Raw genomic sequence first — 288,358 nt, 5'->3', positions numbered from 1 at the left:
AGCGCTGCTGTGCCCGTTCCCATCCCCTTCGCATCCCCGGCACCGGGTTTTGTTCTCGTTAGGCAAGATGTGCCTGGTACACGCTGCAGTCTGAGTCCTTCTCGTGTCTCCTATTGCCATGTGCCTAATGGCAGATAAGCAGTATGCAGCTTGTTATCTCAACAGAGAGCCAGAGCCTTGCTGTGGTTAGTGGAGCCACGATAATTGATATTAGCTGAGTCTGCAGCATCGTTACAAGCTTTTGGCTTGCCTAATGCTCTTCCCTAAAATTGAGCTGCTGCATCTGTGGGGGGTCGGCATGTTTTGGGGGGTGGTTGGAGCAGTTGGATCAGCACGAGGTGCTTCTCATCAGTTTGTAACTCTGGCCTCACTTCTTTAGCTGCTACTGTACCCTGGCACCAACTTTGTTGGCCTTGTAGGGGACGAACAGAATGAAATGGCAATTCCGGACTGCTCAGAGATAGGAAGTAGGAGCTGTGCTCGTGCCCTGAAAGTCTCTCCGGCTACCATCCATTCACTAAGGCAACCCGTGGTGTTCTCCTAAAAGGAGTACGTTTCTGCCTTTCAACTGCAAACACATTTAGCATGATCTTTATATGGCAGCTCTCCATTATGAGGTTATTATTATTATTATTATTATGGAATAGTGAAGTTCTCTTGCATAGATTTGTTATGACTGCTCTAATTGGTCTGATTTACGATCTGGTTATTCTACTCTACTACTAGATCCCAAATTAATTAATGCTGCAGCATTGCTGGCTCATTAGCAATATTCCTTTGGCTCATCCCCCACAGAAGTGTATCATTAACCTCGGACGTGGTTTCTTTGTTGTTGTGACATCACTCGCTTGTCCTTCCCTCTCGGTGACTCAGTGCTGCTCCTTGACACCCAAAGAGCCACCTCAGCTGCCTTGCTTGCTGCATGCTTTCCTCATGGATTCCTGTGTGCTCTGTTCTGCTCGTTGGCTGGGCAGCACGACGTGCTGTTGCATCTTCCCTGAGCCTTCTGCCTTTGCTGCTTGTATGCAAGGCAGCACTCGGGGTGTCACTGCGGGAGCCGTTTGATTTATTTGCATGTGAGAGAGATGCATCTCATTGAGTTCTTCTGCTTTGGCAATAACTAGGTATCAATATATCAATTGTCAGGTCAAGCCTTCCAAATAACATCTGGCTGAGCTGCTGTTCTCTTATTTTTTTATTTGTTAATAAAGCAATTCTTCCTCATATCATCCTGCAAAGTGCTATTACTCAGAGGTTGTGTTTTTTTTTTGTGTTATGGCTCTGAGTCTCATTTTGAAACAAACCTCTAAGCCCCAGTTGTGATGGGATTGTCTGTCAGAGCCGCTGTTTATCAAACACGGCCTCGCTCCTCTGCAAAGCGTTCACCTATGCAGCACGTTGTGGCTTTGTGCTGTGTTACAGTGCTGCCACCTCAGATGCTTCGAGAGCCGCGTGGCTGCGCGTTCATCACCTGAGGCAGCTACAAGTCACCTGCTGGACGCTGGATATCACCTGAAGGTTTTACAGAACGTATCGTTTTAGATGGTTTTGACATTTCTGCCTGTGTTGGGTTACCTGAAGTGAGTGAACAGAAGATGTAGCAGATTTTCACCATCCTGTTTTTCGTTTGTAATTGCGTTGGGGTCCCACAGGTCTCCCACTCTTCATCCCCTACTCGTGACCAGTCCTGGACACACGGAATGATTTGTGTGGTTACCCTGACATCAAGCAGAGGGTAGCTTTACCCACCGTCCTGCCTGCTTCTGGTCGTAGCAGGTGAAGTCCTTGGCTCAGAGGTTGATGCCACGTAGGTGCCGTTGGTCTCGGTGTGCGGGCACCGTAATGCTGGTGTCCTGCTCACGGGGCGTGTCCTTTAGGGATGCTGCTGAGGAGCAGCACCTAGGAATATAACGTTCATTCACGGCACTGCAAAACTGCAGCTAAGCTCCATAATAAGCACTTCAGCTCTCTGGGTAGAGGTCAAAAAGGAGGCTTTTCAAAGCCAGTTATTCAACACCAATTAAAGTCATTAGCTAAAACTCACTAATTCTAGCTCCCTATTCATATTTAAGGTACAGACATGGATGATACAGGCATGACAAATTACAGGAATAGAAACAACCTGAAGGGCGTGTAAAGCAAAGGAAGAGTTGAATTTTGTTGGTTTTCTGTAGGATGCAAGTGTGACTTAGCTAAGGACTGTGACTGGACTGGAAATGTTCAAACTTCGAATTGGGATCGCAGCTTTCAGTTTCAGTGTATTTCTCTGAGAGGCTCACTGTTTTTCCAAGTGAAACTAGAGGTACCCCTCTACTCACCCAATTCATCACTTGGTACATGAGATCAAAGACTTCTCAGATTAATCCTTGCCTGGATCAAGTCACCTGCCATAGAGAACAGCAGCCAAATGAAGTGTGTGGTGATTTCTCTTCTGTTGGTGTAGTCTTGGCTGCTCATCCTTGAGTAGCTGAGAGCTTTAAGCAGCGCTTTTCCCTGTCATGTAATCAGACATCCATCTGAAGGGCTGGGAGACGTCCTTCAGACGTGGCTGGTTAGGTGTTCCTATCACTTGGCCACCATCCTGCAGCCCTTCCCAAAACCTCCAGCCAAGTCCCGCCTATGGATCTGGAATGGGCTGGCGAGCTTTAGACTGCAGCATTGCCAATGTTTTAGAGTTCACCACATGTCAGATAGGAGTCAAAAGGAAAGCATTAAAATTCCCCTAAATACATGTGACCTTGTCATCACGTTGTCATCTTCTTGACCTCTGTTTCACCAGTGTCTCTTATGTTTCAAGTCAAAGCCAAATTTTGAAGCCTCAGAATTTCCAAAGGACAGATTTTGCTCTTTCTCATCAGTTCTCTGCCTTGCACTGGAGACTTTTTCAGCACAAGGACACGATGGCTTGTGGTGGCATCCTGGGGAGAGAGGTCTGAACCTCTGTGAGTGGCCGTCAACAGGATTTGCTGAGCACAGTCGTGTAATCCCATGTTCTTCAACTGGACATTCAGTAAGGCAAAAATGATGCAGCAGCCTCCCTGGAGGAGTGGTGGGTGTGATCAAACATATTTTTACCATGGTACAACATCTGATGAGATGCCAAGAACATTGTTCCTTATCACTGTCAGCATCCAGTAAGAAAGATGGGCCTCAGACACTGAGAATAAAAAGCTGCAAACCAAAACCAGGGCAAGAAGTGGCAAGGTCCTCTCAGTGATGCTGCAGATGCTTGTATGGGTGATGGATACAAGGGACGGGGCAGAGGTCAGCATTTTGGTCATGGTGCTAATCAGATTTGCCCTATCAGATCTCCCGGGTAGCTGGGATCACCAGCCCTCCTTTGCACCAGCTTCCTTTGCCTGTGTATTTTGTAAACCTCAGAATAACATTTCCCCACAACCACCAAACCAATAAAGAGGTCAGCCTTCCCGCAGACTGGAAGGTATTAATTGGAGTAGCAATTTAAAGCTGCTTGAAGCCTAGATCCTGGTCATTCCTTCTAAGCCTTGCATTTAGGATTATTTGAATTGATGTACATTTCTTTCTGAGAAGCTTCTTGCTACAGGCGCTGTATTGACATTGCCAGTGTCTGCAGCTTCTGCAACAAAGCAGGCACCTTCAGCAAAGGCTTTGGCAGGAAGAAGGCTCAGCCTGTTCGCAAGCCAGGCAGGGTCAGGAGCTGAAGCCAGATCTCAGGAGTGTGTTAACATTTCTTCTAATCACAAACCCTCTTTTCTTTCAGTGACTCAGTAGTACAGCCAAAATCACCACTGAAGTTTAACCAGTTCTTTTTATCAAGACTGGAACTGCATGTAGGGTCGTCATTCCAGAATGCACTGATGAGCTACACGAAGCCTGAAGGAAAAAACAGATGTAGGAAAGTAATTCTTGATGCTAGAGATTCCAGCTTCATGCACGTGAACAAAGTATCTCTTAGTCTTTGTATTCCTGTAAGGGGAGATGCATGTGGGTGTATATGATAAATGGAGAGAAGGACATTAACGAGCCTTTAAAAACCAAAACAAAGCAGATGCCCCATATGATGCAGTGTACGTGGCAGTCTGTAAGCAGTTTGTTACAGTTGTCTCTCAAAGCATTTCCCGGACTAGGATGGTAGATAATTTGGAAGCATATTATTTAATGGGAAGAAATAAAGGATATGACATCCAAAAGTGAAATTAATTCTGTAGAGCTTTAACTAGAGTGGAGCAAATTCTTGGGAATGTCTCCAGGTCAGTACAAGTCAAGCCAGATTTTGATTTAGCAATACCAAAATCTCAGCCTGTTCTCCTGCCAGTTAGTTAATTGCAAGTACCCAGTATTATTGCTGTGGGAAGGTGGATGTGCGTTGCCCTCCTTTGTGAGCCTCTAGGAGCAGTGATTACAGCTGCCCCGGGAAATAAAGGGATCATGACATTCACTTGTATGCACTTGAATTGTGCCATTGTTGGGCCTTATGATGAGAAGCATGGCAAAACCTCTGCTTAATTAGAATTAGTTTCTTTACATGACATGGATAGTGAGGATCTGTAAGAAGACTTAGACAGAAACTATTTTTGTTTAAATAATTTCTCACTTCCTGCATTATTCAAGAATTTGGGCCTTCCGCAAAGCCCCTCCAGCATCCCCTGCCACAAACAAAGGCCCATCTGTGACCTGATCACTGCATACAGCGAGAGACTTTTGTCCTTCCCAAGTTACAGATGAAACTGAAAAATCAAAATAAAAAAATTTCTCATCTTGCTAAGGAATCCTGAGGTTGGAGAGTGTGAATTTGCTTGGAGTTTTACTGCTTTGTTAGTAGGGCACAAAGATTTGTATGAATCTTGAAGGTTTGCCTTTTAGACAAAGCTGAGTTCAACTTTATACCGAAGTTACATCTGGCAAATGCGATCTGAAATTAGATTTTTTTTTTTTTTTCCTTCAGGAAGAAGTTGCCTGCAAAAAAAATCATGCTTTCCCCACTAAAATTGCTCACCTTGGGGTCCTTTGTTAATCTGAGAAGATCTTTGACATGTCTGTAAAGCTACGTAAGCTCTTCAGCTTGGCTGTGTTAGAGGGTCAGCATGCTAGCAGACATGGGTCTCCATATACTTCTATAGAAGAATGTACCAGGTTGTTTTCTGATGGGATCAAAGCGAGCAGGAATTCCTCAGAGGTGCTCTGGGGGAAGGGAGGCCCTATGTGGTGCAGGACAAAAGGTGAGAGTGGTACCAGAGCCAGTTGCCAGACCTAATATGCTTGACACGGTGTCCTTAGGACAACAAGCTGTGGGTAATCATGTTGGATAGGCAGATAGCATAAAGATACTGGATTTATTTAATTGTGGAACTGATGAAGAGGTCACCCAAAGCATGCACAGTGAAGCTATGTGGGGGGAATGAAAAGGACTTGGAACCTTTCCCTTCTCTTAATCCCCAGTGCCCATCCCTGTGCACCATGGGCAGCAGCAGATTGAAGCAGGGAAGTGTTGCATGCTCGTGAATGCTGTGAGAGCCTTTCTGAACATTGCTGTTTTCTGACAAAGCATGTTCTCACACTGTCCTTTGATGGCCAGAATTGCTTTGCTCAGTGCTTAACCCTGACCATCTGTGATCTGAAACCCTGTGGGGTGAAGAGGATCGGAAGCATCACTATAAAAGCCAGTGTTAAAAGACATGCTTTTAAAAAGTATACAAAAAGTAGCAGGAAATCTTGAATCATTTCCTACCAAAGGAAAGGTGGTGGACTGAACCCTCTTGACTTCACCATGAGTCACCGCGTCCCAGCCATGCGCTGGTTAGGAGAAGGGGAGGACCGACCCCAGAGCCATGGCTTTGAGTTCAAGATGATCAACAGGCGAGTTCAACCATTTCATGAAAGTCTTCTGGAGATGACTCACAGCTCTGCCTTAATGCTGCAGCCTGTGAGCTAAAGCATGTGATTTGGAGAGTGCAAGTGGAGGTATCTGCCACAGATCCATCAGGCTTTTACTGCAGGTGGAAACTCTCAGCACCTTGTTGAGTAATGCAGTCTGTAAGCATGATGAGCCATTTCCCATTATTTTAAAGTAAAGAATAAGGAAAAGGTGATTTTTAGAACAAAAACTAGTTTATTTTGGCTTTTATAATTTCAGATTTTCATAGTTTTGCATTTTTTTCCCACAGGACCTCCATCAGAATGTGAATGCATGGAGTTCCTAGAAAAACAACCGAGGCGCGCCTCCGGGCCAGCTCTGCAGGACGTCTGTGATGGGTGAGTGCAGAACGGCCATCGCTGGGGCACGAGCGATTTTCAAATATGTTGGGCCATAAGTAAATGTTGAACAAGTGTATGGTGCCATAAAGGCAAGATAATAGTCTGAATGGACAAATAGAGTTGCCAAAGACTCTGCTAAATCTTGAAGACAGCTGGAAAAGGACTGAACAGTATTTCTCTCTGCAGTTTTATGTGCAAAGCACCTCTGGAAAGCCAGCCAGCCAGAGGTGCTGTTTCTCAGGGCGGTAGCCTTGGTGCACTTCACATACTTGGTGGTGATTGGGGAACATGGAGGACGGTCTGGGTCGGTGTACTGAAGATGTCTCAGTACTGCTCTGCTAACGTGGCGTATTTCAGAGAGGCAGACTTTAACTGAAGGATCTGGAAGACATTTGGGCCTGCAGCAGATCTGGTGAGTGACAGGTTGAAGGGTCCAGCTGGAAACTTTGGCAGAGCTCGCGGAGTATGTGATAAAACAGATTAGGACTGGCATGGAACAAAACAGCCTGAGATTATCTGTTGGAAGATCTCGAATTAACCCATTACCCTTGGATTCACACGGAGTACAAGCTGCCTGTTTGTCTCCTGATGGGTGGGTAACCTGGCATGCTGGTGGTGCAGGTGTGAGAGCAGCTCAGGGGTCGCACAGAGAGGAGCTGATGCCCAGGGTCCTGCAGTGCTCAGAGCCAGAGCCCTGCAGAAACCTCTGCCTCTTTGGGCACCAGTGTGGTACATGGGGGTGATGGCAGCCTGAACTGTGCAGGATTATCCTTCAGATGGATATTATTGTTGCAGCAGAAGATGAATGAACTAACAATCTGAAAACAGAACATTTACTGATTTTAAATTGAAAATTGGTGCATCATCCCATGTATTATCCCTCTTAGCCCTGAAAGGGAAGTCAAACAGAGTGGAAGCTGAACACTCTTGGCTTTTTGGTGGCTGGCTAAAGGAATGAGTTAGGGGTAAATAAATAGAAAAGATTTCACTGTGATAACAGCTGGGGAAAGTGCTCGTTATTGTGTTAAGCATATTCAAGTCATTGGTGTTTTTAAATTTGGGAGTTGGTTCACTGAAAGGTCAGGGACTGAATCAATGAGGAGGAGTTTTGAGGATGTCTCCAGGCAATGAGAACCTCTGCACAGAGTACGCCTAGAGCTGAGAATGCCCTCCTGCCCAAAGCCATGTTTCAAGAACATTTCCCTTCCGCTAAGGCAGGAATTGAAAGATGAGCAGGATTTCTACTCTTGGTGTCAGATGCTGATGTTCCCTTTGTTTTTTCTTGGTTATAGCAGGGGTGAAAAATGGAATATATAGGTAGTGCTGAAAAAGAGAAACTGAAGGTGAAAAATACCCACTGCTGCTGGGAAATCTGAACTGCCGTTTTGAGGGGAAGCAAAGCAGCAAGGGCTGCTGTGGGCAAGGTTGGTGGTCTCCCTCACCCTGTGTTCAGTGCTGTTCTATCTGCAGCAAAGCACCAGGATCGCTGTGGGAATCTCCTTTTCACAGAGATGACAGCTTGAGAACTTCCCCATTGTTCTCTGGGGCGTATGCTTCACAAGCTGTGGTGTGTAAGAGGTGTGCAGGGAGCTTTTAGGGTCAGCAGCATTGTCTGTTCTTGCTGTGTTAGGGCATTAAGAGCTGGGCAGGTGGCACAGGAGAAAGTAACGCCCTAGGAAGTGTCCTAACCTCCTGCAGAACGAGCACAGCATGCAGGGCAGTTTGTTAGAGGAATGAACTGTAGCTTGTACCTGGCTGCCCTCTCAAATCTTGCCGAGTGGTGTGTGCAAGCATCCATCCAGCAGCGCCTTTTAAAGTGGTTGAAAATAAACATGGCAATATATAATGCAGACCAGAGCAGACTGAGGCAGTGAACTCTGGAGGAGTGTACAGTCAGCTCCAGAAAATAAGGATGCTGTGGCACATGATGTTCTCTGGTCCTTTTTTTTTCTTTTTTTTTTTTTCTTTCAGTAATGATGGGAAAGGTTCAGTTATTTATATCCTTGCTAGTGTGTACTGGGAGGTAATCTGAGATATTGCCCACTCTTACTGAGATATTTACAATCTCAGCAAAATATTCTGCTCTTTTATCTTGGAAACATGCAAGGAGAGAATGAGCATGAGCATGCAAATGAGAATCTACATTAGTGATGTGGATTAGCCAGGCTTGCTGTGGACGAGAGCTACTTGTTGCCATTCACCCAGAAATACATGGCATCGTGTCACACTGATGGCTGGAGTGCTCAGGCAGGGTATCAGAGGGAGGATTGCAATTTTTTTTTTTAATTATTGTTTGTTTGTTTGCTTGTTTGTGATAGCACAACTCCATGGGAAATAATGTTTGGTCCCAGAAACAGGTTTGCAGGAACTCCTGGGAGGCATCGTGAATGCTCAGGCATTCAGGTACACACCCCAGAGAATAAATGGGGAATTGATACATGTGAATAGACCATGGGTCTGAATAATCATTCTCCCAAAGTCTCCAGGGAATGCTGCTAGTCTGAACACTGCAGGAGGAGAGCTAGGATTTATTTGGTGAAGATTCACTTACCATAAATAAATAAAAATAAATAAGTAGGCTAAATGAGTAATGAATAGTTCAGCCAGCTCTAATGCTAAATAAACAGACTGAATGGTAATGAATATATCGGAACACATTTGAACTGGAGCTAGAAATCCAAGGAGAAATAACTGGCACTTAAATTAACGCTCAATATAAAATATAAATATATGATATAAAATATAGATCTTTTTTTTTCTCCTGAGATTTTAAAGATTCATCTGCTCTCAGTGTTTGCAAGGCTTGAGCTCCACACGCTGCTCAGTGCCGTACAGTGACATACATCACAGAAGAGTTGTAAAATTCCTTGATGTATGCTTTTGGACAGTAGCTATATTTGTAGCGGCTCTCATGGAGGGTGGTATTTATACTGGTAGGAGAGTACTTTAAATTCATGCAGCTATCTCCATATAAAGCATTTTTATAGGATTTTCCACACTATGGGGGGTTGCACGACTTTAATTATGCAACTCAAGCCGAATCGGTAAAACTTCTGTGTGAAGATAAGCCCTTTAGCAAGGCAGACTCCTGCGCCTGAACTTAAAAGAAAATCATTTTCTTCTTGTGAGTTCCCCCGAGAACAGCAGGAAAAATCAATAGCTGCTCCGGCACGCAGGAGGGGCTGCTCTTTGCAGGCAGCCCTGGGGTGTTGCAGTGCACGTGCTGCCTTGTGCTCCGATCCTGGCGTAGCTGAGGTCGCCCACCCCTGGGTGGCACGAGGCTGCCCGGGGGCCACCAAGTGCTAATCAGACACTTGTGGCCACTTGAGTCCACTTAGCAAATTTGGTAGGGCTGCAAACAGCGGTGGGAGTCAAAGACTGAAGAGCAGCTCGAGTGAAACTGGCTGATCAAGGCAAAGAAAAATCAGCGTGCAGATGGAGCTGCTGAAAAGGGGCAAGATTATTTTCTTTGGAGAAACCATGGCTGCTCTTTCAGGGAGGGCAAAACACCTGGGGAGCGGGATGGGACCAGCTTTGGGCCTTCATGGGACCGGTCCTGGTTGATGGGCTGGGGACATCCTATTCCAGGCATGGCTGGTGGCTGGGAGCTGGCAGGTGGAGATGCTTGTTTGCTCACTCAGGCTTTGTAGAGCAGCAGATGCTGAGGCCCACTGTGGGGTTAGAAGCGTTTTGGAGACCAAGTGGCAGCTAGAAATTGATACCAATATCCCTGTGGTGGGCAGGCTGAAAATTATATGTCTCTAAGGACATGGGGTGACAGCATGGTGGCATCGATAGGGAAAGGAGCCAGAGGAGCTAAAAATCACTGGTTCACATGATTTTAAAAAATGGATGGAGAAATGCTTTCCCTTCAGGTTGTCTCCATCGCTGTGTTCTGCAAAGCAGCTTTTGAGGGCAGAACACATCTGTATTCTGACTGCACTACACAACACGCAGAATGTAAGAACTTAGAAGAAACTAATAAGGTATGTAGTCCCCCAATGTGAGCTGAAATGAAAAAATGAGAGCTTTTTGCTTTATTATAATAGCGTGGAGCAGAGTGAAATAATGGCTCTGCATATGAAATAGTTAGGAGGATAATCAACCCAAACCTCCTATGATCCTACAATAGAGGCACCAACACTGGAGGCAGGCAGTGGAGTTAATAAATTAAGGTGCAACTAAAATAGATTCATGGTCATTTAACAACGTGTCAGGGCTCCTAGAAAAATGAGTATAATGTATTTAAGTCTAATGTAAAAATAACTTTAAACAGAAAAGAATGAAGGAAGGGGAAAATGGGAGAAGATTTATTGCAGCAAACAGCTGAGGTCAATTTGCTTTCACAGCAGATGAGAAGAAAACAGCACATGTATGCCAGGAGCTGGCTGTAGCACTTCCTCCTTCCTTCTGTAGGAAGCAAAATAGGTTGAGAAAGTATCTGAATGCTCTTCTGGTGAGTTGCTCAAGTGCCTAGGAAAGGCCAAGTGTGAAGCCTCATCTTGAATTTTCCTGGAGCAGTCGTTTTCCACAGAAGTCAATAGCCTCGTTTCATGAGAACCAACCTCTGATCACCAGCTCAGGACTTGGCTGCCCAGCAAATATTCACATGGGGTTTTTGTTGTATTTGGGAGGGAGGGTTGGTGGAATTCACTTGAGCCATTGGTATTTTATTTTCTGTTCCCTCTACATTGTTGTCAGCTTGGGAGACATCACTGTCTGCTGGGTTTCTATCTAAGGATGGCAGTCAGCAATCCAGCTTGGGCAGAGCAGATGTTGCCAGCGATTCCCTGGCCCCTGGGAATCCATCTCTGTCTGCAGCCTTTGGCTACATAGTTTAAGAAAAATCTATGCAGTTACTTAAGTACATAATTACTTTTAAACTTTGCCCTACAGAGAAGCAGGGGGGATTCAGAGGTACCTATGCAGGCGCTCAGGTTGGCTTTAAGTCAGCCAAGGAAACGGCTGGCTGGGTGCTGGGGATGCTTTGGTGGGGGTTTGCAGGCAGAACATAAAGACCAGTTTTGCTAAACAGGCAATTGAGGACTAACCCCTCTCAGATGGACACAGTCCAAGCACAAAGCTTTGCCCTGCAGAGTTTTGTTGTAGGACGCTGAGTTGCTCCTGCAGTGCTGAAGCTGTGTCCCTGCCCGTGCCTCTCCCTGGCCGTTGCACCCCTGGGCAGCCCCAGCTGCCATCAGGCAGCGCTGACAGAGGTATAATCATTGCACCTCACCCCAGGCATGTGAGGGCCTTTAGGAATGAAATATTCATTGGTTTTGCACAGTGGTCTCCCTCCAAAGGACTCTGAAATGTGAACTAGAAGAGGGTGTGGTGTTTGCAGGCAGGACCCTTGCTATTGCAATCCCTTTCCTCTGTTTCCCCTCAATGCTCCATGCAGGGCTGCATCGGCTCTGCTGGCTTTTCTGGTGAGAAATGCAGGGAATAATTGTATTTCTTAGAGCAGTATTACTTCCTCTGCTCCTGTGAAAGCATGCATGTGCCCAAACGGGCTCTCTAAGGACTGCATTTTAAAAGAGATCTAAGTGTATGCTTAAAAACCTTTCCTTTCTTCCTGGGATTAAAATAGAGACATTAATTCTGATGTTTAATGGCTTTATTGCGATGGTGCTTGCATCCCTCCCATGTTCATTTTTTGTGACTTGTTTAGCACTTAGTGTCAGTGCTGTTCCCTGAAACAGCATGCTCTAAGTGAGCGGGCTCCTGGATGACATGGATGATTTATAAATACTTTATACAGTCAGAACATATTTGTGCTGGGCAGCCGTTTATTTGGCCATTTCCAGAGACTGTCTGAGCCACTAACAGTTGCATTATAGAGACAAATGGAACTGAGTTTCTTCTCAAAAAAGGCTGCTTTTGGCCATTACCCTAACAAACATACTATTGCCAGATAAAGAATAGATAGGAAGCTTAAGCTTAAAAGATACTTCGGAAAAATAAAAACTCTGAGCTCGCCCCCTTTGAAGTTGATATGAAACTCCACTGATGTCAGCGCTGCAGGTGTGAGGCTTGAGAGAATTATAAAGCATAAGAAATATTTATGGTCTTTGCTTTATGAATCCAGTGTTTGATTTAAAGGTTGCACATCTTTACTCTAAAAATCTCTGGCTGAAATCTCTTATTGGAGGCAGTAAGCTACCCTGGACTATTAAGTCTTATAGCTATGCCTAAAAATAAATGTCAAAGAAACAGGTGCAGGTAAATGCAAGCCTTGATCCTGCTTTAAGATCTCGGCTGGATCCCTGCAGGCTAGGATCCGCCAGTGTAGATCTGACAGCAGGGTCAGTTTTGCTGGGAACTGCAGCAAAGAAATGTCCAGGTCATGTTTTCAGTGGCCTCGGAAATTTGCTTCATGCAACTGAGTTTAATGGGGCAGCAGGAAAGCAGGTTGTGTCTCTGCCCAGCCAGCTGTGTGGGCTTGAGTTTGAAAGTGCCAACCACTGTAGCTGTCTCTTGCACAGCTCATCCCCTCTGCAGCCCCTAGGCCTCGCTGCAGCAGGACTTCATTGGCATGCAGGACGGGTTTGCAGAGCCCTTTTCCCTCCTGCTCCCTCCTTCCTGAAGCTGCTGCAGGTCTTCCCAGCAGCTCCGCTGGCTTTGCTTGTTTGTTTGCCTTCCGTCATCCTACTTGTTCTCCATACTTCGAGGTCACTACACGACCGGCAGATCTGCCCAATTTATTCCTGCGTATGACAAAAGAGGCCCGGGTCAGGCAATGAGCCGTGAACTTCTCTTTCTATTTCGCTGCGGTTGTACGGCAGTGATCTGCACACTGCCAGTCATCCACCATATTGATGAGATTAGCTGGTAATTAAAAACCCAGCCAAGCCAGGCAGGGGAAGATGACTCAATTAGCAGAATGTCACTGAATCTAATTTACTTTGCTTATCACAGATTTATTCTCTAATGAATTAGAAAAGAAGAGCAGGACACCTTCAGAGGGAGATCTGGGGGCTTAAAAGCTTAAATACTTTCCAACCCCTTTATGCTCCTGGTTTGGTTTGCAGGGAGTGTGCAGATACTGCCAATTGCACCAAAAGGCTGGCTCCCAATAAAGGTACCCTAAGGTCATGCATGAGCAGGACTCCTGCTGTCAGCTGTTTCCTGAGAAAGGTGCTGGTCAGGTCAGACCTTCCCTTGCTTAGAAACCTTCGTGTGTTTCCAGGTTGAGGGCACGGAGGGGCTTTGGATGGCATTTTATTGGCATTGTGCTGGGTGAGCGTTCAATGTAAATGATGGTGGAACTGACACTGAATGTGATATTTGGCAGAGGAAAGCATGAGGGATTTCCTGGCTCCAAAAGCATGTCAGAAATAGACATTTTCGGCTGTAATGAGTATTTTAAGGTATTTCTCAGTGTTTTTCTCATTTCAGCTGTGATGTTCTGATGATTAACAATTAGAATAACGTATTTTACCAAAGCCCTTTGGAAATAGTTTAAGAGACTATTGGACAGATGTACAGCTGAATTTGTATGTAAAGTGGAGGCTATAAACCATTAGCTCTCCTGCTCTCTTCATAGTAGATGGCGTAGCGTATTATGGGTGATTTAAGTGAGGATATTACCAGGCCTTGAGCTCTTAATCTGATCTGCATGACAAAACCCACATGGCTTTATGGGGTCTTAGTGATCTCACTGGGGCTGTACGGGGGTCTGTACACAGCAGGCACACAGTAGGATCAGGGTTATAGGCTGTGGGGTGGTCACTCCTGTTAGAGCTCGTGCGTTGCTGATCCATACCTGTGCTTTAAAGGCTGGTACGACAATTTCTGTTTGGGCAAGGAGACTATAACTGGAGCAAAACATCTAATTCTGATAACTGCTCAAGTAATAATAAATATAATAGAAAATATGAAGCTTTTAAAGCTTCCAAAGCTATTAGAGGATCTCAAGAGAGAGACTTAATCCACACTGGCATCTCTACCAGTCCAGCGAGCAGTTTTGGAAAGTGTAATGAGATGTATGCTTTTTTGTAAGCATATACGTGTATGTTGATTGCAGAAGGGAGAGAAGGGTTCATAATGAGAATGAATAGGATGGGAAGTCATCTCTATTTCTGTCCTGAATCCATTACCAAGGCATGAGAAATGTCAGTTCAGAGTGAGTCTGGAACTGCCCCTAAAATTCAGTACTTCCTCTAAATGTGTAACAGCTTCAGCAGAGAAGAAAAGTTTAGACATAGATTGCTGTGCACAGATGGACACAAGTATTCTGCAGCTCTGAATGTTACACTTTAATATTCTTTCCTGCTATTTTCAATCCCTGCTCCCTTATTTCTTGCCCCAGTAGTTCTCCATATCACTGAAAGCAGTTTGTTGAGCAATGTGTAGTCATCACAGCACTTCTCTACCATATCTCAATTGCAGCAGGCTGGTTGGTTTCCAGAGATGTGGCCATTGCCAAATGTACCTCTCTAAACTGGAGAGAGGAAAACTCACTAAGGTATTCTCATTAAGCTAATAATGACAAGGAAGTTCAGATCCTCTCCACTGAGTCACCAGAGTTACAGAGCCAGGAGATTCTGTGTCATGTTCAAATGCTGTCAGCAGCTCTTGCTAAATGACTGTTTTGTATGTGTGCACTTGCTGAGATCATGATTCTGAGGGTTCTGTAAACTAACTATAAAAATTATGACTGGTTGGAGTACTGATACTAATGTACTATAACTATTACTAATTCCATTCTAGCTCAGCTGTTAATATGGTATTGCAATTTCTTGCAGATTTTGAGAGGAGATTGCAAACCACAGATAACTTTAGCAGGTCTGTGTCGTAGCAGCAGCGGAGTTGGTGTGTTAAGTAGCAGGGGTTAATGCAAAAGGGGTAGGAGTGAGCAGAAGTGGTGAAGAAAGCTGGGGAGCTCCTCAAGGATCCAAGGATGAGAAGCCGTACCTTGATGCTGTGAAAGAGGAGAGAAGCTGAAGGATCTAATCACCAAAGCTTATGGGGAAGAGCTGAAAGTGGACTGCAGAGGTTAGGAAGCCTGGAGGTGTGGGTGCTGGATGCTGCAGGTGATGAATGAACTGCTGTACCAGTGCACAGGAAACAGAGAGGGTATGCGGGGATGTGCAAGCTACTGAAAGCCTATCAGTTAAAAATGAAAGAGGCGAGGTAAAGACAGTGGCATTAGAGGAGCTGGTTCTGCTACACACTGTAAATCTCAGGGACGGGAAAGATCAAAGAGGAGTGGATCCTGGGATTAAGACTGTTGAAGGAGAGTCCCCCCGAGGCACTGGCTGTACGAGCCAGCTCAGCTATTGCTGCTGGGCTTGCAAGCAGTGCCATGGAAAAGGAGCGTTCAAACAGCTCCTAAGCCCTGTGGTGCGGCATCCCTCCTCCCCACAGGACCTCAAAGCGCTTCATAAAATCAGACACATCGGGAAGAGATCTCTGTCAAACCAAATGTTTATTTTAAGTGCTCTTACTGGAAAATACAGGGGATGAAAGGGACTTAAACCTCTCAGGCTCACATGTAAACCAGTGACAGTCCTCTGTGCTGATGTTTTAGAGAATCTTTTTTTTATACTGCCATCATCCATGCATGGCTCTCCCTTAACTCCTCAGGGGGCTCTGTCCCTTGTTGCTCCCCTCTCTGTAGCGAGACAGCCATGGTCCATTTACCTGGAGAGGATTTGGAGGCAGTGGGAATGCAATACGGAGAGAGGGAATGAGGTGTTCTCTCAGCACACAGACACTTAGTGCCAGAACCAGGAGATTAACTCGTAAAGGCACCAGGAAGTTGTAACGTGAAAACATTGCTGCCCAAGCAGCCAAAACTCAGCCTCAATTGCAGTTATGTAAATGTCCTGTGCCATGGAGGAGAACCAGAGCCCTGAGAAGAGAGAGCTGTAGGAGAGGGAGCTGGGGCTCCTGAAGTCCTTGTCCCTGTTCCCCATCTGCTCCTGCATGCCCGGACCCAAGTGTGAGGCTGCTACACGTGGTTTTCCCCTCATGCTATGGCAAATCATGGGGAATCCAGCTCAGGCTTAGTCTTTTGAGGAAGATGCTTCCCTCAAACACATTTAGAAAAAAAAAGGGGGGGGGGAGAGGAGGGAGCAGAAAACTTTTTTTAATCAGCCCTTGAGAGAGTTAATGTAGGTCTTGAGCGGAGTAAGATTACGAATGCCTTAACAGTAACAGTCTCTGTCTCTGTTAGCCAACTAACGTTTCTGTCTGACCCAGCCTGTCAAGGCCTTCTACAGATGAATACCAATGACCTGGGCCTTCATTATCCCATCATTACACAAATCCTGCTGTTAATTTATGTATAGGAAAGAAGTAGCAGCTACATAAGGCTCCATCAGCTGCATAATTACTGCATATATTATGAAACGGCAGCAAAAGCAGTCTGTGAATATAAACCATCTCTGCTCATTAGAAACCTGCAAGAATTAATTAACTGGGGCCTTATCCTGCCACCTGCAGAAGGGAGGTATTGTGGTGCTGTGGCCATACCCAGCCTGCTGTAGGGCTGGGTGCCATTTTCCTTCTCTCTTTCGGTGGTATTTGAGTTCTTGGAATGCAGGTCCAGAGTAAACCTTTAAAACAACTGAAATGAATCCGTAGTTCAAATAGAAAATGAAAGGGTTTAGGAATTTTCCATGAGTGACATTTATATTCCAAGATTAATTTGCTAGCGCAGTCCTTATAACTTCCCAGGTTTCTGTTTGTTTATGTACCAGAAAAATGTGCTCCGCTAGACCGACTGTAGCGATTAGTTAAATTACTCATACATCCATTATTAGGAAGAAAAAAAATCACCAAAAACCTCTGTTCCACTTCGAGCCTACGTTTGTTTACTGCCACCTGTTAATAACTTTCTGCTTGAATGATGGCCACTCATTTTGTTTATGGCTCTTGAATGTCAACCGTGTACATATTTTTGAAACCAAATTCAGGCTGGTAGATTCGGGTACCTATGGATGCATGTTTTCATGACCGCTTTTCAAGAGGAGTGGCATCGGGCTTTATCCAGTGTATGATGTGAGTGACACAGAGGGTTTGGTACTTAATTAAATGGGGGGGGCTTGCTTACCTTCCCAGCTGATGTAGGTTTACATACAGGTAAAGGAAATCACAAAAATTGATGCAATTCCTGCAGCATTTAGATTATCAGAGAGAACAGTCATACACGGATGGGCATCCACTACAGTGGCTGGCTTTGGAGAAGAGGTGGCTGCCACACAGGATGGATTTCCAAGCCCAGGGAAGAGGAAAGGTTCTTGCTTTCAAAACAGACAGATGCATGCCTTGAGATTGCATAGATAGTGTGAGAAAATTTCGTACTTCCCAAAAGCTGTGTATTCATCATGGTAGGTGGAGGGAATAGGTAACCAGGGTGTGAAATGGGGAAACAGCTAGAGAAGGGAAGACAAACAAGAAAGGCAAAAAAATGCAGGTAATTCAATCATGATTCCAGGCTCTGGGGATTGGGTTCTCTGTGCACCTAAACATGGGCTTGCATGGGAAATGAACGCTGGGAAAAATAGCTCCTTGGTGTTAACCAGCCCTGCTCTGTCAGCCGGGGCAGGGATCGCTGTGACTGTTGTTCCTAATTTCAGGTGAGCGTGGGAGTTGTGGTTAGCAGTCAGACACCTCCATGCTGATAACACCGATTACACGTTTAATGCTGAATTTCTCGCAAAACACAGCAATAGCAAGTCTCCTTTGAGTCAATTCTGGCATGAAAGGAGGAAAAGCTGCATTTCCCAGGAAGGAGTCTGCTTATTCTTTTCAAGATGATTGAGTCCTTTTGAGTTTATAGCTACTTTTTAAAGCAAACTGCATGTTTTCAGCAAGATTTTTTTTTGTTTTGTTTTGTTTTTGTTTTGTTTTTAATACTCCTTCTTTGGAAATTGAAGTATTGCTTTTCTTTTGCTGTTTTGTTTGTAGAATCATATAAAGAATATTTGTTTATTCACACTTGTACTATGGGTACGTTACTGTGTCGTTTTTGTTTTATTTTCCCTTGGGAAAGGCCATGTTTGCTGCCCTGCTTTTGGATGCTGTGGGAGCCATGGGGTCACCTCTTCTAGAGGGGCTCAGAGACGTGCTCCAGCAAGGCTTAAAATAACTCGCTTCTGAAGCTTTCTAAAAGGATGTAAGGCAATCAAGTCCATCAGGCAGGGGCATTTTTATTTGGATCATTTCTTCCACCAAATAAAATAGATATAGTGTGCCCTCGCTGAATGAGATATATAAAAACTGATAAAATCAGATTTGCTCAAACTGATTAGATGTACGTAAAACTATAGTTTATTGACCTTTCTTGTAAATTCTTATTTTTCATGGAGTGCATTTACTAAAGGAAAAGGTTGCGAGTTTCTATCTACAGTTATTTCTGTTTCTGTCTCACATGTTCTTTTTGGCTATGAGAGACAGTCTTCAAAGCTGATTTTAATTCGAATGTCTGTTGTCTTCATGAATTCTCTTCCGAGATATGTACTTTCATTTTGTCTACTGGAAGTTTCTATTAATAGTTAGGTCAAACTGTGTGATGTCAGCATGCCTTTCTCAGGGGTAAGTTTTACAGAAGCTGTCAACTTAATAAGATAGCAATAAATTTCATTTAATATAAATCAGGACTTTCACAACAGTGTCTTTAAGTGGTTCATTTTGTCTGACAAACTGAAAGGTCTTGTGTTGCGTTGGCTTGCCTTGGTGGGATATTTCAAACGCCTGATATAATGAGGCCTTTTTCTCGTGTCTTTGGCTTCTCCGGCATAAATGCGTTGCTTCATTAGCAATTCCCTGTGAATGCTTCTGGTAAGGAGTGATTACTTTTCTTTACAAGTGTTGTCACTTCTCCTGTGGCTTAATTTGGGTTGCTGTGTAAAAGACATGGGGGGCATGGGGTGGGAAGAAATTCATATAAAAATTTTTGACTCATTCTCTGTAATCTCACCCCAGCGTTTTGCTAGCTCTGATGTATTCGGCGTTTTAAAGGGTATGTCAACACAGTAAATTTTATACTGCCAATAAAACCTGTTGGTGAGCTCACTGAGAAATTTCTAGACCTTGGAAGGCAATTAATGTTTGAAATATGTAGTAATCTGTTTATTGCAACATTTTACACATCTACAAAATTAGGTTACCAGTCAGTAGCTAGCTGTAAACTATGAGGCTGCAAGATAAACCTGAAATAGTAAATAGTGTGTATTACACTGCATGATCATTTTAATAGTCTAATTTTCAAAGGGGTGTGAGATAGAAAATTCATACTGTTTCCAAGTTACTCTTGAAATATAAATAGTGGAGATACGTAGCTTGGTGAATGGATCTCTGGCACATGGTAATTACGCTGATTCTAATGATAGTTAAACTCTAGTTTCAGCTAAATGCTAATAAGTGAGGGGTAGCATCCTTAATTAAATCTGCAGACTGTGTTAGGCTGTTGTTCAGGCTTCCTTACCATCTCAAGAAAACTCCCAGTTGCCACCTAGCCAAGCAATACCTTGGGTCCCTCAGGACCACCTGTGTCCAGAGGGCTAACTGGTGCTGCTGGAAGAGGGGCTGTCGTTGCTGGTCCTGTGACTCGGAGTTTCACTGGGGGCATGTTGTGTAGCCAGTGTCTTGGAAGGCAGTTCAGTGATCCGGGAAGCTGAGCACGCCATGTCAAGAGGCAGACCCTAAGAAATCTGAGGTAGTGCTTGATCTGCAGGACCATCTGACCCTGTTTGGTCTGACTGCACCATGGTTGTGCACATAAACACCAACAGGGCTTTAGTGCTTTGCACTTAAGAGCCCTTCTTCGCTGCAGATATTTCTTCCTCCATGTATCTCCATTTTCAAGATGCTTGGAGCCCTTTGACTTTGAGATAAGGTGTTATATCTTTAAGATATGCACTCTGGTGGATGAATTATTCTCAAAAAGTGCTTAGATACTGCTGTTGGTGAGACAAGGCTGTAATGAAATGTCTTTGTAGGTTTTCAATGTTCTCAAATAAATTAAATTCTAGATTGTGTTAGAGGGTGTGTTGCCTTTTTGTGGTGGGTTTGTTGGAGCTGCACGCATCTCACATCTCTGCCAAACTGAACTTGAGCGCTCGTTCCCTCGTAGCACTGAGCCTCTTCAGCTCCTGAACATCAGGCTCACTTACTGCAGTTCTAAGAGTCAAAACGTTGAAGTGGCTGGGGAGGGCTCTTTAAGGATCTCTTGACGTCTTGAACCACAGTTTAATGAATTCCTTTGCAAGATGCATAATGAAGAGCTTGCAGGTTTCTATCAGTAGCTAAGTAAATCTGTCATTATCACTTCTGTGCAAGGTACGAACTCAAGACAAGGAAGGATGATCTGGTGCAAGTACGATGGCTGCTAATGTAATCCAGATCTCATATGCGCCTCCTGCAAATTGCAGTTAAGGTACTCAAATTCTTACAGACTAAATTCAAAGTTTCAGCCTAACCAAGAAGAAAATACATGACCTGGTTCTCTGCTCATGCACATCAAGTTACACCAGACTATTCTAGACTTCTGTCCATGGAAGGGAGAAGCACCAGTGAGCGCAGAAAAGTATTAGCCAAAGAGCTCTGGCTTTTTTCATTGCAGAAGTCAGTCATGAACAATTGGTGCCGTTCAGGGCTGCAGCAGACAATTGGCAGAAGAAATCTTTTTCCTTTTTGTCTCATTGACACTAGAACATCCTTTTCTTGATATTCTTGTCTAGCTAATGGCTAGTTAGTAACAACCCTTTCTTCCTGAGGAAGTTCACAGGGAGGCCAACCTAAGGCCAACCTTGAATTTGCTGAAATGAAGGCGCTATTATATGGGTTTAGTCTGGGACACAGGATAGAAATAATGATTTCCTGATACTGATGGACAGAGGGCAGAAATCTAGGACCTTTCTTTGCCCTTCAGCAAACTCAACCATGAAAAAGCAGATATTGCTCTTCTATCTAAAAGGAGAAGAAAGGGCCCAGCAATATGTAATAAAATAAGTGTTAGGAGAGACAAACCTAAAAAACACTTCTGTCTCTCAACTGCTGAAGTCACACTAAGGAGTCATTCCTTTTTCTGCCTTGTTCACTCTTTATATTCAAAGTTTAAGTAAATATATAGTTTTACTTCACCATGCTCACCATGCTCCTGCCACCAATTTGACTGAGGTCTTTTACTATATGTGATTGAAGCAAGGCATCGGTGCTATCAATCTGTAAAGGAAATTTGAAGACACTTTTTGTCACCTCTAGTTGGCAAAGAAACTCTAATCTAGCCTCATTGATAACATCTTCAAGTCACCCAAATTTCTGGCCTTAATAATGGAAGCAGCATTTTGGTTGGAATTGAGTGAAAGAAGAGTAAATGGGGGGGAGTTCAGCTCTGCTGTTCTTTACATCCAAACTTTTAGAAAAGTTCTGAAAGAAATGGATGAAAAGCAAGTAGACCAAACCTGTTAGAAGTAAGACAAGAAGGAAGTAGGTGTAGTCAGAGGTCTGATGTATTTTGATTGCAGTCGTTGATTTGATTAACTGATGGTTTCTGCATCCAGGTAGTGTAGGGGATTGCTGGCCCTTGGTGAGCTGTGCTGCAATGTAGGGAGGCCAGGAGATGTGTAGGCAAAGCTTGCAGGGGCATGGTGGAGCCACCCAACCTTCAATGCAGCGAGACTGCTAGGCAGGAGGAAAGCCTCCAGGTAGGAGAGCATCTTCAGGGAGAGGGAGAAATGGGTCATGAGGGAGGAATCGTCCACCAGCTAGGGGATCTTCCCACCAGGAGGAATGTCCCCACTGGTACAGGCAGACTGGCTGTAGTGCTGGGAGGGTTTGATTATTAGAAATTGAGACCCACATCGACCACTAGTCTCATAGGAGTGTTAATAAGTGCAGTCTGTTAAGCAAGAAGTTAAAAGACAGGACTTTCATGGCTCTGAGGGGAACTGCTGGGAAAATAAAACACTACATGGGACTTTAGCTTCTGTTTGTTTACTTATAGAAAAATAAAATTAGAAGATACATGGATAAATATGATTTCATGAGAAAGTTAAAATAGGTTTTATACAAAAGGAAGTTATGGCTTAGAAATGAGAATTTTCTAAGACGATCATGTATATTAGGGTTATCCAGCTGATGTTCATTGTTAGTCTGACACTAACGGCTAAGCTCTCAATAAGGGAAAGCACTTTGGTTAAAGGACAGCAAGCAAATGATAAAAATGATGATTTTTACACTGGAGGAATGCTATTGATGGGCTTTCTGTGGATTTTAGGTAGAACCTATGCCATTCAACACATTTATAAATGGTCTGGAAAAGAGGATTAATTAATAGCGGGATGATAAAATTTACTGAAATGGAATATTCAGGGTGGTAAAAACTAAAATTGACTGCAGAATACACATGATAAAAAGTGACTGAATGGCAGCACAGAACCAAAGGTTCGGTATTAATAAATGCAAAGTAATATACGTGGGAAAAATAACCTTAAGTATTCATACACTTTGATGGGGTCTAGATTAGCTATTTCCACTGAGGAAGGTGCTCTGAAAGTCATTGTGAATATTCCTCTGAAAGCATCAGCTAATTCTAGCAGCAGTCAAAAAAGCAAATTGACTCTTGTGAATTATTAGGAAAGGAAGTGAGAACAATCCACAAAACATTATGTTACTCTATAAAGCTGTGCTCATCTCTCTGATTTGGTATGCTATTAAAGTCCTCATCTCAGAAAGGATATAAGTAGGGCTAGTGTGGAGACAGGCATGAATATTATTATATAGCTTCTGTGTGAGAAGGCTACAAGCCTTCATCTTGGAAAAATAGATCACTGAGAAGAAGATCAAATAGGGCTCTGTAAAATCAGCAGTGGTGTGGATTGGGTTGAATTAGGGATGATTTTTTTTTCTCATTGTTTCTCAATAAATGAAAAGCAAGAATAGAAATAGGCAATACATCTCAAATACAAAATAAAAAAGGAAATCTCTTGTGCCACTTAGGGTGTAGAAATCAGTCATGGGGAATGTAGAGTTTAAAGCTGTAAGTGGTATAGGGAAAAATTGGGCAGGTTTCTGAAGGGTTGATGTGTGGCTAATCAGCATGCTGGTGCAATGCACTGCCAGTGTCTAAGAGCTTCCTAAATCAGGGTGGCGGGATTGTAGGGGAGGGAGTGCGCCATGGCTGTCTTCTCCTTGTTCCATAAATATGTAAGGTATTGCTGTCAGAGGCAGGGTGCTGAGCTGATCAGTATGGGTATTCCTCTGTTGAACTAGGCAGGTGAGAAAGATGATATTTTGGGATTGTGATCAAGTCATATCTGCCAAAAAAATCTTGCCTGCCACTTGCGTGTGGAGGATCAGAGTGCTCAAGGACAATAAGCTTAGGATTTTTGGCCCACTGGGAGGTGCTTGCAATGTCCGAAGCCTGAGCACAACTTCCCAGTGGCTTGTAAGGAGAAGATCACTTACTACCAGTTGACCCATTCAGACCATATTCTTTCAAAATTTCAGAACTGAAGAAATCCAAGCAAGCCTGGGTACAGTTAGGGCCCTTGAAGGCTCTTGCAACTTTATTGGTGATTAGGGGGTGCTTCAGCTGGGACTGCACATGAAGCCACCCTTAGTACAAACAGAGCAAAGAGCTTGAAAGCTGCTATGGCATCATTCTTACTCTTTGCGTGGGCACCAAGTCCTGTGTTGCTTTTTTAATTTTTTTGGCTTTTCTTCCCCCCTCAAGTCTTGCAAAGATTTTCCTTCTGTCTTATATGACTTGCCAAGCACTTGTCCCAGTTCTGGCAATCACATACAAAGAGAGATGAATACATCATAAAATGTATACGGCTTGAAGAGTTTTATGTCTTTTAAAGAGATCAGCTTGCCTTCCCCACAGTAAAACAGTTTGCGATCTGTGGATGAAAAAACCCCAGAGCTGTATAGAACAATGAACGCACTAAAACCCTCTGGGATAAATCCTACAGTGTTAGGCAGGCCTGAGATAATTATCGTTTTCCAGCAGAGGAATGAGGCAGCAAGCTGCGTAGAGTTCTGAGTTTTATCTGTTCTCTTTCTATCAGCAGAGGAAGAACTTTCATGCTCAGTTGGTATGAAAAAATGTAATGAAACTCTACAGCAACTAACTTAAAAGCAGAATAACTCATTAGGACTTCTGTCCTCCAATTATGTCCCAATTTGCTTACCCCATCAGGTGCCGGTTAAATCCCACTTTATTTTGTATTTCCATCTATCATTCCAGCAATCGCTTTGATGCCTTTGAGGTTTATCTTGGCTGGTGTCACGGTACTGACTGTGACTTAGACTGCAGACTGGAGTGTGGAGCTACCTTTGGACATGCTGACCTGGCCATAGCTGTGTTGGGTTCAGAGATTACCACCACCCCCAGCTTGTCCTATCCTTTTCCCCTGAGGTTTTCTGCACTCTTCAGCTCTGCCAGTATAACTTCCACATCTAAATAGAGTAGTCACAGAATCACAGGAAGGCTGAGGTTGGAAGGCACATCTAGAGTCTGCCCAGTCCAAGTCCCTGATCAAAACAGGGTCAACTACAGAGAGTTGCCTGGGGCCACGTTTGAGTTTAGAATATCTGCAAGGATGAAGACTCCACAATCTCTATGGAAAACATGTTGCAGTGTTTGATCATCCTCACAGGAGAAAATAGCTTTTTCTTATGTTTGAATGGATTTTTTTTTTGTATTTCAGCTTGTGCCTGTTGATTCTTGTGCTGTCACCTAGAAGAGTCTGGCTCATTCTTCTTTACTTGTCCCCACTTGGTATTTACATACACAAATAAGTCCTCCACCACCCTAAGCCTTCTTTCCCCAGAATGAACAAACACGCTTCTCTCTGCCTCTTGCATGTCAGGTGTCTCAAGCCTTTATTAACCTTAATAGTCTTTTGCTGGACTTTTTTTGAGCACCAGCCTGTCCAGAAGTGGCCACAGACAATAGCACTCCAGAGAGGGCTCCCCAGGGCTGAGCAGGGGTGAACAACTACCTCTTCCACCACTGGCAATGGTCTGCCGTGGATGACCCAGGCCCTGCCAGGATGCTGTTGGCCGCCTATGCTGCAAAGGTATGTTGCTGGCTCACGTTGAGCTTGGTGTCCACCAGCACCCAGCTCCTTTCCTGCAGAGGTGCTAAACCTCTGTGCTTTTGTTTTGTCAGAGGAACATGGGGAAATGGAAACGTTCTTAATAGTTGGTTTTTGTTTGTAAAACACAGGTCCTTTGGGCAGAACTGAAAAGAGTGGATTCCAGTGGTAGCTAAGTGCATGGCTTTGAGAGGACCCCGAGGGCAGGGGTGGAAGAGAGGAAGATGGCTGGGCCGAGAGGTCAGTTTAACCCTGCTCAGCAGCAGCCAGGACAACCCAGCTGAATGCAGCCTTTGTTCCTCAGAGTGGTGAAAGGCGTTAGCTGATCCTGTCTGAGCGAAGTCTGTGCAGACTTTTTGGGGGTGGGAAGGGATGGTGTTGTCTGAGGCTTGCTGGTGGCTAGAGCTGAGGGCATTTTTCACTTGCACGGGTCCAGGATCAGCAAGATGGGGGGACTGGGTGTAGAGGGACACAAGCCGGCTCCGTGCATTGGCTTTGTTAGCAGTGGGGTGGTTGCAGTGCACCTGAGCTGTGATGTCCCAAACACTGCTCCCTTCTTCCAGCTGACTCCCTGTGGGTTTGCCAGCAAAGTTCCTCACGTGTTGGGAGCCCCTGCAGTGAACGGATGGGCACGTGTCACTTATGAAAACATCTTGCTTAGCCTGGTGTTAGCAAGCCATGGAACAGTGTTGAACAAGTGCATGCGGCCATAAGGCCCAGCTCAGCAGGGATAGTGGCTCAGCTCCTGGGAGCGGGATATCTGCGTTAGTCCCATCCGGCTCTTTAAGCAGGGCTAATTAGCCCATGCATCACTTGTCTCTCTTCTGGTGCCAAATCTGGAACTAGTCTGGGTATGAATGAAGTGTACTGTGTTTATCGTGTGCTGTAAGCATGCCTGTAGGTTGCTGTGTCACTTAGGCTTAGACCCACGAAGGGATTTGGATACCTAATTCTGTGCAGCCAGCAGGAATTAGACATCTAGGTCTGCCTGAGGACCCAGTCCTGAGGCTTTTAGGCCAGTGTTACTCAAAAGATACTCAGTATGATTCAGCATGTGTAAATCAGTGTTGATCTTTTTCTGAAGAAGGGTCACCTTGATTTATGCCAGCTCAGGATGTAACATGCAGATTTTGTAGGAAGATGCTTGCATTTTCTCCTGAAACCTATGGTTGTGTCCCGGTGATCTGTATTCCACTGCAGCACAGAGCTTTTTCAAAATGTGGGAGCCATTTACAACTTCACTGCCATGCTGTGACATGATGCATTGCTTTGTAAACAGGGTCTTAAACAAACGGGGTCTTAAATCTATAAACTGACAGGGGCTTGGCAACCCTTTGAAAATGTCTTTGCCAAATACTGTACATTACAGTACCCTCTCAACAGGCTTCACAAAGATCTGTCTGTCTGAAATGTTCACATCTCTTTTGACATGATACCAAGAGGCTATGAGACTCCCTGCGGCTTATTTCCCCTAAAAAATAAGAAAAAAGCTTGATCTGTTCTGTGTGTAAAATGATATGTCTGAAATGCATGGTATGCAAAATTCCTCTGATAATTAATTTCTTCCAAAATATCTTCTTTTTCAAAAAAAAAAAAAAAAAAAAAGAATATTGCTTTCAATTTTGCTTTTGGCACTTGCTTGTTAAGACATCCCCCAAACATAATATCCTCCCTGCAACATCTTGGCATTTGTGCGTCTTCTCTTCCCTCTCGCCTCCCTGTTCTCTAGAAGGAGGGAAAAGAGGATGCCTGCTGTGGTGCTGCTCTGTCCCACGTTATTCTCACACACACATTTCAACTCACCTTTCAACATATATTTTTTCCCCTCTTCACCAAGACTTGGCTGTGTTTTCGTGAAGCTTTACTTTTTGCTAAGGCATCCATAAGATCATTCTAACTTACTGTTTCACAGCACTTTGTTGCTTTTAAGCAGCGAGTTGTCTGTGAGCACTCGTGTTTGGTAAGAACTTTGGCTGTCTCGCTGTGAGCGCTAGCTCTGGTGCCCAGGCTCTTGGTAATGAGCCTTCTTGGGGCTTCATTATCATGGTTTGATGTGCTGCTGCTCTGCATACTTGTGAAGACAATGGAGTCTTTGCCATGTTGTCCTACTTCAAATCAAATCGCTCCCCTCCCCTCACTGTTGCAATTTCCATGGAAGGGGACAGAATTCTTTTCTAGCTCTCTCTCCTCCATTCCTCTTCTGCTGAATGAAACTGTGTCAGCTGGAAAGGCAGTAGGATGGAGCAAACAACTGCAGAGAGCAGTTGTCACTCAATTCTCATCAACAAAAAAAGTCCCATTTCTATCTCCTCTCCTTCCTTTCCACCTTCCTGTGACCTTTCACATGCCATGCCACATCACTTTGCCTGTCAAAGTGAGCACTGCACTGTTACCTGGGATGCTCTTATAGGATTTTGTTGTAGGAACCAGGCATCTTCAGGCTGCCTGTATTTACATGTATATGTCCTTACTCGTTACTGTCGCTTAAAAGTAGAATAAAGGAAAGTAAGAAGCGAGGCAGCAGGGTTCATTGACATGGATTTGATTGGGTTTTGTCTTTGACTTTCTTAGCCCTGTAGAGTCTGCTTGATGCAAAGGTGGAGCACTGGAAACCAGCTGTAAAAATGCATGCGGGCACACCAGCCCTGTTGTGCACTCAGCAGTTCTGTTTTCCTACAGCAGTTGCTTGAAAAGCATCAGGTTCGTAGAGGTCGTATCCACTAGTGGTCTCCTTCTGACCATGTGCCAAAATGAAGCACATTGTAAAATACAGAAGAAAACAGGAAATGTAGGGAGACGACAGCCTGTTACCTAGCTTGAAATTTGTCAGAGACATCATTTCTCCTTTTTTCTAAATGAGTCATAGAGTCTTTAGCAAGTGGTTGAAAAGGACCTCGATTTGGCTGATAGCTCCTACCTTCTCCTTAATGGAGAGAATAAAGCACCTCTCCTCTAAGTAGGGCATTCTGTGAAATGTGTTGGAAATACCTGGTACAGTGTGTCCAAAAGTAATAGGAAAGAACGTTTTTTGGATGCACCTGCATGTCATTCAGGATGGAAGCAGTTAATAATCCAATTACTTTACAGCATCCTCTTCAGCTTCAATTTCCATTCTCCTTTATAACAATCTCAGAGGCTGTTGCCAAACTGCCTAGACAGCCTTAGAGCTACCTGGTGAATCATAAATCTGCAGACAATGCTCTCCAAAAGTGAGCAGACTCAAACGATGTAAAATGAATTCTGGCCTTTTGCATCAACATCTCTTAACTTTTACGTTCTTTCTTAACTGATTTCATGCAGTCGGAGAAGTAGTCATTATTTTGGATTTTTTTTTCTTGTTAGGCCTTTGTATTGCTCCTCATGTGCCAAACTTTCCATGTCAGAGAAAAATGAACTTCTTTGGTAGTGTAGGTGATGCAGCTGCTGTGCCTAGTACTTGGTAAAAAAACAAACTGTAGAGCAAGTTAAGATCTCAGTCTAGTTGTCAGTGAATTAAGATGTCCATGACATCCAAGGTAATGCTGCTGTTCACTGAAGGACTGTAGGAACCAAGCTGTACGTAGAGCCATCTGATCATGGAGGTATATTGGAAGGGCATGATTGGTGCCAGCACACCAATAGCCATCCTGTCACCTTGTTAACCTTCCTATCAGGACTATCACCCAATACTTCCTGCATACTGTCACAGATCAAGTCTTGTCTTACAGGGGAAAAAAAAAAAGCGTTCGTTAAAACATCCCTTTGATTTTCTTCATGCCGGACTAAAGTTTAAAAAAAATAAAATAAAACAAAAACTCGTAACAGTACACAAGATGAAGCCAATAGGCTTCACTTTTTTTTTTTTTTTTTCTCTTCTGAACTTTTAGATGAAACTCATGGAGCGTGGGTGATCGTTGGACCAACAATCACTGCAGGGTGATGAGATGCCATAGATTTTCGAGACTTCTCAGGGTCATCTGAAGAACATGGTGGTTAAGTTTTATATGGGCTACATGAAAGAGCAGCAGGATGGGAAGGGTTTTTTTTCTCTCCTGCCATTCTTGTTTTGGATTCATTTCTGGGCTTCAGTCCATGCGTGCGCTGGATGTGATAAATGACCACTGCAAGCATTCAGTAGGTGAGCAGGTTGTCCTTGGTGAGGAGGATATGCTGAATGGTGATCGGGAAAGGACCAGGCTTTATGCAAGTTATTTTTCACTTCAGTGTCCTAAGGTGGGCTTTACTGAATTTGTCTCTTCAATGGACCATTGGTGCCAAGGTATGGCTAACCTGGAACATTTTGATCCTTGCTTCAGGCTGTGCAGTATTTGCATGAGCACAATGGCAGCCGTAGCCTGTGATCCTGGAAGTCCTGCTTGCTCCTGAGACTTCCAGCTCAGAAGGGTCAGTTCCTGCCTGTGTGGCCCACAGATAGCTGAAATGTGAGCAAACCTCATTAATCTGAGAGCAAGATTTGTTCAGGAAGGTTTCATTCAATTACTCTTAGTGCTGCTGCAGTCAGTCCAGAGGACTTGACCGCAGTTCTCCAGAATGCCAACAGACAGAAGTATGCCAAGAGGGCAGATATTTGCCTCTTCCCCCATTGCTGTTTCTCACAGTATCCAAACCTTAATACAATGATAAAAGAAGAGGAAAAGTGTAAAGACAGCAAATACAATAACAGAATTACTTTTTGCAAAAATGTATGTAGAGCTTGTAGAAAATCTATAGTACTTGAATTTCCCCAAACAATGTGAACAAGCCAGTCACCTTCTATCTGACTCGTTATGTCTCATTGAGAAGTGAATTGTAGGTCTTTCTTATTGAAGCGTGATTAAGACTTACATGTCTCTTGTTGGCTAGATTTGCTATTGAGCACAGTAACAGCCAAAGAAAATGATGGTACAATTTTATGTGATTAGGACAAATCCTTAAAAATCTGGGCAATTTTCAGCAACTATGTTAGGACAGTGACTAAAACAGAAATTTTAAGACTTGTAAAGCTTCTTTGTTGGACCAAACAAACGTTTCTAATTGGTTGAGTGGAACTGTGTTTATTCTGATCCGTTTTCTTCTTTTTTTTTTTTTTTTTCTCTTGTAGACATCTGTTATTTTTCTGTTATTGCTTACGTAGCCTTTTTATGCAAATTTCCAAAAGTGAAAACATAGTCCATTCCTCTTCGAGCTTCATTTAGATGTTCTTTTGTGCAACTCCTTTTTTCTTGTTATTTTCTTTTATTAATTATCAAATTAATTGCCATAATTACACTAAACCAATAGGATCTACAATAAAGCTTTGTGTTAGGGATCTTGTCAGATGCAGTGCAAGTATTGTATACATCTTGGAGATGAGGAAAAAAACAAAACAGTTTGCAAATGAGGTCTTAAACTCGCAGCAACTGGAAATTTTAGCATTTGGCTCAAGGAAAAAATCAAAGCAGGCACTAAAACAAAACATAAATAATTTCCAAGTTTAATAATAACCTCTAGGTTATTAGCTAAACCAGTGTTGCAGGCACTGGCCTCATCAGTCTTTTCTGGTTTGGGATGAGATTGGAGGGCACGCTATGAAAACCTTGGGCTATTGAGTTGTCTCAGCCTTTATAGCCTTGACGTTGTTTACTTCATGGGTTTCTGCACCTGATTTTTGCTGTATTGGACTTGGAATCAGCCTGGGTTTGCAAACATAGGTGTTCACACACCACACTGCTTCATGAGCCTAATATGAAGATGAGTTCCTTTGTTTTGATAATTATATACTGCCTGCCCAAGGGTTTCTTTACAGCCTTAATAATTTGCAGCTGAACTTGAACACATCGTTCTATATGACACCCAATCTAGGAACATCAAAGTGCCACAAGGAAAGGAGAGGAATTGTCCTTGATCCCAAGACCTGCTTTTAGAGGTGAGATATGGTGCTTTGAGTTTTTTTGTTGTTGGCACTGGATGTGTATTGGCCAACATCTGCTTCTGTAAAAGCCCTTTAGGTTGATCCGATCTGCAATCAATACACTAACAAAATCAGCTTCCTCTCACACATTTATTTTAGCACAAAAAGAGGTTGCATCCATCAGTTTCTTCCAGTCCAGCTCCTGTGCCTGATTTTTTCTCCAGGACATGACTGCTACTGCATTATTTCTGTATTTTTGATGGGTAGGTTCATCACTGAATACAACCAGTAGTAAATTCCTCTCAAATCTTAGGAGTAAAAGTTGCTTTCTGAATGGAATTGTCTTTACATGTAAATATTATATAGTTCTTTCTTTACTTTTTCATCTTTGCTTTACATGTTCCTCTGATGCCTTATTGTCACAGATTCTTTTTCTAAATATTTGCCAGTTATCTGGTTTCTTTTAGGTTTAGTTTTTATCATCTCATGCGTTTTTTCCATGCTATGCTATCCTCTTCAATTCCTAAAACTAATTTTAATACCAGAACATGTTAGCTGCAGCTTACACATTTCTCTTTAATTCAAAAAGTCACCGGCTAGATTTTAAGTTAAAGATGGATCAAAGTGACTAGAAACATCTTAATTTTGGGGCAAAAACTAATACTTTTGTCCCATTTTTTCACCTCAATCTTTTTATTTATTTATTTATTGGACAGCTCTGTGGGAGATTGGGATCATCACAACTTCAGTAAAGAATTAGGAAAATATTTACTATGAGTGCGATGGTTTTCTAATTTTGAAACCAGTTCATCTGGCAGGATAAAATGTGATGCAGCAGCATTAGTGGTAGTGCCTGAGAAAGATTTTGCTATTGTCTCCTTCCAACCCGATATTCCCCTTCCAAGTGAAATCCCATGCAGGTGCTAAGGCCAGAATCAACCTAGAGAATCACCTACCAAGCAACTCTAACTTGGGCTGCCAAATAACTCTGATTTATTTTTGAGCGTGGATGCTGGTTTCAATAATGCATTTTTTCAGTGCACCTTCATTTATTTCATAATTTTACCCAGGTTATTCCCCGAGTATCTCGGTGAGACGTGCAGGCGGGGGTTGCAGAGCTATTAATCACCACCTGCCTCTCCTAGCGCTTGGCCAAGGGCACAACCCACAGGTAAAATGCTACTTCCTGCATTTTTCCCCCATTAAATACATTATTCATAGAGAAGTAGCAAAAGTAGAACTGCTGCAAAGAATAATGAATACACAAGTAAATATTTGCACAAATAACACGATGTGCTTCACACAGAGGACAGCCAGAGTCCCCAGGGCTGGGAGGACGTGCTCAGCGGAGAGCTGTGGGTCAGCTGCTGATGGTGATTCCTCCTTGCTGGGATCTTGCCCTGCTCTGCCGGTGTCCCCAGAGGCACGATGCCTGCCCTGACCATGGCAGACAGCACATTTTCTGTTGGGAATTGCAGGCCGTGCAGCCTGTGGCACTGTGAAAGGAGGTTTCCCTTGAGACAGGGTCTCAGGGCTGTAGTCTCCAATACAGCATTTGTGTAGGAGGCCTGCAGGAGTCGGAAGGTAATTCGAAGCAGTAAGACCCATCTGTCATTCTTGTGACATTGCAATGTCTGTAAACTTCCCTGACACACAGTGTTAGAGTAATTCACGCTTAAAAGGGTATCTAGAGGTCTCCAGCCCAACCCAGGGCTCAAAGGAGGTCCAGTCACAGAAGGGTGCTTTTCCAGTCCAGTTTGGAGTATGTCCAAGGGTGGCGATCCCACACCCTCTTCTGGGTTCCTGTTCTAATAGCTGAATACCTTCGGGGTGAAAATATTTTCCCTAATATCTAATAGAATTTCCTGTATTATAATTCACGTCCATTAACTGCTTATCCTGTTGCCAAGATTTAGTCTGGGCTTGTTATTTCTCATGGCAAAGTTTGACAAATAAATATTAATGTCTTACTGCTACTATTCCAGTACAAATAAGCAGAAGGGCTCTTATTGAGATGGACTTATTTAAAATTAGCTTTTTAAAAGTATTTTGGTGCATGAAAGCGCAAATTGGAATCCAGAAGCACTTTGGTTTTTGGAGTCTGCAGCAGATTGTTTTAAAGAATAGGTAGAAGACCCCAAGCAGAGACATGAACCTCAAATTTGATCACGTGTGGGCAGCCTCCATGCAAGAAAGGTACAAGAGTCATGTTCAAACTGAGGCAGTCCCAGGTAGCCTGAGGGCAGCCCTCGGTGGTAGAAAGGAGCAGTGAGCAGGATGAACAGTTTCAGAAGTGGCTTTTCATTGTGGTTGGCTCATTGTAAAAAGCTGAGCCAGGTTTTCCTGGATGCTTAATGTTTGCGATATCTATTGATTTCAGCTGGTGTCGGTGCATGCTCAACAGTTTCAGAAGTGTTGGAGCAGCTGCTATGCTGAGACTGCTGCACGTAATTACCGAGCGCAATAATCTCGTGGTTTGCTTGGGTTCCCTGCGCTGCTGTTAGCCAGCTCGCTATCTTTTGCCTTATCCTTACATTGCAGTGCCTTTAGGACAGGGCTATCTCTTTCGTTGTGTGCAGCAACTGGAGTGATAAAGATCCTGACTACGCCTAGTGCTTCTAAGAATTACTGCAAAAAAGCCCCGTCCCATAATTATTTATTAATACCGTATGCATCAATGTGAGACATTTCATTGGCTTTAATAGGCTTTGGATCAGTTTCCTTAGTACCTCTGGCCTTTTTTGGTTCCATTATTCATGAAAGAACATGTTTAATTCAGAGTTAGGGACTGCAAATATATCTAGTATACCTTATGACCCTTCCTGGCTTCATCTGCAGTTACAGGAGTTATCCCCGAGTGTAGAGCTGCCTCAGTGCATGGCCAGGTATGTGGCAGACCCCCTTCAGAGGCTGCTCCATCTTGTATGAAATACATGTTGGGTTCCTCTGCCTAGCGTGGCTGGTTTTCTGTTATTTTACCCCATGACTGAGTGTGTTGTTAGAGCTCAGGGCACACCTCAGATCTAAGAAGCACCCATCGACCATGGGCTGCCAAGTCAGCGATGAAGTTGAAGAGGTTTAAATCAGGGTCGTGCTCTGCTCCGTCCTATTTTCATTCAGGGACGGTCTTTTTGTCAGCCCTCCATTATCTGTCCCCCAGCTTTTACCTAAAGATAAAAAGAAACAGCTTATAATTCATTACACTTCATTAAAATGAAAATAAAATTTATTTTGCATCAAAATGTAAAAATATGACTTGTTCATTATTAGCATATAAATGATATTTTTTATGTCACTCTGCCACAAAATCACTTACATTTTCAATGATCACAGCACACAAAATTAATTTTTGATAGCCTTTTGTGATTTGGTTGGAAATTCTCATTTCTTTTTGTGCATTAACAGCAAACTGTATCCACTGCTATTCATACCAAATTTTAGATAATGAAGCAATTAAAAATACATGGATTGAAGATCTTATCTCATTTTTCCTCTGGCCTATTTCTGCTTCATTATTCATGAAGGGATATGTTTAATTCAGAGTTAGTAATTGCAGATATATCTAGTATAAATTGTGCCTCATATTCTTTTTCCCAGTTTCAATTTATTTTAGCAAATAGATCTGTGGGGAGAAGAAGAGCAAGAAAGACAAAAGGGCAAAAATTACATCTCGGTGTCGCCAAACAAAACCTTACAGGTCCATTGCTTGTAAAGTACGTCTGCAACTCGGGGAAGAAGTTGATGTGGTGAAGCACTGCACTTGGCATATTAACAGCCTTGTGTTTGGATCAAACGGAGGGATTAAGCGGTTCCGATACGAGGCAGTTGGAGACTTCGCGACTCCGTGCGACTGTTCTGCTGCTTTTATTGACAAAGTCAAAAAGTCCCAAAGAAGTGACAAGGAGGAGAGAAATGAGACTGGATAAATAGCACAGCTGAAATAGAATTAAGGTGTTTTAGGCAAAACAGAGGAGCTTTCACTTGGCCTGGAAGTGAGAACGAGTCTGGATCATGCTTTTCCATATGTCTGGATTGAGATGTGTCTATAAGGGCTTGATAAAACGTTCGGATCCCAAACACGTAAAAATTATTAAAGTTCCACTGGGTTTAGGATCCAAGAAAACAAAAGCCAGTAAGTGTGGGCTTGGCGGGGGCTGCCAAAGTGCAGGAAGGCTGCTCCTTGGCCAGCTGACTGCTGCTTTCCCCTCCCATAAATTTCAGCCTGGGGGCTGGATTAGGGTTTGGACGAGGGTACCAAGGAAAAGAGAGCTGAGACGTGGGAGAGGGCTCAGACAAGGCAGCCAAGGCAGCAGGGGGGCTGCTGGTGCTGTTGTCCCCCAGCCCCAGTTAACGTGGGGCCAGGTGGAGCTCCTGAGCTGGGGCTCAGCTGCGGGCCCTCCAGGAGATTTGCTGCTGCCCTGCCAGGGTTGGGCGGACACCCATGCCTCCTCTTCATGGGGAGGTGCTAACAGGGAGAGTTATATCTGGGAAATGGCAGAGCTGACTTGGCTGCTGCAGTCCCAGGGTTGCTGTCTTGGGTTGTGGCTCTTTGTTGATCAGCTCTGTGGTCATGGTCGCTGTAGGACAAGGAGCAGGAGGACTGCTCCTTCTGCAGCCATGGTACGAGTTGTCACGCTTCCACTCTTGGTTCTCTGTCGGTGAGAAACCAGTGCAACTCGTGGCTGTGACATCCCCTGTCTCTCTAAAAGACAGTGTAGAGCAGAAATGCCTCTGCTCCTTTGCCTTTTGTGATGGCTCCAAAGAATAGGGCAAGAGATGGACTTACTGCATTTCTCATGTTACACGTGTTCCCCTCTTGGGATTTCAGAGTCAGCTTTCCTTAAGAGTTGTCACTGAAATAACGCCTACAGAAGACAGGGACAGAACATAGGTGAGTTCCCAACCCTCCCTGTGACTGTCAGATTGCAAAAGGGAAAACTTGTTTCTAATCTCTGAGGACACAGCTCCAAACCTCCCTTATGCCAGATGGATATTTTGTATGTACGTCTCGGAGTTGAAATAGAGTTTGTAGAATCAACGGTCTGGATTTATGAAGTATTGTGATCAGCACTTTCTAGTGCAATTATTAATGCAGATATTGCTACCCAGTTGGATGATTAACAGAATATCTTGCAAAGTGATGCATAGCCTTTCTTGTGTAGTCCTTGACTCCTTATTTCAGTAAGTTCATTAATTACAATCTTATTTTCTCCGTTAATGAATTTTAGTTTGTTCTGATAGCTCTGGAAGTCATCAAACACGTTGGGTTCTCTGCAAGTGAATCAGCTAAAGTTTTGGAAAGGTTTTATGGCACTTTATTTACACTTAGTCTCTTTAAGCATACAGAAGTAACAGCAGACTTGACAACACTCAGCATTCCTAACAAAAGTTCTGCCTACCTTCAGCTCCTTGTGCTCACTCCACGAGGAAAACTCACCCCTTCATAGCCAAGTATCCATATTTTCCACAGATGACATTGACAGGCAGTGCTTTTCAAAGAAGTTAGGCTGCCTTTGTTTATTCTGACCAACACAAGCAGTGCCTCCTGACCTGCTGGGGGTGAAGAGCAAGTGGAAGTGTGAGGCCGTGGCAGGACATCTGATCTGCCTTTGTCTGCACCATCACCTGTTGGTGACCTTGAGTGAGTGCGAGCCTTGTGCTTTGTGTCCGGCAATGTGCTGATAAATGTGTTCACAGCTTTCAGAGCCCACAGCTGCTGAAACCTAACGTTGGTTCATCCCATGCTGATGAAACTAAATATAATGCAAAATTCTTCCAAATGTGTGAAATCTGCATTGCTGGAATCCTGGTTTTAAGGAGTTCACTGGGAGCAGACTTCCTACAAGCCCCACTGATGTATGGAGGAGCAGCTTCCAGCAGGGCTGCATTTTGAATTGCTGCAGCTGTGCTGAAGCTGACCCGCTCGCGGTGGTACCGGGGTACTTCGTGGTGCTACCAAGCCGACAGTGCAGCACAGGTAGTGTCTCAGAGGTGCATCTCCTCTTCACTGCGTGGCACATTTTTATTTCATTTTTTCTGCTTTAGTGATGCTTCCCTTGCTCCTACATTTTGTCCTTGCTTTGTCTTCTATCACTCCCTATATGGATTTGGTCCTTTATCTTTTGCTCTGTCTTTTCTCATTTTGGAGGAAAGAGGCCGTGTGTGTGTGTGTTGTTTTGTTTTTCTCCCCTTTATCTCAAACCATAGCTCCTCAACCTCCTCCTTCTTTTCCTTTCCCCTTATTTGTCACACAAGTGTTTCTGGATCTCTGCCTTGCCCTTCCATCACAGTTTTCTCCCTTTCCCTTGATCCATTTCCCTATGTCCTTTTGCCGGAGGGTGTCATGGGAAAATGCCATTGAACGCAGAGCAGCTGTCTCCTCCTCACTTTCCACTGCTGTTGCAAAATAGGGGCAGAAACATCCCCACATGTGTCCTTGAGAGAGACCTGGAGGCTGGAAACAGATAAGCTCTTGCTCAAAACTGGGTGATTCAGATACCGATCGCCCACAACAGCTGATCAGAAACACGTGTTTGGTGCAGACCTTACCTCCTTGGCATCCCGTCTCTGAACTGTGATGGTCATCTAAACATTCCCACCGAGTAGGACTTGACTAGCTTCACTTCATTAGAAACTAATTAGAACCATCACCCCAAGCTGAAATAATGCCTTTGAAGTACAGATATTTGCGCAGCTTTTCTTAATCAGGCCTTTCTTTTCATGCCCCTCTCTGTATGCTGAGTCCAGCCTGCACATGGACTAGAAAACCTGGAAAGAAAAACTCCTCTTGCAGTATTTCCAGTTGGAGCAAAACCAAAAATCCCTTGGAAATCTCATGATTTCCAGCACGGTGTACCTGCCAACAAAGTCTGGAGAAGCTGCAGTAAGCATCCAGATGTCTGGATAACTCCCCGAACTGAAAAATCTTTGGAGGTTTGTTTATTCTTAATGCAGAGAATAAAACCTTATTATTTACCAGTATTAATAAACTCCTTCAAGTGCCTGGTGCCTGCGAGGCAAAGCATTAGCTGTGTTGCTTGTCTCGATAAGCGTACAGGCCTGGGGGGCGTCTGGCCTGCGCAACGCTCAGCTAATTCGGTTCAGGGATTTAGTGCAGAACTTATTGTTGGGGAGATTAACGGGGGGATTCATGGAAAAGGTGATTTTTAAAGCAGAGATGTGAGGCTGAGATGGAGACCAGGATGGAGCCCTTATTTATACATCTCCACAACTCTTGCCATAAATTCACAGCAGACTAGCTCAGGTCCCCGAGGAGCGAGCTGGATGGCATGGCCTTGCCGTTTCAGATGTTTCCCTTGTTTACTCTGTGCATCTTTATTAACAGCACCGTCGGGGTGCTGCGTTACGCACTGATCTGCCTTGCCAGCAGGAGCAGGGCACACATTCTGAAGGGCAGGTGTCAGCCACTTGCCAAGGGCACTGCTCTCGCATGGATATTTAACTGTTTCCTAGGTCCCAAGAAAGACCCATGGAAAGAGGTCCATGGCACTGAGACAGCACAAATTACACTGCCAAGGAAAATATAGGGGAGGGGAGCTCTGTGCTTCTGAATTTCATGCGTGGAAACCTGTCAGCCTAGCAGACACGTCTGCCTTGTTGCCCTCCTGCTGGATTACTGCCTGCTTGTTCAGATGGACTGGGAGAGAGCCACTGACCATTTCCTAGCGCTTCTCAAGCCTGAAGCCCACCAGCAGGCAGGAAAATAACCCAAAGGGTGTTTTAGAGCACCTGAAGCTTCAGCTATACCTGCTTGTGAGCTCCCAACCTCTGGTTTTGAAGGCGCTTCCTGTACCGGTTCATTCACGTAATTGCTACTTTATGGTAGAGCCTCAACTACAAAACTTTCTGGGATTCCCTTGAAATTTCCTCAAGGGAAAAGGGGCAGCTTCTGAAAATTTTTGATGGCTTCTTGGAAGCACTTAAGACACCAAACGTTGATCTCAGTGCTGGGAAATGTGCAGTCTGCGGCATCTGCTTGACTTTACACTTGATAGAGGCTGATGGAAGAGGAGTACAAATTGTTTGGTAGACCTTTGGGGATGTTTCAAAGGGAAAATACCAATTTATATGTTTCTGTGTGGTGTGATATATACAGATGAGCATTTGTTTCTTCAGCTTCTTGTTGTTAAAGCAGTGAAAGGCACCAAGAAACTTCACTGGCAGAGCAAAAAAACCCACCATGTAGCAAGCTAAACCAGACATGCAGCACTCATAGCTACCTCTCTGAATGCTTTACTTCTTACCACCCCGTCTCTCCGATGCAAAATCTCACCTTGCCTAAGTGGGACAGCCCCATTCATAGCCTGGTTTCACTTCAATGCTCCCAGATTTGCAGACTCTGTAAGTGAAAAACCTATGAGCTGAGGATCCCCCTGTAACTCTTCATCCCTCCTGAGCCCAGGCATTGCTCCCTGGGCATTTTCTGTAGCTTTTCCACTCTGTTTCTCCCAAGGTCTGCCTTTGACCAGGGCATCTCACCGCTGTGAAAAGCACTGAGGAGCTGCTGTGTGCAGCAGACCACTCTTCAGCTTCACCTCACCGGTGGTGGAGCATCCAGCCTGCTGGCAGCATCCCCCTGAAGGCCTTGCCCTGGCTCAGCCCTGCAATCTCAGGCTGTACCCCTGCCACGTCGCAGCTCCCCGCTGCTCGGGCTGTGCCGAGGCTCAGCTCTGCCTCTCTGCCTGCAGGTTTTGGCTGGGTGAGAGGCTGGCTGCAGGTAGGCTGCCAGCTGGCACAGCCAGTGCCGAGACCTGCACTGGGGTGAAACGCCCTGGAGAGAATATGCGCAGCCCCACGAGACCTTCCTGTCTCCCTGGCTTCACGAAGCACCCGGACCACAAAGCTTTCTGCTCATTGCACACCTGAATTTGTCTTGGATGTCTACTAACTTTTGTTTGCAAGTTGAATTTTGGCAGAGCTTTACTTGTTTGCATGTTTGTTTTTTAATGTTGTTGAGTTCTCTGGCTAAGGACGAGTTTGAGAGTTAAATTCCTGAGTCACACTACCAGCAGTCTGTGCAGTAACTGCAGCGGTTTGCCGGCTGGGTAAGGTCTGTTAGAAGTGCCCGCATCCCATGGTGGTGTCACTGTACCTGTCACTGCGGGTGGACAGCCTGACACCTCGTGTGCTGCACGCTGCAGTGTGCACATGGGTGTGCAATTTGGGAGGCTGGGGGAAAGGCTGGGCCCGTCTTGGCTTAGCCACACACATCGTGCATCTTCTTCCTCTTCTTCATCAAGGACTATTCATGTAAGAACTGATAGGCTTTCTTTTTCTTTTTCTTTTTTCTTTCCCCGGGGCTGAACTCTTTCTTGTGTCCATGAAATATGATTTCAATTCGCACAGGAATGCCTGGGTGTTGCCTGGTCCTCCAGGGACTGATGGTGTGTCTCCAGAAATGATGTGCCTCATGCAAGCAATTTTTCTCTCAGGCCTGTTCAAACCTTTTGGCTTGTTCTCCACAACAAACAAACAAACAAAGCCAACAGGCTGTACTTAAGCTGTTTCTGTGGTGCAGACATCTGCTGCCATGTTAGTTAATCCTTCACCTTCTCGGTTCTTTGCAATCTCCCCTTTACCTCCCCTGCCCTTCTGTTTTCTCTCCTCTTTGGGTGGTGACCCTCAGTGGGCTGGCTGCCTCCATGGGTGTGAGCCACAACAGGTTTTCTCCTACAGGAACAAAACTCTTGAAAACACGAGAGCACCCAGCCACGGCTGGCCCAGCACACCTCCTCCTCGCCTTCAGCAGGTGCCGGGGCGCTGCAAGCACCGCGCAGCACGGGCAGCTGCCACGTGTGCTCCTTCTCATCCCGTTCAGCCCCGTTAGCAGGTTAGCACTTACTGCCTGCTCACGGGCTGATGCTGAGGCCTTGGAAAGCCCAGCAGTCCCCGAAGGTGTCCCATACACAGCCAGCCTCAGCTCGAACAGACTTTCCTGTCTAGCTCGAACCTTTTGTGTCCCTCCAAGAACAACTTGAGAGCGATGCCATGGAAGCACTCACTGCTGCGGGGATTCTTAGGCCTCACTTGGGAAAAGCCTGGGACTATTCCAGACCGTTACATCAGCCTCGTAAATGACTCATGCTGGCTGTCTGCACTTTCTATTACCGGTGAGGAGACAGCTGGGTTGGAGAGCTTTGGTCAGCCTCGTCTTTCCACAGGGCAAAAGGAAGGCTGAGCCAGCTCGTGGTGTAAACCCAGTGAGTTCAGCAGGGCGTATCGCTGTCCCAGGAGGTGCCTGTGTGATGCAGCTTGTCTACGTGGCGCTGAACAGAAATAAGAAGTGGTCAGATATTTTTCTTCGTGCTCTGTGAGGCAGCACCCCCCACCCTCTATTTTTCTGGTTCATCTGCTGAGAGTTTAGTGTTCATGCCAAGAGACCACAGCGAAGGCTTTTTCAGCCTGCCCCATTGCTCATTCCAGAAAATGGTGCCAAGGTAATTCACTCATAACCTCATAATATCAGAAAAGGAGGTCTAAGATTTCTTTCCTTGTCTGTAGTCCTATGGTCTTTTCTTTTTCCAGAATTTGTTGGTTTGTCCCTATTGAAAATTTATTTTCATGAGCTGTGCTCTTTCTGGGTGCATTTCTGCCATCATTTTGTTACAGCTTTGTGGCATTTATTTTCAGGTTTTGAGCTGATGAGGTCCTGATCAGTAAGAAATGAAATAAGTAATACTTTATTAATGTTGCTGCTTGTTATCAGAGGTGGCTTTAAAAGAAGGCAGATAACCTTTATGGGAAAATCCAGGTGTTTTCATGTGCAGTCCAAATGGACTGAAACAACCATGGATTAAGCTGAAACACGTAGAAATGGGAAAACTGGAGAAGTTCAAATTATAGCAAAAGTTTGGGTTTTGCCTGAGTTTTGAAAATAATGGGAGAGGGATAATATGAAAAGATGAGGAAGGGCCATCTGAAATGTTCTGTGCCACGTGGGGAAAAAACAGATCTAACCAGATTGAGATGGATCCAGAGGGAGTGGTGAATTTGGACACTGTATGGGAAGGGATCGGGAGAGCCAGGAGGGAAAGCATCTCCATGAGAAAGTGGAACAAAAGGCGGATTTGAAATGAGGGAAGCTACGGGACTTGTATGAGGGAAAGGAGAGAAAGTGTCATGCATATTACTTATAAGTTTTTTTTTCCAAATGATCTTACCACGTTTGCTTTCCAAACACGAGGCTGAAAACTCCAACGTAGGCAGATATTCTCACCAGATTTTCACTGCTTTCTGCTTCCAGCCTGCCTGGAAACCCCTCAAGATGAGGCTGTCACATAATTCAGCACATCTGCTTCTGGCCCCAAAAGCCATCGTGAACCTGGGCGAGGTTTGGCCCTGGTCTGGGTGGCTCCTGGGACAGGGAGCAAGCCTGGAACAAAAGCCAACTGCACATCTTGGAGCACCCAGAGAGGTTGGGCTCACGCTTGTGTAGTAATGGGCTGAAGAAAGGTTTGTACTAAGCCTTCTTAAATTCAGACAGATTAATCTATCAGTTGGTGACATTTCTGCTGACAATATTTATGAAGGGTGCAGTCACCTTTTATCCAGTTGTGGGCAGCTTTTGGTCCTGCAAAGCCCAGTGGAAGAAGTGATTTAGGATTATGGAAATTGGTAGCTCACCCCATTGTGAAATCCTTGTGTCAGGTTCTTAAAAAGGCATTAATGGTTAGGGTTGCGTGTATGCACAGAGTGTTTTGGCAGTCTCTACACACAGAACTTCTGGTTGTGTAGTCTGCTGCAGAACAGGAATCCTTTTCAGGAGAAATGCACTGTGCCAGTCATTTTCAGCACTGACATCTGATGCTTTCCTGCAGACATTGTGTTTGTTCAGCTGTGGGGACTACTTGGTGCAGTTCTTTTACCTGTTCTAGTTTTGTAACCATGCAGTTCTGCCTTCACTGGGTAGGAGCAGCACAAACGCCTTGGTGGGGCGAGAAGTTCCCAGCTCAGCCAGGCTCCGAGCCTGTCCCTGAAGGAGCTGCTGTGCCTTTGCACAGCTGGAAGTTGGTGGGAATTGAAGGTGCCCATTGCAGACCAGGATTAATTCTGCAAATGCGTGGACACCGGAGTTAATGTCACCAGCTTCAGTCAATTCGGTCAGTGTTCTCAGTCAGCTCTGCGCTCAGTGCTTCCTTGACCCTGGCGGTGTCAGTAGCTGTTGACTGTTGTCAGTAGCTGTTGAGTGAATTGAAATAGCAATTCCTATTTCACAGCACACGTTGACAGCTGCTGTGCGTGGTGCAGTCACAGGCGGTGATTAGTCACTGGAGACAGCGACTATTACTTGTACATTAAGCCATGCTACCTTAAAACTAAAAACCAGCAAAAAATGACTCACGTACTGACTGGGAAACCTTCATGAGAACATCAGGATGTGCTCCAGTACAGTATATGCCCAAAGCATGTGCTACATGAGCTGCTTTGCTGTGGGTGTTTTTTTCCTCAGTGAGCATTAAGTGTAGAATGTGGCAGTGGGGAGGAACTGTGGTCTGTGAAGTATCTGCCCAGTGTAATCTGAATATTCAAAAATACATAGGAGGTAAATAAAAATTACCTTGAAAACAGTCATTTCCTTCCCTGGGTCCTGCACTATTTGGTGCTGCAGCCCTGTCCAGGCACAGTCTGAGCAGGCTGTTTGCATGAGGTGACCCACCAGGACACCACACCCTATTGGGGATCTCATTAAGCTCTTTAGCTGCTCAGTCTTCCACTTTCTGAGTCCTACAGCACGAGCTTTGGCTTCCTGCGTTGGGTGTGCACGATGAAATGGCAGCTGGGTTCTGTGAGCAGAGACGGAGATGCCCATCCTGCAGCCCACATGCCTCCAGAGCCCTCTGTGGATGTGCAGGTTACTTGGGGTGGTTACAAAGGTGCTGCCTCTGGGTGGGAAGAGAAAGCCCCTGGTCTTGCTGTTAGTGCAGAGCACTGGGACAAGGCTTCAGCCTTCTTGGACTGTGCTGCAAAGAGCTGCTAGAAAAATCAGTCGAGGCATTTCCTCCTGCAGATGATTTCATCAAACAGTGACACTTTGCAGCCAGAACAATCTCCCATTAGCACTTCTGGTTGTATCGCTTCTGCAGTTAGCAGCACGCTCCCAGCACTAACAGAGACCAATTGGAGCATTCAGGCTGGCTCCTGCCCACCAAGCAACAGATTTAACTGACCGTTCTCCTGAACAGTTTGGTACCGCTAGGGGTAAACTGCAGAGAGGGAATTGCACTGGCCATTGAGACATGGTCAGAGAACTGTTATAGAGCACATGGGGCTTCGGATCCAAAATCCCTTCTTAGGTCTTTGGGATTTGGCAACGTGGCTCTCACAGTTGGATTTCAGTTACAGCAAATGGATTTTTCCTAGAATTGGAAAACAGCAGAGGCTGAAAGGGACCTCTGGAGGTCACCTCCTTCAGCCCCCTGCTTGAGGCAAGTTGATATTGTCAGTGTCCAGCTCTGCTCTTAGACTGCTGCAGCAGAGGAGGGCTCGGGGAAGTTTCAGTGAGGCACTAAAAATGGTTGCAAATAATTAACTGATATTAATTTTTGAATGGTCCTCCCCAGTCTGAGATACCGAGCCCTCCTCTGGGCTCTCCTGCTGTCTGAAGGGGGTTGCTATTTGCTGTTCTCACTGCCATGGTGTTGGAGTCCCTACTGGAGAAGTGTTCAGCTAGCTGCTGCTAGGTGCCTTGTGAAACCGCGTTTGTATGCAGCAGTTTGGAAAGCAGGTTGGGAACAAAGTGCTTCCCCCAGCATCATTTAGAAAGGTGGAGTAAATGCACTGCTGAACTGCTACTTCAGGCACCGATTTCAAACGAGAGATTGAGTTTTTATGGAGTTATCTCTTTTATTATATTCTGTTGCTATTCCCTGCCTCATTAGCAGCTTGGCTGTTCTTTCACATTTCTACCTCTTTCCCAACCTTCCTCTGCAAAAATGACAGTTCCTCTCTGAGGCAGCTCCTTTGCCAGCTGCTGTGATTTGCTCTGAATTTGTTGCCCTTCCCTTTCTGGCCCTTCAGCCCCCTGCCTCCCCTGAGGACGCAATGCTTTTCAGATGCTCTGAAAAGAGCACCTGGTAGCGCAGCACACGGAGGGACTCCTTCAGGACATGGGCTGCCCTCCTTCGTGCCTACAGAGGAGCCTGCCTGTGGATCCCAGGATGGTATTTTTGCACGCAGCCCACGACTGCTGGTGAAGCTCTGTAGATGTGGTCATTCATCGTGGAGACACACTTATCGTTACCTCTGGGATGCAGAGGGTGCAAGTAGGTAGGTGCTCTTTGTCACCCTGAGCTGAGATGACAACAACCATGGAACGCTGTGTTTTTGCAGCCTAAAAGCGTGTGTTACTAATGCAAATGAAGAACAAAATGGAGCAAAGTCTGTGATGAAATATTTAAGTTCTTCACAACTTAGTTTTTTCATCTCTGTACCTCCAAGGGACGACGTGCCATCTGAGCCTGGCTTTGTAGTGCCAGCTAGCAGCAGCATTTTGTCTCTGCTTGTAGAAGCTCCCCCACCTGCAGCCACGTGCTGCCTGCCAGCTGAGGCTCCTGTGCAGGGAAAGCGAGCACCCGGTGCTGAGTCCCAGCGTGCTCGTAGGGCAACCACTTGTTACCAGGAGCCTGAATTAAGCAGCTTGGAAAACATGTCAGCGTAGCGAGGAATGGCGGTGAGCCTCCAAATGAACTCTGGCAGAGGGGCTGAGACAGAGGGTGGACTCCTGCTTGTCCCCAGGATCTAAAAATGGTCTGCACTTAAAAAAAAAAAAAAAAAAAAAAAAAAAAAGGTGTAACAAATGGCATCACAGCCCAGAGGAGATGTGGGGACTGCTTTGGTGCTGTGAGACAGTGAGTACTGCAGTAGGATTTCCGGAGGCATCCAGGGCAGTCACATCCCACACAACGTGAATAGCATCTGGGATCCTGAATCCCATATTTTCTTCAAAAAATTACAGGCTGTTTCTTTCTGACTATTTCTTCTCCATCCTTGCTCCCTCTGGACCACCAGTAGAGAGCATTGTGTTGCTCCAGCTCTCCTAGAAGGTGAAAAAAAGATGAAGAAGCACACGTCCCTCTGGAAAGAGAAGCTTTGACTACACTGGTTGTAGAGACCCGTATGGCCTCTATATGGCCTCTACTACCTATAGCTCTGCTGCCCAGACTGAATGCTTTGGCAGAGCTGCCCAGGGACTGCAGAAGCCAGGCTTAATGAACGCAGCAGACAGACTCTTCTGAATACAGATATGGTAGGGTGGGAGAAAGCAAATAATCCCTTCCTCATCCTTTTTCTGGAAGGCCACAGAAGCAATTCAGAATATGTCTGAGTAGTTCTGAACGTCAGGTTTTTGTTTGGGTATGTAAGAGACCTTTTCAGCAATGAAGATGTCTTGTGTCTGCTCATGTGCATAACTGCAAGCTCCGTGCAAAGATCTCGCAGAGCTGGCGGAGACAACATGCCACACGGTACAAATGGGAGGCTGACACAGTTCTCTGATGCGCTCACAACAATTCCTAGTAAAAAGCTGTATCCTCCTGCCTTCTCCCACGTCTGTGGCAGCAGGGCAGGCTGTGTGCTGTCCTTGAACTGGGGAGCATCTTGAAAATGCCTGAACAGCTCCTGGGCATCTGTCAGCCGCAGAAAGGGCTTCTGCACGTCAGCTGGAGAAGCGACCTGCACAGTCTGCAAGGTGTAAATCCTTTTGCTGGGATTCATGTAATACCAGGAAACATGAGAATCTGCAAATGACAGGCAGGAAAAAATAACAGAGAATTAAAGTTCCCAGCCCTGGTCTTTTTCTGCACTGCCAAACCAGGAAGAAAACCCGCTGTGACAAATGGACAGCTGAAATAAGGAGTCATTACAGCAGGCTGCTCTGCTACCCAGACATGTCTGAGCAGGTGAAACAAAGCCACGGCTCCCTTACCTTATGTTAAAAATGGTCCCACTTTCACCCTGGAGGTACAGTATTTCACGGCTTGTGATTTGTGGTGAAGTTACGATTTCTCAAATCAGCCTTTTTTTTCTTCTTTTTTTTTTACTTTCATACAAACATGAAATTAAAAGCAGAAAATGCTGCTATTTAGGGCTGGTTCATTCTTGGAGATTTTTTATCATGAGCGGCACTCTTCATTATCTGAGTTTTTTTATTAGTGGCTGGAAGGTGTGCAGTTCTCATAGAAACTATCACATGAAAAAATGTGAAAATCACGTAACAGAAACTGGAGAGGAAAAACACCATCTTTGACCTTCCCTTCAAACAGAGCCTTAAGGACAATAAAAAGCAAGCTCCAGAAACAGCTTCAGGTCTGCTCACCTGCCTCTGTAATATTGTCATGGGTTTTGAGCTTTTTTTTTTTTTTTTTTTTTTCTTGCACCAAAGCTTTGTTTTTCTGCCACCACAAGCAGGTCCTTGGGTGACTTTTGAGGGATGCTCCGAGTGGCTGTGTTACACAGTGGTGCAAGCTTGGAGATGCTCATCCTCTGTTCCAGTTTTCTGCATCATTTTTGCTCCAGCTCCGGTAAAGTGCAGCCCAATCCACCCGTGTGTACGCCTAGTCAACCAGCGTAGGAATGTGCTGTAAATAACACCTTTCATGCTCAAGGTACCACAGAGCTCTTTATGCAGAGCACCGTTAAATGCTGGCAGGAGAGGGGCCCCACAGACAAACAGCAGAGCAGAGCACGCTGAGCGATGCTGGACAAGAAAGCTTTCATCATCGCTGTGTGATCATGAAAGCACAGCCCAGCGCGAGGAGTAGGCTTTTTGGACATCTCTGTCAATTTGAGCAGAATGGGGCTGCGGAGGGGCAGGGGAAATTCTGCTATCACAGCTCACACAGGCACCTCGGGTGCTTTGATGATGTGCACCCCATGCCCATGGGCACATTGTGGGGACAAACGGGCTCTCAGGGAGGAGGCAGGTGTGTGGTCCCAGGGATTTCTCATTGCAAATAAGGTTAGTATTCATATTGCTTTAATACAAATGTTAATATAGTGTTTATATAGCATCTAATATATTAAGATGTTGTATTAATATTGGGGTGGCAGGTGAGAGCTGGAAGTGCAGATTAGCACCTTCTCATCCTGCTATGTTTTGCAAACCCATAGGAAAATCATTATCTCATTTACATAATAAATTGAATAATCTCTCATATACTCAGCTAATTATACCCAGCTCAGGTGTATTGAAATTAGCTACTGTCGTACACAGCAAGTGGGTCTGAAGAGAAACAAGTGTCTGATTGAAATCCCATTTAGTCCTGGCTCTGCTCTCTGCTTGCAGCTTCGGTGTCACACCTGGGCAGGAGGGAAGTTGGTGCTGTCCCCATGGGGAGCTGTGGGATGTGACCGATGTTTATAGGATATTTGAGAGCCAGTGCCTGGGTGCTGAGATGAGCGTGGTGAGCCATGCAGAGCTGGTGGTAGACAGTTAAAGGAAATGGAAGAAAATGAGTCAAAACCTCAGTGAGAAACCGCCAACCTGACCCAGAAAGCCGTTATCTCCCAAACTTCGCATGCTCTCAGGCAGTTGCACTGAAAACTTCGGTGCAAATGCTTCTGTGCTTTGTATTAATCCTCAAGGCAGAAAGTAAGGTCACCACTGCAAAAACGTGGTAGCATTTTCATTTTAAAACAAGCCTAGGGCTTATTGAATTTTGCTCTAATTAAGAGGTCTTTTTTTGGTCTCTGTTCCCTTCCCCGCTGCATGCTGTGAGGCTGGTTTGTTTTCCTTGGCCTTGAAGACTGGGAAAAGCTTTTGGGGGAGATTTTTTAGACTTCACGGGTTTTCTGCTTCTGGCTTACGACTGATACACACGGTTCGCAGGGGGCAGGCTGCGAAGCGGAGCTGTGTGAGTTTGGAGCCCCAAAGAGCAGCATCCTGCTGCCCTTCGTGCTGCGGTCCGCATCGCACCATTGGCTTTACCCAACAACACAGCTGTGGTGTCTGAAGCAATTCAGGATGTTTTGAGGGGAATTTTGGCCTTTGAGGCATAAAGTTCAGAAGCGATGTATTATTAAACAGGGAGCAAAGCCAAAGGAAAGTGACTTTGCTGACTTCTGCAGGTGGTAGGGTGATGAAGTGCCGTGGGTTGGGGGGAGCTGTGGGTCACGGGACTCAGGGCTGTGTTTATGGGCATTTTGGGGCATTTCTTCTTGGGACCGGAGCTCACATGAGGCTGCTTGCCCTCAAACAAACAGCTGAGGATGAGGACACGTGTTTGTTTGCTGGTACCATGTGCAATGCCTTTTTGCATACATAGAGATAGATGGCGGTGCATCACCCCAACGGGTAAGCTGTGTGAGTATAGCGACAGCCACCCGAGTGTCTTGGGAGGTGTCTCACATTCCTCTTTAGACTAGTCACTTCCCACTCAACTGAGAATGAATTAAAAAAAGTATGAAAAGGCTCCTTTTTGTCTATCACAGCAGCATCATCTTCTCTGGGCTTTTAATTTCCTCTATCCTCTGCTCCATTAATACCAGATAAGTGTGTTAAGAAGGTAAACATCAGCTCACAGCTTTATGGACGATTGATTGGAACAAAAAAAAAGCAGTTATAGTGCTGAGTGTAGCTGGCTCAAGCCTGTATAAAACCTCTTAAAAATTATTTACTAGGTACCCAATAAAGTGTGCCAGGATAGCCCGTTAAAACTGCAGAAGCAGGAGCCTCAGGGGAAATCTCCTTGCCCCGCTCCGTGCCAGTCCGGCTGGGCTGTCGGTAGCATTAGGAGTGAACGCAGCTCACAGCGACATGCAGCTCCTTTCTGTTTGTGGTGAATTTAAGTAGGATATTTATAGGCATCAGTCATCTCTGGTCTCCTTTGATCCATTCTTTCCAACCGAAGAAGCAGCGCTTTGAAAAAACCCCATCTTCATCGATGCAGTGGCAGAATTAGAGAGAAATGCCAAGATGCCAGCTTTCAAAATGCTTCTGACGCCTTTAATGTTTATTTTAACTTCTAAAAAATATCTGAAGGCATGATCCAGAAGCAGACGTGGGCAAGGAAAGCAGCAGAAGACCTTATTCCACCTCTGTCTATGGATAACATGTCTGCGTAGCACCAGCTCTGAGGTTATCCCAAATGCTCCCACCTGGAACACTACGTCCCTGCCTGAGCCCGTCTGGTGTAAACACGTCTGTACCAAACACGTTCACCCCTCATGTGCATATTGATGCTACACCAGCTCCTGACAGCGAGAATGCCGTGTTCAGAGCCCTGCTATTAGCTCTGACCGGCACGTGGATCCCCACGTACATCACCATGTACATCACCAGCGAATCGCAGGAGCTTTGAAGTCAATCACGGGCTTGGGATCTGAGCTCCTTTTCTTGGAGCAGAGCATGAAAGCAGAGGCACGAAGTTCCCTGCTGTCAGATGGCACTCAGTGGCTGATAAATTGGAGGTGAGGGCGACTTGGGAGCGCTGGGGATGCTCCTGTGGGCTACTATAGCAGGCGGTGCTATGGCCAGGGAGGCTCTCCCAGAAGAGCTGCTACAGGCAGCGAGGTGAAGGAGCGCAGTGCCAGGTCCCAGAGCCTCCCTCTGAGAAGCAAACAGAGTACATAGCCCCTCTGCAATGCCTTGTCTGAAGCCTGAGGCCATATCTGCATGTTAACAAACAGTTCTCATGATGCCAAGACTCACGGTAACAAAAATTCTCCGTCCCTACCCAAAGGGTGCATTTGCACCTTCTGTGTACCTACAAACCCACACCATGTGCAGCTCCTGTCCCTGTTTTTAAAAGGAAGCGTGGGCTTGGAGGTGAAGACATTCACGAAGGCTTTATGCTGGGAGCACACCAGGACACGCTCGGCTTGGCTCGGAGGCAGCCAAGCTGTTCAGCTGGCACTGGATGAACAAAAACATCTCGGCTCAGGAAACCTTTTCCCTCTTGCAGATGAGCTATTTACACAACTGGAGCGTCATCTTGCGATCAATACCAAGACCGAGGAGGGCGTAACACAACGGGTGTTGCCTTAGGTACACAATAAACAGTCAACAGGGTTGCTTGTATCCCCAGCTCTCTAATTCCTTTACCCTGCTTGAGCAGTCACTGATGAGGATCACCAGGAACACTGGGACCTGAGCACCCACATCATCCCCTTCATGCTGATAATGCAGCGTGAAATCGTTACCCTATTGATACTAATCAAACCACAGTACGTACTCACTGTCTGCAACATTTTACCAGGTAAAAACAATCAGTTTATTGGTAATCTGGTGTATTCTTGCTCTTGGGTCAAAGCACGAGTGATGATAAAAGCCACATGTATGTGTATCAACAGCACCCACAAACCCAGCAACAGGAACTTGGTGCAGGTTGTTTCAAGGTTGCAGTGTCCTCCACAGCCCAGCTTCTCCGTACAAATTAAACTCTGCCACATGAAATTCATTGGAAGGCTCGTGTTAGCTAGCCCTGAACTCACGTAATTGTTAAGCTTCATTAATTTGGTGTGTTTATTTAAATTGGCTGGTGCGTTCCTAAAATAGGTAATCTAGCATTTAAAAAAATGTTTCCTGATCAGCTTCATGGCGCTGTGAGCGGCTGTAAGCACAAACTGCTCCGTTACTCTTTTGTCTTCCTCATCTGAATGCAATGGATACCATAGAAATGAACAGAGCTGGAAAGGTGCTTAATTTATGAACCAAGACGTGCTTCTAAATAATCTCTAATTAAGTTCATCTGTGACCTGGCACACGGTGCCAAGTTTAGTCTGGGTGTTGCAGACCATTAGTAAACATTTTAATTGTAATAATCGCCACTGTCAGCAATTATTTTCAGAAGGACGGCTAATTTCAATCAGCAGAGGGGATCTGAATGCGAGGAACACCCATCCTGTCTTTTACAAACACCACCAAAGCAGCTGCATGCCAGCGTGCTGAACACCCAGCTTCACTTTGCAAGAGTGACGGTGGGGCTTTGCAGAAGCGGAGCTCATCTTCCCAAGCACTCAGCACCATCCCCTTGCCCAGCACCCATTGATGCAGGTCTGGAGGGAGCAACAAAACGCTCTGCTGGCCCCGGAGCTGCAGGACAGATAGCTTTTGGACAACACGGACGTAAGGCACCGGTAGGGTGAGGTGTGCATGAAATGACCCGTGCTGCTGCTGCTGCGAGGGGCTGTAGCTGCTCGCGTTGACTCGAGGCTCCTGGCACAGCGGCGGCTTGCCAGCCGGGACGGGAGCCAGCACCCTGCCCCGCTGCTGGCAGCGCTCTGCCAAGCTCAGAGGGAGCCGCCGCTGTCTGTGCTGGCGCGAGCTGGCACTGCGCTTAATTTCTGAACGACGGAAAAAGCTGGACACTCATCCAAAAATTCAAAATCGAGTGTAGGATTGTTGTCAAACGCTGTAATTAGACACAGAGCTGCAGATGAGGAATAAATGTGCTATTTCTTTGTTAAATTGTCTTTTCTACCCTAGCCCTGTGATGCTCACTGGGAAGACGTCACACGTAATGTTTTTCCCCGTGCACTCAGCGTGTTTCCATCGTACAGGCACTTTAGCACTGAATTAATTGCTACGTTAATGGATGTCTGTAGTCCATTAGTAAATTAAGACCTGATGCTAATCCTCTTGGGGGGAAGGAGAAGGGAGTCTATTTAGTACCAAAGCATTCAGTTCGTTACCAATGGACTCCAAATGTTCAAAGGCAGGAAGGGAAGTACATCAAAGACGCTTTAATTTGAAAAACATACGGGAAGCTGATCTCAAGGCCTGTCCATATTGCAGACCTTGTAGGAGCAGATAAATTAGCTTTGAATTTATTATCAACCTAATCACTGGGGATTGGGTATGGATGAACCTGTACCCCAGTCATTCTCTTCAAACAGCATCTGATAACACGGGTGTTTAACTTGTTGTATCTGACACCTGGAAGCGTACCAGTAAGCTGAAATTGCACGGGGATATAAGTAAAATAAGTGGGATTGCCCACTCTCCGAATCTGACAGCTCGTCCCTAGGCTCCGAAGTCAAGTCTGGAGAATCCAGCGACACAGGGGAAGGAAAATACAGGCATTAGTAAACACGGTGCTTCTTCACATAATTGGTACTGGCCTGCTTTGGACCTTGCCCAGAGGTGCTCCTGTGTTGCCTGGCCCCAGACGAACAGTTTGCACGTGTCATTGGGGATCCCTGCGGCTGGGTGCCATGCACCAGGGTCACGGGGAGCCCCGGTTGCCTTCTGCTGCCTGCTCTGCCTGCAGCCCCGCTCACCTGCAGTTACAGCCTCACCGCCCGCATCGCCGCCGTGCCCAGCCCTTGTAGCACGCAGCGTGTAGGCTTGGCCAGGGTTGTGCTGCTTTGCGTTATAGATATGAATACCAACTGTGTGCTCAGACCAGATAACGCTTGACTCCTTCGTGAGCCTTACTGCCTTCCCCTCCCGCCCCCCAGTAGTTCTGCTCTATAAATACAAGCCAAGCTGGTGCGTTTTGCCTTTAATAGTACATGAAAATGAAGTCTGCTCTGCAAGGGATGCAATCACAGACCAAAAAGCGTTCATGTGGGTTTTTCCTCTCTACCAGCAAAAAAATATAACAGTTAATTAGGCTGGAAAACCCAAAGGAAAGTGAATTCAGATGGCCAATCACGGCGTGGCATGGAAAATATCTCCATGACAACAGAAATTTACAGCACTTCAATTTTAATATATCAAAGGATAAGGGCAATTTCACAGCCACTACGCAGAAGATGTACCCCTCTCTCTTTCTCCTGATAGTCCCTGGATTAAATGGAAGTCAGGCTAATGTGGTCCCAGATGTGAGAGCAAAAACAGGATTATGAAACCTAAAAAACGTTATGAATGCAAATGCACCAGCAAGGTGAAAACTCGCCCTGCTGCATAGGACAAACATTTGGGCCCTTTTTTTGTGAGATGCTGCAGCACGTTATAGAGATGTCTTCTGACATTTCAGGATCACGTACTTCTGAACAAGCTCAGGGCGGTACGAGCAGCACGGGCAGCTCTTGTCCCGAGCAGCATGGTGCACCTCCCGGGGACGTTACCGCTGACATCTCTTGCTGCTACTGCTTTTTACCCTGTAATGAACTCCAGGGTGACAAGGGAAAAAAAAAAGGAAAAGACGAGTTTAGGATATATATCCAAAAGTCTGACCTACATTCCCCTGCTCATAATGAACAAGAATATCATGCTTCCACTTTAAATACTGCATCAATGTATTTTGTAGATGCATCTGCATGCATGCATGTCTCTTGTAGAAAATGTTTTAAAGTATTTAGTGGGGGATGAATCAATTAGGATAGATTTTAGAATAGATATTTCATTAGTGATTTCGCTAAAATTAATCTATTTGAAGTTTCAGTTAAAAATCAAACTGAAGCAGGATGGTATTGGCTGTTGGCAATATTGAAAAAATACTAAAACTGATAACAAAAGGATTTCTATTAAATTGTTTTGTAACTGGAGGAAGAAAAAATGCTACCAGGAAACACATCACTTCTGATTAGATTCAACAAGACGCTCCTGCACATGAAAGAGCATCGCTCTGTGCTGCATGCAAAGAGCTCCTCTCTGATTTTTGCACCTTTGAGCATGTTTGCTGTGGCACCTTCCCACCTGCCATGCCTTGGCCTCTTGGGCAGCACTGGCTGTTAGTGGACAGTGAGGAAAACATGGTCTGTAAGTACATGGGAATGGCACAGGGAGGAATAGCTGTGCTGTTCTTGTTTGTTTTCTGTAATACAATACGGAAAGCGCTAATAGGATTAGCCTTTCATGATGAGTGATAACAATATATAAAAAAAACAAATGTTAATAGGCAGCGTGAAATTGCTAACAAAGTAGAAAATTGCTAATAAAATCCAGTGGGTCTTGTTCTAACGTTGAGAGTACATCTGGCCTGTAGGACTGCTTCCTTCCCAAGCGCACAGAAGGCAGCAGGACGGCGAACAAAAAGGATTTTCAGTGCAGAGCCCAAGGGTGCTGCTCTTCTGAATCCTTACACTGGTGACCTTCAGCACCTGCAAAATGAAAACTGCCTTGCTTTAAAATAACCAAAACAGGGTTGAGCAGCCTTAAGAAAAGCCTTGGAAATTTGTTTACTAAAAATGTATGAACCCAAACCCAAATGCAGTGTGCGGGAAGGAAGCTGAGAGCACAGGCAGAAAGAGCAGACAGCGCTTGAAGGGGAACTGGTAAACGCAGACAAGGGAATGTAAAATACATAGCAAAGAAATTAATTGGATAAACAGGAGGGCCAAGAGGTAAAGCAGAAGAGAGACCTGGGTCCTGTAATAATGCTTTCAGAACTACTCAGATTAGAGGAGAAAGTAGAGATCAAATGAGCTAATTTAAGTAGATGCCAGACTCAAAGGATAATGTGAACCTTAATTACTTACTCTTGCTCTTCCTTCTCTTCTTAACTAAGTGAATTTCCCAGGCAGTCTTTCTGACTTTTGCCAGACAGGAACCAGACTGAACACTTTGACAAACGGAGTTGGCGAGGTCCTGTTCCTCGCCACGTTCTTCTTTCCATTTTTCCTTAGCTTTTAATTATTTTCCAGCCTGGCCATTTAGCTGCTCCCTTACTGAAAATCACTTAAAGAAGTATTTATGCACAAGGTGGGGAATGGCTCGGATGCCTTAAAGCCCCATGTTGCTGTCAGCCAAGTTGATGCCCTTCCCGTTCCAACCAGCCTGGTGCTCCTCGACCTCACCGATTGTAGGCAGACAGAAGTCCTCTCACCGTGTCTCTTGTACCCCATTTCAGCAAGGTTTTAGAAGCACTTAGTGACATTTTCCACTCACATTTGGGCTTTGATGTACTTCCTCACCATGGCTCACTTCTGAACTTTGGGGTCATTTCGGAAGGTTTCAGTTCTCCTGGGTGCAGTGCCCGAAGGCTCTGGGCAGGATTTTCTGCCTTCCAACACGTTTTAAGTAATAAACCCATCAGAAGGGCTTAGATGGCTTGAAAAGCTTCACCCGAAAAGCAAGAAAGTAGAAGTTTTATTTTTCTTAAGCTCCCGTAAATGATAAAAAAGAAATGTCAGTTTTATCTTTGGTGGTAAAATGTCCCTGCAAGTGCAGATGTGATTTGTGGTTTCGGGTGGGATGGAGGCAGAGCACCGGAGGGCCTGAGCCACCACTACAAAACTCAGCCTGTCTACATGATCTAGGGTCACCATCGGTGTCTGCTGGGCCGGTGGAGCACGGCTTGCTCTGGAGAAAGCCGTTGTGGGGCTGCTCGAGGGAGCTCCTGTGGGTTGGTGTGTGGGGGGAGAGCAGCCTCCATGGCTGGGCACCATCAGAGGAGCCTGCAAAAAACAGGTCAGGGGTTTGCCAGACTGCTCAAATACTGTATTGTGCTGCTGCTGTAATTAATGTCTTTATGGTGATGCTTACAGGAAAAAATACAACACAGTGTAAGGTGTAAGGAGCTGTGCCCCAGGAAGCTCTAATTGGATTTTCATCATCATCTCAGTGGTTTTGCATATCAGACTGGGCACTCTGGGGTGCCTCTTGTGAGCTATCCCTTCAACCTGACCTGAAAGGCCCTAATATGAGCTGGAGAGCACTAATCATTGGAGGGATGGCTTTAAGGAGAGCTGTTTCAGAAGCACAGATCTTGTGCATGAACCATGGCCTCTCCACAGGAGCAAATGGGAAATGTATGTCAGGTGTGGCACAGAAATTTTTACCTTTTTTAATAGCTCTGTGCTGTAAATGAGTGATCAGTCTGCTGGTAAGACACACGGACTGGGAACCACAGGAGTGATTCAGGGAAAGGCATTGTTGTCCTTTTCTCTCACAAGTGACTGCTAACAGAAATACCGCTCTGTCCAGAACAGCAGCTATAGCAACAGTAGGATTTCGCTGGGTAGAGGTCAGAGAGTATGTGCTGTTTTTCACTGCTGATTTTAACATGCCATCCCCACAACTGGCTATTATTTGTGGTGTTGGAAGCCCGTTCCTATGATTATATTTCATCTGGCGCTACATCAGGGCTGAATAATTAAAGCTGTCAGCCAAAAAAAAATGGAATATCTGTATACCTTTGAGAACAATTTCAAAATAATTTGCTGTCCCAGTTATCTCAAGAAAATCGTTAACAAAAGAAGCTATCCACAGGACAGAGGAAAGCATTCTTTGAGGGCATCGGTGTGTCTTTTCCACTGCATATTGCACAGAAAATTGTCACCAGTGACAGTAATATGAAAATCCCTGGTAACTGCTGGACAATATTTCCACAGGTGTGCTGGGAGTGAAAACCAAACACCCGTTAGCTGGGTACGAGAGTGCAAAGCCAGTGCCTGGACCCAACCGTCTCTGCTCAATGTCTGGATGTAGGAGGCAAAAGGCACGTGACATGTTCCTGTCTTCATGGCCTGAGCCGTGTCCTGGCCTGCCGTGCTGCTTGCTGTACTTTGCCAAATATTTTGGCTCAAAGAGTGGCCTGTGTCTCAGCAGGGTGCGGGTGGCTGGAGGAAAGACAGGCTGTGCTGGCCCTCGGGTGCTTTACTAGCAGAGCAGGGTGCTGTGGGTGCAGCTCTCTGTGGCTTGGGAGCGGTGCTGGGGCTCGCCAGCTGCCTTTGCACCCTCAGTAAAGTTGCCTGAGATTAAAGTTTGAGCTACAACTTCTCCAGACATGGAATCAGGAGGGAAAAACCAAAGCAGCATCCCTTTTCCTGGTGCTCTTTCTGTGCATGTTACAGGAGGTTCATTTATGCTCTGAACGCCTGTGCTGACACTAACGTAACTCAGGTACTCCGAGGATACAACCTCTGGACTCCTAGGTCAGCACGATACACAGTTTGTGGGACGATTTTGGGGATGTGAGCATGGGAGCTGGTGTTCTGCAGGCACCAGTTGTTCAAAATATTTATTGCTGACTTGCTAAATACAGAAAAATGTATTGGTGATGCCTTTCGTGTAACAGTCTGGGGCTGGGAGGGGTCTTGTGGGGCTTTGCTTTGCCATATCCTCTGATACAAATGTTTTGTGAATTCCTTTTTTTCTCTGCATCTGTCTTTTTAGGTTCTCTGCACTGGAAAGGAGACGCTCGTGTTGTATGCTGGTGTATGTATCCAATAACTCAACCTCTAGCTCATGCTGAATTTAAGGATAAACCTTTCTCTTCCCCGGGTTGCTTGCAGCAAGCTGCACAAATCCTGATGGCCTTAAACACACCGACCTGAGCCTCGGTGGAGCTGCTCATAGGTTGAGTTATGCGCATTTGTACTGAGACGTTTAGCTGGTCAAAGACATCAGCAACCTAGATAATATCTGTGTGCAATTATGGGTCCTAATTGGGCATGTAGCTCAGCAGGAAAGCTGCCATTGGCATGCACAGGTGCCCGGTGGATATTAGTCATCCATGTAGCTGCAGAGCCCTGCGTTTCAAGCACCTGTTTGCTAAAACTCAGCTCTCACCTGGCTGTCAGTGCAGCTCCTGGGCTCGAGAAGGCTGAGACAACTCCCTCTCCATGGAAATAGCTGATGGAAGGAGTCAAATGATTTTGTTGGAGCCGGAGCTGCATTAGGTTGCCCTTGTGCTGGAAACTTGGCTTTATCTGTGCGGAGTTTAGGAAGTGGTTGCATGCTCTGAGGTTGGGCTGGCTTTCTTTGCAAGCCTGTTTGTATTTGTGCAGCACATGGAGCAGGTTAGAGTTTGCTTTTTTGTGAGGTTCCAGGGTCTGCTTTTAATAAGATTGCCTGCAAGCATTTGGATTTGCTCTTGCATATGGTAATGAACTTCTCATGTGCCTTTTAGGGGTCCCATTCCTCCAAGGCAGGCGCACAGCAAGCTGCTTTGCTCCCTGTACCAGCCCAGGGCTTTATTCCACACTGCCCACACTATATACATGGCTATATGTACCCTATGGGGACAAAAGAAGGTAGCCATATGGAGCAAACCTCCTGGCAGGGAGGTTCAGGCATGGAAGAGAGGCTATGGCTCTTGGGGTCCTTATGTCCCATAGACGTGGCAGCAGAGCAGCCCACAGCCATTTGCCCACGGCTCCCGACTTCAATCTGTGTACATTTAGTTCACGACTTCTGCTCTCTTCTTCTCTCCCATCCTTCTGTATGACTGTGCTTAAACCCTTAGAGCAGAGTCTGTCTCCTTCCATGCAGGTGTGGAGCACAGCGCATGCTCAGGCTCAGAGCACTGAGGTTGTGCCCTGCCTGGTGCACTGCAGCAGTCGTTGGTTGACTCCGTACCAATCCTCAGTGTACACGTGGCAGAAGCAGTCACTGCCCATGTAATGGCAACACTGCTCCTACGTTCACCCCTTTCTTTCTCTAGGGACTTTTCCCCATCCTGGAGATCAGTCCAACCTGCTAACTGGTACACTGCTGGGAAATGCTAACTAAACCTTTCGCTCTCCAAAAAAGACATCATTTACTGCTCTCTCTCTGCTTTAATCCCTTGTTCGGTACAACTAATCTTGCTCCCTCCTGGCACTGAGCTGGCGGTGGGTTTTGCATACAGCTGGAGTTATCAAGGTGTATTTGTATTGTGTTGCTGCATCCCTGCCAGGGAGTCTGCTCGGACAGCAGCTGCACAGGGGGTTGGGATGGGAGATTCATCCTCCTGCGGTGGGAGTTCCTCACAATGGCAGAAAATCAAGGCAATAAATCAAGGGCATAAATATTAGCACCAAAGCATAAACCTGTAGGGCACACAGAAAAGCCACATACTGTTAAATCTCCCATTATTTATTGCTTTATCAGGTGGGTATTACTGCACTGTAAAGGATATATACGTTCCCCATCACAGGGAGGTAGGAACCATCCAGCAGCAGCAAATCAGGCCATAAGCTGCTGAGATATTGCTGCCCACTGGAATCTAGGAAGGATGCCTGTAGGTGGGAATTTGTGCTCCTGGTTATTTTTTTTTTCTTGTTAATTACCTAGAATTAAACAAAAGCTCTAAGGCATTACAGCTAGTGTTGTTTAAGGTCAGCTTTTTGGTCATAAATAGGAGTATTTGGGAAAATAAAGAACACCTGTGAAACTCGCTGGGAGTCGTTCAGTGTTACAGAGCTGTGTGCAGTGAGGGTTGCGTGTCCAGCTGTGTTTATAGCTGGGCCCTGACAGGTGACTGATCTCAGTTCGGTGGTTTAGGGGAGGAACAAGACAGTTCTGTGGGTTAAGCTGGTCCTGAAAGAAAAGGAGGGGGAAAAAAGAAAAAGTCAACAATTCCCATTTGGCATCAAAAAACTTTAATTTTTGTCATATGGTGATTAAAACTTTTTTTTCTTTGTCTTTTATCCTTCCTTGAAACAGAAATTAAACAACATTCCAAACGGTTTGCTTTGAAACCCAGCAGCAAGGCCAAAAGCCTCCATCTTGCCTGTTTTATCTGAAGGGAATAGCAAAAGGAAAATGTTCCCATCGTGTTCCCAAGGCTAATGAGCAAAGAGGTGCTGGAGCCAAACAACGATAATTGCAGGTACAGCAGAAGCACACAAACATTACCCCAGATTCAAGGGCTGCTTGGCAAACCCTTTGTCCAGCTGCCCCTTTGTCCATCTGTCCAGCTGTCCATCTAGCCTTGCTTTGCCCACCATCTGTCTGTGTTGAGCCAAGCAAGACTAAACGCAACTGTGAGCACCGTTGCTCCTTGCCGTGGGGAAAGCAGATGCATTTGCTTCGTGGTAATAGCTTACAGGAAGAAAGCGTTATGTATTATTTCCCCCCACCAAAGTGCAGCCCGGAGAAGCCACAGCTCTTTGTGGTTTCACGTAATGCATGTGAAAGTCAGGTGTGGTTGCTAAAGAGTGTGCAGTTAAGTAGTGCTTGAGGAAACTGAGCCATGGAAGTTGTTGGGGTTTTGGGGGCTTGATTTTTTTCAAACAACAAACCTTTAAATGTTGGTTAACTCCTTACAAAGTGGCTCCAAGCCAAGTCCTGCTCCTCTGGACACAAAGCTTCAGGATTCACCAAGGAATGGAAATTGTTGGTATTTCTTTGGAGTCTCTTTCATGCCTTTTATTCAAAAGTGAAAGAATTAAAATACATTGGACTCCTTTTTGTGCCTCTCCCTCCAGACAAAAATATTTTTGTAATAAGAAAAACATTAGATATATGGATATGGTGCTGTTTTTCTACAGACACATCAGCCTACAGAGGCTCTGCAGTGGTCAGGGGTGACTGGCAGGGTTAGGTGTGGCAGCAGAAGTTCTCTCCTGAGGTTTGATTTTGGGGACAAAAATAACCACAACCAGCAACGCATGAAAACAAACCAAACCAAACCAAACCAAAAAAACTTCCTGCTCTGTGCAGCCCCCAAAAGGCTTTTTATTGGCCTTAGGGACACTGCTGACCTCAGGGGGCTGTTTGGCTGCTTTCAGGACCATGCAGGGCTTGGAAAAGCCAGATTTATGCTGGGTACAGGAGTCCTGGTGTGTGCGTGGAAGAGGCTGAGCCCTGGGACAGAGCAGGGCTTCAAGGAGACATCTCTTTGGGAACTCTTGTATTCTCCCACCCCAGCAGGAACCAACCCTGTGGCTACTGGAAAAGAAAAAAAAAAAAGTAAAGGATGTCATTTCTCTTTGGGAACTTGCTTTTGGCTCTGCCCATAAATGGAAAGGTTCTGAACCAAAACTCTTCCCACAGGGAACCAGTGAGTTCAGGGTGTTTGTTTATGGCCTCGTCACTAATAAAACCACATCGGCTTTTAAAAATAGCTCCTGTGCCTTATGAAAACAGGCGGGGAGTGATGCAGAAGGCGGGGAATGAGCCTGGAAGAGGAGCCCATTTTTAATCTGACACAAAATAGATTATTTCTCTGTGTGCCGTGAAGTTTCGGGAGGCTCCTGGACCTCTGCTTCACGTCGTGCAAAGCCCAGGAGATGCAGCACTGCTGACCTGTGGAGGTGGGGTCAGCCCGGCCTGCTCAGATGCTGAGGGTTACAAATCGCTGATTTCTCCTTGGCTCCACAGCCACACTGCCTCAATGGGACCAGAGCTGCTTGCTGCTGCCCTCCATCACCACCACTGTGAGACACAGCTCGCTGCATCCCAGCCCTGAGCACGTAGTGCTCACTGACAGGAGCTGTGGGTGGTGTTCAAGCAGAAATGAGCTGCCCCTTTCTTCTTTCAGTACAGGACCAAAGCCTCTTTAGAGCCCGTGCCCAGCACAAACATCTCTGTTCTCAGTGACCCCTCCAGAGGAGGCGCGGCCGAGCAGGAGCCTGCGGCAGAGCAGTGGGTTTCCCTCCCCTGTCGTGCCGTGCCTGGGAGCCACCAGTGTTCTGTAAGCATTTTGGGGACTGAAACTTCAAAGAGGGTCTGGGATAGCACAACTGCAATCTCCTGAGGATCTGATCAGTTGACTATAAGAATTCCGTAGCAAAGTAGTCCTTTATTTCTTATTCGGTGTTTTTATGCCAGAGTCTCCCGTCGGACCCAACACACCATGCAAATGTCAAGGGATGGCAGGGGAGCCTCCTGTCCGTACAAAATGCCCACGAAAGGAGCTGTGGGAGGGCAGCTGCTGGCTGCACTGTGCTAACAACAGCCACTGTGGGGAAAAGAAACACAAAATACGCCAGGTGCTTGGGCTACCTAATTGGATCTTCAGTATTTGTGTAACAGGCTGCAGCCAGCAGAGGCAGCAGGGCTGTTGCAGCTCTTGGAGCAAATGAGAAAGGATGAACTGCTCTGCAATCACCAAATCAGGGAATAATCTAGGTTGGAAGAAACCTCCAAGATCATCTGGTCCAACCTCTGCAAGCTGCAGGTCAGCCACTGACCGGTGGCAAGGAGAGCTGTGGGCTTGACACCCCCAAGTCCTTAAATTAAGGGCCTTGAGGAAGTTCCTGTGCTGTTAGCGGAGCAATGGGGCTCCAATGCAAGACCAGGAGGAGGGACCGACAAACCCGGTGAAACGGCCGTGTGTAAACCCACACATCACCTTTCAGTGGCCTCGTAAGTAAAGTCAGTTTGGTGATGTCTCCTTTATACCCAGCTAAATGAGTGCTGGTGCCTGCGGGGACAGCGGGGAAGATGCAGTGCTGTAGTACACATTGTGCATGAGGGAACTGCTACACGAGCTTGCACTTGCAAGATGTTTGTTAAATTGCACAGTTGTCGGCATATAAACACAGCACTGAGCATCGCTGGAAATCAGTGAGCAGCTGGAGGCTCCAGACGGTGACCTGCAACTGGTTGGGACTGCAAAACCTTTCACCTGTGTCCCCTCACCTAAATCTTCAAGTTCAGATCCAAATTAGAGGGAGCTGCCTATAAAGAAACAAGCCCAACACCTATTTAAGTGACAGATGAGGCGTGTTTCAGTGCTCAGTGCCTGGGCCTTAAAGCGTCAGCCCCACACAAGAAGACCTGGTAACCACATGGGGTGGCACCAGGAAGGCTCTGCACGTGCACGAACGTCTGAGCTCGGGGCTTCAGTTCAGCCACACTCACAGTTCTCCAGGGCGGGCCATTAATATTAGATGAAAGCTCAGATAATGAAAATGGCTTTTATAGTAAAGAGCAGTTTGTTACCTCTGAAGAAACAGGGAGATGCAACATGGTACACTTCATTTTTACTGGCACTTGGTCTTCCTTCAGGCAGTCATTTTATGAAAGGCAAGATATGAATCAAAAAACCTGCCTTTACTCAGCAGAGTACTCTCTCAATTAGAAAACAGAGATTTCCCCCCACTCTGATTAGGGGAAAAGATCAGGGAATGGGCCAAGAGCAGCTGGTCACACATGGGAGAGTCGTGAGATTACATCTTTCCATGGAGTAGCTGATGCTCTGTAGAGTCATTTCTGCTGAGACAACCATCAAGCCTTAATGCTGAAGCCTTCCCTTCCCTTCCCTTCCCTTCCCTTCCCTTCCCTTCCCTTCCCTTCCCTTCCCTTCCCAAATTTTTAAAACCCAAAGTTTTAGAGGATTTGTATCAATCAGCCAAAAAAAGTTTTTTAACATGTGGGTGTGAAGGACTAGTTCTGGAGGTGAGCCAGGGGCAGGGGGTGCTGCAGGGCCAAGCTGTGGTGCACCAGTCAGGGCTTGGGCAGGAGTCAGGGTGCGGTGTGACACACTGTAACTGCTGGTAGGGGAATGTACAGGGCTGCCTGTGGGGAAAAAAACACCTGCAAAGAGGGCTGCTGCTCGTAAATATTAAAATCAGTCAGAAATGCAACAAAAGGGCCAGCAGAGCATAGAGTGATGCACTTTTTTTTTTTTTTTTTAATAATTGTGGTTTTCCGTGGAATAGCTGCTGGACAGTGCTCAGGTTTCTGCAGAGCCACCCAGCAAATGTGCTGTTCTTATTGGCAGGGGATACAAACTGCACTGCAATGTAATATATATGGAAAAGGGACAGCTTCATTTTCTCTTTTCACAACAGTTTTGGGGCTTATTTCACTATATTTTAAATAAACATTATTTTTGTTGTTGATTCAGCTCAAAACACCAAAAGTCCTAAATTAGAGTGCGCAAAGGAAGAAGAGGGCGGGCTGCAGCTGAGCTGAAACATCAGGCAAACAGACAGCAAGCAGCCTGTGATGTGAGAGCTGCAGTTGCTGTTTGTCACAGCTTCTACCTAGACTGGAGCAGAGAAAAAAAGATATTCTCAAGTCCTACAAGTGTTCTCTATGTGACCTGCTTGTGTTCTGAGGTTAGTTACTTGCACAGCCCACATCAGACTTGCAGTGCTGTGTTTCACAGCTGTGCACTGGGATGCTCAGGTACCAAAATGGAAGAGCTGCAGAATAAATCGCTGCCTCACTCTTTCTCAGCCCGTCCTGTTGTAACTGAGCAGCCCCGTGCTGTGCTGGTGCACAGGGAAGGGCTGTGGGGGCTGCAAGGCTCCTGGCAGTGAGGCCGGCTCCTGGCTGAGCTCTGCAGCTGCTCCCATTTTCAGGGTAAACACAGTGCTACGTGTGTCCAACAGACCATCACTTCTCATTTTCCATGCCTAGGGGTCAGATGCACTGACATGGAGCAGAGCGAGGCAGGCAGCGCTCCAAACATTGGTGTTTTAAGGGGTTCTCCTTAAAAAAACACCCTCTGGGAGCTCAGGAGCACATGTCCTGCTGCCCTGTCCTGGTGCAGGCAGCCTCACAGTCTGCCTGTAGCTGGCAGGAGGATGGTGGGGTCGGGGATTCTGGGCTGAGTTGCGGCAGTGCCACCGTCACATTCCTCCAGCCCTGCGTGACGCACATCGTGCACGAGTCGCCGTGCGCCAGCCGGAGAGTGGCACTAAAAATAAAGCTGTGGCGTTGCTGCTGTGCTAGGCTCCTGCTGGGATGTCTTGGTTTGTCTTATAACATCTTCAAGGCCAGTTGAAAGCAAGGAAAAAAGAAAAAAAAGGAGAGGGAAAAAAAAAAAAAGAGCCTTTTTGCTTTTGAGGCTGAATCAAGAGGCAGCTGGTAGAAATCAGTGTTGTTTCATTCACTGGCTGCACGGCACTAAGTTCCTTTTGGTACTGATGCGCACACACTCTATGGCATGCTTAATTAAATAGAGAGTATTACGTTTGTGTTACTATTTCCTGACTTCTCGTATAGAAACCAGTGTAATTTATGCTAATTAATTGATTGAGCAAATTAATTCGGCACTTCTCCACGTAAGGGGGAAGGACCGTGATGCAGCTCAGACTCAGAGAGCAGCCGAGTGCTGGCACCCCGAGAGGGACGGGAGGGGGCAGTGCCTAAGGATGTGTGGGCTCTGCAGAGAAAAGGACTAAATCAGAACAAAAAGCTTCAAAAGGGGAATTTTTGGGGAAAAAAACACAAAACATTAAAAAAAAAAAAAAAAAAAGCATTCTTTTAAACAGGCTGTCTTATGGAAGGGCATTTCAGAGCATGATTTTTTTTGTGACATTGTACTGCAGGAGATTGAAGATGCCTTGGCTGGCAGCAAACCCCTACACGTGCATGGAGGTTGCAGCAGAAAAGCCAGGGCCAGGCACAGTTGCATTGCGCTGCTGTGATGGGACAGGTCCTGGTGTCTTCCTGCTTCTTCCCCTCTTTTTTACTTTTCCTGAAGGCAAAGAGTTATTTCTTCTTCTGAGGGCTAGGGATGGAGTTGTTGTCTGCTGATGAAAGCAAGCCATCAGTGAGCAGTAATGGGAAACCAGGGATGGCATGGCAGGCAGGGGCTTGCTTTCAATGCACAAAAAAAGCCCTTTTAAATTTAAATGTAGCAAGGAATTAAAAGCACATATAGGCGGATTTTATTAGAAAGTGAAATATTTGATCTTGGCTATTAATCTGTTATAAGAATACTTTCATTTCCTGGCCATATGTACCCAGTGATAGACTTTCATAAATGAGATCACATTAAAATGTACTTTATGTTTCTAGTGAAATCTCTTTTATTATTATGCACGTTCTATTTAGGAAAAAAATTACAGCAGCAGACGAAGAGGAGTAAATTACTTTAACTCATTTATACATGAATGAAATACTGCTCCTGCCTGAAGGCTCTGCATGGTGCAATACCCAAATGCCTGGGGAAGGGGCTGCTCCATCACGGCCGTGCTACCAGCTGGAGGAGGACTCAGTGGCAGTGGCAATAAAAGCAGCCCTGCAAGTGGCTCATATAGTGCTGGGCAGCAAAGCAGCAAATTCCCAACATCCAGACCCCCAGGGACTGAAGCCAACCTAGGTATTCTCCTTGTGGTAAGTATTACTGAAGGTACAAGTGGTGGCTGGGAGGTGCAGAGCTGCTTCTTGGTGTGGGTGGGAGAGGCGTGTAACCCAAGAGACAGTGAGGACCCCTCCCAGCTGTGCTTTCCCAGTCAACCCAGGTAACGCTGCTGCAGGGCAGGTGCTTTGTGTTAAACCCCTGTAACTATGCGCCACAGACCAGGCACTAAGTTGAAAAAATAATTAAAAAAAAGTAACACATTTCTGGATCATGTTAATTACTACTAAATAAGCCTAATAAATAAGCCTGAGACTGTGAGCATGACACTGGGAACCTGGCATGCGACCACTTTGATTGAGGGCTGCCCGGAACAACCCTGGGCTGCCAGGTGAAGGCATAAACCATGCCCAAGGGCTGATTTGGCACCACAGCGACCAAGCTCAGCCTTCATAAAGCAATTAACAATTTCTTGTGTGTCTTTTTTTTTTTAAATATAGTAGAAACTCATGAATCTCCCACTTTTTAATCATTTATAGACTGCAAAGAAATGCAGCAGCTTGTGTTTGTGAAGCCTCAGATCACTGGATCACTGTTTGCTCTTTTTTTTTTTTAGAAAACAGGCTACATTTTCTTTAGTAATGGATGAAGAAAAGTCAAAAATCCTGGCACTGGAATGAAAGCCCTATTGTCAAGGCAATCGCTGTTGCACGTGGTTTACTGTGCTTTCCTATCGGCAAACTGCTCTGCAGTGCATTCTGAGTCATTATTGTGAATTAAGCATGCTCTACTCTATATAAATATTGATTATGATCAAGAAAGATTAGGCATGGCAGATGCAAAAAATGTGATGACACTATCTCAGTGAGACAGAGACGTATTCTTTCGTGCCACATGTCTCTGTTAGCATGACGTTGTGACAGCCCTTTCCTTGATGCTTTCTGGGATTTTTGTGTGTACCCTCAAAGAGCGTTCAGATCCTAGCTGAAGTCCACAAAGACAGCAAAACACTTGAACACCTGGTAGCTTTTTTTTTTTTTTTTAATTCAGGCCAATGACACATTTGGAGATGATTAAAACAAAGGTTGAGCTTTTATTTTTTTAATATGCCAAGAACATTAGCAGCTGGATGAGGAATGAGCCAGAAAAAAAAAAAAAAAAAAAAAAAGCAGCATACTTAGCCCATCTATAAATAAAACCAGGCTTCAGTGCTGAGAGCAGTCTTCTTTTTTTCTTTTCTTTTTCCCCTCTGCAGAAAAATCTTTTCTTTGTACCAGGACTAAAATATTAGCACTGTGTTCCCTCCTCTGTTTAAACAGACCTCTTTCATTGCATCTAAGTGCCAAAAAAGTGGAATTCCTGAACCAGCAGGTGAAAAGAAAACACAAGATCAAAAGCAGCTCTGGCTGCCAAGAGAACCTGCAGCACTGCTTGGGGGTGCATGAAGAAGTCACGCAGACTCCTGATGGTGTCAGAGACTTTTGGAAGGTCATCAAGGATTTATTTATTTTTTTTTTTTTCAGGCATCCCACATCAAAAAGCAGCCCTAGGAGACAAACTTGCAACACATCATGAGGACCATGCTAAAGAGACCCATCACCCTTATAAGAAAATCTAACTGGTTTTCCTCAGCACATCTATGGAAAGCAGCTCTTAAAAAATCTGTGATCAGAGTGGAGCCTGTGGGTAAGAAAATAAATTTAAGTGTTCATCTGGGTGAACGTTAGGCAATGGCTAGTTTGGGTCTTAAGCCAGTTTAGGAGAACTAGGCAAGAAATGGTCTTTCTGAGCTCATCCTCTCAGTAGAGGCAAAGGGCATTTATTTTGCTGTCCTTAAAAGCAGGGAGCTCTAACATTAGGTCGTGTTCCTGCACCCAGCTGCCTATTCCTATGTCCATTGCCAGATCCTTCATCTTTTGGCATGATGAACACTTTGGGGATGCATGGAACAAACTGCTCCAATGTGCCTTGTAGGTGGTGACCTTTAGAAAACAGACCTAAGGCAGGCTCCTTGTTAATCCTTTCTGCCCCTCTGCCTATAGGAGTCATTTGAGATTGAAAACAAGGAGAACTTGGTTTAAAAAGATTGCACGTCTCGACCCCATGGTGTCAGTGGTGCTGGGAGCTCTGTGGTGCCCAGCCCCTGCCTCCTGACGCCGCTCCTGACGGTGACATTAGTCCCGTGGCTTGTGCAAGCCATCAGCTTGACCAACAAAAATTGATTTACAAAAGGCACCTGTGAAAGTTTCCTCCATAATTACTATGGCTGGGAAATGAGGCCCAAGAAATGACTTATTGAGAAGCATAACAGTATCAGCATTGGGATCACAGCTCAGTAGTGCTTTGTTCCATTTTTACTCCTAAAGAACATCAAATAGCAAAGTTATTTTAAATAAAGACTTCCATTAGTGGGTTTAAAAATAACACAGTGTGCACATCCATTCCTAAAGACAGCTTTTTTTTTTTTTTATTTTAAAATTCTGCATCTGAAAACACAGTATGACAGAAAGCATTTATGTACAACTGCAGTGTTTTTGGTATAATACAGTATTTAATACATCCATTTCATTTTCTGCAAAAAAAAAAAAAATTGCTTTATTGGACAAAAAAACAAACTCCCATTGACAAAGAATACAGCTAAGGCACATTGTTTTCTGCTAAATGAAAGACAAAAGGGTGCAAAAAGGGGTAGTGCAATAATTGCTGAAAATCACATTCTACTACAAGAAAAGCATTCTGACTTTGAACTTTGATTACCGGTCAATTTAAGACATTTCAATATCTCATAAAATACTCCGTTAAATAAATAGCAAAATATCTACATCTTTCAGTGTGTTCCATTTGAATTTCCAATTTTTTTTTTAAACTTTGCTGTATATACATGTGTTTTTTTTTTCTTATTCAATAGCTTACAAAATATTTCTGTACAGTTTTATGCATATTATGATCTATAACAAAATAGTTATTTCTTAAAACTATATTACCACCAGTCTTTGAAAATGACAGAATAGGAATAACTTATTATGGATTATGTTAGGCAATACAAAAATCCAATCAACCAAAACCAAAACCAAAATAACAAAGTCAGAAAAATCATTTCATTAACTCGAATTAATACTTTTTGTTTCACAAATCTTCTTTGCTATGTAAACCCTTCTCAGTTGCCTTTGGGTTGTATATGCATCAGAACACTGGAACAGGGTAGGATTTGGGATTCCTAAAGCACTGCAGCCTGCCGGGAATATTGGTGCTACTGAAACATGAGAGTTCTCCATGGAGAAAAAGCATTAAAGAAACCAACACATCCAAGCCTTAGCAGAAGGCCTTGGTTTCTGCTGACTTTGACAACCTTTGGACATGGCTCCAAAGGCCAGATGTTTGGAAGTGAATTTATGACTGGTGATACAGCCAGACTCCTCTGCCTTCTATGTGTACTGTTAGATTCCCAACTATCACTCAAAATCTGGCCCCAAGTGGTGATGTTCTTCAGATTTTAAGACCAAACCATTAAAGAGAATACAGCTTCTCCCAGTTACCAGTATGACTCTGAAAGGCATGCTACTATCTCATGTCAAAATGAGTGAAATTACTCCAGAAATTGTCTTGTGCATCTGAGAGCAATCTGTCCTGTTACAGTCTGAAGATAAATAAAAAGCTATTAAGTTTGCACTTTGTAGGTAATTAAATCCACCTTCCTTATCTACAATAAGTTGCAAAAGACAGAGCTCATAATTTCCTAAGGTTTATATGAATGTCTGAGCCTTCCTTTTGCCCAAAGGGAAGGTCATTTTCTTCCCTTAAAGATTGCGTTTGTAAGCAATTTCTATTGTATTTGTGAAGTGTAAGCTGACAGCAACACAACTGAGCTGTAATAGAAATCTCAAGGTGCCTTTTATTCCTTCCACAGCAAACAGAAAGAGTGAGCAAGACACAGACAACACCTAACTTTCTAACACGGTTTAAGGCCACATTTAGGAAGGATGAAAGTAAGGCTTCTGTAAGGGGCAACACACTGGATGCCACAATGGGAACAGACACTTCAAAGCCAGCAGGCTTTACCTAACGAAAATCTGGAACACCATCCCAATTTTGGCCAGTAGGTCTGTGCCTTCTTTTGGATATAAGCTAGAAAATAAAATTCAATGCCACGGACATCCTCCTCCAGAATATTCCCAGCAAACTGAAGGTGCTCCCCTAGCAATAGATTACTATTGTTTCAGTCGAGGGTGTTAATTACAACAGAACCAAAGACAAGCAAAGTCATTACAATATACAAATGCAGCGCAATGAACCGCGCCTAGAATTGTCACTCTGTTATCAGAGGCACCTGTACAGTATCTTGCTGTTTATTTGGCAAGGTTACATGTAATACTTCTATGTTTTAACAAAGTAGAAAGAGAATTTGCATAGATTGTACATTCAGTTCAAGGAGATTTCTGGTACCTTTTTTTGTTGTTATCAGGTAAACGTGTTTGCAGACACAGTGAGGTAGCAGCTGTGATAGCACCCATGAGCAAAAGAAGGTAACCAAGGCAGAAGCAAAGAGAGGAGAGTGATCTATACACTGTCGTTAGTATTAAGGAGCAAAATCAACATGGTACCTGCAGTCTCACATCATGAGGGTTAATTGCTGCCAAGAACACACTCAACTGCAAAAAGCCTAATGCTGCTGTTGTCCTGGGTGACATGGGCTGCAAGACCTCATTGCCTCAATTTTAAATGCTCTCAGCCTGATTCTCCTTTTCCTTACATTGGTGGTGGTGGTGAAGGCTTTCAAAGGCCAGTTACCAATCTGAACACTTGCCCTTGAATAGCCTAGAGGAAGAAAGGCATTTCCCTACAAAATCCTTCCCACACTTGCTGCGGATCTATGTGCCACATATTCTATGATTCTGTGATACTGTCTACAGCATCCTGGCTGCTCTTAACCCTCTTTCACATTTGTTTGGCTCCTCTGTGCCTGCTGCAGCAGTGCCTGCCCTCTGCGGGGACCTCTGCAGGCCGGTCCCCCTGTTCTCAGCAGCCCCCCTGGGCCCCCAGCACGGGCAGTGTCCTGTCCCTCCAACACCTGCTTGTACCCTGCCCATGGACGGCAGCCCTGGAGCTGTCAGAGCTGGCAGAAGCTGGAGGGTTTGGTCTGGGAGGACTCTGTTATGTTTTCAGTTGTCATTGACAGGCCATGTTTAAGTTTAAGGCGATGTGCTACAAATCCCTAAGACTAACTTGGAGGCCATGAATAGTTGAAAAGAAAGCACATATAGATCATTACCTTCTCGCTACCAGACTGAAGCTAAGGACAACAGGAAATGCTGCTAACCACTTTCTACCAGGTCAGTCTTGCTCTGCTGCTGAACTAACCAGACCTACTGTTACACATATTGAATATCTGTGCCTGAAGAGTCAGGAAGAGAGAACCGCTGTCAGTTTTACAGCCACCTTCATGTATGTTAGTACTGAGCTGGCTGAAGGCTGCTCTGAAAAGCAAACTTTTCCAATTTACAGCTTGGGGTTTTGAAGAAGCCTAAGGGATTTGGCTCACATGAATACAAAACTTCCTGCCCAATGGAAAGCAAAGAAGTCAGCCAAGGTATAATTTGGCCAACTCCCGAAGCCTTGGGATCTGGGAAAGCAACAAGGAGGGTGTGATAGCCAGCAGCAAGCTGGCAGTTCTCTGACAGCTGTGATGAGAACTACAGAAATCAACAGAAGTTGGTCCTCATTGTCTGGCCACAATTAAAATCTGGATTTGGTTTTATTTTTATCTGGGAAGTCAAAACTAAGATCTCATGGTATCAGCATTTCTCAGTCTTGCTGTGCAGAAGAGTTGCCCAGTTTGTTCAAAGTATTGTTGCAGCATGGTTTTATGAAACTTTTGCAAAGTTTTAGCATCTTCTTTATCTTTACCCTGCCCAGAGAAGCTGTGGATGCCCCATTCCTGGAAGTGTTCAAGGCCAGGTTGGATGGGGCTTTGAACAAGCTGATCTAGCAGAAGGTGTTCCTGCCCATGGCAGGGGGGCTGGAATTAGATGATCTTTCAAGTCCCTTCCAACCCAAGCCATTCTGTGGTTCTGTGTCTCTCCCTTCAGTCAGGTTTAGAAAATTCCAGTTCTGATTCACTGACTTCACTGTGCTGGTCACTGTAATAGTAGCTAAGAGAGACTGAGGCATCATTAGTATTGCAGTTAGCTCTGCAGATGAACAGAAGGTGAATACACATTAGTTGGTCCTTCCGAAGGTGCTGCAGGATCATTGTTAATTTGCTGTTAAACAACTGTACATGCATTGTGCATTAAAGCTGATACCTAGGAAGCTAAAGTCAATTTGTAGCACACAAATGCACATTCCTGCATCTCTAGGCTTAGTGATAATGAAGGCTTAGCAACAGAGACACAGATGGACTTCCTTGTGTAATACTTGCCATCATGGAGGGATTCTTAAAATTCTCTGCTTGCTGAGAGCACAAAAAATGAAGGCATAATTTTAATTCTAGAAATTTGAATATCAGAAAATGAAAATATAAATATGACTACTCAGTGTCCAAATGTCATCAAAGGGTTGGACACACTTAAAAATAAACTGTCATTTGAGCTATTTCTATTAGCCTCAAGGCTTAACATTACCATATAAACAGGTCTGCATATCACTAAGACTGACTTTGGATGTAATTTATTAAATCATATATGTAGATGTTCTACATCTTGCCACATTTCCTTTCTGTGTAATACTGATTGATCACAGAAGTGTTACATGGCTATCGCACAGAATGGGCACAGAATTTAAATGAGCAAAGCATTATACACAGAGGACAAATGCGTGCATATGGAAGTACACCCCTTTGCCACAGAAAGGGATTCTGATCAAAGCTGGCTTTCAGTTGGAGTCCTATTCAGCAAGGACTAGCCAGTGTGATTGGAAAATAACACTAGCACATTCAAATGAAGATGCATAACTTGCTTGTTTTGTACGAACTGTGGTCCCTGCTCTGAATTCTCCTTTTCACCAAATGTAAGATCTGTGAAGTTATTCTCTTCTAACAATATATAATATTCATCACAGGCTCCAAGTGCCTGCCATTTCAGAACCAGAAAAGCCACTTAGCAGAGCGTCGTTCTTAGCAGCACTGCCACAGCCACAGCTTGGAGCAAGCTCTGATTCCTGATGGAAAGCCTGGCTTTCCGTGGGTTTTACTGCACAATTACAGCACTTTGCAACTCAGACACAGTGTCCCTATAGGACATATGTGTCTGTGGCTGCACACTAACAGCTATAGCAGAATTTGTCATTTACGGCCAAAACCTGACACTCAGCTCAGAAGATGTTCCAAACATGGCAGCTCATCCTCTAATGATTTCAAACACATGTAGTAGTTATTCACAGGATACTGTCACCCCTTTTATTTATGTTGGACTTGACTCTGAAGTCCTCACTTAGAATCAGCGCTCCATAGAAATTTTGCCTGAGAAAGGGCTGTAGGACCAGCCTCTGCAGTTCTACAGCTCGTGCTGCGAGTACCAGCTTGCTACAAAACTTCTTTGTGTAGATGCTTTTTGTCTTTCAGAAAACAAAGTAATATTAAAAAAAATATACATTTTAAACCTAACATATAGTGTAAATAGATGCATCAGCAACCATTTGATTTCTTTTCCTTTTCTGAACTAAAACAAAATAATTTGTGCCTTACATTTTAAGTCGCGTAAGTGGCAGATTTTCTTCTAGCCACAAAAGACTGGATTGCTGTCACCTTCTGCTTCATCTAGTTAATAACGAGAATTTACCAACAAAGCACTTAAAACATTTCTGTTAAAGAATAAAAGGGTATCAAATTTGAAAATCAAGTTAATCTGCATGTGTTGTGTGGGCGCACCCTTATACATATGCCTATGTGCAAGACAGACTGAAGATTTTGCGACTACCCCAGCAGTCTCATTGAGAACAATCATTGACTAGGATTGTTAAAGAAATTGTATTGTGTGCCCTAAATATGATGTTCTCCATTTGATCCGCAGGGCTTTAACGGTGCACTTGCCATTGCATCAATGTGACTAAAGCCCTGGATTTCATAATGAGGATTGGAACTCCCCAGAAAATCTGCACTTCATGAAGGAATGTTAGATTCACAATCAGCACTGTTAAAAAACAAAACAAACAGAACGACAAAAAAACCCTACTGAGTAAGTAATGACACTGTATTTCTATTACATAAACCTGTTGGCAACCCTGGTTTTAAACACACTGGCCTCCAGAGCCAGTTGAAAAGCAGGAACATTATTTTGACTGAAATATTTCAACCAGCTCTCTACAAGCTTTCCTAAAACTACAGCTCTCAAGACTGTCGAGATCAAGAAGGAAAAAAGAAAGGGAAGTGTGAGGGGAGGAAGGCCTTTTCTTAATAAAGGCAGCTTCAGTTAGTAAGATAACATAATCTTCAAGCTGCAAAAGCAGCACCTACTAATTAGTCATTGACTAAAACATAAATAATAAATACCTAAATTGTTCCTTCTATGCATCCATTTTCATGCCAGATAAACATTTCAATGCTCTGCCTTAATGCCAGCACAGCTGACACTGCAATTTCAAGTCCAAAGCAAACTGCAAGTAGCTTTAAACCAATACTACGGAGAGGGATAGAACAAGCCGCTGGGATCTCTGTGTCACGGTCATCTTGCAAGTGTTGTTTAAAAGGGAATTCAACCTTTCTGTGTGATGCGATTATGGAATGATTTAAGCATCTATTTCCCTCCTGATGTGGAAGCTTAACTCTCATCAGCAGGAATGAAAGTTAGACATGCCCACAGAAGGGTAAACAGATACCTGGTTTTATTAAATCAAAAGGATTTTTTTTCCTAGTGAACCCAATAGCTTCTAATAGCCTTTCTGGGTCAAGAGATTACCACAGCAACAGAAACAAAGTGCATGTTTTATGCAAATGCAAAATGCATCAGTTGGAGATGAATTTGCACATAAAACCTACGTTTAAAAAAGTTTTTGGAATGTAAATACATTTTTTTCCTACTGTAGAAAATGCAGCTTAAAATGATGCAACACAAGCCTATTTCAAACAGTGTGCAGCCTGCTTGAAACTCTGAAAACAGACAAGAGTAGAGTTTGTTGAGAGAATAAAGCAAAAGCACTGAGAAACATGGTGTTGCTCTTTCATGTCCAGCTTTGGTCAGGAACCCTGATGTCCTGCACAGCCTTCAAGGTTTCCTGACAAGCCTAAAAATGCCCTTCTTCATGAAGAGCTGGCAGAGCTGAGATCAAGGCAGGAAATTAGTGTTAAAACTTATTAGCCGCTACTCAATTATAGGGAAGAAATGTGTTGCTGCAGATTCAGGTCCCAGTCTTGTTCCCACTGATAAAAATAATTGCCATCTCTAAACTACAAAGGCCAAATGCCACCATTTTACTGGTTCTGAGCAACTCTGCTGCCTGAGAAAAAACAGCTCGGCTCATCAGCAAACGCGTGAGCAAACACAGCCAAACCTACCCAAATTTACACACACACTTGCTGTGCAGGAAGTCTGCAATATGCATAGGTGCTGGTGGGCTTAGAAAGACCCTGTGGATTTCAAAGGGCTGAAATCCAAAATGCTCCTTGGGCTTTTAAAATAATACTGCTACTACCCAGACCCTGAACCTGACCGCATGAGAAATGAAAGACTAACATTGCAAAACACCAGTTCCATTTAGAGTTCAGCATGAAATTAGTCTGAAAAATCTCTGACTGTAATCTGAATGTCTCTGCTTCAGCTTGCATTCCCTAACTAGGATGACAACAGACATTAGCTGAGTCCAGAATTGCTTTGTGTTATATATAACAAAAAATAATGAGGGTGTACCATAATTATTTCATGTTCTGTAAAGTAATGCGGCCATATGGGATATAGCCTGCAGTAACCAACCTCCCCAGGAAGCATAAATAGAAGGGAATTTTGCTGTGATTTATTCATGGTAGCAAAATAATTAAAGCCTATGAAACAGCAGAGGTACAGACAAATTTATTTAAAAAACACAACACTTTCAGCAGCTGCTCCTTCACTGCCCTCTCCATGGCTGCTACTGCTTCAAGGCCCGTGCGGCCGGGGCCGGTGGGACAGCAGAAGCGAACCAAGCCGTTCCTGACAGAGCTGATGGAGAGAGCAGTGCCAAAGGCCTTGTCGGAATTATTATTATTTTTTTAAGAACTATATTGCGATATGTAACAAAAAAAAAGTATAATGTTCCCTTAGTTGAAACCTGGTGTGAGATTGACGTACGAAGCAAGGTTAAATTCCCTTTTAAAACCCTATGCCGCAGGAGGGCGTACCGGCTGCTACCTCAAGCGCCCGTCGGGTTTGACAGGGCCCAGCTCTGATTTGGGGTCCGGGCTCAGGGAGCTCCACGCCGTCTGTGTGCAGGCCTGCATGACGGGGCAGGCGGTGGGGCCGGTGCTGCAGATGTCCACGGCCGACCAGACGCTGCCCACCAGCGAGTCCACCCAGGCCTCCAGCTGGGCGCCCACCAGCGCCGCGTTCCTTTTGGCCTGGTCCACGCGGGCGGCGCTGATAGGGATGTTTAAGACGGGGTTCAAGCCCTGGAAGCTCTGCTCCATGTACGCATTCTTTGGAGGCCCGCTGTGATACTTCAAGGCTTCCTCTGGAAAAAGCAGAAATAAGCCCAAAAATCAGTGTGTTAAAGAAAATCTTTAGGATTTGAGGGTTCAGCACAACAGAAAGGCAGGCCCGGCCCCGTGGGCTTCCCAGCAGGGCACTCGCTACAAGCTCCTGTCCATACCTGGAGCTTGAGCAATGCACAGCTCCCTGTAAGAAACTCATTTTTCACTCAGGAAAAGCTAGTTTTGCTTCTTTCACCGCAGAGGAAGCCTGGGAGCTATGCCCTGCTCAGCTGAAGTTACCTCTGCAGATGCCCATGGATGACCACACTGAAATGAGGGACTGGTTCAAAGAGACCTGGAAGGAGAAGGCTGCCAACCGCAGACAGACCTTCAAGTACTATCAATGATTTGTCTGGAAGAAAGAGCTGAGATCTTGGCCTATTTTTTCTTCTCGACTGATTCCCCTTCCTCTGCTGTAGAAGTCACAACATTTATGAGCTCTATCTGCCTCCAAAACCCGTGTGGTACCACTCCTGGCACTGGAAGGACAACACCGCCTCAGCAGACCAGACGTGGCTGATGAAACCTGTGTAACTCCAGCATCATTCCTGGAAGTGCTCCAATCTCACTGGGAAAGTGCTCTCTAATGACAATCGTATTTCCAGCTCTTGCTCTGAATAATGGATCGAGACCATTTCCTAATGACACGGTTCTTTGTATTGTAGTTGCTTTTCTTACAGTAACTCTTCTACCTCAGCAAAATGCAGCACATTGTCACCCCAAATCTGTAATATTGCAGCAGAACTCACTGACAGACTGTGATAACACCTTCAGAGAACTGGATGCTGTGGGTCTGACCACCCTCGTCTAAGGCACGCTGACTTCTCAAGGTCTTTGAGTAGGTCACGGTGCTACTCATAAAACCAGAATGTGACCCTCTAAAAATATTCACTCAGTGCCTCTAGGGAGTAAATTTTCAACCATTTCTTTCTGTTCTCAGCTGAGCTCTTTACCATCTTTGCTCCCGGCAGCACAGAGGATACGTTTAGCTCTGCCAACACACACGCTGTCTAAAACACAAAAAGGGCCCATTCAGGGCGCTCCAGGCTAGGAAAGCCACTGGGTTCAGATATCGTTTAGAGGCCAGGAATTACATATTCATGTCTACAATTCCTTCCACATGTCCTTGCTGCTTGCACTGCAGCCTGACACTGAGCCCTTTCTTCCACGCAGAGGACAGTATCCCAGGCACTGGCAATAAATCAGTACATTTATTTAGAGGGAAAAGGGACGTTTAATTGGAGCTTTGCTGTTACATTTGCAAAGTTTTTAATGTTAAATACTGCACCAGTCCATTACTTCAAATCCCCAATTAAATTAGTTCGGCAGATTCCCATCACCATTATACACTGCTTAACTGTTCCTGCATTCATCAAACCCACCCTTTTATAGTTTTGTTTTAAATGTTTTGTGTTTTTTTTTTTAATTATTTATCCAGAATAACTGCTAGTCAAAAGGAGTTTGTTCCATGTACATGTGTCAGAAGTGTGCTCTGCCAGAGCATTGCAGTTTAAGAAACAGAACAAGTACACATGATTAAATTTCCTCCTTTGGAAGTAATTAAATATGGAAGACTGTTTGTCAACAAATTAATTAAATAGGAACATTATAAGTAAAAATCCCCAAACAAATAAGAGTTGGCATTACTAGCAGGATCATCTGATTGAAATCAGCAATTCAGAGAGCTTGTTGAATTAAAGGTTGTTGTGCATGTGTTTTCTGCCTGGAACAAGAGAGATGTTTTTCCAGACAAATACTGGGATGAAACGGAACTTGCTCGGCTTCAGGACTTCGTGGATTATCAGGACTGAAACCTACAGAAGCTGTAGGACCCAGTGCTGGCGATGCAGCAGATGATCTTTTCTCTGTGGCCCCTGCTACATAAGATCAGGGGGCTGCTCTTGCAAAACTAAGGGTGATAACCTCAGCATCTTCAACACATGTGAATGTCTCCGTGTCTCTGTTGCTGTAACTGTGTCAGACATGCCAGACTTCTCCCCCAGCACACTGCTGCTTTGCGCTGCCCCACCAAGTGACCACTGTGCTCTGCTCCAGAACCAGCCGTGCTGCAAGGACATGCCCGCAGAGCCAATGGCAAAAGTGCATCATGGAAATGAAGGGAAAGGTTTTTGAAAAACAACAAACAAATATTATCAGCAGATAAGAGAAGGAAAGACAGCTGGGGATAGTATTAGAAGGACAAACCACAGTGCTTTTCAGTGTGTTACGGGCCATCACTGCACACAGAGACCATGTCCTTCCCTGATATGAAACAAATTACAAAACCCTGACTCAATACTGGAAGGGGACTGCCTGTCCCCACAGCAGAGCGAATACCTGAAGTTAGGTGTCTGCACGTCCTACAGAGGAGCTGCTTAACGGCAGTCAGAGCGCAGAGCTATGCATCAACAGGAAATTCTGAGGATTCAGCTCAGAACCCTCTAAGTCTCTGTTGAAGAATTTGCAGGAGAAAGTAATAAATTCTCATCCTTGTTTACTGCCCATGCTTCTCATCCAAGCTATGGGAGATGCGGGCGATTCCTCTTTGTATTAAAGATTAAAAAAAAAAAAAAAGAGAGAGAATCATGACTATAACCTGCTGGGCTGGGACAGGGGAGATGCCCTGAAATACTGCACAAAGGGAGGATGGAGCTACTGGGCTTTAAAAAGCACTGAAGCGTCAGTCCTCACTCACGAAAAAAGACTAACAACTGTAAGGCTTACCACTATGAGATGTTTCTTTATGCACTGAAAACTCTACAGTTACAGCAACGAAATCAAAATTAACTGGATTGCAGACATTAAGCCACTTTTTTTTTTTTTTTTTGATAACAAAGACATCCATGTAGTCCTTTGAGGTAGAGGACATACCAGTGAAAAACATACTCCACAGACTTTAAATTACAGTTTTAAAAAATAAGGTATTTTTGTCCCCCATTTTTGTTTGCACTTCACTCTGGGAGGGCATTTCATTTCTCAACCGACTTTACTTAGTGTAACTTCTTTGGACTGAACACACAGCCTGTAGTCAGCTGCACAGGCTGAGATTTCAGCATTTTTGTGTGGGTTTGTTCTTCATTTTGCAGAAAAAGCAAATGAGTTTAGACAGAGAGTGGGCCAAGGAATGAAAAATGTGATTACCTTAGTACACATTAAGGTGCTAGACCTGTTTTTTTTAAAAGCAACACAGAACATACAGTTTTATTTCTTTACTTGAATCGTGTTGAAACCCTCTGGCAAAGAGGTAATTTTTTTATTGACATTTGGTTTGTTTTCTCTTGCAGCAAACAAGACAGTGCTGCATTTGCTCATTGTGAAGCTAATCGACTCCTTGTCAACTGGATCTGAACTAAATTTCGAAGCAAATCCTTGTCTTCAGGGTTTTTCTTGAAATGACGATTCCAGGGCATGTCTACTGTCTGCAGCCATGTGCCTGCCTGCTGCTATTACTACATTTATCAAGAACATGTCATGTTACAGCTGGTTAATTTAAAGAAATCACAGCAGTTCTGACACAAGTTGCCACCCACTTTATAATCTGTATAGATGCAATTAGAATTGATTGAGCCACTGTAAATAACCAACGGCAAAACAAAGGTTTCCCAGTATATACTTAATTAAGATGATCCATAAATATGGATTAGGTTAAAAGGCTTTTGAGATGCGTGTGCATCACAGGATGTCTGCTAATGCCGTCAAGCCTTTGAAAGAGGAAGCTGTAGCTGGAGGGCACTGGACCAGGAGCTGGGGTTTGGGGCTCCCTGCCCTGTGGTGGGGCAGCAGGGAGCAGAAGCCCCACATCAGGGGCACGTGAACGTGGTAGGAACCAAACATGAAAGGTCTCTCTGAAGGAGGAAGAAAAGGATGCTCTCTGTCCCTGCCCTCTTTACTTGAAGGAAGAAGTTTTTAATTCATTTAATTATTTATTTTCAATCCAGCATTTGGTATTGGCTTGAGGTATGGGGCTTTATCTGCCCCAGAAGTGAATCTGCCCACTGGCTCACAGTAACCTATTTGGGTTTAATGAAACAGGTACTATACAGTAAATGCGTGACAACTCATTAGCATCACTCCAGCTGGGAGATCACCGTGGAAACTTTGCCATGAATATAAACTCAAATGTGAAAATGAAATTGCTTTGGCTTTTTCCCTGCACCTCTCTGTGCTCCTAGGAGCTGTGTGTGATCACACCCGGCACGAGTGCTTTGCACAGGCTTTGCACAGCACCAATGGGTGGGAAAGGGAGATGATGGAGATGCAGATCCAGCCTCTACTGAATTTGCTGTGTTTTCATGGGAACTGAAATATACTTGGTAGCTCGGGTGAGTCTGAGAACTGCTGGCTAAACAGCCTGGATTATGCCTGTTGTTTGCTTCTGCCTCTCCAGTCCCTGTGCAGGGGACCTGGACACTGAGCCTCTGAACTGCTCTTTAACTCATGCTGCTGAAAGCAGACAGTGAGAAAGCCCCGTTCCAGTGTATAGTCACTGCTAGTGATCTTCTAGTCATCTTCTCCCTGTTCTGTCTCCTCCACGTTACACTCCCTTTCTGTCTTGGCACGATGCAGTCCTGGGGCAGCCTGATGGTCCTTGGCAGCTCCCTCATGTCCTTACAGTGAGCACGGGGTTCTTGGCTTTAACACACTCAGCCATATGGTGAGAAACCCCGAAATCGCCAGTTAGAAGAAGAAAAGAGAATCTGGCTGTGAGGGACGTAGGGGGAAGGAGACAGTGGTGGACCAAATGAAGCTGAACCTGATTTCTCCAAATGAGTTACCTGGAAAATTCACATAGTTCATGTGCTCCACCCCCTCTTTTTTCCCCTTCTTTCTCCATTATCCCCAACCAAGCAAACACTTGAAGGCACTCTTGAGCCAGAAGGGTCTGCTGAAAGGCAAAACTGATCCCTGACAGAACTCAGAGAAACAGGCCCAGGTTTGGATGCCTGGTAGAGAAAGAGGAGCAAGAAAGAACAGATAATATTGGACTCCAAACCTCCCACTGAAATAGCTTTGGGAGGCTCGCTTACTGTGGAGACATCCCAAACCTCCAAGTGTGCTCAAAAACACCATATAAGAACTGATCTCTGATCTTTTATAGATCTAGCTTTTGTAAAGGGCAATGAGTCCCTGTTTTTAAACAATTCACATTCTGTCAGTTATGCACATCTGGACATAATATCACAGAAAAAAAAAACGTCCCTGATTTCCCTCCTTGGTTTTACTTGCATGCACAGACTCTAGGCCAAAATTAATAAATAAATGGGAATAAAAAATGAGTAAACTAGCTGCATATGCTGTTTTTATTAACTGCTAAATGAAGTGTCTTTGCTGGTAGCTGTCCCAGAATTAATTTTTTTATTTCAAACTGTAATCATGAATTTTAAGAGTCATGATACAGGAATGAACACGTTTCAGTTTACTTAACAGAGGAGAAAGTTGCTCCCTTCATGATGCTGAGAAATTATGAGCAACTTTACCTTGTGCTCTGTGCTGAAATCATGTAGATATGCAGTGGTTTGGCAAATACAGTGATAGTTGTCATGTTCTTGCTCTCCAGATACAAGAGTTTAGTGGCAGCTGTCAGATCTGTGCAAACATTTTTTAGAATGACACATTATGCACAAAACACAGATTTTTATGTATGCAACTACGTGGACTCCAGTTTCTACGTCTGGTGTATATGAGGCAGACTGGGCCTAATCATGGTGAAACAAATAAAGCAAAGTGGTATGAAAAAAGCTGCTGGAGTAACAAGTTACCTATAAGGGAGACCTTTCTAACAAGAGCTATACAGCTTTTTAAAATTATTATTATTATTTGGGGGTGAAAGAAGATGTTGGGGAGAACAACATGCTAAACCAAGCCCTACTAAAGCATACTCCTCTCTTCTGCTGACAGCTCCCAGCTAAGTCTGATGTGTGTTTTATTTTCAGTGTTAGGACAAGACAATAATACTATTCCTTCATTTTAGGAGATTTCGTCAGCTTTCACATTGTCTACAACAGTAACAGAAATTATTCTTTTAGAAGTTCTAATTCTTCTGTCATACTCTCACAATGCCTTTATTTGGCAGAGAAAAATCTATTTAAGTAATAAAGTGGTGACAAACTGACAAAAGCTGGAAATCAAAGCTAAATGACAATTGCCAGCACAGAGCACAATAGTGTCACTCAGACAGAAAGCCTTAAAACAAACAAACAAAACACCCAAAAATTTGCATTGTAAATATAATTCTAACAGGAGGGGAGTGTCACTATCTGCCCTGTAATTCATTTTCTCCTTTACCTCCATACCTCAGACACATGGAGATTATGCACCCCAACATCAGTAGCAAATCACTGCTGAGGGTTTTTCCCTAGATAATATTGTTCCCAAGCTCTGTATTTCATTCCTATAGCAGATTCTCATTGCCATGTGAATGAATAGGGCTCTTTAACAACAAATATGAGCCAGATCTTCTCCTGGTCAACTGATGTGCCAACTTTTTCTTTGTTATATGTGGCAATACGGAGTGGCTCCATAGTATCAGTGGAATTATCTGAGACTCAAGAGTTTGGACCAAAGACACTTTTCGCTTTACACCATTAAGTGTGGACTCCCAGTTGAAGTCTGAGACACACTCAACTTTCCACTGCATTCTCCCATTGTATCAGAAAGCAGCTGCTGGCTGTGTGCCACATTTTCAATCCAATTTATGCCTTAACTGTTAAATTAGCAAGGAACATGGAATTCATTATTTACGGGAGACAAGTCAGTAACAGCTGTGCTTAGAAGTAGGTTGCCTCAAACTTAAAAAACTTATTTCTCCTACACATGGTGTTCCTTCAAAATGTATCACTGTCTATTACCTAATAACAGCAGCAGGTTGTCCGTGGTTTAGTTTCTGCTTAAGAAATGATGCCACCAAATGTTAGAAGAAGAAATCAGTAAGTTAGCTGTTCTGGTGAGAAATGTGTAGAATCAGACTCCTGTTGAGCAAGATAAGGGCTGCATTAGCTCTCAGGAGTTGTCTGGTGGTGTTTGCATTACAGAAGCAGCACGTTATGCTGGAAGGTAAATGCCTGACTCAGTTTATTTGCTGCCTTGTCAGGAAGAAGAACTTCTGAAAACTTAATAGGATCATTCATGTATCTAGCAACTTTAAGATGTCTAAAGTTATGAATATTAATATTAGGCAGATGGAAGCACTCGAGCATGTTAAGCAGAAGGGTAAAGATATTCCTTGCAACAAACTTGTTTTGATCTTAGTGAATAAGAAAACAGGTGTGGCTACAAAATGTTCTCTCTTCTCACAGCCCAAGGTGCTTGGTACTGGCTGAAGAGCCAGGCACTCAAATGACGCAGGGGCTGGAGGTCTGCATATGCTGGCAGCCCAAGGATGGCTCAGTGCTGCTGCTGCAGGGACGAAAACATTTTCTTTCAAAAAATGAAGCCTGGGTCTGATACTGCACCTACCAGGACTGCTGCATTTATAGGTATTTCTGTAACACGAGTGTTTGGCATGTACACAGCAGTTTTTGGCAGGTATCAGGCAAAAGTGAGTGCCTGGACTTGACAACCTGTCAGGTAGCTCCGGCCGAGGGTAATTCTGACTAATCCAGGATTTCATATATTAAAGTTGTTTATCATTAAACACACAGACTTTGTCAAGATAGCAGTTGAAACATCTGTAACTCTTTATGAGCAAATGCAAATGCAAAGCTTCAGAGAAAGGTCCATTTTTCTTCCTATTTCTAAGTGATGGCTTTTATGATTACTGAGAGTCTGAACTTCTCTGCATTTTGAACTGTGCGTATTTTACAGATATAAATAGCTTTTTGTTCAAAGTGGCTGTGCTTTACAGACTGGATACAGACACTTTCGCCTGTCTTGGTGCAATAAATTCTTCTGATTTACTATTTATAATATTCCCTTATTTTCCCTGTTTCCAATGCAGTGCTACTTCATTTTTACCAACAGCATTTACAGTGAATACAGACACAGTAACTGTATTATTCCTCTACCAAATAATAAAACTTACCTTGTTTGATAGGCTGCCGATTTGAGAAGGTGAGAGGAGTGACGAGGAATTTGGTTTCAGCTACCTGTACCCAGTGGTGTAGAATTTTTATTGTCCAGACACCGGGTCGCAGGGGCAAATTCAAAGGTGGTTTGTAGTGAGTATATTCGGCACTGGATTCAATAAGAATATCATACGTTGCTGCTATTACATTGACTGGATCCACCCAAATGACAGTAACGGTGACGTTGGGGCCCTTCCCCCATTTCTGCATGCCAACTGGCTCATCTGTTGGCCCAAGGAGTCCTCCAAAGTTGCGGAAAAGCCTTTCCTTGGCGTCCCACTCGGTGCCGATCTGAAATCAGAGACCACATTGCTGCTGACATCATCTCTGCAAGCATCTGAGACCCTTGTGTCACATGAGGTCTCTCCGGACACACAAATCGTATTTCTCAAATGACATTCACAAGGGATACAAATATGACGTAAACTTGAAATTGAGGCTTTTTGTTTTTTTTTATCCATTTGCCCACTTCTGATTGATATAGATGTTTTTCCATGGTAAGAGTGGCGTCACCAGTTACAGCAGCTCTCCTCACATGGAAGTAGTCCATGAAGAACCAAGCCTAGTGACTGGACACAGACATAGCAGTGCATATGACCCTCATCTGCTGTGTCAGCAACACGTATAATACACGTTAGAGGCAGCTACCCAGCTACTGCTAAGAGCAAGGAAGAGCATTTGCTGCCTTAGGACAAGTCACATTGGGTCCTTTGCTACAACATATACATGAGATGCTGCTTCCTTGCACCCCCTTCCTCCCTGATGCGGGAGGTTATTTCCGGTAAATTCTTTCCTTACTGTCAAAACAGTGATGTTGTTTTTTATTTATTCTCTAACTAACAGTAAAGCAGCTGATTCACAATCTAGTGTAAATATTTAATAGACCTTTCCTTTTCCTAGCAGCTTTCATATTTCAATGTTCTTTATAAGAATTTTAATCGTTCACCCATAACCCATGTGACGATACAAATTTACAAGCTGTTGCCATTAAACACTTGTACACTACTGAAAAAACACATCTGTAAACAGATAGCACAAAAACATAGAAAATTGGCCATCTTAGGCCAACTGAAAGATTTTATTTATTTATTTATTTATTTTAAACTATTTTAGCACTGTATCTAGCATGTGCTTATGAGGTTGAATGTTAACAGACCAGTTCCATAAATTCTTCAAAAGAAAACAGAGTGGACCACAGGACTGAAGGTTGCCTATTGCTTTTGGACAAAGTACCCATCATCTTCCTTGTCCCATGAGGTCCCGATCCTGTGACCTCAAATCAAAAGTAATCAGTATCAAAAAAGATTTTTGAGTGACCTCATTTAAAGGAAAGAGCAGAACCCCTTGCCTCCTTTTGGAAAGCAGACATCCGATGTCGTTCCTTGGAGAATCATACTGATGTCTTCAGCAGCCTGGTACCAAAATTTCTCATAGCCCTTTGGGTGTTCTTTGGCGTTAATTTCCAATCAGCACAGATGACCTATGAGTTGACTTATTCCCTACACAGAAACCACTGGAGTCTCTTAAGTGATCTCTGGAGTACTGGGCACAGAAAGACAGGATCCTCTCTTTCAGCATATGAGGATATTAAAGATGTCCCCAGTGCCCTTGTCCCTAATCTTCACCTCCCGTGGGGCATGGGGAGACGCTGGACTCTGCTTTCCTTGAAGCATGACAAACAATTGTGGCCGATTTGCTTCAAAGCTCTTTTTGCTAGATTTCACCTTAATTGTTGAGAATAACTGGTCCCAACATAATGCCCAAATCCCCCAGACCTGGAAAATGTAACACTTACCTGATGTCAGCTACCACTGATCTCTACACGGGAAGCTGTCCAGTTCCCAGTCCCTTTTAGACCAATCACTGTGGTTGGCAGACAAATTACAGGAGGACTACTAGCAGAAAGCCACAAGGCCAGTGGAATAAAAACCTAACATCCCAAATCCATCTGTCATTATATGAATTGCTCCTATAGGACTATGACACTGCAGAGTAAGAGACAAAATGAGCCTTCTGCTACTCTGCAATCAGCACGGCAGAATGGCTGGTATTTCGGAGGTGTTTCACCTAGCACGACAGCTAATCCAACTAGACAGCATAGCCCAGTTATCAGACCCAAGCATCGACTGCCGTGAGGAGCTGTCAGTGCGAACTCTCCAGACAAGACTGACTGAGCTTATGGAAATAAGCTCGGAAAGGAAATTTCCTGATCAGATCTTATTACCTACTCCACTGACCCTCACTGAGTGTGGCCGTATCACACCTAATGGAGCTCAGGAGACCTGGAGATGATAAAGCCACAACACGTGCAACAAATGCGCACCCTCTTGGGGAAAAGAAAACCCTGTAAGGAACAGCTCTTTGTGCCGCACCCAGTATTTATTACTGAAATATACCCAGTATTTCTTACCTTTAAGAAAGATGACTTCATCCTCCAGAATTAAACATGCTAAAGGCTTCCTTACCAATCCCAGTAATGTTCAAAGCAATAAATGGCATCAGGCCTAGCTAAGCAGAAGATTGTGTCTCATCTATGAATACTGCAGCCCCTCTAAAGCAAGGCTGATCACAAACCTCAAGAGAAAGGGAATAATGTTATTCAACTCCTGCTATCTCGAGATTTTCTAGAGACATTGAAGAAATTCAGGCTAGAACAACTTTTAGGAAGTACTGCCAGCCTTCGTCTTTGAGAATGATTTTCCACCAGCAGAGAGACGCCTGCCTTCTGTGAGAAGAAACTCCACACAGATCTATCCTCACCAGCATCAAACAGCGGTGTTAGTCCCAAGAAGGGAGCTGGGGCAGGGAGTCCACATTCTCAGTGGCTGCTACTGATTTCAAACAGGTCTGTTCAGCTGCAACCCCAAAAGAAAAAGTTGAAGGATGTGGCAGGAGCACCCCTGCCATCTCACGGAGGGCCACAGGACACTAGAGGAAGGAAAGGCAGGGAGCTTCACCATCTATTTACAGGGCCTGCCCTTTATTACCAGTTGTTTTCTCATGCTGCGCAGCTTGCAGGACAAGCTGGTTTTAGAAGCACAGTATTTTAAAAGGAATTTTACTTAACGCACTATTCAGAGGTTTATACCTCTTCTCTTGAACTTTACACAGCTGAGTCCCTGGTACTGAATTGTCTGATTTTACAGGCCAAAAGATACTACAGTCCTATAATATTTTTCATAGCCCCTTAAAACATTTTAAGTAGGCTTTCACTTTCAAATGGAATGCACAAAGTACGGGCTGGAATCGAGCAGTAATGAACAACTGATAAAATACGAAGGGATGTGGCAGAGAAGCCAACATTTTCCACATCATTATTTTAATCACCATTATTCTGGGCTTCAAGAGCAGACACTGAGCACGGGGTATGCTTGGAAAGCTGGAACTCGCTCACTGGCTTAAAACTCCTGTTTCTATCTCTGTTCAGTCCCAAGATAAAATTTTCCCAAGATAAATTATGCCTTGATTATGGGTTTGTGTCTCATTGCTCACCACAAACAGGACCATTAGGTTCACACAATGCACACTAATTGCCTGCCACCTAGTTTATTTTATTCTCTGTGATGAATCACAAGTCTTAACAAGCCCAGAAATTAACTTTGTGTTCCACTGATACACTCTGAGCTGAGACTAGTGCTCTACAGCGAATCAATCTTCTGTTTTCCATGTAGCAGTTATCATGGATCCAGACTAACAGGATACATAGTGTGAGCATTATGTGCAAGCCAATGTTAGGAGATGTGGGAACTTCTAAAAGAAAAGGAGATAATGATTGGAAATCTTCTCTCTTGGATTTCCTGTAATGTCATTTTATTTTCTCAGCCCAAGAATGAGTGCAGAAGCCTTGTGCAGTTCAAACAGTTATTAACCCCAGTGGCCTGTTAGGAAGCCCAGCCAGATAATTTTTTGAGGTGACCTTTATGGGACGTATGGTGAAAAACCCTGGCCAAGATGGTAAATGTGAGAAGCAAAGCCAAGGAGCAGAGTGCAAGAAGGGCTGACTCCTGCTCGGAGAGACCCTATCATCTCTGCTGCCATTGTGGTTGTGTCTCAGCATCACAAATACACCCAGGAGCATGTTCAGTGTATTTGTGCTTTTCCTGGTTGGTCTCACTGGCGTGAGCTGGGAGAGGGAAAAAGCTCCCAGCCCAAACACCTCCATTCCATTTTAAATTTCTGCCAGATTATAGGATAAAATTTGTTGAAAAAAACACAGCAGTTTTATGTCTCAATAAGCTCAAATCCTAAGTTTCTTTTCTGGTGTTTAACCTGCTAAACATTGGTGCCCTCATCTTAGCCGAACAGCTAAATTTGCTTTACACTTGCTGGACTTTGACAAGGAAGTGGCATTTTAATTAGCAGCAGCAGCAGAGAGGCTTTCCAGCCATACTGAAGCTGAAGAGGTTAATGCTGGATTTATACCAGGGTATCTGAGAGAATAATTTGGCTCAGAGGCAGAGATGACTGCAGGCCAAGGGAAGGGAGAAAGTAAAATAAACAATTAAGAAAAAATTAAATGATTGACTTTGCACCTCCTGGTCTTTTAAAATATGAATCATCTATGAAAGGAGGGGACCATTCATGAGTTTAGGCGAGAAAAAATAATGAAAACAAGTAAGCAGCCACCAAAACTGTTTTCACAGATTTTAAATGGAAGAAAACATTTCCTCAGCCTGAAAAAAGCTGAGAGGTGATTAAATCCTCCCCATGCTTTGCACTCACACAGCGTCGCTGCAGCAGCAGACCACACAGGGCTGTCTGCAGACCAGCCGTGGTCCATGAGGCCATGAGGACTGGCTCATTAGCCTGGTGGGATTCGGGCATCCTCCCTGCAAGACACCACGCTCGGCAGAGCTGTGAGCACAGCACAGCAGCAAGCAAAGCAACCAACATGCTGCTGCTGCTTCATCAGGGGAGACTGATGCTGGGCACTGCTGCTCCAGGACATCTGTGGGCCAGGCTCGTGGCTGCTGCAGGGCTCGTTTGGGGAAAAAAGGTTTGGTTCTAATGCCCTGGGAAAAGGGGGAACCGGGCAAGTGGCCAGTGAGTAAATTCTGATCCCGTGATTGCGTCCTCCCTACACCTGAAACAAAGTCAGATGTAATCTTTCTAAATACTTTTATTCGAGTTCTAAAATACTGAGATAATGTATTTGGTTTGATCATGCAATTAGAAAAAACTCTTCCTGCTGCCAGCCCAGTTGCTTTTGAAAGAAAGACTCAGAGCAGGCATCAGGCTGAAGGCGAGATTAAAAGTATCAAATAAACAGCAGAAGTACTCCTACAAATCACAAGAATTAAAGCCTGTATGATCATTTATCACTGCATGAAATGGCAAGTCTACCATCAGACACACTGATAAACGAAACATACCTTCCATCCATCTCTTTAATGGCACATTAATGTCATGGATTTGCCATGCACACCAAAACACTGAATCCTACCTAGGCATTTCTTAATTGCCCAAGAAGACGGTAATTTATGGACTTGGCCATAATGACTGGAACGCATTTGTTCAATCAATTTTGTGCCTTAATTGAAATTTGTGGCTTAACAAGAAAAATCACGAAATTAACTGCTCAGACAGTTGTATCTTTAAAACAGAACACAGATGTCAGGTCCTATTAGTGGTCAACTTTCCTGATGTATTTTAGGGTACACTTTTTACAGTGTATGTCAGATGCGGAGACAACTCCCTACAAGAAATAACAGGATTTGTGGGAAATCTCATCCACTGCTGTGATAATTTTCTCTTTCATGTTACAGTATCAATATTATACTCATATGTGGCACTGCTGCCTATCACTAGCTTTATGTATGTTTTTTTTTTTCCCCCCAGCATATTCTTGAGAGGAATGCTTACCACATCCCTGTTCACATCCGGAGCTGCAGAAACATCACATTTTTCAGCTCCCACATATCTTTCACAGCAGTCGTAACAATCACAATCACAAAACTTTTAAGTTTCTGAGCCCCTTTTACAACAGTAAACACCTTCAGTTTGTCAGCAAGGAATGAGAATATTCAGGGTAACGTAAGAAGTGAGGGTTCACCGCAGTATTGCCTTTAAAAAAGAAGCTGTGCACTACACTGCAGAGCCACTCTGAGCTAAAAATTACATGGAAATATGATTTCCAAAGGCTGCTGAGCTAGCATGCAATCGTTTGGGTGGCTATGAATACTCACCTCTGAGAACTGTAACCTTCCAAAATCGCTGGGTGGACTTGCGATCTTGAAGACTTTCTTTGGCATTACCCACGTTTCCAAAGTCTCTAGTTTGCTGACAGCCAGGTTGGTGGCATGGTGTTTAATTAGGAAACCTTGGAAACGGTCAGCAAGGAAGTAAAGGTGGACGGAAACTGGGTGGCCCATGGGATAGTATCTGTAAAACAGCACATGCACACGCCCATTGGTTACACACGAGAGACATGAAATCTCCGCTTACTTGGAGATAATGGCTTAAGAAGCATTCATTTTAACTAGAAAATTCACCACTGTACGTTAAGAGATTTCAAATGTGTTCATGACTCATTATCAAATATTCTTAGGCTGTTCTGATTACCCTAAAACATAGAAGTTACTAAGAATATAAACTCATTCAGAAGCTACCCAGAGCTTTAAGCTCCTTAGGAGATACCTCCACATGCCAGAAAACTCCCCTCCCTTACTAACTGGGTAAAAAAGTGGGTAAAAAGTGCCACCCATAGATATACATTAATAGGTTGTTTACAAGGATAAATGATGTTCAAGAAATGTATTTATTGCTCTGAATCAGCGTTCTTTTTTTCTGCCCTCACCAGGGTTAGTCCCCGATGGTACCTGATGATGGGACAGCAGCAGGCTGGGGACAGCAGAGGGTGCTGCGAGGCTGGGCGAGGGCGAGCTGATGCCCCACACCGTGCTGTGCCAATAAATCTGGTCTCCAGCTCATGCCCCAGGGGCAGCGCTCTGCAGGGTTGCACAGCAGTGGTGGACACTAGGATCCAGTACCCGTATTTTAGGGAATGGACTTCATGTTCCTTAAAGATTTGAGATGGAAATTGCCATTTTTTTACATTTTTTTTTTACTTTCTCATAATTAAAAAGAAACGGGAGAAAAAAGGTCAAACACAAAGGAAAAACCTCTAATTGGAATACTTGGGAGCCTTCTCTTATGGTTTGGATTTTAGAGACCATGTAGTCATTGACTCAAATAATTAAAACTTGTGGTCAATTGTCTGCTGTAATCTTAGAAAGAATTGTGATGATGTATGTGTGCACATATGGATGAAAAAACAACTTAAAATATGTTCATGGCTCTGAAATCGAGTAATTTGCTACTCACAGCCCTGACGTTAATTGTCAATCAGGTGTGCTTCCAACACATTTAGAACCAACCAGTATCAAACCTTCCCAGTCAAGTCAGCTAAGACTGACCCCTTATGCTAGTTATTATAGCCCAAGACACTAGCAGGAAGAGAGCTAACCAAGAATGACTTCCCATTACCAGACACCAGCAACACCCAGAAGGAAGTCTCTAGAGCCTAAGAAATAAAGATAACAAGACGGGGTACAAACGGGGCAGCACTGAAGGACTGAGGAAGAGCACAGCAAAGCTATGCAGCCAATATCAGCAACAATCTGACTTCTGTGCAGAGCACTAAGGCCTCCTGTTTTATATATGCGCAGCAGCAAATATTTACAATATTCTTGAAATAGTCTGAGTAAATTGTCTCTTGGCAGCAGTGAGTAAAAACATCTAGAGATGGAGAGAAATAAATTAAATCTCAATCGCACATTAGCATTGCTTCCACTGAAGATGCTGATATGCAATCTAATTTGGTACCAGTGCAGTCTGCAGGGGGCACATCTTTTTGACGCTGTGAGCTAGCCCTTGTTAGAAAAGTGTGCAAGGCAGCTTCTCTTACAGAAGTCTCCTGGGCAGCTGTGGGAGGCAGCATGGGATTGACTCCAAATGTGATGTGAAGCGGTCGAGGCTTTCCTCGCAGTGCCTGCAGCAGTGTGAAATGAGCTGGGGTTGTGACTGCAATATCAGCTAACTTCCTGCTGCTGCGGGCCCTAACAGCACAGGGAATATTGTCAAGGTGCTCAGCCCAAATATATTCCTGCTGTTACTGCTTTAGAGACATGCAAAATTACGGGAGGGCAGGAGTAAGTGCATATATGCACACGTGGAAAGACAACAGAGTATCCAGAGAGAAAAGATGTGAATCATAAACCTGAGGGTTACCCATTTTTCTGTGATTTAAACTGGACATTGATGCTTTGAGGGGGCTTAGGTAGGTATGAAAATGAAGCCTCCGCTAGCTATCACTGCTTGCAGTTGTTCCTTGCACTGTTTTGTGAGGCTGCAGCCCACTGTAAAGGAGCTTCGCTTTATCCTGGAGACAGCTGCAGTCAGTGGGGGATGATGCGACTTCCCTATATATAATCTGGGCAAGCTTGAAAAGCACCTTGAGTTCCTGTGCAGTGAAAAGCTCCCCAGAAATGAAAATGATTATTGATATAAATCATCATCGGAACACCACCAAAAGGAATAAGCACAGAAGTAATTGTTAAATTATTTCAGTGCTGGTTATACAGAGCTCTCATCCTTGCTGCTGCCTTCACTCTGCAGGACAAATGACCCCAGGACTTCTTTTGGTCTGCCTTTATTTCATGTAAGGAAGTCAGGCTACTAGTGATTATTTATATCTAATTGTTATTGATCATTTATTGCTTTGCACTGGTAACCTTTACTGGCAAGGCTGTAATAGGAATCTGGACCACTTAGTGCCACATCTTTCTAAACAGGACATTGCTCAGCACTTCCATGACTAGGTAAGAAGGTCACGGCGCATTCAGTTCCTTAAAGAACACAAGAGGGGCCAACTCTATCTGTCAAAACACAAGGACTCTCTTCCATGCTTGCTGACTTAGGCTGTATGTGTTTTCCATTAAGATTACAAAAGGCAGGGTCCCAAAAATACGCTCTGAAGAAGGAATTAAGAGACTGTAATGTAAGACTTTAAAAGAAGAACCCTCTCAGCTTTAAATCTAAACAGCTTCAGATGTGTTTGCAGGCAGCAAGCATCCACCATGAGGTGAGTCTTTTCTGTTGAAGTCTAAAACCAGGAATTCTTCCTTCAAAACCGTTTTATACTGAACTCTTATTTGCTAGACTTACATATTTTAAATTCATTTTTCACATAAGTTTTTTTTTTTTTCTCCTCCAGTAAGGGCCTTTATTTGCTATATATATGTATATATTTATATATACATACACTTTATTTATTTGATGTTAATGGATCCCACCTGTTGCAAGATTTTTGGCACAGACAGCTGCAGGAAGCAAGCAGCAAACCCAGCTTGAGCAAGTAGTTCTCTGTGCACCCAGGGGAGCAAACAAGCAAGGGCCATTAACCAGCCTGGTTTAGATTAATTCTGAAATCCTGTCCTGTGCTTTTCGTAAGCATAATAGAGGTGAACATGACCTCTGCTGCAATCACACGGAGGGTTTAGGAGCTGTGGGTATAATACACTCACTGAAATTAATAAAGAAAACGCAGCAGTGGGGGCAGCAGCACCCAACTGGATTCTGTCAGTCTTCATCAGGCTGCAAAGGAGCTCCTTAAAAGTGCAGAAAACAGGTCACATAACGTCAGCCCTGACTAACCAACAGTTTATTACAGGCATAAATACTCCTAGAAATAAGCGCTTTACTCTTGCAGCTGCCTGGCCCTGCTTGTTGCGCTCTGAGCCAGGACATCCAAGTGGATGAACCTCCTCCAGCATCCTGCAGTCCAGCCTGCCTCCTCAGAAACACCCAGAAAAAAGACAGAATGACCCAAACTAACCGGCAGCTGTTGTCTCCAGCAGTGTGAAATGAAGTCTCTGCTCTCCGCAGGCCCAGGCGGGAGAATGCGTGGTACATGGTGAGCGTGACGTCGCTGAGGGTGTGCACGCCATCGGGCTCGTCGTACACGTTCTCCCAGTACGACCGGAGGCCGGGGGTGCCAGACGGGTAGTTGCCATACAGGTAATAGTCCAGCTGGCCAATTATCTCCTGATTGACCACAGCTTCAAATTTGCGGGCAAAGAAAGTCGGCCTGGCAGTCTGCTGTGGGGATACAAAAGGAAAAGACACCAGAGTGAGCTCCCATTTTCAGTCACGACACTGTCCTAAGCAATAGGTTGGAGCTGAGGGCATGAAGAGAACTTCCCCACAGCCAAAGGTGACTTAAACAGTGACCATGGTGAGATTCAGATACAGACTATGCAATTCCTTGGTGAAAATGGTTCTGCTCTGCTGCAGAAATGCAGAGCCCTGCCCTCCCTGCAAGCCTCTCCTGTGGAGAACAGGCGGCCATGATGTGAGGCCTACGTGCGTGCAGCCAGCCCGACGCCTCCATGTAGGCTGGCCCTACACAAATGCTCTGCCCTGGGCTAAGCGTCACCCTTTCAGAATAAATTCCTTTGCAAACAGGAATAAGGCTCACAATGCCCACCAAGGATGCTGAATCAGATCAGACCAACAGAGAAGCCCAGCAGAGGTCTTCATACCAGCCAGTAGGCTTCAGGTGCCCTTACTGGGAAGTTCTCCATCAGTGAGGCTTAGGGGAGACGATGCTGAGGTTTTGAGAGAACATACTGCTGTTGTGTGAAAACCCAACTGAATGGGGTGATTACAGCAGTCTCTGTAGCTCTCCTCGATATATTGTCATTGCAGACAACTTTATCTTCCTGATTTTTCAGGCAGTACTGCATTCAAATGAGGGGAAAATGCTAAATCATTTTAGGACATGAAAATGAAGGCAAATTAGATGTTACGGCTGTTGCTAATATGTAGGATATGGTAAAAATCGTGTTAAATAAAACGGGCAGTTTAAGGAAAACCATGGGTTGCACTGTTACTCTTCTGATAGGAAAGGATCCTTTGTTACTTGGACATGGGATTTTAGAGCACTGTACATTGTTTATTGGTTTGAAAAACATTTTTGGAAGAAAAATGAATTGAGTGTGACAAGTAGCCATTTAAAACATCAGAAATTCAACATTTTTCATATCTATCTCTTATGATGCATTTTATCCCTTCTGTTTGAGGACAGACAGAACAAATAACACACAACTCCATCATTTGCGTCATCCAATTAAATGGTTCAAGTGGGTCAGTTGTTTTGAAATAATGCCTAGGATAACCCTGGAAGTCAACTCGCATTAAGGTAAGGTGAACTTTTAAAACTCAGTCACAATTCCTCAATCACTTTACAAACTACTCTGCAGGCACATACTCTCACAGGGAAGAGACTATTTACAGCAGAATAGCTAATGCAATGTGCGAACATGTCTCAGTGAAAACAAAGCTGTAGGAGGTTATTTAGACAGAGCTAATGCTGGTGAATAAAACAGGGCAGGGCTCATCCTCTGCTCTTGAGGACAAGTGGTGTGATGCAGCTTGCATCCATACAGCTTGGACTGTTCCCTATGGACAGAGAGGCCTCATTTACCTGCGCTGGCTGTAGGGAACAATCCCTGGCCCTTTCTCCTGAGCCATGCTCGGGCATTGCTAGTTGGCATGGGTCAAAAATATGCCACAGAGAATGCTAACATTTAAACAGTGTGGATTTCTGTGTGCCAGTTCTTAGCCCATGGCCTGGTCTTGCTTCGTGTATTGGTGTAAATACAATAAAAATGGCTGCTGTAACTCAAGACGAAATATGGTGCTTTCACCTGACTAGTGACACAGACACAAATTTCTTTCACATCTGGTTTCAAAAGCAGTTATCCTCATAGCCCACAGAGATACCAGCATTACTGCACAGCTTGGGTTCTTTCCCTGATGTCCATTTTTGCATATTTGCAGGAAAAAAAAGTCACTTGAAGCAATGCTCATTTTATTTATCTTAGTGCATGAATGCCTTGTTTCTCTCCTCAGAACGAATTCTCTAAGCCAGACACTACCCTTAATTCAAGAGCCTTCTCCAGCCCTTCTCCGCACCTGCCTCAGCCAGGTCTGATGGCTAGCTTCTAGGGAAGCAACACAAACATCTGGATATCAAGACTGTGAGACAGCAGCTCTATTATTCCCAAATACCTGGTTAGCAGGAACCAGTATAATTTTGAAAAAAAAAAATCTGTGCAAGAAATTTAAGATAACTGTCATGGCAGAAGACAACATTACTTTTTCTCTGCAGGTGCTAACCACATTGTGCCAGGAGCCACCTCCCGCTGCCTTGCTCTGGAAGGCTTTCCACATGCAGGAGGGATGGGGAAGGCTCTCTCTGTGTCAGCCTGGAGACCCTGCGGCACTGGAACATGTCATTAGGCAGGCAGGCAGCAAAGCATCCTGTGGGCACGGGGCTCAGAAGAGGCAGAGCAGCATTTTGCCTCTATGGATTTGTTGCTATGGTGGTAACAGGATTCTGGGAGAGAGGCCACCTGCGGCTGAGGCTTCTCAGCTTCTGACCGATCCCATAGAGATTTTTGGTCTGCACTTGACACAATTGCAGGTACACTACTGGTTTATACACTACTCAGAACCCATCAGCTTTTCAAAGTGCTTTGTTTTGCCTTGCTAGTGTTTGGGCATGGGTTCTGAGATGCCAAGGAGTTCAAAAGTGCCTGAGACGGTTGAAAATTCTTTTGAGGATGTTCGTTTTTACTCTGAGGCGGCACACACTGTGGGCTCTCTGATCTCCTCCTCTGCAGCTTGCTTTGTGCCTCTGTGGGAACTGCTGGCAAGCCCTCTGGTGCGGTGTGTTCATCTGAGGGGCTCTCTTATCGTGCAAGTGTCACAAGTTGCCTTTACATCTATTCTAATGCTGATCTTTCCCTTGCTGCTCAGCTTGCCCGATTGTTTTCTGAAATGTTGTTGTGGGTTGTTTTCCCAGCTCAGAGCAGGTCAGCCTTTGCAGACTTGCAGAAGCATTTTAAGGCTTGCCATTTATTGTGTGCTGGAGATTTTCCTGGGATCAGAGTCTGGGACAGCAGACCCTCTCTTAGATCACATCTCATTTGCTCTTTTTGTGAGCGCCCGTGTCACTGACTTCACTCGTGTCTGGTAGGCAGCACAGTACAATAAAGAAATGGTCTCTGTTTTGAAGCAGTCATCATTTTTGTGCTGTAGGGTAACACATTCCCCATCCCACACAAAGCCTGAACAAATATGCTTTATGCAGGGAACCTCAAGGAGCTGTAAGGACAGAACTGCAGATCTGGTGACCTTGAAACAAGCAGTCATTCATTCTTAACAGAGGATACACAGGCCAGATACAGTCTGGAGAGCCACTGCTCCCCTGAGCACAAGGATTTGCTCTCATGTCTGTCTTGAGGAAATCGTATCACAAAGGAACCGATTAAACTTTTTGAGGCAGTCCTGCCAAGCCTGGTTGACTAGCAGGCACTCATTTTTAAGCCTTATTCCAAAGACAAAAAAAAACACTTCTACATAATGAAAGCCATGACATTCATAAAATCACAAAAGCACCTGAGCTGGAACTTCAAAAACCAAACCAAACTGCTATAGTATGAGGTGTGTCAAACTTCCCTCCTTTCTAGCACAGCAGATCCACCAATGCCAGATCCACCAGTCCAAAGAGCCTGCCCACTTGGGACCTTGCCACACAGCAGTCAAGGGTTAAAATACAGAAGAACAGATTTGTCATTCTCCTAAAGTGAAGATGAGAGCATCCTCACAACTCTTTCTCCACCTTGCTCGATGGGGTGGAAGCTTCCGTTCCTACAACCTGCTGCAGCCAAGTAGCTGGATTGCTCTCCACACCCTGGCAGAGGTGGAAAACCTACTTTGTGGGTACCAGAGAAGAGAACAGTTCAGTTACCTGGAATCTGTGGAAGTCTGCTGGTTTGAAGTCATTAGGTGAACAGCCACACCAGTCAACAATGTGCTTGTACTGACACTTGCAGCCAAGTTTACGATTCCAGTTTGTGATGCGCAGATTGTTGTCCACCATGGAGTCACAGTATGGGCTATTTTCCAGAACAGTGTGAAAGAAGGACTGCAAGAAAACAGATCAGATCAGTGCATTCATGCCTTTGGACTTTCTTTCCTATGGGCCTGAAGCTAATGCAGGTGACTTACTTTCTCTCAGAATGCGAGAATTACTGAGCTCTACCATTTTGCCATGTACGAAGAGCACTCCACACATACACATTCTATTGAGCCGGAAAATCCCAGCACACTACACACAGACACCCTCAAACTGTAATAACATACAGTTGAGGCCATTCCACAATAACATAGCACAGAATAATCATACTTCTGAAATGACCAGCTTTGGGCATCAGGATCCAAAGGGCTCCAGGAAAGGCATCAGTGCTAGCAATTACTTTACTTTTATTTCAGCTGTAAGAGCAGTTCTTAGAAACTCCCATTTTTTCTCTTTGTAACTTAGTCCTAATGGTCTAACAGATTTAGGACTATTTTCCTGAGCAATGTATTGATGATAAATCTCAAGTTGTTTCCGAAGACAATTCTCAAACCACAGCCACCACCCTGGTAACTACGCAAAATGGTCTCAGCTCCTGTGTGGGTCTATGCATCTTCCAGCACTCTGAAACCACTGCTAGTTGAATGGCCTTGTACTGAAATACACAGTTCACCCCAGGCATCAGAAGGACATTCTGCCTCCTGCAATTACAGCTGAAATCATAAGTCTTTATTTGCTGACTCAAGGCACGAAGGAATTCCTATTGGGCTATCCTAATTATACCTCCGTAGTATCAGCTATTACATAAATCATGAGTAATGGGGACTGATATAGCAGGTTAACAGGTCAGTGAAGGCAGGGTGATTTTAAGAAGCTAGCCATGTATCTTGCAAAGAAAATCTTGTAGAGAGAAGCTATGGAATAAGATCAAATTTAGCTCTGCAAGTGATAATTTTAGGAGCAGTGACTTCTCTTTAAAATCAGTAATAGCAAGATCTATAAATAACCAGCAAAACACTAGCATGGCTGGCCCCCAAATAATCCCCCTACCCTTTTTAATGTTAAATGACAGCTCAGTGAATACGGATTTTATGCTTGAACTGTGTGGTTAAACCCATAAAGGCATCCATTCTCATTCAAGCGAGAGGAAGAAGAAAAAAAAACCCTACCCAATTACCCATTGCCCTGTGTCCTTTCATAATGATACAGAAATTTTTCCTAGATAATGGATGAAAAGGTTATCGGAGTTGAGAGAAAAGGTGATTTTTAACAGAAATGGGATTAAAGCAAGATTATTCAACGTGTGTGTGGAATAATAAACTTCTATCATAAGATGACAATCGCTGCACTCCACTGCAAGCTAATAAGCCTAAATTTGCAAGATTGGTCTCATCAATCCCTCAGAATGTTCAGGGGCTGCTAGCAAGGATGAAAGCTGTCATTTTAAAGGCAGTCACAGGGTCTCGTTGGGATGGCTGCATGCTACATACCCTGGGAGCAGAGCTTGACACGCCAGGGCAGCGCTGTACCTGCCGGGCAGGTGTAGCACAGCCTGCAGGGCTCCAGGCTCTGTTAGGAGAAACCACGTCTCCCTGACAAACTGCTGCATGCCAGACAAAAACCCATCCTGGTGTGCGCTCCTGTCTGCACCACATGTAGCCAAACAATTCCTGAGTGATCTAAATGGCTTGTGATGATGCCTTCTAGCTGAGTTTTGAACAGAACAATAAACCTCTGTTGGTAGAATTCTTATTCTTACATGAAAGGGATGGGTAATAGGAAAGCTACTTATGAAGACAATTCACCAGGTCTAATAGCCTTCAAAGGCTTTGCAGAGGAACAATTCACAAGTAAATGGCAGCCGGATTTTTGGTTGTTCAGTAATTGATTAATAGGCTCAAAAGTATAAAACAAAGCCACTCGTTGGAAAGATGTCCCACTAACAAAGAAATCGACTGAACAACTGCAGTAGTTCTAACACTAAAGGGCTTACTCATCACGAGAGTCAAATTTTCATCACCAACAGCAGGATGATTCCAAGCCCACTGAAATCAGGCAAAATCCTCTGATTTCCACACACGGGTCAGGGCCCGGCCCTCAGTGTGAAGCGCAGCCTTTACTCAGCTGAGTTTAAGAGGGGCTTACGGCTTAAGAGGGGCTTGAGAGGGACCACTGAGGTGCTTGTCCCCCTGTACTTGGCTCTGGCGAGGCTGCACCTCGAGTGCTGTGTTCAGCTTTGGGTCCCTCACTACAAGGAGGACATGGAGGCCTTGGAACATGTCCAGAAGCTGGAAAAGGTCCTGGAGCACAAGTCCTGTGAGGAGGGGCTGAGGGAGCTGGGGGGGTTGGTCTGGAGAAGAGGAGGTTCAGGGGAGACCTCATTGCTCTCTGCAACTACCTGAAAGGAAGGTGTGGGGAGCTGGGGGTTGGCCTCTTCTCATGGGTAATCAGTGATAGGACCAGAGGGAACGGCCTCAAGGTGTGCCAGGGGATGTTTAGGTTGGAAATGAAGAGACATTTCCTCTCATAAAGAGCGGTCAGGCACAGGGATGGGTTGCCCAAGGAGGTGGTGGAGTCACTGTCCCTGGGGGTGTTCAAGGAAATGTTGGACGTGGTGCTTGGGGACATGGCCTAGTGGGTGATGTTGGTGGTAGGGGGATGGCTGAACCAGGTGATCTTGGGGGGCTTTTCCAACCATTATGATTCTAGGATTCTGTGATCTCTGGGACAAGCACAAAAGTTGCAGTTTTGAAAACAGAAGGATTGCTCTGAATTCACATACCTCAGCAGGCAGCAATGTGTAAGAATAAAACCTCTTCATCTTTGTTACAAGATCATCGTTGGAAAAAGTCACGTACTCCACAAACTTTCTGTTGAGAAGAAACCAGTCCGACCCTCCATCGACAGCGATTCCCTCTGGGATCTTCCGGTCCCCCAGGCGCCACATGTGTGTATCGCACTCCAGGAAAAGCCGATCCAGCCCCTGTTTTCGAATAAATCTGAGGGAGTACAAAACCAGCCATTAGAAGTTAATTTGTGTTTTGTTATCAGCACCAGCTCTATAAATAAAGAAGCTACTTTCTCAAACAATAAAAGGATAGAGAGGTCACTTGTTTATATGTCTGCTCTACTCACAAATAACACAGAGAGGTTTAATAAATGATTAATAATTTATACATTCAGTTGTAGGGGCAAAGATCAACAGAATGCTTTTAAACGTCATTTACACCTTCTGTTGTTTTAAGACAAAACTGTGCAAATTACAGAGCCCTGCGGTGTGAAAATCTGTAATGTTCATTAACTCTTTACACCGGAAAACCTCCATAATGTAAAAAGGAACGAAACCCAACCTGTGTGATAGGCTTCTGCCTCAAAATAAACGTGTAATTTTTGAAAAACAGCAAACTCTACAGGAAGGCAAAATGACCAATTACCTTCTATGTTATTATTCCATGAATTCTTCTACTGGGGTATAGTTAATTAGGAAGAAATACAATTGCATTGCTCTTTGCTGTAGAATGAGTATGTTCGCTCCATTTTCAAGTCTATAGGGAATGTTTTGTTTACTGCTGAACCATGAATACGAGGAGCAACTGCAGAACTGTAGTGTTATGGAAATGAATTATTTGAGACCAATATAACAAGAATAAAGAGTTGGGAAATCAATCTGTGTTTGCAAACACGTTGGACTAGATGCCCACACATGCTTGGGGACCGTCTGATACAGGTTTCTATTTGTTATTCCATTTTCAGAATAATTTCCCCAAAAGGGAAGCAGGACAGCCATGAATTAGCACACATTTACGCATGGGGACTGCGTGCATTAATAACAGCAAGTTGCTGTACTGAATACATCCCACGTGTTCCGAGGAGTAAGAAACGCCAGCTAACCAGGCTGTTTGTAGTAACGAACATGCACAAGCTAATGGGCCAAGACCGCAGGTCTCACCGGATTTAAGACTGCTGGCTAACAGAAGCTGCAGAACCTACTGAGAAAAGCACAGCATAAGAAGTTTATTTCCTTCTGGGCTGCGCACAGATGGTGTGAGACCAGCTTCACCCTGCCCCATGCTGCACTGGCAGAAGCAGCAGCCCCCCAGCACCTGCCCTTGGAGCCACTGCTGCTGGGGCAGCACACTGCCTTGCCCGAACAATACTGAGCTACACCAGCTGTGGTACTGGGCTTCTCAGAAATGTTTTAGGGTTAGGAAGTCAAGAAAACATTTAAATGGTCCTTACACATGTGCAGCCCAAGGAAGGAGAAATGAAGCAAAAGCTAAGGAACACCAAACCTTTCTGGACTGCTACATCTGGGAACAGGAGCATCTGCCCACCTTGTATGCTGACTCCCTAAAGTTTCATTCCATACCAATCAAAGAACCGAGAAGAAGTTATAAAACAGTGCGTATTAATTTTCAAAAGGACCACAAATGACTTCAGGGTCTATGTCCTGCTGATAGCTCTGTCCGTCTTCTCACAGTATGAGAAGAATAGCTCCTCTGTTAACACAACAGTGCCGAGAATGTGCAGATGTGAGCAGCAGAATTTTTCTTTCCATGAACAAGTTTCTAATTTCATGTTCCATTATAAAGGATAATAGAAAAGTCTTGCAATTTTAATGCAGTGCTCTGGAATGTAATCTTCAAATTCAATATTTATGCAGTTATCTCCAAATCAAATATTAATGTGCCTGAAAGTTTGGTCATTTATTTATTTCCTTCAAAACTAAGTGCTCATTTGACTTAATTATTTTAAGAAAATAATGGAATTTTATTGACCATATTGAAACAGGAACTCAAAGTTTTTTTCCATGAAGTCATTTCTTCCAGCTGCTATCATCCCGTATTCTCATTTTCAAACAGAAGGTTTTCTGATTGGAACAGAACCCCCCAAACTACAAGAACTCCTGACCATTTCAAAAACCCTCAACATACAAACTACCTCAGCCTACATTACACGATCCCCAAAAGCTCAGTTATACAACTTCAGCTTTACTGTCCGAAATTGGCAATGGAAGAGTATGGCCACTTTCAAAGCAGGATGTCTAGTCTCTCACAGCTTCATGTTTTCCAAAATAGTCAACAGGCTCCTTTTTTGCATACATTTCTTGCACACAGTTCTATGATTTTTTGGGTTAATGGCTAGGACAAGCAAATCTTGGCATACAGAGTGAAGAAAGACAATCCCTGTGAGCACAAGATTTTTCACAATAAATCTCAGTCCCCAAATTCTGTACAACAAGGTTCTTGGAAGAAAACTAAATGCACTTTCCAACCATTTCTCCTCCAGCAAGCCAGCACAGCCCAACTGACGAGCAGCAATACCTCTGGGGACCTGCAAACTGCAACTCTTTTGCTAATGCTTCTTGAAGCCTTCCTAGGAACATCACATCAGGCTCTAAGTAGCAGTATCCAAATAGGAAGCAGCACTTCTCAGAAGGCTCACTGTTCCTTGGCCTGCTTCACACACGGTTATTAGACCTAAACAGTGTAACATGCTAGCATAGCAAATGGTTTTGATTTATCTGTGAAGCTCTCTATTGGGCACTTGCTCATTACCCATTTATGTTTCTTGGGAACCAACAGGACCTGGTGTATTTTAGATCTGCCAGAAGCTGAATGGTCCTGCCTGAGGATGCAGCAGGTTGTCCTAGCGAGCCTAGGCTGTACTGCTGGCACGCAGAGCTGAACTGCATACCCAAATGGAAGAGGTGGATGAGGCATTCTTTTTTCTCCAGACTCTCTTCTTGGATGATCAGTGTTACTAGCTGCTCTGGCAATAGCAATTTTGGCACTCAGGGAAGCAAGAACTTACTCTAAGCATACTGGATATTACCTGAGGGAAAGCAAAAGGTGCTATCTGTATGCTGTGTAAGCCCTGTCAAGAAATCAAAACCCCTCAAACACTACAAACAGTTCATAAAGATCCTTGACTAGCCATCCAACAATGCTTGCAGCAGCCATCTCTGAGAAGGTGAGCAGATGGAGGTCAAAAGCATGACCGCATGACCTCCTTTGTTTCTAGTCTAATGCTGTATTTCATTAGTTTCTTGTTATGCTCAATATAATACTGAAACTACTTTTTATGAAGGCATGCCAAGCTTCAGAAAGAGCAATGAAATGCAAAGATGGTGATTTTCCCCTTATCTCTTTCTTAGGTTTTGTACGACACCTAGCAGGGAACTCCTGAATTAACGTTAAAAAAAAGAACACAATAGTATTAGCAATAGCATGTCATTAATCTTAGTCAACGTGGACAACTTCTGATGCTTTCTGAAATCCTGAATTTCAGGTAATACTGGCATACCTCTGACAACTGTAATTGTACTTGCCAGGGCAATGACATATAATTGTATCAACATATGGTTAGCCAAATGCAATGGAGATTGCCATCAGATGAAGACACTTGACCTTTCTCCTGATCTAAGGCAAACAACAGGAGGAAAATAATGATGATATCAAAAGAGAGTCAACCAGGAGAAACTAAAATTAAAATAAAACCAGGGTTAAGAAAAAGAATTTTATTTTACATTAAGACCACAGAATGCTCCATCTAAGACATGTTATTCTTTTAATTTTATTAACTCTGCATCAAAAGCCTCTAACTGTGAGGTCGCATTGCACTTTCAAGTAACCAGCAAGCAGAGCGTAACATCACTGCATCTTGCCAGCATGCAGTGAGTTCACCAGCCAGGCAGCTACGGATCTGAGCGGTGTTGTTTCTGCCCTAACAGTCTCAGGATTTACAAGATTCCAGATAAATATTTTTAGTTTAAAAAACAACAACAACACAAAACAAACAAACAAAAAAAGCACTTTTTGCAGCCCATGGTCTGTTACCCTGAGTATAGCTTGTTAACTGTCCAGACAGCTCACGATGGCAATGTATCTTAGGAAACTCCTCTTATTTTGCTGTCTATTTAAATATTTATAAATGCATTTCAGATGAGACTCTAGGATTGTATAACACATGGTGCATTTGTAAGGCATTTAACACACACTCCTATAACACAAATATAAACACACAGCTCAGCTCTTGCAGTATGTTTCACTGCTAATAAATACTGTTGCAGTTACCTACTATCAGCAAAGATATCGCTATCAACTATCGCCCTTTTGAAGAGTTTTCTCCAAGTGATACTGCGTGCTGCAGCGACGCTGAGACCCCCACTACTGGATGCTCACACTGTAAGATCTTAAGAGTCCTGCTGCTTTTTATTTTCCAAAGTCTATGAATGAGTAACGCTTGCTTAAGCACCAGAAGCAATCAGGTTGCAACACCTTCCTTATCAGCAAAGGTTTTGGTCTAGAAAGAATATGCTATTAAGTCAAAAAGGTTCTTCCTGTATGTTTTTTGTTTCTGGCCTCTTGCCTAGAAAACTTCCTGCCAAGGTTTTGCTGTTCACCAGGTGTACCTACCGAGACCTCACTACCATTACTCTCTGCACTAGAATAAGAACTATGAACAAAAGCTACCAATACATCAGCAAAACAATTCATCACAGGTCTGAAGTCAAGTCAGTGCTTGAAGCTCAACTCATACCATGACAGTATTCTTGTTCATGTCTGTGAACAAACTCTGCACGTTGCTCTGACCGTATCTACTCCTCTTTCAACTCCCTTTAGACAAACATTTGAAGACGTCAGATATATTTGGTGGGAAAAGTCAAGTAAATATTTCTATAGCTATACGTTCATGAGTGACTGCTTGCTGTCAGTGTTTGCACAGCCTCCTTGGAAACTCTTAGTGGAGCCAATCCGTCAGGGAGCATAAAACAGTAACTTGCAATTGAGGTGACCAGGTAGAAAGCACAGAACAGTAATTTGACAGTCCTGGGGGCAACGCTTGCAACAAACAATTTGTGAGCAATCTCTAGGCTACAATATATCTCCATAAACCAATCACTGAATATTTCTTTGTAACAAGCAAGTTCATAAAATCCAAATCTGCACAGAGCAGTCTCATTCCCTGCCCAGAGATCCTGGTCTCCATTGCAGACATGAAGAAATTCCAGCCAACTGAGACACAACCCTGAGTTCACCCCATTTCCATGAGTAACTGTTCCACAAAGGGTTACACAGTACTCAAAAAATCTGAAATAATTAACAGCTGGGTATTTAAGCACAGTGTCCACACACTGCCAGAGAAGCATCTGCTTTCCTAAAAATGTGGTCTTGCAGCATGTTTCACTCTTTTGGTTGTGCTCAATACCTCCAGGGCTAACCCCCCACCTCCCAAAATGGAGTTGAACCAAAAAGGGGAATAATGTTAAAAAGCAGTAGTACCTAATTTGTCTGTCAAGATTAGGAATAATTCCTCCTGGTACAACTGGCAATTGGGTGTGCAGGAAGTACATAATTCAGAATGCCTGCTGTTTGAGAAGGGTAGGAAAAAACTCTTGGTATAGAAAAAATAGATGGAAGAAAAGAGCAGGGGAAATAAAACACATAACCCACTCTCCAGTGTGCTTAAATTGCGGCATCCTGAATACAAATGTTACGAGGTGAAAAGCAGAATTACTTCTTATCTTTCTTTAATTCTCTCACTCTGAAGAAAATATTATGAACACAATAGTACCCTAACAATCCCTTAAGCTTTAATGCCACTACACAAACATACATAAACAAAATTATAAAGACTGGATTTGCTTTAGTAAGACTGGACTTATTTCACATGCATAAGCCAAACCTGTAAGCAAGCACACAAACCGAAATGCTTTTGGTAGTTTTGCCCACAGTGCTAAATGCTCAGAAGTTGACTAGGCAAATAGGGGAAATATTGCTTTTCTTAATACCATCACTATCAGTCATTTGTCTCTCTGTGTCCTACAGCACGAGCACTGCACTGTGTGGAGCAGCACCAGCACAGACTTTGGGAGGACCGGGGTCCAGTTCAGAGCAGAGAACAGAGGTGACACAGCCAAGGAAAAGAAGGCAGCGCTACGAGATGCAGTTAGTGACATTACTCCCTGCCAGTTCTTTGGGAACCTAGGAGCTGGGCTGCAAGAAATTATGAGATCAAACAGCTCTAACAGAAGAATTTTCTGACAATCTGCATTACCACTGTGGTTTCCAATATATGTTTAAGCAGTTTTCAACTCAGGGTGCAAGTAAACCATCTGTGTTCAGACAGCAGGTCTGATACCACAAATGCTGGACAATATGAGATTTTGATTTTGTACAGTGTAGCAAAAATAGTACAGTATTTTGAATTGCTCTTTCAAGCTTCAAGTCTACGTTGAAATATTCTGTTACATGAGATCCTTCTCAAGCAAGGACATCTTTATAGAAACCAAACATATCACGTTTAGGGCATTCTACAAGAGGTGCTGCTGAAAGGTGATGGATACACATTTTATCTGGCCATTATTCCGTATCTGTAAGGACATAATTGGATTTTTCAAGCTTTGTAATAGAGTCCTCATACTCTACATAAATGGTTTCTGTTTCTTTCATATGCAATTTCCTCAGCCTACCCAGTCAATGCTTCAATCACATCACATCTCCACGTGACGTTTAGAAGACATTCCTCATGATACCGTCTTCTCATCCACCCTTTCCTAAGAGTTAACTTGCACTGGTTTTGAAAATCCAAATTTCCATCTGCTGGAAAACTCTCCTTCAGAGAAAGTCTTAAAAAAAATTAATGTTTCTTAATGTTTTAATGTTGAGGGTCAGGGAGCAAACTCTTCAAGTGTTCCAAAAATAAAATCTACAACTGTTTTTAGTGTAGGAAACTTGCAGAGATTATTTTTGCAGTAATGACTCCTGTAGGCATTGCCTTGTTTTGACAACAGTCTCGTAAGTCCCCTGTGAGTACATTGCTCAAGAGGGACCTTCAAAGAGTTGCCTCTGCATTTCCACCACTCCTCACTCCAGGATCTTTTAAGAAACATGGGAATGGGTTTTACAAGGACAAAATCGTAATGGCGTACTCTCATAATCTGAGAGTTCACAACTCAAGTTGTTTTTTTCTTTTCTTTTTTTAATATAAAAATAAGCAAAACAGGGAGAAAACTGCAAATAATAGCATGCAGAGATACAGCATAAATTCACCACAGACACACTGAATGATACGAAAGCTGACATTTTGCCATCTGTTTGTCACCAATAAATGTCTTCCCCAGATGATTTCTTCTCCCCTCACCTCCTCTTCCCAACACCCACACAACCGAGCAGTCCCCACCTGGGAACACTGCTGGGACGGAGCAGCTGAGCTTGAAGTCATCTTGTCCATGAGATGCTGCTGCTGGAGCAGCTACGGCACACAGTTCTGCTACTACATGATTAAAGAACAAAAAGGAAATGGGGATTTGAATTGTCCAAGTGATGGGGGCAAGTAAGTGTGAGTTGCTTCTATATGGATTTTCAACCTGCCAAATCAGGCTATTAATCTCTGTTTACCAGTGGGTAAAACAGGACCATCAATATCTGGCAAACTTAAAAGGATGCTCCCTGCTATAATTATTTTATAAAACGTTTCAGGATCTTGGAGGAAAGGACAAAAATGTTATTACTTACATGACTGAAAATGAATTCTGAAGCTGAACGCTCTCAGATAGCAATCAGATTTCTGATTACTTTACTGGTACCTCAATTTTCACATCCTTCCCACCCCACTACGTAAGTTATTGCTACTTCAAACCTTCTCACTTACTGCACCTTCCTGAACTGGTGGATGGTCTTACTTGCATACTCTATCAAGACTAATAAATTCAAGTAGAACAATCCATTTTCCCCACACGTCAAGACATATGGCTGCTTTTACTGCATCTTCCTACCATCTTTAACCTATTTTTGTTTTCCTTTGCATTGGCCGCTTAGCATTGTTTCCAAAAACAGAGCAGGAAAAAAATGTCCTACAAGGAGGCAAATCATCAAGCTGAAGCAGTAAAGGCTTTATGGCACTCCTAACACTTTCCATAAAGCAAGAGGGAACACATGAAAGTTAGCTGTAACATCTAAAATTTTTATGTGCGGTCTTTTTGCATAGAAGATGCATGTTGCTATTTCAGTCCCTACAGTTCACACGCAACTGTTGGGTTGAACTACTTACAAGCAAAAATAGATCTTTCTAGTCAGTGCACTTCAGAATACTTAAGTGTTAGGAAAAAAAAATTAACGAAAAAAAAAGCACAGGAGAGCAAAATTTAGGCCAAATGAACCACCAAATACTTTGCATGAACAGGAAGGTAAGCTCTGCTGGGAGCTAAGTGGTTAAAATATTCTGACAGTAAGGATAATAAATCAATTTTTTCCTAGTGTTTGAGTACTTACAGGGTGGTTCATCAACACAGCAATGCACAATAGCATTTACTGTGGGACACATTTCCTAACTGACCACCAGACCACGATTAACCCTCTGTACAGAAGGCCAAGGAACAGTGTATGCCAGAATGGAAAACAGGCATGTCCTAAAAGGTGGTGAAACAAACAGGCATAGCAGAACTAGAATGAAAGAGGTGAAGATTTGGGGAACATGGTCTGGCCCTTCAGGAGTTAAGGTCTCTAACCTCTGAGAACCGGGCTGGACTCACAATGCTCCTTACTAAAAGCTGAACAGTTCAGCACAGCAACTCCAAAAGTATCTGGAAACCAGCAGCCAGAAAGAAGACAACACAACTGGGAAGAACAGCATTACTGAGGAGATCAAAGAACATAAGAAAAGAACCCAGATTCAAACCACACTTTTAATGGCCTTTCCCTTAGCTGTTTGTATTCTGCCTCTGAGCCCCAGATTCTGCTAAGATTTAACAGCATCCAACCTTTCCAGCATGCTTACACTGCTCCCAAATGACTGCTGTGGCAAGTTTTTTTTTTTTTTTTAATTTCTTGCCTGTCATCGAAGATGTCACATTTGACTGTCTTTATATTTTATAATGCATCAGCCAGGTGCTGTTCCTGCCAAAAAAATAACAAATCTTCAGGATGTTCCAAATTGGTACAGCTTACAGAACTACTCGGTTGTTCTTTGGCTTTAATAGCCTAGGACACTGAAAAGAGGAGAAAATGTTGCCCACTAAGTGCTACGCACCGACTCCAGCCATTGTATGCAATCTCACTTCATACATCTAACTCTCTAAGGAAATAATGCTTCTCCAGCTGAGTTAAGGAGCCATTTCCACGTCTGTTCCCTTTTCTGAAGCCACTAAACGAAAATCAGAGCGATGCACTTTTTAATGACTTTGGCATAACTAAAAGAAAACTTCACTCTATAAAAGGAAGCCTGCTTTCTCTCCTTATTTGGCAGTAAAGCATGTACTGATTGTGAACATGGCTTGAATACAAAGTACATTGTAATTGAGCTGTGTGAGCATTTCAGTTTTAAGATGGCACTTCTAATCTTTTTCTCTTCTTTGTGTGATCCAAAGACTATGACGACTTAAAATTCAGAGAATATGCAGTGGTTTACAAGGCAGACTTAGTTGAAAAGCTTATTTTTTAGGAGCCATATACATGAGCAACTTAAAATAGAAAGATGCAGGAGATGTATGTAATGTTCAGTGAATTTTAAATGCCGAGGTCCTACGTTATTAGTTTACCATGTTGTGAGAAAAACACCTCAGAACAGTAAAATTATCATTGTACATGGGGTGTCAGTCCATCTAGTCTAGTGTCCTCTCCCTTATCATGGCTTCCGTGACAGCCCTCTTAGAGAAAAAGCCCTGCTCAAGTCTGTTTAGAGATGGGATGTCCCTGGAGAAAGTTCTGTCCCATTGCCCAATAAGTGGAGATTGGCTTGTGTCTCAAATCCTTTCCTAAAGTGGTCTCTTCGGGCTTTGTTTTTGTTGCCAAACCTTGAGACTGTCAGACTGCTGCTTCTAGCTCTTGTTCATACCATTCACCCCAGCAGATACTTGCTTTCCACAGGGTCGTGACAAGGCAAAGGAAATGGTAAAACTTAAAAAGTAACTGGACAAATTGAGAGAAAACCAAAAATTAACAACAACAAAGTAACAATCCACATCCTTGACTCTTAAAAAAGAAAGTGTCACCAAGCTTGGCAGTGGAAATTCCCCAACCAGAGACCCTGGGAGGCTGGGGGAACGCAGCAGGGAAGCACCACCACCTGCTGTAGGCAGCGGCCCATGGGGGGACAGGACAGCCCTTGGGCTCAGCCCACCTGCCCACTCTTACACCAGGTATTTGAGTTCAAGAGTTCTACTAACTGCTACCTACAGGGCTAAACCTCACTGGCACAACCACTGCTTTCACACCTTGGATATAAAATGGAAATCAGTTGGCAATTGTTTGTGAAATGTGCAGGGCAGACAGTGTGTTTCCACAAGCCTGAGTTCCTGGAGCACCAAAACAGAACGATCAGGCTGCACATCTTCACATCAAATGCAATTTCCCTCTCAAGATGTAGATGTAGAGCTGGAAATCCACCCGCTACACAAAGGTCTACTTTGTGATCAGCTTTTGACACCCATGGAGTTAACTTTTACCAAACAGCAATATTACTCAGAGGACTCTGCAGCTGTGCTGGCTCAAGCACTGTCTGTGCAGATACTGGGGCATGCAGGAGGAGGGGAGCCAGCATATCACCCCAGCATGTCACCCCAGTCTATCCCCCCTGAGTACCAACCCAGCGTATCACCCCCCAAAAACCTTGGGGAGCTGCCAAGGGGCGATGTGAAAGGATCCATTCAGGCATGGGCCAGGAGCAGGAGCACTTATGGGATTCACGGAGTACACAGGCAGAGGAGGCAAAACTTCCCTGGCATCCCATGTGATGCTTCCTGATGCACAGAGAGCTTCTGTTAGAAATCCGGGAGAAAAAATAAAACTTGATGATGTGTTGTAATAGGCTAAAAGGTATTTAACTGTTTATGGAGTAAAAGAGAACCACTGAACTAATAAATGGGTGGTTATTACTCTGAGCAGAGGACAAGTGGCATATTAGCTCATTTTATCATTAAATTAATACCAGATTAGTGTGTTTAATTGACCTAGATTGTTCTAACCTAGCTGAGGTTGGCATGTTCCAACCAGCTTGTTGCAGGCACGTCATAATTCATTAGTTATTTCCTTAGCCAGCTCAGGGAATTGGAGAAGAATTGGGTGCACCGGAGGGGCAGGAAGGCATAAGGGACCAATGGCTTGTCCCCGGCCGTTTCTCCTTCCTTTTTAACGCAGCGCTGCTGTCGATCACTGCTGCCAGCCAGAGCTGAGCCTGCCAGTCACTCTGACACTCTGCATTTCCCAGGCTAGGGACTCTCCTGGGAAAAATGTTGATTCTGATTTAAATATTATTCCTCACAGTGCTATTTTCACTACCTGCTACAGAATTTCTGCATGCACAAGATGAATGCTCATGAGGACTTCATTTAAACCAGAACATGACAGAATTGATAAATCCAGTGACAAGAGCAAGAGTCGTCAAGAGGAGAGACCTGTACACTATTCTACCTAGCCGCGGCGCTGAACATGCGACTTGATGTCTCACATTCTCTCTGTACATTATCTGAACCCAGCCTTACAGCATGCTTGACATTTTACAGAATAAAGAGATGACCTAGTGACCCAGGCGGAATAAAACCATATTTTTTGGTGCAAAGCTACTGGGACTCAGCATGTGGAGTCACTGCAACTGATGCAGGATACGTGTTATGGGACAGAGCTATCAATAAAGAGGAAAAGAGGAGCACCACAATCAAATGAGAAAGGTTTTCCAGCTGCAGAGGTTGTTTAAAGCTTCAGAAATGTGACGTTTGGTCACTGCTGCTCCCTGAAAGTACAGAGGTATAGGCATTACCATTGAGCTGTGGGAAAGGGCACATCCCACAGCTCACAGAGCCACTCTGCTTGCACAAGCCTTTGCTGCAGACCCCCTTTTTTTGGAAATTTTACTATGGCTGATAAACCATCTCTGTGAGAGTGGTCAGCAAGGTGCTGTGCAGACCTGGAACAGCAATTTTTGTCTAATTACTTGTCTGTGTGTTCCCAGGCCCATGAAATGATAGGGTTTCTGGAGCTTCCAAATGGCTCTAGATGCTTGCTTAGGCATAGCTTGTAATACTATCAATTTCTGAGAAATGAGTCAGAAAGCTATCATTTTCACATGTAAAAACTGTTTAGCACAGAAGCACTGGAGACGAGAACAAAGAAAAATCTCATGTGCTCACCTCCTCCCCAAGTACAGCTCCTGAAACTGCCACCTGTGACAGACCCTGAGCAGGGAGCAAGCCCAGCCTGCTTCCCGTCTCCCTCTCCACAAAAGCATCTTTACAAGCTGACCGTCAGGAGGAGCCACTCCGGACCAACAACTGTTCTCAGAAGCAGGTCTGCTTCTCTTTGCTGGAGCAGGGATTTCTTAACTTAGGTGACACTGAAGAGCAGTTGCTGTGCAAAAACTCCCGGTGATGCAGGAGGAAAGAAAATAAATAGCAGAGGAATGGGCCAGCTTACCTTGCATTGTCCCTGCCGTGTGACTTCAAGAAGTTCATATCACGGTATCTGGACAGGAACGCTACTAGCTGGTCATTTGTCCTGGGAGAGAAAGAACAAAAGAGGTACAAATTACATAGTCAAAAGTACTATCTTTAAAATAATTTATGCACTTCTTATTCTCATTTGGAGACCATCTGCAGAAGGAAGCACTTGCTGAAACACTTCCATCCTGTTGCTAAACTCCACTTTCTCCCTGTACCCAGAAACACGTGCTTGGAAAGAAGTATGGCTTTATTATGTCTTAAAGAAATTCATATAAAATCTTGGCAGATGTTTTCAGCATTGTAACAGAGTATGTACTAAGTAATACTGTTCAGCACTTTTAAAGTAGGAAAAGCCAGCTGCGAGATGACTGGACTGACAGCCCTGTTTTATATACTTTGCTAGATCTTTCCTGAGGAATTTGGTTAAGTATCTAATGGCATTTTGGTTGCTTTAGTCCTTGTAACAGAGAAGAGGCCAGGGTTGAACTGCATAAAGCAAGAGAATTTAGATGTGAAAATCCCAATAAAATTAATAGGAACAAAGGAATTTAGAAGGTTAATTCCAATTAATATGACTGGGAACTTGACACCGTATTTTCAGAATTTCAGCCAACATGTCCAAGAATGTATTTATGCTTGGCAGCTTTTGTGGTCTGTTACTTCTTCAACAATGCAGCAAAACTGTTCTCTGTTTCTCTAGGTCAGCATATTTAGGAAAAAAAGAATAAATCATATTAAAAAGATCTTCATCTCCTGAGTTACACTCAAAAACACAATGTTACAGATACAACAGCATTTAAGCAATGGTCTGTAATGGACTCGATGGCAAAAAAAAAACTAAGATAAGCCAGCTGTCAACAGACAGTACCTTGAAAACATTTTATTAGCATAAGACACAGAAAATCAAGTTAAACAAGATTTCTGTACAAAATGCATTTAACTTCTGAGGTCAGGCTGCAACAACTGGGAAATGTTATCAGACTGGTAACCTCTCTCCACTTCTCAAAAGCCCAAATTCTTCTGTCGTCACAGGTAGCATGTCACTATTGAACTGATGAGTAAAAAGCAAGTTAATCATCGATTTTAGCTGCACCAAACGGAATGTCTGTCCATCAGTCAGCCTGTGTGACCAGGCTGCAGGAGCCTGAGTCCTTCCTTCTACACTCACTCATCTGAGCTTTAATACCTGCCAGGGTCAGGCTCTGCATCTCAATTTGGCTACCCCAGAAAACTGCTTTCTGTATAGTAAGCTGTGCAGATTTTCACATTTGCTGCTCCAGTGACTCTCCATCTTACTGGGATGAATAGGCATTTAGTGAATTTACTTAGCAATGCTTCCACATGAAATGGTTTCAATGGCTGACATCTTTGGGTGAGTTTCTAGGCAAAAGCTGGCACATAAAGATGATCTTTAGAAATATAACAAAGTTTGGAAGTGCTTGAGCCTCAATTTTCTTACAGGACAAAAATCAAATCAACCGAAGGAACACCACTCAATAAAACACCATTTATAGATTGCTCACCTACCTACAGCGTGCTGCTGAGCAGTGCTCTACCAAATATACTTGGACTCGGGCTGCTATGCAAGCTTTTTAATCGTTCTCACTTTTTAGATACCTCTTATGAATGCCCACCTGGGTTTTAGCTCTCAAAATAATTAATAACTGACATCTTTCCACTCCTTGAAAACAATGGTGGCATCATGCTTCTAACTTTTATTAAAATATTTTTTAGAAAATAACTTTACACAGTTTTACTCTTTGTCATGTAAGTATGCTTCTTTTTGTGTGTTGACAACATGGAAATAAAACACCACATTTCCACTTGGTAAAACATTCTAGCTATTTGACATTCAGATTTATGCGGTCAACCAATTCTGTGCTCAGCATGGGAGCGCAGTGAACTTCTATTAAGCTTTCATTCAAAACACTTCTTCTGGCCCCGACACCACGAGGATGCTGCGTGCCACCTCCAAATTATTCCACCGCACCATATTAAAAAGAAAATCAAAGGTATTCAACACGTCACAGATGCTAATGCGGCTGCTAAAATCCTCCTCACCACCTCGGAAACTTTGCCTTCAGGGGTATATTTCCTAAACGCCCCTGGCACAGGCTGCTGCCACCCTTCATCATGCACGGTGGCAGCGCCGTCACTGTGCTGCTGGCACTCGCTACTGACAATGCCTCTGGCACGCGTTGAGCAATACTAAAGGCGTGGGCCTATTTTTAATCTAAGTGAGGCAATGGAAAGCCGAGATTTCCAGCCGAACACATCACTGGGAGCAACATCAACTCCACAATGCCAAATTAAATTCTGCTGGAGCTCCACAAATTTCAGGGATAATTCACTGAGCGTAAACCTGGCACAAAAGCCTTTACTAACCATCACTGCACAACAAAAAGTAACAAGGACAGCATATTCCCAGTATTTCCTTCCTAAGGAGGAAATCAGAAAGTCACGGGGATAAGGGAGAGCAGTTCATGCTAATATGCACACTAATATACATATTACACTTCTATCAGTGTCCCTAGTGTGTAGCAGCATGAATACAGATGTAGGAAGAAGTCTTTCTGGAGTCGGTGCGTGAGGCTGGAGGTGATGAACGCATTCACACAGCTCTCACTTTTATTTCCTTCTGTCACTACGCTAATTCGGAGGGCGAGGCACCCGGGAGAAGAATTACTCAGCTGAGTACCTGTGCAGTTAGCAGGGAGGGAACGTTAGAGTAGGAAGGGGAGAGGAAATGTGCTGGTTTTCAGACATGCAGCATGTGGAGAGGAAAGGGGAAAGCAAACCTCCCAGGAATGCCAAGTGTGGAGAGAGACTGCGTGTGGGTGGGTGTCTGTGAGAGGAAGAAAAGCAAAGACTGCAGAGGAAACAAGGCGTTTTTGATTTCACCGATGAAGAAGGACAGGTCATCCAGCTGGGATGGTGGGCTCCATCTCCACCAGACCTTCACCAAAGTCCCTCTGCTCCTCTCCCATGGGGTAAGGCTCAGGGGATGGATGGCCTCACACAAAGCAGCCTCAGGGCTGCCCATGACCTGGCCCCGGCACTGCCTGACCTGGGACTGTGGCTGAGCTCCCAGCCTGGGGCTCAGCCTAGGGTCAGGACCAAGGGCTGGAGGACCAAGAAAGGTAACGGTGAGACCTACAGCAAGAATGGAGCTCAGAAGAGATTGCCCAAGAAGAGCAAGGCCAACCACTAGCGTTTTCTCACGAGCAGCCCTGGCCTGGGTCTCAGGTGTCCCAGGGTGTAAGCAGCATCACCTGGGACTCAATAACTGCACATACATGGCTTAGCATTGCAGTAAATCAAAACACTGATCACAGTGTGTATGCTGGGAGCTGAACTGGAAAACGGGCAGCAAAAACACTGACGTGGTGTTTGCATTGTCTGGAGACCCTGGCAGCTTTGCCCGGGACACGGTACGAGCACCTCCCCACGCAGCACCACAGCCCAGTGCTGTGGAGAACAAAAGGCAGTGCTGGCCTCGCTGGCTTCAAACAAATCCACCAAGCCCTGGTGACTAATCCAAGCAAAGAGCAGAGATCCCCTTAGTTTACAGCTGTAAAAATAGATTAAGAAAGTGTTTGGAGATTCTGAGAAAAAGAAAAACAAGCAAATGTTACTTTTGGAAGATAGCGAAGGGTAACATGGATTCAGCAAGGTACTTTAACGCATGGGCAGCTTGAAGGATGTACAGGACAGCACCCACTTCAATGGGACTATTCACAAGACAAAACTTACACAATTGCTTAACAGTTTGACTAAGTTGGATCCAATGTTCAGAAACTTTTGGCAGCACACACATATGGGAACAATTAGCTTGATTCTGTGTGGGAATTGGATGAAAAAAAGAGCAACTTCTGTACCTCTGTTTCTGTGCAGTATCTGTCCAGGCTGAACTGGAGATTAACAGCCTCACCAACGAGCCAGCAGGAATGGTTTGTGCGTTTGTGACACTGCAGGGCATGGGAGCTGGGCAAGCAGCACCCAGTCATTAATATGAATTACACACTGATCTCTTCCCACTGCACAAGCCAGAGCCCTACTGCAATTCTGTCCACACAGAACCCAGCTCTCTTGCACTGTGTTTTAAGATAACTGCTGTAAGAGGGGAAATAATTAAGCTCTAAGTTATTGATTATACCAAACCCTTTTGGAAATGCAGTGGTGACACTAGGAGAAGGTTCCTCACTTGAATTTGTTAATGACATTCATGGCACCTATAACACACCTCGTACTTCGTGTAACACACACACACACAAATGTTTTCTGACCTGGTGTGCTTGTGGGAAAAAGATTAAGAAAAATATTAAAAGATCATTAAAGACTAAATAAGATCACAGTCCTCAACAGAGAGGAAGGCACATCTCGAGATGCTGAGCAGAAGGGGCACCAGCTGAACTTGGTGCAAGATCGTGTTCAGAGCTGCTCCCCGAAGCAGCAGCCTCCACCAGCTCCTTCCAGAAGGCTGCACCCACCCCGTTTTCTGTTTCTAAGGGGGAAGGAGATGGAAATGGGTAACAAATGGGTGGAATAGGACAGCAGAATGAAAACAGCCATCTTCCAGTGCACTTGAACCTTGAAAGAGTTTTGGCTGCATCATCGTAAAGGGCTTTTCCTATTTGCCTTTTGTAACGTAAATGCTCACCCTGCCCTAAAACTCAGGACTTGTTAAATTGGTTTTATTACATAAGGATAACCTAAAAGGGCGAAGGTAAAATTCCCAACCTCTGGTTTACCCTTCAGAGCAATAGGAGAGAAAAGGTAACAGACAGTTTCAAGGCTCAGCATCAGGTGATGTCCCAGGTCCCATGTCATCTTCTGGAATCATTTTCTATTTATTTTTTTCCCCTATGTGTCTGCTGATGCACACAAACATCAGCACTGAGAAGTGCATACCGCTACCCCTTCCAGGCAGCTGTAACTCACTTTAATCACAGATGTGGTTATGTGTGAATTACGATGTTGGAATAGGAAAAGCTAGCAGAAGAAAATTAAAATGCAGCTTTAAAATTGTTTAAACCAGACCTGCTGTCCTAGCTCCACACTCCTCCAGATGCAAAGGGCAAAGCCTGCTGCAAGCACTGGTATCTTTGCAACTCCTCTCCCCAAGCAGCAATTTTGTCTGAATTGTGATTTTGGCTGGTAATGCTTTTGTCCCTGATGTAACGTTAACGTGTGGAAGAAGTCAGTGTGGAGACTTTCCAGAGATTTTACCTCTTACACATTTTCCAATCTGGCAGGTAAAAAAAATATCAATGCCCTTTTTATTGCTACACACACGGGAGCAAAGGAACTTTTAATTACCCCGACTGTGGACACAGTTCCTGCAAAATGAGCCTAAGCGTGCCGAGACTGGGACAAGTCACATCCCGGTCACAGCAAGTGCAAAATATTATGTAAGTGCATAATTAGCTGCAGCAACCAGTGCACCTAGAAACCTTTGCCACTGAACACACATTTATGGTGCTGCTGGCAATGCTGCCTAAATCTTAACTCTGAGATTTCTGTCATGTATTTACCTTATGTTGTGCCGTGATGTTGAGAGCTGGGTGGGTGTCACAAAGACAGCTGAACAGCCAGAAACCAGAGTAACAAACAAAAAAAGGGGAGAGGGCATGGATAGGAGTGGGGCAAGAAGGCCAACTTCGTGTGAAGCAGCAATGAGGACCCTATGAAACAGATGAAGGATGATGGAGGCAAACACACAACCAGAAGTCAAGCCTGTCAGAGTTCACGAGGCATTTGGCTAATGCCCTTGATAACGTACTTTAATGTTTGGTCATCCCTGAAGTGGTCAGGCAGCTGGACTTGTTCCCTGTAGGTCCCTCCCAGCTGAACTGTTCTGTCCTCAACATGTAGACACGCACACAAGCCTCAAAGTAGAAGGGCCGATCACATTTGGTTTTGCTGCACTCTTCTCAATAAATTTTAATAATTGTGATCAAGCCCATTGATTTGAGTAAGTGATGAATTTAACTGTACCTAACACATTGCTGTGAATCATTAGGACATGCCGTTGCGGCCAAGAGGCCAGTGGCAGGAGGCGAGTTCCTTTTGGGCCATCCCTGCCCCGGGACTGCCCTGGCTGGGGTGAGCCCTGCCCTGCTGCCCTCTCCCTTTGCTCAGGCTGGCTCTGCAGCCCTGCACCACCACAGGGCACAGAGGAAGGAGAGGGTAAATCCAGGCAAACTAACAAAAAAATACAACAATGGAACGGTTCTGCCAAAAAAAAGCAAAAACCTACAAGACCTCTTCCAGAAGGAAATGCTTACAGCAAGAGGATAAAACCACAAGGATGCAAGCAGAACAATGCAGTAAAACACCTCCCACTGCAGGATTTGGTTTTGTGACCCCAGATACCCAGCCTGGCCATCGTGTTGGTGCTGTCACCTCCATCCCTCGCCCCAGGAGGCAGTGTGAGAGCCCCGCCACTGCCCCAGGAGCATGACCCGTATGTACTTGGGATGAGGCCGTGGCAAGGAGAAAAGGCTCTGCTGTCTGAAATCACAAAGAAAAGGCTATATTTAGCCCTCGCTATCCATCACAGAATAAATATTAGCATTTGCTCAGAGAAGCTGATTCCCCTAAGAGCAGTCATTCATAGAACAGCATAAAAACGAGAGCGACAGACAGGGTTTTAGAGGCCAACTGCACATGGAAGGCTGCAGGTGACTTAATGCCTTTGCTTTAACAGCAGTTGTCTTAAATCGTTTGTTTTATCTTTCAAGCCAGGTTTAAGAGAGGTACAGGCTAATGGAGAAGTACTGCCCGTGCAGCCAGCTGGCCGCAGCACTGCAGGGCTAAGCACTGCCACCTGGGCAGGGAAATAACACACATGTGCCTCTGTATTGGGGTTATTTGGGATTGGGCTTATGCGTCAAGGGTTTGGCAGCAGGGGGCTGCAGTGGCCCCTGTGAGCAGAGCCCACAGCTGTGGTGGAGTCCAGCTGCCCATCAGGGTCAGGGTGTAATGCCCCAGGCTCCCAAAGCAGGAGTTTGGATGCCCCAGGTGCTGCTCTGTCACCCCGCAGGGCGCAGCCCCTCGCAGCGCAGCTCTGCCGGTGTTGTGCGACTCTCGGATGTTTTATTAGCAATACAACCATCTCTGCTGTACTTTCGATTACTGCTTCCCATTCAACTCCTGTCTGCCTCCTAAGGAACAGAAAAGAACTAACAGAGTCACAGGAGAGTGAAAGTCCTCTTTAAATGTCACACCGCTGAATGAACCTCGTCCTAGTGAGTACAGAACTGCTCGGGCACAAAAGAGATCTACGGAGAGAAAAGGAGAAAACTCCATTGTCTGCTTCCTGAGACACTCCACAACCCATTTTATAGGAATCCAGTGCTTCAGATGTCATTCATGAAATAAATAAATAAGCCTACTGCTGACAGGCAGCACACGCTTAAATGAAAATTCTGAAGAGACCATATATAAGAGAATTCCACCAAGGATTAATGAACAAATGTGATTAAAACTATCTCCAGCCCTGGACCGCAGCCAAAACGCTGCCAGCAGTATTTGATATGTAAATGCTTAAAACATTCGCTGTGTGCACAGTCGCTGATGCAAAGCATCTATAGAGAGTTCCTTCATCTAATTAGAGATATTGGCTTAGCAAACTTTGGAGTTTATAAAAACCCTCAACGTCTCATTATTCCTTTAAAATAGAATATTCATTTGTTTGGAATGTTTTCCAGCTATATCCCATGAAACCTTGAAATGCCTGTGGCTAATGAAAAACGCCAGCCCTGTATCAGCTAATAAACTCTTGGGCTTTTACGATAATAAAACACTCACCGCATGTACTCATTAAAACTTTTTAACTTGTTGCTTTTGACTTCCTTTAGCTACTTGCTAAGTTTAAAGTAATCTACTCAATTTCCGATTATTTTATAGCGCAGTTTCATCAGAAGTGCTTAAATTATAGAGGATCTTATCAACCACACCATATTACAGCACGTTAGCTGCGAGTCTGATCCAGGAAGGCATTTAACAGCACGTGCTTCCCTGTAGCACACTCATAACTCTTCTGAAACGATGCAGCTTCATGCTGTATTCCCATGAACCGCCTCCTGGGTAAGGGTCTGCATGTCTGTTTGTTAGGAAGCAGCACGTGCAGTGACTACGCTCACAATTAACAGTTAAGAGTTGTGCTTGAATTCATCTAAGATCTCTTAGTGTGTTTATTAAGGAGGCTTTGCCAGGGAGCTCAGCCCAGTTGTACCTCGGTTTGTCCATCTCTGCCATGGGAGTATCACACATCTTGCTGGTGGTTTGAGATTTAACTCACTAATGTTTTCAAAACATTAGTTTTAAAATGACATTTTCTGAGCACCCTTACCACTGCAACAAAAAATATAAAAATAGGGAAAAGATTAACCTGTAATGATGTGTGATGTGTAGCCATTTTTATCAATTTTAAAGCAACCTACATGCTTTATGTCAAAATTTTGAGATGCATTACTTAAAATACTGATTTCCTTTCATAAATTTGATTCTATATGATCTGTAAGCCTAGATAATACATGTGTTTAACAATGAATGCAATGAAAAAGCACTTGCATAACAAAAGCTTCCCAAGTTCCTTCAAAACGTGCAACTGCACAGACCCAGGCACACATGCAAGACCATCAAAGAACATCAACTAACTACATGCAGGACAAAGGCTTTCTTGAACCACCTGATGTTGGTGCACGTTCTACATACTTCTCTATTTGAGTTTACGAACGATCAGCACATCACCACTACTATCTTTTTTTTTTTCCCGTCCTTCTCGCCCAGAGCTTGAGTGCCTTCCAGATAGCCTTTGCTAAAAAGGCTGATAATTGCATATTTCCTACAAATATTTTTAAGTAAATGCAGAGACATGTGTCTACCTTAGATAAGGACTAGAAACCTTGTTAAAGGTATATACTGCAGCAAAGCAAAATTCCTTTCTCACCGCATTCAGAAGAGATGTCAGCTCAGTGGAACTGAATGTACGGAAGAAAGCTCAAACATTTTTATCAGTGCTGGCAAAAACTGTTTATCAAGCCCCACTGGCATTCCCTTAATTCCTATTTGGAAAGTAAAATAATGCAGCCTGGTACAGAGAAAAATACTGCAGTAAGGGGCTTACACACTTCCAACACAGCCTAAGCCAAAGGGTTTAGCGGTTTTGGATAAGTAACCCCCAGTTTTGATTCCTCCTCAGCATTAACCCATCTCCGAGCATGAGCTGGCTCTCCCACACTACAGTGCAAACCTTGAGTAAGCAGATTTCCTTTTGGCATTTCACATTCACATGCAAACATTTCTGTTTGTGGGTGTGGAATGATTTATGCATTGCTCTGCAGAAAGTTTTGTGAGCATGCTGCATGTATAAGAGGGAAAGATGGACGAACAGGAATATTTGGGGCATCTTCAGACAAAAGGTCTCCAACTATTTGCATCCCCAATAAGCTGTGCGGCTGCCTGCAGTGAAGGCACCTCTCTTCTAAAAGCTTTACTCATTTCCAGACTGAGATGCAGAAACACTCCTTAACTCTCCAGTGACATTTTGTTTTCACAGTTGTATGATTTCCACTTGTCACTTCTGTCTCCAGCCTCAAATCCCTGGGACTCAATAGAAATAGAGTAATTATTTTCACAGACAAAGCAGCATGCAAATATTCCAGACAGGACGTGCACGTCCATTCGACATACCCACTTGGCAGGGGGAAGGCAGCCTGGGGAAGAAGAGACACGGCTAGGACAAGTGACAGAAGCAGCCCTGTAACCCCGTGTGCCAAAATGATGCCTGCAGACCATGTGAGGGCACAGAGGTCCAAAAGCCGGATGTCTCCATGTGGCTTGGACAGGGAGGGGACATGCGTGGCATGGAAGGGACACACCACACATGTGTTTGGGTGCTTTCTGCCACAGCAGAGAAGACCCGACGTCCTCCAGCCTGCCAGGTTTAGATCATGAGTAACAGGGCCAATGTCCCAAACCTTTTTAGCTGGCCTTTAAACCTTAGCTGCCATTAGCACTTTAGTCAGCAGCTTTCCAAGCTGGCAGTGGGTATGATGAATGCAAACAACATTTGTAATTTTCATGGTAAAATGGTCCTGGTTAGCTAGATAACATCGATGTGTCCAAACCTGAAAGTGTTTAACCTTTTTCTGTTAAGACTCTATGAAGTGATTGAATGCAGCATGTGAAGCTAATGCACATCAACTATCTGCTGAAATTTCAGTGCACAAAGGCTATTTTAATATTATACTGTCAAAGGTCTACTGTATTTTACATTTCCATCTAGAAGAAAGCGGAGCATTGACGTAAAGGATCTTCTTGACAGACAGCGAGCAGGAAGCAGCACTGCACCTGAACAGGCTAACTCAAAAGCTTCAAGCCACATCACTATATACATTGAGACTTATGTTTAAAAAGGATTCATGCCCAGAACTTCTAACTTTAATGATGCTATTTACTTAATTTTAACCCTGCAAAAGAAAGGAAATAGAACACAATGCCTGGGGTGTATTTTCTCTCTTCAGCTTGTTCCTATTTATCAACTTGTATGACAATAAGGTTTTTTATCCACTGGAAAAAACAGCTTGTGGAATAAGAGAACTACTGGTAAATGCACTTTCTGCCTATTCTTATACCAGCTACATTCTGAAAGACATACTTTTATCCTCTTTTCAGCTGATAAATGCAAGAGACTAACTTTCACTCTGTTTACATATCCATGATGCTCCCAGACCAGCGCCGTGCACTCGATTTGCGCCGGCACAGGCACGACCAGGGATCTGGCTCCGTCTGCTGGGGACGGGCTATGGGAAATCCTAACAGACATCTGCAGTGACTCCCAGTTCAGATGCCACACTGCTCAGGAAGTGGAGGCATGTTGTTTCCATATGTGCATGGCATGTTAATAGCCTAAAATTAGCACTGTCCTCCTGCCATTCTGACGGCTGCTCTTTTCTTCCTTCCTCATGTATTTCATAGCATGTAATGCTCCATAGGAAAAGTTCTTGAGCACCCTATTTTTTTTTTTTTTCCCCAGAAGCCTTATTCGTTAACATGTAGGAGTGATGAAATAGAATTGCTGCCGGTCACTACACAACATCTAACAGTTGCTGAGGTATATTTGTTAAGACACCATTTTTCAGAAAGTTGCCTTTACCCAGCATTACAATAAGCCATTCCATTACTAACTGCATCAATGCAGAGATCAATACAGACAACTATCCCATTTAACAAGCCAACAAACACACTCCCAATAGATCAAAAACACCGGCCAGCCTCCTATCGATTCCAGAATGCACCTGGTAAGGATGCAGCAACACAAAGAGTTAAAACAGACACTGTCCTATGCTTAAGTCACAAAGTGAACTAAGCCTGCTTAATTTATCTGCTGAAAAATATCTAAAAAAAACAAACAAAAGCAACAAAACCAAACAAAACCACACACACTAAACCAAAATGCTTGCCCCTAAGCCAAGGGTTTAATATTAAAACCAAGCACGATAACGTGATAGATATTTAGGTTTATCAAAGTACGGGGATTTTATTTAGTACAGCACGCTGCTCCCTGCTCTGCGTTCTTTCAGTGTTCTGTTGCTGCTGCATATTCATGCAGAACCTCCTCTGCCTACACGAAACATCCCATTTTGATGAAAACAATAATCACTGATTAAATGAGCAACTGGAGGAAGAGGCAGAAATGATCAACAAGTCCATTACTCAAATTAGTGAGACTTTGTGTGTTTTGTTTTGTTTTGTTTTAAATCTAGATATTGGGCTGAGTGGGATCTTTTTGTTTGTGCTGTGTATATTTTATCTTGCGTATTTTATTTTCAGCAATTTTTTTTCACCATCTCCAAAATTAAATTACCAAACAGCTTGGCATAAAAGAGAATAATTTAAATAGGAGCATAAATTCAAAGCAACCATTCACTTTCCCACCTGATTTATATATTCTCTCGCCCAACTGAAATTTTATTTGTACAAGTCAGTGAGAGAAAACGACTTGCTCACCAGGTTGGGTGATTATAATAGAAAATGCTCACTTTCTTCCAAGGAAGAGGGTGGAAGAGGTTTTGAGAGTATCTTGTGTGAAGTAGGCTGATGTTGGAACAGAGACCTCTCTGCCCATGGCACTCCAACCTAGAGGCTGTCCTGGGACGTCTTACCTAGGGGCTGGGATCCCCAGCATCACACACAGAAGGATAATGTGAAGGTGACACACAGACAGACATCAAGCGGAACCAGGCTGAGTGCCAGAAGCTCTACATCATGTCCATACCAAGGGCTGTGTGTAACTTTGTGTGCTACAAGATGCAAAGGTCCAGCATCTTCTGCAAAGCTCACCAGACACGTTCACTGCTGCCATCCATCACATCGAGAGAGACTCCAAGCGCTCACACTGAGCTCAGGAGCACAGCAAACCTGAGACCACTGTCCCACTGCTGGGAATGGGAGCAGGAACACCCCCTCTGAGAGGCCACAGCACAGCTTTGTCACTCAATCTTTATGTTGGATGCTGCCTACCTCCTTTTTTCATTTGCACCACAAACCTAGAAAAAACGGCCAACGTAGTCCTAGATAGCTCTGCGAGCAGATGGCCTCCCCTTCCCTTCTGATGCAGTGGGAGAGATCAATTTAGACACAGCAATGTTTTTTTCATCCCTCACTTTTTCACTGAAAAGGCAGGAGGGAAGAGACACCCTTCCCATGACAAGTCCCATCTCCTAACTAGAGTTATCTCAATAAATGGGCGGTGGGACACTAGCATCGGAGGCAGCTACTTGCCCATGAGTTGCAGCTGAGAGTCCATCCTCTTCCCGGTGAGCCCCTGCTGCTGAGGCCCTTGCAGAAACCTTTAAAAGTGACGTGAATTCCAGCAGACCAGCACCTTCCCCAAGCTCCTCGTGGGCCTGCCGCTGCCTTTGATCCCTGAGCTGCTGAACCAACCTGTCGGAGCGCATCAACTCAAAGCACCACAAGGCAAAACGGGGAAAATGGGGTCAGGCTAATGGGATTTAACATTAATTCTGCACCAAGCCTGAAAAGATGGAGGAACAGGGCCTGGGGGGTGAAAGGGATAATGAACTGAGAGTTGATGGAAGGAAACTTAATTGGTTTTAACAACAGAAGGTCACATTTTGTTACCTTTATTTGGGTTGAGCAATAATCTTATTTTGACAATTTGGGCCAGCGGGTGACCTGCCCTACTCTTTGTTGGGACTGCTCTGGAGTCAGTCAGGGAAGACTGCAGCACTGGGATGATGGGCACAAAGAGGCAGCAGACAGGAGCTCTGAGCATGAAAACGTCAAGGGCAATGTGTGGATCCATAAGTTGATATATCCCGCTGATGTAACTGGGGCTGAAAAGAAGACAACTGGGAGGTGAGGAGCTGGTATTCCCACTCACTGCTGTGCTCAGAGTGTAACCAATATAGGCTTATTTAATAACGAGGTCAGGAGAGAACCAATGGTTCACTTCAACCCAAGAAAAGACCATAAAATGGATGTGACTTTGAGTTAGGCAACCTGTCACCTGCTGATCTCCTCACCCTGCTGAGCCCTGCAGCCTGGTGGATGGGAGGTGAGCCGGAGCAATGCCCGGGCTGCAATGGTTCCCAAAGCTGGAGGTTCTCTGTTGCAGTATTACTTGCTAACAATTACTTCGGGGCAGCAGACTTTTAGATGAAGATTGACTCTGCATTTGCAAAAGACTCAGCCCCAAAACAGTTCCTAATTTGGCAATGAGTGCAATTACCCCAATGAAAGGTTAGAGATGCCTACAGCTGGTTGGTCAAGTCATGTTGAATTATGGGTATAGCTGACCCATGTACAGCAGAGAGGGATGTGTGCTACAGTGAACTCATTTAGGGTCTTCTCCCCTCAGATCAGCCTGGAATTAGAGAGGTGCAGCCACAGATGTAGTCAGTTGCCTCCAGCACCACCTTGCCACATGTATATATAGAGTGAGAAGTATCCTATAAACGCATCATGACTACAGTGCTGTGCAGGGTAAGCAGAAATGAAATATTCAAATGCAACAAGTTGTGACTGTAAAAGCCAACTAGCATTAATTCTACCTGGGATTGCACAGATAAAGGTTTTAATAGGTCTTGAATTTCTGTAATACACAATGTCAGGCCAAAGCTTCCACGATATCTCAAAACTTAAAGTTCTGACTAGCTAGCACAACAACAACAACACCACCAAAATACTATCTTGGGAGAAAGAACCACATCCTGCAGCACATCCCAAATGATCCATTGCTCCAAAGCAGCTTTAATTCTGTTGCAAACTATTTCCTTCAAATCAGCCCTTCAGCTCATTCACATGCAGTGATCCCATATACAAAATGTCAAAGCACATAATATTACAAGACCAGAATTTATGTATAAATTGGCTGAAAAATCATTAACATAAATTACCAGTCAACTCTTCAACATTTTAAGCCCTATTTTAGTGGAAAACAGTTTACGTATTTCTCTCCTTTCTATTTCAGCATTGCCTCTGAAAGACTGAACCAGAACAACCCTTTTGCTCACCCTTTAAAGGTCTTGTGGCTGGCAACTGTTTAAGAGTGACTTGGGAAAGGTACAATGACACATGTTGTTGTTTCATCTTCACTTTGAACTGCCACCAGATATTATTTTGCAGCTGTTTTATTGTGAGTGGCATCCTGAAATCTAAACAAAAAAAGCATCTTAATGGCAATTTCAACAGATTTTTAATTTCCTGAGAGAATTCTGCAGGGTTACGAAGGGAGAGCACATTTAAAATGCAATGCTATAATAGGAATGTTTCCCTTTTTCATGCAGTTTTAGCATTTGGAATTTGATAATGATTTTCCTGACTATTCTATAAAACAGCTGAAGAGAGATTAAAGTTTCTGCTCTCAAAGCCCAGGTAAACACCACAAGGACCTGTTTCTCTGCAGCTTCTTTTGCCCACCTCACAATACACCCAGAGTACAAGCTGCTTGAAGAAAAGCTGTAGGGGAGCACGCAGTAGAGAGAGTCATGCCTGGGAACCCCTAGGGACCAATGTTCACTTCCAGCCACAAACCTTGCCAGAGCTTCTTGCCGTGGGACACGCAATGGGCAGCCAAAGACCACAGGAAAGGCTTGCCAGTACAGGCCAGCCAATGAGGAATTTTGTTAATTATGGATTTAAAGTACAAGAGCCATTCTGCGCTAAGAACCCTTTTTTGGACTTGATTACCCCTGCCTATTTCTCCAAAAAGACAAGCTCCAAGTGAAATGCAGGTTTCATAAATAGCCCTGAAGCTGTGAAGGAGAAGTGGCTGAGCTGGCAACCCTCCTACTGCTCAGTGCCCACCTCAGCCCCAACAGGTCAGCTTTCCTTACTGAAACACTATTCTAGATGCAATTCCAGCATCCTGAAGACAAAACTGTGTTGCTTAGGAACCGATGCTGCACATTATCACGTTTGTGTCATTGTTTATAGGTAAGGCTGGATGGTATCCAGTTAAGACTTGCACTTAATTCTTTTATGAAATGCATTTGTTCTCCCCCCCCCCCCTCCAGCCATGAGTAAAAAACAAATTGCATCCAGAAAGCAAATGGCAAACAGCTGAAAACCCTTTGGCTCTGCACTGGCAAACCTTCCCGTGAGCAGCCAGAGAGGCCACCAGGCAGGCAGAGCAGCGAGCTGCTGTGCCCGTCAAACTGCAAAGCCGGGCATCTGGGGCTTTCCTCTGCCAAGCTGTCCTCCAAGGCGTCTGGAACACTGGCTTGGATGCTTCAGCTCACACAGAGGGAGATAAGGCATGGGTGTTTAGCACTGGAATCAACAAGATAACGTGCTGCCAAGTACAAGGGTACTTTGAGTAATGCCGCTATTCTGCAAACATGCTTCATTGATACATCTTTAATCTGTAGGCACTGCAGAGGTGCCTGGGCAGCTAGACTAGCCTCCAGTTTGGGGTGCATTTATTTTTGTTGCCAGACTAAGGCTGCTACGGAGAACATTTCAGAAGTGCTAAATACGCACAGAGTTACAAAGAGCTGCAATGTCACAATTCTCCGAAACAAAAGCTGCTTTATTGCCTTAAACCCAAGAGGAGAGCTGGGGAATGATCAGCCTCAGCTGCTGTGGCTGCACATAGAAAGGGTGGGTCTCCTATCACATTTGCCAGGTTGAAAAAAATAAGTTATCATAAGAATAAATAAAATAAATGTTTTAAGCCACGATAATTTCAACATTTCACCCCACCCTTTGTAAACAATCTGTGCAAAACCACTTTTTTGCCAGCCACTGGATAATTCAGCTGTAAAACAGAAGTGGGCTAACAGACCTAAAAGATAACCTCAAAAATATATACAGAAATCTCAAATTTGCTGGCAAAGTAAAGAAGGAGAGGGAGAAAAGGTTATTTGAGGGATTTAAGGAAGAAGTGCATCTGAAATTCTAAGAGAATGCAGATTCAAGGAAAACACTGATAAAGTTCCTTTCTGGAAAGGAAAAGAGATTCCCTGCGAAGCATTAAGAGTGGATTGACGTCTGGCTTGCCAGATAAAGATATTCTGAGCAAACAAAACTGCATACAATGTCAGCTACAATACTGAGATAAAAACCTCAGACACTGGCATCTTAACAGATGTGGTACTGCAAAAGCTCCCTGCTCTGTACTCCCATCGAGATGTATAGATAGGATTTACCAGTGTTTCAGTTCAGGATCACATTCGAAACACACTTTAAAGTAAGCTGCATTATTTTCCTTGTGCCTGATTCATTATTCTAGCAGCAAGGCACAAATTTCGCAGAAGCATTACAACGGGTGGCTTTGTGGGGGGGTGCAAGGTCAAATCCAGTCCTGGAACATCAGCAGCCTTTGCACAGGCTCTCACGTCTAGCAAGAGCTTACGTGCTACCAGGACGGATTGACGAGATGGCTCTGAAGTCTGAACCTCAGCAAGACACAACTGTTAAACTATGTCAAGGCAAAATGATGAGAAGTTGAGAGAGAGAGAGAGACAGAGAGAGAGCGCGCGCATAAGTGCCTTCTCAGCCAGTGTCTTTGGTGATCGCACTGCCATTACACAGCTTCCATCAGCCCTGCTGGCTTTGGGATTTGTAATTTCATAACCAACGAGAGGACACAGCTGGGTCTCAGGCATTTCTCATAAAGCAACAGTGCTCTACATAAGGGCTCAGTTCTACGAAGAGATTTCTCCTGTGTTTCAGTATTGCATTTCAAGTCCACATCTTGCAAGAGCTGAGAAGTTTTGTACAAGTGGATGGAGAGCTCAAGTCTAGTTTGCTCCAATACAAACTGTATTCTCGCACTTTTTCTATCCCAGCCATCTGCTTCAAATTTTCAGTCAAATGCCCACATGAAATGTGAGCAGGTCATGGGAAATTCGGCACACACAGCAAAAATTATCTCCAACATAGTCTATATAGAGTGGCAGTCACCCTCTTTTTACAGGGGATGAATCTGGGGGCCACTGGCTGCAGTAAGGGAGCTGTGGTTCTCTCAGTGGTCCCATTACCTGAAAAAGTACTCAAAAAAGTGGTCAAACATTTTTCCAAAAGGTGTAATTTCTTTCTCAAACCTTTTGCTTACAATTATTTCCATCTGCCACCAGAATAACAAAAAGGCCAAAGACCCATTCCCTCTGCTCCCACCTTTTCACTCCTGGCAAGCCATCTGCTGCCCAGGGCCCGCAGTCAGGACTCATTACTTGGTTATGTATGTACACGTACTTGCCAACAAACACTTCCCTCCATCTCGCTGCTCACAGAGGAGAAGAGTTTTTCCTCTTTTCATCACAGCTGTTTTGTCTTCGGTTTCCTTTTTTGATACCCAGAGGAAGCAATTTCTGGTCCTTAATATGGCCCCTGTGCAGGACCTGGCAACGTAAGCTATTAGAGATGAAAGCTGGGAAGAAGACAGGTGAGTGAAAGGAGAGCTTTATCTCTGCTAGGCTGTCTGCCATGCTCAGATTTGGCAGGAATTCAAGTAGAGCTGTTGATTTCGGGTGGTTATCTTTGCTAACAACACTCCTAAGGAGTCAGGAGTGCAGGTCTGCTGGAGAAAATGAAGGACTGAGAGCCAGGCTGCCTGTCTGCTGCTGGCTGATTGCAAACACTGAGAAAAAGGTCCACCTGCTTCGAAGGGCATCCTTCGAGTTTCTATGGAGCAGTTAAATCTTTAGATGAATGCTGCTATTTAGCATTAAGAGTTACCTAGACCGTTGATCAGAGGAGAATACAACAAAAGAACAGGTCAGTCCAGAGCTCTCTGCCAGCTGATTTTTCTCAACTTTTGCATACAATTCTGACTGACAGAGACGATCAGCATAAATTACACGAACTTTGGCACTTGTTGCTGGAAGTCCCAGTCCCAGTCAGATCATCCCATTTACTCCCCAGAGTCTGCAGTTTCCACAGATGCTATTTGTATTTTAATACAAATTTTATTTAAGTTCCAGACCAAAAACTTTGTTGACTGTCTCATTTGTCTGAGTCTTCACATTGCAGGCTTTTGTGGAAGGTATTTGTATAAAATCTTCATCCTAAAATGGGCTCATCTTCATAGTACCAACTACCAAAACACAAGTAGTTTCACTGGGTTTCTTTTGTTATGTATAGCTCATAACTGAGTATCAGCAGTATCTGCATTCCTAGCTCCATCAATACGCCACTCTATTTTCTCGCTATTTTGAAGCACTCCACAGGCTTCTGTTAATAATTTTGCTTGACCTTTATTAAAGGCAGAATATTAACTGGCAATTAGATCTGGTGATCCCTTTGGTGACTGAGATTCAGTCATTTATTGTAAATTATAAACAGTTCAAATGTTTCATTATGTTTATTCTTTCTACAAGCTTTGTGGCCAGGTAAGCACTGACATGACATTCACTGTTAAATGATCTCATTAAACTTCCTAATTTAAGTGGTACAATACTTCACCTGCCACATTATCCAAGGACTCCTGCAAAGCACGTTAAACATTCAGCATCAGTAGATGCTCTACCAGAGTTCACCTTGTTGGGAGTGAAATTTCAGTCCCTGAACATAAGGTTGACTACCTGATGTTGTTTGTCAAAGACAATAAATAATGCAAATAGATACGCATATAAAATAAGAGGTTAAAGACATCGATAGCTTCCCCACAGAGCTTTGAAAGAGACTCTCAAAAGAAAAAAAAAAGCCTTTCCTCGAAAGAAAACTCATGAAAAAATACCCTTAAAATAAAAACAATAAGAAAAAGGAAGGGGCTGGTTTTGTTTATTTCTTTATGAATGTAATGGCTGTGGGAGATGATATCTTGAGAAAGCATGTGCCTCTCACAACCCCCAAAACCCAACAAAAGAACCCCAAACCACACAACAACCACCACCACTAAGAGTTACAGCAAAAGAAGGAAGTCACACAGCCTCCCACCCCAAAGCATCACTTGTAGAGGTCTGTCCCCAGCCATTTTATCCCTCATTTTCCTATTGAGAATGCTAAGCAGGGCTGAGCAAAGTCCAGGTTGGATGACACATTTCACTTAGGCCAATAAATAACATATTAGCTCATTACTAGAGGGAAACACAGTATCTTTGTTAGAGATGCCTTTATGCTCAGACTGTGTTTTTGAATGATTTCTTCCACAGTAACAACTAGAAGCACATGGATTAGGACTTCATTTGTGCTGGATCTACAGACTCAACCAGGGCTTCAAAAATTAAAGATTAAGGCATGAAATACAGTAACAGGAATATCCAGATTTTCTTAGCTTGCATATGTTTTATTTTAATTGCTTCTCTCCCAAAATGAATGGTTCTGAACTTTTTTTTCCCTCCCCCTGCCTTTATATAGTATGATCCTTGACATCTGCTTCTAGACATCTCTTCTGAAGGATGAAGGGTTCCCAGTAATTGTAATGTAGCCTGTGAACATAACAGACTGCTCCCCAGACAGATTTAGACTTCATCATACAGAATTAACCCCACATATAGAATGTGTTCTCCTGACTTATAAGGCTGGATTAGCTTTTATTATCAGAAGAGAAGTAGTAAAGGTTTCAGTGTTACAGATGGGAATGGCAGATGGGAAGCGAAAGCTTAATGTGAAGCAGCTCTGGATAAAAACTATTAATCCACAAAATTCATATGTTCCTATGCAGGGACACCTAGCTAAAAACACTGCAATATGACTAACCAGTGTGAGATGTGTAAACTGCCTCTAGTCCATTATCTGATAAATCATGTCTGAAGGAAGGAAAAAGCCCTCAAACACTCTCTTTACTATTTCCTGGAAAAACAATCAGCTCTCTGTGCAGTAGGCAGAGAAGTAACGCCTTCCCAAAGATTACAAAGAATATTAATTTATAGCAACTCCACTATGAAAATGAAATGGTCTCATATATATTTTTGATGAGATAACATTTTCCAGGGTTTATAGCTGTAATATTACATATTCAAAAAATTTAGCAGCAGCTGTAAGTCACTGTCATTTAAGTTATAGCACTAAAAAAAGCTTTTTACTTTTTGTTGAAGTGCACCGTGTTGAGAGGAAACCTATTTCCCCCAGTTCTGGTATCAGAGTACTTTGACAGCAAGGGAAACGAGCACTTCACATGCCTTCACCTAGCTGCTGAGAGCCACCACAAAGCTCTGAAAGCAGCCGCAACACCAAAGCACAACCTTCAAGAATTTCCACCATGAAGAAACAAACGCCTGGAATTTTTCCAGCTGAATGGCACTTGTTTAGAGTTTGAATGACTGCAAGATACCACAGCATTATTACAAAGAATCCATTAAAGCAGAACTGACTACGGCATACTCAACAAATCCTGTGGTTGTTTCGGGCCCTATCTGTAAGCGACTGATCCCATTTGGCTCTGCGGTTTAATTCGTTCCGCGGGAATGAAGAGCAGTTGAGAACGCCTCAGGTCATGGCCACAGCACTACAAGACGGCATTTAGGGTGATCACAACACCACAACAGGGTAACTGGATACATCTACTGCGTCTAGTCTGTAATTACACTACACCTTCAATTGTTTATTCTTCAACAATTTATCTTACTTGATTCAAAGTCCCATCACCTTCTCCTCTGTGGTTTTACATTACTCTACTTTTTATCATCAGTGTAGCACTCCTCACCAGGAAAGTGAATTACAGGGAATAACAAGCTACCGTTTCCTCAAACTCAAGCAATATACAGAGAATTACACACTGGCCCTTACAACCACAGATAACACGTCAAAATTGTTATGGCTCTTTCTGTAGGACACCAAATCAGATGCAACACGAGATATTGGGAGTTCTTAATTCAAACCCCTTTGTTCCAGTATCAGTGCACTCTGTGACTCTTGTGTTCTTCCCTAGTTTTCCTCCCTGAAATGTGATGCATTTCTCTTCACTGACAGTACACAAAAATGGGAACCAGAGATAAAGCCTTTTGTCAGTTCTCACAAAATCCTTCCTAAGGCAAAAGCTCATGTTGTTTTCCATTCTCACTTCAGTGGGGATTTCTGTCTGAGTAGCAGATTCAAGAAGGGACTCGTAATTTAAGAGAGATCTTGCAGGAACCTAGTAAGGTGTTTCCATTGTCTTTTGCTAACGTATTTCTTTACTGTTAGTATTAAAAGTGTGGAATGCCATCGCTTATTAGAAAATTACCCATGAAAGTTACTTCCCCTTTCCTTGATTCCTTTCAGCATACAGGGAAACAGAAGTCACAAGGTTAATTTCCTCTTTCCCTCTTCTTGTTAATTCTTATAGCCTAAAAACAACAGCTGAAGAACACTTTTTTTTTTTTTTTTTTTTTTTGCATTTTGCATTTTGCATTTTTCCCCTCCTTTTTCCTCTTTTTATGGACTATCTACTTTTGCACAATGTAGTAAACCTTACTGAATGCAGCTGTGGGGCCTGGGTTATGCAAATGCAGAAAGATTATGATTTCACTTAAAATCACAAGCCTTGTCATGTGGTGATGTGTGAAGTTCTTTGCCTGATGCCGTCTGAATAAAGACATTCAGGCAACGGTTGGTGCTGAAGATATAATTGACTCCTAGCAACTTATTTGTCACTTCTACAATCATTATCCTCTGCAGAGAAAGTACTAAAAAAAGGAAGCGCAGAACATTACCTTCACTGAGTCTACATTCACACCTTCCAACACTTTCTGAGACATCAAATCAAACTGTTGATCAGAGCCCTGGCAGGGAGCAATCTCTCCGTGCCTGGGGTTTGTTTGCTTAGCTCGAATACTTCCCGTTACTTTACTCACTCCCTCTCTTGCAGATGCCCTTTGCTAGAAATAATGACTAAATAAAGCAGCAACTGCTTCCTCACTACAAGTGAAGAATTGGTGCTGCTAACCTGCTTGCAGCCACAGTCCTTCCTGGGCAAGCAACAGACATGTTGGGGGTAAAACAAGGCAACTGTCTCCATGGCAAAAGCACGGATGTCAGACAGCAGCCTGATATTCCTTACATCAGTACTTACTCCCCTTAGGAATACAATACGTATGTTCTTAAGAGACTTGTTGTACCTGATTGGGTAGTCGGCAGCGCTGAGGTTAATGAAGAAATCCCATGGCCAGTCATTCATCTCCATTAAGTCCCTCATGCTCTGCAGGTAGGTGGACAGAAGGCTTGCTCCTCCCCAGATAGTTGCCATTCTCCAAGAAGTGACTCTCACATTTGGGTACTGGTTAGCAAACTGGAGCACTTGCCGGTGTAAGTAATTGGATCGCTTTACAGGAGAAAAAAGTAATAGGTTCAAGTTACTCTGTCCCAAAGTGTCCCTCCCTGTATTCACTAACCAGCAGCTGCACTTCTCGACTATCTGAGCTTTGCCTTTGCTTTGCCCTCACTTGCTACAGCGCACAGCGTTCTGCTAAACGTTAATTTGGAAATGTGCAGAGCTCTCTTTTAGTTCTTTTTATTACAACTACAGTAATTGCTAATCAGTGCAATTAGCATTTATTTATCATTTCTCATCAGTAGATCCCAAAGGGCTTTCCTGAAGGAGGTTACTGTTACTACCTCCGTTCTGCAGTGGGAAGTAACTCTCCTGAGGCACCTCAGGCCAGCTCTCCATCCAAGAGGCCACTGCTGTTAGTCTGCACCAACTTATCACTTACTGTTACTAAATGTACAACACACAGGCATGAATAGATATTCATAAACATACAAAGAGAAATGAAGACTGTTACATAGACAAGATAACGAGAAACAGAAAAAAGAAGTGACTCCAAACATGTAACAGATGGAGAGACGAGAAGTGACATGCACTCTACGCAGCAGAGGTAAAGAGAAGATGAAGATGACAAAGATGGGCAGACTGACAGATGGCAAGACAGGCAATTTATAACCAGTGATATATTACCTTGTCAACATGAATGTAATAAAAATGGTCTTTATGGTAAATAGCCTTAAACATGCGTTGGAGCTGCCGAGAAGCTCTGCCATGAACAACCAAGACAAATGCGATCCTGACTGGGTTGGCTGGCATGTACTCTACGGAGTCCTCATCCCATTGCACATTGTTGTTGGCTTTTCCTGTTCAAAAACAAAACACAGGACATCTCTGAGCGTATCTGCAGGGCAGGGGAGCAGAGAGCAGTACACGTTTCACCTCGGCTCTTTTTTCAGAAGCGGTTTCTGATGGGAAGTCACCTCAAAGTATTTGAAAAATGCCAAAGCCAACTCCTCCAGCAAGAAACCTCTCACATCACCAAACAATCCTCAGTCCTCTGATCAGCACAGCTCCACTGAAAAGCTCGTGAAACTGCTACTTAACAGCAGCTGAGGATTATCTCAACTGATAGCATCTATTTGGAACAGCAGATGTAGCCTGGACCATTTAAATAGCAACCTACACATTTTTACTTCTTCATGTGTGAGAGCAGGCCGTACAATCCTATTTCAAATTTATTTTCATTTTTATATTAACACAGGAATTTATGGTCTTGGTTTTCTAAAGAAAACACCGCACTGTAAGGTTATGACAGGATGTACTGATGAGCTGAAGGGACATTTTTAGTCAAGAATTTAGAGTACTTTGTTTTTTGTAACATCTCTTCAACTCACAAACCTGAACATGATGAAAAAAAAAAGACAATTTTATCCAAAACCTCACATTTTTTCTTCAGTTAAACAACTCCTTCAGTCCTCTGACGTTGTAGGAGTCTTTCTCAACAGAAGTTATTTAAGAGAAACCTGAAATTTTGAACATTAGCACAAGGAAAGAAAACACCCCGAAGATTAAAAAAAAATCACAAATCACCCCTGCCTCATTTTCCCCCTTGCATATGTAAAGATTTTTTTTAGGCAATATCACTGTCTCAAACATAACAAAGCCCCTCAAAAACAAAGGGGGGGAAGAGTCTCCAAGTCCCATGATCTGTGATTTTGGTTTATTTCCTCAGAAGGGTGAATTCATTTGACCATCCTGAAAAGCCCGAACTTCTTGTTATGCTGCAAATACATATTTAATTATTAGAAATGCATGTACACAGGGGCAGGACTCAAACATTCATTTTACATTACAGGTGAAGGTTTAGAAATAGCCATGCCTGAGCTGAAGCAGCTAAAAGCAGCAGCTGAGATCACGTGCAAGGACACCAACACATCTCCCTTTATTCATCGACCATGTTTTGACCAAATAGGATATTTCAGACTCAATACATGTCTATGTGCTCAGTAAACAACCAGCTCAACAAAACCACCCCCCTGCCCACACTGACCTCCCCCAGCAGTAACCACGGGTGGGACAGGGCCTCAACCTGCTTTGCTTGAAAGTGGTTTCAAACCCTCCTGGAAACACAGCAGAATTAGGTTTTATGCTGCCTTATAGGCACTGCAGTAATCAAATTTTTGTATGCCTCTTACATAAGAAAGTTTTTTCCTCACCAAAGCTGTTTTTTCCTACCTTCCCAACAAGAACCTAGTCGGGGCCTGGAGCAACTTCCCCATGAGGAAAGGCTGAGAGACCTGGGTCTGCTCAGCCTTGAGAAAAGAAGACTGGGAGGGGATCTTATTAAGCTCTATCATCCTCTTTTCAACCTGATGTGCATCCTCTGTTTCTTCCTAGAGGCAGGGAGGAGCGTATCTGGCTAAGTCGTGCTCAGCTTCTGCCTTTGGGGCTGCCCCTCTCTCTCCTCCCAGCTCCACATCCCCTTGGTTTGCGCCAGGCCGCACGCGGGCCTGAGGCGGCTGGGCCCGGCTATCAGGCAGCGCCAGCACAGCCACAGAGCCCGCTGTGCCTCCCAAACCATCTCCTGAAGTAATTAAAAAAAACATGCTCAATGACACTTGAGTTAATACGTAGAATGAAAAAGCAGACATTTGCCAAGCGTGAAGAGAGAGTAAGTGTGAGGGAAAGCCTTCTTCTCATTTCTTTGAAACTGGAAACATATGTCAATAAAAGTAAACTAAACAAGACCAAAAGCTCTTTTATATATGTATTAATTACAAAAGAAAAGCTGGACACAGAAAAAAGGACATTGCTTAATCCTTCTTGTTGCATCTCCTCCTTATTAAAAGGAAGGGAGTAGGATGAGCTCAGAACAACAGAGCGACTGAAGGCTTGCAGAACACTGGCTCTGGCTACCTGAACAATTTGATCCACTCGATTGCACTGAAATTTGTACTTCAGTAACTGAAAGACTCCTTGAGATAGGCACAAGCGAGAGGTCCTGCTGCAATAGCAGCAGCAGGTCATGGGGAGGGATGGCTTCACTGCCTCCCGTGACCCTCCCTCCAGGTTCTCCTCCTCAGCAGTGCTTCTGTGTTCCACCTCCTTTACGGAAGGACTTGTTCGTCCTGGCCTGGAGCTCCAGGAAAGCTGCCCGTGTAAGAGGTGCACCCAGCCTCTGGAATAAGGCTCTCTGCTGGACTACCTACAGGGCTAGGAAGCAGCCATGTGCCTGTCTGCCCCAGGTAAAAGACCTTTACTTCCCGCAGCCCCTCAAGGAACCTATCTGCAGTAGCATTGCTCATAAATTAATTCAACTTCCATGCCCCAAAATGTATTCAGGCTACCTATCAGGAAAGTTCTAGCCCCATGAGTCACACTTAATTTTAAAAAGGACACTGGCAACTTAAATGATATTTCTTTAAAAATCATCCACCACTAACTCAGTAAGACTCAGCTTAAAAGATTAGAACAGGACTTAAATTTCATTTCTTCTATCATTTCCAGTTAGCCTACCATGGCATTTATGTATACTCACTTCTTCTGTTCCTCCCACATTGCTGCTGAGCTTCCCCATGGGTGCGCTTAGGGCTTTTGCACAGCAGCAGGGACAGAAAGTGATCATGAAAGAAAGGAAACATGCTCGCAAGGAGAACCGGCAGGAGAATGAAGGGCAATTGCAGTAGCTAAACTAACCCATTTTTCATTTAAACTGCTCTGATTTCAGGCTGACAATGTCCCATCAACGGACGCAAAGATTTTTAGTGGTTTTCATTACATTTTTGGATACCTCTTTTCTGAAATTAGTGGCTTTCTGCAATGACAATGTAAAAGGTGATGGGAATTTAAAATAGCCATATTGTGGGTCTTTTATTTTAAACTCACTTGCTTTCAATACCCACACCATCATTTATCTAGCAATTACTGAAAACAAAATCCTACCAAATTTTCATCTGAAATGCCACCTCACTTCATCAGGTTTCTCTAATAAGTTCTTGAAGCGACATACTTTCCTCCCTGCTATTTTCCTACTCTAACCTCTTTTTCCATGTGTTCCTTCCTTCTTTTTGAGGTTCAGGTCTTTACAGTCCCATTTTCCACCTGCATGCTATTACAGCTTCTGTAATCTAATCCTTTCCCTGGCTGCCTGGAATTTCACAAAGGTAAGAATGTTGTATTTTTTCCATATGTCAGAGTATCCGTTACTTCTGCTTTATATTGGCACTTCCCTGTTTTTCGTCTGTGGCTGATTAGCACCCTCTATTTTGCAGACTGCTCCACTGATAGAGAACCAGTCTGGTTTGCAAATAAGATGAAATGGCCAGGAAACATTGAGCATCTTTTTGCTAAATAAATACAGTAGGAGTTCAGAGCTGTAGAAACCATGTCAAGAATAGAGGGGCTCTAACCATGACACTGCTATAAGGCTTCTCATGTGTGTGCACACCATAGCCTTTCACGTCATGGTAATGCCTCCTGATTAATGATCTGCCTCTCACTTAGAAGCATGTCCCTTTCTAGGTATTGGGACAGAAGACACAAAAGATGTCTCAGATACTTCTCACTTAGCATCCTAACGTGCCACAGTGATAACAATCTAGACGGATTTTAAGGCAGAACTTGCATTTGATTTCTACTTCAGTGCTATCACTGCACTGCAATTTGTCACATGCCCTAAATCTCACACAGAGTGTGAGTGGCCTCCACTCTTGGTCACTCGAGTCCAACAAAAAGCAGTTTTGAAGGCCAGCTTTCTCTCCCTCATTCCAAGCAGCCCTTAACTGTATTTTCACTTCTTTGTTTACTTGTCTCCTTCTCACCCACCAGGTGCATAGGATTTGGGCATTCACTAACACTTCTCATCTCTGCTTGTGCCTGCATCTGTCTTTCTGAGAAAAATGCATCTAGACAGCAGAGGAGAATTCCCACCTTCTTTTCCTACTCCGGGATCATTTATGGCAGTCTCTGAGTGCGTAATATTCCAGGTTTACCCTCCACTCCCATTGCGTGTGCAATGCCTGTTAGGTGGACTTTCCTACAGGCTCAGGGAATTACCCTTTTTCTAGGTAACTTCTGCAGATTTGTGTTTTATAAAATCTAATGAAATGCTGACAATGTTAATACAAGGTAAAACAAAAACAAACAAACAAACAAACAAACACGGAAGAATGTTTTGTTACAGTTATAATTTGGCTATGCCTTGGAAATCATTTCGCATGCATGAACGAACAGGGACAGTGAAAGAAGTGTCCTCACTGCCACCTGGCCCAGGCAGCACAGCAGCAGGGCTCGTCTGAAACTTCCAAGCTTGCAGTTCCACTATGCAATGGAAACCGTGGGCAAGGAGAGATGGCTCGTGCTGCCTGCTTCAGACAAACTACCAGCTCAGCAAAAGCAGTGCTGCTCACACAGGCTGTAACAAACATTTCTTAGCCCCTGTACCCAAGCATATTGATGCATTTTGGCACCACACACTGAAAACAAAAAGTGCCCTTTTGCTTCATGACCAAATGCCTTTTATAAACTTACTCGGAAAAATCAGTTGCCTTCCTGGCTTCCTGCACAAAACACAACACCATTTCCAAGGTTTCCTAGCAGGAAAACACGTACCTCTTTCTGCAGGTAACTGCTCTGCTCCACTGCAGTTCTGGTTTGCACTTCCTACGCCCCAGAGAAATCAATACTCATAATTAAGAGTTTAATCTTCAGCTACTGCAGTATTAGTAAATGCCAAAATAATAAACATTGTGTGCTTTCTTATTTGTTGTGGTGCCACATAATGCTCAATCATCCACCAACATAACTCCGAACCAACTTGCTAATCTTTTACTTCTAGTGCTAATTAATGAGGTCATCAGACTTCTCTAGCAGCACGAAACAATCTTTTAATGAATTTTGTGAGCCATACTATTTTTTGCAAATTATTCCATCCATTTCTATTCCCAGCTTAGCATCGCCCTGACTGTTCAGTGGAATGTCGCTGCACAGAGACAGGCACCTGGATGCTGCTGCCTTGACCTGAGCACAGCTCTGTGCGTGCACCGTGCCTTGATACCATGAATCAACTGACAGAGGACATCAGAAGAGGGATTGCTGTGTAGTTCAGCATAATGTTAACTGTTATTGCATCCATAAACACAACCAGATGCCTCCCTAGTGGGAGTCCCAGCTGTAAGTGCTCCACAGAGGCAGAGTTCTGCATCTCTCCCTGAACTCACAGGAAGAGCCCCGTTCCCTTCAGTGAGACCATTTATGCAAGTGAGCAGTAGGTGCAGGTTTCCACTGTAAACTCCTTTTTTGCAATTGTTCACAACTCATATCAAGCCAGGGGACTGAAAATTACTAGACATGGTTTCACCTGAAACTGTTTCCATTTTGGTTAGTGCAGAGTGAGGACAGTTTTGCTGTGTTCAAATGGAGATAAGAATTATTAAAAAAAGCCTTCCTTTATTTAGAAGCCTGAATTTTTGTAACATAGCTAGTAACAGAAGTGGCTGGCAGTATATATTAACAAAAGAAACAGCTTTCTGGCAATTCACTGGTGAGTCATTAGGATCTGATGAAAATTCTTTGACGGCTTGAAGATAGCAAAGTTTACCTGGACTTACCAAAGAACATCCCCTCCTGCTTAACTCCAACAAGAGAAGGTGTTATTGTTGGAGTTAAGCAAGGGAGGATGCTCTGTAACTGTAATGACCTGTTTCAGTCAGTGTCTCACTTGCCATCAGGCTCCAGAGGGATGTTCTGTCCATACACTCCAGTGAAGACACTTTGCACAGACAAGGCAGCTTCTGAAGCTCACTGTGTGTTTCTCACCTATCATACTTATATGAGAAAGCAAACTTTCCTGTCCCAGAATCTGGAAAACTAACTCTAACAACAAGAATCCCTGCCTTTGGATGACAATTTTCACCTCTAATAGGGGAAATGATTCATTTATTTCTGTGGCAACCCTTGTGGACATTTTTTGTGAAAGAAAAGATTCTAGGTGAGCACTGATTTTTAAAAAATTATTATTATCTGTATGTAAGAGGTCTGTTCAAATAGGATTGTGTCACACTGCAGATGGCTATCGCCCAAAAGCTGAGCTGGGCAGCAGGTACGATTGTGGTGCACTTCAGTGCTAGCAGCTTTAACCACAGGCACGTCCTGCGCCCTGCGAGGTGACCACCAGCACTCCTCAGCCTGGGGGTCAGCACCTTCACCGGTCACCAGTGCCCAGCTACAGGAGGGGCTGGGACTCACCTCCAGCAAAGCAAGCCAGGCTCCTGCTGAAGATAATTAACATGATTGCTCATACGTGCTGCTTCTTTTACTGGGTTTTAACTCACTCAGCAAAGCAGGAGAGGTGAAATCAGCTGAGATCTGTGCAACTCTCCTGAGGGCACATGGATTTGAGAGGAATGCTTATGATTTGCAAAATGAAATGCTCCTGGGTATGTTCTGAAGATTTCGTTAAAATTGCTGTTACCCATACTTACTATCTATAAGTTAACATTGAGCACTTTGGATAAAATTTCAGAAATTATGCTGCTAAAAGTGGATATTCATTTTTTTTTTGCACTAATGTTTTATCTCTACAACGCTGCCTAAGTATTTTTCCTTCTCAGACTCTACCATGAATTACAGAAGCAATTTATGATCCTCTCTAAGTTCATATGATCAAGTAACCCTTAAGCAAAAATCAATGCCAGGTAGGTGGGAAGCAGCGAGACAGAATTTACAAGCACTCAATGACTTGTCCATTTAACATTAAAGAGACAGATTTCAGCAATGTTCTCCCATGCTGAGCAGAAGCCCTGGCTTGGAACAAAGGGGCTGCTGATGTGGGCACTTTGGGTCTGCTTTAATCATCTCAGAGGATGACAGCACAAACTGAGGGCAGTCAGAGGTGAGGAGTCCCTGCCTTACAGCTGGACAAGTCCTTTTAGGAGGTCACTGCAAGTTTCTATACAGTGAATTCATGACCTGTTAAGCAGTTCCGTACCCCCGCTGCATTTCAATATGATAAAGGAAAATGCCTGAAGTTACAGAATTGGGTTGATTTCACTGTAACCCCCATGCTGGAGAGATTTCTACCTTTTCTATGAACAGAATAATAAAACTTACATGCAGAAAGGAAGGTAGGAAGACAGAGGACATGTAGAACTGTTTCATGTTCACAGGTGGATCATAAGATGATGAATTGTTTCTATCTTTTCCCAGGGAAAAAAAAAAAGAAAAGAAAAAAAAAAAAGATGATTTTCTATTTTGGAATTTGAAAGAAAACATTTCCATCCCTGCTCTGTCATCCTTCTGTTATAGCTCTTTAACATTTGTGTTGCATGCATCACTGCAAACACAGGTTCAAGAACTCCTGTCCCACTGGGCAGGCATTGTCCATCAGACACTAACAGAAAGACACCCCGCCCCAGGAAACTTAGTGGACCTTTTTCACATGATATGAAGGATTCACTGTAAAAGAGGAAATACAAGAACCCTGAGAACAAATCCTATCTTTTGTATCACAGAGCAGGACTGTGCAAAATCTACCTCAGTGCAGACCATCAGCTATGTGTACGTGCTGTACCAACACATTCGTATCAGCGAGGTTTCAAACAAACCCAGGCAGCACTCAGTCCAGAAGCAGCCTGCCATATTTCAAATTAAGATTCCATCTTGTCTTGCAGTCAGTCTCAAGTAGTTATTGAAACCATTTTTATGTTTTGCAAATGACAGTCTAATTAACAGCTACTGCTACACTGCACTTGCAACGCACTCTGAACAATTTCCTACGATAACTATCTAGCTCGCTTTTTTGACTATTCTAATTATGGAAATGGTGGCATTCCTGGGAGACAAATCTCAATTATTTGTAGTTTAGCTGGAGTGCATTAGCCAAGCATTTTTTCCCTTTTCTCACTGACTCTCATGAAGAAATAAATAACACAGGAACGCAACATTAAATTAATTAATGCTGAATTGGAATGCATTTCAATATTTATCAATTTAGAGCCAATTAGTTAATGACCAACATTATTAGGGTGAATACCAAATGCCTTTTAAATAAGAATTAGTTTGGTTATATCCAGTGACACCACTGGACTTTAGAGATAAACTAAGAAGCAGATCCAACAACAGACACAACTGTTCCTTGCAGAAAAAGACTAAAACACCTTGCACCTCAATTTGCCTTAACGTTTCGGAGGCAACTCTTTCTTTTCAAAGCTGTGCTGCCTCGCCAAAGACAGCACTCTCTATGACGCTGAATTGAAATCTGAGCTTTTAAAAGTTGCTCTTAGAAACTGCCAAACAAGAGAAAGTTACCTGTATGTTATGATCCTTAGAAAATGCTCCAATAAGGATTTTTCCAGCCTGGCTCTCTGGCCCAACCAGAGGCAGACTGGCTTCTCTGTCGAGCCCCTGCAGAGAGGGACCCTCAGCTGAGGGGTTTAAATCATATCTGAGAAGAACTCTTCTCCTTTTCCACCACTAATGGTCGAAACTTGTGGAGACCAACCAGCTAAATGACCAAAATCAAGCATAATTCCCAAATAAAACTGGCAAAAGAGTACAGCGGCCTTCTAGTGCCTCAACGGGGCTACAGGAAAGCTGGGGAGCGACTCTTTGTCAGGGAGTGCAGTGACAGGACAAGGCTTTAAACTAAAAAAATGGTAGCTTTAGATTAGGTATAATGAAGAAATTCTTTGCTCAGAGGGTGGTGAGGCCCTGGCACAGGCTGCCCAGTAAGTTGTGGTTCCCCATCCCTGGAGGTGCTCAAGGTCAGGCCAGACGGGGCCCTGGGCACCCTGGTCCAGTGGAAGGTGTCCCTGCCCATGGCAGGGGGCACACTACATCATCTTTAAGGTTACTTTCAAACCAAACCATCCTGTGAATCTATGGTCTGGAGACACCTCTTTGAGGCCCATGGCCCTGAAGCTGCCTTCCACCCAGCACGGCACCTTTTGCTCATTTGGAAGGAGCGAGGCTGCAGGAAGGAAAAAGCAGTGAAAGGGTGGAGATGAGGCATTTGTTTTGATACCTTATCCACCCCTGGTTGTAGCTTAGGATGTTCCTTTCAACAGTCCCAAACTGATGAGAATGGGAATTTTGCAGACAAGATAAGATGTCTTCCGACTCCCAAGAAAATTGATGACACAAACCCAACCTGAAGCGATTAAACCTCATCCACTGTCTGCACTTTCTGGGTACAGCTACAGCCGTGCCAGCAGCACTCTGCCTTCTGTAAAAGCCAGGAGGCACCAATTTCCTTGGCCAGTTTGTTTATCCGGGTGCATGCTACAGGCACCAACCACCAGCACAGTACCACCTTCCTGGTGAGGCCCCCACCAGGGCTCCTGGCCATGCCTGCTGTCCTCTGCCCCTCTGATCTGTAACAGCTGCCAGACTCACTATGCCCACGTGCAGCGATATAGTTCAGGTGTCTCCCTTAAGATGTCGGCCTCTACGAACTGTTGGTGGAGGCAGAAGGACCCTCTAAGGGCTGCTCAAGCTATGGCAGCAGAGGCAGGCCTGGCCAGAGTGCTGCAGTGCTCCTTTCTGCTGAGGGACCTGGGTTTCTCCGGCAGCGTGGGCAGTAGCAGGGGATCACACATACGTCAGGCTCATCCCGGTCAAGTTGAGATGTTGTCTGGGGACGTGTGATGGCAGCCCTGATGTGATCCCAGGTCCTGCAGTTTGCCCTAGGGGCACCTGAATCAGACACGAGTCAGCGACTGACTGAGGAGGTCTGAACCGTGCACCAGAGGGGGCCTGCCTGCTGCCTGCCCTCTGCAGACAGACCGACCTCCTCGCTCGGACACACTGACAGCCCAACAGCTGCTTGGGCTGTGGGTTTTGGAGTCAGCTCTTCTCTGAAATGAAGCACCTCACTCCCTTCCCTGCTGGACAAGCCTTTAGGCTTCTTGTACAGGATGAGAAGGAAACACTGAAAGTGTCCTTATTTCAGTTGAGACTTTTTCTTCTTTTCTGCCTCAAATCATCGGCAAGTTTAAAAGAAACCTGAAAGCTAACCAGTTACTGCAGAGCAACCAAGGCAACAAGACAGCAACAATATCAACATAACACACCCGAAGCACAACAGAAATAGAGCCTTATCAAGGCTCACATTAGCATTGGAAAGTTTTTCTTCATTCCAGCACCCGTTCTCTGTTTTGCAGGGTATTTGGAGACTGGCACATCCATAGCCTTTACTCCTTCTTTTCCTGTCATGCTCGCAGCACGAGTAACCAATAAACCACAGGCACTCAGACAGTTAAAACAGTCTCTACTTCACATTAGCTCCCAGGAGGTATCTGTGTACTGCTGTGACTAGCGAGGAACAAATAGACAGATAAAAGGGTGTTTGTTACCTGGCTGATCAATGTCTTCCTGCTCTGTTTTACTGTGCTGTCATCTTTCACGTCCTACGTCAATGATCTTTTCCCCAGATAGTCTTAAGAAATGTACAGCTAAACACTGTAACTACCCAGTGTACAGCCAGAGTAACTTCACTGCAACAGCAGGACTGAGCTCATTTATATCATATGGGACCTGGGCTGCTAACTTCAAATTTATCCTTTGAGATTCCCATTATATGTCTCTTTTTTTTTTTTTTTTTAATTCAGAATTTGAAGGACACAGTCTGCCTTTATTTTGTGCCCAAGGTAACCATAAACACGATGTTGGTAAGAGATGAAAAAAGTGAAGGCTTTTACAGGTATTTTGCATAGCTAGTCTGAACAGGTCTAGTTAGGTACTGAGAAGAAAGACTGACACTAACAATAAAGCAAAAATGAATCTGCAAACCTGTGCTGTGTGTCCACATCCTAAAATGTTGTAAAAACTCACGTTTTAGCTGACACTAGTTGCACCACAAGTGAAACTAATAGGAATCTCTTCACAGAGGCAAAAGATAAATAGCACGTGTGCAAACAGCTCCACTCCAGAGCTGCCAGGCTTGCTTCCTCTGCGCCACGCTGAGTTCAGCTTCACAGATTTCCAAAACTTGCAGGGCTAGGATGCATCTGACTGCCTGAAAGAATGTCACATCACGGTGATAAAAGATGGATGAGACATCAGAATCACGTATGCACATGTACCATGGATACACGCATGCTTTGTGTGTGTACGAGCACACTGTACACACTGGTGCACTAGCTAACAAATAATCATAACTGAAATATTTCAACTCAAACACCACATCTTCAAAACCTGCTTCGCAACGAAATGCAGTTTCTGCATTCAGACCATACTTTTTTCAGCACGTGCTGACACCTAACTCTACAGAAGTATCCGTATGGCAAAAGACACTGGTTAGCAATGGTTTTCCCAAACCTGCTCACAAGCAAGAAGGCTGCACAAACACGGCCATTCCCTTCCTGCAGACTTTGCCCTGTGGCACTGGGGATTTCTTGCTAACTCTGCTCAGCAGTATCAGCTGGATTGGGTGACTTCACCCCAGTGCTGGCAGCTTCACATCCAGCCCTGTGAACACTGAGCCCAGCCGACTCTCCCTGCAGGAGCCTTCAGCCTCCCTGCTACAGTCCCCAGCTCCTCACTCAGCAACCAAGTCCTTCTGGTGAGCAGAAATAGGAACTGTTACACAAGAATCACCAGTCCTTTCAAAGCTCTGGGCTTTCCCTTAAAATTGACACCCATCTATAAGCTCGTTTTACTTCTCTCTGCTTTATGTGCATTAAATCAACAAATTCAGTATAATTTTAATTTTCATAATCTTACCCTGTTCACTTCACAGTCCCTACATGATGTATTTTTTATTTCTCTGTCTGAATAATGACACATTCATTATTTTGTCATTGATTAGCTCTTGTGCTTCAAGAAAGTTTGCTACCATGTATACTACTTAAAGGGTGAGCATGAATAATTTTACCCAACACAGAAGAAAAAGAGGACCAATTTTCTTCCAGTATATTACTTGTCAGCCAGAGAAATGGAACATAATTATGTTGTGACATTTTCAACAGCAAATATATTCTACTGTAAGCAATTAACACTGGTTCCTTTGGCAGACTTCAAAAGATTACTCATATGGTATGCTAAGTTACAATAACATTTGAATAATAAATAGCACCTCACTCCTTTAGTTGGATTTTATCATATGTGCACAGGTCAAAACAGAGGAGAAATTGATGGATGGTAATTCTTGCACAAGCCACCCTGATATTGCAAAATCATGCATTCATGTGGAAAACGCTCAGGAGGGGAATGTATGCATTTGGGGAAAAAAAAAAACCACCCTAGGACCTACTTAAACAAAAATGCTGAGGACGTACTATTGAGGACTGAGAATTTCGGTCTGCCCACCACATTACTACAAACTATGGCACTTCTCCTCGGATGGGAGAGGTGGGGTTGGGCTCCCCTTTCTGGCTGCAATGCCTTCAAGATGCTGCTGCTGATCAAGAGGGATTAGAACAGATGGTTTAAGAAGAAAATCATGGAGCATTAATCCTCTAAACATTTCATAGTCAACATATCTTTAATACAATCCCTCTAATCCAATTAGGGTGCCTTGAAAATCGTATCTGCAATTCCATGCTTCGTTGTGATCGGTTCTGTGAGAGACACATCCATTTACAAGACGGCTGCTGAACGCCTCTGCAGCTTCCCCGTCCTCTCCAGCCTCACCAGAGCCCAAATCCTGCCCTGAGCTGAGCTGAGCCCAGCACCAAGTGCGCCGTGACACATCGCTCATGGTGAGCATCCCCAGCAATGGCAGAAGCTCACCATACAGAAGACAGATTTTAGATACCAAAAAAAGGACAGATTTTAGATTTCAAAATCTCTTTCACTCATAAAGACATGTAATTAAGTATGTGCGAGAAGACAGAATTTCAAATTCCTTTTCACAGCTGAACAGCAGTTACTGAGACACATCACTAACAAGAGTAAGTGGACCGCGGTCTCAGCAGGTGGATGGGGATGCTGTCCTTTTACCATCCATGCCTTTGAGCCAATAAGGAAAACAACCCCTACTACGCTGCTTTCACAAGCAAGCAACAAATTCCTACCCATTCCATCCCAGCTGAGCTTGATTTTTAATATGTTGTCATGAAAATTTTTTGGATTGTTTTTCTCAAGGATGTATATTTGCACTTGTGTTTACGGGTGAAGAACAGAGACAAAAAGCACAATCTTGTTGCTAAAATAAAGAACTTCCATTCTATTACTCCACCATAGTATAAAAAGATCCCATTAGCATACCACTAGAGGAAAACAAAGGAAAATCAAATTGCTGGCAAAGGAATCATTCAACAACAGCAAACTAAACTGTTTTTTTCTGTATTTCACTAGACATTTCAGTTTTCCTGTAAAAAAAAAAAAAAGGAGGGGGGTAGAAAAATGTCATTGTATTGACTAAATAAGTTACTGGCTGCTGTTAAAAGCATCTGGGGAGAATTCATACGTGAAATACATTCCTGCAATAATACCATAATTTATAAACCGGAGCTACACATTTCCCACAGACTTTAACAAGGCTGTGATGTCTTTGGACATCAAGGAGCTGCTTAAACAACAATTTGTAGGAGTCTGTCCTCTACCACAAAAAAACGAATTCCTGCCCAACACTTAAAAATTTTAATGCTGACCTTTTTTAAAGACAACAAATAGTAATGGATATAATTCCCAGGATTATTTTAGCTCTGTAGCAGAGGCTGCCCTCCCCACCTCCTATGAGCAGCCAGAGGCACGAACCAGGCACAGGCTGTGTACTGCAGGTGGGACTGATCCTGCCCTCCCAGCGCCTCTGCCCATGCGCTGGCACAGCTTTAGCCAGAGCTGGCTGCAGGGAGGCTCTGCTCGTGCACCGCTTGCTCACAGCGCTGAACGTGGGGAGTCTGGCAGGAGCAGACGCGATGTATTAGTGTTGATCTCTAGGAATGACTTAGCGGTGCAGCATACTAGGAAGCAAGGCACAAGTCCAAGCAGATATGCATTTTAATTAGGTAAAGCGAGTGCTAAAAAATGCTTTGAAGCTCTAGATGTATTTCAGTAGCATTGGCTTGCAATGTAATTTTTCTTTTTCCTGCCACATACATACTTACACACAACCTATCTGACTGCCCCTTTCACAAGGGGTGGCTTAAAAAAAAAGCACTTACGTTCCGATGTAACACCATTCCTCCTCTGCTAAAAGGTTGGAGCTCCAAACTAAACAATTCGCTCAGAACTTGGCTTTCATGGAGAAGCAGGACAGAAAAACCATCAACTGGCAGCAAAACTGCTACGCAAAACTAATTTTGGAGACGAGAAAGTGTGAAACACATGAAACATCTCACAGATTGTAAAATAACATATTTTAAGAAAAAGAGACGGGGGAAAATATGAAATACTGGTAGAGCCCAGCTACATAGAAAGACTCCCTGGCTGTCAGCTGGCTGCAGCCCTCGGACACCGAGCAACAGGAGGCACGGAGGGTGAGCAGAGCTGGTCCTGCCCGCAGGCCTTCAGCATCCTCGGGATGAGGAGGAGGCGGGGGGAACAGAGGCAGAGGAAGGCCTCCAATAGGTTTGTTGTAAGAACAGTCATACATCTCACTATATGCCAGGGTGGGATCAGTAAGAATCCTAATGCTGGCACCTCTGACGTATAGAAAGGTAAAAAAAAAAAAAAAACAAAACACCACCAGAGGATGAGGAATCAGCCAGGTCTCCAGTTAGAGCGAGGTCTCTCACTACTACTGCAGCTGCGGACACTTCTGAGCGGCTGTGGAATTTATCCTTCCATAGCTCAAAGGCTGAAGAATAACACCAAAGAAGTTCATCTGCTGAATTCATGAATGAATGAAGCAGGAGTCACCCATCTGAAATCAGTGGTGACTCGGCAGTGTAAAATTAGTATTAAAAGAGAATTAGCATGTCTGAGCCAAATTCTGCTTGGTTTGTTCCTGTTTCAGCTCTGAACAACCCCTGATCCATATAAATGCAGATCAACTCTTAGCTTCCTTAGCTATCCCCCATTTTAGCTAAAAGAACCTAATGCAACTGAGATGCAATTTCCTTCAAATACCACTTCTTGTCTAGTATCTTTACTTTGATACTAAAAGAATGATGAAAAACCTCTTCAGATTAGCTCCCAAGACGGCATCGCTTAAAGGCGCACTGTTGATGCATGTACAGCCCTCTGCCTTTCTTCGGATGGAGCAAAAAGCCACCACGGAGTCCCTATCAAAACAGTCATTCCTCAGGCCCCTTCTCCTCGTGCCTCAGTGACACCTCCCTCCTTGTTCCCTACCAACCTTGGTCCTGCCACATGCAACTGAAGTGCTCGAGAATGGTAGATCTAATTAATGCCGTTACAATTAACACCGAAGTTGCCTAAAGGCAATCCTTCAGAATATTTTAAAATAGGAAAAAAAAAAAAAAAGGCATTTTGCTTACCACCCTGACTTCACTTTCACACTACCATCTTCTCCTTAATGCAAAACCACTTTCAATTTCTGAAATTTCTGTAAATTAATTCAATGTACTTTGACACCAAATGCTTGATGTTCAATGGAACAACTTTCACAGCACTAAAGACATCTGAAATAGGATGTCCGTTTGCTGGCAACCCTTTTATTAGAAAGAAAAAAAAAAACAAAAAAAAACACTTCAAATCCAAAGGTCAATTGGTGTGGAAAGGGTTAATAGGCTAAATTAAAAAATATTTTAAAATAACAATTACACCTGACACTATAGTTACATTTCCCAAGAGTATAATCCCAAAGGAGCATATAGACCTTTTACCAAAGGTGATTTGAGTGTTAATATGAAACCCAACGTGTGTTCACTTTAATTACATATGTGCCTGCTGAGAACATATGATAGAGTCCAAAATGCTAATTCATTGTCAGCAGGACAGCAGAAACTAATATTAAATCTTGCACACCAAGTACATTTTCCAGGTTACCAATTACCACACGAAAACGGGATGCATTGCAAATGTGGTAATCAGCGTGAAAGTCAAATTGAAGAAAATATTGCTAAATAGAGTTCAAGTCAGAGCCAGCAGTAGGTGTAGGAAACCTCCCGACAGCTCATCCCTTCTCTTCAAGCCAAGCAGTGCTCAACTGGTCCGAGTGTCATCCCACTTCCACCAGGTCTGCATTGGCCTTAATCCTCACCAGCACTGAGATAAGGTGCTGAAACTGATGTCCATGGACCTCATCAGTTAAAGTATACACTTCAATTATTAATTCTCTTCAGCAATACGTAACAGCAGTTCAAAGGGGATTTTTGGTTGGTTGGTTTTGGCCTTTTTATACTTCTTAGCTTTAAATTTCCTGCATCTCAAAGACACTGTGGAGTGTTTCTGTGTTCTCCTCTCTTGAGGTTTCTGGCAGTTGTACCTCTTAATCCACACTGGCATGCCAGCAATGCTTTATGTATTAAACACATTTAGATCTACTTTTAATTAATAGATATATTCATGCATCATTCAGTATTTTATAAGGGAAGTGCCTGGAGTATGAACAGAAGAGCCCCAGTGCTCACCAATGAGCTAACCCTTGGGAAATGAGACGTAAATCCAATTCTGAAGACAGCAGAGATCCAGCCAATACTTCTAACTACATCTTTACCTGCCTTTTTGTTGCTTTCCTGATGCATTATTAATTAATAACTACTGAGCCTTCCCAACAGAGCATTTTAAATAACAGTTAAATTTCTTTATGGATGATTATGAGTCATAAAAGTATGTCTGGATGTTCAAAGCAATAAACAAGCCCAGGTAGGGAGCCTGAACTGCTGAGGTAACTGTTCTTTGAAGCCTGAAGTTTTAGGGATGCTAAATGCCTACTGTGCAGCATTATGAAAATCCCTGTCTAGCTTAATCCAATTAATCTGGAGAAATGTAAGGTTTTCTGAACAGCAAATGCCATCTCAAAGGAACGAAATGGTATTTCAGAAAAGCTGCCACCTTGGTGAGGTTCACTGGTCTACCCAAATGAAGCTACAGAGATTGAGGCCAGCTATCAGTCACATTTTCAGTTCTCAACTAAGATAACAAACAGAAAATTGTCAAATCAAAATTATTTCCACCCAAGATTTATACAAGTGATGAAATATGTTTCCTCAGCTTTGAAATGTACTCAGGGATGATGGATGGTTTTCCTGTTTTGCTTGAGTTCTGGACAAACTCAGACAGATTTAAAGGTATTTTTAGGGAACCTTTGCACTGGTGGAGCTGGTTAGTTTTAGGTGTAAGTTGAAATAGATCCATAATGCTTGTAGACGAAAACTCACTTGGACATCCCACTTCTCCATATGATAAATTTTTCCGCCTCCATGTCCAAGACCAAAAAGTTTTCTATTATTCAAAGAAAATCCCAGCATTAGCATTCAGCAAGATCTCCTTAGTTAAGAAAGGTAAGGAACTTGCACTTCCCATTCACTCTTCACGAGGTTCAGCTACCATCATTTCATTTTTTTCCCTACTGACTGTGCTTACTTTTTCTTTCTGGTATTTAAACTGGAGTACAGAGAGCAAGGGGCAGCTTCAGCTGTGCTTGCGTTTGACATAAATAACCCAGTCCCTCGCCATACAGCACTTGATATGTGAGGAAAACAAACAAGCACATGACCTATACTGTTTTCTGGACAATGCAATACAAAACTACTATCTGTATGTGGGCAAACTCTGGGTAAGACCAAGTACGTGAGAGGCCACACAGCGCCAAGCACAAGCACCGAGGCTTCAGGGCTGTTTCGTTGGCCATTGCACGGGAGCAGGCTGGTCCATGCAAGGGACAGATCCCAATGCCATCCCGTGGTTTTGCTTCCAGCTCTTCCAAAGCCCACGTTTCCACTCCACTGCCCCACCATGTGCTTTTATATGAAGTAGGAATCAGCCAAAAGCAGGCTTCGTTATCCAGAGACTGTGCTCCATCCACGTGCCTTAGCACCCAAAAAAAGCAAGTTCCTTCTCTTCCCCTCCAGGATCCAGCAGCCCTGCGGACCTGGAGAGGGACTGGCGGGTCCCCCAGGGGCAGGCAGCACGGCGAGGTGAGCTGACCCGATGCTGCTCGCTCCTGACAAGAATTTGTACCCATCTTTCAAAGCAAGCAGCATTTGCCCTCAATTCCCCAGACAAACTACTACTCCACTTTTTCTTTCTAATATTTCTCTCTGTCTCCTAATCTTAATTCTTCTGGTTTATGGCTCAATCCTTCTACAGGGATTCATAGCAAATACAGAGAATAATATCTTTCCTACTTTCAGATATTAAGATGGATCATTATTCCTCCTGACAAGTTAGAAGATATTTATCAGTCTGAGTTATGAGGCCTTTCTGACTGTGAAGATTTAAACATCGATTTAATGCCAACTTAAAAGACTCCTAAAAGTGTCGGAGATTGCATTAGATAAATAATTTAACAATAAAAGGTATATCAAGGCAGACATTATTGCAACCTTCCACTAATCAATCACCATTTTCCATGTTTATCCAATTTTCATCTCAAGGCTCTGTACATCAAATTGCCTAGACATATATGACACAACTGAAATAACTTCATCATTGAATAAAATTGCATAGCCATTAAAATTCTCTAGTATCAAGATAGCTGACATTATGTTAAATATTGGCTTGAGTTCCGCAGGGTAATAAATTCTGACCTAAATCCAATCTTTCATGGATAGCTGATTCAAAATGAAAAATTACTGTTTTGTCATTTTACCTTAGGAAAATTTCTATGGAAACCAAATACAGCCCGGGGCAATCTTTGAAATTTATGATAATTAAAAACACAGCTCCCATTCTGGGCATCCTGAAACAAAGAGAACAGGTTTGTTTTGGTGCCCAAGTATCAGACATGTTAATAGCTACTAAACTGAGGGAGAACACCACTCTTGTGCTTTCCCCATGTCTCTAACACAGCAGTAGCCAACTGACACGCCACACAACTTGCGCCTCTTGCAACCAGCAGCCTCACTTGCTGCAAAAGGATGAAGATGCCGGGACAGGAAAATGAAAACAGAAGGGAAATAGTGCAGAAAACTTCTGCTTCCATTTCACTGTTGTGCACTGCTGTAGTGCAAAGCTGCAGAACTGCTGCCAGCGCTGTCAATAAATCCTTGGAAGGTACAGAAAGCCAGGCCAGACAAACAGCTAGACTGCTCTCCTGCTGCTGTCGTTCCCCAGCAGAATACCCGGGCTTCTCAGGGACACAACAGTGGATTTCAGAGCTTACAGAGGTGACTTCAGAGAACTTCTGTGACCGTTCTCTTCTTAAAGATACTTTGTGCAGCTTAATATTGCAAACTCTTTTCGAGGGCTCAGAAAAACTAATTATTTTGTAAAAAAAATAAAAATAAAAAAATCCAAGTCTTCTGATAAACAGATTTTAAAATCCTCTTAAATACGAAGCTAGCACCACTGTCACTGAGCACCATTTTTCATCTATGTTACTTTGCAATGGAGTTAAGTAACTTTTATCCCTGGTCTGGACATGGCATAACTCGCCTGAAGTGTCCCAATAACCCTGGGATGTATCAACAAGCAAAACCCACATCTCTAAAGTGCTAGGCCTAGTGCTATATGACTGGGTTATAACATGGCATAACAGAGCATGCTCTGCTGTCACTCTTCGCATGGGAGCTCCTTAATGACTTCTGCGAATAACCACATCCTCAGGTGATAATCTCATAAACAGACTTTGAAAAATAGGTTCTTTCATCATAGGGACAAGAAGAGAATCTTTCTTTCCCCCTAAATGAGATTTCTGCTTGGCTGGACTCCAATATAACTCTCTGAGGCTTCTCAAGTTTACAGTGGGGCGCTCTAAATTCCTCCTATTTTTTCTCTCAGTCTACAGCAACTGAAAGCAAACATCGAGAGAAATACAAGATGATTCTGTCTTGAGTTTGGCAAATTGTGCCTACAATGGCTATAAATGATTGAGAAAAATGAAAATGTGTCAACTTCTGTGTGAACATCAGCCTGGTCACAGTAAAGGGCAGAGCCAAATCTAGCGGGATTTCACATGAGGGGGTTCCAGAGGTGGATCAGGTCAAACACATTTCCTTTTTGTCAGCAAGGTGAAGAATGCCAGAGGTGTCTGAAGCCTCCTTGCAGTATTCCTCTGGAGCCTGACAAAAATATTTTTCCCACTTGCTGAAAGCGATCTGCTTCCTGAACGGGATCTGCTGTTAGGACGTCTGCAGAATCAGCCCTGCCACAAAACTGTTGTTATGCCCACAGTACCAGCTGGGCATGCTTTGCTTTGGACCATGCACTTCTGAGGACTGGAAAGGGAAGAATCTCCAGCCCTGAATACTTCTTTTCTTCCTGATCCTCCCTTGCTCCTGTAGGACCAAAACTGTCTTTTTTTCCCTTGTTGATGTTAAAAACGACCAAGATAAAGGTACACAGAGACGCTTTAATGTGCACTGCAAAAGGTTACCAAGATTAATTCCTGCGGTGCTTGATCCAGCACCTTCTGAAATCACCAAAGGTTGTCTCATCAGCTTTGCTTTGAGCAGATACCTAAAGACAGCAGCTGGGAATTTTCCCAGAAATGCAAAAGATTGGGTAACTACTCATTTAGACACTTGAAGCAGAGAATAAAATAGCTTAGAAAGTAAAAATAGCCTATGATGGAGTAACTTGTGGAACTGTGACTTGTAGCCAAGACTGGTTGCTCAACATGTAATAGGGGGTGTGTGTGCATGGGGAACTTTGACACTGAGTAGTGAGGTACTGCCCTTCGTTAGATACAGCGCCCTTTGTTCTGGCATTAGCTAATGAACAACGAACCAGCCAAAACAGACAGCTCCTGAAGAGAAGCCTCTTCTGTTCTGTGTCATTTTACTGCCACCTGAAACACAGGTACATAAAGCTATCAGCAATCAGAACAGCAGTAGTCAGTCCATACGTTCCAGACTGCTGTGTAAGGAGTGCAGACTGAACAAGGAGACTTTGGAAAACCCGCCCGCAGTTCACGAAACAAAGTTCAAAAATCTCTTTTTTTTTTTTTTTAATGTTAGAGGGGAAAACAAATACTGGAGCAAGCTTTAGTTATTCAAGAAAGACCTTGTTTAAATGAGGTCATCAAAGCTAGTGCAATATACATCAGCTAAACCTCCAGCCCACTTTGCTTTTAATATTTCATGGGAATCTTGGGTTTGTCTTCACCTCCTGGCAGGAAACAACAGAATTATGCAAAAATATACATCAGCACCGTGAAGCCTGCCTCTGCAGTGGCCTGGCAAAGCCAGTGCGTGTAACACAGAAGTCTTGTTCCCAGTTAATCTCAGCAGATGCCTGAGCTCTCATTAGCCATTTGCTTACGCTGGCAAGGTAGGCAACTTAGCTGGGGGGCAACTTAGCCGGGCTTGGTTCCCCTGACCAGCTCTCCTGTTTGTAAGGGAGCATTACTTACCATGCTCTTGAACAAGAGCAAAGAACATGACCCCTTCTCAGATACAGAGAATAACTTTGTGCCAGATCCTCAAAGATGTTCAACGACTTACAGAAACATAATGACTGGAGTTCCTTCAGAGAGCTACACCTAGATCCCATGCAAAAGAGAAAGTACAAATGGGTAAAACACATATTGCAGTAAATTCCTCTTTTAAAATTCCCTTTTCCTGCCTGCTATTCAGTGAATTACCCAGAGTGAATCACAGCCCACAAAGAGGTGGAGAACATGGTTCTGTTTAGTCATGCTACCGTCAAGCTGAACAATATTATGCAGCACAGCAATACACAACATACACAGAAGCTTTCAGTATAAAAGTGGCTGAAAATACTCCACTGCATGGTAATATCCACTGGCTGGCTGGCAACCTCAATTTCCAATTAAAAGCACAGATGAGTAAGCAGCAAGTGCTTCCGCTGTGATTTACAGCTAGTCACAAAGCAAGGTGCTTTCCCACTGGCAAAGTGTTTCTCTAACAAGTCCTAATGACTTTTACAAATGAATCAAGACTTCAACAAAACAATTCATCCTTAGTTTGGGCAAGAAGGTCACCACAAAACAAGCAATCACCTTGCAACAAAGACAATGATACAAGCAATTATACCCTCGTTAGATTGAGGGCTGCCTTGTAGTGAGGTTTCTGATGAGATTCGTAGAAAAAGAGCGTTTTAACAGCTTTGTTTTGTGGTCTTCTCTGACAAGACCCAGGAGTGTTGCAGACTACCATGCCTGAAGGACAACTGGCCATCAAAGTAAGCAAATGCCTGGAGAAACTAGCAAGAAAGTGGAAGATGAGCTCTACAGATGAGCTTCTTAGAGCTGATGCCCGTAAAGATGACCTGGTATCTTTTAATCCTAAAAATGTCCTGTTCAAGCTTAAAAAGATGGCCCCCAAAACCACCAGCATCAGAGAGGTCAGAGGGAGTCTTGCAAGAATCTTCATTTGCCATGGGAGTGGGTCCTTTGGGAACAAAGTGAGATCAAGATACTGGTGTCTAACTACAAGCTTTTGATTCATGAGGACACAGGCTTTTTTCCCTGAACTCCTGACCTAACTCAAACGCAGGATCCATAATGCCTTTAATAAAAATGTGCAAGCTGAACTTTCTGCTGAATTCCACTGGCTGTGAAGAACAAGACAGCCCCCCCAGAACACAGCCAGAAAGAGACCCAACACACAGGCATTAGTGATGGACAGGAAAGCCGAGCCCAAGTCTGAACCCAATTTCATGTGCTGACCGGCCAGCGTAATACGCAGCATCCACTGAGAACCTACACGTGCCCACTTCTCTTCAGTCTAGACAAAAGACGTGGTTAGGAGGCAGCAGGCCCTTTCTTTAAGCCTTTTAACTCCCAGACAGGTTGCAGCAGCAGAGGGGAAGGTGGTGTGGGTGTGACTGGCCAGCGTGGCCCTGGAGGATGGCCAGCCCTCCCGGCAGCGCTGCCTGCAGCAGGCTTTGCATTATCGCCAGAGCAGCACCGTGGAGAAGGGTCTGTTTAAAGCAAACAAGCCATTCAGTCCTGCAGAACAAATCCTCTGAATTTCCCGATCTTAAAGCACGTGCAATCTCTATTCAAATTATTTCCCCAAAACCACAGAGCCTGAGTTAATAAATACTGATTTTCCTGGAGTATAATTCTGCTTAAAGCTCCCACCAGTCTCACGGTGCCACCCGCGGGGAGAAGGCTGCCAGGTAGGCGCCCACCCCAAAATCTGGCTGTTGTGGTCCAGCTTCAGCGAGCTCGAGGACAAGGGACTGAAAAATTCCTCGGCCTCCCTGGAGGTTGGTGAGAAAACTGGAGAAGAGAAATGATGGCATTTTGCCATTTTGTGAGTAGGGCCAGGACTTCAGAACCAAGATCTTGCCAGGAACAATTTGTTAGTAAAACTGTAAATAGAACACTTCAGAGTTCTGTGTGCATTAAAGAAGATACTGGGAGGCAGGAGGACTCTGTTCTTGCTTACAAAGGTGCCAATCAGGAATGACTTCTTCGACACAACTGCATGTTAAATCAGTGACATAGCATGGATATAGAAAAAGAGAGAGTGGGGGAATCAGGGCTATTCACTTCTAACAAGCTCTCAAACTACCAAAGACAAGCATTTATTTGGGAGACTAAATATACATCGAGCAATTTCAAAATCTTATCTGAGGTTGCTCCGCTACAAATCCTTGTCATTCATTTTTCTATACAAGTCATGATTACCTAGGGAGAAAAAAGACTGATGTTTTAAAACTACTTTCTGTGTAAGAAATACTTGCAACAGAAACAACTAAATTATGGTTTTGAGTCTTAAAATGGCATTAACATCCCATAAGATTGGCTTCATGCCTAGACTGCAGGCATTTTAATTCAGAGTAGATCCCTTCCACAACTCTTCCTCATTTCCAAGGAAAGACATTGCAAAACAGCCACTGGTCTCATAAGGCCCAGCAACTCCTCAAATACATCAAATACAAATACCCTTTAGAAAGTGTGCCTAAACCAGGGTAGATTCTCTTCAACTACGTACCTAATCCTGCAACAAACTCCATAAATAGTTAAAGCATCTATTTTAAGAAGCCACAAAGCAGCAAAATTCTTTGCCCCAGCTCAGAAGGAGAAAATTAAATGTCAAGGTTCCCCCCCACAATTATTTTAGAAGTAGTGCAGTTAATGCCACTGACTTCAAACCAAGCTGTGGCTTCCTCGAGCCACAGCTAGCGTGGGATTTCTGGGACACAGCACTTCCCTCCCCTCAAAATAATAGCTCATCAGCTGCGGATTCCTGTGAAAACCCAGCACTGCTTTCCCATGCTTAGAGATGTGTGATGGTTAGAAAGCCAGAGCTGAATTTGTAGCGATCTCCTTCTGTCTGTGGTGACATTTTAGGCCTAACACGAGAAGCAAATCTGAAAGTCACTGTTGCCTCTTCACATTTAGCGCAGAGCAGTGATACTCCAGCACAGTTTTGTTATGGTTGTAAAGTCAGATTAGGGATTGCTCATACAACCTTAATTCAAGCTTGATTCAGCACTGCTGTGCTTCACACTGCACGCAGCTCCCTGCTTAGCTCTGAATAAAAACAAGGGAATTTAGATGCAACCTTACCTCTTAAGCATCTGTCCACTAAGAACACCACAATGAGCCCACTTCAGAGGCCCAACACTTATTTCACACTAAAACAAACACGACTGCTGCTATTGCTGAAGTTTTCTTACACAAACAGTATTTTTATATAATTTCTTTTTTTCTTCTTCTTCTTTTAAACCCTGCTGCTCACACCCTCGTACCAACAACTTTATCCGGCTGCAGTTGTACTTGACTCTCCCCCCCTACTCCATCCCCACGTGCTGCAGGATGGCAGGGGAGCATTAGCCACCACTCAACCACTTTCTTTTCATCCCTGTACACACACAGTAATCTTTATCAAAATACTCTGTAAGCTCCTGCTGCCCTCGTGCTCATTTCCCAGGAGGCGCGGAGCTGGGACACACTTAGTCAGTATCCGCTCCCGCACTCCCCCTTTAATGCTCCATAAAACGATCGCATTTTCCAAAACAGTGCTTTGGTGAGAACTAGGGCTGCTGGCCATAAATTTTTCAGCCTTTCTGTCCTCCATTCCTCATGCATTGCTCTCAGCACTTCCTTAAGATGCCATTTGTCAAGATGCTTTTCCTCAGGTTTGCTGCCCTGGCATTGCTGGCAACAAACTCCGCAGCTGGCAGATCCACCAGTGCCTGGACAGCAGGAGCAGCGTGTGGAAAACCAGAGGAATATCATTCTGGTTTTATTCTCTGACTTGTAAACTTGCCGATGGTCCTGACAGTAGTTTTCTGTATTTAAACCAAAGGATTAACTGCACAGACACCCAACCACAGTTACCCGTGTTTTGTCCTCACTGAATTTGTTCTTCTGAAGCAAAAGCTGGAGCTACACAAGACAGCGTTCAGGATGGCCTTCTTTTTGCAAGAAGAATCCCTTAGCAATGCAATGCCCCAGGCTCACCCATCCCATAGAAACACCATTCTCCTGTCCTCCGACAGGATGCAGCAAGGTGGCAAAACATCACCACCCTGTTCTGGGATGCTGCAAGGACATTCCAACAAAATTCATCTCCCTTACAAGACGTGCACAGACCTTTCTTCTGCAAAGAAAGCTGTCCAGTTTCTGACTCACTGGCCAGACCCAGTTTCTGAGGTTAAATCACTCTCTTGGCCCTCTCCCCCAGGAACAGCTCATCCGTGAGCAAGGGGGAAGAGTTTTGGCAGCTCTTGCATCAAGGCTGTGTCATCATTCCCTCCAAACAACCACAGTACCCCAGTCCTACAACAAAACGCAGCCCTACCGTGTGATGCCTGCCTGCAGATCCAGTCCAGTGGCAGCAGCTGATGTGCACTTTGGGTGCTAGCATTTACACGCTTTTCGGCCGTTACAGGATACATTCCAGCCCCCATCCATCTGATGAGGTAGAGTCCATCCTCAGGCAAAATAATCGAGTATCTTTCCTTTACTCAGTCACATTCCAATTTTCTGTCAAAACTTGCACACGTGGCCATGAAAAAGCTAATCTACGAATCCGTAGCACTGCACATTATTGCAGAGATCTTGTTTTTCTCTTTCAGTGCCACTGCTTCAATGACTTTAATACTCATGGTTCTGTTTCACATATCTAGGGGGAGAAGGGAGGCACACCACATTTCATAAAGCCTCTTTCCCTAAAATACAAGTACTGAATCTTGACACTGCCTTTCATAATGAAAGAAGTGCTGGAAACATGGTTTCCAGAAGAGAACACAATCTCTGTACACGGTGTAATTACATCTTGGCATTCTGCAGAGTAACGGCGTATGGCTTAAATGCTATTAATTGTGAGCAGTTTTGTTCCACAGGATGTTGTTCGCTGATAACTACTCAATTAGGGTTATTTTGCAATTAGTCTGCTCACAGTAAATTTATTGCAACCGGAGTCATCTGTGGTGCAGCAAATTAAAATGCTGTCTGGGCTGCATGCGCAGTGGCTCTTACATGCTTCTTAAACCATGTATTGCTCATCACAGTAACTCTGTCACACTAACGGGTTAGAGCGACAGGAATTCAGCAGCAGCCAGTGTCACTGGGAATCCTGAAACCAGGAGAGAAATACAAATTTGGGGTCCAATGGTTGTTAGATCAAACCCAGTAAGTCCAAAAACACATCAGAGTTGTGAAAGCTAAAGAGAGGCACACACTTCCATGTTTCTGTGGGCTTACCCATGCATATGGAGCAGGGGAAATTTGCTTAGATACAGCTCCCGTCCTTTTAAAATTATACGGAGGACTCTCCCATTTCTGGGCCTTGAAGAACTGCTCTGCTCCACCCCGCAAGTATTTGGCATCTGAAAGGCTTATTCTCTCTCTTCCTGCAAATCAACCTCCTTCTGCTGAGTGCTTTGAAGTATTCAGCTACAAACATTACAGCCACGCACACTGCTATTACCTGTGCAGATTACGCAGTAAACAGAGCTCCAGAGGCCTTTTCTCACAGTTTGAAAAGCAAAAGAAGGCTGTGTTTTCTAAAATGAAATGGAAATTTTTCTCCTCGGCAGCCTGTGAGAAACTGAAGTCTCCTGCCTCCATGTGACAGAGCAGCGTTATCAGGAAGGAGCCCAGCAGAAAGCAGTCTGATCTGCAAAGAGCTTTCAGTGCTCATGGATGATGTGGAATCAGGGTATCTAATTATTTTTCTAGTTTACTTATGGGTTGGGCTTACCCCACAGGGATGAAGGTAGCAGAAAACCTGTTTGATTTATAAACTAAGAGAAGAGAACAGAAGAGCCAAGGGGAAATAAATTGTGGTCCCTTAAGGCTCTCTGCTTCCTCAGGACTCTTATTTTGCCAGAACTACATTTTAGAAAACACCCCTAAAAAAAATTATGTATTTTTGGTCTATCTAGGGTCACAGATCTGGGTCAAGCATTAAGCCGGATAGGTAATTAATGATAAGGATGAGGCCACAGCCTCCCCTGGGGATACAGCAGCCCGGAGAAAGCTGGCCCAGAGGAGGACTGAGGCAGACACTGCTTGGCACCATGCCTGATGACTCACAGACCTGGTGCCAAGGACTAAGGAGGAGCTGTGCTGGGTATCCAAAAAACTCACAGGTCAAGGGATTCAGAGCTGCCATAATCCACATGGGCGTGAAAAACAGAGAATCCAGGAACTGAATCCAGCCAGCAGGCCCCAAGTTGGGCTTTTTTCACTGCAGAAGAAAGAACTTCAAGTGGAAAGATCTGCCTGTGGACAACACCTTGCTGATTTTCATATCACATCTGAGAAGAAGTGAACTCCCCAGAAGGATGTCTTTCTGTACCCTGTCCATGATCTACACAGTACTGGATTTGTCCTCTCCTCATCTAACCTTGTGCTGGACCTACTTTTCCCCCTTACCTTCACCAACTGCATTTTCCCTCAAAACACACTTCTACAAACTCCGAACACCACGAGTGACTTGCAAGCTGCCTGTTGCCCTGGGCTGAGCTTTGGATAAGGCAGCACCTAAAGCCTCTGACACCGACTCCCTGCTCTGTAGCATTTGTGCCCTGTTCTCAGCACCAGCTTGTTGGCAAACGCTTGCTGGGGTGCTCAGCACATCAGGCACTGCTGAAGCTCCCGTGCCCTGTTGTGCTGCAGAACACCGATGACTCCTGCAACGTCCTCAGCGGGACTGCAGCCCATCCACCCCTGTCCTTATGGAAATAATGAACACTGCATTTCAGCCAGCCAGCCAACCTGATACCGCTGGCTTTCTTTCACCTTTCTTTTATAGCTGAAGATGGTTACATTCAACTTTTGTTGCCTCTTGCCTTTGGAAATAAAATACTTAAAGAAAAGAGCTTGTAAGATCCTGCTCCCATTGATAGGCACTCAAGTGAATGTATCGCTTCACGTTTATGACAGCCCAGCCGGATGGAGTCATGGCTGTGATTGATAGCTACACTTAGCGACTTCGTGGTTTTGATCAGTAAGACGGGATCCGAGGGGATTAAATGCTGGATGACATCTCAATGGAAACTGTAGCACTGGGAACACATTTATACATTGGGATAATGGATGAACGTGCTTCTCCAGTGCATAAATATTTTAACTTTACAGCTCTGCTGAAAGCAGACAGGAAACCTTTTTTCAAACCAAAAGGAATAGCACTTGCATGCTAAGTACAAAGACTCGGAATGCCGGGATGTCTTACTTTTGCTGACAAAAAACATTGAGCTATCTTGATGCATACATTAGCAAGACCTCTATACACACCTCCCCCTACAATCCTGACAACATGGTGGCTTATATTCCCAAAACGTGATGGCCAGTGCTCCACAAACATCTGCTAATGAAGTTCAACTCCTTTGATGCATACCTGGAAGACACCTCTGACGAGGGACGGAGCCAGTCTGTGGGTGCACAACAGCAGCATTTACATTCTGCAGTGGGGAGGAAAGATCTGAGACACAACACACTTAAGCTCGGACTGCAGATCTTTAACAGGGCTGCAAAATTTAATGGACCTACCAAGTCGTATCATAAAATGGGGCAAGACTGATGGCTGAACTGGGACCTATCCTGCAAAGTGCTCTAATGCCTACTAGTAGACACTGGGCACCTTTTATTTTGGGGTTCCTACATGTCTGCCTTACTAGCCCTGCATTCAGACAAGTGTCTGGATCTCCTCCACAGTTCTGATGTCCCAGTCTGCTTGTGCATTGCCACCTCCTGCATATCAGCTCATGTCCCATGCAATATGCTGCTGCTTTATCTCTTCCCCACAGCAAAGCTCCCAAGCAACCCTGTATGTAACACAGGATGTACAGTTTTCTGCCAAGGAGAGCTGGCTGTTGAAGCAGTAAACTTCAGCTGTCAGCAGGGGCAGCAAGAATAACCTTGAGGCAAAGAAAAGTCAACATTTTCCACAAGGATCCATCTGGCTAAGTAAAGATGTTCCCAAACTATTATTTCTAAACTAGTACCACTGCCTAAAATAAAAACTGAAATAAAACTCTGGCACTGCTAACCTGAAAAACTGTAGCCACGTCTTTTTACAATTACTATTTTAATGTAATATATCCCCATAACTCATAAACTATTAATAAATTTATATGTATTTTAAAAGAAAACCATATTGGACAGTAATCCCATCTCTCTAGTCATGAATGTAGCTCCCAGTTTTCCAGGACCTTTTATTGTCTTTTATTACAAAGGAAGCATTTGTACAAATACACAATGCACACACATGCTGAAATGCTTCATGTGTAAAAGCTGACCTCCTTGTTCTTGGTTCCAAATCTACCTTGCAGGACATATGAGATTAATTCTGTATTTAAAAAAGAAGCAAATAATATTTCTTGAGGAGCTTTTTTTTTTATTTTATTTTAAGAATGGTAGTTGTTTAAACCTGCTGCAAAGTCACCCTGAGAAAGATTACCAGATAGGTGATGGAATCATAGGTGTGTGCAAAAAAAAATTGCATGCAGCTGCAACGTGTGCCCACAGTAATGACAATACAACTTCCAGCTCACTCCAGGGTATCGCTTGTGTGTGTATATGTGATGCATTTACCCTGCATAAGGCATATAGCATTGGTGGCATTTTGTCCTTGATCCCACAAAGTGCAGGACAGTGTCTGCAAGGTGCTGAGCTCCATCAGGTTTCTCACACACCAGAGCTGAACCTGCTGTCATTAGACAAGAGGGAAGGACACCAAGGACAGGCTTGTCACAGTGGATTTCACCAGCAGTACCCAAATGGGACCTAGGGGCACCTGGGGGTAACTCACTGATGCTCAGACTCTCACTGATGTCTGATTGTTTATTTTCCCTTTGACTTATTCTGCTTTCCCTGTCTCTCTCCCTACTTCCCACTGAACACCAGGTCTTCTACCTGCTGCATTAATTCTTTATCTCCAATTGGGCCACACTGTGAAGATTTTCAATACTACCATGATTAGAAAGGAACAAAAATACCAAAAGAGACATGGGAAGAAAAAAAAAAAGAAACAACAACAAAAAAACAAAACACAAAAACTTCACAACAAAATAATCACAGGGGTGGGAAATGGGGTGCTGACAGTGGTCACCACGGTAATATGCATCTAAATTAAAAGTTTAAGCTTCTTGCTAGAGAAATGCTCGTTTGGGAACATCCTCCACGACACCTCCTTTTTTCCCCATGTACTTAACAGGGAGTTTAGCCTCCTAATTTAGCCAAGAGCACCACCATCTCCCTGCTCCCTCCCCACGATGTTGAATCTACCCAATAGCACTTACTGCTGCGACGTGGTGCAGTAAACAGGTAAGCCACAAGGGCTAGAGGATGCAAGGAAATATTCCTAACAAAAGAAGCTAAACACCCTCTAAAAAAAGCACTTTACTAAATAGGAAGCTGACAGATAAATAAACAGCAGCACATGGAGCATTCTTCCTGAAAAGTAGGAACAGGTCAGCTCACACATACAAACCAAAAGCAGGCAGAGAGATACCTGCTGCACCTGGCTGCATGGAGAAACCATAAGCAGCAAATCGAAGCCTGACTTTGGCAACAAGTGGCACCTGACTTTCTACAGCAGTAATCTAGAAAATTACTTTTGCTGATCAAAGAACATTAAAAGCAGAAGTAAGCTACAAAATTAGATTTTTTTCATACTAAAAAATAAAAAAGGTTATTATACTTCTTACAATCACTTGTGACCAAAATTCTTAGTGGCTCTGGTTATTAGCTGGACTACACTGTAGAAACGTTAAAAATGGCCATATGGCCCCAACACCTTTATTTATTGCTCCCATTTATTGGTTAGCATAAGACAGCAAATTCACCATGGTTCTCCGATCCCCACAAAGCAGGCAACTCTTGTGCATTTAACAAGTTGTGCACCTCACCTATGTTTCTCTATGCTTGTAGATAAAGAACAAAAAGAAGCAGAAGCAGCAGCTGAATACCCAGATCACGTACTGCAATAAAAACCTGGTGTAAGAAAAGTGAAAAGAAATTCAATAAGAATCTACCAAGGATCTTGTAATACGCGTGTAACTCCCTGCTTAAAACATCCACAGACTCTCCCTCGCTTCACAGGCTAGGAAACTACATTAGACATTTCCGCAATAAAGTCAGTTTTGTTATCAGGAAGCCATTTCAATTATATACAATCCTTCCCCTGAGATACTGCTTTATTTCTCCTTCACCTCCCACCAACTTACCCTCCAGCGCACAGAAACGTGTCACCTTCTCCGGCATCAGCTTCCCGTGCTTGTGCTGGCAGTACACCTCTGCGATCTCCTGCCGGCACTGCTTCGACTTAGCCCGGGACATTGCTGAGATCGCCTCCTTGCCCGTTACCTCGCACTTTGGTGGCTGTTCGTATCGCACCTCAGGGGAGCTGTTTCCACTTTTTGTGAGGTGATGCTGCCGGGGAGGCCTGTGAATGTCCTTCAGGTCGCTGTTGCTGCTGCTGTTTTTCCCAGGCTGATCACTCAGCTGCACCACCTCGTTGGAGCTCTTTCCCAGCAATGAGTTCTCCTTCACTTTCTCCTCTTCCAGTTTCTTTCTTAGATGCTCCTTTTGCTTGCTTAGGGGTTTTTTCACCAGCTCAGACTGGTGTTTTTGTCTCTGAGTCCTGGGAGCAAAGTTACTGTTATCAATGTTTTCAAAGTCCTTGGGAACTGAATTTTCATTATTGCTGTCCGTTCGTGTTTTCTCCTTCGGTCGGTGGGAAAAATAGCCATCCTGTAAATGGGGAAAAAATTATACTCTCTTACTAAAACAGTCGCATCCCAAGCATTGCAAGCATTTCACACGTGAAACTTAAATCAGTTACCACCCACCATACAGAAAATAACCAACACCATGTCAGGGTTCATAAAGGAAAATCGAGGCTGAGAAAGTCTGGGCCCCCTGCTTGGGGTGGCGGGGGAGCAGATGGCCCTAAAGATGAACTTGGAGCCAGGCAGGCAAACTGTAAGGCTGTATAAATGCTAACTCCAGGGAAGGGAGGTGTGGGACAGCAGTGGGGACGCAGGCACCACATCCTCCTCCAGCCGCAGCAGAGACTGAGGAGGGCTTAGGCCGAAGTGTGCCCTTCAGCAGCACTTCAGGCACAGGCAGCCTTTGGCACCCTTTGTGCCAGCTTGGGCTGATCATATTCTGGGGATCAGACAGGCATGAAAGAAGTCCTCAGCAAAAGGCTTGAATTAATGTTCAGAATGCACGAAGAACAGTAAAACATTTGACTTCTCCCAAACACTGGTGAGACCTGGCCACATGGCTCCCTCCAGACCTTTGCAAACCTCTCCTAGCTGGCATGCAACCAACAAATTGAACAAACACATTAACAGGAGAAAGAGATCATAAGACAGAAAAGAAATAGGAGGACTATCCCAGGGATCCTAGAGAGAACAGAGATCATGGCAATCTCATCTAGAAAAGATGTGAAAGCCTAGAGCAAGAAGCATTTATCCGTGTAAAGGAACACAAAACAGGAGCCTGTCTGATAGGCAGCAGCGGCTGAGGTTGAGCTGCTCCAACCACAGAAACACGTCCTCAGCTACCAGGGGACACATTTTTAGACCCGAATATCTCCACTTACTAAAGTGTTTAACACGAGATGAAACAAAGGGGGAGTTGTTACTAAAAATCTGAAGGCAGGGTTATAGGTATCAATAAAAACCTTTTTTCTGTCCAGTTTTCTTTCCACTCCTGATAGACGAAATAACCAAAGTTCAGTGGTTGCCAAATGACAGCATCAGCTATCGACGACTGATGGGAGTCATCCTCAGCAGCTACGAGCCACGTTTCATATCCCAAACATTTTACCAACATTACCTAATTGTTTCTCCCACCTCTTCTGTGAGGAGCCATTTAACAGTCAGATTTTACAGACAAAGGAGGCTGAGATAATGACTTGTCCAAGGTCACCCAGTAAGCCAGTATCGCTTTGACCTCCACAGCTCAGCACTGAGAAATGTTTGAATAGTTTATTCATTAAGATGTGTTTTTGTGAGTGACTGAAGTAATGCTCTCACCAAGAATATCTCAGCTTGCAAGTAGCTTTAGCTATCACACATGGAATGCAGAGATTTAAAAAATAAAAAAAACCAACACCACAGACAAAATATTTTTATTTTGGAGGAAGTGCATCTTTCCAAAAAAAAGTATGTTTCTAATTCTTAAGGGCAAAAAGCACATGTAAAATCAAGTTCTTTTCTGTCTTTTTATAAAGCAGAAAGAGTGTGTTTTTTTTTTTAAATCTCAGTGAGAGAAAACAAAAATGCACAAAAAAAGTTTCAAGACAGCACTTGATCCCATGAATGATCAAACAAAAAGAAAACATGTTTGTCCTATATTGCCAATATATCTTCAAAGAATGACCCCTGAACCCAGCAGCAAACTGCAAATAGAGCAAGACAAATGTGAAGTTTATTAACATCGTTAAAACATCTCTACCAAGGTGCCGCTGAGTAATGGGCTGACGCTTCAGATGTTGGATAGCTGTCATGTTCCTTTGTTGTTCAGCCAACTTGGAAACCTCAGGTTAGCGATGCCAGCAGTACATTTTGACTTGCTTTTGTTTAATGCACTTAGAGCAACATCTTGCATTTGTATACATGAAATAGCTCTGAAAATTCAACTGTCCTGCAGTTATGTTTCTACTAAGCTGCTGCTGGAACTCACCTTTATTTCTCATTGAATACTTAAACACAAGATGCCCTGTACTGCTGCCCAGCCGTGGGCACAGCTCAAGCAAATTGCCAGCAGGCACAGAGATGCTGGCAGCAGCTCTGGACATGGCTGCACTGCGGTAGGGAGGGAGCCAGCAAACCCCAGCCCGTTTCAGGAAATGGCTGTTACTGTTCCCAGACCAAAACAGATCTTATCTTTGAGTTCAGTCTTGGGTTTAAGCCACCGTCAGAGAGCAAGTATCTCTGTCTGGTGTGCACAGCCACGTCGAGACGGGGAGCATCCCCTTCTTGTGTGGGTGACCGCTAATGTCTTTCACATTTTGGAAATTGGTTGAATGATTAAGATATTTCTCACTTATGTATGTATACACACACATACATACAGCTATACGCCTCATCTAACTTACACAGACTGCAAAGAACCAGAGCAAACTCTCTGATTATTCTTTAACACATATATAGGATCCCTTTTTGAGGGCAGCAAGCTGTACCCAGCTTGCAGTGAGGCAGGAACCTGGGGCTGTGGCTACCTGGTTGATCCCTAACCACACCAGGTCACCCTGATACCCACAGGAGGCTGCAGGATCAGCTGGCCAAGTCCTGGTGATGGAGCAGTGCCCCTGAGAGGCTGAAGTCTATGCCTGACCAGCTCTCATGTTGTGGGGCTGGGTACAGCTTGCTGCTCCTCCTTTCCAGCCATCAGCACGCTCAAGGCCACCCACTCTGAATCTACAAACTAATAACATTTATTTCATACTTATGAAACAGCCATGTAGATAGCATCCTGATGGTAACAGCTAATGGGGTGCACAAAAGTGTGAAAGTAAACAGCAGGCTCTTGCCTGGCTCCTTTTTTTTTTTTTTCCTTGGTTATATGACGCTTAAATACAAGAAGTGTCCTAAGTGCTATTGATTCTATTAATAAAAGTTTTATGCCCCAAACACAGCCTGAGCTATTCTTTATAAGTAGTCCTTAAACAAGTTGTATACGTGCGAAGCAAAATACAAATAAGCAAACGAGAACTTTATGTGTTGGGTTTCAATGACAGCAGTGTGCAAGAGCTACAGGGACACGGGCCGGCACTAATGGAAGTGCCCTTATGGGTAGTTTTCCGTGATAATCCAGTTTAAAGCACCTTCCGTCTGTAACTGGAGCATTCTAGCATGCAGCAAGTCAGGGCCAAAATACCTGGCTACAACGATGGGAAAAAGTCTGTCTTCTCCATTAGCCTCTTTCCAATGTCTCTAAAGCTGATGCTGTGATAGGATATTTCCATCCATCTTGGCAACTCTCCCTCTCTCAGCCTGACTCTTGCTAAATGATTTTCCTCTCAAAGCTAAAAAACGTAAATAAAAATCCTAATCTGTAAGGCAAGTGGCATGTTGATAAAAGAGAAAGGAGAGGAGACCAAACTTCCACCGTTGGTTGGTTGTTTTTAGTGATAAGCCTTCTAACACCCACGTGAGAAACTGGTGTGAAATTCATCTGCTGGTAGGGGCCTTTCAGCCCCGACCTGATGACCCATCCAGAACTCTGTATCATGGAAAAGCCTTGAAGGATGAGGTGTGGGCCCATTCCTGGTACAGATAGCATCTGACATGATAGGAGTGGTAAAAAGCTGTGATGAAACCTCAGGAGAAAAGAGCAAAGTAAACAGAGGATTTACTGGCGTAGGGTTCACCTCTTTAAACTCTTCTCCCCCTTCAAGTGCTTTCCTCCCCTCTGGGAAATGCTCTTCCAACTTTACACGCTGGAATTTGAGAAGACAAATGTATCATAAATGCTTCAAAGGCAGACACAAAACTGAGCTGGGCTTTACCCGCTCCCTGCCTGGGGGCACAGAGGAGACCACAAAAGCTCACTGCAGACAGGAGGAGCCAGGGCTAAAAATACAGCCCAGTCTGCAGAGCAGCAGTGCCAACCAGGAGCTGTATATGTATACACATATATATATTTATATATACACACAACATATATATATACACACTGACAGATGAAAGGGCATGTAACAAATGCCACTGTTGGACACAGTCAGATTCCAGCCTCGCACAAGGCCAGGGCTCCCACACCTGCTGACACAGATATTAAATGCCACCAAGCCAGAAATCCCCATTCCCGTAATGCTGCATTTCTTCCTCACAACTTTCACTAGCGCCAGGCACAATCTGTACAACGTAATGGTTTCAAGATAGGATCCATACGTGACAGCAGGATGCTCGTGGTTTACAGGGCAGGGGAAACAAAGCCCAATGCTCAGAGCCTGAAAGCCTGAAAGAGCAGCAGCTGCTGACAATAAACTGTGTTCCTCTGCAAAGTTTGGGGGCACAAGCTAAAGCAGCACATCTGGGGTTTAAGATAGGCTTAACTTGCTCTGCAATGTTTATTTTACCATGCTGGATTCATTGCAGCCTTCATGTGCCATGGATGTCTAAGATACTCAAGTCAGAACAAAGCCATCCTGGAGAAGGATGATGGAGAAACCAGGCGCTGCACCATGGCACTGTGGCAGTACCACGGGACGTATGTCAGTGGGTTTGCTGTTTGAAAGGGCATCCAACTTTTGGCTAGTTTTCATTAGCTAGATACCTTCAATACCTTCTCACTGATCTGTGTTTGCAAACCACATTGAATTCACTGAAAAAAAAAATGGAAAATTATACCAGGACCAAATTAGGAGAGCCTATTAATACAGCCTGTACGTAACCGCAGACAAAGATCAAAGCCATTTTTCAAGCCAACACCTAACAATGCTATTTTTTTTTTGTCATAGCACAAACCTAATCTCACTCAGAGAATGCTCAGAAAAAACATTATGAAAATCACCATTTTGGTCGTTGTAAAGGAGTAATTTCCTGGTACAGCCACAGATTAGAATAGGCTCTACCCAAAACCACCTCATTCGAGAGGGCTCCCCTATAATAATCACTGAGCATTACAGGCTTCGAACACAAGGCATGCCGCCCAAGAGCCCAGGTATTTGACCTGCGTTTCCATTACCCTCCTGGCAAAACACTCCCTTGCTGGCTGATCCCAGCCGTGCTCCTCCAGCAGCCTGGGAGACCACGGCTCCCCGTCAGGGACATTTCCTTCTGGTGGGCCGTCGTGTTTGTAGCTTGGTCAAGAAATGCCCCGCTCGTGCTGCCAGTGAAAGCCATTCTGCTGCTGTGAAGGAGCACAGGAACAGGTCAAAGTATCCCCCCCACTTTAAGAGCCAATTCTGTTTATAGCTTTTATAAAGAAACCTTTGGAGGGCTCTCCTCGCTGTTCAGCACCGCATTTCAAAGCTCATGCGTGACGCTGTGGATGTCTGTCAGCTAACACAGGCCTGAGAGAAGCATTTCCACAAGCAGTCCGAGCTGTACCTGCCCCTCAGGAGCTGTGTGGAGAGGCGAGCTGCCGAGTGCTCCATGGCGGGAGCGTCCATCCTGGCAGGCAGAGCTCTAACGACAGCGGGGCCTCTGCGTGCGCGCAGGCCGCGACTCAGCAATAACAGGGGAACGCTCCCAAACTGGGAAGGAACACTCTGTACCCAGGAGCAAGCATGAGATCACCACCAATTACACACTGATTGGCGCTGATGCTAAAAATAACAATATAACATTAATGAAAAAATAATGTTTTAAGCTCGGAGCCATTGCATGTAGCGAGAGTCTGATTTCTGCTCCAAACCCTGCTCAGGCTTCAATTCGCCCAACACCATCCTGAGCGTGTTTTATTAAAGTATCTATCACACGAAATGTATGCTCTTTGGCATATTAGCCACTATTTCTTTGGCGACTGAGGGTTTGAGGCTCAGGTACTGTGAGCTTGATTAGGTTTGAGGTCCCTTCTGCCCCAGGTCTCTGCGGAGGCAGAGACACAGAGCCTTGGCCATCCGTCGGGAAGGCCTCCATGGACTGACGCTGTCCCCTCAGACAGAGCCACACAGCAGCTGCCCCTCACCTCACCTGGGCATAAACAGAGAATCCAAACTCTTGACAGCCATCTCTAATGATGACAGGACTTTAACGACAGCCTGTTAACCACCTCAAAGGCTCTGTGGGTGGAACAGGCAGCAGCTCATCTGTGTACCCCTGGCTGCTGCCTCTCCCTGCACTATTTGAACCCGCATCTGTTCTACACGTTTGTGTCCCACTCAAGCACACCCGAACATAAATGAGCACTTGGGTTTGCTCAGCTTGGAAAATCTAGGTCTCACAAAATCTTTCAGTAACACTTCTGTAACCTGTGTACTGCAAGAGAAGTGAAAGGCCAGGACTGCAATACCGACCGAGAGAAAACTGCTGTGAGCCAGCAGCTCGCTTGAGGGTGTCCCGCTGTCCGCCTGGAACACGTTACCGAGCCCTTAGGAATCAACTCACGCAGTTTCAACTGACCCTGGACAGGGTGCCTCCGCCGACAGCCAGCACCAGACGCTGTGAATGTTAATTTTGGCAGCATGCAAAAAGCCAACGCTAGAGCAACTTCAAATCTGCTTTCAAAGCGATAACCTAACGCGCAGACAAGTCAGCAGCCACAGGGACATCAGAGCAAGCACCAGCTCCGCAGGCAGTGAGGGCAGGCAGCCCTTGTGCTTTTGAGGGCTCTGACCCAAAATACTGAACCCAATGAGCAGAGTGCACAGCAGACAGTTCAACACAGTGCAGAGCATCTCCTCCCGACAGTAAGGAAATGCAGGAGAAGTTATTCACTGTGCGATTCCTGTTATCGAGGAAGTCCTATAGAAAATATGCAGACAGATGAACCACGTGCAAGCAAGCCCTGAATGACGAATTCTCAGAGTTTCACTTTATCTGGCACAACTGATTTTCTCTCCAGGATGCACGAACTGATGTCCTTTTTTTGTACTGAGAGCATATTTTCATCCTCTTGCCCCTGGCAAAGCTCGGTACCTTCAAGACACGACCAGGCCAACCAGAAACACACATATGCCACAACACAGCCACAAAGCGTCCCCTAAATACAAAGCACTGGGCATGCTAGCCTCAAGGGCAAGGTATAAAAACTCCACACTATAGAAAACTGGCTTTTTTTTTTTTTTTTTTTTTTTTTTTTTTTTTTTTAATGTAACAAAATACATCGTAACATATCTGAACGTACGTGGGCAGTCATGGAGGCATCTGCGATGAAAGGAGTGCCTGGAGCTGGTGCAGCCATTTGGCTCTGCTGGGGTGAGCTCTGCAGTTGCAGGACCCAGCCAGGCACAGAGGTGATGACCAGCTTCAAACTCACCTCGTGTATCAAAGCCCAGCAGTGACTTGGCCAGCTTGTACAGGGCCATCTATTTTGCCTGTCTTGAGGCCAAGAAGGATTTAAACAGCACTATATGAGGAAGATAATTAAAACAACTCTCTTCTTTGCTCAGTATTAATTACAGCTCTGTGACATGTAATGCTTGTTAATTGTTCAATAATGACACCTTCCAATTGCCAGAGAAGTCAGTGGATGGCATCTCTACAAGCAAGGGCTGCTCCTGGACTAGATCTTTCCCTTTGCACTCTGGCCTTTGCACGCTAGAGGGACATTTCTTTGTCAAACTCAAAACCTTTCCCCCCAGCTGAACTACAAACATTACGCTACGGTCTTCAGAACAAGAGAAGGAATTATAAATGCCCCCCACGTTGGCTCTAAAGCCCTATTCCACCCCTTTCTTGAGATGTCCCAGTTTGGGGTCTGAATTGTGACCTGCTCCTCTCTCCCAACCAGCCCTGGAAGTGCCCGAAGGGACTGAACCTGAGTGCCACCTAGACCAGACAGCCCAAAGCCGCAGGGCTGAGACTCTGCAAACACCTCATCAAGACAAAATCATCCCAAAGAAGCTTCTTCTGACAACTTCTGCCACAGGCTGCCAAAAACAAGGAGCACAATCAGCTCCCATAGCTAATTCTTGAGGTAATTCCCATTTCCGTTAGAATCCAAGAAAAATAACCATCTTCTCCATCACTGTAAAGTGAGACTAACAGTACATTTATCTGAAGTTATCCCAGTTCTTCTGCTAGATGCATACAGAAAGATAGTCACCAGAAGAATGACATTAAGTAATAATTAAAAAAAAAAATAAGTCACACCAAAGAATTTCTGAGGCTGTACATGACAACAGGTATTGCCTCTGTTCAACATCACAGGTTTCAGAATCCTTCAGACACTAATTTCAACAGCTGAGAAGGCCACTGGGAGAAGGGAGGTGATTTCCCAGGTAGGGCAGGACTCATCCTGCTGTTACCTGTCCTATCGTGGCTGTGGGTTTCACACTACAACACATATCACATCCATGTGCTTCTCACCACAAACCAGGCTCTCCCTGCATGAAATCCTCCTGCAGCAAGAGGAGGGCAGATGTCCTGCCACTACATCAAAATGAACATGAAATTAAGAACTTTCATCGAGGACGTGGCTGATACGCCATGAGACCCTTGAGAAACTGGTACTTTTGGCAGGTTTGGACAAGAGCACAGCCAAAGAGAGCAGATGGAGAAAAGACAGCAGATGTTAAAGTAGTTAGCTTTGTCCATATGGTTTTCCATTTCGCTATAATAAGTACATTGTACTTCAATTGTCAGGGGCTGAAGACTTGTGAGAAACATTCTGTGAGGAACCTGTGAAGTTGCTTCATGCCTGACATTAAAGAGGGAGGTACAAAAGGTGAAAACAAATGTATTGATTTTGATCTTGAAAGCTGCTCAAGATGAAAGACGTAATTGTATCAAACACAGTCCTCTCTGCTATGTAAAAAGATCATGAGAAAAAGCGATCATTTGGGTTTAAGGCGGAATTCTGATACTTGGAAAAGCACCAGCCCTTCAGGATGCAGTGCCAACAAACACTCGCACGCCCTGCCTGGCCAAGACTACGTTGTTAGACTGGTGTTCAAGGCTGCAGGGTACCGGATGGGCCACCAGGCAGCACAAAGCCACGTGGGGACCCTGCCCTGGGACATCTGCACCAGAAAGAGTAACATTTGGTAAAGAAAAAGAGTAAAGAAAAAGAAAAAGAAAGAGTAACATTGGTAACATTTCCAAATGTTACCATTGCTATATAGATTGTTTTAAAATAAACTTCCACAGCGTGTTCCAAAACACTAGAAACAACATGGTAAAAATGTCATAAATATAAAATGCCTTTTTTTTTCTCTTTTTTGACATATTCTATTTTTATAACATGGAAAAACAGTCTATTTTGAAATAGAATAGAAATGGCTTCAAAACTCTGGCTGCTTTTCTCAAAACGGTTTCTTGTTAACACGTGACTAACTTCCAGAGTGATTTAGATTAAGGATTAAAACATACAGCATCCCTCAAGAGACAAAACAGATTTTCACATTTCCTGCAGCTTTGCAGGAACCGAACAAGGAGCCATTTTGTATTAACAGCAATTGCCAGTGTTCATCCAATTATTAACAATTCCAGAATACTCCTAGAGGGACCTGTGAAAGCAAATATCCACGGTATTTTAAAAATTGCCAATTTTCTTTTCTGCTAATTCAAGCTTTTTAGGGAAATTTGTACTTACACATAAGGACTGGAAGACACCAGAGACTCATCACATTTTATTCAATCTGTAAGAGGACTTGATTTATAACCAGGAGCTGCCCCCAATTTACAAATGTTGTTCCCTTTCAAACGATGTTTGATCTCATTAACAGACTCCAGACCCACGCATGCAGCTCTTCTCTTGGCAAGGGTCCCTTCCAGTCAAATTCACCAATAGTAACATCAACACTAAGACAGTGCAGCCTTTTTTTGGGTGTCTGTATATATTTATACATACGTATATACGCACATATGTGTATATACACGTTTCAATGGCTTCCACCTCTGCTCTGCAGTGTATTTCAGCTGTGCCTCGGTGCAGGCGATGGCACGACACGCTGCTCCCTTCCCAGGCCAGCAAGCCCTCCACAGCCACTCCTGCTGAGCAGCTGTCCTGGAACATTTACTGGCATTTTCAAGCCTCCTGGCCTCATTTCAACTCAACCACATCTTTGAACAGAATTCACCACAAAACTAGGAAAGAGATGAGGCCTGACAGAGCAAAATGTGGTTTTTGAGGAAGCTCAGGAAAACCCTGGAGGCTTACTTGTCTTTTTTTTTTTTTTTTTTTTTTTCCCCTACAGCTTCTTCCCAAGGGAAGGTGGATCGTATAATCCTCCCAAAGCAGAGTTCAGACATGAAGGAGCTTACAAAGAAGTCAGCACTTTCTCAAGGGAAAGGTAATTTCAATGACTTTTCATAGTAACGACTATTATTTTATGGGCCTTGAACAGGACCTCAAACAGCCCTTGAAAAAACCTGCAGTTTTGGAGAGCAAAAAAGCGATGGATACTCACACCCTGTAACTTTTTAACGGGTGCTCCTGGCTCCTGCTGGAGAAGGCCTGGCCCTGGAGATGGCCCCGGGCTGGGCCTTGCCCCACGGCACAAGGAGCTGGGCAGCAGGTGGTGGTTTCTCCCGAGGGTTACCCAGGTGGTATTTGCTCCTGAGGGTTATCCCAATACCAAAGTGGAAATGGGATGCTCCACGTTGTTAATTATCGGCAAAATGTACTGCTGAATTACCCAACAAGGGCACCCCTGAAAGATCATGCTGTACAAATACAGAACACCAAATGTTCACAGGATTAACGCTCGGGCATTTGAATGCCTGCAGCCGAGACAGCCACGCTGCAGTCCCACTGCCAACCCGTACATCAGCTCCCCAGCTCACCAACACAATTCGTCCTACCTTCCCCTCTCAGTGACCCATCCCATAACAAATAACACGGCTATTTGAACTGAATTCCTTTGCTTTCATCTTTATGTCTTTCAGCCAAAATTCAGCCAATATACACTTTATATCTTTCAGAGGAGTAGTAAACACTTGAAATTGCTTCCTGGTGACTTGTTATTAACTAGATTCCAACTAAATTCATCTGCAGAACTATTCCAACTCACATCTAAACAATCTTGAGCAGCCCAGGGTGAACTGCTGAGATACACAATTGGATTTCTGGCAGCTATGGAAATTAAACATAATTAAAATATGGATGGTAGAAACCAAAGACCCCCTCACATACAAATGAAAACATCCTTGTAAAATACGGTCAGTTTAGCACAAACATAGTCAGCCTTAATTAGGTAGAAAATCTATTTAGATAAATACAATGCAAAGAATAGTAATGAACTTCAGGATTACATTTTGTTACTTGGAGGGAAAAAACAACACAAATAAATGGGAAGTAATTGGAGCTTATTTAATAGTCTCAGTCTAAGAGCTTGAACAACTATAATCATTAAAGACCCTGCAGTGATCTTCTACTGATAAATGTTGTTAAATCAGAATTACAATACGACAAGCATGAAAAGCAAAGCCTATTAATATGAACAGCACTAAAAGAAACAGATTCATTTTGAGCTTTTTTTCACCTGCCCAGTACCACAAGAAGTCTTTGAACCAAACATTAAGGAATGAAAGGTCTCCACATTTCCTCTCATTTCGAACGAGACTGACATACAAACACTTAAATAAGCATGCTGACTGCAGGGTGACTGCGGGGGAGCAGTGGCTATCCAGTACTGGATATGTGTCAAAACCAAGCTCGGCATTTACCGGTCAAAAGGAGCAAACAGATCCTTTCATGCAAGTCTCAAGCAACTGCTCCTGGATCCTAAGGACCGAACTGGATGGATGGACGTATTCAACACCTTCTCGTAGTACAGATCTGGTAAATTTGGCACCACTTCCTGCTGGTGAAAGAAACTCTTCTACCATTTGATTTCCACCCATGGAAAGCAGCTTATTTCTAACCGTCTTTTCTCTTTCTTGTGCCTTCCCCTGAACAAAAAGACATGCTGGGGTAGAAAGACTGTTCTCCTTCTCCAAGGACTGCTTCAAAGTCCCTTTCCCTGTAAGTTATTCCAAATCTGCCCCAAAATCTTTCATGCATCTCCATCTTTGTCATCCTCCTGCTGGGGAAGTGATGGATGTGCTCAGGCCAGACACACTTCACCAACAGCCTAACCGCTGGCAACCGCAAAAGTCTGCCTCCCTTCACAACTGCCTGTGGTTTGCATTTAATAGCCAAATTTTCTGCCCATATAAATTGGCATGATTTCTGCAGGCCGATGGATGTGTGCCAACCAGTGCTAGGAGATGACTTACATGGAATTAGATTCCAGCCCCCATTAAATCGAAGGATCGGGCACTAACGTTACCTCCGAAGGCCGTCCTGTCCCCTTGGCCACAGGTCAGGCTGGTGGGTCTGTCCGGAGCAGGGCGGGCTGGCTGTCAGCCTGCACCTTCACAGAGCGCCCTGCAGCCTCCCACGCGGAGCTCAGCCAGAAGCAAGGAATCACGCCACGCTCAGGCACCCATCCCGTCCTCGCACAGACACATTCCTCACTGACAGAACTGGCCGAACAGCACCACGCAATATTGACTTAGCTAGTCGCTAGCCATAGCCTGTGAACGCAGAAAACTCAGATCACAATGCACCCCATTGTTTTCACTAACGTTACCGCATTAGTGCATCATAAAAATGCTTCCTTTAAGGGCAACCACGTGCCCTGCAACTACAGCAAAGGTTTATTTTCGATCTGCAGTTCATCATGCGAATAAACTTTACCCCAGACACTCAGGAAGTGTATCAGCTTCTTCTGAAAGCACGGGGAAGCTCAGCCCGTCAGAACGCTTTTATACTCTGAAGGCCGCACAGTTCAGCAGCTTCTCACACGCCATGAAAATACGGTGCCGTACCTTACCACATGGCTACGGGCACATATAGCAGTATGTGTGTACAGGTATCAGCCATTCTACCTCCTCACCTGTGGAAACTGCCCTTCCCAACTACTCAGAGAACCAAAGCTATGCTTTGGATGTCTACCATGAAACCCTGCCCCGTGCCAGCTGCGAACAGCTGGCATCCCCGAGAACCTGCTCCGGAACATCCCCTCTTACTCTCCCAGCGATCTGCTTCCCATTGAGAAAACAGTAACTGCTAACAAAATATTTGATCAAAGCAGCAGCTTTGGGCTTTATAATGAAGTCATCTGCTCATTCAACCAGCAGAGTGTGTTAGGCTCCACTCTCTGTTCTCTGAGCCCTCACCCATGAGCAATACGTGGGAGTTATGCAAGCAGCTTCAGCTTCAGCCTGAGCAAGCTCCTGCTTGCATACCTAGAGGTTCATTGGATCGGCCTCTTCTCAATTAGCCCAGACTTCATTTGGAGGAAAAATAATAATAATGTATTACTAAACCTAACAAGCAATGAAAAGCAGGCCTTGTCCATCACGAATTTCTCATTTGTCTTCTCCTATCCCTCCATTCTAAAGCACCAAAATAATGTGAATTGACTCTGATGACTTTAAATTTGGGTCTACAAATAAATATTATGCAAATTTTTATCAGATTTACCTGGGATTTTGATCTATCTTCTACATCATCAACACTAGTCCAAAACAAGCTCAGAGCGGCAATAGAATGCCACCAATAGGCGACAGTGCCATTATTTCTACTTAGCTGGAATTAAACGGGTACTGGAAATTGCAAGATGAAGTTATGACCTTTGGCTATCCAACCAGCCACTCTTTTCAGTCAATTGGATTTTTTTCTTGATTGTGCAGCATTCATCAACTCCCAACAGCCATTGTGATAGCGGTGAAAGGCAAAAACATCTTTCATTCAGAAGCAGGTTTAGAGGGAGGAGCTGTTAGTGACTGATACGTTCAGTGGGGCTTTCTCTCTTGCGGTAAAGGGGAATCTGTATCATGGCTTCCCCTCTGGTCTTGTATTTCAAGCCTGGTGTGCAAGACAGTATTTAGTCTTTTACACATAGAGAGTTTTCCTTTACAAGTATATTTAATTACCTACAGCAACCTTGATGTATGCGCTCCTGTAATAAATCTTCTAAAAATAAACTTTGTTCTGAAAATTTCTTGATTGCTGGTACACAGCTTCGCTTGCAGAGAGAGCGCAATGATGTACCTAATACAGTCTGTGCTATTTTCCAAAACAAGTATTTCCCACTAGTATTTTTACTATGCCAACCAATCCAAATATCAAAGTGACACCTGACAAGTGGAATGCTGTATATATTTACCAACACAATAATAGTGCTCCAGCAAAGCAATCTTTTCAGAGATCTGAAATAAACAAAATCTCTCACAAATCTTATTTAGGATGCAAAAACTACAGATATGAGGGCACTGTCAGAAAGCTTCCTAATGGAACTATCACTACTACAGATTTGAAGCTAACAGTTTCTAATCCATGTTGTTAAGGATGAATATATCAACAACTCCATGCGAAACAATGCCTGTGACACATGTACCATGTGCCTTTTGTGATGGGCACAGCTTGCAGGCTTTGGCCATTTCCTTGGTTCTTTCCCTATATCCAAGGAAAATGACTACTAATTATCCCATCTTGTCTGCTTACTGCTACCTCTCAGTCACATCGCACCACTATGAGAGAAGCAGAAAATTCATCAGGTTTCCATGATTTTGGTCCTTGTGCATATCTGCAGGCAGCAGATTGCTTCCCATGGAAGTGGCCTGCAAACCCACCAACATCCCAGCCCTTTCCTGGAAAAGCCCCTTGTGTTGGTGAGTTGCTCACGTTTCCCTTCCTAAGCTCTGGGTCCAAGCTCTGACCCCAGAGCATCCCCACTGTACCCACTCGCAGCTCCACCAAGGCACTGCTGCCGGAGCAAAAGAAGGCGAGAAAGAGGAGTGCCCGGCTCCCTGAATTCTCCCCTTCGCCTTCCCACCTCCCGCTGCCACCGTCCCCACGCCAGACTGGATGGCACAGAAGTGTTTACTCAGGACTGCGCTGCCCAGAATACCAATGCAGCCCAGCAATGAGCTAAAGAGCAAACAGGAAGGAGGGAAAAAGCCCTCTGACAACTAAAGAAACAAATAGCCGGAGATGAGCTCTCCCAGCAGGTAGCGCATTGCAATTCTGAGCGCGGCCCTACCGGGACCAGCTCTGGTGACAGAGAAGGCTCCTCGAGGAAAACAAGCTCCAGGTTCTTACTGCTTATAAAGGCAAGGCCACTTCTCGTTGTCAGCAGATCTGAAATTGTTGCCCTTTATTATTCTTTATTAGCATCAAATTATGTTAGCCAAGCGGATGTGAAGAAATCTGATCCAAGCAGAAGCCTGCTGTAAATACTGATGTGAAGAGATGCATTCTGCATGCGATAGAAGCTGAGAATGAGCTGTCGGTTTTACTCAGGTTAACTTGTGCACTGTCCTTTATAATAGCAAAAGCCTTTACCACAAAGAAACAACGTTAGCCTCTGTCTATGGCCCAGATTCTCATTTTATGCTCAAAATGGTTTTATGCCCTCCAAAAGCAAGGACTTTGAAAGCCCGTGAAAATCTGCATAGGCTATTACTGGCTCCCAGAGTTGCTCAAGAGAAACTCAAAAAGAGCAGACATAGGAATCTATTAGGCAACGTTTTCTCTTGGCATTCAAATCTCTAAGCTAATGAATGCTTTGGAAAAAGCAACAAGATTACTATCATTCTTAATTCTTCGACCAAATGATGAGCTGGGCAGCTTCCAGTAAACAAGTGGTTTGTGATAATTTTATACAAGCAATTAAAGTAAGTGGAGAGTCACTTGAATTATTTTTTCCTTCCCTGTTTGTGAATAAACGTGTGCTACTTTGCCAAAATTCCCCACAGACGCAGAAAATTGCAGCAGAACGGTCAGGAGTAGAAGTCGAGAAAGCCCCTGTTCATCTTATCTGCTATCAGCTACCATAAGAGGGGGACGACAATCACAGCGTTGCACAACAGCTGGAACTACAAATTCCTCTGCTCCGTACAGTCAACTAGACTGTTCCTGTACCAAAGTGTGTTAGTTTAGTTCTGGTTTTATAGACTGAGGTGAAATGCTGGCAGTCCCCACCCAGGAATCAATACAAAGGAGAAAATCAGTCACATCGTCCCCGCGCACACGCAGGGTGTTTGGGCACAGTCATGCTCGGAAAATACAAAATAGCCTCCAGTGGTGGGCCAGTGACTGAGCACAAACCTGTATCGTGAGCTGCAACCACAGCCTCCAGCTGCCACGATCAGGTCTCCCGAGAGGAGCTCACAGCCCAGTTCTCCATGACGGCCACACCACGCTCCCACGGGTGACCCAGCAATGTCATTCACCCCCTCACCATTCAAAGATGCCATTGGGGATGCCACTGGGGACTGTTTTTTAAATCACAACCAGCAATTGGTAAAATAGTTGTTCATTTTTCCCTTTTTTTTTTTTTTTTTTAAAGCTGGAATATACTGTATCACCAACAAAAATGCACAGGCAGAACACAAAGCTGTGAGTTAAGTATGTGGTTTTTAACTGTATTGAGCAATCGAACTGTTTGCAATGCTAGATATTCTATGCAGTATCTGTACCTCGATGCAATCTCCTAGAAGAAACCAGTACTTTTTATAACAAACTTACAGGTATTTTAAAAGGGGTTTCGGGAACTGGCTGGCACAGAAATTTCTAAACCTGTACAGTGACTGCCAGGTCTTCCTCTCCTTCCAGCTTCCCAAATTCCTCTTGCCTTGTAACTAGCCAAATAATTTATCTAATTGAAAGAAGAAAAAACCTTAAGGAAGAAATCCTTAAAGGCTAGGAACCTCCAGCATCACGTTTTCTCTCCCTGAGTGAGAAAATGGGCTTGTGGATTGAGTTCAGACCCACAAGCACATGAAGGCAACGTCCCAGAGGGCCAGGGAAGCAAGACTATTCAATACAGAGCACCTCCCAGGAACATGGGATCCACCAGGAGGAAAGGTCTCCCACGGGCACATCAGTGGCAGGAACAAGGCAGCACTAGCAGTGCAGCAGCTGGTGCCTGATGACTTGGAAGTAGGCATGACAAAAGCAGAAAAATGCATTTATTTCTGCTGCTCTTCTAGGCATCTGGGGAGGCAGAAGGGGGAGAACGGTGATGTGAACAGTTTCCAACCCCAGAAAAAAAAGCCCTGCATCAAGTCGGATGAAAACTTCATCAGTCTGAGCAAGAAAATGGTTTACCCACCACAGATATATATACACACACACACATACATATGAGCAGAACCAAACGTACAAACTGTAAGACAATTACCTGATACGAAAGAAATTAAACTGACAAGTATGTGCAGGAAATTATTTAACGCCCATCCTCTTCACTGTAAGTCTGGCATTCGCAAAATGCAAAAGAAAAAAAATCTTTAAGAAAGAGTATTTAATTACTCAAGGATTGCTTTAATTGCTATTACAAAGCAGTAGCTTTTAATTACAGATCATATTAATACAAACATGATCTGATCATGATCATTAGGAGTTACTGCAGTGCTCTTGTTCACCAACACAGCGTCTTTGTATTTAAAGTAAAATTATGTCATTAAAAAGCCACGGGAACTTCATCATTAATGTGTGGGTAGTGTAATCTTAATTTCCTCCTGCAGATATTGAACTGAGACCAATCATGCAAGATTTTCCATTATGTAAAACAACTGTCACTTTTCATTACACAGAATATGAAGCAAAAGGAACGCTGAAATAACAAGGTTGAAACAACAGTTTTCCAGATTTAGAAAATCCCTTGGCACACTTGGTCTAGGAGCACGTTTTTCAATGCCTACATTTTCCCAGGAGCTCTGAAAACAGGTGTAATGTCCCTTCATTTGAGTTCAATTCTAGGTCAGCAAATAAGTCAACAATAGACTAATTCATTTATCCTTCATGCTGATGATGGTACAATCTCAAGTGTCTGTGGGACTTTTTTTAATTAATTTAAGAAAAGCCTGACTGATGATCACTGCAATTGCGAGAGGCTAAAGATTTTAGTTCTTGATAATACAACAGAAAAGGTCAAGCAGATTTAATGACAAACTGTGTAAAACCAAAAATAACGCCTGATACAGAAAGAGAAAAAAACTTCAATAGCAACTCATATGAAGCAGGTGCTGACTCTGACATCAACACCCAGGGATGTGAAAGAAGACGGTCAGCTTGCAGAAACGTTAAGAGAAGGGCTCAGCCCTCCAAGATCCTGTGTATTTTATGAAACCAGGCAAGAAGGAAGGAAAATATAAAGCAAACAGCTTTATAAAACATAATACATGTAAAAATACCCATGTAACTAAAGTTTAAATACATTCATCAGAATGTACATGGTATATAAATGATGAGAAAGGATAAGGAGTTTCATAAACCCACAATTATTCTCTAAAAAGCCCGGACAGCTGAAAGAAATGAACCTTGGATTAAGTCTGCTTAACACTTAGTTAGCCCTCAACTTCCTTCAGACTGTAATTTCTGACCCAATCTTGAACCTTGCTGTTTGGCATCCCTCCTGTCAGATGCCATCTACGCAGATACAATGCCCTTTGTGTGTTTTCCTTTTAATCTTGTCACGTCTCCCAGCTTCTGCTTTGGTGTTCAATATTTCACCTTTTGTCTGATTGCTGCTCTTGCTCAGGTTCCAACCTTTGCAGATCTGAGGACCTGTCAGACAAGGAACAAAAGACTCTTCTAAATAGATAGGGGAACACAAAAATAGCCACGGGTCAGATTCTGCTCGCAGTTACGACAGGCTGGATCGTGTGAAGTGCTGTCAAGATGAGTCAGGCTTCATCTGCTGGCTCTGGTCAAAGCAGACAACATCTCCAAAACTTTTCAGCCTTAAAGCGGCAGCACGGCTCTGGGTGAGGACCAGAAGGCCAAAGCAAAGGGCAAGGGCGCTGTGTGCGCTGACCTGAAGCTGCCTCAAGCACTGCTGGACCCGGGGGACCTGTATCAACATGAAGGCCTCAGTGCCAGCACGACCCAGGAGCCCTGCATGATTTCACACTTTTGTCTGAACAAAACCATCCACAGACACACAGGGATCTCAAAAGTCACCAGTATTCTCCAGTTCTCTGTCAACAACGAAAGCCCTCAGGCAAAACTTCTAGAATGTTCCCGAAGAAACCTTCAGCTCACAATCTTACCTCTTCTTTCTCAGAGGCCCAACACGTTGGCATCAAGACCTTGCTTTCTTCTCCTCTATTGCCAAAGCTCTCAATAAAGCAACATTTTCAGAAGAAGTTTGGTAGTTTGGCTTCGATCTAAAGGCCTATTAGTCAAGCAGAGCGATTTAAATATTATTGGAAACAGCTCTGACACCTCCAGCAGTTGCCTCCCCAGGACAGTATGACCACAATGGTGGAAACACAAGTGCTGGAGCAGGTTGCAAGACTGCACCACGCAAGGTTAGAACGAGGGGGGGATTCTTTGCCTTGCTGAGGGCTCCTACAGCTTCCCAAACACACAGCCCAGAGCTCGCCCACCATCAGGCTGTGGGCGTACGAAGTGAATTTGCAGGGTGCATCGCTCTGCGGGAACTGAAGAGCAGGTGAAGGACTGCAGCCACGACGGTGCTGGAAGGCAAGGGAAAGGCCAAATGTCCTAAAGCAGAGTTTGTCTCGCATGCCATAGTGCTGCAAAGCCACTTAACCACGGTAGTAAGGGATTTGCCAGATGTAGCATGCATTCAGTACCCTCAGAGCAGAACAGAGCCCTACTGGGGCGGTTTGCAATATTCAAAGAATCATGTTGGTTTTTTTCCCCATGACAAGGAAAATGCTTTGAAGTTATGTTCCTAGCATAACTAATAACTCTTCATAATAATGGCATCTGCTGTTTTGATACATTTACACTTTGCATATAATTTAAATACTACACATTTCTTGATTTTATGAGTATCAGCAGGCATATGTATCAAACAACTTTTTAAAACAAAGCTGGAGAAAAAGAAAAGACTGTTTGTCTTCACTGCAAACTCTGATTTGCAACCTCTCCTATGAAGGACCGGCTGAACAACAAAAAAGGCACAGGAGTGGGTGGAAGGAAAAAACTCTTTGTTAGGCATCCTCTTTGTTGATCCAGTTAAAGGAAAGTTAAAGGAAGTAGGATCTTCAAATACTAGTTAAAACGTAAAATACACATACATAAACCTGCATATATTCTGTTTCGTAACAGCAACAGATAAAGCTGCTGACGTGGCACTTTCCCGGTGTTTGCACACAGTGACTAAGGATTACAGGGTTCGTGAATGGAAGCTTTTTATATCCTAGTGAAATTTCAGGTGCTAAGACGCAGAGAGGCAATTCCTGCCTGTTATTCAGCAAAGGTTAGGGAACAAAGGAAAAATCACCACATTGCTTCATCTCATCCATTCACACAATGCATGGTGACTCACGCCTGCTGACAAAGCCTGGGCTCCCAAGGAAGCTGAGAGAACCTCAGCGTCGATTTTTTAATTTTGAAGTGAGGATAGCTGCAATTATCACTCAGCTGCCGCTCACTCCACTGAAACTAGTATGTGCCTAAAACAGCAAATAAAACAAATACACTGGAGCCAGACGGGAGCAGCTCCGTGCAGCAGCTCCCACCAGTTTTCCAGGAGCTCGGTTGCAGCCCGGGGGTGTTCCTTCAGGCGGCAGCAGCCTGAGCTGGACACCGACACAAGTCCATCCAGACGGAGGCCTGGGGTGTATGGACACTGTGCATGCAGTGTGATGAAAGTAGAATAATCACGGAGTAGCACATTCCTCATTAACTAGGGCCGACCTGCTGTATTGGGAGAATTCAAAAATCAGAGGTAAGCGACAGGTGAGGCAGATGTGCAGGCCTGCATGGGAAGCAGAAGGCATTTTCCACAGGAAAACTACAGCTCGTCTAAAGCAAAACACGAGGCAGCAAATTCAGTTTGCAGATTCAGCAAATTCAAAGGGAGAAAACAGGGATGATTTATCTCTGAGTTCTTGCTGCAGTCTGTGGCCAGCTTTAGCTAAAATGCAATAAATGTCTAATGCTTATACAGCATCTTTCATCCCAAACACTCGACAACACACATCTCCATTGAAATATTGGACATTTCCATATTAACACAAGCAATAAATAATTTACACACAAAAAATAAACCATCTTTCTGAACTCATTTGGCAACCTGTGGGCGAGACTTCCCAATTAAGATGTCCCATACAGATATCAAACCAGCACTCCTCTAACCAACATTCCCTTTCTTAGAAAATCTAAACAAAATCTCAGCTATGCCTATAGCCCATTTCCATAGAGGAGTCTCCACACACAGAGAAATAAGAATGTGCTGCAATGTTAGATCTAGCTAAGGTCATGAAGTCTTTCGGATGGAGTTCTGGCAGCTGATAGTTTGTGTCCCACTAATTTTGTAGGTCAACTAATAGACACTGTGTTGCCAGACATTTGAGTACATGGTCATTAAGCAATACTTCTGCAAAGCCTGAAGAGCTTAGATGCTACCCATATGGTCTGCAACTAATTTTAGCCACCAGTGAAGCAAACGCGTGTTGCTATAATAAGAGATACAACTGCTGTACTGAGATGACACCATTAATTTAGGAACTACTGAGCAGGAGCTAGCAGTCCCTGTTATTCTGATTGTTCATCTGCAGCAATGAATGATTTGTCAAGTGAAGCACACTGGTTACTCAATGGCTTACAGATCAGGCCCAAGCAGCTTTTCAATAGCTCATGCACATCACAGAATTAGTGTGGCCTGCACTGCTGTTCAATGTGATGTGAAGAACTGGAAAACATGCACATGAAGTAGTGACAGAAGGTAGGAACATGAGAGGAAAGAAAATGAAAGCAGGTAGTTTAAGTTTTTATCTGCATCAAAGCTAAAAGAAGACAATTTCAGATTAATTTTAAGTGACTACAGCTAACTGACATCAAATAAATGATAACTGCTGCTCCGTATTGGAGACTGGCTACCCATGTAGCCTCAACATTGCTGTGTCCCAAAGCGTGCCAGACATCAGAAAGCTGCAACTGTCCTGGCACCTGCAGAACAAGCTATGCAGACAACAGATGTGATACAAACGCTCAGTGTTCAGCTTCACAACTGCTGGGAGAGTGGCTGCCAGTATCAGGTAGCACGTAACGTGCTGCTGCTGCCAGAAAGTCCTGCCACCTGCATAGTTCGCATGCTCTCTGCATCCTTGAGCTAAGCCTGGTAATCGCTGCTGATGTCGTTCTCAACTGCTGTTTCCTTCCCAGCCACTTTTCTACTCACCCAAGCAATCCACACGTCGCATTTCCTCACTGCCTGTTGCAATCTGTCTACACTGGCGGCGTCTGTGTGCCCCGGCAGGCCACCAGCAGTGGTTCTTCAGCAGCTGAGCCATCGCTGTGCCTCTCAGTGAAAACTGCCTGCACTTCTTAGTAATTCACCTTCCCAGGAGTGTGACAGAAACATGCAATGCTGGTTTCTTACATGGAAAGCATAAGGAAGTCAATTCATTCTCACCACATGGCTAAGGCTGGTTAAATAGAAAATAGCATCAAAAGGAGTTACTTTCCAGCAATTATTTACACACCTAATGAAGGCTATCTTCACCTGATAACCTGGCAGTAGCTGCTGAGACAGCCATGTGGACAGGAACACGTTAACTTCTCCATTCTTATCTCCAGCCATAACCCACCTTTGTTTGCCCTTGACAAGCTCTTCAGATCAGGAACCATCTCCTGCGCCATGCGCGGGTGCCTCCTGCGCACCATGGAAATGACAGAACATTACTGACCAGTGAACACCAATTCTAAAACCTTTATTTTTTCAAGAAACATCTCTTTGTAGTTGATTTAAAGTTTTCCACAGAAATTTCCACAGGCTTTCAGACTCCCATAGTGAACAGACCTAGCAATACAAGCAATGAAACCTCTTTCTTAGATTAGTTTGGAAAATTCAGCAATTTGTTAGCTTCTTAAGAAACTAATCACACAGATATGCATTTTCTTGTGCAAATGATGGGAATGTGAATTATGTTGTACGTGTATTCTGATATACAGGAAGAACAAAACAAGGTAAGAAGCAACTGAGACGAGCTGTAAATTCTATATAGGCATGGCTCTGAATTCCTGTTGTCATTTGTAGGAGCATAAGGATTCAATTAGAACTAATGAATGATAGCTCTTTGCTTTGCAGGTTTTTAACGAGTCAGCTATTACAAGAAAGCTTTTTAACTCTACACAGAGACTTTTTCAAATAAAGTTTCCTAACACAGAGAAAGAATTAATCATATCAGTCGCAAAAAGGCCAAAATAGGTTCCAAAGCGTACTGAAGTTTCAAGCAAGTCTATGAGATGCATACCTTGAAACCCTATCTGTCTTATTAACTCATATAAATAGATATATCAAGGACCCAGGCTATGAAGTCACCTGCAAAACCAGGAGGGAAACAGATGTATGACAGCACTACAAATCATCCTTTAAGTAGAAGGAATGTGGGAAAACCCAGAGGAGAAGGGATTGCTCAAGTGCTATTTCTTCTGATTAGCCCGCTTGACGAGCTAAAACTATATTCTCATGTTGCTGTTACTCCTTACAGCCTCAGCACAACAGCCGAGAAGCCAGCTCTTTGCGCAGCGCTGGATGCAACCCTGTCCTTGGCTCGCCACTCGCTCACAGCCACGGGCTCTGCCTGTGTTCTAGCACTGTGAAGACTAAATTCATGATTTCCCAGTATCTAATTTAATGGCTTTTTCAAACCATAAGATAAATGAAAAATAGATTTAATACTTAAGAAAAAACTTCTATGGTTAGAAATTCTAACTAATTTTAAACAAACAAACGCTATATTTTCTTCCAGTCTTAATTGTATGTGAAATAGAGATGACCATATCATGATTTCTATTTTTATGATCTGGGTTTTTTTTGCATTTGCATTTCACCCTTATTCAGATGTCAGAAAAGACACCAGGGAGTGACACATCCAAGGGATCCCACGTTAGGTAATAACAGTTACACCACTGAAGATCTGTACTCTCGTACCGAAGCCATGCAGGTTATAAGACATGAGCTCATTGCTGTATCCTCCAGTTAAGCAGCCTGCCAATTGGACCTCACCCCTTCTTTCTTATTTGTTTCAAAATACCCTTTTTTTTAGCTGGTATTTTGAGCAGGGGCAGACCTAAAGCTGTCCGTCACCCAAAATGGAAGTAGAGCTGTGACCAGCATGATACGATAGCAAAGGAAATTATACAGCAATTATATGACACTCAGGATTTTAAGATCTAGTACGTCATGAAACGGCCAAAGCACAAACACTGAGCAGATCAATGTAAATATTTTCAGAGCTAAGGAAACATCTCTCAGTACTAGCAGCAAACAGGAGACCAGAAAGATTTCCTTCGCTGCAGTACGCTTTTGGGCTGACGATGTTTGCTGCTAATTTTCAGAGTACAGAAAAGGAATTCTTCCCCACGCCTACCTGGGAGACTTTGCTCAGCATCCTGCCCTTGCTGAAAGAGTAACGCTGCTTTCCTGCAGTGGCTGAAAGAGCGGCTGTCTGCGGCTCTGCCGAGGTGCCATCGCGGCCTCCTCCTGTGCCCTCGCACAGAAATCCTTGAACCAGCCCCAGGCTGCTCTGCACACACAAAAGGGGCCTGTGCCGGAGCACAGAGGAGCTTTCAGCCCAGGCCACGCGGCGAGTGGGGCCAGAGCCCGGCGGTGGCCGCAGGAAGCCAGCGTCTCTGCCGGCCTCCACACAGAGCCACCACTGTGGAGCCTGGGGAGCCCCGGGCACCGGGCAGCTCTGGGAAGGCAAGGAGGGCATCCCGGCTCTGCTGCCACCTCTGTGTGTGTGTCCCGGCCCTGCTGCCACCTCCATGTGTGAAGCCAAGCACTGTTTCCACCTCCATGTGCCCACAGGGAAAGCTCCGTGCCACCAACACGCTTCTGCAAGGAGGGGCTGCGCCCTGAAGGGAGCCCTCTGACACCCCCGACTGCTCCTGAAACCATTTGGAAATTCACGCAGCGCTCAGCTGTTTAGAGAAGGGACATATAATAAATAAATTAATAAAATAAATAAATAAATAAATAACCTTCTCTGTCAGGGTGGATTTTTGGCTGGTACATCAGGGAAGCCCTAAGCTCAGGAAAGAACAGAGCTTAAACTAGAAAGATGCTTGGATAGAGTCAAGAGATTTCCACTTATTTCACTCTGCTGTACGTTAGGCAGCTGCTGGTGAGGAAGAGGAGGCGGCAGGGCCCTCCTGGCCCCGCTGACAGGCCCGTCGGGCTGCCGCAACACTTCACGGGGCCACAGCACCTCCGGGGAGCCTCCAGGACCTCGCTGGCTTCAAAGACACGCCCACGCCTGGAGGCAGTGGCTTTTCTCAGTCCTGAGCCAAACTTTTGGGGTACTTCATGCAACAAAGCACCACAGAGCTCTTTCCCTGCAAGAATCCCACAGACATTCCTGCTATTTAAGGCCTAATTCGATTTATTTGGGAAGACTCCTGTATGTTTCCAAGCTGCAGGAGCTCACTGCTGTGAAGGCAGGGGTGGGGTGCGTGCTGGCCAGGGAAGGAGCTGGCTCTGGGGCTGCTGAAATCATCCCATCCACACCCTTAGGGCTGCCCACAGCTCAGCAACAAGCAAAGCACTGCCTGTTCAGAAGGAAAACACAGGATTACTTTTTTTCAACGAGCTCTGCAGAAAGTCCCATGGCAAGGTGTGCATGTGAGTGATTCAAAAGAAATGTGCTCCGACTCCAATGCGGTTTTATCTCTAAATAGAAATTCTGCCAGTTGATACAGGCGGTACAGCCTGAACTTAATAGTCTAATGGAATCAGCTCTCTGGAGTCCCTAAGGATTAGTGGAGACAAATTATAATGAGCACATCAGTGGCGTAATTGCACTGCAACCCAAGAAGAAGAAGAAAAAAAAAAAAGAACAGAAAATTTCGTGTTCTTTGTTGCTGACTAAAAAAATCTTAAAATAACATAGTTGCAAAAAAGTTTAGGTGGCCTATTACTGCAGATGTCTTGTTCAAGATTTGAGATTAGGGAACAAGAATTTCCTCACCCAGCTGTCAAAGCCAGAGATGAAGGTTCCTCCTCCTCCTCCTCTCTGCCGGCAGGCTGGACTGGCCACTGCTGGGAGCGGCAGGAGGACCTCTACAGCAGTTATGCAATCAGCGCCTGTATGGTAATTAGTTACTTAAAATACATGCTCAGAAACGTTTTCCTTACTAACAGCCACAAAACAGTATTATGCAAGGGCAATGAAGCCGTAGGTGATTTTATAGCAAACGTAAAGCAGGTTTTATGGTCCAGCTATTTAGATGCACTGCTGGTGAGCCTGAGAGGGATCAGAATTATTTAACTTTATACGCATGTGTGTATCTGTACACATGAATGTATATATATAAACATCATTAGTATCAGTCCACCCCTCCGAGGCATTCCCAAGGTATCTCGCAGAGGTCAGACAAACACCATCCAGCATGTTCTATCAGATGGGACGTGTACCAGCATTTGCTTCCCACTGTCCCAAATCCCTGCAATTCCCTCAGACCTGCCTAAGCTCAGGCCATTTGTGCTCTGCTGGCTGCCTCCTGGATTTTCTTCCTCCTCATCTTCTTTTTTTTACCTTTTTTTTTCCCTCCTCTTCTTTTTCCGCCCCACTACTATTTTCACTACTGCAAACTAATTATGAAAACTCACATATAGAATGGAGCAATGTATCAAAACTGCATTCAGGTTGTGTGTGTGCAAAGTAAAAGAAAAAAAAAAAAAAAGCTATTGGTTTCATACGCCATCCAGGGAAGAAAGGATCGGGACCTTGCAAAAAGGGGCTTCAAAACCTAGCAGTTCTAACCTAAGAGCACAATATGACTGAACTGGCTAAAAGCGTTCCCTTCCTTTGGGCAGCTCTGGGTTCAGTTTGTAGCAGTGCTCTCCACAACATGAATTCACAGAATCAACATAAATTTATAGCAATGAGGGCATTTATGTTTACCATATGATGGATCTATGTCTGACACAAAACCAGTTATAAAAGCTAACGATCCCTTATCAGCAGAGTAATCTGTTGCTCTCTATTAATTGCAATCAGACATTTCAGGGTTTGTACTTCTGAAAGAAATTCTGGAGTGTGCCAAACTGAAAGGCAGGGTCTTAAATCTTTTCCCTTTAGAAGAAATAAGTTTCAGCAACAGGAGCATGTCTTCGCTTAGCTCTGAGCTGGAAGGACTCCTGTAGAAACCTGAGGCTGCTGTTTTCTCTACTGTCCAATTCTCCGCCCATGTTCAGCTCATCCCAGTGGCTTGAGCAGTCTTTAGCTCCTGGTGCTCCTCCTCAAAGGCTGCAGAGCCCCAGACTTCCCCGTTGTGTTCCCAGGCAAATCCTCTCCCAGGTCTGTGCCTGCCCTGACGTGGACAACCCGATCATCGCCGCCAGCTGTGCTGGGGACACTTGTGCTGACACTCTGACAGGTGTCATCAAAACACATAACAAGTTATATCAAGTACCCTACAGAAACGTACCATCAGCCAAAATACTCACTTTTCCACAGTCTGTGACTACAACCATCGCTACAACAATTACATTTCCCTACAAGTGCTCATTTTGCACTCATAAATGCTCCCTTTACACCGCATGACTGACCTTAACTCTGCATTTTCCAAGAGTTTAATTCCTCTTTTTCCCACATGCAATGACACTTAAAGCCAACTCTACAAAGGTATTTAGGGACCTAAGGATAATAACTGGTACCTCAGCAGGTGCCTCAAACCCATCAAAGCTGGCATGGGAGTTGTGCTTTATCTCATTAAGTATTTCTCCTTTGTCTTTAAATGCCTAAATGTCAAAACCTGTTCTGAAACAGATCTAACCCATATGCTTGGGCAGCAATGTTCCTTGCATTCCCATTACAAATGCCCCATTGCAGAGCATCTTTGAGCCTCAGGATAAAGCTTAGATGAACTTTGAATAAAAACCCATTTCTTTGGGGAATAGTCTGCAATTGTTTGTATTTGACAATGCACCTGCTGAGACAGAACAAATGACCCTTCCCTAAGAACTAGACAGACACTAGCCTCAGTAACAGCAAAGCTTGTGTTAGGGCTTTGCAGAGGATGGAGTCTCTTTGAGATCCCCAAAGGCGTCTCTGTAACAGAGCCTGTTATTCTGGTGTTTTCCCCCAAAACTGAGCAATTAAGATGTCCCAGAAGCACGGTTATAAACCAACTTTACAAAGCAATCTGCACTTCATGGTAGCTGCTCTTTATCATTTTCCAATCAACACTAGTTGGCTTCTAATTGATTTTATATTATGTCCCTTACCAGAAGTAAGAATATTGTGTTTACTAGGGCAGCACAAAGAGGGCAGGCCTATTCTTACTGCTGTATTTAATGCTGCTGCTAATCATGGAGATTAGACTGAAACAATTACAACAGCTAATTAAAGAACAATGCGGTTTTTGGCATCTTTTCTCAGACGGCACTATTGGGAATTCCTAACTCAGGCAAAGCAGGGATAATTAAAAATCGAGCTCTGGTTTCCCCTGCACTGGCAGCTGGATCACGCTGATTAAACTGCAAATAAAACACATGAAACCAACACTTTGTAGTGTATCCAATTTCACTTAAAAGGGCCTTTAAAGCTGAATCATAAGCAGAGAAACAGTGCACGGCAAACTATTTAGCTGAGGCTGGCTGTGCACTCCTCCCTGCATGTGCTTGCTCTCCCCTGCGCAGCGTGCGGGACGCTCGGCACTGCAGGGCCCACGAGCTGCTCGTGGCCCTTCCAAAGGCACCTTGCTTCGAGCAGATGCCGCGTGAGCACCAGAAGCAACCGAGCTCAGACTTCAATCAGGACACGCAATTCTGAATGGCCCGTAAGGACAGCAGCTCTGCATGCAGCACTGACAGCTTGAGCCGCTACTGAGGGGTGAGACGGGGCTCGACCCCTTCCCAGGCACCCCCGGAGGGGCCGAGCAGCTGGCAGCAGCAGCAGCTCCTGGAGCTGCCCCTTTCTCATGCTCAGACCATGGCACCACCTCAGGTAAAAGTGCAGCAACCCAGACAGACTTACATAGCTTCGTAATGAATATAATAGAAATAATGATGTTTACTCTTGGCTAGCATTTGCCTATACGCTTCTGCCCTCACAGAAGAGCAGTGAGAAAACAAACAAACCTAAAGAGCGAGGCATGAAGGGTGATGCATGAACACCAAATGCCTCGCCTTATGCTCCTCTTGGTGTTTAGAAATCTGCCTGGAGGTTGTTCCTGCCTGTGCTCTCTGGGCAGGACTTAACACTTCATTAAATAGCAAGGAGATACCGCTAAGATTTTGAAAGTAAAGCCAGGAAGTTTTACATGTTTGTGGCTCTGCAGAGGAGCGCCAGTATTAGATCACTGACTGATCCCCCATCACTGCACATACCTCGTGCCATGCTGATGTGGGGCGTGACGGGACCACGGCTGTAACCCAGGAAGTGCACCACATTGCTTCTGAAGCAAAATCATATTAATAAAAAAAAATACTAAAAAATAAGTTATAAACAACAAATAAAAATAAAAAGCACAGAAACCACGCACTCAACACCAGCAATATTTATGGCAAAGGAAAGTGCTTGAGGAGCAGGGTGCTGCTGCCCCAGGACCCAGGGGAAGGCTCATCACCAAGGGGAAGCTCTCTAGGACGAGGCCTCTCAGTGTCCCTGGCAGATACACGAAAGGTTGGGCTACATGGCAGCAAATGTGCTAGGAGAAATTTTTACAGAGACCAAGGACGGGGGAAATACATGTGTGTTCTACCTACATGCAGTCATACCATACAGGAGGCCCGCTCTAACCAGATGTCCTGGGACCAATTTGGAAGGCTGGGTGACTTCTGGAGCCAGAAGTACGATTATAATAAAGATCCCTGTGAAAAAGCCCAGCTGGAGCAGCCACACCTGGGAGGAAGCCATCAGGTGCTGAGGAAGCGACCAGCCCAGGCATGAAGCATTATAGGCAGGCACAGGAACCACCGCATCCCCACCTCGCCTCAGTACATGAACGTGGTGATATTGTCACAGCAGATTTTCAGAATCTAAGGCTCTCCAGGAGCTCACCAGCTGCTTTGCCCAGAGCCATCCCGAGCTGTCACCTTTTATTCCTGCTGCCAAAGCCAGACTCGTTCTTTGCACATGGTTCCATTTCTTCAACCAAATTTAACTAAGAAGCTTCAAAAATTATTTAATTACCCTCCACTGTGTACAAGTCAACAGCAGCTGTCAGTAAGAGGCAGACATCGCCCCTACAAAACCAAGCAGTGCAAGTGACGATTTGACAGTAGCTCCAAGCCAAGAGAAGCCCAAACTCCACTCCCCGAGGTCAGCGTACACCCATGGGAATCTAAGTGGCCTTTCACTTGACACAGTACAGGCTTGCAGATGTGCCAGGGATGGAGCTGCGATGGAGAAATCTTTCTACAAACCCTTTTTCAGGGCACCGGGGGAGGAAACCCTAGTTTCAGTTCAGCCCACAGGCTACAAGGACAAGCGGCTGCTGAAGAACCGTGCAAGGAGAAGAGGACCAAGAGGCTGTACGAACAGGGTGACCTGGCTGGCAGCTCACAGCTCAAAGACAGCACTGAAATGCTTACCAACTCTCCTCCACCTGATAAACAGGGACTGATAACAGCTGTGATGATTCCTTTCTGTTAACCTCCTTGCTCAGATGTACACGCACCTGGTTATGTAGATGTGAGATATCCTTCAAGCTAGCTGTTGCTTACTATCACTTTTCTCAGTCTCCAGTTATGAACAGGAGTTGAAGTTTTGCTCTGACATTCCACAGTGGTTCTCCATCCCTGAGATGATATCTCATGATTAAATGAAATTCTGGCAAAGAATAGCAAAGTGCTTCACAGCTATCCTCCTACAACGAGTACCTTTATGTCTTCATATACCTGTGTAGAAGTAATCTATGCAAATTTTTTCTAAAAATAAGTTACTTTATATACACAAAATGATGCAAGTATAATTGTCCTTTCCAGGCTACATTCCAAAACCCATTTTAAACTTGGAAAAACTATTAAAGTGCGATAGCTGGAAAAAAACTCTTAATTTTTTACTTAGTAATAAATGCTCGAAAGGACTGCAACATTTTATAAGGTCATATATAACACCAGTTACAGCACTACGGTAATTTATTATTCAGCTTCTGCAACAAATATAAATCCTTGAAATGCACATGGTTAAAATGCGGTTTAATTCTTATTATCTGTTGGCTTTGACTCAAAGTTCCTGCTGTGCGTTATAATGTTCAGACGGTGCGTATTTCCTGTGACTCTTTAATTAAACCTGCACCGTGAGGCTTTGCCTCTGGCTATTGGTGACACTCGCTGGCAGCTGTGTTTACAGAGATGCCACCTACCAGCCCTGAGCTCCGTCCCAGCCTCGAGCCTGAGCTCAGACCCCCAGTGAGCTGCGCCCTACTGGCACTTCCCAGGCTGAGGCCGACCGCTCCCCTGGGCAGACATTCAGTCTCTGCTATGGCATAGTTGAGGTTCCTGTCAAAAACACGGCAATCAGGAGACTGAGAAAATAAAACTCCTTTCCTAAAAAAATAAATAAATAATCGGGAGGGGAAGGGATATATTGATAATTATGACCAGGAGCCTGAAGCACACATGCTATTTCTCTGTTAACTGGATGCATGCCTACCATGTTCCCAAGGCTGGACTGGAAGGGCTCTCCGAAATTTGCATGCCCTCATGACCGCCACTGCTCACGAACCCCCCTGGTCTGCCACAGGGAGAAAGACTGAGCCTCTGGGACTTCTCTGGCATGTGCACGTGAGAAAAAAATCCTCAAATCTCTAAAAGATGTAACTGGCAGGAGCAGCTTTTCCTACTCAGCTCTACAGATCTCAACCAAGAGGAGCCTGCCTACACGGGTGAAGGCAGTTCAGCATCTTCAGAAACCTCCCAGCCCTTCTGTGCCCAGCAGCTGCTCTCCCGTGCCTGTGACCGGCCTCATGGGTCCTGCCCCCCCCGCAGGGCGCGCCGAGGCAGGCGCTCTGAGTGCAGCTCCTGCCCCGTGCCGACTCGAAGTGCGTGCATCTCTGAAATTCATTCCCTTTCAGCATTAATGCTGATAAATAATTAATCCAAATGCCTATTAAGGCAGCAAAAGCTATTTCACTGGAATCATAAGCAAGTGTTTTTGCAGCAAGGGCCAGAGCCAGGGAGCCACCCAGGTGACATCTTCAGTTTGAAGCACACCAAGGCAGCTGCCCAGCCTGCACGCCTGAGCGAGGGCTGTTACCCAGCTCTGCCAGGTCTTTTCCCGTGTGGAAACACACGGTTATTGAAGACTTTAAACTATCTACTAAAAACAACAGTTTTGTAACTTACAAGACAAGCTGCAGGCCTAATTTCAGCCCAAGTCCTATAATTTTGAATCTGAATAGAAAAATACTGCATTCTCCAAGAAAATAGCAGGCACAGAACTCAGCCCTCACCGTACTGCTTCAGACGTTACAATACTTAGGTTTTCAGGCACATACCATATCACAAAGACAGACAATAATAGAAATAAGGACATCAGGAAGGTGTTCCAGCGCAGCCAGCATTTTGTTATCTGTAAAGAACAAAATATGCTGCCACAGAGGGAAGACAAACATTAAGCAAAAGAAATCGCAGTTTAAAAAAAACCCTCAGAAATGGAAAACACCAAGCTAAAAGTTAAAGCCAAATAAAGAATATGAAACCGAGGAGACAAAGCACGGGTGGTCACAGCCATGACATTTACGTTGGGAGACAAGAAGGGAGGGCGGGCAGGGCTAAAGGGAGAGGACAAGGACACCAGTGAAACAGTCTTACAGGAAAAGAGCATCCACACCAGATAGCAACCCTCCCTCTTTGTTGACCCTGTAGAGTGTGCTCGCCACACTGGTGATGCTCGGACTTGGGCTCCTCTCACCTGCCCTAAGCCCACCCCAGGGCAGCCAAGGGATGGCATTCCCCAGCTGGTGCCAGTATTTGGTGTCTGAGTTTGGTGCTGCTCACAGCAGCAAGGCTTGGCTGGCAGCTTTGGGAGCATCTTCACAGAAATGGGGCTTTTGAAAACACACACCCTAATCCTGGAGCCGAACGGATTTGCTCAATATGTGGGAGTCTGGTTTGGAAAGTCACTCAAGCTAAAACAGAGCAAGAATTCACCTTGGACCGACAATTCTTGATTAACTTCCTCTGCTGGCATGCCTAGCGTAAACGGGATGCTATTCCAACATCTCCCAGCTCCCTCTGGAGTAAATGCAACATGAAGTCAGGTTCTCATGATTTAATGGCATAACCTTCAGAGTGAATTTTCACACAGTGGTCAGAACTGCCAGGGGCCCAAGGAACATTCCCGATAGTGTCACTGTGTGTGTGAAAGTAAAGCCCAGCAGCTCATTAATAACTTCTTGTACAGCGCAGTAAAGGAACAGCTTCCAAAGGGGCATGCGCACCTTGATCTGCTCCACACACAGGATTTTTATTTTTTTTTAAAGCTGGAACCAACATTTATGAAAACTATTGCTGGCACAAGGCGAAGCAGCAGGAAGTTTACGTGAAGATTTCCGTACATAGTCTAAGCACAGACAGAATTAACAAGTGCCTGGAGCATGAAGGAGGTCTCTGTCCCCCCCGAGCTAGCTCTGCAGAAGTGACCAGTGCTTCGGAGTGATGGCAGGGACGTGCAGGCCAGGAGGCAGCCTCCCACCTCCCCATGTCACCAACACCAGGCACGCACTGAGCTCCCTGCTTCCCTCAGAGACCGGGCCCAGCTGCTGAGTGCCCTGCAGCAGCTCGGTGCTGCTGTTGCTGCGGCCAGGCCAGACAGCGAGCGTGGGTGGGAGCGCCTCGATGGTAGCGCTCGGCCAGCTGCAGATGTTGCTCCAAACAAGAGCTTCCTTTGAGTTTAGGTTTCTCTGAAGTTTTCAGACTCTCAAAGCCACCCTTTATAAACAGGCCAGTCTGCCTCGGCTCAGCGGGAGCGTGACCGTAGATAAATAAACCATCGTCCCTAAACCTGCAACCCCCCAGCCTGAGGGCTGGGCAACTCCTCCTCTGTGGCACAACCTAGAAAAATCTATCGGGTACCTTTTAACTAAACCCCACCATGATGAAATAAGTTATTTCCTTATGAACAGCCAAGCGATACACGTGCAAAAACCTCCCCACAGAACCAGCTCACAGCGGGTAACAGCACTTGCACTGGGCCAGCGCTTTTTGGGCCAGGCTAACGAACCGAGGGGAGTGAAATTCCATGACTTACACCTCGTGCCTGGCAAAAAGGGAGTCCTGCACAGGGTGACACAAACGAGGCCAGGGCAGGGTGGGTTCCAACTTCTGTTCGTCATCAGGATCTAAAAATTGAGATCAAAATCCCATGGGTTTTATGTCTCTGTGTCAGTTTTAAAAGGTAGGACTACAAAGAATACAGTTATGTGCTCAAACTAGAGAATAAATGAGTAAGGAAAGTACGTCAGTCATCAGTTTGATACCTAAAAAAGGCAACGACCTCCATTTACCCCAGGTCTGAACCACCCCATGTCGGTGTTTGCACAGTCAGAGGCACAGGGAGCAGACCTGCACCAAGGTTACCACGAGCCGATCTGGCACTTGCTGATAAAGTGTCATTGATTTGTTATTTAAATTATCTTATGATTTTCTTCTTTTTTATTTTGGCCATCGTAAGCCACTCTGTGCAGCTATGAAGCATCATGACAGAAGTGCCAACAAAAGCCCCAAACTCAGCCCCCAGACGGGAGCTCTGGAAGCGGTGAGCGCGCTGTGTGCATCCTGCCTACCGCCCAACGCCGCCGCGGGAAGGCCACAGCCAAATTAGCATCTAGGTAATAATTCATAACTAATTAACTTAGTGTCATTTTATAGGCACTAAGTGCTTGCTCTTCTAGTATCATGATCTTATTATTAGAGTTTATTAACATTGTTGTGTTTGCTGGCTAAAACCTCCAGCATTAGAAGACTCATCACAAACAATTACAGGAGGCAGGTAACATTTGTGCATAGGAGAAAGTACAGTTAAATGTCAAAAAACACAGAAACAAAGGAAAAATAATAATAATAAAAAAATCTTCCTGGTTCCTGGGAAGCCATGGAATAATCTGTATAATTGTAAAAAATACTGCACAGAAACAGTCCTGCAGCAAGTAGCAGGGAGCCCACTTCACTGATGGGCTTGTGTCCTCCCGTCCGGTCCCTGCTGCCTATGGAGATGGGGTCCCTTGGGGGTCCCACCTCCTGGGTACACCCTACCTGTGTCCCAAAAAGAAGCAAGCCTTGGGGGCCTGCTTTACTCCTGGTCTCCTCCAAGGAAGGCCAGGAGCGCTGCCTTTGGGTGATGGGCTACGCAGCGAGCAGGCACGGCACAGCTCTGAGATGTGGCAATCTCCCACCCTCGGCATTTCACAGCGTGACAGATTTCCCTCATCCCGTTCAGAAGCCGTCAGCTCTGTCCATGCACACAGTATAAGGAGCTTAGGCGATAATGCCACGTCTGGCTTCAGCTCGGGAAGGCAAGCCCCAAATTCGGGGCGCCTTGTGCCACGGCAGGGAAGCGCTCCATCAGCAGGAGGGCCAGCTAAGCCACGATGTTCCTGCTGGTATTAACAGAGGTTTGGACCAGCAAGCCCCAGACTTGGTGTCTCGTTACTGAAGAGCAAATATAGGGAGTATTTTGAGTAATCAAAGGTTATAAGCTTATGCCCCAATTTGCCAGGGAAAAGCGTTTTCTGACAAAAATCCCACCACTTCCAGGGATGCTCAGCTAGGCTGTGACAACTGACTGTGCCACTCACCAGCCCCCTGCCTCAACAGCATCACCAACTGAGGCAATAAACACTGCTGGAAGTCAGACCACCACCTAGCTGTTGTCTCCATGATCTTGCCTTGGCTTCGGCACTGCAACCTACCCCATCGCAGTCCTTCTTGTGGCCAGAGGGCACCTCTGTACCCCCAGGGGCTGACCAGCCACTAACAGGCCTTTATTGCCAGCCCATGGCCCCGTGAAACCCTCTGCAATCGAGACCAGCAAATTCTGAAAATGAGGCAAAATTACAGCAATTGGGAAGTTTTGCCAAGGAGGCTGCAAAAGGAAGGTTACTGTGAAAAACTACACGAGGTGTCTGCAGCAGCCTGGGCATACAAGCAAAATAACCTTGCTCACACTTAGTCCTACTTAAATAATCAAGAGCAGCAGGTTTAGAAGTAGGTTCTCCACGTACTGTGGTCTCCACTACTTGAAGAATTGGTTAATTATGAAAAGAAAAAATCACCCATGTGTTACATAAAAGTGGACGTAGCCACTTCAAAGTTGCCCTACCTACAACATTTTTAAGTGGATTTGGAAACGCTGCATGTAAAACACAGCTGTGAATGTCTATATTTATCCAATTATTATCTATTATTAAGAGATTATTTGTGCATATTGTGGTTGTTCTTACTTTCTGTGCTGTGTTTCACTACCCTAAAAATGTAATTATTACTTTAAACCACTTTGCTACACAACAGCTATTAATGCCATGCAGGTCTAATCCCAGAGTAACCAGAGGAAGAAAAAATTGCAGGAAAAAAAAATAATAATAAAAAAATCACAAAGGCCTTCTCAGCTCCATTTACCTATAGCTGTTACAGAAAACGAAATAAAACGGGAACAGGGCTTGTGTTAGGGCACTGTTTCAAGCAAATCAAAAGCAGAAAGCACCAAGAAGGCAGCGTGCAGGGCGCTGCACAAGCAGTAACACCAGCCAGTGGTGTCCACACGTCTTGTTGGCTTCTCACCGAACACAAGGAGCCAGCTCCTCTGCAGCATGAGCTGCGCTGCTCCATGTACACCAGGAAAGCCCCAGAATCGCTCAACAGGGGACCCAGGCTGTTGTATGAAGAAGACTTCCAGAGATAAAAACATACCGTAAAGTGCTGCGAAGGAATTTTATTTCAAGGTGAGAAATGCAGGGCTGATGCACGGCAGCACTCGAGGAGAAGCCTCCCTGAACCAGCAACACTCGCCTGGGAAAGGACCTTGAATTGCTCTTGCCTTGCTGCTCGGACATGGAGGGATGCACAGGAGAACGGAACAGCTGTGAGCATCTTAGCAGCCCCTCAGTTTTTAGCCACTGTGTTCCTGGGCTTATCCTTGCCCAGATCAGTACATCTGATTATTAGGCACTGCCAGCTCAGTGATGTGATTGCACCAGGGGTTTCTGTAGGGAGCGCACTGTGAGGATTTCAGTGGTAAGCCCATGCAAATCCACTTGTATTTTCATGTTTCTCTGCAGGCAGCAAAACATGCTGCTCCCTCTTTATTGGACAGAAGAATGAGAAATCCTCAATTAAAGCGAGCACAGTCACTGCAAGAAACTGCCAAGTTTTTGCCAGGGGCCATGTACCCACAGGCATTTCGGCACCTTACTCACTTCAGAGCCGTATGAAATTGCTTGCTGGGCACTTGCAAGAAGTGCCTGGAGTTTGTTGCTGCTGTTCAAAGCGGCCACTTCATTGTGAAGTGCAACACCCACAAACAAGTGGCACGCTGTGAACCTTCCCTTCTGAGTCGTTTATTGAATTAAGCCAGAAAACTTGAGAGAGAAGAATTATGGGATAATAAATAGCTTTTAATACAACAACATTTTTTCCTTACACAAGGCTCTCCAGGACAGGAGATTTTTTGCTCTTAAAAGAGCTACCTCTTAAAAATAAATAAATAAATAAACAAAATGCAGTGTTACGCAGGACAGTAACCAGCAGCCTTCTCCCCCAGCCCCTCTGAGGGCACTACTGTTAAACACACATTTTGTCTGGGGGTGCCCAGTGCCTGAGCTGCCCTCCCCAGAGGCAAGAGGCTGACCCCACAAGCCCAACGTGCCTGTAAGCACAGAAGGGATTAAAAAAGGAACCTGGTTTTGCCATTTCACGGCATGTGTATTGCTGCACGTCTTCAGCCATCAACATCTACTGCAGCACCTGTATTCAGGGGAAGAAGTCTTCAAAGCATCCTACACATGGATCCTATGCCAAGCTGCCATCCTCTCCTGCGCCCCCTGACCCTCCCCAGCTAAGGTCGTTCTCCAAGTGCAACCCTCCTGGCTTTGCTTCCCCAGGCACAGCGTGTTTATTACACGCAGTGCCCACCTTTGGATTCCAGCTTACTTGGGGAACCTTGGGATTTCACATTTTGGCAGCGCTGGCGAACGGCGCACATTGCTTTCAGCAAGGCGAGAAGCCAGCAGCTCCCCTCGCTACGAGCTGGCCAGGTGAGATCGCTCTCTGGAAACCACAATATGAATCCCCCCTGTATTTGAATACAATACTTTGCTGCATCTCTAAAAGACAGAAGTAAGGGAACTATGCAAAAACTGAGTTTACAGACACTGTTTTATCCTTGAAGAAATATCAAAGAAAAACACTTGCTCAGCTCTCAAGTGATTTTTGCCCTGCTCACTCGCACACCTCTACAGGGGGATGCACAGACACCTACCTGTTGGGTGAGCAGGCTGCGAGAGCACCCCTCCTCTCTTTCAGATCACCTGCAGCCATACTTGCAAAATACCCAACAGTTGTACAGCTGAGCAGAAAACTAGGGAAAAAAGTGGAAATGATGAAAAATTCATGAGAAGACCTCCGGAACACTGTCCCCTTTGAACACACAGCATGGGCTGCAAATGCCAACACTGCAAACACCAGCCAAACGCGAGCCGAGGCAGGAAACCCGCGGGCAGTGGAGACAAACTGTAACGAGCTGATTCATCCCAGCCCCGTGCAGGAAACCACCAGAGCAGAGAAACTGCTCGGCAGCCCTCCCAGCACGCCGCACAAACAGCGCTGCGCTCCTCTCCTGTCTGTCCCCTAGAAAAGGAAGAGAATAAAACATGTGGAGATACTTCTGCAAACGTGGGGATTCTTTGCTAACCGCATGGTTAACATCCTGTTCGAGTCGGCAGAACAGGGAGGCTGCTGAGGTTATTTTTCACACAACGCTTTCACAGCAAATCCAACAGGCACTTGCAGCTAAGGCCGAACCCTGAACTGCTGGCTTGGGGGGGGTACGGACTGAAAACAACACACGCTGCTCATCTGATCACATCAGCTGATCTTAAAGATACTGCTAGAAAACAAAATCGTGCTTTGACTTCCATCAAGGACACCCAGATTTGCTTTCATCTCACTGAGAGAGGCAGAGTCCATCCCCTCTGCATCCCGAGGGCTCAATATGTGAAAATATGTGAAAAGGGCTCAAGGATTGAGATAAGGACGAGAAAATCACGCAATAATTATTGTAACGGGCAAAACAGACTCGGCATAAGGAGATAGTAAGATTTATTGCCTACAACTAACAAGCGAGAGAAGTGAGAAAACAAAGGAAAAAAAAAACAAAAGCACCTTCCCCCCCCATCCACCCTTTTCCACCTCCTCCCCCCGAGCGGCGCAGGGGAACGGGGAATGGGGGTTATGGTCAGTCTACAGCACTTCTTCTCTGCCGCTCCTTCTCGGTCACTCTCGTCCCCTGTGCTGTGGGGTCCCACCCACGGGATGCAGTCCTTGATGAACTGATCCGGCGTGGGCTTCCCACAGGCAGCAGCTCTTCCAGAACTGCTCCAGATATGGGTCCGTACCACGGGGTCCATCCCTCAGGAGAAAACTGCTCCAACCTGGCTCCCCTACGGGCAGCAGCTCCTGCCAGATCACCTGCTCCTGCGTGGGCTCCTCTCCACGGGCTACAGGTCCGGCCCGGAATCTGCTCCGGCAGGGGTCTTCCACAGGCGGCAGCCTCCGTCGGTGCAGGGCCACCTGCTCCACCGTGGTCTCCTCCACGGGCTGCAGCGTGGAACCCTGCTCCACCGTGGTACTCCATGGGCTGCAGGGGGACATCCTGCTTCACCATGGTCCTCACCACAGGCCGCAGGGGACTTCTGCTCCGGCGCCTGGAGCACCTCTCCCCCTCCTTCTACACTGACCTTGGTGCAAGGCTGTTCTCCCACTCCCTTGACTCTCCCGGCTGCTGTGTGGCGCAGCGTTTTTTCCCTGTCTTAAATATGCTCTCACAGAGGCGCAAAACAACATCGCTTATTGGCTCGGATCTGGAAAACAATGGGGCCCTTCCCAAACATGGGGCAGCTTCTAGATCTTTCTCACAGAAACCACCCCTATGGCTCCCTGCTACCAAAACCTTGCCACGTAAACCCACTACAACTGCGGGGTCCCAGCGCGCAGCCTGGAGCCCAGGGGCATGAGCTCATCACAGGACACTGGTATCTGCTCCCCTCATCCATCTCAAGGACAGAAGTGTGCAGCTTTCTACAGAAAGTGGATTCAGCAGTGGACATAGCTTCCAGTGACAGCCGTTTCTGGAGCCGCCTGGCAGTGGTGCCCACAGCCTCGGCCCTGAGGCCGGGCAGCAGCAGGACACGGCGTGCTGGGGCTGTAACCTGCTGCAGCTGCTGTCCTCCCTCTCGTTTCCTCCTCCAAGTGTGAAATTCCCTTCTCTCACTTACGTGTGCACCCCACGGCACTGCTTTCACTGGCACAAACGCCCGTCCTTACAGCACTTCGAGTCAGTCATAAACCAGCCTGATGGTTACTGCGCATTGCCAGCTGTGCATCACGCACAGGTTTGTGCTTCAGGACGTGCTCTGTGCTCGGGTACCACTTTATAATTGCACCGTGTCATCCTTCCTTGCCAGTTTTACTCAAAGGCCCGGCTCCAACGTGAGGTCCATAGAAGATGTAACAGGCTTGCTGCAACAAATACAAAACAGGTAGAAGTTTTCCTCAAGAGAAAGCCGTCAGAAGACAAGGATAGAAATACTTGTGCAGTCATCACAGGACGCTGGAAGGAGAGGTTCCAAATAAACACTCGTCTTCAGTATGCAAGCACCACTGCCTCTGCTGTCTCCCAAAGATCAGCGAGAATGGAAATCAATGATGCTGCCTTGTCAGAAAGCACATCACAGGGACTCTGTGAAATCCCTTTTGTCCCTTTGACCTTCTCATGCCAGGCATCTCCAGAGATTCAATGCCATTCATTGTGTTGTCTACACAGGAAGCCTGCAGCACAGTGTTATTGCAGAGTAACACACGCAGCTGGGATCCTAACGCTCACAAGGAAGCTGAGGATGCAAGAAACAACAATCCAATGAACGGATGCTGGCTCTGCCTTGAGGACTGTATCCCCTCTTCTAATAAACAAGATCACTTCTGCTGCTGTCCAGCTGCAAACCAAGGCCTTCCCCACCTCACCATCAGCCCGTACTGTTTTCTGTAGAGACTCTGGTTCTCTTCCTGCCCAGGCACTCCTGTTGGGAACTACAGCTGCTGCTGTCACGGTCCCAGCCTCCCCAAGGCAGCAGCACGTCTCTTTTTGTCTCTTGCAAGAAGTGGGGGGAATGGTGCTAACTAACCTGAGTATCCAAACTTGTTACGGACTACAAGGTTGAATCTACAAAAGAAGCAGACGAAGAGCCATTACTCTGGAATAGAAGAAAAGAAGGCATTCTGAGGCATTACTGGTCTGAAGTGGCGATGTCAGGAACATGCTTGAACGAGGATGACAGAGGTTTCTTTCACAGAGGTCCTCCGTTTCCAGACATCCGACCATCACACAGGAATTTCAGGATCTCTGCAATATTTTGGTGAACGAGGAAGCTGCACTAACTGGCACTGATCAGAGCTTGTTAGCTACAGATCAACTCAAAGCCACACACAGGCTCTTGCAGCTTTGATTTAATCCCTTGTTTTGTTTCTTTATTAGCTTACAATTGATTGGTGCTCCTCTACCTTAAGGTGTATAGAGATCAACTCTCTCAGAAAGTTTTACTTGATAATGGTAAAACTTTTGATCTTGGCAAAAACCTTTTCCTCCCAACAGCAGCAGTTACACTGCTGTTTTGTTTCCCATTAAAATGCCATCCTGATGAAAGTCTCACCCCAGCTCTGCACGTAATACCCAAGCACAACATGCATTTACTGTAGTCTAGCATCTTCTTTGGTGTCAAAATCTGAGCCCTTAACTTGGCTCAGCCAAAGGATTCAAACCTTGTTAAAGAGCTTCTAAACACAAAAGCACAAAACTTGTCTATTTAGCCAGTTAATTAAGAGGTTAGAAAGAGATAACATCCCTACAGGAGACTCAATCATTAGTGTTCTGGGATTAGTACTCAAACAAAATCTTTAACGGGAACATCTTGTAAAGTAAAATGGACGTTTAAAATCTCAGTCCTGCTGGTCCAAGGTATTACTGCAAGGTCTCGGTTTCTACAGCATCCTGCTTAATTGGAATGCCTAACAAAGTGGAACAAGGTCAATGATGCTCTCTCTTTAATCTATCACATCTGTCGAAATTAGACAGCTTTAGTTTAGCAGAGTAAATTCTCAACTGTCAGATTATCAGGCTCCTGAGACTAATTTTGGGTTTTAATATCCCCTGATACTCAGGTCGTTGTGATTCTCTCATTGCCTAAGTCACAGAATAGAATGGGGAAAAAATCTGGCTTTCCTCCAAGAAAGTATATGTTCTCTTTTACTTTTATTTGTACCTATAAAGCTGCTCTCAGTTTAATATTCACTGTACATACACAAATGAAGAAACAAGCTATCAGCCCAGAAAAGAAACTCAAGGAAGAAACAGGCTTTGAAAGCCTCTGTACACCGTTCCTCCATGTAACACAGGATGGGCCAGGCAGCACAAATCGTTCCCAGCTGAGAAAAGTCCGTAATCACAGCTGTCATATCTCTAACTTACATTTAATCTTTCATCAACGTGTTCTAACACGAGGGTACCATTATTTTACACATGCAGTGGATATGATCTGACAACTGGCCAAACGGTATCAAGATCAGGAGACTCAGAAACCTCAGCAAAATCCAAATATCGTGTTATCAGCTAAGCTCGGAGAAAAGTCATCTGAAGGTGAGAGAAGAGGTGAGAGAATCTTGTCTTTGGATGGCTTTACATTTGTAAAGATAAATGATGTCAGCACTCCCAGCCCTCCTCTTACAGACATAGCAGGGATAAACTCATTCATTCTGCAGCTGGCCTCTGAGCGGTGCTGGTTGGGTCATAGCACTGCTCCGCATTGTCCCGCTCGCATTGGTATCATAGCAGGAAGATCACAATACCAGCAGGTGCATATGGCAGATAGAATACAAAATGTGCTTAAATAGTAAGAGCAAAATGCTACTTTAACAAAGAACGGCCCAGCTGCACAGACTCCCCTTTGGGAGATCATCTGGATTTTCTCAGTCGCTGCCAATTTGATTGCAGACAAAAGCTCTTTCAGCATGCACTGCTCGTTTCCAAATGGTGTTATTTCTATAAGAGGAAGCAGCTACTGTATATATAAAACATCCTGGAAAGAGCAGGAGATTCATGTAACAGATAAGGCTTCAGACTATTTACAAGCCAGAAAGACAGAGTCCAATGTTTGCTGAAGAGATTTCTTTTGAAAATTACTAATTTCAAAAGCCTTGAAAAAGAAAATTGTAAACAAAAGCCAGGTTTTGAATAACATTACTTCACCACGTGGAACACTGTGCATCAGCAGCAGCCTGTTAAACTGCGATGCTACAAGTTCGTCCTGTTCATTTTCCTCCTCCTAATTTTGTCTGTTGTTCTTATTAACTTGTACCAATTTCTGTTATACACAACCACAAAGGGACTTACCTCCCCCCGTGATATGAGTCTACATCACTCATACATGACGTGCTGCTCTGAATTATCTCAGAAAAAATAAAAGTATGAGCAATGTGGCTTTTATGGGCAAAAACAGGAACAAAGCAGGTACGTATTTTTGTTTTCTTTTGCACATCCGTGATAGACGCTTCAAAAAGGTCTTTGCTTTTACAGAAAAAATACTCCATCACACAGCCGAATTCATACACATTTCAGAACCACGAAGTGCGTCAGACACTTACTTCTGTAACACAACAGAACTTACAAATGAAGCTTAAACAAGTGCATGAGCATGGACTGGTACCCAAGAGCCTCCTCCGGCAGCCTAGCACACCCCCAGGCACTCCCTGCCCCACTCAGCAGCATTGCAGCAGGCTGCAGCATGCCCAGTTTGAAGCCAACGAAGATCACCTCCATGAGGATGTGGCACCAAGTTCCACTGTTACTATAAAGTAGATTTCAGCTGAAGAACTCTCCTTACAGCGCTACAGGTACTCTGTGAGATTCCGGCTGCTTTGCCTGCTCTCCCACGTTGACAGGCCCTGCTAGTTACAGCCCATGCAGTGAAACAAAGAACATGAGGAGTGTGCTGATTCAAGCAGATGAACACTGAACACAAATCACCCTTATTAATTCATGCATTCCCTCACATGTGAAACACTGTAAACCCTTCAAGGCAGGCATTCACTTCAATCTATTGAACGTGTATTTTTCTTTTCTTGCATTGCCACAAAGAACAATGCAGCTTTACTACTTTCCAGTACTTGTGATTGAAAAATGGATAGGTGAGTACTTAGTTTTTTCTTAAGCTGTGAGGAATTGAAAAAAGTATCAGGCGATTTATTAATTATGACAAAAATATTTTCATAATACTGGCATGGGTTGGTAGTGTTTGATAGAAAACTGTTCCTCAAAGCGTAGGAACTGAGCAGGTGGAGTGAAATACAAGCAAAACAGATCCGTTAGCCAAAATGAAAGTTGTAAAACAAAATAATTCAAGGCAAAGCAGATGACTCAGCCCAAAAGCGGATGACAAGCGTGGCTGGAAGCCCTGCCCAGCACCGCCGCGCACCCACCACAACACCCGGCTGTGTGCCACCCCCAGCTGCACTGCCGCTTCGGAAACACCACCGGGTAGGGCACAGTGAGGAAACGGCAAGCCGCATGTTGCACGGCGAGTGGCTGAGTGCTAAGGGTGAGGTGACGAGGACCACGGCCCTTGCCTGGCAGCCCGGCCTTGCTGCTAGGGCCGCAGCCACTCACCAGCCCCTGCTGGCTGCCGCAGAGAGCTGATGAGGGAGCCGGGTGCTCCCTGCGCAAGGTGCCAGGCTCGGGCAGCAGTTACCTGTCCTCCTGGGCTCCTTCAGCCCCAGCTCTGCTTTTAGTTTGCTTCGTGAAACACCCAAGGCACTGGGTGGCACGGCTCCCACAGGTAAACCCAGGAGGGCTGCAGATCTCCCAGCCTCTGTGCCTAGGGGAATGATGCTCGTGGTCTGCAGCTCATCTCCTTCATCCCTCGGGCGTCACCAATGTGGCCCGGCGTGCTGAAGCACCAGCGTGGCCCGCAGTGCCAGGCAGCAGCACCAGAAAGAGGTAAAACAAGGATACTGACACCGAGATGAACAGTTTCATCAAATTTTAGGGCTCAGTCTTTAGTAATCAGGATTCAGCACAGCTCTAGCAGTAGGTACAACCACCTGAAGGTGTCTAGTTAAAAGCAGACAGCTGTGAGAACAAAAGCAACACCAGAAGGGCGTGCTCAGCAGTGCCTCTAACTTTTAGATCCCAGCAGTACAAGCTTTACCATTACAAGAAACCAGGACTAACAGCTTTAAGGTTTATCTATATTCTAATGCGTGCAGTATGACAGGCAATTAACCTTGCTGCAGTCGCAATCCACACATTTCAGAGCCAAGAGCCTAATTATGTGAATTTGCTACTAACAAGTGTACGGGACTTCAGACAGCGTTTCATCACCCGAGACAGAACTCCCTCCCCCCATAAGCATTGGGCAATGGAGGATTAAAGGGCAGACTTCATTTTCAAAATTACTTCTCCCATAATAACGGAGGAAGTTGTTAGTAAGATGAATGAACAAATATACAGCTAATACTGGGAGTAGGTGAAAGTTTTCAGGCTTTTTTTTTCCTGTTCACCAGTAATATCAAAAACAGAGGAAAAAAGATTGCATAGCCTATGTAGCCTATGGTTTGGAAGTGCCCCTTTCAAACACCACCCTACTGCTTCCAAATTCTAAATAACATAGAAATAATGAGTGGGTGAGTTGCAGAAATCATGGTTCAGCATGGTTATGCACTGGGCTTTTTAGAGACAAACCTGCAGGTCAGACACCAAATCCGTTTTCTACTGAATTAAAATAACAGTAATAATTGAAATAAACCCAGCAAAAAAGTAAAATGCATGCTCTCCCCTCGCTGTAGGGACCAGTGCCTCCCAACCTGCAGCTGCCACTTGGGATGACCCTGTTAAAGGCAGCCCCAGCCCCAGCCCCAGCCGCTCGCTTCCTGCCCGGGGCACAGCAGCGTGCAGAGATGGCCCTGCCTGCCAGGCAGGAAGTTATCTCACCCCTTGGACCCAGCAGAGCAGAGGATTTGAGAGCTGCAGTGGTTGCTAAGATGACACCATTCACTGCAGACAAAGAGGCTTCGTTCTAGCTGCTGACAGGGGAGGGGGGCCTTAAGATAAATGCATTTGGGGGGATAATGTCCTGCAATGCCATTGTACAGCAGGAGCTGGAAAAGGACACTTATTCCAAAACAATCAGCTCCTTTCACTAACATGTAGTGCATTTTGCCTGTACTATACTTGTCGGTGCTCTGCTCCCAAGAAGTTAGAAATCAGCATCAAAGGCTACGTACACTGAGTATTTGCTAACTCCGTGAGAGATCCCCGGCCTACCTGCAAGGCTGGTAAGAGCACAGCTGCATGCCAAAGCAGACCCGTTGGTTTTTACTTTCTGGCTATCTCTCAGCACAGAAGCATTATTGTACAAAGCCTGCTGCTTGTTGGGAAAAAACAGCAATGTGGAAATATCATAAAATATTTTCTAAAAGAGCCAGACAGCAAAGGTCAGATTTTCCAGAAACGACAGCGATGAACAAAGTCACAAAAAAATCAGGCTGAAATTGTTCTGTTACACAGCACACTGCCTCCAACCACAGCCCACCTCAGCACAAGCTCCTGCTGGCTCAGAGCAGGCAGGACCATGGCACCTGCAGCAGGAAGAGATCAGCACCCCGAGCACAGAGCAGCACAAGGACGAGTCGGGTAAAGCAATGCTGCACCTGCAGCAGGGCATGGCAGGACGTCACTGCAGGGACGTGAAAAACCCATTGATTGCTCGTCTTTCCATACAGGTAAATATTGAATTGCTGGGGCTATGACTGATTACCGCACTGAAACAGCAACAGAAGGGTCATCAGGTCAAAACAAGAGAAGAGCAGTACCTGAGGAGCATGGTTACAGCTCATGATAAATACTGACACTCCTTTATAGTAGCTATCCCAGCTTAAGTAGGTTCCGATACCCTATTGGTGCTCGAGTCCCGGGCAGTCTGTGTTATCAGTTAATAGGTTATGACTGCAGTAAACTAAACAAGAGAAAAAAATGCATCAAGGTAACAAGCTCCCTCACCCACTCTGGAAATGTCCGATTTGCAATGTTTACAAGATGTTTTGGGTTTTGGAACTAGATGATCTCTGAGGTCCCTTCTCACCCTAGCCATTCTCTGACTCTTTTTCCAAAGTTTCTGCCTCTCTGCTTCGCCCAACTCAGCTGCTCACGCTGATACCTAACAGCTGGTAATGAAAGCCTGCGTCAGGGAGCAACGTTCCCCTTTCTTATCACTTGTCTAAGTCTGTGGAAAGAACCGCAACACAACTGACATCATTCTGCCCAAGTTTTGCTTGGCCTGTCCCAGTGAACCTTGCCCCACCTCAGCAGCCAGCCGCCGTCTCGCAAGAGCTGCTGCAGCCAGACCCTGGGGACTGCAGCAACCATCCCACCCGAAATGTCAGGGTGCTGCTTCCCAATGCTACGAGCTGCTGGTGGCTAGTGCTGGTGAAGTAGAAGCTGTCACTGGAGTGTAAATGCTACGACACTGCTGTGTGCATGGCCCAACTCGGGCATGTTGGGAGGTGATCGGGGCCAGAGCAGATTTCCCACTGGAAGGTGACACCGTGTACAGCGGCACGGGCCTCGGCTCCGGTTACCCTAAGTTATGTAAGGTGCAGAATCTTGTGCAGGAGAGATCTGCTTTCAGACACTGCAGCCTTCCCGAAATCAAAGTGTGGGAAGAGTCAGAGGAACTGGGGTACAGACCAATAAACCAAATACTCCAAGGTCACGTCGGAAATAGGACAGAAATCCCCAAGTCGCCGTCTAGGACCATAACCACACGATAAGCTTCTCTCCCACGCCACAGAAAAATGTTTTCCTAGTGCTGGTTCAAGAGACATGGGGTTTGATAACCCAATCCATGCCTCAACCTACTCACACGCATTTTTGGTGGTGGGCCAAGGCTGCCTCCAGGCAGGCAGACACTGCCGTGCCCTCCGCTCGCCGCCCCCGCCATACCACTGGGCTGGACGCTTTCGTTTCCTGTGTGGCAGACAGCAGAAAAGCTTTTTTGCCCAATGCGCTGGTTTTCACTCTGTTTACAAGGGCCTTGTCACTTCTCACCATCCCCAGAGACAGCAGTGACCTGCAAGTGGCTCTGGCAGCCCAGGCAGCAGTGATGGTGGGGAAGGTGCCTAAGCCCAAAACCACAACGCTCCTGCTCCAGCAGTGCCACGCACATGAAGCAGCCCAAAAGGCTCTTCATTTTATTGTTTCATTTGTTCACATGTTATTTTACAGCTCAATCGGTCCCTTCAGCAGTTCAGGACAAGCACGACACTCGGGATGGACAGTGAGGCCACGGGGAGAAGCCCCAAAGCAGGACCCAGCAGCTGGGGATGAGGCAGGGGGACAAGGAGCAGAACAACTGCTGGCACCACCCAGCGCCCCTTGCCGTGCCACCAGGGTTTCAGACTAAGTCACAAAACATCCTAAAAGTGACACATAACACATCCTCTCCGAGGCAGGGCCACATAGCAGGACCACCGTGTGCAGGCAGCGCTGGTTCTACAAATCGCAGCCCCAGGCTCCAGCCACGCCAGGGCACCGCAGCCTCAGCTCTTCTGCTGACTCATTTTATGGCCCCGCGTTCTGTTAGCCTGCCTGTGGTTTCTACCCTACGCTCAAACTTGGCTCAAAACCTTTGGGTAGTCACAGAAAGTAAGAAGCTGGATTGGAAGAGACGTCCGGGACTGCTGCTTCCCCAGGTTTCTGCCCCTCTTTCCGCTAAGGGGAGGGACAGAAGCCAGGCAGGCGCACAGCTGGCATTAGAGGTGTGACATGTCACGTGCCACCAAGAACAGCATCTTCTGTAGGAAGCATTTGGCATCCTTACTTGTAACCCTCAGATAAAAAAGCAACCCCAACAGCCTCCCCACCCCCCGACAGATTACTTGGGGACAGAGACTTGTGGCAGCCCCAGCCTGGACCAGAGCAATCCTGAGATCACCCCACTCGCATCCTCCCAGGACAAGGCACGGAGGTCAGGGCAGCAGCATCACCAACCTGCTCAGACACTTTGAGGAGCAGGGCTCGAGCACCAGGATGTCACCTAGAGACAAAGGAGTCAAAACCTGAGAACGGGATTGTGGATCTGCTTTTTGCCACCTTCAAGAGCAGCACCAGTGCCAGCAAGCAATGACTCAGGGAGAAGGGTGAGCACCACCCGGGTGGTCTGTAACCCTGGATTTTTTTTTTATTTTTTTTTTTTTATTTTTTTTTACCATTCCTCCCCCCCCAGTAACCTTCAACAAGCTGCCTGAGATTGTTTGCATAGAGGAAAAGCCACAAAGGCCATGCTGGCAGTAATGTACTCAGAGCCTCTGCAACACACACCTAACTGCTCTGCAAAGGATCTTTCCAAGCAAATACACCAATTCCATAAACATCTCGGCTTGTAATCATAGGCCACCTCAATCCTCATTTATTATTTCTGTTGGACACCTTAATGCACGTCTTGGAGGCTCAAGCACAGGGGTGTAAAAGCTTTTATTTATTTGACTTTTTTTTCCCCCCTCTGCCAGAAGGGAGATAAGAAAAAGGAAAAAGCCCACTAGACATAAGAACAACGATTCAATGAAAGACTCATCTTGAAACACCAGGACTGGAAATTCACGCATTTACCCCACTTTTTTCCACAAGCACCGTTTGACTGACTAATGTATCTCAGGAAGAAGTTAGTGCCTTATCAGCACGGCAATCTTCCTGCCACCCATCGCAGCAGCGGGCTGGAAACCAACGCCTGCTGAGGACGGGGGGTGCAGCCAGCACCGGGCTGGCCAACAGCGAGCACACAGCTTCCCATCACACACGAGCTATCGGGGCAGAGAAGGGGCAGCCGGCCCTCATGCACTGCAAGCCACAGACCTGAGTTTTTGGATGTGGTGCGTGGCAGCCAGACACGGTCATGGCACTTCTCAGCAGCCACAGCTTCAGCCCCGGCAGTGCTGGGTGGGGGAGCCCCAGAAAATGGAAGAACCCCAGAGCAAAGCTGAAGCCATCGTGAGGAAGATGCAGGTGGTGCCCGGCGTCCTCTTGCAGGGGGATGTGGCCATACGGGGATGTGCACAACGCCTGGGCATCGGGCTGCTCCAGCCCCAAGTCAATTAGCGCGTTACTGCCCACAGCTTAACGAGCCTGCTCTTCACAGCAGTGTCAGCCCACGTGGCCCCTGCCAACCCCTACCTCTGACAAACCAAATGTCTGGGTGGCCATGGGGTGAGCCAAATTGGAGAACTGATCCTAACTAACAAACTATTGGGGGAAAATATTTTTAATCAACTTCATTTCCTCATCTAGCTTGCTGCAGAGTGGGCGAGCAGCTCGGGCCAGGACTTCACTGGAACATGACAGAATCTCACGAGCAGCTCCACTCAGTTTTGAAGTGCATGGGGCCCTGCCTGGGTTACAAAGTTTGGATAACCCAAGTCAAGGCAAATAAAAACAGCCCAACAATGAATAATTTCATCATCTCATATTTGAAGCATGGCAAAGGTTCACCCACGCCCTGCCACACCATGACAGCTCCTTGTGCCAGAAAGGGCTTCAGATGTTAAGCCTGTGAAAGCAGTACTGGAAAAGTGAAAAAACCTGGGCTGCCAGGTCATTTTGACTCAGGCACAGGGCAGCTGGAAGAAAGGCCAGTATTTTTATGCTTTCTTAACTTGAAGCAAGTCAGCAGGACTTGAGACTGTTTAATAGAGATGTCAGTTCGCAGCTACTTAGTCCTGAGCAGCTTTACACAGATTGCAGATTACTCCCCCTGTGCCGAGCGACTTGCGGCACGCAACGGTGCAGTTGAAAACCAGATGTACCTGACGCCTCTGGATATGGGCTCTGGGTATTTCACCTCCAGAAACAGTTGCAGCCTCTTTCGTAGCTGAAGGCTGCAGCAGAAATGGCTCTAACTCTCGGCTGGTACAGTAAACCACGACAGCTCCTTCAACGGCAAGAAGCTGCCCAGGGCCGGAGCACAGCACCCGTGCCTTCTGCCCATCGGAGGGCTGCGTGGTCACCAGCAGCTGGGCTGGCCCTAATTGCTGCCAGCGCCCTGCTCCCCAGCAGCACGAAGCTGCTCCCTCTGGAGCTCTGCAGCAGGCCACAGCCATTCACGGGCCCAAGCTGCAGCAGGGCTCTTGAGCTTCAGGCGGCAGCAGCTCCTCCGCAGCCTGCGATAGCAGCCGGTGCTTGCAAATAGCCCAAAACTCACCAACGCTTCCCTAAAAACCATTACCCCGAGGCAACCCATACCACCTCACCAAGTGCTTTAGCCCCAAACTGAATCTGCTGGGGACTGATCCCCAAAGGATCCCTGGAGGCCCCGTTCTGAACAAATCCCACCTATAGCCCCGGGGGGTCCAGCTCCCGAAAGCGGCCTGGTGCCAGCCCCACTGTGCAGTCAGCCCCCTGCCTCAGCCAGGCCTAAAACCCCCATCAGGATGCTTTCCCCAGTCCGTACAACGCCTGTCCATGTGCTGCTTCCACCTTCTCAGTGTGTTGGCTGCCCAGGCCGCAGGCACTGCCTCCCAGGCACAGGCAGAAGGACAGTTCATGTTTTTATTTATTAACTCGGGGCAGGCTTATCTTTCAGCCCTGACACGACACAGGATAGCTGCCCCGACACCACCTCCTCGAATCTGTGCTTAAGAATGATGTCTCGTACCCTTTCGGAGCAAGGGTCAATTGTCCTGCGCTCCTTAATCATTGATGAAGGGCTGGCAGGAGCCACAGCACAGCCGTGCTGCTCAGCTCTCCTCACAGGCTGCACCTCCTGCAGGTCCAGGCCACAGATAAATTCCCACATAAAATGCAAACCTGTAAGACAACGTGCAATGCTAATCTAGCAGAAATAGATAATCTGTCTAAACTTTCCGGACAAGATACCAGAAGAAAATTAAAGCCTGCGCTAAGGAACACGTTACAGAAAAGCATTAAATGGAAACTTCGAGGGGCGCATCCTGGTAGAGCTTGGGTCACGCAGGCAACGTTTCCATCCCGCTAGCATCATGGGCAGGATCGCTCAAAAAAATAAGATGATGACAGCACGAGGCAGGGCACATAGCCCAAGGTCTTTCAGGAGGGAAAGGGAAAAGAAAAAAAGAAAAAAAAAAAAAAAAGAACTGCCATGGGAAGTCATCTTTGTTAAGAAAATCCAGCTAAAAATCTTGAGGGTAACAGAATGAGGATCAGCAGCTTGTACAGCTTTATAAAGCCTGCCAGACAAATTTAATTGCTTTATTTGTTCTTTGATAGAGTTAAAGACAGCACAGCTAAGAGAAACACAGCCGAGGTCATATTTTTGGAGTTCAGGACAGCATCTGATACCGTGTCTCACTAAATCCTAATTGAGAATTTAATTCAAGAAGACTTGGAAAGGACCAGTGCACAGCCCTGGAATCGGGAACTGGCTGCAGGACTGTAAACAAACGATAATGATAAATGGCATTGTATTGAGCTGAGGGGAGGTCTCGCTGAACAAATTCATTAATGACCTGGAACGGGGAGGAAAGAGCACGCTAATGAAATCTGAAGATTGCATTAAAGCCAGATTGTGCCTGATGGATGTGCGGCTGCCTTCAGGTGACGGGGAAGCGGCCAGAGGGGCCAGGCACTGCCAGGGCGAAAATGAAAAGAAAAAAAAACCTTCTGCAAAACCTCCCCCCCTCACCCCACGAACACTCCCAGCTTTCTGTTTCCCGATAACCAATTCACCCTGCAGGTGTCAGGCCAGCAGCAGCCCACCTACGGGAGGCGGAGTGCGACCTCCCACCCAGGCACGGTCAGAACACGATCCCACCACCAAACACCCCAACGCCCTGAATGCCACCAGGATTCGCTTTCCTCCTTTCCCTGCTTCAGCTGAAAAAATCCCAGTTTTATGGAGGAGTGTCCCTGATGAATCAATTTAGAAGCAGACATTTCCTCAATTTAAACTTAATGCACTCAAGCTTTAGCAGGGAAGGAAAATAAAAACCAGGACATCATTTTGGGTCTTCCTGGGAAATTTCCGAACGCATCGTTTGGTAACACCGATCTTTAAAGGATGCAACAGATAAAGTATATTTCAATGAACCAGCCATGCCTGAAGCACAGCTGCTGCTTTTCAGACTTCGCAAGTACTGAGCGAAGCTGAGCACCACCCTTTGGGTTTGCTCCACATGCTACACAAAGAGGTAAGGAATATGCAGGTAGGGCAGCACTTCTGGCTCCCCTCTGCAGTTTTACTGCCAGAACTAAAACATCTTCCCCTGGAGAGCAGAACTTCCCCATCATTTCTGTTATCAGCTCGGATGCAGATCCAAGCTCACCACTTGGTAAATTGGAAAAAACTCTCGTTAGCATCTGTGTGTGTGGAGAGCCCTAAGAACACCTCATTAACTCATTAAAGAGGATTCTTACAGAGATTAGCTTAGTCAATCCTTCATTTAGCTACCAATCCATTCATGTGATGCCATTAAGTCCCTCACAAACAGCCAAGTACTTAGGAACACGCAGTAGGAGCTGAGTTCCGTCCTGGTGTCACTGTGCTGGCGTGCACTTCTACTGTACTTATGCTGGATCAGTAGGAAAATTACTTCAGTCAAAAATGATCATTATTTTGGACATACATGAAGCGTGCACACATGATGAATGACTGGCTGAAGACAACGTTGTTATATTGAAATGGGACACACGGGTTACCCATGCCCAACAGCACTGATTTTAAATCATCCTTGACCGAGCCTTGCTGCACACCAGGCATTGAAATGGTACGGCAAGACGCAGGCACACGCGTAACAGGGTGCAAGTAAGACCCAGTGCAAAGTGCCTTTGCCACTGCTCACTACCTGAGCAGAGAGGCTCTCAGGGAGGAACCTCTCATCCCCATCCTCAATTTCCTTTTTCTTTTTCTCGTGCACCACTGCTGTCGGCCCATGCGTGATCTATGTTCCGTAAGCCTCCTCCCCTACAAAGCCCGGCTGCCTCTGGCAGAGCCTCTCCCTCCTTGTAAGCCAGGTGTCCAGCATGGCTTTGCCTCACCAGTCGTGCTGATAGGAACATGATGCCTGCCACTTCAGGGTACCAGGACAGGCATTCTGCAGCAAACAGCAATTGCCATCTAGGCACGAGATGGCCCTCCAGACCCTGCTGTGATGCTGCCCAAGCAACACCTTGGCTATCAGGAGTTCTTAACTTGATTCCTCCGTTCCCACTCACCTCTTGACAATCAGTCCTTCCACACATGTTGGTGTCATGAGATTCAGCCCGATCATATTCTGAACTTTAATACACAACTTGAAAATAACTCCGTGCATCTGCATTTCAAAGAACGTTCATTTAGTCCCACCTGCTTCATGAATTAAGACCCTGAAGAGCTTCCATTCCCACAGTGCTGTTACACAGACACATGCAGAGATCGCATTTTCAGGAACAATGCTCTTGTTAGAAAGGCTCCAGACCTCTTTACCACAATTCACTCAGTACCATCCAACCCTACAGACTCTTCAGTCCATAGAAGCGGCAGCTGCTTTGCTGCATGCTGACTACGCAGAGAACGAGCCCATCTGACCCACGCTGGAAAACACGAGGTAGCCACTGCTACTGGGGGGAAAACCAGCAGTTTGCTGGATGCAGAGGACAGGAGAACCTGCCCTCAGCAGAGCTGCCTGGCTCCGGGCATCGCCCCGACCTGAGGCTGTGTGCTAAGTGGCTTTCCATATTTCAGGAAGCCAGACAAAAGCTGCTATTAATGCATCTGGGGCTGGAGGGGGGAAATCCTTGAATGTAAAGTTTCAATTGACTGCACACTGATGAAGTGGAGTAAATAGTAAGAAAGAGCTGCCCACAGTAAAGGAGCTTGTGAAAGGGAACTCCACAGCTTGATAATATCACGAGCACCCTAGGAATCTGGAGAATGAGACAGGAGGAACCGTGGGGAAACTGAAGTTAGAAACTGCACACTGCACGGTTCATTTTCCTGGTAATTCCTTTTATTCATTGCTATAATCAACTTGACATGCAAAGCTGTTCCAAATTTACTGACAGCTTTTCAGCTGACATCTAGTTCTCAAGGTATTTTTTTTTTTTTTTTTTTAAACTTAAATAGCTAATTATTCATCGCCTTAAACCAGGATATATAACAATGTCAGGAAATCATCTGTTCAAGTTATATCAAAAAGCCTTTTGGGATTAATTCCTCTCTTTTGTATGCTGCAGAAAACACTCACTTGTAAACAATTAAATCATCATTTGAAATCTGTATGTGTTTTTAGCATCTCTGAATGCAGCCTGAAAATCTGTATAAACCACTATGTTATCACTGCATCCAGGATCCATTCGGAAAGGTTTTCCTCCGAATCACGTTATTTGAGGGAGGCTGAAGGCTGACTTTATGGGCTAATGCAGGCTCTGTGCAAATCCCATTATAGCACATCTCTATAACTAAAATAGCTGCTTAAGTAAATCAAAGCTACAGTATTCTCAGTGTGTGCTGAGAGCAGACACTTGCCACGAGGATATCAACACATTCTGACAAAGACACTGAGGCGTATTACCTCCGAGTAACAGAGCTGTGCCTGCTACAAAAATGGGTATTTCATTTAGCCCTAAAGGCTCATCCTTTGGCCTGAAACTACCCTAACCAAACTTCACAGCACCCTGCTTTAAGATGCAAAGCCTTCGCAACACATCCCTGCAACAAGAGCCAGCCAGATACCACCGGGGCAGAGACATTTCAAAGGCTTCAGATTCCTATTTGAAACTGAACCTACTGCTCTCCTACTGACTCGCCTGCCTTTTTAAGGCTTGCATTCTTGTGGAATAATACAAACACAATGAGAGCCGAGCATCCCGCATGAAAAAGCTCCTTTGTAAGCCTGTCTTGGGCTGAGCCCTGCAGTGTAAGTGGCTGGGTCTGGAGAGTGCTGGTTTGGGCATACAATTCTCCCCGTGCAGCATGCCACTCCGTTTCCAGAATTACCTCTCAAACAGCAGCACCACCCCTCCGCTGCCCGCGCTGAGGAAGCGTGCTCATGCAGATACACACCTCAGAAACGCATCGGTCGCCTGAGCTTTTTGTTGGAGAGTTATGCCTACAGTCAAGGCTTTGACTCGTTACACCACTTCTCAGTGCTGTGCAGATTTTATTGGGAGATGAAGAGCCAATTTGCTGTTACCACTTCACCATTAATGACACCGTTTTATGGCTTTAGTAGTTTGATAAACCTTTTGGCTACGGCATCTAATCACTGCAGGCACTTCCTTTCTGTGATACAATTGCTTACCCAGTAAGGAGAGGAAAAAAGGAAAGAAAGCAAATTCCACCTTCTTCCTAGTGGAACGAGAGGCAAGTCGCTCCCTGCGAAACTACAACTTCCTTTTGGGCTGGGGAAGAAAAGGCTCAGCATTCAGAACACCCAAGCCACGGGGACGCAGCCGGCACGTCATTGTTTCGGAGAGGAACTCCTTCATGGGCAAGAAATCCGCTCAGATGCTATCTCTGAACACAAAATCCCACAGCCCGGGCTGCTGGAGCACGGGGCATGCCCTCAGGGTGCAGGATTGGCCCCGAGCCCCCTGCCAACAGCTGGTGCTGGTCCCCAGGGCGGTGACACGCAGAGGTGACAGGATGGCAACGACCACTTGCCGAGTGTCCAGAGCGGTTCATGGCCACGAGGAAAGCACAGCTAAGTACAGGCGGGATTGGATGCAGGCACCGCATCCCGAACCAACGCAGGACAGCTCTGCAGCCTTGGATTCCACCAACTCCAGACCAAGCAGTGCTTTGACTGAGGGAAGAGGCTAATACTCGTGCCTTTCTGACATGCCGACGGGGGGGGAAGATAACTGCCATGCTACCCAGGCTGCCACCCGTATGCATAAAGCACAAAGGAAAAAAAGTAGAATTCCTATAGTTTATGGCCATCTCCTGGAAGCAGGAAACCATCACTTGAGGCTATCAAAGATTTGTCCTGATGTTCACCTGTATTTGAGCCCCCTCCTTTTCAGGGCCAAACTTCAGTTTCAGTGGGGTTATTGCTATAGATTTATTTTTGCATTTGAGAGGCTGGGAACTAGCAGAAGGTAAGGACTAGAGGGGTCATGTGAGTTATGACCGCTGAGTCCTCTCTGAAGGGCTGCTCTACACCCAGAGGCGTACAGCACGAGTTATCCTTCGCTATCATGTGCTAGATTTTCACTGCTCAAGCCACACATACTTGCCATGAGAGACTCACTGAGAAAAATAAGTTGAGTTGGTTTTTTACTACACTAGGATCCATGAATTGCCTTTCAAATACAACTGAAGCTAACTGGCAGGAATCTCAACCCAAGCCTGATGTCTTCCTGGCAGCTTGGACTGAGGAAAATAAAATAGCACCATTTTTTTGTTTTTAATTTTTAAAGACATCAGAGTAGCATGTACTTCAATTTCTGGTATGATGTATTCAAGTAAACCAACATGGAAACTGTAAACTAGTGGGATGTTGCAGGCGGGCCCTCATCCAAGCATAAGGAAAAGCTTCCCACTTGCTGGAATAAAACCAGCACTTCTGGAGATCAGCACAGACTTACTATCCTAGTAAAAAAAAAAAAAAAAAAAAAATGCTACACACGCAAAACCTCTTCTCTTGAAGATACCATCACTGATCTAAAGCATAAACACACTGCTGCGCTGTCGGGGGCAGATAATTTTCTGAGCATTACATTGCTAATGGCAATAATAATCAAGAAGCAAGTGTTCAGGAAAAAAATAATCAAAGGAAGGGGTTTCTCATTCTAAATATTCTGTAGGTGACAGGTGACTGCCAAGCTATAGAGAGGAAATTCAGCTTTATCTAAGAGGAAACACACCGACTCCGTCTGCTGGGAGCTTCCGTGAGCAGCAACTCCTTTAAGTAAAGGCAACATATATCAAACTCCTCCCAAACCATCTGACAGGGTTCCTGTATGTGAAAAATAATGTATTTTTTCAACCAATTATCTCACACAGTAATTATATTTTCACAGAGATAACAATTAAGTTTCTCCTACTGAATGACTTGAAATGCAAAACTTCCACAGCAAAACCTGCCAAACAAATCAATTATGTTCAGGATTTTCTTAGATGGTGGCTTTTTTTCCCTTTTGAAGAGACTATTAATACACATTTCTTTTTAAGAAAACAATGTATTCTTACTATTTTGACCAAAATAGAAGTTGAAAATTTTCAGTAGAAGTCCACTGTACTTCCACAAGAGCTAGATGTTGCTCTACAGGATGCCAGATCACCCAAGAGTCTGAACAGCCAAGTTGGGTGCATGTTTGACTTGGACAAGGATAGAGCAGGTCACCAGATCTGAATTTCAGCACAGAAGTCGTTGGCTTCTTTAAACAGATGTCTCTGAAGGCAACAGGAATGCAGACTTCAAGTTTGTTCATTTCTTAATGGCAAGAAGAAAGTCTACCCTGGGTAAAAGATAGGAGCTCATTTCCAAAGGCAGGGCTCTCTCAGGAATCAAGTATGGTGGTACTGAGCCCAGCAGAGCTGCAGTTAATGCTCAGCCCTGCTTCAATGGGCTGAAGGTTAACAAAGCCCATGATCTTCCTCAATCTGTGGCAAGCAGGCCCTTTAAATAGTTACTTGTGGGCCTTATCCTCCAGTTGAACTAAAAAAAAAAAGGCAACTCATTCCGAAACAAGGAAGCAGGGAAGTGAGCCTCCGAGCTTCTGATTGCTAGCTGAGGGAAAGTAATATATAAAACCCCCAAAAGGAGGAGTTACACCATTAAAGTCAGATGGCTATGAACACTAATTAAGAGCTAAAACTTACAGGCAGGCCTCAGGAGGACAGCAGCAGAGCTCTGGCTCATATTAAACACAGAAAAGCGCAGAAGGGGAGCCCCTTTTCTGACACTTCTCTCCCCAAGTGTGCGCACCTGCATTTTCCCAGCAAAACCAGCTGCAGGACTACATATAAACACAAAATTAAAGCACAGGCTTATGTGCTGGCTTGGCTTTACCCAGAAATCTGAGTTCTGAGAAAATATAATGGAAAAAGTCTCCTGAATAACCTTAGCTAACCTTCCTCTTCAGCTAACCTGAAAAGTCACCGCGTCGCTCCCGCTGCCCAGCCAGCACCCAGAGGTGGCAACAGCTTACGAGAGGGAAAGTCCTGCTCTCACTGCTCATTCACCCCCAGCAGGCACATCAGTTGTGAAAGAGGCAGGCTGCAGAGGAAGGTACGCAGGAACTGTTCTAACTTGGAAACGGGTCAAAAGAAAGTGTGAATTCACGTCTCTGGAGTCAAAGAAAAAAAGAAATGGGAAAAAACCTTCCCACATGAGCCTGGGAATTCTCTGCTCTGAACTGGAAATACAGCCCGCTTGGTTTACAGGTGGACATGTACATACATTAAATCTACTCTTATAAAGCACAACATATAGAGGAGTCAAACTGAGTCACTGAATGCACCAAAATCATTCAAGCAGAGTGCTGGATGCTACAGTCTATGAACTCCACATTGCAGTTTGTAACAGTGATTTATCAAGTATTTTGGTCTAAGCTAGTATGTGCACAAGTAATTCTGCTCAGACAATACCACTGCTCCATTTTACCCTGCTTTTAACATGTAAGTCTCTCTGAGCTGCTGCTACAAAATGGGAAGTACCTCTACTCTCCAACATCTACGCTTTTTCTAAAGCAGACAGTGCAGATGTAAGATCTGCTGAATTAATGATCTCCATTAATCCTGGGTACAATTCTAGCAAGTAACACCTGACATTAATATGATCACAGGCTCCCATCTGAGCTGATAATAGAAGTTATTAGAGAACTTGGAAAGTTTCACTCACCCATTACAGCGCCAATCTGCACATAACTGGCCAGGACAAGAAAACATTACAGATGAGGAAAAAAAAAAACACCATTAAGTACATTTTGAAAGCTGTAATTGATGAGCATTTCACTGAGATGTGCTTCAGCAAGAGCGGGAGCAGAAGAAAGGAAGCATTATTCTTGCTGAGCACTCGAGCAGCGCCGTGCTGCCGCACTACTCCCCAGGCGCCTTGCTGCTGTTGGGAAGTTCCCATCCTGGGCTCCACCCGCACCCAGGACATGGCCATCTCCATCTCAGAGAATCACTCTGGAGTCACTGAGTATTTGAGGCCTTCCCACCTGTTCTACCTGACAGATCTTGATGCTTTCCTAACCAAGGCTCTCACGAAACTTCCCAGGGACTGGCTTTTAATTCCTATCCTTCGTTACAACAGCAGCAGAAACCCTTCTTTGAGTTCACCAGGACAGCATCCTTTGCATCTTCCAAAAACTCCACTTTAGGCAGATAAGAAAAACTTAAGCTTGATGAAGAAAATAAAAAAACAATTTTTAAACAGAAAGCTCTATATGCAATAAACCATGAGTTAATCCTTTGGTTGAGAGCCAAAAAAGGATATTTTGTAAAACGATTAACACTTTATAATTGCCTTTAACTACTCCGCAACTTTGCCTTTTAGCTTTAAACTTCTCCAAAAATCCACTTTATTGCTTGGAATACAGGAGAAATTAGCATCCTTTTTCTATGTATATTTTAGTCATAAAATCAGACTGTCACTGAACAGGGAGATTGCTGTAAAATGATAGAATAATCTATTACAAACAGATTTCTTCCAGTTTAAGACAGAATATGCCAGCTGATGATGTCTTAAGAAAAAAGTATTCAGGCAATGAATAAACTCTAATGCAATACTACTCGTTACTGCACAGGTCTTGAAGGGAAGGCAGCAAATGCTTTCCTCCTGCACAATCCGTCCTTGTTAGCAGCAAGGCAGAGGTCTCTGAATGCAAATGCGCTCTGTGCCGGCATCCTATAACGTTTGGCACCAGAACTTGAACTTTGTTATTTCCCCGAGGAGCAACAATTTTCTTTGTGCAACAGCAGGGCAGTGTGTCTTTCCAAACCTACCTGGGAGCCAAGTTTTACACTTAGGTGAAAGAGCCCATTGAGCACACTGCCACGCGCCACAGACAGGCTCTGCAGCTTCTCCGGGAGGCAGGAGGCAGAGAGGGCTCCTTGTCAGGCTGGGAGAGCCCTGTGACATGTCTGCACTCGGGAGCATTAAAAAGGTGCGCCGGCTGAATTACATGAATAATGATTATAGGGATTTAAATGAAGTAGTTATGAAACCTATGTGGCCTCGCTCTTTTTTTTCTTGGACAAAAAATTGACTTCAGTGAAACCCACGCAGTAAGACCTGATGGCAAGCCAGGCCCAACTTTGGAAGTCAGCAGGTATATGGAGACCCTGCCTCCAGCTGCTCGCAATGCAGCAGAGAGAGAGGAGCTACACCTGAGACAGCAGCTGAAGAGCCAGCACATGGTCTCATCGAATCTACACACCATTTGCCCTGTATTTCTTCCAAAACACTAGCCAAAACTCTCATCCTCTGGCTGTTCCATAAAACAACCTAGGTGTCTGCTTTTCCATTTTTAGGAGGCCATGGACAGCTCTAGTGTAACTGCAAGATGCTCCACGATGCTTTATAAATACTTTCTCATCATCACAGACACAGCCAGATCTGCCCAAGTTCACAACATGCATATTCAGCATATGACACACCTAGATTTTTGACAGCCTCATCCAGTGCTTTAATTTAATCCAGATAAGATTGACTGCAGCAAATACACTTGATGTGGCTTTTTGGTTTAGCTTATTTACTCTGCTAGCCACTTACAAAACTGATCCTCTCCATTGCCAGCAATAAATGTTTCCATCCCAAAATACCCTGCCTAGATACAGGACAAAGCACAGAAAAAAAAACAAAGCACAAAACTGATAAATGCAAATATTTAACTGTGACTTTCAAGCCCTCCTGCAATAAGCACTCTCTTTGCAGAAAGAAAGTTCAGTGGCAGTACCTTTTAATTCCTAGGCACACCAAGCACACGTCTTTGCTCATGCTGCAAACCGAACAAAGCACCCCACCTGGATAACACCGAACTGACCAGACACCATGTCTGCAAGCAATGGGGAAAAAAAATGTTGAAGTGGGCAACACATCGCTGTGCTGCTTCCCCCTCCGTGCACAGGAACCCAGCTGCACGTCCTGATGGTGGATGTTACATTCTTCCATACAGCTAGAAAGTTAAAAAGTACTTCCAACATAGGGCTGCAGATGAACCCAAAAAAAGGACCATCTCGGAAAAAAAGCTCACAGCAGCACCGAACAGCTCTCTGTATCACCCACAGCTCAACTCCCACGGGGACCGAGGGCAAACCCAATGTCGGCAGCAGACCTGAGTCATCCCATCCTCCTCGGTCTGGTGGTTAGAACATTTAATCAGATGCACAAGAGAAAATAATGATATTTGTCATGCTACATAAACTATAAGTTGTTTTTTTTTTTAGTTGCCGGGTATGAATATTGAGAAGAGCTGAAGTCTGAACCAGGCCACCAGGGAGTTTTCTGAAATTAAGAACTGGTAAAGGGTCTGCAGGTGGAAAAAGCACAGCCCTTCTACAGCTCTGTCCTGGTTTCAGTTAAAACAGAATTAATTTTCTTCCTAGTAGCTGGTGGAATGCTGTGTTTTGGCTTAGGATGAGAAGAGTGCTGATAACACCCCGATGTTTTAATTGTTGCAGAGCAGTGCTTATACCAAGCCAAGGACATCTCAGCCTTTTGCTCTGTCCTGCCAACAGGCAGGCTGGGGGTGCAGTAAGAGCTGGGAGGGGACAGACCCAGGACAGGTGACCCAAACTAGCCAAAGGGGTATTCCATACCATCTGACGTCATGCTAAACAATATATAGGGGTGGCTAGCCGGGGGGAGGGGGCCGGACTGCTCGGGGTTAGGCTGGGCATCGGTCAGCGGGTGGTGAGCAATTGCATCGTGCATCACTTGTTTGTACATATTATTATTATTTTCCTATTATCACCATTGTAACATTATTGTTATTATTGTTATTATTATTTTGTTATTATTATTTTCCTGTCTTATTAAACTGTCTTTATCTCAACTCACGGGCTTCACTTTCCATTTCTCTCCCCCGTCCCAGAGAGGGAGGGGGGAGGGTGAGCGAACGGCTGCGTGGTGTTTAGCTGCCAGCCGGGTTAAACCACGACAAGCTCAATATGCAGCACAGAAACTTTTTAGTCTGCCTCACACAGACCTAGCAAGGTATGCTGATTACCCACAGGCTACCAATTACCACTGCGTGTTCACCTCCTCCCAATGGCACCCAGCAGCTTGAAGCTGCCTGTCCTACTTGTCGTGGCACTCCTACCCACAAAGTCAGCTCATAGTCAGAGAGATGTTCCCCAAAACCTTTCATATGCTGCTCCCAGAATCACAGAATCATCTAGGTTGGAAGAGACCTCCAGGATCACCGAGTCCACCCTCTGACCTAACACCAACAAGTCCTCCACTGAACCATAGCGCTAAGCTCGAAATCTAAATGGCTTTTAAAGATCTGCCGGGACGGTGACTGAACCACTTCCCCAGGCAAAGGGAAACATCGCCACAGGTTCTGCGGAGACTTGAACTCAGATCACTGGATTCAAAGTCCAAAGTGCTGCCCATTACACCACAGAATCGAATCTGTGGCCAACAGTAGTTTTGATCCTGTAGCTCACAAGACCGTAACCACTGTTCGTCATTTACTACCATGTAGCCAGGCAAGGATAAGCAATTTAATTAATAAGTGAAGGCACCCCACACAGAGCATTTCACAAGAAAGGGCTTGTTCTGGATTTTCGCAGGGTGTTCATCAATATTTCTGCCTCATGTACCCTTTTGTGTCTGGGAGGTAACACCACTGTCTGCAGTGCTCAATTTGTGCTCACTATGCAAACCAGGGCCAGTTGTGATTTGAATAAAATGAGATCCTCTTGCACTAACCCATGACCTCAGCCATTCAGTTACACTTCCACTTTCAGTCCTGGGCTGTTTATTTAAGGAAAAAAAAAAAAAAAAAAAAAAAAGGGGGTGGGGTTAGAGCATTAGCATTTAGGTGACGGAGAAGCAAGGAATGGAGCTGTTCCTACATGAGGCGCCTGCTCCCCTTGCAGCCGTACACAGCACTCCCATGTCAGGAGCTCGGCAGATCGGAGCAAGGCAGGGACCCACGGCTTGGCCAGGCAGCACACGAAAGGCAGCTGGGTTTTGGTGAAGATGAACGGGGCGTGCACGCACACTGAATCAGGTTTTGCCAACATCCCCGCTAACCCGCAGCCACACCCCTACATCGCCACGTTAACAGGCAGCCACCAGCTCTAGCACATCTGTCCTTCCCCTGGGGAATGACCAACAAGCCGTTCTTTAAAGCTGCTGAGCCCTCCCCCCGTGGCTGAAGGCACCAGCAGCTGCGGATGGCGTGGAGAGACGCGCATCTCCTCTGACAAAAACCGAGCACGGCCGCAGACAAACAAGAGCAGGCTCAGGAAGCGGAGAGGTCTCAATTCCTCCCCCAGCCCCACACCTCGCGGTACCTTCCTGAGGCAGCTCCCCCGTCAGATGAGGGGACACGCTCATGCATGTTCACAAGGCCCCACACGTGCACGGGGGTCAAAGGAAAGCAGGAGCCCACAGCGTTTGTTGCACACTTTGATGCAATGAAGTGAAGAGAAGGGTTCCTGCTCCCGCGGCCTCCAGAGCGTTTGTTGTTGTTACTGCCGGTGTCACTGTGGCAGAGCCGCACGCTCCTGACAAAGCAAACGATCAAATCACAATCTGTTATTGTACCAGACTTCCAGCATTAATATGAAACACCTTACTCTAACCTAATCCAACCTAAACCAATTTGATAGAGAAAAACCAGAGACGCTTCCAAAGGACACGGCAACACAGAGGAGGCACCTCCCGCACCTGAGCCCCTTCCTCCCCAAGGTCAAGGCCTTACCGCAGGAGCAGGTGGGACAGCACTTCAAACAAGCTTGCCACCCTGTTTCTTCCCCTCGAGTTGCAAGTACAGAATGAAACAGAGCAACTGAAACGACAAATCCTTCTTCTGTGGTAGTCTCACAACTCTGCACGTAGCTGCTGTCTTGAAATTGTGTGATCTGGCTCTACCCTACAGAACACCTGAAACCAATATCAAAACAACGCCACATTGGCCTATTATGTCCACCTAAAAATTGACTTAATGCCCACCTGCAGCTGGGTGGAAGTTCCCCTTTATTAACTGGCTGTCAGCCACCTGTGCCCTCCACCTCAGTCAGCCACGTGCTATTAAAGCAGCACAGCAGAAAAACTGCGTCACGTCACTGCTGCTCACCCCCATCTTTCTGTAAGTGCCACCCTCCAGAGGTAACTGTGCTTGGAAAACCCCAGACATGGCTGCAGCTTGAATGATGCTTCACACAGCGTGCCCTCTGAGCAGGCCACCACAACCCAGCTGTGGCTGCCCATGTTCAGACCCAAGCACACGCTACAGGGTGCTACAATGCTTAGAGACACTTTGCCAAAACCTAAAGCAAGGAAGTCAGGTGTTGATCCTAGATCCCAGGCATTACAGCTTTTCTGAGTTAACATGATACAGCAGAATTTTAGCTGGGACCTACCAAAAAAAGTGCCAAGTGCCCTCTGGATGGTGCCAGAGATCTGAAATCTTCACTGAAGTTTCTGACAAACAAGGCTAGTAAAGGCCCATAATATTAACTGGGTTCCACACACGTACCCCAAATCCCAACGCTCAGCTTCAGAGCAGTCTTTGCTTTAAATCCCATGACTTCCAAGCTTAGCATCATATTTCAACTGAGAACTACCCAGTTTTCCAGAGGAAAGAGCAAAAGGATACATACAATTAGCTTTTCATATATGATGCTGGTTCATCCTTGTCAATACACGCAGTAGAGGTGCTCCCCATGGCACCTACGTAACCACCAACCCATCTCCTTCCAGAAGGCTGAGAAGTGAAACAAGCTCTGTTCTGTCAGAGGACATGGCACCACAACGAGCGGATATGAACCCTAGGCCTCATTATCAGCTAATGCAAATGATTTTCAGCGCCATACAAACCACGCAGATGATCTGAGCAATTATTTATGCAAAGCTGCAGTGCTGCTGAGCGCACACCGAGGATGATGTGCTGAGCTGGCTTCAGCCACGACGGGAATTTAAAACAGACATCAACCATCAGCAAAAGCCAGCGCCACGCAGCAGCCCCTCACGTTCACAGGAGCAGCAGACAGATTTATGCAGCACGCCGCGGCTGTATACAACGCTGCTCTCATTGCAGCACACATCTGTACAACAATAAAAAGCGCTCTTAAAGCACTGTAGCCTAGTACAATGACATATGTTAAATATAGCCACAAGTGAGCTGGGAGCAGAAATCCATGAATAACTGTATTGATTGCAGTAAAGAAAACCTGAGCATGTTTGGAGTGGAGACATTTCCTGATGAAATTCCTTCCATTTGGTAAAAACACAGACATTGTCTTACACCTTTCCACACAACAAAACAATAAAACAAAACGCCAGATGGTCCTGTTAGGGCTGAACCATGGATTTGCTCAATCCCTGTTTGCAGAGTTGGAGAGAAACCTGTCCTTCCAGTAAAGAGCAAGTCTGAGGCTCTGGAGCTTGCCTGAATTCTGAGAAAGGACCAGGAGTTGAAAAATCTTACACTTTACTCTATATGGAGTTTCTAGACAAAGTTTCTTAAGAGTTTTCTATGCCTTCTTATTTTTAGGACATGACAAATCCCCCTGTATTGACCCAAGGCACCCATTATTATGGCTATTACTAGGCACAGTAACGGGGCTACATCACAACCAACGGGCTAAAATGAAAGATGAAAGCAGAGCTGGCAGGGGACAGTGAAGCAGTGCTCCTCTGGGCCCCTGTCATTTGAAATCCTACGCTGAGTTTTCACACATTGACATACGCCAGGTGCGCTGCTCACAGCGAAGCAAAGCTTTCTGGTGTCACCTGCTGCATTTACAGAGGCCTCGTGCACCTCGTGCCTGCCCTGCCTGCGAAACTGCTTCCAAGAGATGCTGGTTGGGACAGACCGGGGACGGTTCATTTCATCGCCTCTGAACACATACAGGCAGTTGCTTTATGCAAGAATGGCTAGTTTCAAAAATCCACTCTATTTGCCAACAACAGTTAGGAAACTTCCCCTCAAAAACGCTGTGCCTCGGGGAAGGGACACAGGCTTTTGGAAGCCAGCCTTCCCAGAGTGACAGCAACCTGCCTGACCCAGAAACACCTCAACGCCCCTAAACCTGAGCCCGGTGTCAGTCCAGGCTCCCCCCAGGGAGGGGCTGAGGAGCGTGCCTGCAGTAATCTGCAGCCACCGGGCAAGGTAGAGAGAAAATGGGAACCAGCAGAGCCACGAGGCTGGTACAGGAACCCGCAGCAGGAAACATGACCACGGCCAGAGCACGGCGTGTGCTGAAGAATCCTCCCAGCTTGGACATTTCAGGGTGAAGGAACTCGGACATTCCCTTCAAGGGAGTCTGTGCAACATTCCCAAACCCATCACACACTGCTTTCAGCCACATGTGAATCACAACAGCACAAAAACCTTCGCTCCCCAGGCAGGTGAAACTACAGCAATCCAGCACAGGCTCCCCTGCACCCACCAAGGCTCCTGTTCTGGCCTTCACTCACGTGGAAGCGCTCGCCCTATGACCCAAGCAGCAGCACGGAGGGCTCCCAGGTAAGCCACCTTGCAGGTACTTCCAACCAACGCAGTCAGGAGTGGGAGTAGGGCACCCGAATTCGTGGCTCTGGGCCATCACCTTACACACAAGCCTGTTGCAACTGAGAAATCGATGCTGGCACGGTGACAGCCCTTAACGACTAATTACTGTAATGCAGGAACTGCTCACAGCATCTGAGTACACGTGCAGAGGAGCAGGAGCAACACACGGCCTGGTTACCTTGGACAAGCCAAGCAAAACTGCCAAGATCCTCCATAAATGCAAAGATATGATGGCAACAGAGACCAAGCATGTGCTGACCACAAGCAAAGTTGGTTTACTTTTCCCCCATCCTAGAACACTTTGGCAGACAAATGCATTTTTTTATGAGGCGCCTGCCCTTGGCAGGGTGGTGCAGGGGGATGCTGGTGGGCGATGGCACCACAAGGGGCCTGCACGCCTCCCCCACCAGCTTGTAATGGGGCAGACTCGACAGTGCCCGGGGCTTTTGGGGATGCTCCAAACAAGCCAGTATTTATCACTGATTTTACCAGGTGACTGTGGTGCCGCATTCCCAGTCGTGCTCAGACAGCTTTTTGCCTGTGCTAGTCAACCCACTGCAGTGGTAGCCCCAAGAGAAGACAACGCTGCACATCTCCATCCTGAGACACGCATCTGACAGAGTCCTGACAAAAAGCCTACCAGAAGTTTTTCCTTGACAGAGTCCTCACCAGGCCTCTCGTCGTCCAGAGAACCAAAGCAGGCATTTTTGTTTGGAAACGCTCCTTCCTTTCTCTCCTGCAGGTTCTGAAGTCACGCACACACTTAGTTATTCCATGCAAGCGTGTGACCCTTTGCACTTGGGTGTTGAAGGAAAGATTTATCCTTGATGTAAAATCAATCACATTAACAGGGTGACTTTCCAAACTCCTGCAGGTTCACTCCAGAGACAGCACTAATTCTTTTTGTAACTTTGAGAGAGTTGGACAAAGCATCTGCGTGGGGCTCTGTCTGAAGGCATTAATTGTTTGTGAGATCCCAATCTGAGAATTTTATGTAGCTACACTTAACAGAAAAACAATGCTTCCAACCATTTTTTCTTGGAATTACTGTTCAAAACCACAGCTTTTCTTAGAGACTGTTGTTCTAGCAACCAATTCAGAGCTCCTAAACTTTTCCTCTTCCAAACTAGGACAACTTCAGGCAAATCAGAACTTACCAGATACTTAAAACAAAATGATAAACAGTAGAGGAAGAGTTTGACAAGCTAATGAATAATCAGAAAGCCAAACGAAGAACATCTTTGCATGAAAAGATCACACTGAAGTTCCTTTAGTTTCTCACAGTGTAACAGCCTTATGAGACAACTCCATTTTTACTCTTTTACCATCACTGAAGCCCAAGGGCCAATGTAACTACCATCGCCACACAGCACACGCTTTGTAACACCCCTGTGTGCTTCTGTACAGCAACACATACCAGCCATGTCTGTACATCAGCCTGCTTGCAGCCAGGAAAGCCTAGGGGAATCAAAATTCCCAGTAAAGCTATGAAACTGTGTTGTAGAATTTTTCTATAAAATAGGATGCGCTAGAGCTCTGAAGAGAATCTGATGGAAGTCTGCAGCCGTAAAACACACAAAGCAAAACTTCAGGAGACAACAATGAAGTTTTCAGCAAGTCTTGTAGAAAGTTGCAAAAAAACCTTCAATAAAGAGAAAGCAGCTTGCCTCTGATGATAGCTTCATAAACATCCTTGGACCAATTAGGTATGTTAAACTAGTAAAACAGGAGTTTGGGAGGCACATTTTACTGGACAATTTAGACACAGGGAAAAAAGCCAAAGAAAACCCTTTGTATTTGCAGGAAGCTCCAGCTTAGCAGTTCTTTTGTAACACACCTGAGTTTCCTCAAATTGAACAGAAACTTATGCACAAACCTGCCTTCGAACCTGAGGCACATCCACACTTGTGTTTTGGTTTGTTTACTTTGGTTTATTTATAACAGGACCCATCATTACCTGCAACACAAAAGCCCCTGACTACCTCCACTGCGAGTGGGGCCTCCCTGTGCTGAGCAGAGAGAAGCAGCATTCCTGCTTCAAAGAAAACTAACAAGATCCACAGAGACAAAAGACTGACTGCAGAAAGCAGCAGAGGCACAGAGGCCAGCCGAGGCCAAAAAAAGGTCAAGATGAGTAAAACTTCAGACTCCTGTCCTGTACTCCCCTGCAGAGTCAGGAGGTCTCCCAGCACGGTCTGCTTCTTCCTCCCTCTCCCAGCAACAAACCCAGCATCCTCCGAACTCAGGACACACAGGATAAGACACTGAGGAAAAACTACTTGCACTGTGCAGGACTACAGTCATCTACACGTAGTCTTCTTCACAAGGATTAAGTGCACGGTTCTCTTCTCTGCAGGGAATCAGCAGGAAGGTCTCTCCGTGGGGAACTGCAGCAGGGTAAAGGCACTGCAGTGGTGCTGGGACACTTTGCTCGAGGGCCTGAACTGCAGCTCCTAACTTGAATTTGAAGTTACTGCTAGAGCACCAAAACTTAAGGTAAATATTATTGATACCTTATAAATTAAAAGATAATTCAGGCTATGAATTAATTTGAAATTATAAAACTAGGGTCTTCACACAGTATTAATTCCTCCATCTTTGGCATATCTGTTCTACTTATCATGAAAACTCATCGATTCAGCACACAGTCTTACCCTGAGATGCAACATTTTAAATGATTTAGAAACCCATAAAACACACTGCCAGCTGTAAGCTGGCAGCAAGAACTATTAAAGCAGTGAATATATAATGTGTCCACTGGTAGTTTCTGAAAAACTGCCAGACAGCAAAGATAAACTAACAAGGACAGCGCCTCAGTGGCTGTGTCACCTTGTATTCCTCCAAGTTTACTATACAGGACCTAATTTGGGCTTACTCTGATGCACTCAGCCAACTGCAAGCACATCTTACTTTCTAAGATAAGGCTCTGAGGGCCAGCCTGGTATCTTATGACCTGCTATCACATTTGAACTTGCCGTTTTTTGAAGCAGGAAAGACAGCACCAGGCAACCAGAAAGGTACACAAACAGTGAGCCAGTGAACCTGGCCAGTGTGCACCAGTTCCTGTGTGGTTTTAACTGGCATCTCACCCCTGCATCCGAGGTGGTACTTCTGATCGGCTGTTACCTCAGATAAGCTTGTCAAGTTTTACCAAGCGCACATATCCTGGACCACAGCACCTTCCAAGCACTCCCTAAAGAGGACACCTGAGCTCTCCTCCAGGATGACATCCCTGCCTGGTACTGAGAAGCAGCTCAAACAGAGGGAAATTGCCTCCTGAGATCTTTCAGCTTCCTGAAAGAAAAAAAGTGTTTTTTCCCCTGTAAGTGGGGAAAAAAGTGAGTAAGCCAAGAAAGGAAGACCTGTTCTTTCTTTTATGAAGGCTTTTTTAAATATAGATCTAAGTGATCTCAGCGACGCACAGAATTGCCAGCCTGTGTTACAAGAACAGCTCTTGAGGAAGAAAGGAACAGCTCCACTTCGCTTCAAAGCAGAGGTTAGGGGAGGCTCTTGTTTGTTTTGAGTCCCTGTGTCAGAATATCCACCGATTTTTCAGGAGCATCATAAATAAAAGTGCCAGGCTGGCTACGACAGAGGAAGCACATGCTCAGAAGCCCAGCTGGTGCTGCACGTCCCACCTGCAGAGCCAGGCCATGAGGCTGCTGCTTCATGCAGCACCCAGCAGCACTCGAGGACAGCCAGGACCAGACCTTCATGGACAACTCACCTGGAGCAGGCTCACACACACAAAAACAGAGCAGTTATTTCGAGGACCAAGGTGCATACAACCCCTCTCTTGGTAAGGCCACTGAATTTACACTGAATTTTTCTGAGGCTTTGGAGCTCAGAAAACCCTCAGAGTACATTTTGCAATAGTGGGAAAAAATGATGAATTTCTCATCTTTCCTTAGAATCTTTCAGGCAGCTCCTACTCACAGCAGGACTCTGCTTCTTGCTGCTAAACTGCTGACCTGCTCTTGGGGTCTCCTGTCAGCAGCCCCACTGGAGCTGCTCATCACTACCCCGCACCCAAATTCCTCACCTCTTGATCATCTATTTCACTGATAGCTTCGAGAAGATTAGCAAGGCTGTTTGCTTTTCGCAGAAACTCAGCTGTTCATCTTCAAACTTCTGATGACACATACATGAACACGGGGGAAAAAAACACAAACTGGCAAGAGATGGGTAGGATCCCATTGACAACCCCAAGAGTGGAGGAGACCACAAAGAAGTAACAAAATATCACACTCCTATGCTGTTAAGAGGTCACCACCGTTTCTTTTAGATAAAGACCGGCTGCTTTCCAAATCTCTTATTGTGCCTTTCTGATCCAGCTATGTAGCACTCGTGCCCAGGATATACTTTGTCATGTTGCAAACATGAAACAAAAATTCACTTGGCAACTTGTGTTACAGTCACCAGAAAAAAATCACTAAAAGAGAAGAAAAAAAAAAAAGCAGTAGACCATGTCTCATCTGGAGGAGTAGGAGAATTTAAGTGCGGTTATTTAAAACACAAACAAAAGCAACACAAAGCAACTGAAGGCTTTGCACAGTTTTAACCTGAAATCAAATGTGACAAGAGCTTTTGGATGGGCTGCAAAAGACTAATAGCAATTTTGTTAAGAATCAAGAAGCCAGTCTGAGTAACAGCACGCAGCCCTGCTCTCTGAGCACCTGAGCTTTGCCTGAATACAAATCTCACCTTGTTATCCAAGTTCTTTTCCCTCGAGACTTACCCCAGACTGATGCAGTGTCCTTGCCTTTCCCTGTGCTACAACACCCGGAGTCTCAGGCTGCTTCAGCAGGCAGGAAAGCCCTGCGGCACTCCTGCAGCGTGCAGCGAGGGACAGGCCCTGGGGGAAGCTTTAACCCTTTGGCCTTCAGCTTCCAGGCTGCAATTCCTGTCCTCCCCACGGCTTCTGAACAGGCTGTGGGGAATGTGCATATATACACACATTCATATAGATGTACATATGTATGGGTGTACATTTGAGCCTGGCTGGTTTCTCTGTAAACGTGGCGCAGGGAAAGCCATTTCTGCTACGTCTATTTACCTAATGGCATATCTGGGACAAGTGCATTTCATAAGCAGGGAGGAAAAAAAAACACAACTGCTTCCCACTGACAGAAGAACCCGAAACATTAGCTCGGGATGTCAGGATGCCATCATATAAATGTCACATCATGCCACGCTGCTTTAAAGAAGGGCAGAATGTGTAATGCCGCTTTGGCAATGTGAATTTGCTGAGCTTGATTTTCAATTTGAAATGTTCAAGGAAACATCAAGCTAAGCTTAGAAACAAATGTCAAAGTGGTGGAAGGCTGCAGGTGACTGAAGGCAGCCAGTCACTACTGCCCAGTACTGAGTATTTCGGGTCTGACAGCTGTGCCAGCTGTTCCTAACCCAGAATATAAGAATTGGAGCAACTGTTTTGAGCCCTAAGGTGAAAACGTAACCTGTCTGCAGTAAGTGGGAGTTCTGCCACCATTTTCAAAGAGCAGAGAATTCACACAGCACATTACATTAGAAGTTTCGCTGTCCTTTGGTAATTCATCTCTAAGAGACATTGGGAGGGCAGAAATTAGAAACACGAAGTAGTACCGCATCCTTGAGCCTAGCTAATAAACCATTAACATCAAGTAAAGCTCCTGCATGGCGATGTTGATGAATCCTATGCCAAGGACAGAATTCCTCCTGAAGCCCTGGATGCGGGCCTTGGACTCCTTCCCACCCCAGGCTCACAGCTACGGGCCTGGCAGGGCCAAAGACCCGCATGGCAGAGGCCTGGGGAGAGCGCCCCGCAGTACCTGCACCCCCCGCAGTACCTGCACCCCCCGCAGTACCTGCACCCCCCGCAGTACCTGCACCCCCCGCAGTACCTGCACCCCCCGCAGTACCTGCACCCCCCGCAGTACCTGCACCCCCCGCAGTACCTGCACCACAAGAACTGCTGTGCACCCCAGAGCCTTCAACATTGGAAAATTCACCACCTCCCAAAAAAACTGCTTCCACACTTAATTATAGTACAGTTAATAGTGCATACCCCCTACAATGGGGTATGTATCTCAAACACAGTTTGTAACTTTCCGTTATGCAGCACTGTGTTACACCATGCTTGCAGGACACAAACCACAGCGCTCTTTGAGCAGACACATACCTATACAAAGCAGAAATTTGTGTGTTTTTTTTCCCCACTCTACTTACAAAACATAACAAACGTGCTATGCCCTGTTTCCACGGGCTCCTCTAACATCCATATAAATAACTATCAGCCTTTTCCTGGTGCTAGTATTGAAAAGCAGCGCAGAAAGATGCTTCTCATAAAGCAGCTGGTATCATAAAGAACATACACATAGCAAAGAAGTAATTTCCAAGGAAATGGAAAAACAAAAGTAAGTGTGTATTTTATCTTGCTACTTCAGAGAGTTCACTTGCACATTTTACTGCCTCAGAAGCATGATCATCCCTTCCAATCTGGCTTTCTGATCGAGTAAGAGAATATAAACTCAGCAGCTATTTCCTAAAGCACATTATTTAAGACCCCAAGACTTGGGACGTAGCCACTTCAATACATTTTCCTCCAGCCACCACTATTATCAAATATAAATTTTCCAGCTGATCGAAAGAGATTTGCCCCCTCCATTATTCACATTTCCACTTCTGCTTACAGTGGCTTCAAGCAGACTTCCCAATGTACTTTCTACTTTAGGATAAAAATCCACCTTGGAGCAGAAAGCCGTGACGGATTCCTCTGCGCTATTTGCTCTGCTTTTATCCTGTCCCTTGGTTTGCTGAGGGCCTCTGAGTAAGTTCTGCACAGGCTCCACACCGACTGTCTGCAGAGATAAAAGTCAGCCGTGGCACAAAACTGCCATCAGCGCAAAATGGGATGCAAAGGAGGAGTCAGCCATCACCAGTCAGCCAAAGCCAGCACAGGCGGCACTGCAGAGCAGCACACGAGGTAACCCTGTGTTAGCACAACATACGCCACGAAGAGTCTCCCAGTCAAGTTTGTGTTGGTTCTTGTCATCTCTGACCCCTCCAGCTGCCACCCAAAGCAGAAAACTAGAGACACATCATGCAGAGTTAGAAAAATGACATTTTCCTTAGATCTGGTGTAAAAACAAGCAAAATCTCACGGATACCAACATACCGTAAGCACTACTGTTGAAAGGGCTCCTGAAGAACATGATTAAAAATAGCAACTTTGGCAAATGAGAAACACCTAACTCCTTCTTGCTGTTCTCTACTTATATGAAGAATAAATGATCAAAATATTAATATTTTGAAACAAGTTGTGCACGTAGGAGTCAGTGGACTGGCCCAGAACTAATCCTCCCCTGCTGCCCATGCAGTTGATTCCAAGCATGTCTGGGAGCCAAACCAAGCCAGCTCTGGGAGCGGCTCAGGCCAAGCCACAGGGCATCACCTTGCACGTGGGATCAAAGTGCCCACGTGAGGACTCAATACCAAATGCGCCAGGTCTCAAATTCACCCCTTCACTTATGTTGCCATTGTTTTCCCTTGCTGACAAGCCCGTATTTACATCGTGCAGCATCTAACCAGGCTGTGTGTTGACCAAAGGTGAAGTGTTTGCCAAGGTCTCTCGCTGCACAACTGGAAGCTGCACGCCAGGAACACGCTGCCAGAGGCAATACACCAGGCACCAGCTACAAAGACACTCCCAGTATGCAAAGTGCACCATGCATACTTCTACAATCACTTGCTTTTTCTGCTGATCAAAGCGGATCTGTCTCTGCAAAGGGAACCAGACTGCGCTGCTCAAACCCTCAGCACAAGGAACTGCCCGGCTCAGAAGCAGAAGGGAGGAGCAGAGATGCACATCACTAAGGATAAAGGATTAAAGGGAGAGCAGAAAAATCTAATCTTTGGAAAGCAAGAACGTGCCAGTAAGCAAGGGATCACAGCTACGGGAATGAGAACAAGTTTCCACGGCTGAGGCAGAACCTGACCAGAAAGCTCATCCCAGCGCGAGCAGCGGGCTGTCGGCACGCACCTCGGGTGGGATGGGGGTGGCCAAAGCTCCAGCCTCCAGCACCCCTGGTACCACCCCGCAGCGTGCTCAGCAGCCCCATACAACTGCTCACATGTGGGCCCCAGGGAGCAGCCAGGCCACAGCGCAGCGCCTGAACACGCAGCTGAGTGTTTCCATGTGTCACACGGAGCCACCAGCGAGCTCAGCCTGACGTGGGAATCAGGGAGGAAGTTTCTGCCAAAAGGGAGCTGGGGATGAGAGCAACAGGAGTTACCCAGAGGAGTCAGGAGTTAAGAGAGCAGTAAGAGAAGTCAGCAGCTCTGTGACAGGAGCATCCCACACACGTCACTTCCAACGATTCATGAGCTAGGTGACTGAGGTTGTCTTCCGACAGCAACTTATACCTCTAAAATCCCTATAAATATTTCAGTCTAAAATAATTACTAAAACATAAGTGCTTGCACACACATGCAAAAAAAAAAAAAAAAAGTGTCATATTTTTTTTCTTTCTTTTTTTAAAAACACAGTATCAAATCCTGCACTGACAGGAAGGATGCAAGTGGTCAGATTTCTCAAGCTTGCCTTAAGCACCTGCTGTACCGGACAAACCATTCCCTCATCTCAAGGCTAGCTGTGAAAGCTGGTTAGGATCTGGGTACCGTGGAAGCACCCTTTTCTCCCAGCACACGGCCATCACTATGCCTCAGATGCCCCCCAAAACCAGGTATTGCTTCCACTCCCCTCTTCTCACCTGCATTGTCAAACTTGACTCTGTAAACCGAAAGATCTCCATCCTGCAGCAAATTACCCAAACAAGGGTAACAGAACAGGCAAACAGAGCAGACGTGGAGGCAGACTGACCACATTAGCAACTCTGTCACTAAATACCAATTGTAATGAACTCATAGCTCCCGCTCTTTTGTCTGGATGCATGGAGAAACATTTTTATAAGACTGCTTTAGTTGCCATAGCCAGAGTTTAGCCAGAATTAAACTACCTGCTCAGGGCCCCAGCTAGCCCCCATCTGGATTCTGTTTTCACTCAATACTGGCCAAGGCAGCAGCTCCCCAGGACAACAGGCAGATGCCTACCGCCTGGCCCAGACCATCCCTCCATGACCCGGGCACAACCTCAGCATCTCATCACAGCACCCTCACCAATTCTATGCCTGGCAAGAAAGCAGCCCTTGTGTTAATTTAAACATATCCTGGTAATTCATTAAATGGTTAATAAATTGGGAACACAAAGTATTCTTCAGCAAGCCCGTCCAGCCTAGCAGGAAGGTTTCTTGAGTAACGCCTGCATCGTTTGGTCAACTGCTTTCTGCATGCACAGAGCAGTCGGACTCGCAGCTGACTCATGCCTTTAGCAGGGGTCTTATGAACTGCATCACCAGTGAGGAAACATCTGTGTTCGTTTTGTTTATTCAGCTAGCTTTAGAGCATTAGGGATAATAGAAAAGCTTCTTCTCAAGGACTTAGTGCCCACAATGCAGCAGCTGTAATGGCTAAAGGTTTTTGTTTTTCTTCCCTTCATACATACACAAAAGGACTACTTAAGGAGATTGGCAATCCTACAAGTAACATTAGGCTTGCAATATAAGAGACATGTTCAGAAGATATTGATATTTATGTTGATATGTGCAAACCAAAGGACTTCATAAAAATCAGCATTAAATTCCTAAAATAAAAGCAGAAGAGCAAAGACACACAAGCCTTCACTAACAGCAAGCAAACGCTGGCTGGAAACCGTTCTTTCCACTGCTTACCTCCAGGCTGAGCACAGGTTTTAGGCCACAGATTTGCACAGCTCACAGAAAAAATATCCTGCTTACAGACATAGCAGCAAGATGATGGAGAGGGTTCCCTCCCACCAACAGCTCTGCAGCAGGAGCAGCTGCCACAGCCCGTGCGTGCAGTCAGGGCCTGGACCTTCAGCAGCAGCCATCAGTGTCTCATCTCCAATTGCTGCTGCTGCAGCACGGAAGGTGCTCACACAACCTACCTGTGTAGGACGAGGGCTGGCAATTGTTCTGTCAGCAGTCATTTTTATTTGCAAACTGAAAAAAGAACAAATTGGGTTCTCCTCCTCCATGAGAGCACCACACGAGCAGTGTCCTGCCCAGGCCGTTTGCAGCCCTGCCTGGGACACGCTGATTTTCTTCTGTAACCCAAGGGTTTGTTCGGCTTCTCACCCATACTGGCACACTGTACGAGCTGATCAGCTACAGCACCGTCCTTCAACATAAATGGTTGTGGTTTACCCTAACCTTGCCCACCACGTAGGAGTCATTTGGGTATCTCCTTAAGCAGGGATCAATACATTGAAATTAAACTCTAACACAGGTTAACTGGAAGACAAAGCAGGCATTTTAAACCGCTTCAGAAACCCTACCCGCTGCCTTCAAAGTAGTCCACCAGCAAACAGTTACTGAAGTACGACTTAAAAGCTGCCTGAGAGCATTAGAGGTAAAGCATAACGCAGCACAGACAGATTTAACATACCTTCCATCAAAATAACACTTCCGTGCACCAAGCACTGCTCAGAGAGCACTCCTCCTGCACGAGCATCTTCCCTAATTCAACATGAGCTGAAATCACTCATGTAGCATGATTTAGAAAGAGACCCAGCAAGGCCAGCAGTATACTAAAGGCCTTCAAGAATCCTGAATTACAAGTTTCAGCACTCCTAAAAATACTAAAAACAGAAAACAACCGTTAAGGAATTCCACTGCAGCCAGCAGGAACAGGCAGGGACTCCGGCCATCCCTTCCCAGCCAGGTCTCTCTTGCGGCAGTCAGCCTCTGTTCAGAACACAGCAGGTAAGGAATGGAAAACCAAAAGAATTCGGCATGTTATTTGGATTTTCAGTTACTGCCCAACACAGTCACTTCAGATTGGTTTTAGGCTTTTACAGAACCAGTATTTATAAAACTCACATAAAGAAGAGTTTCTACCAAATACATTTTTTTTTTAGTGTTTCAGAACACTTTAAGACAACAGAAAAACCTTTGTTTTAAAATGCATTCGAGCCCAACAACTTAAATGAACATACAAAAAATACATAAAAACCCTACCATGATGACATTCATATGACTATTCTTTCATCATTTCACATCACTCTGCCCTTCAGCTCCTAGCAGAGCCAGTAGCTCTGCAGAACCACAGCTTATTCTCAGTGCACTGTATTACTCGACTTCTTACAGACCTCTGTCTTCAACCTACAGCAAACATACATATGCTGAAAAAGCTGAAATTCGTTTGGTATAGGTGTCCCAAAATGAGTCCTGTCCAACCACCCCTCACACATCATGCTTACACAGGGTAACGACCGAGGTCTGAACCAACATTGAACAGCAAAGTGAAGATTTACAGAAGCACCTGGCTATCAGAAGAGCCCAAACTTGCTCCAAGAGTTGACCTGCCAAGTTCTAGGCTCATTTAAACTGGTTACTGCAAAACAAAATATTGCCAAGTGATAGTTGATCTGGAAAATCCCAGCCAATCACCGAAACGGACAACTCTTGCTTGTCTTAGTTGGCACCAAGACTCCCAAATACTTGACCACAATGGAGCTCAGGTACACAGGCATGCAAGTCGCTGCTGATGTAAGAGCGGCAGCATCAAGCCCTGAGTACATTTTACCCCAGTAAAGCCAGAAAAAACCCTAACCACCACCTTACTAAGGAGATTTTTCAAACCACTGCAGCATCTCCCCCAGCCCAGCCATAGCACCAGGTGCAAACATTTGGGGACACACCAAGGCTGCAGGGGTGGCCCTGGCAGCAAACAGGAAGCAGCCGCACCGGGCAACTAAGCCAGGACAGCGACAGCTCAAAGGCAGCAGGCAAGGCAAGTTAGAAGGCACAAAGTCATTCAATGGAGAAACATCCTTCCATAAAGGAGCTACTGTTTACCAAGCAGCTAACAGAGACTTGCAGTACTTCATTTCCAATTATGTTAACCTGCTTCCTAAGCAACGATGTGATCAACACAGCCCACGCCAAGCTACCGAGGTCAGTGCTCTAACTCCCAGCACCTTCACTCTGAGCCTTGAGCCACCTCTGCCACCACTGAAAAAAGCCCCAGAAATGAGAGAAATGCTCAGGCAGGAGGAAGTAAGTACCCATGATGATGGCAAGATTACAACATAAAAGTTTGCTGCTAAGCAAAACAAACACACCACCTTGCTCCCTGGCTGCAAGTGGCTTCAACCACCAAACAGTTTGTTTCGGTGCCAGGGTTCAGATCTGAGTCTGCTTAGGTCTTGTAACTCAACTGGAAACAGAACCCAGAAGTTCAATTAAATCCAGGACAGCACAAAATTTGAGGGCTTCCTTCCACTTACCCAAGTCCCACACTCTACAAACTGAAAGCGACCACAGCACTCATTACAAACTCAGTGACAATTGAAGAGCAACCAAAGTCTCTACAGGTTGAGATGGCCAGGCTGTCCAAACACACAGCCCTCCAAGAGCCCTTCGACCTGCAGGACTTCCCTTCCTCCTCAGTTACACTCATTCATGAGCAAGGCCTTGATACGAGAATCGCTTCAAGAATTCACCCTCAAGCTTACATCCTCAACTAAAAGTGAAAATCCCCTAAAGGGCTTCAACTACAAAAAGAAATATCCTAATGATAACTTTTGGACAGCCTGAGATAGCTGCTCGTTCCGACAGCTCAGCAATGCTACTAAAATGGCCCAGGAAGAACTGCTTTAGCTGCTCGAGACAAACTCACTGCTGCTACAATTAGCAGGCTTACCTTAGCCTGAAGCAACCAATACACATCAGAGGGGTAACGTCTAAGGCTGGATTTTTACATAACTGTGTCAAACTTGTTTAAACTCCTGTGAAATATTTTTTTCTTGAATATTTGGCCATATAAGGACAAAGCTCATAATTTCACATAAAATACATCTGGGTCAAATTCTGATGCGTAGAACATGTGCAAAAGCCCATGGATCCCACAGCAAGTCCAGAACCAAAGTCCTGGGCTATGGGAACCTGTATGGGAGCCTTTCCCTGTATCAATTACCCCACAAAAGGATGGCTCATTATGAAATGGACTTCCAGAAAATTCCTGTGCTCTGAAAGCATGATAAATGAGTTTAAAAATTGGATAAACCTAAACACGTGCTCCCAGAGGTCCCACGGAGCTTTATAGCTGTTACTTTCTGAACTGTCCCACACAGAAGCTTGTCCTACAACCTAAAACCAGAGCTCTCCTTCTGCTCATTGCATCAGACACGTGGCTGAAGCCCCAGAGAGGGGAGCAAATCGCAGCACTCGCACGCTCCAGGTTCTTGCTGCAGCTCCACACAAGAGCGCCAGGCAAGGAGCAATGCTGTTTGCTTTCCTTAAGTGTCCAGGGATGTGGAAATCAACTTCAAAAGAAACAAAACAGAAAAATACCGTATTTTATATCTGGGGGGCAGGACATCTCTGCCTACAGTCTGGAAAATGAGCAGATTTGAGACTGTCATTTTCTAATAAATAGTCGTTAATCACTTGCAGCCACTCGGCACAGGAGGTCAGGCGGTGGCAGCCTGGCTGGTGTAAGCGTTTAACAGGGAATCGGATTAGAGAGGCTCGGGGCAGCACCACCACAGCCCCAGCACTACCTGCTAACAGATCCTTCCCTCCAGTCACGACACTACCAGGGCCTGACCCAGGCATTTTGGAGCACGAAGCCCTGATCTCGCTATGAAGACTCCACAAACCACGCGGTGCTAAACACGAGCTGATCACGGCGCTGTATGGCAGCAATGCTGTAAGCAACCATCACCTCAGCTGCTCTGAGGAGCTGGGTCAGAGAACGAGGCTGAGGCCGGCAGCGCCCCGCCAACACGCACCATGCAGGAGCTGAAGGGGCAGGATTTGAGCTATTCTCAGAGCATTTCACAGCCCTGCTCCCCTCTCCCTCCACCCAGCAGCTCCGCCTGAGAGCCAGCTACGGTTATAATTACCATCATAATTATTATTTTAATAAGAACCAGTGACTTATCAAAATACTACACTGAAGGCTCGCATGTCTCTTCCTGTAGGAGTGCCAAGAAGGAGCAGCCAGTTCGCTGCTGATGTACCGCTCTGTGTACGCCTGGAGCAGACAGCACCTCAAAGTTTCTATTTATGCAGCTGAGTGACTAAACTCAATCCAAGCGAATGCCAAAACGTAAGCAATTTGAGGCACAGGCGCTGCGCAGTGTTATTGCTCTGCTGGTACACACACTAACAGCTTTGTTTACTACACTGACTCCTCTTCAGCTTGTTTGCTTGGCTTTTACACACGGTCGGCCACGCTGCTGAACTGAGGTGCCTTGAGGTAGCCACCTGAACCCCTGTTTGTGTACTTAACAGCTGTGTCGGGCACCCATGGAAAGTTGTGTGTGTGTAAGCAAGCCTGGAGGCATCCAAGTCAATGCAATTAGGGGCCTACGTGCGTATTTACCTCCACCTTCCCAAATCTGGACCTCTGCAGGCACCAGGTGGCTATTTTTCATGCCAGCAGCGGATACCCTCAGTACATCCTAGCTTGCTGACCGCTTCTTTTCTCTTCACATGCCTGTTCAAGATGACCCAGATACAGCTCCCCAGTAACACGCCACCTCCACACAGCAGCTCAGTTTAAACTTTCAGTTAAATGTAAATTTAAATAATTAGCAGATGGCCATTTAGCTAGTTACAGCTCCAGGTACTCTGCCAGGCTGAGGAAAAAGATTCCTCGATTAGCAAGGTAACCAACAGCCCAGCAGCCGCAGGGCTCTGCATTGAGCACAGCCAGCTGTCACCCCGGTGAGTTCTGCAGCAGGACACAAGACAAAAGCAGCACGCTTGCACCCACAACACGACACGAGCTTGCTCATTTCTCACAAGAAGAGAGCTTGCCATGGAAACGTCATTTTTCAGGTTTGTCTGTTCATTTCTCAAGTAAGGGTCAATGAGCTGGATGTAATTTCAGGGAACTCACTTCCCTGTAGTCAATACAGTCATGACCTTCATTGCTTTTTCTTGAAGAAAACCACCGTGTTTTAACTGAGCCCTATGTCCTCCTCAATCAAGGAATGCAATTATAAAGAACAAAGCTACCTACAAACAGGCTGAGTTAAGAACAAAACCAGAGACCATTCAGAAATTCAGAGAGCATGAAATCCAAGACTCAGCATTACGAAAAGTCAGCGAATACCATCAACTGCGAGAAAAATACTCAGACTGCATCAACCCAACCGAACCAAAACGTACAGCTGAAGGACAAGCAGAGGCTGCAGTATGAAGTAAGAGTGCCCATGACTCATCCAACCAAATCCAAGTTAAATTGAACTTTGCAGTCTCATTCAGCTTTGTAGAATTGTTTTAAATAAACATTCCGCTTACTAATACCCTCTAATAATATAACTGAGCAGCACTGCAGGCAGCAGTGTGAAAACAAAATATGTGGGAAGCATTCAAGATCTGACCTCAGAGTCAACCACGCTCTAGTATGAAGAGCTTTTTTTAGCTTTTTTTTAAATACTAAACTGATACTAATTTATTGTGAAGTTTAATTTCATTGCCACAAAAAAAAAAAAAAAGGCAATTATAGGCACACTATAAATAGCTGGTCCCTTGGAGAAATCCTCTAATCATCTCTAAAAATAAGGAGTCAGGTGCTTTAAGTGTCCTGTGCTGACCCTTTTGGTACCTCACACTCAAGAATTAACTCAGCAAGGTTGCACCACATACAAATTAAGGCAACATCACTTGTTGCTCAATTCTTACATCCACCAGGTTACAGAGCCTGCTCTCTTCACTTCTGGACCACACTGAAGCTTCTGAAAGCATCCAGCCCTCTGTCTAACGCAAAGCTGGGGAGTAACGCCACAGCAGTCAGAGGTCCACGAGGCAATGACAATCTTGTGCTTCAAAGCCTGGAAATCTGCTTTACCTGCCTGGCCACAGCTGGGCAGCCGATGCATAATTCTCATCTCTGGCTGACTTTGTTCTCTGTTTCATCCCCTCCAATCAATCCTCTGACTCCTCCTGCCCTTACGCTGCCTAATGCCAATCAGAGAGGAAGCAAGTGGAAATCACTGAGTCAGGGCTTGTGGAGCCCCATGCTGAGCAGGTAGGTGATGGCAGGACTGCAGAAGTGACACCCAGGACTCGTTTTAAGCGTTATTGGCTGTACTTACTAGTCAGCTTGTAAGCTCCTCCAGGCAGGGACCTTTCCTCACATGCGTCTGTAAAGCTTCTAGTGCCCAGATGGTGCCATACAAATGAATAATAATTATATTTCCATGTAGACCATTATTGTGCCTAATGTAAATTACTTTCACTGATCCAAGAGGAAATCATTTTCTCATTTTGAAATGAAAAGAGAGAGTAAAAATAATGATTACTTGTTTGACGCTATTATTACAATGATAATTACATTTGTGGGTCCAGAATCCTCAGCTGGTGCGCTGACTTCAGCGGAGCCATGCCAACACACGGCAGCTGACGAGCTGGTCCCATTCTTTGCTGAACATTTTGGACTATTTCATGAGGACCGATTACTTCAAACCCACAACACTTCTGTGAAAAATGGGAAGTTAAACACGAGTTGCAGACCGGGGAGCAGAAGCAGCAGATCTGGTATGGGAAGGGATGGCCTCCTGCATGGCACGGCAGCTCTCTCAGCAGAACTGCCGCGGTCTCCCTGGCTCATTCGCAGAGATTCAGGTCTCCAGAGAGCTGAATTGCCTTCTGGAGGCACTCATCTCTCTCCATTCATTTAGCAGCCTGGTGTTTGTGAGCTTCAGCCCAAGCCTAAGTGCTCAAAATAGGACAGCTGTGATCTCTGGCACCAAACACGGAAGGGACAAACTCAGAGCTTGCCAGTGCTCAGCTTCTCTGGGGGAAAAAAACCAACGCACAATTACCAGACCAAAGAGGACTAAGCCCCGACACCCAAGAACCAGAAACCCCCAAACTCGAGGCTGCTTTAGCTAAGGGTCTCAGAAGGCTTTGCTACAGAGGTTACTGAGAGGACACGGCACCAGGGCTCAGAGGCAGAGCCCTCCTGGCCAACACGGGCTCTGCAGCACAGCCTCAGTAGCACACGGCTGGTGAGAACAACAGCACTGGGCTTCCAGCTCTAAACACCACACTCAAACACTTCCAAGTGCTACACCTATTGTGTGCTGCACTAATTCAAGCCCAAACCTGGCACCGTGGCAGTTTAAATAGTGAGTTTTACACCTGAAATGCATTTCACACACATTGTTTCCAAGAAGGAGGCTGGAGCAGGGAAGAATGAAACTCAGCACACAAGCAGTGGCTTTCTCATTGGTACCTACACCAGCTAGCATGCCAGCACCCTGCTCTGCTCCTGCACCTGCCAGAATGAGACACCCATCAGCCTAGAACAGAAGAAAAAATAGTGTTTGATCCCACACAGAGTCAGTGGAAAAGCTCTTGTTGAATCCACGCAAGTGCCAGACCTAATCTTAACACCGTAAAGTAAAATCAGGAAGTATTTGATTAAAATTAATCCTTGAGGTTATATAACTTGACTATTCTTGCAAATTAAGCTGATTTCGTGCTTTCATTGTACTCCTGTCTCTTCATCAAGCACTAATAAGATGCTGTAGCACATATCATGGACTTTCAATACAGAAGGGAAAAATATTTTGAAAAATAATTCTCAAGACAGCTGAGAGATGTGGCAGATAATGAGAGCCTTTTATACTAAAGAGTAACCATTTTGCAATACCTGACAGTAAGTAAATGGAATTTGTATGTCTCCTGTACAACAGCTGGTCTTCTCTTGCTTAAAAAAAAGAGAATGGATATGCCTCTACCTCAAAGAGAACATCTGCAAAAACCCATCATACAGTAAGGAATTAAAGGAAAAAAGCAACAAAACACACACCAGTGGCCTGAAAAAGACTTCAGATGGCATAACCAATTAACACAGATCCACTTCACATAATACCTTCCCACATCCCCAAAGAAAAGATGCTTAATGAGGTAACTGCTGCAGGAGTCCATCAATCTAATTCGGTTCTAACACTCTTCTTAAATAATGCAAATATTAGTTCTCTGCTACCGAAAAGATTTGTTGCATTAAAATGTGCCTTGTTAAGTGCCAAGACTTTGTAAAAATCATTATGCGGCTTCCAGCTCCAGATGTATCCTTCCCCCCACTTCCCATTACAAAATAATTAGCTGTCTCCATTCTCCTTTTCCATTGTTATTAAAGTCGGAGTGCTGGGTGATGAAGCTCCTGGTAACAAGCAAAACTGTCCTTAACGGCCAAGTCAGCACGACAGACCCATTCTCTAGAACATGCATCACGTTCAGCCCCCCAGTAGCTCGATGCCATGAATTTTAGTCACCCAAAGGTGCCTCAGCTCAGCCGTTCCACCGACACCCACAGGTGTGCTGCAACCAGCGAGGACCTGGGCTTCAGAGCCCAATGCACACCAGACCAAAGGCTCACACAGAAATCATTAGCTCGCATTAAGCTCCCCTGCACCTTTTAGGTCTGGACATTTTTCCAAACCCTTCCCATTTGTTGCGTTCAGAGCTGAAATGAGCGAGGCTGCATGGCTGCATCAACAGGGGAAGAGGTTCAGGTAGGTGCCACCTGGCTGTGATGTATCGTATGGAACCTCCTCACTGATGTCAGCAAACACTCCAAGTTAGGGGTGAAATCACTTCATTTTCCCTCTGCAAAGTCTCTTTCATTCTCCGGAGCTTAACAAGTCACTTAATGCTTATGTGCAACTCCACATGGGACCTTGCAGCGAGGCTCCAGTCCTGAGGCCGTGCAGGACTGCACCCGAGAACCTGCTTGAGCCCATTCACCTGACCCAGCCACAGAGCAGCAATGCAGCCAGCCTAATGCTCCACAGCCCCAGCAGAAGAGCCACCACCACGTTTCCCCCTGCAGAAAAGAAAATGAGAGGAAGAGGCACCAGATCCTCAGCACTGCCCTCCACAGCTCAGCTTTGGTTGGAGTTGGAGCAGGTAACCCTCACTGTTCCCAGGCACGCTTTCTTTTCGCATTTCCCACTCCTGAATATTTCCAGCTATCAGTAGTCACATTTGGTGCCCTAGACAGCTCCATGCTGAGAGAAACATGCCATTTCTCGAAAGGGAATACCCAACGTCTCAGGCTACAGCAAGGCTTCGATCCTACACCAGCAGGCACCAGCTGTAACTCACGGGGCTGACAAAGCAGCGATGCGCTGCCACTCAGCTTGGCGGTGAGCAGGAGCAGCAGGAACCCAGCGGTGCCACGGGGCCCAGGCACCATGGAGCAGGTACGTGGCCCCATCCGCCGCCTCCACCGAAGGATCCTAGGGCAGAGGCCGCAGCTGGGCGAGCGAGCACAGCCCCACACGCACGGCTGCCTTGCGGCACAAGCCGAGGCTCCGGCAGATGCTCTGCTGTCACCTCCCTCTCGTCACCAGCAGCCCCGGAGCAGGGATTTGCATTCCTCCTCCCTTCCTTCGGGCTCCCAGCACAGAGCTCCCACTGACTAGACTCTCCCACCACCCCTAACAGGCTGCACGAAAAGATCCTGAGACCGAGCAGCATGCTTAGAGTATTTTCACAGAATGCTGTTGTTTAATTCTTGCTTGTAATGCTTGAGCTCTGCAGAACAAATAAAGCCTGTGCGAAGGGTGCCTAATAGCTGTAAAAATCACACACGGCTGCAAGCACCCACTGAAGTCACTGCTACTGATACAATTCATGCTTCTTTACAGATATCTATAACTTGGGTTAATTAAATGCGAACAACCGCAGGAAACTGCTTATGAGTAATGAAAGCTCCAGATGCAGCTGGCCAGGGGATCCAGCACAGTAAATGTTTTCAGTTGCAAAAGAGCTCAATTTAAAATGTTTCTTCCTGCCAACATGACAACTCATATTCAATAAGGCACAGGTACGGTGGCGATTTGTTTGTTTTCCCTACAGTACAATGTTATTCTATTTTTCAAATGAAATGGCTTATTACAGGCATCTGACAGCATTTAATAAAAATCTGAATGCTTCTTAACCACTTGGTTCAAAGAGTGATGTTTCTTTTCCCACAGACACAAATGACCAAATCCTTGTACTACTTATGTCTGACTCAGTAAAGTCAAACACGTACCACAATTTTAGTCCTGTATGTAGGTCAGAGACAAAAATAAATGAAAAAAAAAACACATAACCTCACATGGCAACTTTCAGACATGGGCTTAAGAAGAGCTCTCTCTCACAAAGTTTGGGAGATCTGGTTTGTGTAGCTTTATTTAGCTCAAAGGCTCCTGTAGAAGCAGCTAGCCGGGCTCCTCCGTGGTACAGGCTTTCCTTAGAGTGAGAACAGCGACCAAACAGTAGGTCTCAGACAAACACTTAGCAGCCTATTCAGAAAATACTCCCCAAAGATATTTTAAAACACACCACTCCATTACCAAACAAAAGAAACATTAAAATTAATATTCTTTTTTTGGTTGAAATGCAAGAGAGAAATCTGAAAACACTTGGAGAGGCTCTCAGGCATGCTTAACCCAACGACATCTGGATACAAAGGCGATACTGTGCTCGCCCCAGCCAGCTCCTCCAAGTGTTGCAAAACAATTTGCTATACACGAACTATGGGAACCTTGGGTTGAAAAGGATAGCAACTTTGCTTGGGCATTACATTAAATTAAATTTTAATGTGGAAACAAAGCAGCAGGAAGACGGAAAAAAAAATCTTTCTTCACACTGATTCTGTATCATGTAATTCCATTAAACAGAGATTTTCCTCATGAAATGAGTCTGAAATCAGAATTGGGCCTGCCTCTGAGACAGACAGCGTGTGCAGGGTTAGATCAATGCTGTGTGCGTGTCAGGAGTACCTGGGAGCTGAACCTTCAGTGAGCCACCTGGCCGTTTGTGCAGAAATTGCCTCACACCGTAACTGATCGCTAGGTGTTTAAGTGTGGGCTTTTAGGTACTGATCAAGTAGTTTAAGGGCAGCAGCTGCTTCCCAGCAGGTTAGGCAAAGCCGCAAGTGCCATAAGGTCATCCTGAAGAAACGTTGCCCAATCACCTGGACAAAGGGCTCGCCCCGGGCACGGTTCTTTACAGCAACACCAGCTGTGGGACACCCGGTGTCTCCCCGCGAGGGGAAAGCTGGTACAGCCGGTGAGCGTTTTCAGACACGTTTTCTACTAGGAGCCCCAGTGCTCCATCTTTAGGTCTTTGCTCGAATCTGTGTGCACCAAGCAGTGATTCACAGCTGCCAGCATCCAACCGGTCGCATCCTCCGGCCGCGGCACGGAAAGCATTAGCCGACGCGCTCAGCCCCGAGCGCAGCGCCCAGCCCAGCGCACCGGGCGCAAACCAGCCACGGGGCCAGGGCGTTTGTAGGACAGCTGCGAGCAGTGCACGTCCTGATGTGTCACAGAGCCCATGGAAGAGGAGGATTTCCTAAAGAGCCCCGAGTTGTCAGGTGCTGGGCTGCAGACCAGCCCCAGTACTGAACCCCTGCCACAGCCCAGCCTTCGTTAACCCACATGGAGAGACCCAGAAGGAAAAATGCTCAAGGAGAATGAAAGGAACATGAACAAATGAAAGGCTACCCAGAAAAGACAGATACCAGTGCTGGAGGAAAATCGTGCAGTTTGAATAGTTCGCTCACGATCACAGTAAGCACCAACCTAAGGTGATGCACAGAGACAAAATCTGAATTCAGGGAGCCAGGGTCTTAAATTTCCCATCTCAAACACACACAAGGCCTTGCACACACAGCACAGGTACGTGCTGCCTTTCTGAGAAGTTGCCCTGTGTGCTGGGGACAGAGCCCATGAGCTCAGACGCAGCTCCCAGCACCTTGCCCTGGTCATTCCAGGGACGAAGCCATCGCTGACCCCAGCCCCTGCTTTCTCTCTCAGGATGTAAAAAGATGAAAACGTGTACATACTTTAAGGGACGATACCAAACTTACTTAACCTGAGCCTCCCTGTGAAAGAGCTGCAAGGGAAGCAAAGGCAGCTTCTCCCGAGCGAAGGGCAGGCACCAAGGCGTGTGCTGGGCTCCACGCCGGCCGCACTCAGCACCGCTCGGCTCCTTCCACCCGGCCGGAGCCGGGGACCACCGGGGGAGGCAGGCAGGCCCCCTGCGTGCCCAGGCCTCGAGGATTTCAGCAACAACCCGGGGAGTTTGCACGAGCGCGAAACGAGACGCGCCGAGGAGCGAGGGCACCGCCTGCAGCATCCCCCGAGCTCTCCCATCGCCGAACCGCGCCGGAGCCGAGCCCGGGAGCTCCGGGGGGCGACGAAGCCGCGGGGGGGAGCCCCGGAGGAGCCGAGCCGCGGGGGCGAGGGGCTGCGAGGGGCTCCGCGGGGGGCACAGCCGCTGCCCGGCGGCGAGACCGGGGCTCGGCGGCACCTGCGGGGCGGGCACCGACCCCCGGCACGGAGCCCCCTCGGCACGGAGCGCCCCGGGCCGCCCTGCCCGCACCTACCATGGCCTTGCCGTGCAGGGCGCCGGCTCCGCGGCGCTGCGGGTGCTCCCGGTTCTCGCCGCCGGCGGCACCGCCGCGGTCTCTCTTCTCTCGGCCGGCCCCTCCGCGCTGCTGCTCCTCGCCGGCGTCGAGGGAGGTGAAATTCCAGACGAGGAGGGTCTGCAGCAGCAGCACGGTGAGCGCCGCCACCAGCGCCGAGCGGGAGCGCCGCGCCAGCCGCCGGGCGCACGGAGCCGCCACCATCTTCGCCGCCGCCGCGCTGCCGAGAGCCGCCGCATCCGCCGCGGCGCCGAGTTTTCAGCCGGGCAGCGCCACACGTCAGCAGCGGGAGGAGGAGGAAGGAGGAGGAAGGGGGAGGAAGGCGGAGGTGTGCGCCGCGGGAGGCGGCGGGGAGAGGGGAGAGAAAGGGGGGGGGGGGAGACGGGGCGGCCCGCGGCCGGGGCGAGCCCCGGAGCGGGGGTGGAGGAGGGAGAGGAGGGAGAGGAAGGAGGGCGGCGGGAGGCTGCGGTGGGGAGGAGGAGGAGGAGCGGCCGCGAGGGGCGGGGGGCTGCCGGCGGGCGAGCCCCGGCCCTGCCTGAGGGGAAGGGGCCGGGGAGGAGCGGGGCGGGGCGGGCGGCTGCCATCTTCTGAGGGACGGCGGCGGGGCGGCACCTGGCGGGCGGCGACGCCCGAGCGGGACGGGGCCGGGGCTTCTGCCCCCCGGCACGGCCCTGCCCCGCTGGTTTCGGGTCTTTTAAACCCAGCAATGGTGCTCCGCGGAATTTCGCTTCCTTTCCGTGAAGCGGAGGGGTCGGTGAGAAGGGCGAGGTGCGACCCCCTCAGCCCGGCCGTGTGGGTGAGGGACTGCCCGCTGGCACAAGACCTGCTCTGAAGGGATCCCTGCTGCTCCCTTCTCCTCCCGCACGGGTATTGGCTTCTAATCGGAGAGATCTCATTATCTGATGATGGCAGTGAAGCACGGACTTTTCTAATCTGCCCGCACAGTGCCTCCTTCTGTAAGCCCCATTCTGCTTTACACACCAAATCCAAAGGTGAAAAATAATATCTCCTGATAAAGACAATTGCTTTTTTTTTTTTTTCCTTCCCCTAAATGATAGAAAAAGTAAATTTTGCACAGACCATAAGGAGCTTGCTCACACTGGAAGTACTTCAGTTTCTAATCTGAAGATTCATGAGACAAGTATTAAGATTCAGAGGCATCCTGTATTAAGGGAATATTCCTCACGATGCAGTGAGGCTACAGATAGCTTCCCAGGCTGTGCCTTTTGTCACAGTGTTACAGAAGAGGATGAAGCGTGCGGCAGGTTAGAAGTAAGAAGCGTTGCTTTTGCATTTGGCTTTACACAGTTGTGCACAGTTGGACAAAGACTTACCAAGGTTACAATTAATTTCTAATAACAATGTCATGATCAGACAGTTGTATGACATTTAGGAATAAATAATCTATTGTTCTTAACACGTGGTTTTTGAGTCTCCAATGGGAAATGGCATCTTTAAAAAAGACTGGCAAGGTATTGCTCTGTGCCTGGCAGTTCTGGGCCCTGTGGTCCTGCACCTGCCAGTGGCACTGCTGGGTACTCACTCACTTCATGGTGCTCCGTCCTGGTGTGAAACCATCGATGCCAGTGCTGTTACTCCTCATTCACAGAGCAGCGAGTTCTGAATCAGGCCCAAACACAACACGGTTTCCAAGAGGGTCGCAGTCAGAGTCATCTTTGACTTCAAGGTATCTCTAAATGAAGAGGTCAAAACACGCTGTTAGTAACTTGCAGGTAAGACAGCACAAAAACCCGTCATTGTGTGAAGGCTGGCCACTGTCCGGCTCACCTCCGGTTTGTGCCGTGGGACAGCGTCCATTTTTGCCAACTGTGGTGATGGTGAACTGCTCTTTATGGGCAGAGATCTCGTGATAATGAATTTTGGCAGTGCCCGACTTTGCACCAGTTGCACACACATCAGATTTGCTGGTCACATGGCACAGCAAAGTGAATTGCTTGAACAAAAAACTACAGAAATTCAAAGTATTCTCAAATACTTTTGATGTGACAGTCTACAGAGCTTGGAATATTAATGGATACTTTTTATTCAAAATCATCAAATAACTGCATTGTAAATGCACTTAAGCAAATTGCTGATAAATAGCAGACAGAAGTGCCTTCAGTTTGGGATTAACAGTGTGTACCTTTTCAAAAGCAGCGAGAGGAGCTGAGGTCTTGGCATGGGGCAGCCCCATGCAGCCTTCCCTCAGGCCTGGAGAGGGCAGGCACTCAGGGAGCCACAACAGACAGACTTTGAACAGGCAGAACTTCAGCAGAACCACCACGAGTTTTGAAGAGCTTTAGACCTTGAGGCCCGATTCTGATCCTCTTCACCTCTTTCTGAAATGGGAGACATTGAAAATAATTCCACAGAAGTGCTAAAAAAGCAGAATTCAACTATTTACTGAACACAGGTTCAGACTGACTAAGAAAAATACCATGAACTTTGACACCTGAAGTACAAACTGTGCACGTTTCTGTGAGATGCTGTGTGCTGTGCAGGGGCACTGACTCTTCATTAAACAGTAACAGGCCATTTCTGTGTTTCCATTGCTGCTTCAAGATCTTCCCCAGAAGCATCACATAACTAGTAGGATTTTTAACAGGAGCTCTTTTGCTCAGGGGGTTATAAATCTCCTTCCTGGTTACAGCCACTAGCAACACTACTCATTTCCATTTTTTTTTCTCCACGCCCCTACCGTAGCTCTCCAGTGTGACGGCAGAGCCGATTCCTTCCTGTTAATCTTGGGCTGACAAGCTCACCGATGAGGGTCATGATGCGTGACGATAAAACCACAGACAGCCAGGCAACATTTCAGCACAGGGTGATGCTGCTCACTATAAAAGGAACACAGCAGTAATTATGACCAAAGTTTGATCCATCTTTACTGGAAAATTTCCTTGAGATTTTCAGGCAATTTTTATACAGGAGAATATCTGTGGATTTTCCTAATTTCTGTATATAATCACTGTGACTGATTAAGGCAGTGAAGAGTAGCTGTGCATGCTCAGTCCTGTGTGTGCGCTACTGAAAGCATGTCTGGAAAGGTTTGTCCCCAAACCACGTTAATTTGTAGGCCATAGAGTTCTGAGTCTTCAGTGTATGGATGGGAGCCCCAGCAGGCAACGCTTCTGTGCTGAGCAGGGAGGGGAGCAGGCTTCCTCTTCAACAACATCCTCCTCTCCCCTGTATTTACAGAGATTATGTAAAATAGGAGAACGCAGGAGGTAAAGCATTCATTTTTAAAACCATACTATGACCAGTGACCGCTAACTGCTCATAACATCCTTCCTCTGTTTCCAAAGAAAACAGCCAAATAGAAGCAAATAGCAGCATAATTCAACTATTTTTTCCCTGTACTATAATGGTTCAAACTAGAAAGTAAAAAAGGCAAGATGGAGATTCTTGAGAATTTGAAGATGGAAAAAAAAAAAAATGGAAAAACTAAACTTCACAAATCCTAAGAATAAACTCATATCAGAAATGACAGAAAAGTTAAAAACATAAAATGGACTTGTCCTATGATCACATTCATGAATAATGGCAGCTCAAGTGAGCTATGTTGCATCAGAAAAGACTTAATCTGTCTACATGGAGCACATTTGTGAGAGTTACCACTGAAAATTTCTGCTGTTGCTCATGTTCCATGAGACTATTAGCATCTAGCACAAAGTACAAGAGGGAAAATAGATTTGATTTTTAATAGAAAAGTATTATCATGGTTCCACTTAGCAGTCAAAGAGGTGATGTTTTAAGCAAGGAAAACTAATGTGACCTGGCTAATTTGCCGTAGAATCCTAACAGATAATTGGCTTAACTATTTTTCACCTCTTCACAGCTGCATAATAATTCAGCTTGGGTGTATGTGAGGGGACATGGGTGTCAATCTGAGCTACCCAGAGTAACAGAAATAAATAACCAGATGCTGTTCCAGTAACATTTTTATCTAGATCTACCTATCCTGTTATTAAAATACACCCTTCTTCCTATTTACAACATAAACAGAGTCTGAAATTGAATCATGTCAAAGGAAATAAATGAAGTTTAGAGCAGTGTTAATAAGCAATATCCTTTCCTCTACTTTGAAGAGCTTATGGTCCATCTGGTGAATGAACACTACCGGCTTATCTGAACTCCAACTCACAGGCTGACTCATAGATGGTTTAGAAGCACATTCTGTATTCAGTGAAAGACTAAGTTATTTCAGAGTGAAGATTTGCATTTTTCTTAAAAACAGACATGTCCCTGTTGCATCAAAATTTAGATTGCAGATATGTTATCATGGTGAAGGGGGAAAAGGCATATCTGGAATGAACTGATTTTTCTAAGGACAAGCGTCCCTAATATACTCCATTATAAAACAAAATTTTTGAAGAATCTAGACTATTTGGCAAACTTGCATATATCCCCAGGATTTCAAAACATCTTAACACCTAGGAACAGAAAATACTCAAAATAAGCCATGAGCATGAGCCATGTACCACAAGTAATCTGCAGTAACAGTAGAGGTATCTCCTGGAGATGAGGGCATGCTTCCCTCAAGTGGCAATTTCATTCCTCCCTTCCTACCCCGACTTCTGTCACTAACAAGAAAAACATACCACCCCTATCATTTCAGTAAAGCACTGTGTGTATGGAGGAGAACCTTTTCCTCGAGAGGTTGGTGTTACTGGCCTATGCATCAAATCTGAACAAGCAAAATAGGTTAAGGAGTTACTTTTTGAGAGGCTGATAAAAATTTCCGCTTCTCAAGGTACAGTTCAGTGCCTGCTCAGGAAAACAACAACAAAACAAACAAATACAACAAACAAACAAAAAACCTGGCATATTGCAATACACTAGAAGCAGAGGAAATCTGTCTTGATTTTGTTGAAACCACAGCACCATCATTACGTTACACTATATTCTCCGGTCATTTTATGGTTTACGTTTACATTCTTGACCACTCAGGTAGATGCACCAGTCAATATTATTATATCTCTTCACAGATGACCAAATCCTGAAGATTCATGTCTATGTGCTCATTTTACATCTAACTCCTCACCAAGAGAGTTACAAAGGCCATGTTCTCTCTTAGCACGCACTGCCAGAGCTAACGACCATGGAGATATCACCAGTGTCTGCAAAGAAAACCTCTGGGTCTGGTGGTCTTGTAAAACCTGAGATTCCAGGAAGCTGTTCTTAACCTGCTGCTGCCTTGTTTCACTACTTAACAATTTGGAAACACAAGTTCCAATGTCACTACATATATGCAGAAATCAAATCGGTTACAGCAACATCTTGTTCCAGTAACAATATCTTAAATTAGCAACATAAATCGTCCTTTTTTTATTTTTTTTTGGATAATTTCAGTCAGAGGGAAGAAAAGCAGGTATTTTCTATGTTTAATTTATATAAAATATGTAGTATGTATGTGGAATATATATTACATCTTCTTTGTGAGAGACGTATTTAGTTCAGGACCTTGGCATATGCTCAACTTCAGGAATGGAGGGAAAATGGAAGAATTACTCCCGTCACCATCACACTAAATTGTCCCCTTTTCTGTGTAATCCTTTAGCATATATAACCTTTTACTACCAGTGAGGGGAAATGTCATGTATATGTACTTTATATACAGCCTTCAGTGCTGTGACAGCTTTTTCCTTTCAGCCAGTGGTCCAGGATAATCATGAAAGGATTACCCATCTGTTCTTGCCATGTGGCATTCTGCCTTCAATAAGGAGATATTGCAGTTCACAGCTTCCTGCAGTTCCTTTTTCTGATGTTCTCTCATTAACTAAAAATTGTATTATTATCCTTCTGAGTTACTAAGTTGGAAAGTCTGGAAGACTCATGAAGGTGACCTACTTTGGATTATCTAAGTTAGCATCAGCCATTGACTGTTGCAGACTGCACTTTGTTGCACTGCAGAAGGGACTGGCTTTTTTTTTTTTTTTTTTTGGCTTGGGCTTTCAATCTGGGTTTTACCTTTTTTCTTAAAAAATTATTTTTGTCTTTCCACTTAATGCAAAAAGACAGGTGGTACCCAAAAAGAAAATCAAAAGGAAGCAGAAGAAATAGAACTTTGCATGTAGAATGACACTGGAGATTGTGTTTGCATGATTAAACAGTTCTTCAAAACACTGACAGACAGATTTTGGGACATCTACTACAATGCCATGCCAATGCAACTTATGTGCAGACAAGATTTCTTCCACTACTCACCTGAAACATTTTCCATGTTTGAGACTGTCCTGTGCTGCAGAAAGAATAATTAGAAAATAAACAGTTTTTTTTAAAGAAGATTCCAATACTGTCTCATTTTGCCTAAAACTGAAAACTACAGTATTTTAAAGACAAAGTTTCATTCTTAAGCTTCTGGCATGATACTAGTTTATTTGTCTAACATCTAACAAAATATTGCATCTGCTCTTCACAGCCAGGACAGTATTTTGGTACTTGATTTAATGCAACCTTTAATATCAGGAAGCATTTTTTTTTACAATATGTCACATCCAGTACTGGCAGCTGCAACAGCTCATTTGCATGCCACTGATGCACTTGTGTCCCCTGACCACGCTGTGCAGTCCCACAGAAGCCTGCATGCTAGGTGGAGAATGCTACTACGTGCCCCTATCGGAGAGTGAAATCTTGCTGAAACTCTACACAAATTCTCCAAACCTTTGGATTGAGTTGCCCAGGAAAAAAAACAGCATTAAGAACATGCTACCTTGCTCTGGGACCCAAGGAACACAACAAGCAGACTCCATCTCCTGCTGCCACCCTTAACAGCTGAGTTAGCACGGTAGTTTCCACTGACCTCTGAAACTGCCCCGTGAACACCACAGATTTATCAAGGATAGTACGAATCAAAAGACATCTACACAAATTTAAACAAACAAGTTTGATATCATTACTTTCACTACATTTAGACAAGCATTAACAAAAGAGGATGCAAAAACTGGCTTGGCTGTAGATTGGGTAGTACAAGAAGAGGAAGTATTCAGACAAGACATTAGATGTGCCCCAAGAGAAATCCAGCCTTTGGTGGAGTAAGGTCCAACGTATGTAAAGATGAGTGAGTCTTATGCTATGTGATTTCTCATTTTAATAGGTTCTGAATTGGTAGAATAGGGCACATATTGTAAACACTTAAACATAAATCTGGGAAGATTTTTGTCAAGATGAAACCTCCTTTACCATCTTTGAGAATTACTTGTATTTTTAGTGTTTCTAGCACCTACTTTTGTCTATGCTCCAGATCTCCATCACAAAGAAATAAAAGGAGCAGGAGATGTGAGATTCATTCAAAATCTAGAAAATATATTACCATAGGGAACAAGTCTACTTCTTTGCAAGAGAAAAAGGCATGTTCTTGAAGCCCTTTGGAGACTAATGAGCCAGAGGAAAATACTCATGAGCAAGCTAACTTACAGCAGTTTTGCAGTAGAAGAGAGCAGAAGGATCTTCAAATAATCTTCTACATCTGTATGGTTTTGGCCTCATGATGCTTTCTGCTTTGAAGAACTTCCTGACTGGGAGGAAGAAAAGCTGGTAAACCAATGTATCCACATCAGCAGCCTTGTCCAGAACATACCAGCTGCCTCTGATTTTCAGAGCCGTGCCACTGACCACTTCTGACTATGCTTAAGTAGCGACCACTTGCACACATGTATTCAGAGGCTTGTTTGCTGGTTTGCGTGCCTGAAGCTACACAAGTCAGTCATGTACATACAGAGATAGCCAAGTTGTGCCACGTTACAGCACCTACTGTTGTAACCCGCTATAAGGAGAAGGAGTGGTTTGGTGTCCTTTGTCATGGCTGTGTCAGTTGTGAAAACGGGCATTTATCTCACAGCACTGCAGCTGCAATGACTCTTCAGCAGGGGCTGCTCATTGAAGGTGGTGGCTTGCTCCATCTGTGGTCTCAGTGAGGAAGATTATACACGAGGTACTAAGTCCTGCTGCTTCTACTTCCTTTAGGTCTGTCTGATAAGAGAGAACTTTTATCCACAGTTCTACCTTTTGGACAGTGCTAGTTCCTGCCATGACAACTCAGTGCTGAAATTACAGGTTCCTTCCATCTATTTTAAGTTTTGGTTATGGCCCATGCCTGACAACTTGTTTGCCTGGAGAACGATCTGCTGTGGGAGGCCAGGAAGTGTTTGTAACGCAGGAGAATTCTTCTGGTAGTGACATGATGTGCAGGAAACATCCACTCTTCTGTGTAAGAATTCCTAATGCATTCCCCCATCACCCACCACAGGTGTGTAATGCAAGTCCTGTATCACAGAATTACTCAAATATGTAAATATTTACATGTGCAAAATTCAGACACGCACATGCACAGGCATTTCTGAATAGACAAATAGATGCTGTGAGTAAACACCTTGGCTCACAGAATACAGATCAGGGGACAGAATTTAATTTGCAATATTTTCCCCCAGGAGTGACATTAATAAGTGTTACCTCTCTTGTAAAGGCAGAGAAGATTTGGAGAAGAACTAAATATTATTCAGTGAAAAGGAAAATAAGTAAGTAGGCCCTACAGTAATTACACTGTGCTCATAAAAAAGGCAAACATACTCTTGTAGTCTCTAAGTCTTTGACACTACACCACAGTATAAAATATTGAAGAAGTTCATGTAACAAGTTACTTGCATATAATGTGCAAGCCACCTTTAAGATCAAATAAAATGTTCAGTTATGGTGATGTTTACTTCTGATTAATTGTAAACCAGGCAACAAATGTTGACAACACCTAAGTGGCCTAATTCAACACGATCCAAATACTCAGTCAGGTGACTGATACAATATAAGGCACTCTTTTGCCCTACAATAGATTCTAATACTCAATCTCATGTAATAGTGGGACACTTTTTGTTAGGTTTTTCTTTTCCTGAAGAACTATTACAGTAAAATATTTTAGCTCTTTTATGACCCTAATAAGCATCCAGAAATTCTTGTAAACTCAAAGAATTAGGTTTCAGCCCAGAAAAGCACTTAATGACGTGTGATCCCATTGAATTGGGTGGCATATGCAAGGGCTCCAAGTAATGCATGTATTTCCATGCTTTGCTGAATTGATGCCTTACAGAACAATGCTACACAAATTAGTTTAAAATATTCAGAAACTGAACCTGGTTTCAAATTGAATGTTGCCACTGACCAACGGTGATTTCTTAGGGTTTTTTTGAGGTATTTGTAAAATAATTGTATAGGGTTTTGAAAGTCTGGTCCTACCTGAAGAACATTTCTCATGTTGCTGTTCGCTAGGAAGCGTGGCTTTTATTCCAGAATATTGCCTGTGGGAAGTTCATTCTAGGAAAACTGCCCTGCTCACCAAAAGCTTATCCAATGTGTCTGAGGAGAAATGCATTTCTCCTCCATTGCAGCCCTACCTAAGACACCTTCAGAGGAGCAAAACAGAGAGGGGAAGTCAGCATCCCTGTTCCTCTTTGCTTAGGTAGTCTTGCTAAGCCTTTGTTTAAGAGAGGAGCTTTTGTAACTCATGTGGCTACCAGTAAACACCCTCACATTTCACCAGGGAAGTGTTTCTGTAGCCCAGTTCTGGGTCGATGTCCAGAGTGAGCTCATTTGGGCCATAATCAGATCACGCAGAGAGTACTGGATGCGTCCTGATTTCTGTGCAGGCTGGTACGCAGCACGGTCGTGATCCCTGTTGCTGCACCGGGAAGCAAGCTATAGCCAGCTCTTAACATAGATTTTATGCATGCATGTGCAAGCCTGTTTGTTTTAATATACAGCCCTAAATTTAATTTGTAAAGCTATTGCTAAAACATTGTTGCAAATACACTCATAAAGAGTAGATTGCTGTTGACTGGTAGCATAGGTTGATTGCATTTCCTAGCCTTAATTCCTTCACCTCACTGTGCACACACCTTCCATCATCACAATTAACTGTTTGCAATCACAGAGGGAATGCTGAACATGAAGCTGGAGCCTGACCCTGTCTCTCTTAGGAAGGGGCCTCTTCAAGTCACCAGATAAGGGCTGGGGGGAGGGGGGAAAAAAAAAAAAAAAAAAAAAAAAAAAAGACTTTTTCCCCATTTTTAGTACATAACTTCCCTGTGATTAAACAAAGATTTGTTTAATGTGCTGTGAACTTGATTTTTTTTTTTTAAGCATAAAAATATAACTTAAAACCTGTGCTATTCGTTAATGACCATTTAGTATTTACAAAATATATTTAAATGAATCAGGTAATTTGTTTGTTAGTCAGCAGATAGGCTAGTTTCTTCTCAATCAGTTTTATACGGGTAGATCTCATGCTTCTATTACCTCTTCAACCCCACACCACCAGATTTACACAGCTGTGAAAGACACTGATCTAACCATATACAATACTGAAACATCTCAAATGGCCACAACCTTGCCTGAAACCAAACCCACTATTTGATAGCTCAATTTGCTAGATAAACTACAGTGAAATGGATTATCATCTCTGACTCGGATTTACCTGAGCACAGATGGAAGACACAAATTGGATCTAACATTTTTTTTTAATTATTTTTTTTTTTTTAAGTCCCACGTTAGGAATGAGGCGGCGTTATGCATTTCATCATTAGTCTCTCCTTTGTGCTGCACACAATGAAAAAAAGAAAGCTCTGCCAGTTATCTAACCAAATTCTCTCATAGCCTCATGTTCTGGAGAAATCTGTCTTAGGTTAATCTATATTAGGAGTAATATTCAAGTTGACTCTGTGCTCATATGAAAGATGTGGTTAAGAAGCTCTAGCAGATACATTCCTTTTCACTTTTCTTTGTTCCCTGCTGCTGTGGTCTCTCATGGGATTTCTTGCAGAGTGGTTAAGTGATCTATACTGGGGTTTCAAAAGCAAAGATAATAGGAGCTCTATTCATGGGTTAAACACTTAGCTGCTTTAATACAAGATGTGTAGGAGCAGCCCCTAATGACATTCAAATCTTGTTATTGCTGTGCTTCAGTGTAGGATGTACTTGGTTTTGCGGCTGCAAGAAGCAATTGTCAGAGATGACTGTAAATCCTGAACAGCAAATAAATCCTGCAGCGTGTAGAGATGATGCCTGACTCTGCTCTTCCAGCAGCATGCATCTTTGGACTTCATCTCCTTGCACCCGCACAAGGGGACTGCAGGCTTGTGCCATAGCTACCACCATGTCTGACTCTAGCACCATCAGCTCTCAACCTCATATCAGTGTGCCACTTCTAACCCCGATCCTTTGCAAGACTCCTGCCTATTCACAGTGTCCTGCCTTGGGAGCACTGCTCTGAAAGTACTATTGTGGCAAGATGAGCCCTCGATATCTCTGGGCTTCACATGCAACTTTTCTTATGCCCACCATGGCTCACTAGCACCCTCTTCCCTCTCCCTACTCTGTTCTAGCAGAGTTACTAGTATAGCAGAGAAAAGCCATGTTTTCCTCCAAAGCAGCACAGATTCTAGCTGAGTACACATTAATGCTCTCTGTGCCTCTAAAACCCCATGAACCATCTTTGCCACAAGGAAAAGTTGTAATATACATAGATTCAGAGACGTAACACAACAGGCTTGGTTTTATTCATTAATCCATCAAAGACTTTAAGCACAAATATTAGAACCCCAGGCAAAATGTCAAGAAGGAGCTGCTTGAAAGCCATGCTCATATTCATAACACAAAAGCCAGCTAGATTAACGGATTAAGGGGGCTACTGATATTAGTTCAATTTGTTTCACACACAGAGTAAGAGATTATGGAATAAAAGACAAGATGAAGAATCACTGGTTGATTAAATAGTATTGTAAAGCTTATTCCTAATTAAGGCCTAAGTATTTAAAGGTGCACAAGTGAATCTGGTGTCCAAATGCTACTGACTTTCAAGGGATGTTGAATGCATTTAACCAATGTAAGTCTCTTTCAAGAGGGCTGTGTAACTTTTGCAGTTTAAGCAATGCCAACTTGGTATACAGAATAGAAACCTGAGCACTTGTTAGCAACAGAGTAATTGTACGGCTGTAAATGGCAACATAACCTGCTGAACGACCACAGACAGTTTTTCAGTTTGCATAGTGTTATACGAAGTGCTTTCAGCATCAGAATAACTTTCAGAAAGGTTACACCACCCAACTGGGCTTGCTTAAGCAGCCTCAACTCCCACCTGATTTGATGGCGACAAAATAAACCCCTCTACCACACGAGGCCTGAAACGCAAATAACGTGTTCCAAGGAGAAGCACAAGATCCATTGGATCCTTGCAGATCAAACAGGTGAAATGCGTAATACTGAATTTCCATTAAACTTGACATTCTTCTTTCATGTTTTCTTTATCATCGCTAGCATGGATTATGAATTAATCTTTTCTGCATGCATGTTATTATTAATAAAATATCTCACTAAAAATTAAGTGTGATAAAACTACACGTCATATGGATCTTCAGTTTGGCATGAATCACAGTCACCACCACCGCCTTACGACCAGGTCCTTAATCCATTTTTGCTGCGGGTAGCATAATCAGAACAACAGTTTCAAGTGCTTCTTCCCATCTTTCTCCCACTTACAATTTTCCAATTCAGTGTGTTTGTTCAAGTAGCAAAGTCATCTCCTTCCAAACAATAGATGGGGATTCATTTGGAAACTTTCATTTATTAAAAGTGCCTTTAAATAATCTGGCATACTTACTTTTTATTACTGCATGACTGAGATGAAATCACCAGGTTTATCATAGGCTAGAAGCATGCATAGGATAAATCAATGTTATTCAGGTGATGCTAGGTAAGTTGCAAGGCACAAGGAAAAGTTATGCTGGACTAAACTCAGGTGTAAATTCCCATCACTACGACTACAATTCACGCAGGGTTAACAGGGTCTGCTGCTTTTGTTCAGGGTATTTAATCAAAGCTAACACTAAACTGAGGAAGTCATCCTGGACAGAGAGCGTATGACCGCTAAAGCATCCATCTGCAGACACCCTCCCTCTGCAGATCCAGCCGGGGCACTGACTGCTGCCTGGGGACTCGGCTGGAGACAGGCACCATGTCCCGATCCAGCTCTTTGTGGAGAGCCTGTCAATGCCAGCCACTTGTCACCGCTCCCCAGTGGAGATACCTCCACTGAATACATTTACGGGAACACTCCTACTGTTCTGCAGGCAAATTTGTCTGCGATAGCTCAGGCTGTCCATTTAAAAACTGTTTAAACTTACTCGGTTGACTCTGTCAGAAGCCTATTAGGCAGCACTTCCACAAACTGCTCTCCATCAGAGCAGTAGTAAAGAGCATTTGAGGATGGTGACCTCGTCCTCTGACACAGCTGGATCAGGAAGGAAGTGAAGAAGAGTGAAAAGAGCAACTCCTCCCTGGGTTTCTAAGTAATTGTGCAATAGGATGAAAAAAGCATTTACTCTTACGATAGAGAAATGAAACCCAGTAACTTGAATGGGCAGGAACCCTTCTAGCTCAGCACATTAATCCAAAAGAGGAAACAAATGGCTATCTGTGAAACATCATCGACCAAACACAGTACCTCAGAGCTGACAACAAAACACAGTATTATGGCAAGTATCAAAACCCTTTGGAAGAAATAGCTCTTTATCGAGTCTCAGGAAATACACGCACCTGCTATCGCCTTGGTCTTTCACGAGTCTCCAAGCCTAGCTTTCTATCCCATTAAGACAAGATGTTGTTTACACCATTTTAGCTGCATGTCAGAATTGTAACTTACTGTCAGATAACTTCGGCACAAGTGCTTTCAGCAGCAGTGAAAATTTAAACTGACATGCAATATCATGGAAGTGCCATAAATAATTAGAGATGAGAACAGCATAACGTATTTGTGCTCAGTACATATTTATATGCTTTGAAAACATTTCAAGTTGACAAAAACAGCTGTGGACATCTCAAAATGTTGGTTTTGTTTGTTCTAATGAATTCATAATTCAGCTGATTGAATTTTGAAATGTTTCAGAGGATATAAAAAAGGTGAGAAAACAAAAAGGAAAGGTGGACTGTCCCTTGTGGGACAACCCAAGGCAGTGGAGACACACTTTGATTATGAAATGCCGTGCTTAGGTGAGCTGCTCCAGCTACTGAAGACAACTGTAAGCAGTGATGAAACCAAGACCCCGTGTAGGCACAGACCTCACCTGGGACTCTGACCTACCTCTGTGAGACGTGCCCATGGCTTCATCAGAAAGAAGGGGAAAAAAAAGGTAATTTTCATTTGCTAAACAGTATTAGATATTGGCAAGAAAAGCAATAATTAAGGTAAATCTGAAGTCAACTCTTGTGTTTGTTGTATACAGTTGGACCACTCTCTGAGTAGTATTGCATGTGCCACATGCCAACAAGCTGTCTCTGAGGCCCGATTAAACTCAGTTTTTCTTCCCCACCATCACCAGATCTGGGCAAAAGACTGGGTTTTAATTCCTTCTGCTTCTACTAACGAAGAAGCCATACTGAGCCAGTCCCTGAGTCTGGGCAGTGATGTGCTAACAGTGAATAAAGCAAAGCAAATTACTTCTTGACTGAAGCAGGGAGGCACCAAGGAGGGTAGAACAATAAAAACTTTATCCTTGGCCTGTTCCTGAGTTGGTGCAGATTTATGCTGCCTCTCGCCAAAAGCCAGCGGGTGAACTTCTCATCTCAGTCCTTAATGCATTGTGGAATAACATCAGAGAGGATAACATGACCTAACCTATCTGACTGCATGGCCTGTAATGCACCAAGATGAATTCAAGTATCTATTACGCACCTTGGACAAAATATTAGTAAATATGTTAATGACCTTCAAATACATGCAAGACTGTCACAAAGATGGCAATGAATTGTTCTCTGAATCCAAATAAAGGACAAGAGAAGTAGAAAATAACATGCAGAAAGACATTAAGACAAGGTTCTAAGCAATGTTAAGGTTGTCTGGGGAGGTTGTGAAGCCTCCATACAAGCAGGTTAGATAAATAATCTGTCAGGAATGGCACAAGCATCGCTGATTTTCCCGAGGGCAAGAGGAAACTTCAGAATCCCTCCCCACCCAACATTCTGTGAGTCTACAAACTCACAGGTGGGTGAGTGGAAGGGAGAAGATTCCACACGCAGATGAACCCGATGGTTCCTTCCTGCACATGCCAGGATGCTGGAAAAACACCCACAGCAACGTGGATTAACAAAGGGTATGGTTTTACTGTAAGGGTATAAAGGAGCAATTGCAATAAGAAGGTCCAAGGCACAGCTAAAGAAACGTTTGCAGAGCAGCACGAATTATTCGCCAGCCCAGCGGGCAGTGGCAGCACAGGAGGCTGTGCTACCGATGAGCTGCACTGTGGGCCTCGGTAAGCAACTCCTCTGAGTAGTTCATTTTGGAAACCAATTCAGCCTTTAACTGGCAGAGATCATCCCTCGGCTGACGATTGTTACAGTGCATGTAGATACCTCACACACTTCCACTGCTTCTGGACCAAGGCTGCTAATTCCCTTTGCAACTCATGGTGATCACAACCATTAAAACAAACAACTAAATACAGCTTTGGCAGCCAAATTTCAGCTCAGTGCTGTCAGAACTTCAATTATCGTGGTTGGGCTATAATTCTCAGGCTGGTAAAACCTCAATTGTCATGTCTGGAGTTTCTTTAATGTTTATTCTACATGTAAATGCATGAGTTTGATTTGTGTAGAATGCAGTGAATGGCAGTGGCTCGGGGATTTGGCAAAGAGCTTTACATATTTCACCAAAATCCTGTTTGGCCTGGGGGTACATTACAATTCTAGATAAAGAATGTGCTTTTTATACAGAAGTAATTTGTAACAGACTAGTTTCCAAAACAATTCTGTATAAGAGATGAACCAAGACAAAAGCCAAACGATCTTTGCCTCCCCATCATGGGAACTAATTCAGAAAACACGTGGAATTAAAGGAGGCCAATCTGACCCATTTGTACAAAATGTACTGCGAGTGAAGGAAGGGGAAGGATGCAATTGTACTACTATCCTGGGCAGAAGGCACAGAGGTGAAGCACGTTACATGTCCTTTCAGTAATCCTTTGGGCTGTCTATGATCCTTACGTGGTGTCAGGGAGCAGAAACAGTTGTGTAAATCGTATCTAGTAACACACCCACTTACAGTAAGAGCTCTTTGATGAGCAACAGGAGCAGGCTGCTGAGATGTGCTTCCTATCTGTAAGCAGGACAATGTGGATTATTCAGAGGCATCTGGACATTTGGAAAAGTCTGAGAAGAATCTGATAAGGACCTATTTTCTAAAACAAAAGCTGTATTTGTATGCTTTTGGAGACATAACATTTTGACCTCTATTTACACATGGCTGCACATATATGCAAAGCGAATACATTATGTGTGAGGTTATGACTTTACATTCAAATTCAGATTTGGTAAATGCATATCAGTAAAAGTTATCACTTACACATTGGCACTAGTTTACAGGTCACTGTGGCAAAGAAAGAGAGGTTTGGGAATATTTGTCATGGCACAGGGAAGGTTTCTGGTGTTAAATAAGGCAGATACAGATTATATGTCAGTAATGTTTTCAACTTAAGGCTGAGAAACTACGAGCTCTGAAGAAGCCAAGGAAGAAATATAGTATTTGAGCGTGTTTACTGTAAAATGAAAGGCTATTTTATCTCAATCAAATAAAACAAAATAAAACAACAAGTGGACTGCAAGTCTGATACTGAAATAAATCCATTTTAGTCTCATGTAATTGCTTATTTGATTCTCAAATATGACATGAAGTTAGAAAACAAATTGATATTCTGTCACTTCTGTTTCAGTAAACTTAACTCAAATAGGTTGCCCTTTAGGTGCACGTTGGATGGAACAGTACTTGATCTTCATCCCAAGGAAATCAGCGTATTAAATTAGTTTGAAAAATTATTATCCAAACCATGACACTTTTTCAGACACTGTTTCAACTGCATACTAAAAAGACCAAATTTCCCCCGAGAACCAGCACAAGCACACAAGAAGATGAAGCACTGTAGTATATCCTCCCTCCGCAAGAAAATGTAGCAGCAGTAAAGGTGCTATATAAGCTCACACAAATACAGGGGAGACAAACTGCAGAAGACTTGTGGGCCTGGACCACCTTCCTCCTCCCTCCCTCTCCCCAGCCAAAATAAATACAATTTTATATTACCTTGATATGCCCCATGTATTTAAAGAGTAAGAAGGCAGACAGACTCTATACTGTCTAAGTTATTGTGAGAACACTACAATCAGCACTACAATCCACTATCCACAAATGATGTTAAGAAATCAGAGTAGTTTTTGTTGTTGTTTTATATTACATATAAATGTACATACATTTTTATACTATATATACTTAAAATTTAAAGATATATAGATAGATAGATGTAGAGAAGGAAATATTTATATATAATATCAAATATTGCTCCCAGTTCAGACAAAAAACAAAGACTGAGTTCTTCAACATGGCAGACAAGGTCAGCAGGGCAGGCTGCCTGACACTGCAGCTCACCTCATACAGAAATTTGCATCAGTGATGGAAAACACCTGCAGAACATCTCACTGAGCAAGTGAAGATTATCACTCACTTTAGGGATAGAATCACAGGATTGTCTAGGTTGGAAATAATATTTATCATCTGTAATTTTAAGGTAAAATCAATGCAAGTTTAGAAAAAAAAATCCCCCTTAAAAGCCCAAGAAAATAGGAAACTTCTGGAAACAGGAAAAGGGTTGTTTTTAGATACATTACCATTGTTAGTGGTATGCTTTACTTTAATTATAAAGAATTTCAGATTAGTTCATATGCATAAAGTTATAACTATTAAATTCAGTGCTACAGAAATAAGTACCAACGAAAAGAAGACGAAAGGAGTGGCACTAAGTACAGACGTGCACGGTCACCAGTTCCTAGAACTGAGAAGAGCCACTGGGAACATCTACAACAACCCACTGGCACCTCTTCAGTGATTCCATCAAGGCATATTCTTACCCTGTATACAATAACAACCTCAAAAACATTTTAGATTTTATGTAATATGTCCTGTTTCCCTTGCTATTGTACTCTTGACCTTTAGATAATGAATACTGCTGGTTTTCCTGGCTTTCCCAGACATGTCTTGAGGAGGATCTGTGCATAGCATCCAGAAGACCCCTCCTTTCATCCTTATATCATCTTTGAATAATAAGCGTGATCACAAGTTCTTTGCTTACAGGATCACTGCATTCCGATTTCACCATGATTCCACATTTTCTGGGATATGTTCTGCACTCTCCCAGCATGTTTGCCTCCAAATAAACGTAGCACATTATACAGAGAACAAAGGAATGCTTTTCCAGGCAAAATATCATAGACCAGGAGACTGACAGAAAGCACTCCAAGAAGTACTTAAGCATGTGGAGTAACACAATTCAGTTATGACTTCTTTTTTGCTTTGCAGAGCATGGTGTCATGCCAGCAGCAGAGATGAGTGCTGTCTCCTGACCCAGTTCTTGCTGCTGAAGTCAGCACGGCTGCAGAGGAGCATAACACAAGGAGATGTGGCTGAAGATACAACAGCTCCACCTGACCCAGCTACTGTCGAGGCTCCTATGTATTTTCATTACACACCTTCATTTTTAAGCTGCTAATAAGTCACTGTCAGACCGCAGGCTGAACCCCCTCAGCCTTGTAAGCACTAATGAACATAAAGCTAGACTTCATACCAGAGATACGTCCAGGCTTCCACCTGAAGCCTAACATTGATCAGTCAAGGGTACAAAACACGGGGAGCAGAAGGCTGTTACTATAGTGAGCTTCTCAAAAAAAATAAAAATAAAAAAAAAAATCAATGTGTGTTTGAAATGGGAGTCAATCTATTGTGGCTGGCAGATTGCGATGAGACCATGTATTCTCGTTACAGCCCTATCTGCAGAAACTGGGGGCAATTTAGTGAGCTAACGGGTAGGGGGAAAACACCAGAGCACTCAGCAATATGTTACAATAATGTCTAGAGGAAATGAAGCACGGACATCAAAGTCCATATTGTGAATATGCTACGCTCTTACACTCAAAATTGTTTCTTTTTAGATTACTATGGGAATTTTTTAACGTAAACTTTAGCAATACTCTCAGTTTAAAAGCATGTATGAAGCAGAGAATAATCTCCAGCTTTTACTTCATCTGGTGGAACTTAAATGAAGTAAACCCAAGGAAACTGCAAAGAAGGTAAAAGCAGCCATCATACTCGGTGTCTTCCCCAACTATTTCATTCCTATAAATATTCAGAAACCATTGATCAGCCTAGTTGCTATCTCAGAAAAAAAATCAAGCAGCAAAATGGGAATAGCCTTTGCTGGCCCCTTCTGAAACAATGCAGAACAGTATCTCTGATATACATATAGTAGCTATACATAGATAGGAAAATATATTTCCATAAAAGAGTCAAAGTGAAATGAGACTTAACTTAAAAGCAGATTTAATATTCTTGACAGAGCTTACTATTGATCTGTTCTTTTGTTTGTTTTGTTTCTTAAGCTAAATAAAACTCTAGTACAAAGCACAGTATGTCTCAGGAGAGCATTATTTCATGCTGTCCTTTAAAGCATGATGTCTTTCCAGTACTGAACAGGATTATCCAGCAGGTGAAAACCTATTTCATCCACCTGCAGATGAGGGGCACTCTTGGTGGTTTCACACCAGGCAGTGATGCCCACAGCATCAATTCTTCCCAGTTAGTGCCCAGTAAGGTAAGATGGAAGTTAGCTGGATCGTCTATAACAGGATACAGAGTCAGACTAAAGAGACAAAGAGAATACAGACACCAGAAATTATATAAAAGATCAAGATGGTTGTTATTATGGTGAGACAGCTTTTTGTTTTAGGCAGAAAGTGAAGCCACCCACGTGTCACGCCTGCACAGCCCGGTCTCGCTACCAGCTACCCAGGCTAGTTACCACACGCATGGTGTGTGTGCCGACCCGCACCATATGGTGTGGAGACAGCAGCCTTGGTCCCACAACAACCCTGTCACACCAGTTCAGTGACTGGTGCGTGGCAGTCTCAAAGGAAACCGAGTTTCAGTGGGATGTGACCACCCAGCTCACTTCGGCTTCTGCCACAATCCCAGTCCCGAGGGCTTTTCTCCGCCTGTCTCAGCTGTCCTCCAGCATTCTCCATGCTCGTTTCAAACACGAGCCCTTCCCTCCCAGCCCAGTTAGCTTTGGCTCTCACTGCAGCATCAGTCAACCCACCATGGCCAGATCAACAGTAGCCTCTTTCATCTCACAATTGCAGCAAGGCTTTTTGTGTTAATGCTGTCTGCTTCAGCCTCTGAAATATACTTCTGAAGATCATTTATGCCAGAAAAATTAACTAGAGGAATATCTGTCACATGTAGATACTAATGGGGCATTAAGGTGCCAAAAATGCAAAGAGCCAGTAACAGCTCCAAATACTGAATGCAGCAGTCACATCACCTGTAATTCCCAAGGGCTGACTGCAGACCTGCCAGCTGCGCTGCTGCCCTCACAGCCTTCGGCTTCCAAGTTCCCATCCTGACCCAGCCCAGAGACTCATCCGGCAGCCCAGGGACAAATACGGGATCAGTTACCTGTACCTGCTCTTGGACAAGGACGCAGTGACTCTTATTTGACTGCATTTTAATATTTCCTCTGTATTTTTGTATCACTACAAGTGCTGATTTGCACACCAATCAAGTAATTCTTTAATTAAAAAACAGAATGTGGTTCAAATCAAATGCATCTGAAATATGCTGAAATAAAGAAAAGAAATGCAACCTCATTTCCTAGAAAGTAGAGTAAAATTCGGCCAGTTACCCAGACACAAGTAGAGTCATTCCAGCAAACCCAGGAAGTCAGCCAGCTTTACTCAGCATGGGGAACAATGCTGTATTTCACAAGAACATCCTAAAAAATCAAAGGTATTACAGCCTGTGAAAGGATGGTTTCTAGAAGTGGGTGGATCACTTTCAGTAAATCCCCAATTTCAAGATGTAATCTTGTTCTTTGGTCAGGAGTTTCCTACAAGCAAACCATATTTTCTTCTGCATTTGGTCTTCATAATTACTTCACAAATGGATTACTATTTCTTTTTCTGCCAGAACTTGTGCTTTGCAATTGATTCCTCAAGTCCTGATTACCCTATGGAAGAGCCACGAGACTTGTAAAGAAGCATGAACACGAGTTTATAAGCATTTCCAGGGTGAAAGCAAACTTCCCTTTATATCTGCACGTGTAGTTACAGCCCTTTAGATTTAGGACCATGGACTGGCATGTATAAATAGATGTAGGGTAACATTATTTCCAAAAGAATTTCTCCCTCCTCATTCCTATGGTGGCCCTGTAAGCATTGAAGTAATAACGACAATGAAGAAAGAACAAGTTCCATGGAAGATTCAAGTGATTTGTAATGCACACAGAAGTGTAACCCTGGGCTGGAATAGATGGGTATTCCTATGGCGGTCAGAGCATTCAGGTTGGTCCCAAAGTCCCACCCAGCACGATGCCATTAGAGGTCACCAGACCGAGGTCAGCCTATGTCCCCAGCCCAGCTGACCCAGATTCTGCCACGGGGACTTTGTGTGCAAAAAGGGACTTCCACAGAAGAAAGACGTTTAACTGAAATTCTTCAGTTTAGAACTCAATTGAAAACCTTATGCTAACTTAACATGAGAACAGAATAATGCCTTCAGTCCCAGCATTCAGCTTTTTTTTTTTTTTTCTTAAGCCACGGAATTAATATCCGTTCTGATCTACATCTAAAGCAGTGTATTAGCTGTTTTATTTTTGTTCTGTGCTCTCTACAACTCTTTCATCCCCAGTCATTATGTTCATGATACAGAGAAATAATACGGATTTTTAAAGCTCTCATTTTCTGCCCAATTCAATAATAGTTAAAAAGCCTAGAACTTCTTTTCTTGCCCCAAAACAGAATATCCTTGGCCTGCCCTAAAACATACAGACTAAGGAAGAAAGGTGAAGTCACGAGGTGTACTATCAGGAACTCACTTGAAATGGGGAGGTGGAGGGAACAAACAACCCACAAAACAAGAACCACATCTGAAGGAAGAAAAGCAATAAAAATTGGGTAAAATTATCCCTTGAGTAATACTAGACAAAATCCAGCCTAAAAATCCCTGAGCAGTGGAGCTGTTCCAAGGTGTCCCACAGTAACAGCACAATACTTCCTTCTTCTCTAGCAACATCCCTTCATTCTGGAAAATCAGAGTACCACATGTCAGAAGTGTTCCTAAGCATCATGCTGAGCACCAAATGTGAACTATAATTCATAATTCATGCTCAATTAATCATAATTTATAAGGAATGGCTCTTAATGCTTTTGCTAACTACCTAACCTATTTTGAGAGATGCAGCCAGAAAGTTGTGACTTGCTCTTACGAGTGACAGCCTGCGTACACCTTGGCAGCTGTCAAAGGCAACAACCTTCCCTCAATGAAGAGAGAAAGCGATGCTCAGAATTGCAAAACCTCTGAGAAAAGCTTTGAATGAGAAGCAGAAATGAAAGTATGCACAGGCAGGGAACAGCATCTCTTCCTGCATAAACCCCGCTGTATGACCAGTGGAAGAGACCAGAGCCTCGGGCTGACTAACCTTAATTTCGCAAACGAGCAATTTCCAAGTGAGGCAACTGAAAGAGGAGAGAGGCCCAGTATCGCCAGATATTATTCTGGAGTTACTTCTATGTGACAGCCGGATAGCAAACCCCCTGGGTTTAGGGGTAAGGCTAGAAGCCTTACCTGCACGCGTTGATGTTCCTGCTAATCAGAACGAGGAGCTCAGGGCAGCATGGCTAGATGCTCTGCCTGGTTCAGATTCTGACAAAAAGGAAAATTAAGTTAGACCCATTAAGGACATGAGCATAATTTATGGACCTGGCATCAGCTTTATACCACGGGACGCTTTTATGGCTATCAGAGAGCTGGACTTTACGGTTCACACTTTCTCAGCTGTGTAAGCTGAGACGAGTAGCAGTAACTTAATGAAACCTTGAAATCCTGTAGCCTAATTTGCATCAGGCATCCATCACAGATACACGACGATATTTTGGAACTGCCCAGCACATATTCAAAGACTGTTTATGCTAGAAAACTTGTAAAAAAAAGTACTATAACTAGAGGAGAATTATATGCAGAACCCTCTGAAGTGTTTCTACCAATAAAACCTGGCTTATTCATCCGTGCCAATTAAAACTTAGAGGCAAGACGGAATATTTTTCAAACTTCTTGCAGTAGCACTTCAGAAGCCTCCTGCAGCCCCCAGTATTTCAGGCTTTCCAGCCAGGCGCTGAGCCCACTGTACCCCAACCCGTCAGCGCTGCACTTCGGGCTGTTCCCTCTCCCTTCCCTCCCCACCTCCTCATTTTAACAGCAATTTCTCACCCATCCCAGTAAAACCTGCTGGGAAAAGCTGAGCTGGGCGGTAGCAGAGCAGCGCTCTCGGAAAAAACCCTGCGGGGCTCGGGGCCTGCGGGGCCGGGGCCGGGGCCGGGGCCTCGCTCCTGAGGGGCCGGGGCCGGGCCCGTCCCGGCCGTTCCCGCCAGGTGGCGCCGCAGCACCGGCCCCGCGCAGCCGCTCGGTGCCAGCCCCCGGGTGCGGGCTTTAATCAACTGATCCTGGGTGAGGAGGGAGGGGCTGAAAGCTCATAAACACGTTCTTTTTTTTTTTTTTTTCCCCCCTCCTCCCTCTTAGGTAGCTGAAACCCCAGTTTGGGAGCAGCAGGCTGAAGGCAGGGAAGCACCGTCGTTTAGGAGTCTTCACACATTGGTGCTCTCAGACCCAAGACTGTCACAGCAATTAAAAAACAAACAAACAAAAAAACTCGTTGCACTCTGTAAAAAGAACAGTCCCGTTGCCATCCCTGTCTGACTAGCTGAAAGGCTGGGACAGCCGGGGTGGAGCAATTTAGCCAGGTTACCCTATGCAGAGGCAGGAAACTCCAGACGTTTCGCAGCACAGAGCCACCCGTGCCTCTTCAGAAATGGGGAAAACAGAGAAACCCCCCTAGGGGAACTGGCCACCTAGTTCTCATTTCTTTAGTCCATGCAGGCACATGTATAAGGGCCTTTCAAGTGAATCTGGAGCCTACTTTGTAAAAACACAGCACTTACCTCCCCTGCCAGGGAGTGGTGAAGAAAAGGGAGAGAAGAGTCCGTTTGGTGAGAAAGAGGGGCAGGAGGAGGTTAAGGCCGAAGACATTTAAGCAAGCACAGGAGGGTCTAACTCCTGCCTCCACGTGCTGTGGCTGTAGCCTCCCCGTGGCGCTGGAGCTTGAGGTCAGCAGCAGGCAGGGAACACGGCGCCATTCACCAGGAAAAGCATCCCTGCGTGCATGGGGCTGGGGCTGATGCGGCTCCTGACTCGGGGAGCCAGCGAGAAGAAGAGTCTTCACCCATCACCCAGGGCTCCTATCCCATCACTGTCTTTACTTCAGCCCAAGAAGTCAATTTAGATTTGCATTTGCCTTTGAGAGGTCAGAAGTCATTTCTTCTAACACCACAGGTTGAGTACCCACGCCGCTTGGCACCACTGCTGGGGACGAGGGCACCCCCCTGCCGAGGGCAGACCTAACGCCCAAGCCAAGCGCCCGGCCTCGCCTGCGCTCACCAGGAATTTCTCCCTCTGTTCAACAATGAGAGTACTTGCAACAGCACGACTCTGAATACATACTCATGCATGAATAAGTTTACTCGAATTCGCAGTCCCACAGAATCCAATTAAACAACCCAGGAGCATGAAGTTATTCATGTATTCAAGGATACAGACAGCTGGGTCCGACGTTTATTTTGGTCTGGTGCCAGTTTCAGTAACTGGCCCTTTATCTGTAGCTCATTTCTCAGCCATACAATCAGAAGTTAAATTCAAACCATCCTATTCCCTGTGGGTTCACAAGGATGAAACTTTTATAGGTCTTTAAATACATTATGTATCAACTACTTGTGTCTGTTTTCTAGCAAATCTCCCCTGGATTCTGTGGGGAAAGCACAAGGCACTGAATTATGTATTCAGGATTTTGTGCCGGTCTTTGTGTGTAATTGTTACAGTGTTCACAACAAAAGGAACGCAGCTATTTGATTATTAATTATGCTCTAATTGCAATCACCTGGGAAAAACAGATAGCACTAAGAGGCAAAGAGGGGTCAACAATATTAGTATAGTTGATCAGTTATCTTGCATATACAAGTACCAATTAGTTAAGCAGAGTTAAAGACTCGGTGATCATTTGCATGAGAAATTCTGAACATAGAGATAAAACTGAATTCATGGAAAGCAGGAGAAAGGAAGCCACCAACTTGATCTGAAATGTGCTATTTTCCCTCGCATCCAAGGGGTTATCACAAGGCTCCGTGCATCCTGGAAGCTGATTGCATCTCCATGTACTATCCCTTCAAAGTCACATGCTTGGTATATCATGGCTCTAAGAAAGAGGAACACAAGCAGGAGATGTCAACAGCGCTGGGAAGAGGAACAAACTAAGCACAGCGAGGGCATTTACTGCATCCAAACTTAAAGGTGGCACTTGGGAACCAAGGCAAGCTTTCATCTGCAGCAGAAGCTGAACCTTTGGGAGGAGTGGAAGCACTGATGCCTGCCCAACACCACAGTCAGCCTGCACACGATAGAGAATTGACAAATTTCTGGTCTCAGTTCTGCAAATAGCTTCTCTCCACGCTGTGGAAGCCAGCTGTGTGGTATTAATGTACATAAGAGAGATGGAAAAGCAGGCCCATTCACTCTATGTAACGACAACCAGATGCTAAAGTAAAAGTTGGCCTAGAGATGGCTGGAAACCAGCTGCCTGCCCAGGGAAGGCAGTTGGGCCATCCACATGCTAAGAGAAACTGCTGGTGAAGCTTTCTTACTTCAGGAGAGTGGGGACTCAGTCCTTCATCTTGGGGGGAGGCAAAGAGAGCGTGGAAACAGCCTTAACTACCACTGATTCAGAGGATGTTGCACCAAACCACAACGGGATGTAAATTTGGGGCTGCTATTTTGAGAGCTCTTATTCATCTCCACAACAGCAGAGCTGTTTCCCAGCCGTTAGATCAGCAATAATGACAGGACTGAATGGAGCCTTTCATGGCTTTGATGCTACAGGGCTTGCCCATGACTCTTTGGCTCGTACCTATGGTGAATGGGATTCATAAACGCCATCCAAGTACAGCACAGAAATCGGCACAGCTCATCATGTGCATTTAGTTTGGAGTAGCCAAGAAACAACAGCTTCACATTTATAACAATGCTAGAGCAGAGGAGGAAAAAATCATAAATAAACCTTACAGCATGCAGATAGATCGTCATGCCCAGCTGCTGAAGTGGAAGTTCTGCTCCTGCCCATTCATATTGCCTTTTAGTTATTAAGGCCTCGTATCTTGAAACTTGAAGCTAGGTAAGCACTAGAACCTTCTTTCCCCTTCACAATACGTTGTACACGTAGCTATTGCCCACCCTGCTACACCAACATCTTAAAGTAGTTCTGTGCAATGCTGTTATTGTCCTGCTTACTACTGCTCCTACATCTCCAAGCCATTTGCCTTTTGACTGGAGGGGGGGAACCCAAACTCCTAGGTCAGGGTGAAGAACTATTACATGCTCTATCCAAATTGCATTATTCTTCATCTGAGCTACGCTTGAAGATACTGACTCTAAAGTTGTCTGCACTGAAGTTTCTAGACCTCACGATGAACTCTGGGACTCCCACGTGGTGCTTATATTAAGCAAAATGTGGGAAGTCACAGTCCTTTCACAAACAGCAACGAGAAACCTGCTCTGTGTCACTATGGCACATTTGCAAAATGACATTTTCTCATTAAAAGTCCCATCTTAAGTCCACTGGATGAAGGGCAGGTTGTACAATGTGATGCTCGGATCAGACCCTGACAAAGCATCCAAAACAGGTGTTTTGGGTGAACAGCAAATACTGAAATATACCTTCACTAACAGGACCCATAAGTCAGCCAGGTTAGAGAAGCAGACAGAGCCATGTACGTCCAAGGCCCCTGGGAGCTTTATCCTCCCATGATAATTCTAACCTTGAAGTTAGCTTGGGCTCTCTTGTCAGCCATCTGTCTTACAATAAGCCTACATCCTTATGTATTCTCTCTGCCAAAAGGCAACTTTTAAAATGCTGTAAAATAAAACTGTGTACAAATTAAACAGTCAACACATTTTACTGCTGCTCAGTAACTAAAAGGCTTTCACTACACTACGCAATCTATAACTGCTGAAATGCGTTTCATGTGTGTTTATAAGTCTTCCTATATTTTCTTCTCATTACTCCAAATACATTTTAAAAGCTTGTTAAGATAGATTTGTTGGTGGTTTATATCTAGCTGACTGTGCACGTTAAAGGCTTTGCGAACAACTTTCCGAACTTGAAACACGCTATTTTTCATGCTGCTTGTTATAACACGTATCATTCCAACCATGTACATTAATTGGCTTGTCTAGGGAAACAGGACTCAGTTTATGAAGTCTGTCATCCTGCTTTGTAGCTTAATTATAAAATAAAATT

At 44.8% G+C, this 288,358-nt stretch overlaps 1 protein-coding gene and 1 long non-coding RNA gene across 2 annotated transcripts; one reads left to right on the top strand and one right to left on the bottom strand.

The window, feature by feature from the left end:
• Window positions 1-5,100: 5,100 nt before the first annotated feature.
• LOC309884038 lies at window positions 5,101-60,493 on the top strand. Its single transcript, XR_014318542.1, has 3 exons — window positions 5,101-5,201; window positions 6,147-6,234; window positions 60,434-60,493. It is a non-coding gene; the product is annotated as an uncharacterized lncRNA (long non-coding RNA).
• Window positions 60,494-69,215: 8,722 nt separating this feature from the next.
• On the bottom strand, window positions 69,216-261,237 carry XYLT1 (xylosyltransferase 1). Its single transcript, XM_082772657.1, has 11 exons — window positions 260,850-261,237; window positions 170,100-170,625; window positions 138,183-138,355; window positions 137,344-137,546; window positions 114,804-114,884; window positions 102,176-102,392; window positions 99,286-99,462; window positions 95,305-95,567; window positions 91,655-91,850; window positions 85,427-85,760; window positions 69,216-77,387 (listed from the first exon to the last, which is right to left on the bottom strand). Exons 1-11 carry the CDS (start codon window positions 261,090-261,092, stop codon window positions 77,065-77,067), a joined length of 2,736 nt encoding a protein of 911 aa, XP_082628783.1. The 5' UTR covers window positions 261,093-261,237; the 3' UTR covers window positions 69,216-77,064.
• Between the last annotated feature and the right edge of the window lie 27,121 nt (window positions 261,238-288,358).

Source organism: Aythya marila (genome assembly GCF_965140915.1).
Source record: "Aythya marila genome assembly, chromosome: 15".
Classification (NCBI taxonomy): Eukaryota; Metazoa; Chordata; class Aves; order Anseriformes; family Anatidae; genus Aythya; species Aythya marila.
The sequence above is the reverse complement of the archived record's forward strand: the minus strand, read 5'-3'. Positions and strand labels throughout refer to the sequence as shown.

Excerpts from the sequence above, each read along its gene's own strand:
- XYLT1 (XM_082772657.1), bottom strand. The coding sequence starts at position 261,092 with ATGGTGGCGGCTCCGTGCGCCCGGCGGCTGGCGCGGCGCTCCCGCTCG. Across the intron at positions 170,626-260,849 it reads CCCTGCACGGCAAGGCCATG|GATGGCTATTTTTCCCACCG; the intron begins GTAGGTGCGGGC and ends CCCCATTTACAG. Across the intron at positions 138,356-170,099 it reads ACGTTTCTGTGCGCTGGAGG|GAAAAGCCAACAACAATGTG; the intron begins GTAAGTTGGTGG and ends GTTTTTGAACAG.